Source organism: Bos indicus x Bos taurus, chromosome 25, assembly GCF_003369695.1.
Source record: "Bos indicus x Bos taurus breed Angus x Brahman F1 hybrid chromosome 25, Bos_hybrid_MaternalHap_v2.0, whole genome shotgun sequence".
Classification (NCBI taxonomy): domain Eukaryota; kingdom Metazoa; phylum Chordata; class Mammalia; order Artiodactyla; family Bovidae; genus Bos; species Bos indicus x Bos taurus.
Window position 1 is genome coordinate 21,338,004 of NC_040100.1, and position 286,927 is coordinate 21,624,930.

A 286,927-nucleotide genomic window follows, 5' to 3' on the forward strand; every position below is an offset into this window, starting at 1 on the left:
CACCAGGCTCCCTGTCCTTCACCATCTCCCAGAGCTTGCTCATGTCCGTTGAGTCAGTGATGCCATCCAACCATCTTGTCCTCCATTGTCCCCTTCTCCTTCTGCCTTCAATCTTTCCCAGCATCAGGGTATTTTCCAATGAGTTGGCCCTTTGCATCAGGTGGCCAAAGTATTGTAGCTCAGCATCAGTCCTTCTATTGAATATTCAGGGTTGGTTTCCTTTAAGATTGGTTTGATCTTGCAGTCCAAAGGACAATGTGTAGTTTTCATTAATTTCATACAGAATTTCCCTGATGTGAATAATGGTATAGATTGAATTCAAATTGGCATGCTGAAGTGCTAATGTCCATGTGATGGTATTTGAAGTGGGTGCTGTGGGAGGTAATTAGGCTTAGCTGTGGTCCTGGGGTGCATCCCTCATGATGGGATTAGTGCCCTAAGAGGAAGTGATCAGAACATGCTGTCTCTCTACCCTGTGAGGACAAGAAAGCAGCACTCTGCAAACCTGGAAGCAGGTTGTCAACAGCACCTTGATCTTGGACTTGCCAGCCTCCTGTGGGAAATAACGGTCTGTTGTTTAGGCCACTCAACCTTTAGTGTTTTGTTGTATCAGTCCAAGTTTACTAAGACAGGAAACAACTGTATAATTTTCATATAGAAAGGTGCTACAGGCAACAATCTGTGAGATGGAGATGTGTGCGGCTGGATCTATTTTGAAGCTAACATAGCACGGCAAATGTACTTTGAAACTTATATTGTGTGTTTATTTGGGGTAGGATGGGACCTAAATTCCTATGGACGCATGCATGCTAAGTCACTTCCGTCATGTCCGACTCTTTGTGACACTATGGACTGTGGCGTGCCAGGCTCCTTTATCCATGGGGTTCTCCAGACAAGAATACTGGAGTGGGTTGCCATGCCTTCATCCAGGGGATCCTCCCAATCCAGTGATTGAACCTGCATCTCATGTCTCCTGCATTCGCAGGTGGATTCTTTTCGTGCCACCTGCTGCTGCTGCTGCTGCGTTGCTTCAGTTGTGTCGGACTCTGTGCGACCCCATAGACGGCAGCCCACCAGGCTCCCCCGTCCTTGGGATTCTCCAGGCAAGAACACTGGAGTGGGTTGCCATTTCCTTCTCCAATACAGGAAAGTGAAAAGTGAAAGTGAAGTCGCTCAGTCGTGTGGGACCCTCAGCGACCCCATGGACTGCAGCCTTCCAGGCTCCTCTGTCCATGGGATTTTCCAGGCAAGAGCAAATTGGGGGATTCCCTGGTGGCTCCAGTGGTTAGGACTTCGGGCTTCCACTGCAGCGGGCTGGCATTAGATCTCTGGTTAGGGAACTAAGATCCTTGTAAATCTCACCGAGAGGCCTTAAATGAAAAGGTAAAAAGCAAATGAATAAATATATAAAATGCAAATTAACTCTGAGCTTCTTTTGTGTCTATTTGCACATCTGTTGCAACACTCCTTTATTCTTTATAAATTTGCCCTTTTCCTGACTTCTCTTTTGAACGGATTATAACATCTGCTTGGTTCCCTCATTTAATTAGTATTTTACTTAACATGTGTTCATTTCATAATATATGAGAATCATGACTTTATTTTGTGGGAGGGTGGCGATTATCCTTTGACACAATGAGTAAGTGCCTAGCACGCTCATGGTGTAATATATTATGGAGAAAATAAAGCAGAGTATAGAGGTAGGTGGTGGTCCAGAAAGACCGTCCGGAATAAAAATGCTAGAGAATTCATTATCTGGGACTCAAATTAACGGGGCGTCGTCTGTTTTATCTGGCAAGCCTTGCGAGGTTGACTTGACGAATTCTGATCTGGTTGCGGGTCTGGATAACCAGCCCGCGAGGCCGCCTAGCGCTGAGAAGAAGGCTCTCGGCGAGGCTGAGGCCACCTGCCCGGGTCTGCGCGTAGGCGGGACATGATCGGTGGGCGTGGTCACACCGGCCCCGCCCCGTCACGCGCCGGCGCTCGCCTGCCGCGTCGGCAGCCCCGGAACGCTGCAGACGCCGGCGGCTGAAGCGCAGGGGCGGCCGCGGCCTCGGCGGCGGGGGCTGGGCCCATGGCGACGGCGACGGCGGTGGCGGCTGGGGCCGGCGCCGCGGCGGGAGCTGAGTCGGCCGAGGGTCCCCGGGTGCCGACAGTGGCGCTGGAGCTGTGGCTCAGTGAGTAGCCGGGGCTGCCTCTCGGCTCGGGCGCAGCGCTCCACGTGAGGCCTCGCTTCCCGCCTCCCCGGGCCTTTCTTCTGAGGCTGGCGGGTGGGCAGGTGGCCGCGGGAAGGCTGGTGCCCGAGGAGGCAGGCAGGGCCCGGCACGGGTGGGAGGATCTCCTCGGCGGGCCTGGAGAGGAACCCCAGGAATCTGCCGCGGCTGCGGACCCGAGGCTGGGTGCTCTGCGCCCCCCTGCCCCCATCGCGGTGCATAAACACTGTTAACAACATAATGGCTACGGTTTATTGAGCTTCACTTTTATGCCAAACACTGCTAAAGGGCATTTCAGCCACAGTTAATCCTTATTACGACCCCTAGAGACAGCTTCGGTTACTAACCTCGTTTTAGAGAAGGGCACTTTTAGAGTTAGCTGTGCAACACACCCATCCTCTGGGAAAGAACTCTTTCTGGCTCCCGACTTTAATGTCAAAAGAAGCCCTTTAAACCTTTTGTGCGAGTTCCTTCTGGCCAGACTTTTGTTATTGTCTCATGTAAGACTCATGGCAGTCCTAGGGGTAGTTACTGTCCCTGCGTTACCGATTGGGTTCTTGAAATTCCAAGAGAACAAAGCATATACTCCTTGTATTGGGCTCTACTGGGTGCTGGGAGTACTAAGATGCGTAAGGCAGAGCCCTTGCTCTCAAAGATATATTTAAGTAGGTGATAGAAGCCGATAGGAGCAGCACTTTGCTACGTTAAGGCAAATGGGAGGGATACTGGGCTTGTTTAAGGGACAGTGGTGGGAGTTGGTTTGTTTACGAGGGGATTGTCTCAGGGGACATAGCATTTGAGTGAACAATGGAGGCGACAGCATTTCAGATGCAGGAAACTGCATGAGCAAAAGCTGGGGGAAAGGAGAGTGCGGAGCATTCTGGGAAGAAGGAAGTCTGCTGCAGGAGTGCAAAGCCTAAAGAGACTGCATGGCTAACTCGGGCGAGATCTTAAAGGGTCCTGTGGGCTGCAGAAAGGAGTTCAGAGTTTATCCTTGATGTAGTCGGGGAGATGTCAGAGCCAGAAACTCTGATCAAGTGTGCATTCGTGCTCAGTCTTGTCTCACTCTTGAGCGGCCCCGTGGACTGTAGCCCGCCAGGCTCCTCTGTCCATGGGATTTCCCAGGCAAGAATTCTGGAGTGGGTTGCTATTTCCTACTCCAGGGGATCTTTCTGACTGCCTCCTGCACGAGCAGGCGGATTGTTTACCGCTGTGCCCCCTGGGAAGCCCCTCTGATCAAGTACCTCTGTTAAAAGCATCACTTGCCACTGTGTGAAGAGCTGAATTGGTTAGGGATGGTAGAGTCCAGGCAGAGAGTAGATGAAAAGCTCTTCTGGTAGTGTGTCAGGACTGAAGTACAAAGGTATTGGGATGGAGAGTAGAAATAATTAGCTAGTTCGATCAGCAGCCTTACTGCATTAGAATAGAGGCAAGGGACCAGAGGGATCTAGGTTGGATTGCAGGTTTCAGGCTCAGGTAACTGGTTACAGATGCTTCACTTGTGGAGTTTGAGGGGCTTGTGGCACAAAGAGAAGCTCTCTGGGCAGTTGGTTTGACTCCAGAGAGTCAACTTGAGACCTTCAGTTCATTAGCAGTGAGCTTGTCTGTGCACATTAGGAAGAACAGTTTGCACATGGAACATGGAGAATCTCAACATGGAAGAAGCAGGGTTGTCGGGCGTGGGTGCTGGAGTGGGGTGCTGAGAGAGAAGGTGGAGCCTACAGGCTGCTGGGAGGGGGTGAGCTGCAGGTCTGTAAGGAAGGTGTAGTTGGAAGGTGGTTTTGCTGCTGAGAAAGAGAGAAGGAGGATGGGGGAACTTTGAATTTGGCAACTGAAAGATTACTGAATTATCTCAGGGTTAAACGCTGGGGACAGAAAGAAGGTGGTTAACTAGGAGGCAGTGGAGTTGCAAAAGTCAAGTGGGCTGGGTTAGAGACCAGCCAACCACTGACCCAGGTGGGGGAGAAAAAGGGAACCAAGACTGTTTAGGAGGGGATCCTTAAGCTCCAGCTGTTTTAGGCTATTGTGGTCCCAAAGTTCTGAGATCTTCCAGTCGTTCGGGTAGGGCTAGAACCTATCCCAACAGCACAGACCCCCTTCCCAGTCCAGCAACCAAAAATGCCTCCAGATGTGCCCTGGGACAGAGGGCCCACCTTTTCCCCTCTGCACCTGAGATCCTCTGAGTTTGGGCTTTGGAGTGCTGAATGGACTTCAGAAATGTATCTTGTAGTCTTTGTGGTTGTGTGGTTTCCAGCTCCCTGCCCCTGCCTGCCATAGGAGCAGAGAAAGTAAACTGTTGAACCAGACTTGTGGGGGCTGGGGCCCAGTGGAGGTGGTACGTGGATGGACGTGTGCTAGAGAGGCTGGTGGTGGGGCAAGGACTGGAGTGTAGTTGAAGGAAAGTCCCTGAGTCTATGCTGGGTGGAGAAGGAAGTCACTCCAGGGGCACGTGAAGACCCCAGAGCTCATCTCACTGACGGATCTTACCTCAGCAAGCAAGGCAGCTGTGTCCCTAAGGCTGGAATGTAATAGCATGCCCCACTGGGGCTCAGATGGTAAAGAATCTGCCTGCAGTGCATAAGACCCAGGTTTGACCCCTGGGTCAGAAAGATCCCCTGGAAAAGGAAATGGCAACCGACTCCGATATTCTTGCCTAGAGAATCCCATGGAGAGAGGACACTGATGGGAGACAGTTCATGGGGTCTTAAAGAGTTGGACTCGACTGAGCGACTGGCACCTTGGGGTTGTGAGGATCAGGGGAGTTCTTGCGTCTCAAGCACACGGAACAGTGCCTGGGCACGATGCTAGCTATTACCATCACTAGTCTTCTTAGTAGAGAGTGGCAGAAACAAACTCATACTGTTTGCCAGAAAAGGAAAAACATTGGACCTAGAATTGGGAAGGAGTAGTTCCCCAAAGGAACGCCAGGAACCTGTTTCACCAGAAGCTCAAGCTTTAAAAATACAAGTAGCAGCTTCTGGACTTTTTGCAGGCCCCCCCCCCCACCCTGCCCCCTACCACTTAGTTTATTTTGGGCGTTGTTCCACATGACTGCATTTAGAGCTGCCTCCTCTTTGTTAATGAAAAGCCTCCTGTGCCTGGTGGCATGGGGTGCTATACTCGATTTAACCAGCGGAGTCTCGAGCTATTAACAGCATCGCTGGGGCCTCTTGGTCTCAGCTCTGCTAGTGCTGCCAGGGAGGCACTAGCTTAGTTGGATGCTCTGTGATCTTCTTCCATCTGCTTGGACCGACTCCCAAGTGATAAGTCCTGTCCTCCAGCCTCACTTTTCTGCCTCCCTCTGGATTTCGATCTATTTATATTCTCCCAGCTTCTCTGGAACTGAGCTGATTCTTTATCTTGGACCCATCATTCCTATGCTGGATCTTGGCCTTTCAGCACTGCTTGATGTCTGGGTTGGTGTGTATCTGCCCCACGCAGTGCATACTCACTGCCACAGGATTGAGTTCTAAGTGTTCTCAAGGTGACTGCTTCCCCACAGCCCCAGGGCTCCCCTGACTAGCACGGGCTGCTCTTAACACCAGGGTCATGACCCTGGGGGTGGGGTGGTGGCTGATGTGAGATGATTTAGCTTTCGAATTAGTCACTGTTAGATGAACCATTCAGGGAATTCCCTGGCGGTCCAGTGGTTGGGATTTAGTGCTTTCCCTGCTGTGACCTGGGTTTAGTTCCTGGTCAGGGAACTAAGATTCTGCAGACTCGCACCAGGCCCCCTAACCACGCCCCACTACCCTGGGGGAAGGGGGAAAAAAAAGCCATTTCACTCACAGCTGGAGGGCTTGGCTGTCTTCCTTTTTTTTTTTTTTTTTTTTTAATTTAAAAAATTTTTAAAAATCCTCTGGGAATTATTGTCTCTGGACCTGCTCAAGGCCACTGAAACAGCTTGGCAGGATGGGATTAGGTGTTTGGAGACCCAGTTATTTCAGAACTGGAGTAGCCATCTCCTGGTGTCAGCAGTATGTCCAGCCAACTGGTCAGACTTCGAATAGTGAAAGATGAATCATTCATTCATTAGCAGATATCCTTGCTGATGACTGTCTAGGTGCTGGAGGGTGGGAAGGTGAATGAAACAGGCCTCCTTCCTGCCTTAGGGAGCTGATAACTTAGTGGCAAAAAGGTCAAAGAACCTAGTTCCCGAAAGAGGCCCTGTCTTTGTCAGAGAACTGAAGACTTACATTTGGGCCCTGGAATTGGTCAGACCTGAGATTTTTTTGTCATTTTCCAGTTTTGTGACTGGGCAGATTTCTTCATCTATAAAATGCTGAGCTAACATTAGTATCAGCTTCAGTTTTCTGAGGATTACAGGAAAGGGATGCTAGGAAAGCACTCAGCGTCATGTCTGACACAAAGCAAGTTCTTAAAAAACAAAGGGGGCGGGGCAGCAGCTATGACTTTTATTGCTGTTATTTGGGAGCTGTGAAAAACCTGGAGGGAATCCTTATGATATAGATATAGCAAATAAAAAAACTTACTTTTTGGATCTTTTTGCTGCTTTGCCCTGGTTATGGGTTTAGAACATTATGCTTGTAGAGTTTTTTTTTTTTTTCCCCTTCCTTTCTTTGGAAAACCTGGTGACTTGGTGGTAGGGGAGGAGGGAGAGAGCTGGACTCTGCTTGATGAACAGGGTCCTGCCTGCTCTTCTCTGCTGCTGGGTCATAGAGCACGGGTCCCCAAACCCCGGGCCACAAACCGGTACCTGTCAGGTTGCAGCAAGTAAGGAATTAGGCTGCATAGCAGGAGGTGAGCAGCGGGTGAATGAGCGAAGCTTCATCTGTTAATATATTTACAGCCGCTCCCCATCATTATTACTGCTTGAGCTCCACCTCCTGTTGGATTAGTGGTGGCATTAGATTCTCATATGAGAGCAGACGGTAAAGGTAATGTGAATTATCCTGAAACCACCTCCCCCACCCCACCCCCTCCTCGTCTGTGGAAAAATTATTTTCCATGAAACTGGCCCCTGGTGTCCAAAAGGTTGGGGAACTGCTGTCACAGAGTCATGTGTTGAGGTCTGAAAGTCTTTTAGGTATCAAGCTTGACCTTGTCGTGAACTGAAGCTTTATGAAGTTTTAGTGATACAGAAAGAAGTAGTTCAGATGAGTTGGATCTCCTTTTTTCATTAATTTTTATTGGAGTATCGTTGCTTTACAGTGTTATGTTAGTTTCTGCTGTACAGCAAAGTGAGTCAGTTATGCATATACATATATCCGCTTTTTTTTAGATTTCCTTCCCCTTTAGGTCACCACAGAGCATTGAGTGGAGGTCCCTGTAGAGTCAAGTATCACGGCTTTCAGTTTACTTCCTGAGTAATTCTTTTGTGCCTGTGCCTAAGGCACTGTACCAAGCATTGTAGGGAACATAGTGCTTCTGCCTTAGTTTTGAACAGACTTTGGAAGTTTAAGTGTACTAAGTTGTATACACATTTTTAAAGGAAAACACAAAGACTGTTACAAGATCGTCTGTCTTTTATTGATTACTTAATGTTTGCGGCTGTACTGAGTATTTCAGACACTCTGTTTTTTTAAGATTCATTTATTTGTTTGCACTGGGTCTTTGGTGCTTGCAGGCTTTCTCTAGTTGTGGCAAGTGGGAGCTAGTCTGGTCGCGGTGCACGGACCTCTCATCGCAGTGGCTTCTCTTGTTGTGGGGCATGGGCTCAAGGTGCACAGGCTTCGGTAGTAGCAGGATGTGGACTCAGTGATTGTAGTTCACAGACACATGGAGTCCTAACCAGTAGACCACCAGGGAAGCCTTAGACAGTATCTTTTGAGAATCTCATGACTATCCCACAAGGAAGGTACCGTTTTCCTTATTTTATAGTTGAGGAAACTGGGGCTCTGAGAGTCCAATGACATGTAACTAATAAAGGATGGAGCTGGAGATCCCTATCCTAAAAGAGCAGGTGGGATGTGGGTCTTCTGAGATGGAAGAGATGGCTTCTGTTTTGTGGGGGTGGGTGATTAAGAAAGTCCTTATGAAGTGGCATTTGAATTGGGATTCGAAGGGTGAATAGCATTTTGAGAGGTGGAACATAGAGAAAGAGCTTTGAGGAGGAAAAAGGTGAGGAGCATGGGGAAACTGATAACCTGATTCCTTTGCTCTTCTTTGTTGTCTCTGTTCACTTAGGTGGGGGCTGATGGGTGGGAAGGTGGGGGATTGAGGACCTGTCCTTTGAATCTCATTGTTGAGCTAGGGGCATGCGACTTCCACATGACATAAAAGTGACTGCCATCTGGAAAGTTAAATTCCGGTTGACTGTGGAGTCTTTTTTGTTTTTAATTATTTATTAATTTTTGGCTGCGCTGGGTCTTCATTGCTACATGAGCACTTTCACCAGTTGCGGTGAGTGGGGGCTACTCTTCGGTTGCAGCGCGCAGACTTCTCATTGCGGTGACTTCTCTCGTTGCAGAGAACAGGCTTTAAGTACGTGGGCTTCAGTAGTTGTGGTTCCTGGGCTCTAGAGCACAGGCTCAGTAGTTGCTAAGACTTGGTTGCACAGGCTTAGTTGCTTGGCAGCACGTGGGATCTTCCTGGACCAGGGATCAAACCTGTTTCCCCTGCACTGGGAGGTGGATTCTTAACCACTGGACCACCAGGAAAGCCCCTGTAGACTCATAAGTAATCAGAAGGGAGGAGAATTAGTCGGAGCTGGAGCAGTGGAGGAGGCTTTTGGGAGCAGATGGAAATTCAGAATGAACTTGAGAATGGATAGAGAAGAGAGAAGCGGACGTTCAAGCCAAAGGAGTAGTGTCAGAAGTATGACCATAAGAATTACTTGCAGAGTTTGAAAGAGCTTCTCTGTCAGGACCAGTAAAAAGTTTCATTGGAAAGGCGGATAGTCCAGGATAAGCTGGACAGAGGGCAGTAGGGGAAATGTTATGAAAGAGCAGGACAAAGACAGTCTCGGCAACTACTTTATGAGAATGTGGCTTGTTTCAGTTGAAAGGCCAGGCCTGTGGAATGGTCATCCTTGCTGGGACAGGGATTCTAGGCGGCAGCAGTGGGAGGGGAAGAAGCTGCTACCATCTAGCACCAGGAAAGAGTCCACAAAGATTGCAGGAAGTCAGGGATTGCCCCACCCCTCGGTGGAGCGTGGGCTCACATTAGGCCTTCTGACAAGCCCCCTGTCTCCAGGTGTTGCCTGCTCTGGGCTGTGCCCTGGTTCCCTTCATGCCGCACGTCCTCAGATCACATACAAATACGAATGTTCCTGCGGGGAGGCCCTAGTGTGACTGGATCTGGGCTCCTTGGGCATATGTGTATGGTAGCAGAGAGAAACGGCATTCTGAGGAGTGATGGCAGGGAGGTCCTCTTGTTAGACAGCATAAGCCACTGACGTGGAGAAGCTGCTTAGGTGGGACAGAGGATTTCAGTAAGCGGAGGCTCAGGTTTCGGCCTGGTACTTCGGGGACATAATGGGAGCTGTTTAGGACTTCACTGTAAGTTCTGGTCTTCCTGTCACATGGCTGAGAAGCTTCCAGGTTCTTGGTGGTCCCTGGTGGTCCAGTGGTTAAGAATCCAGTACAGAGAACTTGAGTTCAATCCTTGCTCCAGAAAGATTCCACATGCCGTGGAGCAACCAAGCCCACAAGCTGCAACTTGAGAAAGCCCAGTGCAGCCAAAAAAATGAAAACACAAAATAAAAAAGAAGCTTGCAGGTTGTGGCCTATGCGTAGATGCTGGCCTGTACCCATCCTTGTTGCAGGGCCACGGTGGGGGGTCGGCACAGGCATGAAGAAGGTGCACATAAGCCAACCCCTGCACTAGGGATGGAGCCCCTTTCAGGGTAGTACCTGGTTAACCAGGTTGCTCGTTCATGCAGTCAGCAGTCCCTGAGTCATGGGCCATACCCGTGCCTGAGTGATGAGCATGGTCGACCCCCAACCCTGCCGGCTGTCTGTGTGCTGCGTCCCATCCTCAGGAGGTGTGATACACTCAGTCCTTGGCTGTTGTCCTGTATTGAGGGGTGGAGATGTGGAGTGGTGTGTATGTTTCCCTTTATTATACTTCAGTTCTACTTTTTATTTCCTTGACAGATAAAGCCACAGACCCAAGCATGTCAGAACAGGATTGGTCAGCTATCCAGAATTTCTGTGACCAAGTGAACACTGATCCCAACGGGTAAGGTGATGTCACACGCATGTCCAACTTCCACAGGCACCTCAGACTATGCGTGCCTGCCTGTGCTTCTCAGGATTGTTTTACGTAGCTTAGGCTTTGTTTCCTTTTTTTCCTCCCTCCATGATCTACTGAGTATGTTATTTTTCTAGAAATAGCAAATTCATGTAGTTTTCTTAAAAAAAAAAAAGTTTGTAACTGGCAATTATTTTAAAATTTTTAACTAATTTTTATGAAACACTACTGCTGAGGAGCTCTCTGAATGTTAGGGATAGAATGTAACTAGTGTACACAGTAATGTGAAAGATCAGTGTGTTCTTCTTAAAAAATGTTTTTTTATTTGCAGATTATACTATATTTAGCAGCATGTTGCTGAATGTCCATTTCAGAGCCACAGCAGATGCTTTTGTTGTTGTTGTTTAGTCACTAAGTTGTGTCTGACTCTTTTTTGACTCCATGTAGCCCACCAGGCTCCTCTGTCTATAGGATTTCCCAGGCAAGAATACTGGAGGGGATTGCCATTTTTTTCTCCAGGGGATCTTCCCAACCCACAGATTAAACCTATGTCTCCTGCATTGGCACCCCACTCCAGTACCCTTGCCTGGAGAATCCCATGGACAGAGAGCCTGGTGGGCTGCATTCCATGGGGTCTCGAAGAGTCGGACATGACAGAGCGACTTCACTTTTCCTTTCATGCATTGAAGAAGGAAATGGCAACCCACTCAAGTGTTCTTTCCTGGAGAATCCCGGGGACAGGGGAGCCTGGTGGGCTGCCATCTATGGGGTCACACAGAGTCGGACATGACTGAAGTGACTTAGCAGCAGCAGCAGCTCCTGCACTGCAGGCGAATTCTTAACTACTGAGCCACCAGGGAAGCTTGTTGAGCTAATTTAAATACAGTCTTTTTTTTAAGAAAAAGCAGAGGAAGAGAGGTTAAGATTTCATTGAATTTGATTTCTGAAGTGTCTGAATGGGAACTTTCTTCCCCGCCTGTTCTTTGGCCGTGAAGCACGGTCTGCAGGATCTCAGTTCCCCAACCAGGTATCAAACTGCCTCCTGCAGTGGCGGTGTGGTGTCTTCCACACTGGACCGCCAGGGAAGTCCCCTGGATGGGAACTTGAGGAATGAGTCAGTTATCCAGATATTTCATCTCCATGTTGCTAAATATTCATTTTGAAAGCAACAAGAAGTTTGATCACATTTTGTGCTCCAGGGTTGACTGAGTAGTTCTCAAATAACAAATAAGGTCTGTGCTGCTCTAGACCAAGTTACATACAGGTCTGGGAGCTGTAAGGGTGGGTGGACTGGGGAGAGGATGGTGTGTTCTGGAAGCGTAGCTGTGAGATGTGGGGGCAGCTGGGAGCCGACCTCCTTCGGGGGCTCGTGCATGGTCGTGTGCAGTCACATCCTACCTCTGCTCTGGGACCCAAGCTCCTGGGGGAGAGGGGACTTGACTGAGCATGCTCAGCCAGACCGGTTGGTGTGTTCCTCTCCGCCCAGAGTCTTTGTTTTCCCTTAGCTCAACCTATGCGCCCTGGCTGCTGGCCCACAAGATCCAGTCTCCACAAGAGAAAGAAGCTCTTTATGCCTTAACAGTGAGTTTGTCTTGCCCCTTGCCCCTTAGCCTGTCCCAAGGCTAGCATTTCAGTGTGGGAAACAGCCTCTGAGCGGTTCACCTTCCCTGGCCTTCAGAAGGCAGGCTAGAGGGAGTTCTGGGCTCAGATTGCCCCATTGTAGATCTGTTCCTGGAGAGTAGCATTGAGCCTGCCTTGCAGGAAGGAAAGGAAGGCTTTATTTCCTCTTGCCCTTGTTAGACCAGGGCTGGCAAGGTCAAGTGCCCACAGGGCCAGACTGGTAGCATAAGTGAGTGAGCCATCTACAGGAGGAACCAGAGAGACCACGTCCAGTCTAAAGAGGGCAGCTGCACAGCAGGACCTGCTGGCTATTGCCAGGAATGAGTTTGGGCCGAGTGTTGCTAGAACTTCCTGTTTAAGAGAAACTGGAAATCCAGATGAAGTCTCAGGATTTTTCAGTATCAGTGACTGATTTGAAATGTTAATGGTGTGGACCAAAGAAAACGTTTATGGGCTCAATTTGTCACTTGAATGCCAGCAGGTTTGATAGTTTTTGGGTATTCCATGTATGATTCCTGCCTCTGAGGAGAAAGAAGGAAGTGATTCTCTGACCAGTTTCACCTGCCCAGAGGGTCTCCATAAAAGGTGGGGTGACCTCAAAGTCTCCCACCGAGTGGTTTCCTGGACACAAACCTGTCAGTTACAACAAGAGCAAACAAATGCTTTTTTACTTAATCTGAAAGTCTCATCCTTTCTCCCAAACTTTAGTGACCTCAGCCTTGAGCCATGGTTCCAACCAATACTTACCAGGTTTGGGACGAGCTGTGGGGCCAACGGCTTCACCTTCTCATGGGGGTCCTTTGTCTGTGCAGGTGCTGGAGACGTGTGTGAACCACTGTGGGGAGAAGTTCCACAACGAGGTGGCCAAGTTCCGCTTCCTGAACGAGCTCATCAAAGTGCTGTCCCCAAAGGTGAGCGCCCAGGGCCTGGCCCTTCTCTGTGCCACTCACGGTGGGTGTCCCTAAGACCTTACAGGTTAAGAGCTCAGTCCTACCTAGACTACGTCCACTTCAGACACCCGTCATGAGTCTCAGGGATCCCCAGGCTATTGCACTTCTGCCCGACCAGCTACTAGTTCAGAGGTTCCTTTGACCCCCTCTGCCAGGTTGCCTAATTCAGTGGATAGAAAGATTCACAGAACACAGAAAAGCACTATACTTAATAATATCCTTTTATTTTAAAGGGTATAAATGAGATACATAGTTCCAATCCTCTGATCACATGGTCAGCCCCTCCCTTGAAGCCAGGTGTCCACCAGGAATGTTCAGCATAAACTTGGGTATGGTCCCTGGGGAAGACTTGTAAATAACAAAGACCTTCCTATCACTTGGGACTTCCGTGGTGGCTCAGACGGTTAAGCGTCTGTCTACAATGTGGGAGACCCGGGTTCGATCCGTGGGTCGGGAAGATCCCCTGGAGGAGGAAATGGCAATCCACTCCAGTACTGTTGCCTGGAAAATCCCGTGGACAGAGGAGCCTGGTAGGCTACAGTCCATGGGGTCGCAAAGAGTCGAACACGACTGAGCGACTTCACTTCACTTCACTTCCTATCACTTAGGAAATTCCAAAGGTCTTTGAAGTTCTGTGCCAGGAGGAACTGAGGAGAAAGGTCAAATATTTTGGAAATTATATCTATCACATATGTATTATATATATAATTTCCAAAATTCTTTTATTTATGAGGATTAATAAATCCTTTTATTTATTTTAAGAGGATCTTTTAGTAGTAGTATTGATTTTTGACCATGCTGTGTCTTGGTTGCGGCAAGCAGGGGCTCCTCTCTACTTGCAATGTGTGCACGTCTCCCTGTGAGGCTTCTCTCGTTGGGGACCACGGGCCCTAGGGCGCACAGACTTCAGAAGTTGCATCGTGTGAGCTCAGTCATTGGCGGCTCACAGGCTTAGTTGCCCCATGGTATGTGAGATCTTCCCCGAGCAGGGATCAAACCTGTGTCCCTGCATTGGCAGGCTGATTCTTAACCACTGGACCACCAGGGTTAAAAGAGGATCTTTTAAGAAATAATGATTCAAAACATTTGAGTTTCAGCAATTCCTTTCACTTTACCTTATTTTCATTCCCAATATATTTTTATTCTACACTCCAAAAAAATGAGTGCCCCCAGTGGCTCTAACCTAGGCCAGTACATGGTGGGATTGAATTTTCGTGGCTTTGGAGGTTGACTCCTTGAAACTCAGAGAGTGCTGGGCTCGGGTGCCAGATGATTTGTCCTCTCGCTGTGCCTGCCCTCTCAACCAGCCTTGAGCAGCTTGCTTCTCAGCTGCCATCTCTTCAGTGATCCTGTGGGCTGGGCAGTCTACTAATGAAACTGCCCAACTCGGATGGGATTTGAACCCAGCCAAAACTTAGATTGAGACTTGAACCTGTGGGCTGGGATTAAAACCCACTATCTCTCTCTCTTTTTTTTTTATTTTTAAATTTGACTGCACCAGGTCTTAGTTGCAGCATGTGGAATCTAGTCCCTGCCTAGGGATCAGACTCAGGCCCCTTGCACTGGGAGCATGGAGTCGTAGCTGCCGGACCACCAAAGAAGTCCCCACTGTTTTAATTAAAATCAGGACTTACTGAAGCTCAGGTTCTTTTTGTTTTGTTTTGTTTTAATTTTTTAATTTACACCTAAAACATTTTGTATTGAGGTATACCCAATTAACAATGTTGTGATAGTCTCAGGTGAATAGCAAAGGGACTCAGCTATACATATACATGCGTCCATTCTCCCCCAAAACCCCACTCTCATCCGAGCTGCCACATGACATTGTGAAGCTCAGGTTCTTTATGTCTCAGCACAGAAGGGATTCAGCAAGAGGCAGAATATACATAAGTAGATTTATTAATACAGAATGCTTGTGAGGGTTCAAGTGGGCAGGCAAGGGGGCTCTGTCCTGAGAACTAAGTGGGAAAACAGATTTGTTTGTAGAGAGATACATTCCATAGATAGAATGTAGGCTGTCTCAGAAGATGAGAGTGGCCCTGAAATATGGGGTGTTAGTTTTTGTGGGCTCAGTAATTTCATAGGGTAACAAGTGGGAGGATTAGTCCTACTATTTTATGAAAGACAGGGTGGAGATTTCTAGGAATTGGGCCACTATTCTCTTTTTGGCCTTTCATGGTCAGGCTTGGGACTGTCATGGCTGTGTGTGTCTTTAGCTGATGTATTGCAGTGAGTGTGTAATGAGGTTCAAGGTCTACTAGAAATCGAATCGCACCACCATCTTGCACCTATTTGGTTCTGACTAGTTTCTGTTGTATCCTCAACATCTGTGTCATTCTTTGAACGTTATGACCTCTAGCCCTTTCTTCTGTCTCACTAAGGCCCTTCAGCTCAGTAATTCCCTTTCCTTTTTATCTTTAGTACCTAGGCTCCTGGACTACAGAAAAAGTTAAGGGAAGAATCATTGAAATACTCTTCAGTTGGACAGTCTGGTTTCCAGAGGACATCAAGATCCGAGATGCTTATCAGATGCTAAAGAAACAAGGTCTGACTGCGCTGCCTTCCCTTCCCACAGTGATTGTTCCTTCTTGCTTTTCTGTACAGTTTGTCATTTTTGGGTGAAAGCTGGAGATCTTGTGTCCAGTAGACACAGTAATCGAGGCTGAAGCAAGTAATTTCAGTCCCTGAAAGTGGGCAGACCTTTCCTTCTGGTTAGCAGGAATGGGGGCTTCCCTGATAGCTCAGTTGGTAAAGAATCGACCTTCAGTGCAGGAGATCCCAGTTTGATTCCTGGGTCAGGAAAATCTGCTGGAGAAGGACAGTCTACCCACTCCAGTGTCCTTGGGCTTCCCTTGTTGCTCAGCTGGTAAAGAATTCAGCAGGAGTTGAGCTGGGTTTGAGATGGTTGTTGCTATAGTTACCCTTACTATACCAGGTTTCAGATTCCTCTGGTGTTGGCTCGTGTTTGAGGTGGGGGCTGATGGCCTAGAGAGTTTCTCGCAGTATCTACTCTGCTCTCAGCTTTGGGTCTTCCTCTTGCTCTACATCTCAGAAGAGTTCTTATTCCACTGCCTGTCCTGACAGTAGACCTTTATTACTTGTTCCCTGATGCCCTTCGCCTGGCGCTAGTGGTGGTTCTGTTCTGATTAAGCCTTGGTCTTAGGAAGGCACGTGTCCCTGGTCTTGGAGGGACCTGTTTGTGATCCTGTTCCACCCCATCTCGGGCTGGGGCCAGGACACGTTTGCACATTGCACCCAGGGGTGCAGGCTTTTCCATTCTTTTCTTCCAGCTGCCTTAGGTTTCACCACTCTTCTAAGGACCGCAGGTGTGTTGTCCTTCCCCCGGCAGTGTGAGGCTTCTCCCTGGGGAGAGATGGATTTCCGTGGGCCATCGGGCCTTTCCCATTCTCTTTTTGTGAGGCCTTTGGAGAATGAGCCTGTTCCTCTTGTGCAGCAAGCTCCAGAGTGTGTCCTGTGTCGAAGCTGGGAGTCCACGTTCCTTTTCTCTCAGGCTTTGTGGGAGGAACCGGATTTAGGAGGGCTATTTTTCCCCCCCGTCACATGCACTCAGTATTTTTATGAGTATCAAAGATCCTACACTCGTTTCTGGGCCCTGAGAGGTTGTGTCTGAGAAGGCAATGGCAACGTACTCCAGTACTCTTGCCTGGAAAACCCCATGGATGGAGGAGCCTGGTAGGCTGCAGTCCATGGGGTTGCACAGAGTCAGACACGACTGAAGCAACTTAGCAGCAGCAGCAGCAGAGAGGTTGTGTACCTGCATAAAATCGTCAGTATTTATATAGTGTAGGGACCGTAGATTGCTAGTCTTAGGGTCTGCCTGTGCTCTGATTTAGTTGGCTCTGACCATCCCCAGCTTGCGATTCTCCCAAGGGAGGATGCAGAGCCTTGATCACGCCCTGGGTGTTTCCCTTTAAGGTCGCTGACAGTGTCTTCCTGGTGGGAGATCAGGAACCAGGAGTTTCTGGACTTTGTACTGGATCCTGCTGAAGTCAGCAGGTATTTGTATCAGCATATCCATGAATTGCATTTTTTTAGGAATCATAAAGCAAGACCCTAAACTTCCAGTGGATAAAATCTTGCCCCCACCTTCTCCCTGGCCCAAGAGCTCCATCTTTGATGCTGATGAAGAAAAGTCAAAGGTAAGGAGCTTCTCCCTGACCGTGGAGGCCAACCTGGAGTCTGAGCCGACCTCTTCTTTGAGGGACTCCCCTCCAGTACCCTCTGATCAGAACTGGCATGTGGGGAAGTGGGGTGAGTTCTCTCTGGAGCAGAGAGAGGTGTCGTAGGGTCTGTATGTCGTTTTCATGGAGAGGTCAAATAAGTGACCTATTCTTTGGGTCTTCCACCTTATCTGTTCGGTGTTCCCAAGGGAAAGAACGTACGAAAGGCCAACCCTAGTGGGTAGTTTGGGGGGTCAGTCGTATCCAGAGTGTGTGCGGTGTTTGGGGAAGGGGAGTGGGGAGGAAAGCATGGGTTGCACGTTGGCTCAGATCAAAAGAGAAAGCATCAGTAAGCCTGATCTCTCCCGTTTTCCTTGCGTTCCTGCCTCTAGTATTGCTGCTCCTCAGACATCATTAAGGAGAGGGGAGGGGAAAGCGAGGTGGTCCAGACCTAGGCCACGACGCGGGGATAACTCCAGGGTGCCTCCAAAAGGTGGCAGTGCTTTTGGTCAGTACTGTTCTCGGTCACTCAAGAGGTCTGGTGAGTGTAGGACCAGGAAGACTCCAGTCCGAGGATGGGTCTCTTCTGGTGCCCTCTGCCTTCCAGCCGCGTCTGTCAGCTGTCCTCCTCCCTTGGATCTGGGTGCTGACTGTGGGCAGGATGAGCAGAGCTGTGCTGGGCTCTGGGCAGCTTTCCCTCTGGCTCCTCCTGTGGGGTCCTCAGGAGGAGCAGGGGAGGAGGTGTGGCGTGGACTCCTGAGAAAGTCAGTCTGGTGTCAGCTTGGGCCAGCTGCTTAGACACTGTGGTGCTCAGAAAGATGGCTCTCCATCTTTCCTGCCATCTATCCAATGAAGAGTGACTCACTCCACATGTCAGGCATTCCGCTAGGCATTGGGAACAAAGTGGACGAGATTCCCGAGGTCTCTCACATCAGAGTATGTGGTCTAAGCCTGCCTCAGCACTGTTGACATCTTGGGCCAGTTAACTCCTTGTTGGGGGCTGTCATGCGCTGTGAGGTGGGGTACAGGTGTCCCCTGACCTCTACCCGCTGGGTGTCAGTACTGCCCCCAGTTGTGACCACCGATGATGTCTCCAGACTTGGCCAGATGTCTCCTGCGACATCCATCTCCATTCCCCTTTGAAACACCAGTGTTCTGTGGGGAATGTCACGATGGTCACGATCATTAAATCATTGCGTCATTGTGAGGATTTGGTAAGGTAATGCATTTAAATGTGCGAGCTGTTGTGACGGGTAATTCTGCTGTTGCTGGTGCTATTGCTCTGGGCCACTTGATGCAGGGAATTAGTTTCACTGAGTCGTGTTCCCTTTCCAGCTTCTGACAAGGCTTCTGAAAAGCAACCATCCTGAGGATCTTCAGGCTGCAAACCGGCTGATCAAGAATTTAGTCAAGGAGGTGGGCATTTTCCAGGGGGTTCTGCAGAACCAGCATTTGACAGGGGCTGGACAATGTAGGGAGATCCCCTGGAGGAGGGCATGGGAACCCACTCCAATATTCTTGCCTGGCGAGTCCCATGGACAGGAGCCTGGTGGGCTACAGTCTATGGGGTTGCAAAGAGTCGGACATGACTGAACCAACTTGGCAGCAGGGACAGTATATGTGTGTGTGTGATTGAGGGTGGGGGGCACAGTTAGCTGGAAGAAGAGACAGCTGCCTAACCCTGAACCAGGGAACAGCTGTGAGCTCCCTGAAGGGCAAGGTGGTGCCTGGAAGCAGAAACTTCTATGTGCTTCCAAGTATTTCTGTCCAAGAGCTCAAAGCATTTCACAGACCCTAGTTTCTGTCTCAATGACCAGTGTTGGTGTGGGAATCCAGGTGTGGGATTGTCCTTTCCAGAGGGATAGAGGCTGGTGATACAGTGGACACATGCTCCCCCTTGTCTGTCCCAGGAATTCCAGACCTTGAGCATCTTCTTGCCCGCTGAGTGAACACTCCACCCACTTAGTGTTTTGGTGGCTTCCTTGAGCTCTGCACAGCACAGCACGCCTCTCCGGCACACATTCAAGCTTTATCCAGAGCATCTGTCCTCACTTCATCGTCTTTCTTCCGAAAGGAACAAGAAAAATCGGAGAAGGTGTCCAGGAGGGTCAGTGCTGTGGAGGAAGTTCGGAGCCACGTGAAGGTGCTGCAGGAGATGCTGAGCACATACCGCAAGCCGGGACAGGCCCCGCCAGACCAGGCGGCCTTGCAGGTAGGTGCTCCTTTCAAAAACAAAGGCAGGGAGGGACTCAGGATGACTGACATCCTAAGAGTATGCACAGATTTCAAGAAGGCCTCACACAGTCAAAATAACAAGCATGTTCCCACCCCCTCAAACTGTCTCATTCTCCTCCTCTTGTTCCGCCTCTCTCCCAAGCAACCACTGATTCGTGTTTTCCCTTCTAGTTAGTTTGGGGCTTCCCAGGTGGCACTAGTGGTGAAGAATCCACCTACCAGTGCAAGAGACACGGGGGACACATGTTCCATCCCTAGGTCGGGAAGATTCCCTCGAGGAGGAAGTGGCAACCCACTCCAGTATTCTTGCCTGGAAAATTCCATGGACAGTAGAACCAGGCAGGCCACAGTCTGTGGGGCTGCAAAGAGTTGGACACGACTGAGAAAGACTGCTGATCAAGTTACATTTCTTAGACTCTTATATAAATGGAATGATGCAGTATTCCACCCCTGCCTTTTCTGGGCGTAGGTTAGGCTTCTCTGCTTTGGAGAAACTGTGGTGCGCATGTACCACAACATGCATATCCATTTGTCTGTTGATGGATATTTGGGTTGCTTGCAGCTTCAGGTGATTATGAAATAAGCTGCTCTGAACACTTGTGTTCAGGACCGTTTTGTGTGAACATGTATTTTCCTTTCTCTTGGGTAAACACCTCAATGTGGGATTGCTAGGTCATAGACTGGGTGTATAGTCAACGTTTTAAAAAGTGCCAGAGTGGTTTTATCATTTTATGTTTGAGACAGCAGTGTTTCAGAGTTCCATTTCTCCACATTTACACATCTTGAGATCTTTCTTTTTTTATAGCACACTTACTGAGAATTTTATGTAACAAACTATTTTCTAGGTCGTGTATGAGAGGTGTGAAAAGCTGCGGCCCACCCTGTTCCGGCTGGCGAGTGACACCACTGACGACGATGAGGCGCTCGGTACGGTCTTATTCTCCAGGCGTAGGCAGCACACAGCCCAGAGTGTAGGACCCGCGTGGGGCTTTCTGCCTGCCGTGGGGCTTCCTCTGTGCTGCTGACACACAAACTCGATGGTGGCTTCTAGGTGTTCCAGTGGTTGCGCTTGCGGATGGCATTGATTGAGTTGATTCTTGCAATTTTCAGAGGAATCTGGGCTTGAACAAGAAATGAGCAGCAGGCCTGCAAACATAGAAAAGGGTGGAGGTTTACCATCTGAGTTGGGTGTGAAGGGGATAGAAGGAAGAGCAGTTCCCACTGAAGACTTGCAGAAAGACTAGACCTCTGAGAGATCTGAGAAGCAGCTGCGAGGGGCATGTCTGGGAGGTTTCACACCCAGAGTGCCTTCAGGGGCTGGGTTGGGGAGCTCAGCGACGTGGCCAATGTGGAGTGAAGGGCACATGGGAGAACTTAAATCCTGTGCACAAGTATAGAAATGGCTAAAGCTTTTTATTTTCTGGAAGATCTCAAAACATGTAAAAGGGATTCTGTGTCCGTGTCCTCTTCACCTTCTGTTCACAATTGCCAGCTCACAGTCAGTCTTGATCTTGTTTTACCTGTACTGCACTGTCCCTTTGTCCTCCCCCTCCCCACACCCCCAGTTCTGTTTTTAAGCAAATAACAAACATTTTGGAGTAATCTATCAACGTTCAGATTTCCTGGGCATTTCTCTGTCTATTCATCTCTTGCTGACCCTTTTTTTTCTTTTTTAAAGTCTGTTATAAATCAGAACCAGAAAGGAAAACCATGCTTGGTATTTAAGTCTCTTTCAGTGGTAGCCTCCTGTTTGTTTGTTTGATTTTTTTTTTAATTTCATGCATGAAAAACATGTCCTTTGACTTGTTTTTCTTGGTCTCACTTTTCTGATGGCATCTCCCTTGGTGTTTAATGTTTCTCCATTCCTGATATTTCTGAAATTCTTGATTTCTTATAAATTGAATCAGGAATCTTGTTCAGATTCAGATTCAAATGAGGGTGTGTGGGGGAGGAACAAGAATACATCATAGGTGATGTTATGAGGCCCATGGTGTCTGGTTTTCTGGGGGTTTTTTGTGATGTAGGTATTCTAAGCCTGTTATTTTCTCTGGTGGCAGTGAAGTCAAAATGAATGAAATTTAAAACACCTTGCACATGCCAAATACATTCAACCTCTTGTTTGTTCACTTCCATTCAGTTTAAAAACTGACAGGAAATTAATAGTTGGTTGCTCTTGAAGGCTTCTCCTAGCATGGTGGCCTGCAGTGTTACATACAGCCCCTGCCCCTGTTGCTATTCTCTCTCCCAGGAGATCCTTTCTTACAGGTAAACCAGACCATGAGATACCCTTGAGATTTTTGAAATCCACTGCATTGTTTATCTGGATATTTCAATTTGAATGTTCAATTTCCATCAGGAATGCTTGATCTGTATTTAGATTTTATGAAATTTACAGGTGAAAATGTAGATTCATGTACCAAATTGTTCCTTACACACTTGCCAATGACTGAATAAAGTCCCAGAAATGTCTTTTAATATTTGCATCCACATTGATGAAAAAGCTTTAAGTTTAAATTTTAAATTAAAACTAAGTTAAAGATTTAGTTCCTCACTTAAAAGGACCACACTTCAAGTGTTGGCTGTCATACTGGGCAGTACAGACCAAGAAAGTGAAAAGATTCGGTTCCTCCTCCAGCCTGAGAAGGAAATGTTGAGGTTCAGCACTTGAGTGACTGGGTCTGCCAGGGGCCTGGTCTCGTGACCTGGGGGCAGGAGGCATGGTCATACTGAACCTGGTAGAGCTGTGTGGTTGCTGCTTTGTGGATGGCTTAAAAAAGACTGAGAATGTTGGTTGCTAAACGGGGGATTCCGATTTTTCTCTTGTTCTTCAGCGGAGATTCTCCAGGCAAATGACCTCCTCACACAGGGAGTTCTGCTGTACAAACAGGTGATGGAGGGCCGTGTCACCTTTGGGAACACGGTGGACAGCTCTGTGGGAGACATACCTGTGTCCAGAGGTATGTGCAGAGAGCATCTTCCACCCTCTGCTTGGGGTAGCCTGCAAATCCCGGGAAAGAACTGACTCCTCAGAACATTCTGGGTTATGGTGTAGAAATGAGAGCACACACCCTCTTTTCCCTTTCCCTTGAGAATTGGTTTTATGCAGCCAGATTCTGCCCCATGTGTCATCACACATCAACTGCTGGGCAGCAACTAGCTTGTAAACAGAAGTGTGTGGTGGCTTTTCTGGGGCCAGATTCAGATTGTGCCTCTTGTGAGTGCTTACTTAGGGGAGCTCGCACCAAAGAAGATTGACCATCAGTGGTTCCTAGTGAAGGGCTAGCTAAATCAGAATCGGTCTAAAATAGTGCTTGAAATGCAGATTCTTAGACCTTTTTGGACCTAGATTACCTGGAGCTGGACCCCAAATTTTTATCAAGCACGTGAGATGATTCTGATAAGCGTGATCAGAACCTCAAAGGCCTCTGAGATGGAGCAATCCGCTCTGCTCTTGTCCTGGTTGGATGGACTGTAAGAGGATTCTGTGATGGCAGGGATGGGAAGGCAGTTCCTCTGGCTGCCTCGTATTTCAGATGCCACTCAATGCTGTGAGTCAAGCCAATCAACGGCAGTGGAGGGTTCTTCAGGGGTGTGCTAAGAGGGTGTGATGTCTTTTGATTGGGAGGAGGCCTGAGGGAAGTGGAGCTTTCACTCATATTTATTTTCCTGTCTGTTTTCTAGTCTTTCAGAATCCAACAGGCTGCGTGAAGAACTGCCCCCTGATTGACTTGGAGGACAGTGGGTCTGAGCAGGCTGGGGCTGTGACGCCATCTTTACTGCATCAGGACCTGGCAGCCTTAGGTAAGGGTGGTGTCTGGGGGGAGCTGGCACAGCGTGGTCCTGACACCCAGGGGGAGAGTAAGCCCATTCCCCTTGGGGAGTGTGTGCCTGTTTTTAGAAAGAATTGGGTTATACTGGGAAGTTCAGAGAGATCTTCCTTGTACCCAGTCTCAGATTTGCCATGAATGAGTTGAGTGAGTTCCGGTAATTTGCTTTGTCTCGGCTTTCTGAGTGCTCTAGAAAGGATGGTGTTAGTCTCCAGCTTGTATCAGGTAGAGTTACTGATGTGCATCTCCACGGTGTTCCTTCCTTGCAGGAATCAGTGATGCCCCAGCTACAAGCAGGGTAAGGAGGCTCTTCCTGGGGGCTGGAGAGGAGAGGGGAGGTCCCTCAAACCTGCCTTCATGAAGGCGGCACTGCCCCAGGGAGGGGGGAGGGGGACAGCATAGCCTGGTGGCTCTTGTGGACTCGGAGGTCCAGAGCCTCTCCCTCACTTCCACTGTCTGGCTTAAACCCCTGGAGGGAGACGTGTTTTTGCTCTTCTTCTGTCCCTGCCCTCTTCCGTTGTATCCAGACTCTTGCTTACCAAAGGTCTGCTCAGGAGTCAGGCCCTCTCGCCCTTTCTCCACCTGCCCTAGGAGATGTGGTTAGCCTGCTCTGCGGTGGCTTTGGGGTCAGGAGAGCTGTGCCCTGGTGTCACCACGGCTCACAGTCATTCATACACTGGCCTTACTTCAGCCATTCCTGGTTTGACAGGTTGCAGGTCAGAATTGCTGTCAGGAAAAGAAGAACCCCACCACCAGCGCACTGCCAGCTGGTGGTGCTCAGAGCCCTTCTGCAGAAAGGAACTTGCTGGACCTCCTCTCCCCACAGCCGCCTCCGGGATCTCTGTGAGTCTTGTGGGCAGGCAGCCGAGAAGTGTTGCTCCTGTGTGCCGTTGGCCAGGCTGCCGCTTTCCCTGAGGGCTGCCCTGTGTGCCGCCCCTTTAAGTCCCCATCCACCCCGAGTCAGGAGGACACACGCCAAAGGCCAGGACCTCTGGAAAGCGGTTTCAGGAGTAACATCAGCAGTAGCTGATGATGATGTTTTTGGTCTTTATAGGTTGGTTTTCTGTTTTCCTGATTTCACTAGTTTGCAGCGATGTTTGATTGCTAGAGAAATAGATCATATAGAAAATCCTAAATACCATTCCCTAAACACGAGGTTGAATGCGCCTTCTTTGCTTTTATCCTGCACATATAGTAATATGTGGCTTGTTTTACACAAGGGAGGTTATAATTTACAGGTTGTGCCATGCTATGGGTTTTTTTTTTAACTTTTTAAAAATAATTTTACATTTGGCTGTGCTGGGTCTTGGTTGCTGCTCTGGTTTTTCTCTGGTTGCAGCCAGCGCGGGCTCCTCTCTAGCTGCGGGGCACAGGCTTCTTGTGGTGGCCTCTCTTATTGCAGAGCAGGGGCCCTAGGGCGTGAAGGCAGGTAGATTCTTTACCACTGAGCCACGAGGGAAACCCCACTGTGGTTTTTTATATCACACATCTTTGATACATTTTCATCATTCATGTAAATTGGCTTCATTCTGATAGTTGAATAATAATTCATATACATATAATGTATACTTCGTCATTTCCCTCTTGGGGATATTTACGTAACTTGCAGTGTGGAGGCACCTGAAGAGTTTCTGTAGTACAGATTTATATAAATAGAGTTGCTCTAAGGTATGAATGTAAACACATTTTCATAGATCCTGTCCCTTTGCCTCTGGCAAGGCTGGAGCACTTTGCCCTCCCCAGACAGCTCCCTGAGAGCCTGTGTCCCTGGTGGAGACCTCCGAACTGGGTTGAGATGGAGCTGTGCTGGGAGGTCATTCTTATTTATATCTAACAGATTTCTTCCTAGTTTGCTCTTTATAACCGCTTGACATTCTAATTTTGGTGGGTCACTTCTGTCTGGACTTAGGTTTTCCAAAATTGTTTTTGATTTGTGTTCCAAAGGGACAAAATCATGAAGTATGAATGATGTGGCCAGTGTAACATGACTGCCTGACAACATTAATTAGTTTATTGGGTTCTTATTGTGTGCGCACAGATACACTTCATATACTTTCTCATTTAATTCTTATTATAACCCTATGAGATAAACATTAAAATGTCTCCATTTTGCAGATAAAATTGAGGCATGGGTTAGATTACTTTTCTAAACTCATATACCCTGAAAATATGTACATACACACATATGCATACACATTTATATTTATTTTTTCCCTTGTTCTTCAGAAAGTCTAATCAGATTCCCAGATTTCTCTACAGTTTTTCCAATCTTATTATTTCTTTGCAGGAATTATATTCCACAGAAAAGTATCCCCAAGGAAGTACCACCAGGTACCAAGTCCTCTCCAGGTTGGTCCTGGGAGGCCGGCCCATTGGCTCCTTCCCCATCTTCCCAGAACACTCCTCTGGCCCAAGTGTTTGTCCCTTTGGAGTCTGTTAAGCCCAGTAAGTACAGTTTCACTCTTTTTTCCCTCTCTATTAGACACCCAGCTTTATCCACTCTGGATTGATAGGAGTGGCTCTTAAACTGGGGAAGATACATGGGGGTTTATACTGTTTTATATCCTGCTTTATTTACTATTAAAAGCCATAGCATTGTTTCATGCCCTTAATCTTCAAAATCTTGCCTCCAGGCAAAGGATAAGGCAGGTGGCTTCATGGTCTCTTTGCTGATATTTTTCTTAGTTTTCTATCATGGGGTTGACTCTGAAGCATATTGGAAAGCAGAATTTAATTAGGGTTCTTGAGTCCACACAGGGACGTGATCTTCATTTGGAATTCAGGAAGGGAATGTTCAGTGTGACCTGAGGTAAATAAGAAGAGCTGGAATTAGAAGGAAAGGAAGGATTTGACTGGTGAGCCTCTTCCTCTAAGGAGCCTCATTAAAGCAGGAGACGTAGATATTAACCTCCCTTATTACAAAGGGGAGGAGACTGGAGGCCCAGCTAAATAACGTGACTGCCTGTGGTCAGCACCCTGATATGTGAGCAGGAAACAGCTGAGATCTTCAGGTCTAGGGCCTGGGCCCCTTCCTGGGGCACAGAGTGCCCTTGTGGCTCAGTGTGGTGAGCTCAGATTGCAGAAGACCTTGGAGCCAGGCAGAGCAAGTAAAGTCAGCAGTGGGGGCCCTTTGCATTCTTAATTTCTATTTTAAACATAATAAATTAATAAAGTATTAATTTCCTAGTTTTGATCATTGTACAGTGGTTATATATAATGTTAATATTTGGATAAGCTAGGTGAAAGGTATATGGGAATTCTTTTATGTTTTTGTAAGTTTTTTAAAAAGTAATTTTTATTGGAGTATAGTGGGGTATAGTCGATTTACAGTGTTGTGTTAGTTTCTGCTCTACAGCAAAATGGATCAGATATACATATATATATGTATACACGTACACATACACACACACATAGAGCTCCATTCTTTCTTAGGTTCTTTCCCCATATACCCTAACTTTTTATAAATCTAAAATTATTAAAACAAAAAAATGTTCAATATAGTTTTAGAAAAGGTAGAAGAGAACAGAAAATTAAAATCATCTGTATCATTACCACCCAGAGATGGAAGTTTTGTTAATATCTTGGTGTATTTTCTTGTCTTATCCATTTACATATATTTAAAAAATTGGTACTATGGTATATATACTGTTTTATATCCATAAATTCATACTTGTGTCACTAACATGTACTGTAACTCATGTATTCAACTTCTTTCTGAAGGATAATTTGTTTCCAGTCATTTACTGTTTAAACAGCGTTATAGTCAACAACTCATTGCAATAAATGGAGACCCATTTTTAAAACTTTCCTGGTTGTTTCATTAGGAAATAAAAGAGGAAATGCTGGGTTTAAAATTTTGACCTTCGCTGCCAAGTTTCCTTATAGAAAGTTTGCCGTTTGCCCATAACCTCACCACCATACCTCATGATTATTTTCAGTCTTTTAAATCTTTGGCAGTTTCGTTGTTAAAGTATGTATTCGTAATGTGCATTTTGATAAGTGATATTTGGCATGAGATAAGGATCTTCATCAAACTTTTTACCAGATGGTTAGCCATTTATCTACCACTTACTGAATTAGCCAATGATTTTCAAAAGTACTCTCTTGACGTGTTAAATTCTCAGGTTTGGGTCTCTTTTACTTGCCATTTTGGATCGCAGTTTTGTCCATACCTGAGGATTTGTTCATGCAGATAGCCCTACTCCCCCTCCTTTTCTTATAGTTGGTCTCATGTATCTTTTTTCCCCCCAAATTAACTTTGAAATTATTTCTTAGCTAAATTAGGACAATCCCTTTAGTATTTCCAAGACCCGATTAATTTGAAAACATCTGATGTCTTTACTGTTTTGTCAAATGAAATATGAGAGATGTTGTATGTGTATATTGTCATACAAAAAAGACCAGAAGGATATAGGCCCAGATGTTAGCGGTGCTTACTTTTGGGGAGTAGTAAAGGTGTTTTCTGTTTCATCCTTTATGATATCCTGTATTTTTTGTGGTGTTCACACATTATCTTTTAATATTTATTTACTTGACTCTTCTAGATCTTAGTTTTGGCATGTGGCATGCAGGATCTTTTTTCTTTTGATTAAGTTGCCGCATATGAGATCTAGATCTCTGACTAGGGATCGAACCCACACCTCCCGCATTGGGAGCATGGACTCTTAGCCACTGGACCACCAGGGAAGTCCCCATATGTTATTTTAATCATAATCATTTCTTGCTCAAAAAAAGTTATTTTTTAATTTTTTTTTTTAACTGGTAATGCATGGTCGGGTGGCAGGGAGAGATCAGTTTGGAATGTCACAGGAGTCCGCCGGAGCTAATGAGGACTTGGGTTATGGTGGTGCAGAGGGTTGAGCCCAGGAGCTGTGCTGAGTGGAGGAGAGGAGGACTTGGTGACAGATGCACGTCTCTTTCAAGCATGGCTGCTCTTCAGGGGAGTTTGCATTAGCACTAATCCTCTTGGTTGGGTCCTTCTCTGCCAGGCAGCCTGCCGCCTCTTATCGTGTATGACCGGAATGGATTCAGAATTCTGCTCCACTTTTCTCAGACTGGAGCCCCCGGCCACCCAGAGGTGCAGGTGCTCCTGTTGACCATGATGAGCACGGCCACCCAGCCTGTCTGGGACATCATGTTTCAAGTGGCTGTGCCAAAGGTGAGTTAGCGGCTGGCCCGCTCCATGGAATTCTTCAATAAAGGCTGTCGTTTTTGAGCATCAGGTCCTTTTTGGGGACATGATCTATGAGATGGAAAGGTCAGAATCTTCACTTAAAGTAGATGAAGATAAAACGGGAATTTTGTTGGCTCAGTTAACTGGGGATTCCTGAATGTGTATCTTCACAGATGGCTAGATTCGGGTAGGTTCGTAAACAGTTCCTTAAGAGCCTGTCACTTTCCCTCTCTTGACTTTGTTCTTCCCTTCTGGAGCCTGTTCTCTCACAGACAATCTCCACAAAGCAGGAAAACGGCCACCAGCAGCTGCAGTTACGTGGGCTTTAACTCTTTTTATCTCAAAATAAACTGCCCGCTGGCATGAGGCATTGCATATGGATTACCCAACAAAGGGCTGGGACCGGCCTTGTTGATGTTACTAGTATACCTTGGGCCAGTAACTCATGTTCCGGGATGTGAGGTACTCTGGCCAAGTAGGATATTACATCCCTTTGTCAAGGGAAGTCAGTCCCCACAGGTTAACAGCCAAACTAGACTCACAAGAAATGGGCAAGGGGCCTGTCCTGAAAGGAAGGATTCAAGGCAGACAAAAATAAAACTCTGCATTTGCTTTTCTTTTTCTTTAAGGTTTACTTATTTTTATTTTGTTATTATTTTTAAATTTATTTATGGCTGCAGTGGGTCTTGGTTGCTCCACGCGGGCCTTCTCCAGTTGCAACAAGTGGGGACTGTTCTTCCTTGTAACTGTTTATTTTGTATTGGGGTACAGCGGCGCAAGAGTGTTGTGCTAGTTTCACGTGAACAGCGAAGGGACTCAGCCGTACACACGCACGTGTCCATTCTCCTCTAAACTGCCCTTCCATCCAGGCCGGCAGGGTCCGCTCTCCAGCTGCAGTGTTCGGGCTTCTCATTACTGTGGCTTCTCCTGTTGTGGAGCTGGGGCTCTAGAGCACGGGCTCAGTAGTTGTGGCAAATGGGCTTAGTTGTTCCCTGCATTGGCACTGCAATGGCAGGTGGATTCTTTACCACTCAGCCACCAGGGATGCCCCAAACTATGCACTTTCTAACATTCATGGTAATTTTGTAGGGCATCGACTCTCATTACCTCTATCTTACAAATTATCAGTCCAGGGTTCAGAAAGGTTAAGTATTTTGCCCAGAGTCACAGAGCTAGTGAGAGGCAGAGTTAGAATTCAGTGCAGGATGTGCGGTCTTTCTTTATGTGCTGCATCTCAGAAGCTGACCTTTGACCACACAACTACAGATACACTTTCTGTATGGGTGGGGTGGGAGGGTCTTCAGATTCTTTCAGCCATTGGTGGGGTGGAGGCCAAGCTCTCCTGTTCACCAGATCTTCCTCATTAAAGCTGTCGTTTGTTAGGCATGAGTTATATGTTGGATTTCTCCCCCCGATAGTCAATGAGAGTGAAACTGCAGCCGGCGTCCAGCTCTAAGCTTCCTGCTTTCAGTCCTTTGACGCCTCCAGCTGTGATCTCTCAGATGCTGCTGCTGGACAATCCACACAAAGTACGTTCTGGTATCTGTGCTAGCAGGGAAATGGGGGCCCTTGAACTCCAGGTAGACAGCCTGGCAGGTGGAGAGAACTGTATTGAGGTCTTAGTTTGGTTGGGATGCTGGTGGAATGTCCCTTGCTGGAGTCTGTTTTCCTTTGGGGCTGATTGGAAGATCTGTGACCAGATTGTCATAGCTGTGGACCAAGGGAGTGGTCCACACACTCTCTAGCTCCATGGAATCCTCTGGAAAGGTAAGGCCAGCCTGTCGTCTTAGCTGGTCTCCGCCTCAGGGCTGCTAAAGTGTGGGAAGACACCCAGGGTGTCTTCCTGGCTCCCCCGTGTTTATAGTCCCAGAGGGTCGAGGCCAGGGTATGCCTGTCACCCAGGCATACCTAACTTGGGTGGAGTTAACATACACATACTGTTACTTGCTGACTGCTGAGTGGGTAAAGGCTTTGACTCTGGGCCCATCTCCCTGTCACTCCCCACTAATTTAAGGTCTTTTATCTTTGCCCAGGAGCCCATCCGGTTACGGTATAAGCTGACATTCAACCAGGGTGGACAGCCTTTCAGCGAAGTAGGAGAAGTGAAAGACTTTCCGGACCTGACAGTCTTGGGTGCAGCCTGACTCCTCCCAGGACAGAGCTTGCCGTTCACGCTTAGGCTAATGTTCCTTTTGCTGTCTAGATAGGACTGATCATGGTGATTTAGTGCAGAGTGCCAAGAGTTCTGTCCTGACATCAGGCTCTGGATGCCAGCCTCCGACTTATTCTGCAGATGTGTGTGTGTGTGTGTGTGTGTGTGTGTGTTGCCAGGGGGCTCAAGGGGAGGGATGAAGGCAGTGTGGGAAATGCTAAAACATTTCTGATAACCATCTGCTGCGGTCATGTCTGGTTTTGCACGTTGGTGGACACTGATGTCCCTGCCTCAGGTTGGAGGTTTTATAAGCCAAAGTTGTCACTGTTGTTTTCCATGTATTATTACCTTTTCATTCATCCACTCTGTGCCTTGTCAGCCTCTGAAAGTCTTGGTTGCTCCCAGGCTGCTGTTCTCAGGGACCCATAAGGGACCTGGTGGTTCTTGGGGCAGAGTGTCTTCTGGGATGCTCTCTTCCAAGAAGGACCTCGTCTCCATTTCCATTAGCAAATGCTGCTTGCATGTGTCCCGGAAGACCTTCTGAATGGAACGCTTGTTGCACTGTGTCCTAGGCGAGGGGTTGCCACTGGACCAGAGGACCGCGCTTGGTGGGCCAGTCATGTCCTTTACCACTGTGCCTTAGAATCGCCCGTAGACAGACCCTGGAGGGCAGAGGGGAAAGCAGATCCCAGGCCTTATGCAGGCCTCAGGTTCCATGGGCTGGGCAGCCTGTCTGGACCCTTCCTCAGGACCCTCATCTCCATCCTCCTCCTCTTTCTCTGCAACCATTTACCCAGAACTCTTTGAAGGTGACACAATGCCAGTCGTTGTAAGTCATAACTGACAGGTTCACCCTGGCCTGTCGACTTCACAATCCACGGTGAAGAACTGTGATGCAAATGAGATACGAAAAGAGTTTAGCAATGATTCAAGTGGTGACTAAATCTAGAAAGTCATTGAATAAATACCTGTGTAACAAATATACTTTGTGGAGTTTTGAGTAAGTAGGAGATGCAATGCCCGTTGCATTTGGAGATGATAGGCTAGAAGGGATTGCTCGTCTGTTGAAGTGAGGAAGACTTCCTGAAGAATGTGGAACCTTAAGAACTCTTTCAGGGAAGAGAAGCCCTGAAGATCTGAATGAAGCTGAAAGAGACGGATTTTTGTTACATTTTTGTCATGGTGTGAACAGAAAATTCCAGGCTTGTTACAGTTATTCCTTAGCACCTACTAGGTGCTAGGCATTTGTGCGTGTTTTCCAAGTCGTGCTTGGCCTGATGAGTGGAGAGAGCTAAGCCTGGCTGAGATGGCCCAATGTAGGATATGAGATCTGAGCAGCTCACCTGTCTGGGCAGGATTCCACTTCAGAAACTGCATGGCTTTTGGGGGGCTCTTTGTCACAAAATTGGGTGCTTTGTAGTCTGATCTTTTACTTCCTGCATATAACTGAAAATCTGCCAAGACTGTTGCGAATGGGAGCTGTAAAAAAAAATCAAGGTATGCTTGATGTGAAAACTCAAAACAGGTAAGTGATGGGGTGATTTCTTCATTTGTCATAACTCATAAGATTCATTTGACTCTAAAGTCTTATGTTCAGATAGTCTTTAGAGCCTTTATAGGCTCAAGTTTATTTCATAAGGTCTTCTATAATGCCTATTGTAAAGACGATGCCTGGCTATGAAGAACTTCCATCCAAAATGGGTAAATGAGACTGACAACATGAAAAGACCTTTATCCCAGAGTTAAAAGGTAGAATCTCTGAACATACATCTGTTGCCTAGGAGACAGCTTGCCAGTGGTTCTCTGCTTGGGTGGAGTTGGACAAGGCAAGGGGGTGGGGGGTGGGTGTCCTGAAAGTGGCCAGCAGTGCCTTCTAATTCTGAAGTTCAGTGACCACTTAAGACATAGCCCTTACCCTTTATTCACTCAACTGGTAGTTGACTAGGTGCTGTTGGGAGACCCATCATGTGTCTGGCGGAGGTTTGGCACTGATGACCCCGTGTTTCCCCTCTCCTGAACTCCTCCTCCCAGGATCCTGCTCATCCCTGTCTCTCGGCCTATCTCTGACTGTTCTTTTAGTCTTTCCTTTAAATGTGTTTGCAGAGGATTTAGTCCTGAGGGCTCTTCTGAGCATTCTGGGCAGTTCACCACTAGGCGGGTGGTAGACTTCTTGCTGACCTCAGGTCCGTGTTTCAGGCCGCCTAGTGGATGTCTTCATCTGGAGGTTCCCACTGTTGCCTCCAAGTGCTTAAAATGGAACACAGCCGCCTCCCTCTTTCTCTCTGTTCATTTATTTGAAAGCACCTTTCTAAGCCTTCATGGATCCTTGATTCCTGCTTCATTATTCCCTCAGTACTGTTTTCTCATCTGGTCTGTTTCTTTTTTAAAAAATTTGTTTGGCCACACCATACAGCATGCAGGATCTTAGATCCCTGACCAGGGATCGAACCTGTGCCCAGTGCATTGGAGGGGAAGGTCTTAACCACTGGACCGTCAGGGAGGTCCCCTCGTCTAGTCTATTTCTAAATAGTACCACATTTTGGCCTCCCCGCTGCATTGTCACCGCCTTGGTTTAGCTTTTTTTTTTTTTTTTTTTTGGCACTACAGTAGCCTGCCTCTCAGTTCTCCTCTGAGCCATTATGCATTATCGTTGGCCACCATCAGATTTCTGATCTGGGTACCTGACCCCTGCTGAAAAATTCCAAATGGGTGGTCAGTGCTCTAAAAGTGTGTGCAACTGAATTCAAGTTGCTTACTTGGGGCATTCAGTGCCCTCTGTAACTGTGTGCTCCCTACCCTTCTGGCATCATCTGTCAAGAATAGAGCACACTGCCAGAGCCACAGGAAAGTCCCTTCACAATGCCATGTTTTCTCATAATCTGACTACCACCTGCAGTTAACTCCTTTTGTCTCCAATGAATTTAAGTTTGGGCTAAAATGCTGCTCCATCTGCAAGCCACTCTGGGAGGGGAGATGGGCTGTGGAGATAGTAAAGATTGAAAGAAGGATAAAAAACTTAAGACCAAACACATGAATACTACTCATTAAAAATGAGATAATGTAGATTAAGAGATCAAACATGAAAGGTTGAAAGCAAAGGTGATATTTACTAAAGTGTTTATGGAGAAGGCAATGGCACCCCACTCCAATACTCTTGCCTGGAAAATCCCATGGATGGAGGAGCCTGGTAGGCTGCAGTCCATGGGGTTGCTAGGAGTCAGACACGACTGAGCAAATTCACTTTCACTTTTCACTTTCATGCACTGGAGAAGGAAATGGCAGCCCACTCCAGTGTTCTTGCCTGGAGAATCCCAGGGACAGGGGAGCCTGGTGGGCTGCCGTCTATGGGGTCGCACAGAGTCGGACACGACTGAAGCAACTTAGCAGCAGCAGCAAAGTGTTTATAAATCACAAATTCTTTAAATATATCTAATACAGAAGGTGCTTACTCAACCCCCAAATACAGAATATAGAATTCTGTCAACTAGTTTGTTTGGTTTTTACACTAAGAACACACACAATAGAGTGCTGGCCACGATTTGTGTTGTATTTTTTAAGAGGGAACACCTGACCTCTCACTGGGAAGAAGCGGAGTCAAGTAGATGAAGTAGGATGAGCCCGAAGTCCAGGGAGTTCGCCACATTTTCACTTTCAGCTGGCATGAAAAACTCCAGGCCTTCTGCCCCTTGCCCAGCGTGTTCCCGGGTATACCCTGTTCCCTCTGAGGAAGTGTGCATCTAAAAATGTGTAAACATTCTGCTGCTTTGACTTTTATTCTTGAATACATTATCCCATGGCTAGAGGTAATACTTTTCATACTGTTGAAAATACATAACATTACAAAATATATACATGTTGAAAATACATACATACATGCTGCATGGTGGCATGCTGCAGTCCATGGAGTCACAGAGTCAGACACAACTGAGGACTGAACTAAAGTGAGGGGTAATACTATTACTTTAGAAGTTGAAAAACCTACTGCGGTGTTCAGGCTCCAGATAACATAGGTTTTTAAAGTTTGAGGTCTTCTGAAGCCCCAACAGTTTAAAGTAATTTAATCACCCCTTAGTTGTAATTCTGTTCTTGAGCTTCATGTACTGCCTCTAGCCATGTGACCTGGGACAAGTAATTTGTCCTCTTCTGCTTCCTTCCTTGTAAAGAACACAACAGGATTGTTTTGAGAAGTGAGTTGTTATACATGAAGTGACTCCAGTCCTGCATAGTAGTAAGCTAAGAGTCATTTCATTTACTGTATGTTTGTCCCTCTGGTTTCTAGTACATGAACAGACTTGACTTATCCATAACTTTTTGTTTTTTTGCTGCAGCGTGGTATGCGGGATCTTAGTTCCCTAACCAGGGATTGAACCTGTGCTTCCTGCAGTGTAAGCTTGGAGTCTCAACCACTGGATCTTCACTGCCAGTGAAGTTCCCATACCTGAAATTTACCTCATGAAATAAATGTAAGCAAATATTTAAAATTTTGGCAGGGTTCAAATTAATACTGAGATGCAGTAAATATCAAGGATAGATAAAAATATTGGAAACCACATGCCTAAATCTAGCCAAAAGCAGAAAGCCATAACAATATACTCAGAAACTAATGAACACACTTCCTATAAAATACTCACTCAAATTTTGTAAACAAGGCTATGTAATTCTAAACTTTACAACCCTGAGACTCAAAGAACAAAGTTATGATTGCAGGCAGGGGGTATGGGGGAAGGGGTAGTTAGGGAGTTTAGGATGGACCTTGAACTTTGCCTCATAAATTGTGCATGTTTCAATAAAAATTTCAAAAATTAGAAAAAATTAAAATTTATAATCCTGTCTCCAAAATCTGAAACAGATAACTGTTATTAGTTTGTTCTTGTTTTTTGGGTGCATAACCAAAATACCACCTTTAAAGCTAGTGGCATATTGAAAGAATACACTTTGTAGAGCCTTTGGGAATGCAGTTAGCCACATTAATAATGCAAATGGACTATTTGATCATCTGAGTAGATGAAGAAATGGCATTTTCTCTCATTCATTGTTTATTCCTAATAGAATCAAACTACTAGCATCATGTTTAATAAGGAAATAACTACAGTGGCTTAAACACAGAGGCTTGTTTTCCTATTTAAAAGAAATCCAGAGGGCTTCCCTGGTGGTCCAGTGGTTAAGAATCATCCTTTCAATGTAGGGAAAACCAGATTGATCCCTGGTCTAGGAGGATCCCACATGCCCTGCAGCAATTAAGCCAGTGAGCCGAAACCCACATGTTGCTAAGCTAAGAGCCAGGATATGTAGGAGTTTTTGCTGCAAAACCAAAAACACCCTTCCCCTCCATGTACATCAAGAGATTACTTCTAATCACAAAAGCAGACGTCTCAAGTTAATGATTTTAGTGCTTTTCTATGTATGGGAAAGGTGCCAGAGTCTGGACTCTGAAATAATTCCTGATACACATCTTGAGGACCAGTATCCTGTGTTTTTTTTTTTCTTTTCAACTCAGAATTCCCCTCAGGATATACCATAGGGGCAGCTGCAATGGTTGATGGCTTTATCACTGCAACATCGTTTGTTTATGGAAGTGGCAAGCGACATCCTTAGTCCACAGTGGTATAAGCATCACAAAGTTATTAGGGACCTAAGCTCCAACCAGTGCTAAGTCCACCACCCAAGGATGTACTCGACATTATGTTATGAGCTTTAGCTGCTGAAGTTCTAGGCAACAGAAAGGGAGTGGGGGGAGGAAGGAATAAAGGAAAACTTCTGACGTTCTTAAGGTTTCCTGGAAGTTTTATGTGACATTTTAATTCACATCCTATTGGCTATTTAGTAACATGAGCTCACCTAGGCCACACCTAGGTGCAATTTATTTTTAATTCTCAATGTTAGCTTTTCAGAATTCAAACAGAAGGTGGAAAGTCTTCCCACCAGCCCTTCTAAGAGATACTATTACTAGTTCCTTGGAGATATTCTAGACATTTTTAAGCAAACGAACTGTCCATACTTTGCTTTTTTGTTGTTTAATGTAACTTGATGGCAAAAGAAGAAGCGGGTGGCAGAGGATGAGATGGTTAGATAGCATCACTGACTCAAGGGACATGAATTTGAGCAAACTCTGGGAGATAGTGGAGGACAGAGCTAGTAAACAATAGATGACTTGGTGATATTGCCATTATCAGCATGAACTGCTGAACAGAAAAAAAGAGTAGCCCCTGCTCGCCTCTCTTCTGACAGCAGATGGAATCAATCCCATGTTGAAAGTGCTTTGTATTAAAACTGGCACGTGAACTTCCTGATCACTTTCGTGTACCTCTAGCCTCTCCCTTCCACTGACCCCATTCCTGTGGGCAACAGAGGTTGAGATGGTTGGATGACATCACCAACTCAATGGACATGAGTCTGAGCAAACTCCGGGAGATAGTGAAGGACAGGAAGCCTGGTATGCTGCAGTCCATGGGGTCGCAAATAGACACGACCGAACAACAAAGACTGCTAAAGTCTGCCCTGCAGCTCTCCCTTGCATGGGGGAGTGAAAAAAGGATGGGTTTTGGAGTCAGGTTCAGTTTCTAGTTTCTTGCCATCTTGGGCAAGTTGCTTAACAGCTAGGCCTCAGTTTTTATATTCCAAATGATAAAAATGTTAAAAATCTACTTCATAGTTTTTGGTGACTATTCAATAAAGTCAACAAAATACCAGACCTGATAGTTACCCTTTAAATGTGTGTGTGTGCGCTCAGTCGCATCCGACTCTTTGTGACCCCATGGACTGTAGCCTGCTAGGGTCCTCTGTCCATGGAATTTTCCAGTCAAAAAACTGGAGCAGGTTGCCATTTCCTACTCAAGGGATCTTCCTGATCCAGGGATCAAACTGGAGTCTCTAGTGTCTCCTGCATTTCACCTCAAATCGCCTCATCTAAGATTTCTCTTTTTTTAATTTACTACCTTAACTTGTGGTTACTTCCATTTTGTCACTATATTCATTTCAAAACCTCTCCTGCTCTAATGGAAACCAATGAAATTTTGCTAAGGATACTAATAACCTAATATTTTCAGAGACAGCAAAAAAGATTGCATTTAATAAAAGCTGACCATCTCTATATTAAGATTAGGGTCAGCTGCAGGAAATCAAAAAAACTTCACAGCGGCTTAAGCAATATTTAGATCTCTCTATTACATTCCCAACACTCTTGAACAAAGTTGGATGACTTAACAGAAATTTATTGTCTGGCAGTTCTGGAGGCTAGAAATCTAAAATGAGGACCATGCTCTTCCTGAAACCAGTAGGAGAATCCTGGGGTCTGTGACAGTCTTTGGCCCTCCCTAGCTTGTAGCTGCATCACTGCAGTCTCTGCCTTCATGGTCACTTTGTGTTCTCCGTGTGTGTGTCTCCCACGACGGTCCTGTAAGGATACCGATCTTACTGGATTAAGGACTCACCCCACTTCGTATGATCTCATCTTAACTAGTTACATCTGCAATGACACCACTGCCAATTAAAGTCACATTTGGAAGGACTAGGGGTTAGGATTTGTACCTCTCCTGGGGGGTGGGGGGTGGGGAGAGACACAATTCAATCCATACCACTTGCAAATTCAAGAACCGCAAAGGTAGTGGACCTAGGACTGGTGTGCAGTCCATGGTCAGGTACCTGCTGCAGCTAAGTCGCTTCAGTCGTGTCCAACTCTGTGCGACCCCATAGACGGCAGCCCACCAGGCTCCCCAGTCCCTGGTATTCCCCAGGCAAGAACACTGGAGTGTGTTGCCATTTCCTTCTCCAATACATGAAAGTTAAATTGAAAGTGAAGTTGCTCAGTTATGTCCGACTCTTAGCAGCCTACCAGGCTCCTCCATCCATGGGACTCTCCAGGCAAGAGTACTGGAGTGGGGTGCCATTGCCTTCTCCGGGTCAGGTACCTAGATGTCTTCAATCTTGTCCTGCCATGAGTGACTTCATTCCTAAGAACACTCAGTGAGCCTCAAGATAGGTCAATAGAAGTTACCCAATCTGAATAACAGAAAAAACAAGAAAGATATATAAAGCTGCAGAGATCTGTGAGACACAATTAGGTGTATGGTGACCAAATACACACCAACATATACATAATGGGAGTCCCCAAAGGACAAGCGAGAAAAAGGGGCAGAAAAGTTGGTTGAAGAAATAATATCCAAAGCCTTCCCAAATTTGCTGAAAAACATTACACATACATAAAACTCAACAAGCTTCAAGTAGGATAAAGTCAAAGAAACCCAGACCTAGACAAAATGTAGCCAAACTTAAAAGCCAAAGATAAAATTGTGAAAGCCTTTAGAGAAAAATGACTTACCACATACAATAAGCTCATAATAGATTAAGAGCTGACTTCTCACTGGAAACAATAGAGAAGGCAGTGGGATGACATATTCAATGGTCTGAGTAGGAAAGAATTCTCTATCCAGCATTACTGTCTTTCAGAAATGAAGGTATAATAAAGATATACCCAACTAAAGGCAGATAATTTGATGCAAGCAGATTTGTCTTGTGAAAAAAGCTTTCTTAAAGTTCTTCAGGCTGAAATGAAGTGAACAGTAAGTCTACATGAAGAAGCAAAAAATACTGGTGAAGGTAATTTTAATTAAAAGACAATTGCACAAAACAATAATAAAAAATGTCTTGTGTTTATAACAAAGAAACATACTGTCTGTGGTAACAGCAGCTCCGCAGAGAGGGGAGGGAGTAGAAGGCTGAAGCAAGGTGGTGGTGGTTCACATTGCTCACTGAGACCCCTTGAACTGCCACGTGCTGGGCTCCCCTGGCCTTCACTATCTCCTGGAATTTGCTCAAACTCATGTCCGTCGAGTCCATGATGCCTTCTAACCGTCTCATCCTCTGTTGCCCTTCTACCCTCAATTTTTCCCAGCATCAATGTCTTCCAATGAGTCAGCTCTTCCCATCAGTTGGCCAAAATACTGGAGCTTCAGCTTCAGCACCAGTCCTTCCAGTGAATATTCAGGGTTGATTTCCTTTAGGATTGACTAGTTTGATCTCCTTGCAGTCCAAGGAACTCTCAGCAGTCTTTTACAGCATCACATTCGAAAGCATCAATTCTTCAGCACTCAGCCTTCATCATGGTCCAACTCTCACATTCACTACATGACTACTGGGAAAACCATAGCTTTGACTATATGGACCTTTTCTGGCAAAGTGGTGTCTCTGCTTTTTAATACACTGTCTAGGTTTTTTCATAGCTATTCTTCCAAGGAGCAATCGTCTTAATTTCATGACTGTAGTCACTATCTGCATTGATTTTGGAGCCCAAGAAAATAAAATCTGTCACTGTTTTCATTTTTTCCCCATCTGTTTGCCATGAAGTAATGGGACTGGATGCCATGATCTTAGATTTTTAAATGTTGAGTTTTAAGCCAGCTTTTTCACTCTCCTCTTTCACCCTCATCAAGAGGGTCTTTAGTTTCTCCTTGATTTCTGGAAAAATAAAATTAACAGACTTTAATAAAATCAACAAACTTTAGCTAGATAGACCACCAAGGGAAAAAAAGACAAATATTGCCAAAGTCAAGAAATAAAGAGGGGCAATTACTACCAATTCTACAGAAGTTAAAAAGGATTATAAAGGAATGTTACAATTTTTTGCCAAAAAATTTCACAGATTAGATGCAATGGACAAATTTGTAGAATTTCTCAACATACCAACTGATTAAGAAGAAACAAAATCTTAATAGATCTATAACAAGTAAAGAAGTTGAATTAATAATTTAAAATATTCCCACAAAGAAAAGTCCAGGCCCAGATGGCTTCACTTTGAATTCTGTCAGCTATTTAAAGAAGAGACGTTATAATCTTTACAAACTCAGAAAATGGAGAAGGAAGGATCACATCCTTCTATGTGGATCATTCTATGAGACCAGTGATATCCTTAAACCAAAATTAGACGAAGATCACAAAATGATATTACAGGCTAACTTCCCCCATGAACATAGACATGAAAATCCTCAACAAAATGTTAGCAAAGCAAAGCTGGTAACATATAAAATTGTTATACCCCATGACCAAGTAGAATTTATCCCAGGAATGCAAGATTGGTTTACCATCCAAAAAACTACTGTTGTATACTTATACATCATATGAATAAAATAAAACCACACGATTTATAAAATACAATATTTTAACATACTGATGGAAAAATAGGAACAGAACGAAACTTCCTTGACTTAAAAAAAGGGCAACTATGAAAAACGTACAACTAGCATCGTACTTCATGGTTAAAGACTGGATGCTAAAGACAGATCCTTAAAAGGATGTCTGTTGCCACTTCTGTTCAACACTGCACTGAAGATTCTAACCAGCACATTTAGTAGATGGAAAAAAGAAAGACATCCAACCTGGAGAGAAAAAGGAAAATTTTTCATTTTTTCATGATTCTGTATGTGGACAAATCACACACACACAGAAAGACAAAAGGAAAGAAAGACAGTGCTAAGTCATGTCTGACTCACGCGACCCCATGGACTATAGCCTGCCAGGCTCCTCTGTCCATGGGATTCTTCAGGCAAGAATACTGCAGTGGGTTGCCACTTCCTTCTCCAGGGGATTTTCCTAACCCAGGAATCGAACTCAGTTCTCCATCATACATATAGACACACACAGACAGACACACAGCAACTAGAACTGAATTTAGATGTTCAAGAGGTACAAGAGAATCATACAAAAATCAAGTGTGTTTCTAACACAAGGAACAATATGAAAATCAAATTAAGAAAATTTCATTCACAGTAGTATTAACATGAATACTTTGGAATACATTTAGCAAAAGAAGTAGAAGACATTTACAATGTACAGTGTTTGACTACTATTGTTTCTACTAGGGGACAGCTGTAATGTGGACACATTTTTGGTTGTCACAGTTTGGGGGAGGGGATGCTATTGGCATCTAGTGAGTAAAGGCCAAGAATGCAGTTAAACATTTTACAATGCATCGGACAGCCCTCCACAACAAAAATTATCTGGTGCCAAATGTCAATAGCACCAAGTTTGAAAATTCTGCTCTAAATAAATGGAGAGGCATTTCATGTTCATGGATTTGAAGACTCAACCCTGTCAAGATGCCAGTTCTCAAATGGATCTATAAATTCAATATGATCTCTGTTCCAGCAACTTTTGGGGTAGAAATTGATAAGCTGATTTTATGATGTATATGGAAATGCAAACGGTATGGAGTAGCAAAACAATTTTTTAAAAGAATAAAATGAGAGGACTAACATTACCAGATTTCAAAACTTATGTAAACTACAGAATCAAGACAGTTTGGTATTGGTATAAGAATAGGAGTATAGATGATGGAACAGAATTAAAGTGCAGAAACCCTTACATTTATGTCATTTGATTTTTGACAAAGATCTAAAGGCAATTCAGAGGAGAAGGAAAAGTCTATTCAACAAATGGTCCTGGGAGAGTTGGAGTTGTATGTGTGTGTCAGTCACTCAGTTGTGTCCAACTCTTCGCAAACCTGTGGACTGTAGCCTTCCAGGCTCCTCTGTCCATGGGATTTTCCAGGCAAGAATACTGGAGTGGATTGCCATTTCCTTCTCCAGGGGATCTTCCCGACCCAGGGATCAAACCTGGGTCTCCTGCATTGCAGGCAGGGAGAGTTGTATACCTGCATGCAAAAAAAAAAAAGAAAAAAAGAACTTAGACCTTTACCTCATGTCATACACAAAAAATGAATTCAAACTGGATCATAGATCTAAATGTAAGAGCTAAAATTTTTAAACTTCTAGAGAAAAATATATAAGTTTATGATTTCTGGTTAAGTGAAGATTTCTTACATATAATATCAGAAATATAATTCATAAAATAGAAAAAGATAATGGAATTTATCAAAATTAAAAATGTATGCTCCTCAAAAGGCATCATTAAGAAAATGAAAAGACAAGCTATAGATGGAGAAAAAATATTTGCAAACCACACCTCTAATTCAGGAATTACATACAAAATACATAAATAGCTTTGCAGTTCAATAATATGAAGACAGACCTTCCCCAATGGCTCAGAGGTAAAGAATCCGCCTACAGTGCAGGAGTCTCAGGAAGACAGGTTTCAATCCCCTGGTTAGGAAGATCCCCTGGAGGAGGACACAGCAATCCCTCCAGTAGTCTTGCCGGGAAAAGCCCATGGACAGAGGAGCCTGGCAGGCTACTGTCTATTGGGTCACACAGAGTCGGACACGACTGAAGCGACTGAGGATGCACACAATATGAAGATGCTGCTACTGCTGCTGCTAAGTCACTTCAGTCGTGTCCGACTCTGTGCGACCCCTGGACAGCAGCCCACCAGGCTCCCCTGTCCCTGGGATTCTCCAGGCAAGAACACTGGAGTGGGTTGCCATTTCCTTCTCCAATGCATGAAAGTGAAAAGTGAAAGTGAAGTCGCTCAGTCGTGCCGGACTCTTAGCGACCCCGTGGACTGCAGCCTACCAGGCTCCTCCATCCATGGGATTTTCCAGGCAAGAGTACTGGAGTGGGGTGCCATTGCCTTCTCTGAATATGAAGATAAGCAATGCCAATTGAAAATGGGCAAAAATTTTGAAAATATATTTCATCAAAGAAGAGGTAAGAACTGCTAATAAGCACATGAAAAGGTGTTCTATATCATTAGCTATTAGGGAAATGCAAATTAAGGCAACAAAGACTTACCACTACATACCAAATGGAACTGGAACCCTCATAGCTCATTGACTGTAATGTAAAGTGGTATGGGGGATAAGTTTGGCAGTTTCTTTAAAAATTAAAGATAAATCTATCTTACCACTTAGTTCCACACCTAGGAATCTATTCAAAAGAAATGAAAACATGTCCATACAAAGACATATAGTGAACGTTCACAGCAGCATTATTTCTAATAGCCTTATTTGACTGACTTCCAGATCTTAGTTGTCATATATGGGATCTAGTTCCCTGACCAGGGATTGAACCCGGACCCCCTGCATTGGGAGCACAAAGTCTTAGCCACTGGACTGCCAGGGAAACCCCTCTAATAGCCTTAAACTAGAAACAGCATAAATGTTCATCTACTAGTGCATGAATAAGCAAAATATGTCATATCCACACAATGAAATACAACTCAGCAACGTAAGGGAACAAACTTTATGGTTGGTGACAGAAGCCAGATGCAGAAGACTACATAGTGCATGATTTCATGTGTCTGAAATGTCCAGAAAAGGTAAATCTGTAGAGACAGAAAGCACATCACTGGCTTCCTGGGACTTGGGGGTGGGAGCAGAGATTAAGTGCAAACAAGCAGGGAGGAATTTTTTGGCTGATGGAAATGTTCTTGTGAAGGTACCCCACCTTGTTAAATTTGCTAAAAATCGTTGGATTGTATATTTGAAGTGAGTGAACTGTATGCCCTGTAAGTTATTAATCAATAAAGCTGGGTTTTTTTTGTTTTGTTTTGTTTTGAACTTCAGCTCCTCGGGGAGGAGAGGGGCATACCGCAATTACAGAAACCCAAGTCTTCTGAGCATGCCGCGGGGACTACATCAGTTTGCTTCTACCAGGTGAGCGTATTATCTTTCCTATTAATAATTTGTGGATTTAGGTTCTTAGCTATATAGTCTTCAGGAACTACTGTATGCACTGAATTGGAGTATGCCTGGATGAGAACAGATAAATGGCAAAATTAAGCACAGTGTAACCAAAGGATGCTTTTGTTTGCTTTTTAAATTTTGAATCCTATGACAAAGGAGGCCTTCCCAGATATCTCTTTCCCGAGGTATTACATTGCTTTAAGCTAGAGGAAACAGTACCAAATGGCGAATTCCAGAGTTTTGTGTCTCAGGCCACGGACAGGAGGCCAGCGTGGCTAGAACAGTGAGACAGGAGCTGGAAGCGTGGTGGGCAGAGACCAGGTCATGTAAATTCGTCTGCCCGCTTTGGGAAGGCACTGAAGGACGGCAAAGAATTCAGGTTTCAGTAGTAGGCTTGCCTGAGTTCAAATGCCACTGCGCTACATTCTAGCTACGTGATACTGAACAACTTGCTTAACTGCCTCAGTTCTTCCACTTTAATTTGGGGGAGAACAATAGCACTGAAAGGATTGTGAGGACTAAGTGTGCTAATAAAAGTAAGGGCTTAAGAGTAAAGCACGTATTTAAGCGCCCAGCCGGCATTTAAATTAGCAGAGGAGGAGGGACGCTCCTCCAGTTGGACGCTCGCAGCCCGTCGCATTTCCCGGAACGCCTGCAATCACTATAGTAACGGCTACCTACTTCCGGAAGAAGTACGGCGCGCGGCGAGGGTCAATCTCGGGCGTACACATCAGCGAGCTGATCCAAAGGCTGTGGAGGGGTCTGTCTCCGGCGCGGTCGGTCCCCGCCCGCTGCTTCCCAGGCTGCCGCGGGTGCTCTCGCAGGGCTGCCTGCTTCTGCAGCCGAGTGGCCGCCTGGAGCCAGGTCTTCAGGCTTGGACGCCGAGCTGCGACGGTGCAGCCATGGACTTCTCCAAGTTCCTGGCGGAAGACTTCGACGTGAAGGAGTGGATCAACGCGGCCTTCAGGGCTGGCCCCAAGGAGGCGGCGGCCGGGAAGGCGGACAGCCACGCAGCCACCCTGGTAATGAAGCTGCAGCTGTTCATTCAAGAGGTGAACCACGCCGTGGAGGGTGAGCGGCCTGGCAGAGCTCCCTGACGGGTCCGGGGTCCGCGGGGGTGCACGTAGTGGGCAGTAAATGTCAGCGCCTCGCATGGAGAGCGAGCGAGCCCGGGTCTGGTTCCCGCACAGTCCTCGTGGGGACATCCAGGTCTCAGCCCCGCTGTTCGTCTCTCTGCAACACTTGCAGATTTGGGATCTTGCTTTCCACTTTCGGCAATGCTGTCAAGTTACCTTTTAAAACTTACTGGAGTGAATTTTAAGAAGATGAAATAACTGGTCAACTGATTCTTAGATTTGGCAAAAAGCATATAGAAGATGTATAGGGAAGACATTGTTTTAATGGATAAAAAAAATGATCTTGTTACCTGTAGTTGATTTGCAATGTTGTGTTAATGTCTACTGTACAGTAAAGTGATTCAGTTATATATGTTATATATATGTATTCAGTAAGCTGAAACTCCAATCCTTTGGCCACCTGATGCGAAGAGCTGACTCGTTTGAAAAGACCCTGATGCTGGGAAAGATTGAAGGCGAGAGGAGAAGGGGGCGACAGAGGATGAGATGGTTGGATGGTATCACTGACTCAATAGACATGAGTTAGAGTAAACTCCAGGAGTTGGTCATGGACAGGGAGGCCTGGCGTGCTGCTTCCATGGGGTTGCAAAGAGCTGGACACGACTGAGCGACTGAACTGACTGACTGACTGTATATACTTACATATATGCATTCTTTATCACATTCTTTTCCATTATGGTTTGTCACAGCATATTGAATATAGATCATTTCCTGTGCTGTACACCAAGTAGGAATCTGTTTATCCATTCTATATATAATAGTCTGCGTCTGCTAAGTTCAGACTCCCACTCCATCCTTCCCCCACACCCCTCTTACAGTGGATCTCTGTGTCAGTGAGGAAGATGGGCTGTCCTGATTGGAGACTTTTTTTTCCTTCCATTTTTGGCTGTGCTGGGTCTTTGTTGCTGCACTCGGACTTTCTCTAGTTGTAGAGAGTGGAGGGCTACTCTCTAGTTGCTGTTCGCGGTCTCATTGTGGTGTTTCTCTTGCTTTAGAGCTCAGGATCCAGGATTCACGGGCTCAGTAGTTGTGGCATATGAGCTTAGTTGCTCTGCAGCATGTGGGGATTTTCCTGGACCAGGGATTGAACCAGTGTCCTGTGCATTGGCAGGTGGATTCTTAACCACTGGACCACCAGGGAAGTCCTAATGGGAGACTTTAAAGTATCAAATTAACTAACCAGAATAGTGAATTATAAAAAAAAAAAATACACACCAGAGTTAATAATAATTTCATGTATCTACTGTGTACCTGTCAAGAAATGAGCACTGGGGGTGAAAAGTTCATCTTTCTGGAGTTTGCTGCCTTGTGGGGAAGACATGTGAACAATTTAATTACAATGAAGGGTCGATTTACTGAGAACAGAACTGGAAGCTGAGAGCTAGATGAAGGCAGCAATTGTCTCTTGCCTGGGAGGTTCATAAAGGGCTTTCCCTGTGTTAGGCCTTGAAGGAAGGCTTCACAGGGCAAAGATGAGGAAGACATTGTGCTTAGTCTCTCAGTTGTGTCTGACTCTTTGCGAGCCCATGGACTGTTATCACCCACCAGGCTCCTCTGTCCATGGGATTCTCCAGGGAAGAATACTGGAGTGGGTTGCCATTCCCTTCTCCAGAGGATCTTCCTGACCCAGGGATCAAAGCCAGGTCTGCATTGCAAGCAGATTCTTTACTGTATGAGCTACAGGGAAGTTCGGGGAGGATTTTAATAATAATGATATGATGGCAAATATCTGAGTCCTTAGTATATGTCAGGCACTGTTTTAAGGGCTTTGTATGTACTTCTGTAAAAAGAGCTACTTAATACTTAGTAATCCATGGTCTTTTTAAAACAAATTATTTCAATTACTTTATTTGGCTGCACCGGTGTTTAGCTGTGGCATGAGGGGTCTTCAGTCTTCATTAGGGCCTGTGGGATCTTTAGCTGTGGCATTCAAACTCTTTGTTGCAGCATGCAGAATCTAGTTACCCGACCAGGGATTGAACCTGGGCCCTCTGCATTGGGAGCACAGAGTCTTAGCAACTGAACCACCAGGGTATTCCCTTGGATAGCCTTACGCTATCATAGACACAGCATAAATGTCCATCAACTGGTGAGTGGATAAACAAAATATGCAATAGCACTCAGCAAATAAGGGAACAAGCTTTATCCTTGGTGAAAGAAGCAAGATGCAGAAGAGTACATAGTGCATGATTTCATGTGTCTGAAATGTCCAGAAAAGGTAAATTTGTAGAGACAGAAAGCTAATTAGTGGTTTCCCAGGGCTTGGGGTGGAAGCAGAGATTAAGTGCAAAGTGGCAGGAAGGAGTTTTTTGGCTGATGTCAATGTTCTTGTGGAGATAACACACCTTGTTAAATTTGCTAAAAATCATTGAGTTTTATATTTGAAGTGAGTGAATTATATGCCAGTAAGTTATACATCAGTAAAGCTGTTTTTAAAAAGCTTCAGCTTGTTGGGGAGGAGAGAGACATATCATAGAAGCTCCCAGACTTAATGTCCTACAGTTCTTGGGACAGCCCTGTGCAATGAAGAAGTGTCCTGGAGAAAATGTTAATAGTGCCGCCCCCTCCCCCAGCATGATTATCTTATTTAAACAAGGCAGTAATCCTTAGAGGTAGGCACAGTTATTATTCCCACTTTATAGTTGTAGAAACTGCAGCTGAAGGTAGTAACTTGCCCAGCATCGTATTGCTAATGAATGAGGAGACTGGATTTGAACCCAAGTGACTGGTTCCAGATCCCAGGCTCTTATCCATTATACTTTACTACGTCTTTGGTATTAAAGGGAGAGGGAACACTTGTAGAGGCAGGAGGGTATAAAGAGACCTACCCAGTCCAGAGAAAAGTGAGAAGTTCAAATAGAGCTTCATCAGTAGCATCAATGAATATTAGTCCTTATTATTATTATTATTATTGGAGGATTACACTTCCATGAGGGGGAATTTCCGCTGGAAATAAGGTAGAAAAGTAGATTAGGATCAGACTGTGAAAGGCCTTTCTGGCTATCCTGAAGGTTTGGTTTTCATCCTATAGGCCAGGGGTTCTCAACCCCTGGGAACTATTAGGAACCGGGCCACAGGAGGTGAGCAGTGGGCAAGAGAGGGAAGTTTCATCTGTAATTTACAGCCACCTCCCGTTGCTCACTTTTACAGGAAGCTCCACTTCCTGCTCAAGGAACTCAATAAATTCAGTGCTCTTGAATCATCCCGGAATCATCCCCAAACTATCCCCTGCCCCGCCCCTTTCCAGCTTCCCAGGTCCTTGGAAATTATGGTCCCTGGTGCCAAAAATGTTGGGGACCACTTCTGTAGGTAGTGAGAAGCCATAGAAGGTTTAAAGCTTTATTTTTAGGGACAATGAGACAAGGTCCCAAGTCTGTGGTGAGAAGAAGTTATTGCAGAGGTTGAAACTGGAGTTGTTGAGGATCCCTAATAGGGAGGATTGATTCATTATTCAGTCAGCAAATATTTTTTGGGCACAAGCTATTCTTCAGGGTCCAGAGATGCAGTGTTAAACAAGATCCATTCTTAGGTTGGAAACGTTGGCAGGGGCCAGATCATGCATTTACTGTCACATTAAAGGGTCTGGATTTGATTTAAAATGTGTGTAGTGGGAAGGTACTGGAGGATTTTTAAGCAGGACAATGAGATGATTTAAGTCGGCATTTAGGAGACCATTGCTCTAGTCCAGAAGAGAAGTGACCGTGGCTTCACTTGGGTTTCTGGCAGTGGAGATGGGGAGAGATGGGTAGCTTTAAGGTATTTTCAGAAGAAGGGAGAACTTGCTGATGGATTGGAATGAGGGATAAGGGGAAAAAAATCAAGAATGATGGCAGATCCTTGTTCTGAGCAACCGTGAATGGAGGTGCCAAACGTGCCACAATGCTGCGGGAATTTGTAGTGAAATTCCAAACAGCCATTGCCTAGATTCTGCAGTGAGCAGTGGCTAGTCTTGCTTTATTGCAAATCTGTCCATCCCTCTATCCATCCATCCATCTTATTTTTTGATGTATTTAAAAATAAATTGCAGATATCAGTACGCTTCGCCCTTTAAACATTTCATTTAGAACCCTAAACATTATAGAGTTCACTTCTTGTTTATAGCTCTTTTTTTTTCGCTAGATAAAATTTATGTAAGGTGGAATGCTGCTAAGTCACTTCAGTTGTGTCCGACTCTGTGTGACCCCACAGACGGCAGCCCACCAGGCTCCTCTGTCCCTGGGATTCTCCAGGCAAGATTACTGGAGTAGGTTGCCATTTCCCTCTCCATTGCATGAAAGTGAAAAGTGAAAGTGAAGTCGCTCAGTCGTGCCAGACTCTTAGCGACCCCATGGACTGCAGCCTACCAGGCTCCTCCGTCCGTGGGATTTTCCAGGCAAGAGTACTGGAGTGGGTTGCCATTGCCTTGGAGGGACCTTATCTGATCCGTTTGATGGGTTTTGACAGGTGTGTACAGCTAATGCAACTCACCCCCCATCAAGACGTAGAAGGTTACCATCACCTTAGGCGGTCTCCTAGTCCCACCTCTGATGGAGATTTGGCCCTTACCCTTCCAGAGGCATCCACAGGAGGTGACAGTTTTAAAATAGGTTCTAGAAAGAACTAAATTTGAGGGTGCTGTGGAGAGGTGGAGGGGGAAGAAGTTCACAGGGAACCAACCAGACCTGAAGAGTGACTCTGAGGTTTAGCAGGCAAGGGGCCAGGCCAGGGCCATAACAGCCTGTTAAAAATCAGGAAACCTCTGTGCTTTGAAGAAATCTTTGTGTGTTCTGCCTATGTTTTGTTAGTCATAAAACTTTACTTAAGGTCAGTGCTGGAGACAGAATGTTGTTTTATGGCAGAGCGGGGTGAACAGGTTCTTAAAGTGTGTTTTCAATGTTAAAGTTCCATTCAATGTACCAGTACCAGGAGCAGAAGGCTCTGAACTTCTTTGGTTGATTCCCCGGTGAATTCCTCTTTAAAGGACTAAAGGATTATGCCTTTTCCAGATAACACCTCCTGATCTGTAAGGATTTTCAGATTTTATTCTACACTTGGGATGTCTGTTAAAAAAAAAAAATACAGGTTCCTTGATCTCCTACCAGGATTCCTAAATAAGAATCTCTGGCAGGTGACCCAGGGACCTGCATTTTAACTGCATTCCGACTGTTACCAATGGTCTGTGGACTGCATTTTGAAAAAAACATGGAAGCAGACGTTGGGTCCAGACACTCCTTGGCTCAGCTCTGTGAAATCTTGGGCAAGTTACTTAACCTCTCTGAGCATTAGTTTTCTCATCTGTAAGAGGCAGCTGCTAATGACTGCTGTGTATGTTAAATGATGTATGGAAAGCTTGGGGTGCAGAGCTGGCATTCACCAGTGTCAGATTCCTCCCTTCTCCTTCCTGGAAAAGAGCGTTTCACATGAATTCCCTGCCTATCCAGTGGTTAGGACTCTCTGCTTTCACTACTGGGTGGGGGGCCTGGGTTCATCGGGGAATTAAGATCTTGTAAGCAGCGTGGCACAACCAAAAAAAAAAAAAAAAAAGTTGCACTTTAACTCAGTGGTGGTGGGTCAGGTTGATGGTTTATTAGGGCTTTTACCATCATCCTGGGGAAGACAGGGTCCCAGCAGAGACCAGCTCCCCCCATGCGCCCCCTGCCTCCAACACAGGCTCAGAAAACCGCGTGGCTCATAGAGCCTTAGGGAAGATTTGCTTCCTGTCGTCTGATTTATTCATATTGTTCACTGGTGAGTGGTCTGGTGTTCACCTTTGGTTCTTGGATTTTCACTGCAGAAACAAGTCACCAGGCCCTCCAGAACATGCCCAAAGTGCTCCGTGATGTCGAAGCCCTTAAACAGGAGGCGTCTTTTCTGAAAGAACAAATGATTCTTGTCAAGGAGGACATTAAAAAGTTTGAACAGGACACATCTCAGTCCATGCAGGTATTTTGGTTCCTAATTGTTGACTCTTGTTTTTGGAAGATGTTTACCTTCCCAGCAGGAGGCCACCCCTCAGAATTCTGCCAAACACTCAGACTACTGTTTTGTTTAGCACTTTTAGCTTATTCATCTCTTCAGCATCACTGAACGTTTAACCATGCGATCAGTGTCGTGTGGGGTACAGAGTTCCCTAAGGCAGGACCGTATCATGATACTTAGGTTTCGAGTTACTTGTGGAAGGCGGAGAAAATGGAACTGCAGCTTCCTTAGTGTCTCAGACCCTCATCTCTCTTCTAGGTGTTGGTAGAAATCGACCAGGTCAAGTCCAGAATGCAGCTTGCCGCAGAATCTCTTCAAGAAGCTGACAAATGGAGCACACTGAGTGCTGATATCGAGGAGACTTTTAAGACTCAGGTAGGTTTCTTGTTAAGCGGATGCTGTATTGTTTTGTTGTTGTTAGGCTTCCCTGGTGGCTCAGATGGTAAAGAATATGCCTGCCAAGCAGGAGACTTGGGTTCGGTCCCTGGGTTGGGAAGATCCCCTGGAGAAGGGAATGGCAACCCACTCCAGTATTCTTGCCTGGAGACTTCCATGGACAGAGGAGCCTGGTGGGCTACAGTCCACGAAGTTGCAAGGAGTCGGACAGGATTTAGCAATTGAACAGCAGCAACAAAGCTAACAGTTACATCTTGTTTTTTTCTCTTCCCAACCCTCTTGATATTCAGAACTCACTGCCCATAAGACCCAAAGCATCTAGCTGAACTCTCCCAGGCTCTTAAAAAACAGAATTTACTGTTTCTGGCCAAAGCCACTCTCCACTTGCTCCTCTGCCCCTCTCTTGGGTTAACGCTTCCTTTTCTGTCCAGGTTTACCTACCTGGAAACCTGGCGGCCCTTCACTGCCCCCTTCTCCCTGCCCCTCCTCTCTTTCTCTTCTGTCGTCTGTTCTTTCTGTCCCTCTGGCGCCGCCTGGTGTGGTTTTGTCGTCATTTTGCGCCTAGACCGTTTCAGCAACCGTCCACTCGCCTCCTTGCCATCAAGGCCCTCCCCAATCCCAGGTTATCCGCCCCCCACCCCACGTGTCCAGGGCATCTTCTAAAGCACAGATTGGCATGTGGCATTTCCCTGTCCCTCACACCCCCAACCCACCCCATCTTAACCTCTACCAACTTCGCATTTTCCGTCTGATAAATTCTACGCCCCCTACAGGCCACAACCTGTCCTTCCCCACAGGGCTCTGGGTGCCTGTGTTTATAGCTGTTCCTCTGGCCACTCCCTCTGTGTGAGTTCAGCCTCTGCCTGCTCCAGACTGTGAACACCCCGTCCCTTTTCATGCCTGTTCCCTGTTCCCTGCCTGAGCTGTCCCCCCTCTACTTTTCTTTATAGGACCGTAGCCTCCGCTTGTCCCTCAAGGCAGTTAAGTGTCACCTCCTTTTACATCTCTCCTTGCTGGCTCCTGGCCTCTCCAGTGAGTGGAACTCATGGTCCCCTCCCGTGTGCTCCTGTGACCCTTGAGCCAACCTCTCTTTATTTTATCTAGTGGCCACCCCACACGTGATGTGGGGTCTTAGTTCCCTGACCAAGGTCAGACCCGCACCCCCTGCATTGAGAGTGTGGAGTCTTAACCACAGGACCACCAGGGAAGCCCATGAGCCATCCTCCTAAAGTGTCTCATAATCTTTCTCCCCCAAGTCATTCATTGCGCATTCAGGGCCTGCACTGTGACCTTCCTTGTCTTTTTGTCTCAACCATCTTTAAGACGGTGTCTGAGGCATCATGGGCACCTGTCGAACACTGCAATGAAATACATTTCCTTACTCTCTTCATTCTTTTTTTAAATAGAGTTTAGTTTTCTATTTATAAACATAACTTATGTGTGTCTTACAAGATTTGGAAAATTGAGAAAAATGCAAGGAAGAAAACAGAATATCCTGTGCCCTTAGTATTTTTTTTTTTAATGTCTGTTAGGTATTTTTCTAGATGTTTGTAAAAATCTATACTTTTGTACTATCTTTTATGATGCATATATTGTAGGTATATGTTGGGTTGTCCAGAAAATTCATTTGGGTTTCCCATAAGATATTATGGAATAACCCAAGTGAACTTTCTGGCCAACCCAATATATACATGTTTCTGTATATTCTAGTGTTTGTATGGCCTTTTTGTTGTTTATTTCACCTAATGATAAGTTGTAGATATTTTTCTGTGTAATTAATATTTTTCAAAACATGATTTTGAAAAATATTTAAATTTATTTACGTACTTTTGGCCGTGCTGGGTCTTTGTTGCTGCTTGGGCTTTTCCCTAGTTGCGATGAGCAGGGGCTCCTCTCTAGTTGTGGTGCAGGGGCTTCTCACTGCAGTGGCTTCTCTTGTTGCAGAGCACGGGCTCTAGGGTATCCTTGCTTCAGTAGTTGTGTCTCCTGGGCTCTAGTGCGCTGGCTCAGTAGTTGTGGTGCCTGGGCTTAGTTGCTCCATTCCAACTAAGGGATCTTCCCAGACCAGGAATCAAACTCTTGTCTCCTACATTGGCAGGTGGATTCTTTACCACTGAGCCATCAAGGAAGTCCTCAAACATGATTTTTAATGACTGTACAATATTTCACATGTATTTCACATTTTAATGACTATTCAATATTTCACATAGATCATGAGTATCATAATCTATATTTTATTTGTTATTATGGAAGATTTAGGTTCCTTCCGGGTCTTTGTTATAACAACACTAAAATCACATTAATCAATTTTAATATATTAATATTTCTTTGTCCCTCTGATTTTTTCCTTAGATTTCTAGGACAGAAAATGCCAAGTTCTAAGGATGTAAAAAGTTTTAAGGCTTTTGATGCATATTGCTAATTTTCCCCCCAGAAAAAATATAAATTTAGAAAAACTTTTTCTTTGCACCCTTCCCTAAGATAGCTGTTATAATTTTTCAGAAGTTTTTCCAGTTTGTTAGGAGGAAAATGGCACTTCTTTGTTTTAATTTGCTTCTGTTTGAAGACTAGTAATACTGAACATGAAGTGTTGATGAGCCATGTTCTCTTCATTGGAGTGTCTTAACATAAATATCCTCTCTTCTGGTCTTCTTGTAGGACATAGCTGTGATTTCAGCCAAGCTCACAGGTATGCAGAACAGCCTAATGATGCTCGTTGATACACCAGACTACTCAGAAAAATGTGTGCACTTGGAGGCGTTGAAGAACCGGCTGGAGGCCTTGGCCAGCCCCCAGATCGTAGCAGCATTCACATCTCAGTCTATAGGTGAGTGCTGGCTGCTTTCCGTCTCTCTGTACAACTCTTTAAACAGATAAGGCTTTCCACGTCTTCAGTCTTGAGAATGTCTTAATTTTGATTAAGTTACGTAGATTGGAAGTCAGTCTGTAGCTTTATGGTGGTTGCCTTTTCTTCAACATTCTATATGAACTTTTTCAAAATACAGACAGCTTGTAGTAACCCACCAGGGAACATATCATCTAGACCCTAGTATTAGCATTTACCACATTTGCTTTATCACATATCTGTTCACCTCTCTATCCATCCATCTTATTTTTATCATGCAAGTCAAAGTAAGTTGCAGACATCAGTACACTTCACTCCTAAACGCTAGGAGTTCAGTGTTAGTTTAGGATCCTTTCTTTTTTTGAGGTAAAGTTTACATTTAGTGTTAGTTGCTCAGTCATGTCTGGCTCTTTGTGACCCCATGGTCTGTACCCCACTAGGCTCCTCTGTCCATGGAGTTCTCCAGGCAAGAATACTGGAGTGAGTAGCCATTCCCTTCTCCAGGGGATCTTCCTGACCCAGGGATCGAACCTGGGTCTCTTACATTGCAGGTGGATTCCTTACCACCTGAGCCACCAGGGAAACCATTTAGAAAAATGTACAAATCTTAAGCCATTTAGAAAAATGTACAGATCTTGAGTTTTGAGCCTGATCAAGACCATTATAAAGCTGTTATTTTCCAGTGATTTTTTTCAGCACATAGCTCTCTCTTTACCTAGCTCTCCCTCTCCATTTCATCCACAGAACTATTGGTTAAACAGGAAGCAGCAGCAGCAGTAAAGCTGCTTTCTTACCTTGTCGTCGTTGTTGTTGTTCAGTCTCCCAGTTGTGTTCGACTCTTTGCAACCCCATGGACCACAGTATGCCAGACCTCCCTGTCCCTCACCATCTCCTGGAGCTTGCCCAAGTTCATGTTCATTGCGTTGGTGATTCCGTCCTGCCATCTCATCCTCTGATGCCCTGTCCTGCCCTTGATCTTTCTCAGCTTCAGGGACTTTTCCCATGAGTCGTCTATTCACATTGGATGACCAAAATCCTGGCGTTTCTCCTTCAGCATCAGTCCTTCCAGTGAATGTTCAGGGTTGATCTCCCTTAAGATTGACTGGTTTGACCTCCTTGCTGTCCAGGGGACCTGCAGGATTCTCCTCCAGCACCACCAGTTCGAAGGCATCAGTTCTTTGATGTTCTGCCTTCTTTGCAGCCCAGCTCTTACAGCCGTACATGATCACTGGGAAGACCATAGCTTTGACTATATGACCTTTGTTAGCAGAGTAATGTCTCTGCTTTTCAACACACTCTCTAGGTGTGTCATAGCTTTCCTGCCAAGAAGCAGTTGTCTTCTGATTTCATGGCTAAAGTCACTGTTCGCAGTGATTTTAGAGCCCAAGAAGAGGAAATCTGTCACTACTTCCACCTTTTCCCCTTCTATTTACCATGTAGTAATGGGGTTGGATGCCATGATCTTAGTTTTTTCACTATTTAGTCTTAAGCCGGCTCTTTCACTCTCTTTCTATACCCTCATCAAGAGGTTCTTTAGTTTCCTCTTTGCTTTCTGCTATTATAGTAGTATCATCTGCCTGTCTGAAGTTGTTGATATTTCTCCTGCCTATCCTGATTCCAGCTTTGTAACTCATCCAGCTGGGCATTTCTCATGATGTGCTCAGCATATAGGTTAAATAAACAGGGTGACAGCGCACAGCCCTGTCATACTCCTTTCTCAGTCTTGAACCACAGGGTTCCACTGTTCTTACCTGAGCATCTATGTATTGATATATTGGCAGAATGTAGTCTGTATGCACTGCCCTGCTTCGTGCACTCTTGGTCACACATCACGCACGCCCTTCTGCTCTGGAGTTCATGGTCTCCTAAACCTGTTCTGTTGAAGGTCACCAACAACCATGTCATCACCAAACCTGAAAGCCTATTACCATTTTATACTTCTCCGTTTCTCCTTGTCAACAACACTTAACGATGTTTTCTACTCCCTCCTGCTCTGAAAATGCTTTCTTCTTTTGACTCCTGAGATGTAGCACCAGTTTCATGTATGTGAAGTCTCTCAGTTGTGTCCAACTCTTTGCGACCCCATGGACTGTAGCTTGCCAGGCTCCTCCATCCATGGGATTTTCCAGGCAAGAGTACTGGAGTGGGTTGCCATTTCCTTCTCCAGGGCATCTTCCCCACCCAGGGATCAAACCTTGGTCTCCCGCACTGCAGGTAGACTCTTTACCATCTGAGCCACCAGGGAAGTTTTATGTATACGATGGTACATTTTCAATGATGAAATGAAACCATAAAAAGTTCTGATATATATATATATATATATATATATATGTGTGTGTATATATATATATATATATTTAAGACTTATTTATTTATTTTTGGCTGCACTGGGTCATCACTGCTGCATGTGGGCTTGCTCTAGTTGTGAGTGGGGTCTGCCCTTCACTGCACTGTGCAGGCTTCTTGTTGCAGTGGCTTCTCTTGTTGCAAACGCAGGCTGTAGGCACTAAGGCTCAGTAATTGTGGCCTATGGACTTAGTTGCCCAGTGGCATGTGGAATCTTCCTGGAACAGGGATTGAACAAGTGTCCCCTGCATTGACAGGATAATTCTTAACTACTGGACCACCAGGGAAGTTCAAAATGTGCTCTCTTTTAAAAAAAATATTTTTTTAAAAATTTCAAATTTAAATCCAAGGTCATGAGGCTTTCCCCCTATATATATTTTTTTTTCTAAGAGTTTTTATAGTTTTAGCTCTTACATTTAGGTCTTTGATACATTATAAGTTAATTTTTATATATGGTGCAAGGTAAGCGTCCAATTTCTTTCTTTTGCATGTGGACATCCTGTTTTCTGAGCATCGTTGTTTCTGAGTGTAAAAGGACTCTCCTTTCCCCCAGTGAATGATCATGACTTCTTTGTTGAAAATCTTTTGACCATGTGTGTGAAGGTTTATTTCTGGGCTCCCTATTCTCTGTATATACAGAGGCATATCTTTGTCCTTATGCCAGTACCACATTGCTTTGATTATTGTAGCTTTGTGTTAACTTTTGAAATCATGAATTGTGAACCCACCAATGTTGTCCTTGTTTTTCAAGATTGTTTTGGCTTTTTGGAGGTCCCTTGAAATTCCATATGAATTTTAGGGTGGATTTTTCTGTTTTTCCAGAGAACACCTTTGAACACCATTTTGGAAGAGATAACTTTGAATCTGTAGGTGGTTTGGGTAGTATTATCATCTTTTTAAAAAATTTTGTTTTTTAGCCTCTAATTAAAATAAATAAATCTAAATTTAAAAAATTAATTATTTTTTAATTGGTGGAAAATTGCTTTACAGTTTTGTGTTGGTTTCTGTTGTACAACACCACGAATCAGTCATAATTTTATATATATATATATATTTCTCCCTCCCTCCTCTCCCCCCATCCTGCCCTCTAGGTTATCACAGAGCAGTAGGCTGGGCTTCCTGTGCTATTTAGCAACTTCCCACTAACCATCTATTTCACACATTATAGTGGAAATGTGTCAATGCTGCTTTCTCCATGCGTCTCACCCTCACCTTCTCCTGCTGGAAATCTTCTAATTCATGAGTGGAGTACACCTTTTCATTTATTTATATCTTTTAAAATTTCTTTCAGTGGTGTTTTTTGACTTTCAGTGTACAGGATTGTTCTTTGTTACTGTATAGAAATGCAGGTGAGTTTTGGTGTGTTGATTTTGTATCCTGCTGCATTAACTTAGTAGTTCTAAGTTTGTGTGTGTGTGTTTGTGTGGAATCTTTAGCACTTTCTATACATGAGATCATATTATCTGCAAACAAAGATGTTTTTACTTCTTCCTTTCCTTTTGAATGCTTTTTATATCTTCGTCTTACATGATTGTTCTGACTGTAACTTCTAGTACTGAACTGAAGTTGCAAAAGTGGGCATCCTTGTCTCATTCCTGATCTCAGAGGAAAATTTTGAAATGGTCTTTCATATCAAGTATTATGTTAGTTGGGGGCTTTTCATATATGACCTTTATTATGTTAAGGTTGTTTGCTTCTATTCCTAGTTTTTCGAGTGTTTTTAATTCTGAAAAAGTCTTAAATTTTATCACATGGCTGTTTTGCATCAGTTGAGATGATCATGTGAACATTTCCCCTTTGTTAGTGTGGTGTATTACATTTATTGATTTTCATGTGTTGAGCCTTCTCTGCATCCCGGAGTAAATCCCACTTGGTCAAGGGATATGATCCTTTTAATATGCTGTTGAATTCGGCTTGCTGGTATTTTGTTGATGATTTTTGTGTCTATATTTATCAGGGATATTGATCTGTAGGTTTCTTTTCTTGCAATGTCTTTGTCTGGCTTTGGTATTAAGGTAATGCTGACCTCATAGAATAGGCTAGGAAGTCTTCAGTGCTCTTCAGTTTGGGGGAGAGTTTGAGAAGTATTAGTATTAATTAAAAAAAAATTTTTTTTTCTTTTTGTGCTGGGTCTTTGTTGCTGCACGTGGGCTTTCTCTAGTGGTGGCGTGGGCTTTCTCATTGAGGTGGCTTCTCTTGTTGCAGAGCATGGGCTCTAGATCATGTGGGCTTCAGTAGTGTGGCCCTGGGTTTAGTTGCCCTGAGGCATGAGGAATCTTCCTGGACCGGAGATTGAACTTGTCTTTCCTGCATTCGCAAGTGAATTCTTAATCACTGGGCCATCAGGGAAGTCCAAGTATTAATTCTTAATTAATCAATGAAGCCATCTGATATACTTTACTTTGTTGAGAAGTTTTTGATTACAGATTCAGTAACTAGTTTTATGTCTATGCAGAGTTTCTGTTTCTTCATGATTTAGTCTTGGTACACTGAGTATTTCTAACAACTTGTTCATTTTACCTAGTTTATCCAATTTGTTAGCATATAATTATCCATAGTACTTTCTTATAATTCTGTTACCTTTAGTAAAATTGGTAGTGTTGTCCTCTCTTTCATTTCTGATTTGATTTGAGTCCTCTTCCTTTACCTTAGTGAACCTAAGTAAAGGTATGTCAATTTTGTTCACTTTTTCAAAGACTTTTTCAACCCTTCATTTTGTTGATTTTAATGTTTTGTTTCTGATAGTCTCTGTTTTACTTACTTTTGCTCTCTGTTATTTCTTCCCTTTTACTAACTTTGGCTTTAGCTTCCCCCGCCCCCTAGTTTTGTAAGACGTAGAGTTTAGGTTGTTGATTTGAGATCTCTCTTCTTTTTTAAAGTAAGCATGTACAGCTACAAATTAGCTCTTAGGATTGCTTTTGTGGCATCTCGTAAGTTTTGGTCTGCTAGGTTTTTGTTTTCATTTGTCATTTAAATTTCTCTTGTGGTATCTTCTTGACTCATTTGTTGTTTTGGAGTCCACATTATTTGTGAATTTTTCAGCTTTCTTCTTTTAGTTGATTTCCAGTTTTATTCCATTGTGATCGGAAAAGATACTATATGATTTATATGACTGTAGTCTTTAGAAATTTATTAAGACTTGTTTCGTGGCCTGTGATATGGTCTATCCCGGAGAGTGTTTTATGAGTACTTCAGAATGAGTATTCTGCCATTGTTGGATGGAGTGTTCTGTATTGTTTCTTAGGGCTAATTGGCCTGTGATGTTTATTTAAGTCCCTGCTTCTTTATTATTGTCTCTCTGGTTGTCTTGATGTGCTTTCTGAATGCACCTTCTGCAGGCTCTGTTCCTTTTCTTTTTTTTACCCCCTGTGGTACTTTTGCAAAGGTCACATGGTAGAATTTTTTGTTTGCATTTATTTCTATTTATTCATATTTGTATGTGGGTGCTTTTTTTCTGGGTTCACTGTTTTCTGAAAAATAATGAGCATGGGATTTCCATGGAGACCCCTCCTTGTTTTGCTGTTGTTTGGTTGCTTAGTTGTGTCCAACTCTTTGCAACCCTATGGACTACAGTACAGGCTTCCCTGTCCTTCACTGTCTCCCAGAGTTTGTTTAAACTCATGTGTATTGAGTCAGTGATGCCATCCAACCATCTCATCCTCTGTCACACCCTTCTCCTCCTGCCCTCAGTCTTTCCCAGCATCAGGGTCTTTTCCAGTGAGTCAGCTGTTTGCATCATGTGGCCAAAGTATTGGAGCTTCAGCTTCAGTATCAGTCCTTCCAATGAATATTCAGGGTTAATTTCCTTTGGGATTGAGTAGTTTGATCTCAAAGTCCAAGTGACTCTCAAGAGTCTTTTAGGGCACCACAGTTCAAAAGCATCAATTCTTTGGCATTCAGCCTTCTTTATGGTCCAACTCTCACATCTGCACATGATTACTGGAAAAACCATAGGTTTGACTAGGTGGACCTTTGTTGGCAAAGTGATGTCTCTGCTTTTTAATACACTGTCTAGGTTTGTCATAGCTTTTCTTCCAAGGATCAAGCCTCCTTGTTTACCTGGACTTAATTGAAAGCTTTCCTCTTGGCCTTGATTTAAAGGTTACATTCTCTGATGTGCTCTTCAGTTGCCCAAAGAGAATGGATTCAGGACTTTTCTCCAGCCTCTTAATTCCATGTCTTCCCCATTTGTCAATTCTTTATTTTGCATTTTCTCTTCACTAGCATGATTCCAGGACTAGAGCTGGACCTTTGGAAAATCACCGTCTGGCAGTTTTCAGATCAGATCAGATCAGTCGCTCAGTCATGTCCGACTCTTTGCGACCCCATGAATCGCAGCATGCCATGCCTCCCTGTCCATCACCAACTCCTGGAGTTCACTCAGACTCATGTCCATCGAGTCGGTGATGCCATCCAGCCATCTCATCCTCTGTCATTCCCTTCTCCGCCTGCCCCCAATCCCTCCCAGCATCAGAGTCTTTTCCAATGAGTCCACTCTTCGCATGAGGTGGCCAAAGTACTGGAGTTTCAGCTTTAGCATCATTCCTTCCAAAGAAATCCCAGGGCTGATCTCCTTTAGAACGGACTGGTTGGATCTCCTTGCAGTCCAAGGGACTCTCAAGAGTCTTCTCCAACACCACAGTTCAAAAGCATCAATTCTTCGGCGCTTGGCCTTCTTCACAGTCCAACTCTCACATCTATACATGACCACTGGAAAAACCACAGCCTTGACTAGACGAACCTTTGTTGGCAAAGTAATGTCTCTGCTTTTGAATATGCTGTCTAGGTTGATCATGACTTTCCTTCCAAGGAGTAAGCGTCTTTTCATTTCATGGCTGCAGTCACCATCTGCAGTGATTTTGGAGCCCAGAAAAATAAAGTCTGACACTGTTTGCACTGTTTCCCCATCTATTTCCCATGAAGTGATGGGACCGGATGCCATGATCTTCGTTTTCTGAATGTTGAGCTTTAAGCCAACTTTTTCACTCTCCACTTTCACCTTCATCAAGAGGCTTTTGAGTTCCTCTTCACTTTCTGCCATAAGGGTGGTGTCATCTGCATATCTGAGGTTATTGATATTTCTCCCAGCAATCTTGATTCCAGCTTGTGCTTCTTCCAGCCCAGCATTTCTCATGATGTACTCTGCATATAAGTTAAATAAACAGGGTGACAATATACAGCCTTGATGTACTCCTTTTCCTATTTGGAACCAGTCTGTTGTTCCATGTCCAGTTCTAACTGTTGCTTCCTGACCTGCATACAAATTTCTCAAGAGGCAGGTCAGGTGGTCTGGTATTCCCATCTCTTTCAGAATTTTCCACAGTTTATTGTGATCCACACAGTCAAAGGCTTTGGCGTAGTCATTAAAGCAGAAATAGATGTTTTTCTGGAACTCTTTTGCTTTTTCCATGATCCAGCGGATGTTTGCAATTTGATCTCTGGTTCCTCTGCCTTTTCTAAAACCAGCTTGAACATCAGGAAGTTCACGGTTCACATATTGCTGAAGCCTGGCTTGGAGAATTTTAAGCATTACTTTACTAGCGTGTGAGATGAGTGCAATTGTGCTGTAGTTTGAGCATTCTTTGGCGTTGCCTTTCTTTGGAATTGGAATGAAAACTGACCTTTTCCAGTCCTGTGGCCACTGCAGTTTTACTACTCATGTTTTCTAGTGAATTTGTTGCAGCTGTAGACCATGGAGCTCACTTGTGTGGTTGGGGTATGCATCCATTTGATAGGAGATTAGAGAAGTAGGAGTGGGGACTGGGGCTCCATGAATTTTAAGTTTTTTCCCTTTCCTTCTGTGTGAATTGGCTACTTGGTACTGGAATCAGGTTTGAAGAATGCCCTGTGAGTCAGGATCGTAGGCTTTCGTTTTGGAGTAAGCTGTATTTGACAGCTTTCATTCACAAATTTGAATCAGGCTTGATTCTAGATTCTGCTCTTTGTAGGCAGGATGCTGATTCAGAAGGGGGAAATGGGTCCTGCGGCTGTCCCACTGCCGAGCTGGGGTGGAAGCAGACCCTCCCCTGCTTGCCCAGGCCTCCTTGGCCCCTGGTGCTCCATGCTAATGTCCAGTTTCTCCCAGCATACCCACTCATTGGCCAAAATGATTGCATATCTGATGGGTATTCTCTGAAGTGTGTAGTATGAATGTTTTCCTGGCATCAACACAGATGGATGAAACTGTGTTTTTCTTTGGTGGTTAATTTTGGTGAGCATCGGGAAGGGTTTTTTCCTGCCACAAAAGTAATATTCTCTTTAATCATTTATCTTTCCAAGAAGGCTAAGGTGCTTCTTTATCTAACAGTTTTTAAAGGGAAATCTGATAAATTAGTACATTCCTGACACAATACCCACAATCTTCAAGTATACATGCCTCATTCATTTTATAAACTAGTGGATTCAGTTCATAAATTGAAGCAGCTTTTTGGAGCCTAATTTTACATATGGCAGGAATATTCACTTATCTAAGTGATCTTATGAAAATAATAAGCATTTAAAAAGCACGTAGTCATTTTTAAACTCATGGAGTCCTGCCCATTACAATGAGAACTGCTGGCTGGTCTCTGGAGTTTAGCTGAGTTATATCCACGGTGGTTACTGTTACAGCTTTTGCTTCTCAGCAGCTTATTGGACGTACCAGAGATGGAGGAAAACAGAACAGGTATAAAGAGGTTTTGCACCTGTTAGCTCACGTTTTTTTTCCCCATTCTTTTTTTTTAATTTTATTCTAAGGCTGTGGCATCTGTGTTTTGACCAGAAGGGGGCAGATAGGAGCCAGAGATGCTGCTTGCATGGGAGGCTGCTGAAACTGTATCTCTGTTTTTTCATCAGTAGACCTGAAACCAAGTGCTGTGTTTAGCACTTCCTCTGCCCTTAGGCAAAAATATAAGAAAGTACTTGATATTAGACCCATAGAGTCCATTGCTATCTGTTGAATGCTGGTGTTTACCAGATAATTTTCTTATTCCTCAAACCATTAAATATATGAATTTATAGAAGTTTAGTTCGTTTGCTTATTTCCCATCTGATATAATCAGAGTAGGAATTTTCAAAGGGATTACTAACTTGTAAATAGTGTTTAAAATATTAATTACATGAGGAATGGCAGGGAATACAAAAATGAAAAGATTGCTGTCCTTCAAGGACTTTATACCTTGGTTGAGGGTGAGGCTGGAAGAAAACAAGTTCACAGATAATTTTATTATGGAATGGAATGTGAAAACTGCCTTAGGCCTCCCCAGGATGAAGGAAAATCAAGGAAGCTTTTATGAAAGAGCTAGTATATGTGCAGAACCTTGAAAGAGATGAATTAAAAATAATTTGAATTGCTTCTGATTATAAAATAATACATATGCAAGTTATTAAACTTTGAAAAAAACAGAGAAAAGTATAAAAAAGAAAATGATATACCAGTAAACTCACCACACAGAGATGACTGCTAGTATTTTTTTTTTTAATTAAAAAAGGTTTTTTTAATTAATTTATTTTTTGGCTGTGCCCTGTGGCATGTGGGATCTTAGTTCCCTGACCAGGGATCAAACTCTCGCCTCCTGCAGTGGAAGCACAGAGTCTTAACCACTGGACCACCAGGGAATTCCCTTTATTATTATTACTTTAAAATTTTTTGACCGTTAGTATTTTTTCCAGTTTTTTTTCTTTGTATATATCTTTTAAGGAAAGTACATACATTGAGTATAGGCAATTCTGTATTTTTTTTGCTCCCTTTAGCAATATAGCATGAGCATTTTCTCAGGGATATAGGGATTTGATAGGTGAGGAAAAGCATTTAGGGCAGAAAGAATAATGTATATTTGGATGGTATAGAAAGGAGAAAATTCAGGGTCTGTTTTGGGAATAACAATTAAACCCATTTTAGTGGAATGAACATTGGGAAATGGTCAAAGGTGAGGCTGGAAAGGAAGGTGGGGACAGCATAGTTTGCCTTGAACAAATTAAGGAGTTTCTATTGAGGGAATGATTTCATTGCTGCTGACAATTTATTAGTCTGCTGAGGAATGTGGCAAGAATGGAAGGACTATAGACTTTGGAGATGGGCAGACCTAGTTTCAAATCTTTGGGCTGCTGCATATTAGCAGAGACCTCCACTTCCTGCTCAGTGAAATGAGCGTAGAATACGCACTATGTTCTTGGGAGGATTAAACAATACAGGTGTGCAGCTCCTGATCAGAGGAGGCCTCCAGGGAATATTGCTTCCTCTTTCTCTGGAACCTCTCATTCAAGACTTGTAGCCCTTATATAGGCCAGTAAAGAACTCCTGAACACTCTCTTAGAATGAGAGCTGCATCATTTCCAAAAAGCCGTGCAGCTCAGCAGATTTAACTAAACTGTCAATACAGTTTGGAAGCCCAGACCCACACATGAGTTAGTTGGGTTTTTTTCCTTGAATTTGGGCTTTCCTGGTGGCTCGGACAGTAAAGAATGTGCCTGCAATGCCGGAAACCTGGCTTCGACCCCTGGGTCAGGATGATCCCCTGGAGAAGGGAATGGCAACCCACTCTAGTATTCTTGCCTGGAGAATTCCACAGACAGAGGAGCCTGGCAGGCTCCATAGGGTTGCAAAGCGTTAGAGACAACTGAGTGACTAACACTTTCACTTCTACTTTCTTGAATTTAGTTAAATGTTTTTCCATCATCTACAGTGCTGAAAAGTTAAGTAGTACTACAAGGTCTAAAAGGGAAAAGTAACATCCTCTTTCTCTACCTGGTCCTTATCCAGGAAGGCCACCACTTTTAGAGCTGTTTTTCTGTGCTCTTTTACTTTATCTTTCTGCATGATAAATGTCTTAGTTTATTTCTTCATGTTTCAATTTTAGGCATTGTCTGTTGACTTCTGTTGTTCCAGCTAAGGATTTAACTTTCACACCACTCCTCTTTCTCTTCCCCATTATCCTCCTGTCTCCTTATTTTAATTGAATCAGTAAATAGTTTTTATATTATCACAACTTTATAAATTATTAATTTTTGCTGAGTCAAGCCCAGGTACTGTGATTTCATTCTCTTTCCTGTTCAGCTTCATGTTTATCCTGAAGTTTCTGATCACCTTTTTATCCCCTTCTCATTCTTCCAGCTCTCCATACTCCCTGGTTTTTTCCAAGTGGGTTCTTGGGGATAACGCTTTGTTCCAAGTACCCCCTGTTCTCCAGAAACTCTCCTTTTGGCATGCTGTCTCTGCTCTGGACATGCAGATCCCAGGATTCTTTACTGGTGCTCAGATTTAAAGTCTTGTTTCCGTCAGTTGTCATTCTGGGCAAGTCACAGGAGTTAGATGATGTCACAGGAACCTGGCCAAGACATATCTGGGCCCTTCTAGTTGTATGATCTCGACGAACTTATTTATTTCAGTGTCTTCTTACCTCATACGGTTGCCCTGAGGTTATAAGTGAGCTTGCATAAATGGAGAAGCTTTGGAAGTTCTGTGAATGAAAAGTAAACTAGCTTATCCACAGTGACTTTGTTTCAGTGTTACTACCTACTCTACGTTTCGAAGGCCTTAGATATTATCCTTGCCGCTATTTATATTTGCCTGTACATTCAACCAGGTATCCTCTTTCTCCAGGAAAAATTAGCATCAGAGAGTGGGAGAAGTGAAGGACAGCTCTCAGCACATGCCTAGAAGGGTGGTGCTTGCTGTCTACACCTAGGCAGAAATGGGGATGGGGTGGGGTAAATTCTGCAGACTGATTTAGTGGGGTAACTGTTTTAGGAAGAGATTTAAGAGCATTTTTTCTGTATATTTATTTTATTTAACATGTAATTATGACATATAGCCTATGTGCAGAGTACTTTCTTATGTCTAAATAACATGCAAAATCATTTGCAGGAGCAACAATAAATGAATTTGGGGGGACTCTTTATTTTTTAATATCAATGCCCAGGTTGCTTCCTATTGGTACCATAAGGTTTTTATACTGTTTGTTTATAGTTAAAAGTCAGTTATTGATATGAAATTGGTAACCCATTGACCATATATTATTACACTCTGGGTATGTGAGGTAGAGACTTGGGGACTGCATGAATATCTTATTCACATGATACCTGTATCAGTTTGAGATTCTCTTGATATCAAGTGATGAAAACCTATTTCAAAGTGGCTTAAAGGAAAAAGAGATTGTATTGGTTTATGGAACTGAGAAGTTCAGGGATAAACTTGCTGCAGGCCTGGCTTGATTCAGGATCACAGACTATGTCTTTAGAACCCAGAGTCTCTCTCTTGCCGTTTCTTGGCTATCTATGTCTTCCTATGTGTTGGCTTTACTTGCAGGCACATTCTTTGTGTAGTGGCCATTGCAGTTCTAAGCCTCCTTTTGGGCAGTTCAAGAAAGGGTGTCAGGGTTAATCTTGATCTTGTTTCACATGCAGCTTTGGCACCTCTGAGTCAGTTACTTTGATTATGTGGACTCAAGGCCCTGGTTGGCCAGGCCTGGGTGTCATCCCAGAGCTGCACGTGGAGTTGTTCCACTGGAAACATGTAGATCTTAGGAGAATGGGAGGCAGGGATATGGTTCCCCAGAGGAAGACCATAGTTCTTTTTTTTTTAATTAATTAATTTATTTTAATTGGAGGCTAATTACTTTACAGTATTGTAGTGGTTTTTGCCATACATTGGCATGAATCCTCCCTGGGTGTACATGTGTCCCCATCCTGACCCCCTCCCACGTCCCTCCCCATCCCATCCCTCAGGCTCATCCCAGTGCATCAGCCCTGAGCGCCCTGTCTCATGCATTGAACCTGGACTGGTGATCTATTTAACATATGGTAATATACATTTTTCAATGCTATTCTCTCCAATCATCCCACCCTCACCTTCTCCCACAGAGTCCAAAAGTCTGTTCTTTATCTCTGGGTCTCTTTTGCTGTCTCACATATGCGATCATTCGTTACCATCTTCCTAAATTCCATATAAATGTGTTAATATACTGTATTGGTGTTTTTCTTTCTGACTTACTTCACTCTGTATAATAGGCTCTGGTTTCATCTACCTCATTAGAACTGATTCAAATGCATTCTTTTTAGTAGCTGAGTAATATTCCATTGTGTATATATACCACTGCTTTCTTATCTGTTCATCTGCCAGTGGACATCTAGGTTGCTTCCATGTCCTAGCTATTGTATACAGTGCTGCGATGAACACTGTGGTGCACGTGTCTCTTTCATTTCTGGTCTCTTCCATGTGTGTGTCCAGCAGTGGGATTGCTGGGTTGTATGGCAGTTCTATTTCCAGTTTTTTAAGGAGTCTCCACACTGTTCTCCATAGTGGCTGCCAAAATATGCATAGAAACAAATGAAAATGAAAACACGACAATTAGAAAAAGAAGAAATGAAGAACCCTAGAGTTAATAGAAGGAAAGAAATCAAAAAAATTAGGGCAGAAATAAATGAAAAAGAAACAAAGGAGACTATAGCAAAAATCAACAAAACTAAAAGCTGGTTCTTTGAGAAGATAAATAAAATAGACAAACCATTAGCCAGACTCATCAAGAAAAAAAGGGAGAAGAATCAAATCAACAAAATTAGAAATGAAAATGGAGAAATCACAACAGACAACACAGCAATGCAAAGGCTCCTAAGAGACTACTATCAGCAACTATATGACAATAAAATGGAGAACTTGGAAGAAATGGATGAATTCTTAGAAAAGTATAACCTTCCAAAACTGAACCAGGAAGAAATAGAACATCTTAACAGACCCATCACAAGCATGGAAATCGAAATTGTAATAAAAAATCTTCCAACAAACAATAGCCCAGGACCAGATGGCTTCACAGGTGAATTCTACCAAAAATTTAGAGAAGAGCTAACACCTATTCAACTCAAACTCTTCCAGAAAATTGCAGAGGAAGGTAAACTGCCAAACTCATTCTATGAGGCCACCATCACCCTAATTCCAAAACCAGACAAAGATGCCACAAAAAAAGAAAACTATAGGCCAATATCACTGATGAACATAGATTATAAAATCCTCAACAAAATTCTAGCAAACAGAATCCAACAATATATTAAAAATATACATCATGACGAAGTGGGCTTTATCCCAGGGATGCAAGGATTCTTTGATTCTTCTATATTTGCAAATCAATGTGATACAACACATTAACAAATTGAAAGATAAAAACCATATGATTATCTCAATAGATGCAGAGAAAGCCTTTGACAAAATTCAACATCCATTTATGATAAAAAAAAAAAACCCTCCAGAAAGCAGGCATAGAAGGAACATACCTCAAAATAATAAAAGCCGTAGATGATAAACCCACAGCAAACATTATCCTCAGTGATGAAAAATTGAAAGCATTTCCTCTAAAGTCAGGAACAAGACAAGGGTGCCCACTCTCACCACTACTATTCAACGTAGTTTTGGAAGTTTTAGCCACAAAAATCAGAGAAGAAAAAGAAAGAAAAGGAATCCAGATTGGAAAAGAGGAAGCAAAACTCTCACTGTTTGCAGATGACATGATCCTCTACATAGAAAACTCTAAACATACCACCAGAAAATTACTAGAGCTAACCAATGAATATAGTAAAGTTGCAGGATGTAAAATCAACACACAGAAATCCCTTGCATTCCTATACACTAACGAGAAAACAGAGAAATTAAGGAAACAATTTCATTTACCTTTGCAGCAAAAAGAATAAAATACTTAGGAATAAATCTACCTAAAGAAACAAAAGACCTATATATAGAAAACTATAAGTATACACTGATGAAAGAAATCAAAGATGATACAAATAGATGGAGAAATATACCATGTTCATGGATTGGAAGAATCAATATAGTGAAAATGATTATACTACCCAAAACAATTTATAGATTCAGTGCAATCCCTATCAAGCTACCAATGGTATTTTTCACAGAACTAGAACAAATAATTTCACAATTTGTATGGAAATACAAAAAACCTCGAATAGCCAAAGCAATCTTAAGAAGAGTGGAACTGGAGGAATCAACCTGCCTGACTTCAGACTATACTACAAAGCTACAGTCATCAAGACAGTATGGTACTGGTACAAAGACAGAAATATGGATCAATGGAACAAAATAGAAAGCCCAGAGATAAATCCATGCACCTATGGACACCTTATCTTTGACAAAGGAGGCAAGAATATACAATGGAGAAGAGACAATCTCTTTAACAAGTGCTGGGAAAACTGGTCAACCACTTGTAAAGAATGAAACTAGAACACTTTCTAACACCATACACAAAAATAAACTCAAAATGGACTGAAGATCTAAATGTAAGACCAGAAACTATAAAACTCCTAGAGGAAAACATAGGCAAAACACTCTCTGACATACATCACAGCAGGATCCTCTATGACCCACCTCCCAGAGTAATGGAAATAAAAGCAAAAATAAACAAATGGGACCTAATTAAACTTAAAAGCTTTTGCACAATGAAGAAAACTATAAACAAGCTGAAAAGAGCCTTCAGAATGGGAGAAGATAGTAGCAAACGAAGTAACTGAGAAAGAATTAATCTCAAAAATATACAAGCAGCTCATCTAGCTCAATTCCAGAAAAATAAACGACCCAATCAAAAAATGGGCCAAAGAACTAAACAGACATTTCTCCAAAGACGACATACAAATGGCTAACAAACACATGAAAAGATGCTCAACATCACTCATTATCAGAGAAATGCAAATCAAAACCACAGTGAGGTACCATCTCATGCCAGTCAGAATGGCTGCTATCAAAGAGTCTACAAACAATAAATGCTGGAGAGGGTGCAGAGAAAAGGGAACCCTCTCACACTGTTGGTGGAAATGCAAACTAGTCCAGCTGCTATGAAGACCATGGTTCTTTTGGAAGAAGGACAGTAGATGTGGGGTGGCCAGAATGACAGGTCCACAAAGAGACCTGGCAGGGGGCCCTGCCCAGCAGGTGCTCACTGGTCTTTTTGAAGTGAATTGGTTATGTGCTAAGAGCCGAGAAGTCCTATGGTTGCCAAAGTAGGCTTTCTTTTTCTCTCTGTTGTCCAAATCAGGAACTTGTTAAACTCAGTTTTACAAATTTGTCTATTTAACATATTGATCTTGAAAACTCGGATTCCTCTATAAGGGCAAAGAAAGAAAGTGAAGTCGTGAAGTCCCTCAGTCGTGTCCAGCTCTTTGCCACCTTGTGGACTTGTAGCCTGCCAGGCTCCTCCATCCATGGGATTTCCCAGGCAAGAATACTGGAATGGGTTGCCATTTCCTTCTCCAGGGGATCTTCCCAACTCAGGGATCTAACCCAGGTTTCCCACATTGCAGGCAGACTCCTTACCATCTGAGCCATGGGCTTCCCCTTTATAAGGGCAAAAGACCCACATATTGTTACTTTTAAGGTTTTATAGTGCTTTTGCTAAATGGATTTGCTATTGGCCAATTCTGCTTTATTATTTGTTTCAAGAAATAACAAATTCTACTCTGTTGGGTAGAAATTTCTTAACATTGGATTATATATTTAGACCAGTGCTTGTTGTAGCAGTTTTTTTTCTAAAAATATTTTTTTGACAGTCCACTAAAATGATGACAGTGTTTAACAGGAGTGATAGGATTGCGGGCAGTTTTTCCTTCATACTTACAGTCAGCTGGGGCTTCCTGGGTGGCTCTAGTGGTAAAGAACCCACCTGCCAATGCAGGGGACACAAGAGATGTGGGTTTGATCCCTGGGTTGGAAAGATCCTCTGGAGGACGGCATGGCAGCCCTCTCCAGTATTCTTGTCTGAAGAATTCCGTGGACAGGGGAGCCTGGTGGGCTACAGTCCACAGGGTCACAAGAGTCAGACACGACCGAAGCAACGTAGCACACATGCATGCATGCATGCTGTCAGTTGCGTACTGATGCAGTATTCTCAACAAGCCAGGGCTTGTGGCATCCAGTTGAGTCGCATGTTCTACCCTTAACTTTACTTGTTTTTCATGTGTATGATCTCTACACCACATGAGTTAATTCATTGCCTGGGTAGGAACTTCTGAATACTAGCTCACAATTAATCCACGTTTATCCTGCTGAATTCTTCCCTTGGCTGCAACAGAAAACCTGGGAACAGTATGTACGCATTTTCTGTTGTTCCCTCCCCACAGAAGGGGTGTCAGCAGAGCATCCCAGACACAGTAAGCACAAAGGCCCTGGGGCAGCAAAGAGCATGGTTTCTTCTTGGTACCTGTCAGAAGGTCTGTTCATGCCAGTAATTTTTAGATCCTGTGAATACCAGCTTGGGTCCCATGAAATGCCCGTTTTTGTAGGTCGGAAGTGGTTGAGTAGCAGCAGCAGCGCATGGTTCAGCCTGTCCCTCCGTCAGCAGTCCTGCTGTTGACCTGCAGGCAACTGAAGTTCTCTGGGCTGCAGTTTCCTCACCCCGATGATGTGGTTGATCGATGGTTATTTTAGACAACTTTTTGCCCCTGACATTTTATGATTCTAGTCAGGGCTAGGACGAGGTGAGGCGGGTGAGATGCCAAAAACACCAAGTTGAAGGAGATGCTCATCCTGCCCTTGTACAACCTGCAGCGTGAGAGCCCAGCCCCCACCCCCAGTCCCAGCCCTGATTCTGATTCATTTTTCCATTCACATGTGAGGTTTGCTTTATTGTTGTATAACCTGAGCTCTATCAATGATGCCTTTTTTTGTTTGTTTCTTTAAATGAGCAAGTTTTTGTTTGTTTGTTTTTTTTATCTCTGTATGTTTGACTGCAATGGATCTCATTGCTGTGCCTGGGCTTTCTCTAGTTGTGGCAAGTGGGAGCTATTCTCTAGTTGTGGCGTGCGGGCTTCTCATTGCAGTGACTTCTCTTGTCACAGAGCATGGACTCTAGGGTACACAGGCTGAGTTGCCCCATGGCATGTGGAATCCTCCCAGACCAGGGATGGAACCCATGTCCTCTGCATTGGCAGATGGATTCTTAACCACCAGACCACCAGAAAAGTTCAGTGATGCTTACTGATGCACTATTCTCAACAAACCAGGGCTTGTGGTATCTCATTGAATCACATGTTCTACCCTTCATTTTACTTGTTTTTTCATGTTTCTGATCTCAACGCATGAGTTAATTCATTGTCTAGGTAGAAACTTCTGAATAGTAACTCACAATTAATCCACATTTATCCTACTGAATTCTTGCTCTTGGCTGCAATTGCAAACTTAGTAACAGTATGTACACATTTTCCATTTTCCGTTGTTTTCCTTTAGATCAGTCCAAAATGTTTGTGAAGGTTTTTAGTGAAATTGACCGGATGCCCCAGCTTCTTGCATACTACTACAAGTGCCACAAGGTGAGAAGCTGTGAGTGATGGCCCCTTGGAATGCTTGTAGAACTGGGCCACGGAGTCCCAGTTTCAAATCTCAGTTTCTTCCTTAAAGGTAAAAAAATGTTTGCCTCCATGCTCTCTGGCCTTTTTCTTTTAATTAGCCAGTAGGGGGTGCCCTTGGTCCAGCCTCGGGATTCATTTAATTGTAAGGTGGGAAAAAGAGTCATTGGTTTTCAGCCTTTGTTTTTGTAGCTGGATTTCCTTTACAACGGAAGAGTTTTTAGTTTTCCCCATTTTTGTGTTTTGGGATTCCCTCAAAGCTCAATCGGTAAAGAATCTGCCTGCAATGCAGGAGACCCAGGTTTGATTCCTGGGTGGGAATGAGGCCCTGGAAAAGGAAATGGCAACATACTGCAGTATTCTTGCCTGGAGAATCCCATGGACAGAGGAGCCTGGTGGGCTATACAGTCCATGGGGTTGCAAGAGTCAGACACGGCTTAACGACTAAGCCACCACATTTTTGTCTTTTAAGGGAGATTCTCATCATAAGGTTTATTATGCTTTCAGTAAACCTTGAGAATTTTATCTGCTGTCTAGGTTTGTTGAGATTAGTTTGCTGAAAATCTTGACAGCTTCCTGGGCTAATTTAATTCCTGCAAATCCAATGCTCACATGTCTTTTAAGCAGTAGGGTTAGGACATGAAGCTAAAATACATCTTCACAGCCATCCCTGAGGTCTATTCAGAAGAATGGGGGCATGCTGAGTACATTGGCATGCTTTAGGGGAAAGATAAAAGGAGAAAGGATCACTTAGAGGGCGACAGATTCAAGCTCTACACAACAGAGCAGGTGGACTGTAAATGTTTTTTCTGCCTTTTGAAAAAATTATTTATTTATTTGGCTGCACTGGGTCTTGGTTGCAGCCTGTGGGGTCTTCATTATGACCCGTGGGCTTAGTTGCCCGGTGGCACGTGGGATCTTAGTTCCCCAACCAAGGGCTGACCCTACATCCCCTCCATTGGAAAGTGGAATCCTAACCACTGGACCACCAGGGAAGTCCCTTTTCTGCCTTTTTTGAAGCCAGTGGTCATCCGTGGGTACCTACTTGCCCAGGAGAGTGGGCACTGGTGGATCTCTTGCTGAGGTTTGGGGGCAGGAGGGCAGCAGGCAGCGTATCTTGGCGGACCCAGCAAGGCCTCATTTGTTCTGCCTCCACAGGTGCAGCTTTTAGCAGCCTGGCAGGAGCTGTGCCAGACCGACCTGCCCCTGGACCGGCAGCTCACTGGACTCTACGACGCCTTGCTCAGTGCTTGGCATGCACAAATCCAGTGGGCTTCGCAGGTAACAGCTCATCTGGGTTTTCAGGAGGACAGAGCCCGTGGTGCCAAGGGAGAGGCTGATGACCTTGACACCCTCAGCTCTGCTTGAAGAACCTCCCCTTATGCTGCCATCACCAGAAGGGTTAAAAAGATAAGCTTCAAAACCCAAGGCAGGCAAAGCTTCAGGTCTCCATTCAAACTCTTCTTATCGCTCGTATCTGTATCTTAAATAGGATCTAATGTGACAGTGTTGCTTGCTGTTCAGCCAGGCAGCCCATGGAATTCCTGGAGGCCGTTATCTTCTGATCTAAAAGCAGGAGGCCCTTAGTCAGGTTGTGCTTGAGTGAACCAGACTTTTTTTTATCTTAACTTTGGGTAAAATTTACCTGGTCTAAAGTGAGTTTCCCTTGTTTTCACAATACACCAGGAGTTAGAGGAGCGGTATAGAGTTTTAAAGGTGCCCTCTGACTTAGGGCAGAGGTGGGACAGAGGAAATGCATTTCATTTACTTTCAGGAACTTTCCATCCTTTAATTTCTCGAATTTTCAGCCTTAAAGGGTATAAATCACTGGTCCCATGTCTTCATGCCAAGAGGTGCCCTAGATCATCTTTTTTTTTTGTCTGAGTAATGACTAACTGGGCCTGTTCATGGTGTGGCTTATTCTATTTTTTTCAAAATTCATTGTGAATCAGCCTTCAAGTGTTGGTCAGTCATTTGCAGGCATGAACTTGACGGTGGTTGGAGATGATTCCTCACCCAGGGTCACGTTGTTCAAGATTGTTGAAGCAGTCTTCTCCATCCTTGTTTCTTTCTTCTTGAACCATTCAGTCTAAAACAAACAAAAAAAAACAACCAACCAAACAAGCAAAACAAAAAACAACCTCCTGTGGAAGTTTCGTGGTTTTTATGTAATTGTCAGTTTTCAGTGACCCTGTCCATCCACACTCATTTCTGGGTCCTTGTCTGCTGCTTATATCAGGAAGATAAAGACAGTTCGTGTGCATATGTACAGATGCCCCTCAGTGTTTGAGAAAAAGGATTTCGACTTCTCACACTTCTGTTCAGGCCTCACCCCAAGTTTTGCAAGATGTGATATGTGTCCTTCAGTGCATGCTCAGTCCTGTCTGACTCTTTGCAACTGTGTGGACTGTAGCCCGCCAGGCTCCTCTGTCCATGGAAAATTCCAGGTAAGAATACTGGAGTGAAAAAAAAAAAGAATACTGGAGTGGGTTGCCACTTCCTACTCCAGGGGATCTTTCCAACCCAGGGATCGAACCCTTGTCTCTTGGTCTCTTGTGTCTCTTACATTGGCAGGCGGGTTCTTTACCACTGAGCCAGCTAGGAAGTCCCTGTAAGATACAAGTTTATGCTAATGTACACTTTTGTCCCATGGCCCATTTTCTTTTCAAAATGTGAGCAGGATACGTGACTGTCATCTCCTAAAGCTCAGTATAGCGCAGAAGAAATCCAAAGGTACCAGGGTGAATGTGTCTCTGAAGACTTTTTATCCTCAATATTTTAACATGAAAATTTCCCAACGTACAAAAAATTGGAAAGAATTGTACAGTGAACACCCATGTACCCACCCCTCCTGTGTTCTACGATGAACATTTTGCTATGTTTGCTTTATCGCAAATCTATCCATCTCTCCATGTGTCTCTCTGTTCACTGACTCATCTTATTTTTTGACTCATTTCAAAGTAAGTTGCAAACATCATTCACTTCCAAACACACGTATCATTGACTAGAGTTCAGTATTTGTTTACTGAGATTATTTTAGGTAAATTGTGAAATGTGATGATCTTAAATATGCCATTTGATTAGTTTTGACAAGCGCAGTTTAACCTAATCCCCTACCAAGGTACCAAACACAACTGTCATCCTAGAAAGTTCTCTTGTGTTCCTTCTCAGTTTGTCTCTGTACCACCATTACCGAGGGCAACCACTGTTGCGTTTTTTTTCCACCATAAATTAGTTCAGCCTGTTGTAGAATTTCATGTCAATGGAATTTTACGGTGTATGTTCTTTTGTTGAGGCTTCTTTTATTCAGCCTGTTTTTGAAGATATATTCGTGTTGTGTGTATCAGTAGTTCCTTTTCGTTACTGAACGCTCTTACATGGTATGAACATATCTCAGTTTTGTTTGTTCAGCCTTTTCTCAATGGACACTTGGACTGTTTCTAGTTTGGTGCGATTATCAGTAAAGCTGCTCTGAACATTGTTCCATAAGTTTTTTCGTGGATACCACATGCTCATATCTCTTGGGTGAAGACATGGGAGAGGCGCTGCTGGGTTATAGAGTAGGTCTATATTTAGATATATAAGAAATCAGCACTTTTGCAAAGTGGTTGTGCTTTTGCACACTCCCACACACAAGTACATGAGAGTTCCGATTGCTCCACATCCTTGCCATCATTAGATGTTGTCAGTCTTTTTCATCTTAGCCACTCTGGTGGGTGTGTTGTAGTATCTCACTGTGGTTTTAATTTGCATTTCCCTCATGACTAAGGGTGTTGAACTCCTTTTATCATGCTTATTGGCCACTTGTATATCTTCCTTTGTGAAGTATCTGTTCTGGTGTCCTGCCTATTTTTAAAAAAATTGGGTAACTTGCTTTTTTAATTATTGAGTTATAGAAGTTCTTTATATATTCTGGATATAAGTTCTTGATCAGATATATTTTGTAGATATTTCCTTCCAGTCTGAGCAGAAGTATTGATTTTGATGAACTTGATTTTATCATATTTTTCTTATATGGTTATTCTTTCTTTGTCCTCAGAAACTATCACCAGCCCCCAAGTTGCAAAGACATTCTTCTATGTTTTCTTCCAGATGCTTGTTGAGCTTTTACATTTAGTTCTATGGCCCATCTTGAATCAATTTTTGTATATAGTGTAAGGTGGGGCTTCCCTGGTGGCTCAGACAGTAAAGAATAAAGAAGCTGCCTGTGATGCAGGAGACCTGGGTTCAATCCCTGGGTTGGGACGATCCCTTGGAGAAGGGAATGGCTACCCACTCCAGTATTCTTGCCTGGAGAGTTCCAGTGTAAGGTAATGCCAGATTGTTTCTGCATGTGTTATTTGGGTTAATTCCATGCCCCTAGTTGTTAAGTTTGATCTTGTAGTCTTTTGAACCTTTTGGTTGTTCTTTAACCAATGGCCAAAGCATCCCTTATGCCAGATCACTTTAAAGGAAAAGGGACACCTTTGAACATGAGAGACTTGTTGGTTGGTCAGCTGAAACTGTCAGCTGTAAACATTATAGTTTCAGCTGCCCAACCAATTAGAAGGCTTTGGTTTAGAGTTGTTTAGTTTAATTCTTCCCCCGCCTCAAGTCATTTAAGTAGGAGATAAAAGTGAAATAGATACTCATTGCCTAGTCCTTTCTCACAATACGAGGGAGGAGAAGAGTCAGGATTTCTTTTTCTAGATAAGAATACTTTTCATTGTCTCCATTGGTTCCATCCTTTCTTGTAGTAAAATGTTTCTTTTGTCAAATCGGGAAGTTGGACTGGGTGATATCTAAAGATCATGGTGATTCTCTTATGTTTGGGGGATCGTGGAGGGAATATTAATACTTTGGATAGAGACAGAGGAGGGTGTGTATTGGTCAGTGTTGTGTGAAGGGAGTGGGAATATATGATGGAGAAACGCTGAATGCAAGACAGGAGTTTGGCTTTCTCTAGAAGGCAGTGAGCATCTGGAGTAGTAGTGTGAATGATGTTACTGTTTTAAGAATCACTTTGGTGTCAGACCATCATCTGTGTAGTTCCTCTGCCAAAAAGCCTTACCAAGAGGAAGTATGCAGATAAATCGAAGACCATTTTTTGAAACAACTATCCTGGACTCTTCAAAAATGTCAGTGTCATGAAAGAAAAACAGTCAGGGAGTTATTAAGAGTAAAGGAGACAAAAAGGCAATTGAATGTAATTTCACGATCTTGGATGGGATTCTGCATGATGACAAAAAAAGCTATTCAGAAGAACATTAAAAGGACAATTGAAGAGATTTGAACATGGACCGTAGCAGGTATAAGTATTACATCAAGGTTAAATTTGATTAGTTACAGTGTTGTAGTGATAAGGCTGGCCTTATTATTAGGAGATATATGCCAAAGTATTTAGTGGTAACATGTCATGATACCTGTGATTACCTTTCCAATGGTTTAGGAAGTACAGCATTTGTGGCAAAATATTAATTGTTGAATCTTGCAATATTTAAACATTTAAAGCATAAGGAAAATTCTAAATAACCTTTAAAAATAGTGAATTTGGTAATGGTACATAGGGTGAACTGATGAAGAAAGACTGAAGACAGGAAGCTATGTTTGGTCTATGATGGTGATGGTAACGTAACAAAGGCATCCAGTTAAAAAATGGGCAATTGTTAGAACCTGGTAAGTGACAAAGACCTGAAAGAAAGGAAAGTGAAAAGGGAGATTTTTATTCTGGTTGAATGGAGATGCTACTGACAGAAATAAGGAAGTTGAGAGAAACAGGTCTGAGGAGGTCAGCAGGAAAAGAATGAATTCCAATCTGGGACACTTTAAAATTCCAAGAGAGAGTGGCTCAGCTCTATGGTGATGCCTAGTAGATGGCTGGAAGCTGTCATTCAGGAAATATAAATTGGTCGTTTTGGTATTTGAGTTGAGTTAAATGCAAATTTCCTCTGTCTCTTTCTCTCAGACTCCAGCAGTGATATTTATTAAACTAAATAGGTGCTCATTGAATTCACTATGAGAATTAAAAAATTTGATCTTCTCTTTTCATAATAATCTTAAGAAAAGATATTAGCATATTTTGGCCCATGTACATGACCACCTTATAACCAGTTGCTGCCATATGATTTCAGTGGGTGCATTTGTGTTGATAGTCACATTGGTACCCCTCTTCTCTTGGGGGCGAATGAAAAAAGAGGTAATATTTACATGATATAAATGCTAGTGTTAAGTGAGTGCTGTTTTATGTACGTTGCATAATGTTTTCTAGGATCCTTCCCTTTTTATGGCTGAATAATCTGATGTGTGTATTTTCCGCATTGTGTTTATCCATTCATTTGTAGATAAACACTTGAATTGCTTCTGTCTTCTGGCTGTTTGGAATAACGCTGCTGTGAACAGGGGTGTACAAACATCTATTTGGGTCCCTGTTTTCAATTTTTTGGGGAGTATACCTCCAAGTGGAATTGCTGGATCATATAATCCTATGTTTAACATTTTGAGGAACTGCCACGTTTTCCATAGCAACTGCAACATTTTACATTCCCACCAGCCATGCATAAGAATCCAAGATCATGAGAAATTTACCCTATGTTTTCTTCTAAGAATTTTACAGCTCACTCTTTAACATGTAGGTCTCAACATTTGAGTTAATTTTTATATATGATATAAGGTAAGGATCCAACTTTTTTTTTTTTTTTTGGCATGTGGATTTCCAGTTTTCTGAGCACCATTTGTCAAAAAGACTGTCCTTTTCTGATGGAATGATGTTTGGCACCCTTGTTGAAAATCATTTGACCATGTGTGTGTTTGGGCTCTCTCTTCTATTCCATTGGGCTATTTGTCTGTTTTTATGCAGATGCCACACTGTTTTGGCTATTATAGCTTTGTTGTAAATTTTGAAAATAGGAAGTATGAGATAGTCAATGTTGTTCTTTTTCAGTATTGTTTTTGCTATTTGGGGTTCCCTGAAATTCCATATGAATTTTAGAATGAGTTTTCCTGTTTCTCCCGAAAAATACTTTTGGGATTTTAATGGAGAGTGCACTCAATATATAGATGGCTTTGGGTAGTATTACTGTCTAACTCTGGAGAAGGAAATGGCATCCCACGCCAGTATTCTTGCCTGGAGAATCCCATGGACAGAGAAGCCTGGTAGGCTATAGTCCACGGGGTCGCAAGAGTCGGACACGACTGAGCGACTTCACTCACTCACTCACTCACTATCTAACTCAGTGGGTAAAGAATCTGCCTGCAATGCAGGAGATCCAGGTTTGATCCCTGGGTTGGGAAGATCTCCTGTAGAAGGAAATGACAACCCACTCCAGTATTCTTGCCTGGAGAATCCCATGGACAGAGGATTTGCAGGCTGGTCTACAAATGTGCTTCTAGATCCTCCGACTGATTCAGTGAATTGCTCTTCTTTAGTTCTATTTGTTCCCTGCCACCCACACCCTCCCTGTTTCTGCATTTCATTTTCACAGTCCTCTCTCTAGCCAGTATCTAAATACTACATGTGATAGATTTGAAAATAGTTAGGCAGACATGAAGTAGCCAGTTGTCCTGGAGGCAAGGCACAAGTCTTGCTAGTTTACTTAGCTTCTGAGCACATCCACATGGGTGCTGAGCAAAGCCTGGGCCCTGTAGCTCTTGATTGGACCACTTCCTAGCTCACAGGGATTCCTGCAGGCCATCCAGGAGTCTGCTTCATTGGAAGCTTTGCTCACTTGTGATAACACAGACGCCTCTCTCCCCCTGCAGGTCTTCAAGAACCCCCACGACGTAGTAACTGTTCTGCTGATTCAGACCCTGGGGGCCCTGGTGCCCTCTCTGCCCGTGTGCCTCAGTTCCGGCGTGGAGCGGGCAGGACCTGAGCTGGAGCTCGTCAAGCTGCTGGAGTTCTACGATGCCACCGCCCACTTCGCCAAGGGGTTGGAGATGGCCCTGCTCCCCCACGCATGTAAACATGCTTCCCTCCAGCTCTCTGACTTGCCTTCACTCACTTTTTTTGGGTGGGTTGGGAGGCCTGGGTTTGTTTGCCTTTTCCAGTGACTGGAGCAGTGTTTTACTTCTCAACAGAGAGGGAAACCTTTTCCATGAAAACATTGCCATTATGGAAATAATTGTTGCTTAATATATTTGCCTAGCTCCAGGGCTGCCTAGGCTCTTCACACGCCCTGGGGAAGTGACAGGCACTTCTGCAGGGGCTTAGAGTGTAAGCGGCAGGTGGACATTAGTGGCAGCAAGTGGGCAGCAAGTTAGGCTGGGAGGGTGGTGTCCTCTTCCTTTTAAGTCATCACAGAACCTGGGGCAAGTCAACCTAAAAAAGTAAGTTCGAGAGAAGAAGTGGATTAGAGGAGGCTTTTGCAAGGGCAGCAGCCTATTTTTAAGGGCAAGGGTGCAGTATTAGGACCAAGGGCGGCTATAAGGTACCTGGGCTTTCCCCAGATGTCGTGTGAGAGCACAGCGCTTTTTATTCCCATTTGGGCAAACAGTGCGTGGTGTGTTGCATTTTCCCAGCTGTTTCCCATCTATATTAAAAGCATCATAAAGCTTTAAGTCACACAGACCTCGTGAGGAATGCTGCTGTCAAATCAGGAAGTCGCCTCAGGAAGGCCTGCTTCTGCCATTGGGCTGCTGCGTGTCACTAACTTGGTTTATTTATTAGTTATTCTCTTTAATTACCTGCATGTGTAATACCTCGTACATTCCAGGGAGTGTGTTTGTTGTTCGAGTTCCTGATGACTCATCGGGGGTTTTTGGCACCCTTGCTGGTCAGGCCTCGGCTGTGGGAGAGGCACGGTGGATGTGGGCAGCTTCCAGGGATCTGGACATCCTTGTCCTAGTGGTTGGAGAGTGTTTAGGCCGACTGTCCTGCAGGGGCAGAGTGGAATGAAGGCAGGGCCAGAAGCAGGTTGCTTTCCTCCCACTGGTGATGTATATTGCTGAAGAAGAGAGAACCACCCTCTAAAGAACTGGATACAGAAAGTACTTTGTTAGTCAGCCATGGAAGTTTAGATTTTTCATGATTCCTATTGAGATTAAAAAAAAAAAAGTATATGTATTTTTAAATTTAAAAGTACTTCGGAAACAGACATAAAAATAAAAGAGAATAAAAATGATGCATAATCTCTTCACTCAGAGAGGCATGGGAACACTTCCTCCCAGTAGTTCATATATAGATATACATGTTCATAAATGTATATGAAATAAAGGACTTTGCAGGTAACTCAGTGGTAAAGAATCCACCTGCCAATGCTCTAGACGTGGATTCAGTCTCTGGGTTGGGAAGATCCCCTGGAGGAGGAAATTGGCAACCCAGTATTCTTGCCTGGGAAATCCCATGGACAGAGGAGCCTGGTGGGCTATAGTCCATGGGGTCGCAGAAGAGTTGGACATGACTTTGACTAAATAACAACAACATATGAAGTAGATGCATATATAAATACATACATATGCATGTTTCTTGAAAAATACTAGTTTATATGATCTTAAACTCTTTCTTTTTTGCTCACATTAATATAATGAGCATTTTTAAGTCATTAAGTATCTTCCTAAGACATGGTTTTTAATGACCATTTGATAATGATGGCTTACTTTAATTTTTTAATCCACTGTTTAGAAATAAAACTATTAAAAACAATCTTGCACATTAATTTTGGAGCCCACCTCTGATTATTCCTTGGAAGAAGTTTGAAAATTACAGTTGCTAATAAATGAAAAATTTTAAGATTTTGTCACATTTTGTTCTGTAGAAAGTTTCTGCCTCTTTACGGATTCATTTGTAGTAAATAAGGCTGCTCATTCCCCCATGCCCTAATCAGCACTAGGCTCTATTGTTTTTCCCCTTGCCAGTTTCTTAGACAGTTAACAATATATTGTTTCAATTTTCATTTCTTTGATTACTAGCCAGTTTGAAAATTATATTATAAAAAGTTATATTTTTTGTCTTGAATTGCTTAATCTTTTGCCTCTTTTTCTGTTTGAGAGTTTAATCTATTTCTGGTTAATTTATAAGGGCAATTTATTTAAAACAATGTTTTATCAAATATGTTATAAAATCAAAGCACTGTTATAAAAATTCATGATACAGTTATATCTATAACATAAGATGAAACTCTCCTATAATCCCACTAGCTGGAAATAACCACTGTTAAAAATTTGGTGTGTATTCCCAAAATATCTTACATAGGATGGATTTTTTCTCATTATCAGCTATGTTGCAGATACGTTTTCTAACTTTCTAGTTTACCTTTAAGACTTTTCTATTTTAATGTATATAGTATAACTCAAAAATATCTAAAAGGTTATACAGTAGAAAGTAAAAAAAATAATTAGTTGACTTTGTAGTTAACAAGCAATATGTTTGGAGTAGGAAATGACAACCCACTCCAGTATTCTTGGTTGGAGAATTCTGTGGACAGATGAGCCTGGTGGTACAGTCCATGGGGTCATAAAGAGTTGGACACCACTGAACATGTACACACACGTATTGGGTTTAGAAAAACCCAGAAAATACAAGGAAGGATAAAGAGCAAACTCAATCAGCTGTCCAGAAACAATATTTTGCATTATATACACACGCATATTTTGTATATGAGTGTGTCTGTATACTTAAATGCTTTTTATTTTTTATTAGTTTTTATCGGAGTATAATTGCTTTACAATGTTGTTACCTTTTTTTTTTTTTAAAGAACTACTGTCTTTTAAAAATCTTTATTTATTTATTTATTTTTGATGGAGCTGGGTCTTTGTTACTGTGTGCAGACTTTCTCTAGTTGCAGCAAGTGGGAGCCACTCTTCCTTGCGGTGGGTGTGTGGGCTTCTTGTGGCAGCTTCTCTTGTTGCAGAGCACAGGCTCTAGGGTGTGGGGGCTTCGGTAGTTGAAGTGTGTGGGCTCAGTAATTGTGGCACTTGGGCTTAGTTGCCGCGCAGCATATGGGATCTTCCTGGACCAGGAATCGAACCTGTGTCCCCTGCACTGGCAGGTGGATTCCTAACCACTGGACCACCAAGGAAGTCCTTGTTAAATGTTTTTAATACAATATTTTATTATCACTGTCACCTTCCCAGTTTTATATGGATTCAGTACTGTCATCCAGCACACAAGTTTTCCTAGTTCCACAGCAGTCTTTATAGCTGTTTCCCTACCTCTTATTAAAGTCCGCTCAGTGTACATGGATTATTTTCGGTTGTCCTTTCTCTTTAATCTCTTTTAAACTAAAACAGTCATCTCATCTTTGGTCTTTCATGACACTGATGTCTTTGAAGAATACAGGGTAGTTTTCTTGTAGAATGTCCTATAGCCTGGAATTATCTAATTGTTTCCTTGTGTTTAGATTTAGATGAAACCTTTTTAATAAGAATACTACACTGTTGATGATGTATACTTCCTATGGCATCACATCAGGAGACACATAATGTCCAATTATTGGTGGTGGGTTGGATTAATCACTTGGTAGTTATACCTGCCAGGTCACTCCATTGTAAAGTTACCTTTTCCTCTTTGTAATTAATAATTATCTATGGGGTGATATTTTGAGCCCATAGGAATATTCAGTTCCTTGAGAAACATTTACCTAATGACTTTAGCATCCATTGGTAATTCCTGCCTGAATAAACTTTTACATTGCTGATTATAAAATGGTGATATTCTAGTTCTCTCATTTCTTTTACATACATTTGCAGGCATTCTTTTGTGAGGAGATTTTTCTTCCTTTGTCTCTCTTTAATGTCACTGTAAACTTATGGATTTTTTTACTCATTGTATTATGATACATTATTTTCATTATTCAGTTTGATGCTTGAATTATTTCAGATTTGGTCGGTGGTTGCCCCTTCAGGCTGGCTCCTGCATCATTTTGACATGTTCCTATCAGCCTTAGAGTGTTTTATTGCTTTATGGCACACACAGATCCAGGAACATTTTGTACTGCCTCAGACCTGGAATCAGCCAGTTTCTCAAGGAGCTTGGTTTCTTCTAGTGGGAAATGGTATTTAGGAACCAAGATCTGGCACCATGGGTGCTTATTGTTGCTGGGCTATTATTACTTCCTAGGCCCTTTATGAACAGAGCTAGGAAATACATTTATTTTATTTATTTTTTAATTGAAGGATAAATGCTTTACAGGATTGTGTTGATTTCTGCCAAGCATCAACATGAGTCAGCCATAGGTGTATGACTCAGGGAACTCAAACCCTGGCTCAGTAACAACCTAGAGGGGTGGGATGAGGAAGGAGGTTCAAGAGGGAGGGGACATTTGTGTACCTATTTATTTATTTTTGGTTGTGCTGAGTCTGTTGCTGCATGGGCTTTTCTCTAGTTGCAGTGAGCAGGGGCTCCTCTCTAGCTGTGGTGCGCAGGCTTCTCACTGCAGGGGCTTCTCTTGTTGCAGAGCACAGGCTCTAGAGTACTCAGCCTTCAGTAGGTGTGGCACAAGGGCTCAGTAGTTACGGCTTTGGCCTCTGGAGCACAGACTCAGTAGTTGTAGTACACAGCTTATTGCTCTGCGGCATGTAGGATCCTTCCGATCAGGGATTGAACCCATGTCTCCTGTAATGGCAGGCAGATTCTTTACAACTGAGCCACCAGGGAAACCCCATATTTTTAAAAATTACCAGTTTATACTGATACTTCCAAATCAAATCCAACACCAGTAGATTTTTACCTCTTGCCATTCTCTACTGCATCTGTTCTCTCCTACAGAGAGAATCACGGTTTCCATCAGCAGTGTGTGTGTGTGTGCGCGTGCATGTGCATATGTGTGTTTCTGTGTTTTTTGTATACACATACAATTATTTTTCATGACCCTCTTATGGATAGGTCAAAAGGTATTTAATTTACTTCAGTTAAGTCGCTCAGTCGTGTCCGACTGTTTGTGACCTCGTGAATCACAGCACGCCAGGCCTCCCTGTCCATCACCAGCTCCCAGAGTTCACTCAGACTCACGTCCATGGAGTCAGTGATGCCATCCAGCCATCTCATCCTCTGTCATCCCCTTCTCCTCCTGCCCCCAATCCCTCCCAGCATCAGACTCTTTTCCAATGAGTCAACTCTTCACATGAGGTGGCCAGAGTACTGGAGTTTCAGCTTTAGCATCATTCCTTCCAAAGAAATCCCAGGGCTGATGTCCTTCAGAATGGACTTGTTGGATCTCCTTGCAGTCCAAGGGACTCTCAAGAGTCTTCTCCAACACCACAGTTCAAAAGCATCAATTCTTCGGCACTCAGCCTTCTTCACAGTCCAACTCTCACATCCATACATGACCACTGAAAAACCATAGCTTTGACTAGACGGACCTTTGTTGGCAAAGTAATGTCTCTGCTTTTCAATATGCTATCTAGGTTGGTCATAACTTTTCTTCCAAGGAGTAAGTGTCTTTTAATTTCATGGCTGCAGTCACCATCTGCAGTGATTTTGGAGCCCCAAAAAATAAAGTCTGACACTGTTTCCACTGTTTCCCCATCTATTTCCCATGGAGTGATGGGACAAGATGCCGTGATCTTAGTTTTCTGGATGTTGAGCTTTAAGCCAACTTTTTCACTCTCCTCTTTCACCTTCATCAAGAGGCTTTTTAGTTCATTCTTCACTTTCTGCCATAAGGGTGGTGTCATCTGCATATCTGAGGTTATTGATATTTCTCCCGGCAATCTTGATTCCAGCTTGTGCTTCTTCCAGCCCTGCATTTCTCATGATGTACTCTGCATATAAGTTAAATAAGCAGGGTGACAGTATACATCCTTGGCATACTCCTTTTCCTATTTGGAACCAGTCTGTTGTTCCATGTCCAGTTCTAACTGTTGCTTCCTGACCTGCATACAGATTTCTCAAGAGGCAGGTCAGGTGGTCTGGTATTCCCATCTTTTTCAGAATTTTCCAAGTTTGTTGTGATCCACACAGTCAAAGGCTTTGACATAGTCAATAAAGCAGAAATAGATGTTTTTCTGGAACTCTCTTGCTTTTTCGATGATCCAGTGGATGTTGGCAATTTGGTCTCTGGTTCCTCTGCCTTTTCTAAAACCAGCTTGAACATCAGGAAGTTCACGGTTCACATATTGCTGAAGCCTGGCTTGGAGAATTTTGAGCATTACTTTACTAGCGTGTGAGATGAGTGCAATTGTGCGGTAGTTTGAGCATTCTTTGGCATTGCCTTTCTTTGGGATTGGAATGAAAACTGACCTTTTCCAGTCCTGTGGCCACTGCTGAGTTTTCCAAATTTGCTGGCATATTGAGTGCAGCACTTTCACAGCAGCATCTTTCAGGATTTGAAATAGCTCCACTAGAATTCCATCACCTCCACTAGCTTTGTTCGTAGTGATGCTTTCTAAGGCACACTTGACTTCACATTCCAGAATGTCTGGCTCTAGGTGAGTGATCACACCATCGTGATTATCTGGGTCGTGAAGATCTTTTTTGTACAGTTCTTCTGTGTATTCTTGCCACCTCTTCTTAATATCTTCTGCTTTTGTTAGGTCCATACCATTTCTGTCCTTTATCAAGCCCATCTTTGCATGAAATGTTCCCTTGGTTAATTTACTTATTCAACTATAAATGGGCTAGTTCTAGAGTGCTATATGCTGAGGATGCCATGCTAAGCAAAACCAGACACAGTCCCTTCTCTCATACAATATATATTGCAGTGGGAAATAGCCAAATAATCTTACTAATGAGTGTATAATTACAAAGTGAGGTGAATACTTTGAATAGCAAAATGGTTGTAGGAGAAAAGTTGAATGGTCCTAAGCAGATAAAGATGATCAAGACCCTCAGACATGAACTGAGTGAGTCCTCAAGGAAGAATAGGAGTTAACCAGATGAAGAGGGTTAGGGAAGAACAAGGTCTTTCCAAACAGAAGTAGTAGCTGGTGGCCAGAGGGGAGCTTTTGAGAAACCGAGAGAAGGCTGGAGGCTAAGGGAGTTGTGAAAGAGGCCAAGGCTGTAGAAGTAATAACAAAAGTCAGTTCAGTTCAGTTGCCCAGTCGTGTCCGACTCTTTGCAACCCCATGGACTGCAGCATGTCAGGCTGCGTACAACAAAAGTAGCTGGCATTATTGAGAGCTTACACGTGTTAGACACATACTATTTTACCTAATCTCCAGTTAAGCCTATAAAATTGATGCCATTATTAACCTCATTTTACAGTTGAGGAAACAGACATTGAAAAGTTAAGTCATTTGCACCCAGTCGCCTAACAGAAAGCAAGAGAACTTCAGTTAGAAGAGCCTTCATCCTTAACTACCCTCTTTCACCTCCTGAGGTCAAGTGATGGTAGAACTTGGCAGGCTATGGAAAAGATTTTGGATCCCAGCTGAAGAGAGAATTCTTAGCAGTTGAATTACTGTGTCACAGAATATGCATGTTAAAATCTTCATGTAGTTGAATATAGGAATTTTTGTGCATATCCCGTTTCTGTAAAATCCTAGGAATGCTCCAAATGAAAATGTTCTTTGTGCAGAGCCTTTTCTCTGTAGCAGTTCTTGAACTTGACCCTGGGGAGGGTTATCATTTGAAGAGGTTCTCAATTATGATGGGTTATAGGATTAAGGGGATCCATATCTTTATTATTATTTTTAAATTTTTTATTTATTTATTTTTGGCTGCACTGGGTCTTTGTTGCTGCCCAAGGGCTTTCTCTAGTTGCGGCAAGCCTGGGGTGGGGGGCTACTCTCTAGTTGCCGTAGGTGGGCTTCTCACTGTGGTGGCTTCTCTTCATGCAGAGCATGGACTCTAGAGCACAGGCTCAGTAGTTGTGGCCCACAGGCTTAGTTGCTCCGAGGCACATGGGATCTTCCCGGACCAGCAATCAAACCCGTGACCCCTGCATTGGCAGGCCGATTCTTAACCACTGGACCACCAGGGAAGCTCCCTGAATCAGTGTCTTTAATAGCGCTTTAGGCAAATAGTACACAAAGCTCAGATTTATTAAAATATTTACTGACATGATTGTTGCAGGTTCCATGAATGGTAAAAGCAGATGAACAGAAAGTAGTCACCCCAAAGATGAAATAGGAAAAGTTCCAGTAGAGTTCCTTCCACCTATCGTTTTTCACCAGTTAATTTCCAGTTCCTTGTTCATTATTGCTTTTAATTTCTGATTTCCTTGAAGATGAGCAAAACCTGGTGAAAGTCATGGAACTGGTGGATGCTGTGTATGGTCCGTACAAGCCCTACCAGCTGAAGTATGGAGACATGGAAGAGAAGTACCTTCTCATCCAGTTCAGCGAGGTGCCTCTGGTAAGGTCACAGCACTGCCGGGGCCAACTGGGCATCACTGTATCTGCCAGGCTAGGGTCGGGGTGGCTGGGATGCTTCAGAGAAGGTGGGAGCCAGCATACAGAATGCAGAGAGTGGGAACAGGTGTGTAAAACATGGGCTTTCAGCGCTTCCTGGGCTCTTGTAATCCAAATTAAAACGAGACCACAGGTCTGCTACCTGGTTTTTATTTAAAATCCCCAGTAAGGACCTCGCACCCCTCAGAGGCTTAAATCTTCTCAAGATTAAGTTGGTTTTCTCCCTGAGTCAGTCATGATTATGCAGTCTTTTGTTCAAGGCAGATATGCAAACAGACACTGGAGCGGAGCACTCAAGGATAGTGCTCTCAGGCCAGGTTCACCAGGTGGACACACCAGAGGGGAATTTCCATTGCAAATAATTAAGGCTGTCTAGTGGGAGGTGGGAGAAGGCAATGGCACCCCACTCCAGTACTCTTGCCTGGAAAATCCCATGGACGGAGGAGCCTGGTGGGCTGCAGTCCACGGGGTCACTAAGAGTCGGACACGACTGAGCGACTTCACTTTCAATTTTCACTTGCATGCATTGGACAAGGAAATGGCAACCCACTCCAGTGTTCTTGCCTGGAGAATCCCAGGGATTGGGGAGCCTGGTGGGCTGCCGTCTATGGGGTCGTGCAGAGTCGGACACGACTGAAGTGACTTAGCAGCAGCAGTGGGAGGTGAGTTGACATTGAAGAATAGATCTTACAGTAGTTCAAGTCGGCTGCCTCCTGCCATTTTTTTTCTGTTTTCTAAGGATGTCCCTAGAAAGTCTGTTCCACTCAGTTATGTTTTTGCCCCTGAAAGAAGCATGTTTTTTTTTCACCACATTCTTTTGGAGTGTGTGATACGGAGAATGCAGACCCTCACTTGAGAGCCAGAGGGAGAGCTGTTGCTGCTACTGCTAAGTCGCTTCAGTCGTGTCCGACTCTGTGCGACCCCGTAGACGGCAGCACACCAGGCTCCCCCGTCGCTGGGATTCTCCAGGCAAGAACACTGGAGTGGGTTGCCATTTCCTTGTCCAATGCATGCAAGTGAAAAGTGAAAGTGAAGTCGCTCAGTCGTGTCCGACTCTTAGTGACCCCGTGGACTGCAGCCCACCAGGCTCCTCCGTCCATGGGATTTTCCAGGCAAGAGTCCTGGAGTGGGGTGCCATTGCCTTCTCCCCAGAGGGAGAGATACCATCTTAATCACAGAAAAAGAGGAAAGAGATAAAAATATAAGGATGACTATAAGGATTTAATCATGCTTTTTGGCCAGGAGTTTATTTCTGTGATCTCACTGGCCACTTAGACTGTTCTTCACTCAGTCAGGCTCTTAAAGAGCTCTCATAGTTTGGGACTACATTTCTGATGTTCGTCGTAAGTGGTTTGACCATGAATGAGGAAATCTGGAGCTCCTCCCATCTGAATGTTGTCTATTCATTTGTTCTTCAGTCTGAGGCAGCTTTTTATTGTCTCTGCTGACCAGGAACACGGGGAAGTCATTGACTGTGTGCAGGAGCTGAGCCACTCTGTGAACAAGCTCTTTGGCCTGTCTTCTGCAGCCGTTGACAGATGCATCAGATTCACCAGCGGCCTGGGGACCTGTGGCCTGCTGACAGCCCTGAAGTCTCTCTTCGCCAAGTAAGGCTGGGGAAGTGGGATCGGGGCCAGTGGCAGGGAGATATGGCCTGCTGGTGGCCCTGAAGTCCCTCTTTGCCGAGTAAGGCTGGGAGAGTGGAGTCAGGGCCAGCCTCGTGGGAGAGTGGTGTCTCCCAGTTAAAAATGCGGATGTCCGTATTCCTGCCATGAATCCTGGAGAGGCACTTGTACCTAAGCCTAAGGGGATGTCCTTAATGATGCTAAGAACATCACAGCACATTCATTATGGTGGAGCATTTAAAGCAACCAGAATGTCCACCCATTTGGAAACGGCCAAATAAGATATGGTATATTGATACTAAGGGAGTTCCTTATGAGGCAGTTAAAGTGTTAATTCTATCTACACATAACAGCAGGGATAGATGTCAAAACATACTGTTGAAGTGAATAAAAAGTTGCAGGATACAATGTAGAGTACATTTTCTGTAGCAGGGTTCAGCAAAGCTTTTCTGCCAAGGACCAGAAGATAAGTATGGTAGGCCTTGAGGGCTTTGCAGTCAATAGAGACTTTCATAGAGAATGCTTCCCAGAAGTACAAAAGCAGCCAGAGACAACACATACCTGAGTGGATGTGGCCTTGTTCCAGTAAAACTTTGTTTACAAGAAACCAGGAGTGCCAGTTCCTATTCTGGATCCTTTTTGAAACTGTAAGTGCATTATATATTCCTATAGAATACAGGTCACCAAACTCTAGCTCATGAGCCAAGTCTGTTTTTGTAAAAGTTTTTGTAAAAGCGTTATTGGAATTCCACCAAGCCCGTTCACTTATCTGTGGCCTCTAAATCCTCCCAATGAAGTTAGAGTTGAGTAGTTAGAACAGAGACCTTGTGACTTGCAAAGCTTAATACCTGGACTTAACAGACAAAGTTCGCTAAGCCCTGATGTGAAAGGTTAGGCAAAACTCAAAACACTGATTATATTTGAGGAGAGGGAGGACTAAGTTAGTAGTCATTGGAGACTTAGCTTTGTTATTTTCTGATTCTTAAAAAGGAGAATAAATTAACACATTTCTTGTGGAATTAAAAATATAAAATAAAAAATATATAAACATCGTGCTCAGTAGAAGAAGCCAATCAGACAGGACCTCACGTTATATGATTCCATCTATACAAAATGTCCAGAACAGGCAAATCTGTAGAGACAGACAATAGGTTAGTGGCTGCCTAGGCAGGGGATGCGGGTTCCATCCTGGGTCAGGAAGATCCCCTGGAGGAGGAAATGGCAAACCACTCCAGTATTCTTGCCTGGGAAATTGCGTAGACAAAGGAACCTGGCAGGCTGCAGTCCATGGGGTCGCAGAAGAGTCAGACGTGACTGAGCAACTACACCAAAGGGCTGGGGGGGGTGGGGGAGGCATTTGGAGGAGATGCAGGATGACTGCCAAAAGGTAACAGGGTTTCTTTTAAGGCTGATGAAGCTTGTTTTAAAGTTGATTGTGGTGATGGTTGCACAACTCTGTGACTGCATAAATGACTTGTGTGATTTGTGAATTGCAAAGGCAATAAAGCCATTAGAAGAAAGAAAGAGGGAAGACCAAAATTAAATTTACTTAGAGAAAAGAAGAGGTAAGAAATTTCAGTATAAGGCTGGATTCTCTGACCTGTGCGATTGAGGTGGAAGGGCCCTTGGGAGGTTAGATGCTTCAGTCTTTAGCTTACGGACGGATACATTCTCAGGCTCTGCAAGAGATCGTATTCTGGAATAAAGTTGCCTTGAGTCTCAAGAAATTCCTCGTACTGAACTGAATGCTCTTTTGCTGCCGTAAGTTTAGGGAGCCCTTGTCATTCCAGAAATACTGAACATGCCCCTGTGAGCTCTGAGGGCCCCGTGCTGTTGGTTACTGCCGTGGGCGGTCTGCACCTCCGAGGGCGGCTCACAGGAAGATACTGAGGGACAGGGGCCCTGCTCGCAGAGGGAGGGGGAGCGCGTGAGCCCAGATGGGACCTCCCGAGAGAGAAACATCAGCAACAGGTTTAATCAAATAAAAGTCACCTCTTTCTCTGCCACCAACCAGGATTTTGTGGATGAAATAATTCTTTTTGAGATCTAAAAATTTTATTATAACAAAAGTAAAATGCTTTCAAAAATATATATATATTTAAATACAAAAAGGTGTAAAAAAGGAAAAGTCTTCCTTCTTTCCTGCCCATATCCTTCTCCTCAGAAGTCACAACTTTTAGTCTTTTATTTAAATATATCTAGCTGCACTGGGCCTCAGTTTCGGCATGCGGGATCTTGGTTCACTGACCAGGGATCGAACCCAGGCCCCCTGCATTGGGCTCAAGGAGTCTTAGCCTTCTCACTCTTCTCTCCAGACTTTAAAGAAAATTTGTTTGTTTATCACCTTTAACTGTTATGTCTTGACTCTCAGCTCTGAAAGGCGAGGAACTGGGCCTCCTTGAGCCTGGTCCTCTCATATCCTCTCCCCTCCCAGTTCTCGTTGGTGATGTTTTCATTTTTGGTTCTTCTATTGGTTACTTCAGTTCCTTCATTTTAAAAAGTAATGCAAATGCATATTAAAAATTCAAACTGGACCAAAGGATGTATGATAAAGCCAGATCACCTTCTCGAGAAGGGGAGGATTTGAAGCTACCAAAACAGCTGATATTTGTTTATGAAATTAGTCAGGGAAATAAGGGTGATACTGACTTGCCCAGGGTTCAAGTGGGACCTTGTTCAGTAGTGGGGGGGGGGGGGGGCATGGGATGGTGTTCAGGAAGGAGGGGTAGGGAGGATGAAGGATGCAGGCAGGGCAGGAGGGTAGCCTAACCTGGACTCGGCCAAGACTGTAGAATCCATAGTTAAAGGTGGGCTGGTACAGAGTCAGGGGCGTTCTGGCTGTGAGGGAGCCTGGGCCCAGGAGGTGGAGCCCCCTGAGCTGAGATCCTGGCTCAGGCACTTAACTAGCTGGGACCTTGAGTGGGTTCATGCACCTTTCTGAGTCTTGTTATCTTTTAGTTGGGGAAACTGATGGTGATAATATCGCCTTTCTGTGTGGTTGTGAATATTGAGTGAGAAGTGAATGTGCTTAGTCGCTCAGTCAGTCTTTGCAACCCCATGGACTGTAGCCCGCCAGGCTCCTCTGTCAGTGGAATTCTCCAGGCAAGAATACTGCTGGAGTGGGGATCCTTTCCCTTCTCCAGGGGATCTTCCCAACCCAGGGATCAAACCCAGATCTCCTGCATTGCAGGCAGATTCTTTACCAGCTAAGCTATCAGGGAAGGCAGTGCAGAAGACATCATTAAGTCCATTTTGAAGATGAGGAAACTAAGACCCAAAGACACCCAGGTGCTTGCCTAGATACTGCAGTGCAGGTCTGTCATTGCCTCACAGCCTGTTTCTGGATGTCTCCCTTATGCCCAGGCCTGTGCTAATTCCTGGGGATACAATTATGAGCCACAGAGGGATAGTCCCTGTTCTCTCCCAGAGCTTCTAGTCTAATGACAGCAATAAACATGAAACACATACATTAAATAAGCTATTTAGTGATACTTGGGATTTAGTGAAAAGTGGGATGTGATAAGCTATTTAGTGATAAATGGGATGAAGAAAAGTAAGTGGTATAGGTGGGAGCAAACAGCACAGTCTTCGAGGGAGGGTGTTCAGTTTGGAATCCAGTTTCATGCTTTGTTAAGGTTGGGCCCAAGCCATGGGGCTTGGCTGTTTACTCTGAGTTCAAGGATTGGAGTGGGCTTCCCTGGTAGCTCAGCTGGTAAAGAACCCGCCTGCAATGCAGAAGACCCTGGTTCAATTCCTGTGTCGGGAAGATCTGCTGGAGAAGGGATAGGCTACCCACTCCAGTATTCTTGGGCTTCCCTTGTGGCTGAACTGGTAAAGAATCTGCCTGCAATGTGGAGACCTGGGTTCGATCCCTGGCTCAGGAATATCCCCTGGAGAAGGAAATGGATACCCACTCCAGTATTCTGGCTTGGAGAATTCCATGGACTGACTGTATAGTCCACAGGGTTGCAAAGAGTCGGACACAACTGAGTGACTTTCACTTTCAAGGATTTCAATGCTGCAGAAGTACCTTGTGGTATCCTAGGTATCAGTCAGGCATTATAGTGGGGCTGTGATGTTTTAAAACAGTCCTTTAAATTAGCTTCCAAAGAAATGCCTCTGTTAGGATGAGGGAGTGATTTGCGAGCATCATCTGTCACCTGGTGGGTCACAGAGTTGTGGTCTTAGTGGCCGTCCCCTTCCCCCTCATCTTGAACATCTCCTAAAGCTGCTCTGCAAGATGAAAAAGACCGTCTTGTTACATAGAGACTTGTTTGTGGTCAGAGCTTTATGAGTCGTGACAACCCTTCATAGGATAGCCTCTGAAGATGCTCTCATTAGCGGTTTGTCTAAAGCTTTGTAATTCCTGGTGTCTCTAGGTCTGGAGAGTTTATGATGACACCGCTGTTAATTTTTCTTTCCCCTAGGTATGTGTCTGACTTCACTAGTACTCTTCACTCAATACGAAAGAAGTACAGACTGGACGATATTCCTCTCAACTCTCTTTTTCAAGAAGATTGGACGGCTTTTCAGAATTCCATTAGGTAAAATGGGAGTAAACATATATAAACATATATTATATATAATAGTGTATAAAAATGATAAATGTGGGGCTTTTATCTCTTTGACTGTCTCCTCCACCTCCCTCCTCTTAAAGCAAATACTCTAGACACTGCAGACAAGCCAATAAACAAACCGAAAACAAACAAACAAAAAACAAACACCAAAAAGACCTGTCTTGCTCTTAAAATATTTTTAGAAATTCTTTAGGAACTCATCTCCTTTGGTGATTTAAGTTTTTTGTCTGGCTTGAGATTTTTTTCCCCCCTTAGCCTACAGTTTTTGCAGTAAGTTAGAGCTTTTCTATTTTAGAAAATGCACAGCTGATTGTATCCTGTTTCTGGATCTAAGTGCCATAGCACTAAATGGTAAGGCAGTACTCTTTGGCCTGTAAAGAGCCATGTAAGAGTTCCATGAAAGGACTTGAGGTGACCCTCCTGAGTTGTTGTTGACAGGCTCCAGGGTAGCCTCTGTGACCTGTGGGCTGCTTGGTAGACACCCTGTTGCCCTAAACCCTGAGGTCTGATCTGAGTGTGACTGGCAGTGGCCTGAGGCATTTGGCCCTTGATATGTCCAGCCAGGGGATGCAAATGCTGGCCAGTGGCCGGATCTGACCTATGGACAAGCTTTGTTTGATCACAGGATTTAAAAAAATTTTTTAAGTTTATTTGCCAGCATGTAAAACCAGATATAACATAATCCAGCTTTCCAACATAATGTCAAAACTGGACTGTCTGGAAGCACTGGGTCTGTGTCACCCCAAGGCCTTGACCTCTGCCTGGGGCTGGAAGCTGAAACCCCCGCTTGACTAGGTGAATGTTCTCTGTTCTCTTCTCCCACTCCTATGAGGCCTATCAGCCGTACTATTGGCCTGCGATAAAAAGCAATCCAGAAATTTCTTTTCCTTACAACCTTTCTTCGCAGACATGTGTTCCGGAAAGGCAAGCTGCTCTCCCTCCACTTACATTCCTTGCCTGACCCCCCGGGCTAGGTAGCGTGCACAGGGTACCCATGGTGCATATGTGTCCAGTGACCATCTTACCAGGGCAAACCCAGGACCTCCCAAGACCATCTGGAATATCTCCTCATGGGCTCTGATCTGAACTTTTATTTTTTTGATGAAATTTAATGTTCCAGATGCTAATATCCCTTATCAGCTGTGGCAGCTTGGTACACCAGAAAATATTATGCACGAAGTTGTTCTGCTGTACCTGATGTGAGTGGAATATTTCACTTTCTCATAAACCTTTCTTATGATGGAATGCCTAGATATCTTGGTGATGATAGGCACTTTTAGAGAAAGTTAAAAGTTAACTAGCCCTGAGATGTTTTTAATCCTTGGATTTGTCCTGACATTATAGTTTGGTGTTGAAGGACTCAGTGGCTGGAGTTTGAGGCCTAGCATAAAATTACTTGGAAATTAAATGAATATTAAATTCAGACATGATGATCATTCAGGCTTATCTCTCAGAAACAAATGGATTAAACTCATCTGCCTTTCATGTGATCAGAATGGAACATAATTCTAATATCAAAACAGTTTTCTCTTCTATGCCTGGCAAATAGCAGGCATCTCGCAAACATTAAATTATGAATTTTGGTTTTTAAATTTTAGAGACAAAAGATTTCCAACCCATTTTTTGTTTGTTTCTGGTTTTTTTTTTTTTTTTTTTGGTCACACTACAAAACTTGTGGGATCCTAGTTCCCTAACCAGGGATGGAACCCAGGCCCTCAGCAGTGGAAACTCAAGTCCTAACCACTGAGCCACCAGGGAATTCCCTCCAACCCATTTTCTCAAAGACAAAAACCAAAAGCAACTTCAGTATTTTGTGTGCATGCTAAGTTGCTTCAGTTGTGTCTCTTTGCAACCCTATGGACTGTAGCTGGCCAGACTCTTCTGTCCATGGGATTCTTCATGTAAGAATACTGGAGCAGGTTGCCATGCCCGCCTCCAGGGGATCTTCCTGATCCAGGGATCAAAGCTGGATCAGATCTTTTAGGTCTCCTTCATTGGCAGGTGGGCTCTTTACCACCTGCACCACCTTGTATTTTGGGACATGTTAAATTATTTCAGATCACGTTGGATAGAGTTGTGATTCATAGCAGGGAGACCCATGACAGAGGAGTATCAGAAAGGACCAGAATTTCCCTTTTACATGAATTACTAATAAATGAAACATTTCAGGTCAGCCCTCTAAGTGGGCTTCCCTGGTGACTCAGACCGTAAAGGTAAAGAATCTGCCTGCAGTGCGGGAGACCCATGTTTGATCCCAGAGTTGGGAAGATCCCCTGAAGAAGGAAATGGCAACCCAGTCCAGTATCCTTGCCTGGGAAATCCCATGGACAGAGGAGTCTGGCAGGCCTCCAGTCCATGGGGTTGTGAGGAGTCTGACACGACTGAGCTCAAAGGATTAACTGCTTTCCCACAACCCAGCACACAACCAAAAGGGTTGAATAGTTAGAATTTTTATGAATGAGACAATGTTTGTCCTGTAAATGTCAGCATTCCAGATGCTTAAACTTGAAGTGCTTTTTGTTTTGTTTAGGATAATAGCCACCTGTGGAGAGCTCTTAAGGCAATGTGGGGACTTCGAGCAGCAGCTGGCAAACAGGTAGGAGGGGCCTGGGGGTGGGTCCCTGGGCCCAGGTTTAGGGAAGAACTCGATTGAGTACACAGCACAGTCTGACGCCTCAGCGCTCCAGGGCTCTCTGTACCTAGGATACGAGGTGTCAGTATTGTCACCATTCAGCATTTATTGAGCATCTAAAAGGAGCAAGGCCTGCTTGGCAGCGGGCACGTAATTTTAGTTAGATATGAAAGTCTCAGCCTAATTGAGGAAAACAGTACATGCTATCTCCAAATTATCAGTGGGCTGGGTTCCTGCTGCATATGTGAGTCAGTTATTGGAAATTGAAATAAATTTCGCCATAGAAATGGTGTTCAAAGCAGTGGTGAAGTCCCCTTGGCCAACCTACAGAATCGGGCTGAACCGGGCCAGCCTGCCGTCTGGGTTCTGCCCCAGGATTCTGTGTTGCAAAGTGGGTGTGTGGCAATGAGGACTTCTGGGGTGGGGTCTGGAAGGTCCCTTCTGTCCCTTTCTCTATTCTGATACCTGCCCCGAAGGGACCCCTCAGAGGGCTCCAGCTGCCCAGATGCTCTTGTTTTTTTCTTTCCGCAGAATCTCATTGCCTCAGTGCAGCTGGGTTCTCTGTTCTGCAGGAGTTTTCAGGGGAAGAAGTCTGAACTCGGGTGGTGTGAGGGCCTAGCATCTGTCCCTTCCCCTCTGTCTGGGATAATTCTTCATTGTCCTAAAGTCATCTCTGCAAGAGGGACTTTCTGGCAGTGGTACAAAGTGAAAAGCAAGCCGAGACCTCGGACTGGGTGGACGGTAGGGGCGAACTGCTGGGGAAGGAGGTCAGACCGCCCTTGGGGTCAGGGCCCTGAGCTGGTCATTTCTTCTCACCACTTTTGGTCTTCTTTCATTTCTGACCCCATGGATTGCCTTCAAGTCGCAAGACTTTTCATGATGGTTCTCATTATGGGGAAAGTCTTGCTAGGGGTGGGGGGTGGGGTGGGGTGGAATGAGCAGCTATTGCAGTTCATGACTCCCAAACAACCCAGCACAGAGGTTATGTGGCTTCCTGGAACAAATAAAACCAGGACATCACAGGCATACAATGGAGTGTGTGTAAATAATATAAATGATGACGTGAACGCGCCCTTCCTCCCTACTCCCACGCACACTTACGCTCACATTCATATGCGGGTGTGTATATACACACACATGGAGAAGGCAATGGCACCCCACTCCAGTACTCTTGCCTGGAAAATCCCATGGACGGAGGAGCCTGGTAGGCTACAGTCGGACACGACTGAGCGACTTCACTTTTACTTTTCACTTTCATGCATTGGAGAAGGAAATGGCAACCCACTCCAGTGTTCTTGCCTGGAGAATCCCAGGGACGGGGGAGCCTGGTGGGCTGCCGTCTAGGGGTCGCACAGGTCGGACACAACTGAAGTGACTTAGCAGCACACACACACACACACACACACACACACACATACATGGTGAAGGGAGCCTCTGGTGGAGGGTAATTAGGTCTGGGTTCACAAACGGCCTGTACAAAACGTGAACAGTTTACATTTACATGTTCAAAAGAAAAACATGTAGCTTATATTTTCTTAATTACGGTAGTAATTACAGTGGGTCCAACTCATTGCACAAATTAAAAGTTCACAAGTATTCAAAGTAAAAACTGAAAATCTCCTCACCTTGAAAATTCTTCAGAAGAAACAGTTAAAGCCCTCCACCCCTGTCACATTTGTTGAGCTCTGACATTAAGAACCTCATGGAGTTAACTCATCAGTCATCTCAGGGGGCACAAAATCCCCATTTTTACATATGAAGAGACGTTGAGGCATAGAATTTGACACAGGTAATAGCTTCTTTTAGAAAAAATTAATTATTTATTTTTGGCTGTGCTGGGTCTTCGTGGCTGTATGGGTTTTTCTCTAGTTGTGGCAAGTGGGGGCTCCTCTAGTTGCAGTGCTCAGGCTTCTCATTGCGGTGGCTTTTTTTGTTGTGGGGCATGGGCTCTGGAGCACAGGCTTAATAGTTGTGGCGTATGGGCTTAGTTGTTCTGTTGTATATGGGTTCTTCTTGAATCAGGGATCAAATCCGTGTCTCCTGCATTGGTGGGCAGATTCTTTACCACTGAGCCACCAGGGAAGCCGCAGTAATAGCTTTTTAAGTAAAATAAATTATTTGTGGAAAGAGCTGTGTCTGAGGTGATGCAAGTAAGAGGCGGTGTTTGAACGGGGATGTCAGCTGAGTCATCCTGAGTGCATGTCACACCCACACCGTCCTTCCTCAGAGATGGGTGTCCGTCCTTAGACTTGTGTTTCTCTGCGTGCATATCAGAAGTTTTACCATATCAGAACATACAGGCTTGCCTTAATCTTTTAATGAAGGTGAATATTACATTCTAAAGGGCAAGGAAGGATCTGGTTAAGAAGATGCATTGGGCATTCATAGATAGGTAAAGAGCGAGCTCCTGTAACTGCACCCCAGCGACGCTGAGTGCCTAGCCCGAGCTCTCTGGCGTAATGAGAACCGATTGAATGTATCCAGGGGAGCCTTTTTACGAGGTGGCGTCATTCTGGAAGCACTGAGCCTGGAAAGGGAAACGAGTAACAGCCACCATCTGTATTCCAATCAGGGAGCCCAAGTGTATGGCCGCTGCCTGTAAAGCTTATCTTATCTCCTCATCAGTTTCACCTGCAGAGCCCAGACTATGACTTAGGACCACTCCCCTGGGGTGGCAGCCGTGGTAGCTCGAAACACTCCAGATTACTTGAGCGACAAGTGACATTGGTTACCGGGCTTTTAGAGATCACCTAGGCAGGTGATCATTTTGACAAGGATCATTTTGTGACTTACGGGCTGAGTGAAGCAAGGCTGAGTTGGGTGTCACCCGAGGGAGTTCTCTTGAACTCGGGCAACACGCAGGGAGGTTGCCGTGGCTTCTCTATACTTTTATGGTGCCCACTACCGATTTTTGGCACAGTGGCATTTTCACTGGGACACGGCTTTAGTAGGGCAGTTCAGTGGGGTGATGAGGTTTGGAGAATCCAGAATAAATGTACACATTTCCCTGGCTGAGGTGTGGGCAGCAGCTTTTCAAGAAAAGGAGATGCGTTGAGGAAGTAGGTGGAATTGGGATGTTCGTCCCTCCCTCCTTATCATGTGTGGACTTAACTGCCTTCTCCTGGCATGGCAGGTAGCCCAGCACTGGCAAATACTGGGCTTTCCTGTTAATCTCTGAGCTTCTGGGCAGGCTCTGTTGTATTTAATCATCTGAAAGCACCAAAGCTAGCTTAGAGCCCATCACAACGTGAGAAAATGTTTCTTTTTTTAAAAAATGTATTTGTTTTTGGCTTCACTGGGTCTTTGTTGCTGTGCAAGGTCTTTCTCCAGTTGTGGAGAATGTGGGGCTTCTCTTGTTGCAGAGCATGGACTCTAGAGCACATGGGCTGTCTAGTTATGGCCAGCAGGCTTCCACTCCATGGCATGTGGAATCTTCCTGGATCAGGGATTGAACCCATGTCTCCTACACTGGCAGGTGGATTCTTAACCACTGGACCACCAGGGAAGTCTGAAAATGTTTCTTAATGAATGAGGAAATCAAATTTTCATTTTTGCATTGTTTGGTTCACAATGCTGGGAAATACATATAACAGGACATCAGAGTCTAATGATGAGATCATCTCATGGTGACTGGTTGACGTGGAGGCTAGGGAAGAATGCCGTTATTTCCTTAGGGCTGGAGCTGTGTTTATTCCAACATTTAAAAATATTGGATTTGGTTTTTACTGTACAGCACACTATTCAGACATTTTAAACTGTTATCTGTAATATTTGAAACATTCCTGGTGTAACTTCTTTTCTTCAACTTGGATGGCAGAATGATGCCACTTGCTAGCTGCCTGAGACTGAAAATGAACTGCAGTAACCCTGAGAAGGAGAGCTCACTTCCTGGAGGGAAGAGATGAAAGCTCAGCTCTCAACTCCCTGCTCACCAAATCCAGGGCCACAGGTCATTCACAGAATAATTATGGAACACCTGTTCTGTGCCCAGCACTGTGCTTTTGTTATTCAGTACTCAGTCTTGTCCTCCTCTTTGCGACCCCACGGACTGCAGCATGCCAGCCTCCCCTGTCCTTCACCGTCTCCTGGAGCTTGCTCAAACTCATGTCCATTGAGTCGGTGATGCCATTCAACCATCTCATCCTCTGTTGTCCCCTTCTCCTCCTGCCGTCAATCTTTCCCAGAACCAGGATCCTTTCTAATGAATCTGCTCTTCCCATCAGGTGGCCAAAGTATTGGAGCTTCAGCTTCAGCATCAGTCCTTCCAATGAATATTCAGAAGTGATTTCCTTTAGGATTGACTGATTTGTTCTCCTTGCAGTCCAAGGGACTCTCAAGAGTCTTCTCCAACACCGCAGTTTAAAAGCGTCAGTTCTTTGATGCTCAGCCTTCTTTGTCAGTATATGACTACTGGAAAACCCATAACATTGACTGTACGGACCTTTGTCGGTAAAATAATGTCTCTGCTTTTTAATATGCTAAGTTTGTCATAGTTTTTCTTCTTTTAATTTCATGGCTGCAGTCACCATCTGCATGTCTTTGGAGCCAAAGAAAATCAAGTCTATCACTGTTTCCATTGTTTCCACATCTGTTTGCCGTGAAGTGATACTGGGTGCCATGATCTCAGCTTTTTGAATGTTGAGTTTTAAGCCAGCTTTTTCACTCTGCTCTTTCACTTTCATCAAGAGGCTTTTGAGTTCCTCTTCACTTTCTGCCATAAGGGTGGTGTCATCTGTGTATCTGGGTTATTGATATTTCTCCCTGCAATCTTGATTCCAGCTTGTGCCTCATCCAGCCCGGCATTTTGCATGATGTACTCTGCATAGAAGTTAAATAAGCAACGTGACAATATATAGCCTTGACGTACTCTTTTCCCAATTTGGAACCGGTCCATTGTTCCATGTCCGGTTCTAACTGTTGCTTCTTGACCTGGATACACATTTGGCAGGAGACAGGTAAGGTGGTCAGGTATTCCCAGCTCTTTAAGAATTTTCTAGTTTGTTGTGATCCACACAGTCAAAGGCTTTAGTGTAGTTGATGAAACATAAGTAGATGTTTTTCTGGAATTCTCTTGCTTTTTCTATGATCCAGTAGATGTTGGCAATTTGATCTTTGGTTTCTCTGCCTTTTCTAAATCCAGCTTGAACATCTGTCTGAAAGTTCTTGGTTGCTGTACTGTTGAAGCCTCGCTTGGAGAATTTTGAGCATTATTTTGCTAGTGTGTGAGATGAGTGCAGTTGTGCAGTAGTTTGAACATTCTTTGGCATTGCCTTTTTTGGGATTGGATTTAAAACTGACCTTTTCCAGCCCTGTGGCCATTGCTGAGTTTTCCAAATTTGCTGGCATATTGAATGCAGCACCTTCACAGCATCATCTTTCAGGATTTGAAATAGCTCAGCTGGAATTTCATCACCTCCACTATCTTGTTTGTAGTGATGCTCTCTAAGGCCCACTTGACTTCACATTCCAGGATGTCTGGCTCTAGGTGAGTGATCACACCATTGTGATCATCTGAGTCATGAAGATCTTTTTTGTATAGTTCTTCTGTGTATTTTTGCCACCTCTTCTTAAATCTTCTGCTTCTGTTAGGTCCCTACCATTTCTGTCCTTTATCGAGCCCATCTTTGCATGAAATGTTCCCTTGGTGTCTCTAATTTTCTTGAAGAGATCTCTAGTCTTTCCCATTCTACAGTTTTTTCCTCTGTTTCTTTTCATTGATCACTGAGGAAGGCTTTCTTACCTCTCCTTGCTATTCTTTGGAACTCTGCATTCAAATGGGTATATCTTTCCTTTTCTCCTTTGCTTTTCACTTCTTTTCTTTTCACAGCCATTTGTAAGACCTCCTCAGACAGCCATTTTGCTTTTTTGCATTTCTTTTTCTTGGGGATGGTCTTGATCCCTGTCTCCTGTACAGTGTTAGAAACCTCCGTCCATAGTTCATCAGGCACTCTATCAGATCTAGGCCCTTAAATCTATTTCTCACTTCCACTGTATAATCATAAGGGATTTGATTTAGGTCATACCTGAATGGTCTAGTGGTTTTCCCTACTTTCTTCAATTTAAGTCTGAATTTGGCAATAAAGAGTTCATGATCTGAGCCTCAGTCAGCTCCCAGTCTTGTTTTTTCTGACTGTATAGAGCTTCTCCATCTTCAACTGCAAAGAATATAATCAATCTGATTTTGGTATTGACTATCTGGTGATGTCCATGTGTAGAGTCATCTCTTGTGTTGTTGGAAGAGGGTGTTTGCTATGACCAGTGTGTTCTCTTGGCAAAACTCTGTTAGCCTTTGCCCTGCTTCATTTTCTACTCCAAGAGCAAAGTTGTCTATTACTTCCTACTTTTGCATTTCCAGTCCCCTGTGATTAAAGGACATCTTTTTTTAGTGTTAGTTCTAGAAGGTCTTGTAGGTCTTCATAGAACCATTCAGCTTCAGCTTCTTCAGCATTACTGATCAGGGCATAGACTTGGATTACTGTGATATTGAATGGCTTGCTTTGGAAACGGACAGAGGTCGTTCTGTTGTTTTTGAGACTGCACCCAAGTACTGCATTTAGGACTCTTTCGTTGACTGTGAGGGCTCCTCCATTTCTTCTAAGGGATTCTTGCCCGTGGTGGTAGACATAACTACTTGGCTAAGTGCTGGGAATTCAGAGATGAACACTTGGTGTGTTTCAGCCTCACCATCTGATGGAGAGGAATGGGACAGCATGTGCTAAATGTGTAAGAGGTGAGAGGCTGGTGAGGTCAGAGGACTGAGGCCTGAGGGGTACGATTCGGCACAGGAGAGCAGTCCCTGTAGAAGGGGTAGGATCTTTCCAGGGGCACCAGGGAGGGGAGAGCATTTCAGATCACAGCAGCATGTGAGCAAGACATGCAGGGGCCTGAAGCATGGTGTGTGGGCTGAGCTGGGGGCGGTTGGCATGGGAATGGGAATGTCTATAAGCATATAGGGGCTCCAGTGATGGAGGGCCCTGGGTGCCATGCCAGGCGTGTTTAGTTTTATCTTGTGGGACACTGGCAGGTCTTTGGGGAAAAGATAAAATCAGATTTGCATTTAGAAGAGATCATCCCAGTAACCCTCAGAGGACAGATTAAATGAAGCAAGGAAGGGACGGCCACTGTGATCCAGACTTGAAAGTAAGGCAGTGGCAGGGACAGGCCATGGTTCCATATAAGAAAGACCCAGCCAGAATGACCTGTGGGCATAAGAGACAGGGAAAACTGACTTGACCTTAATGGCAGAGGCAGGTAGCTGCTTGTGTCAGCTCTGGCTCCTGAGATGGATCCTGTCCCCAGCATTTGTTTGCAGATTCAGGCATTTCTTGATGAAGTCATGGGATTTGTTTTTGAAGAAGTAAGTGCCTGAAAGCTGCCATGTCCAACTTCCATGTCCATTCAGGAGGAATGGAGCAAAGGTTTTCAGCGTCCATCAAGGGAGGTCATCTTCAGTAGATACAGAGAGTCTACTCCCCAAGCCATGCTAGAGGTTGATCATCCCATAGAACCTCCCAGCAGGCTTTGTTCCTTCTCAGGAAAGCGCCAGCCTTCCTCAATATGTCTCTCTAAACTGCAGAGTAAGCTTTATGGTGCTGATAAGCACAAGCAGTGCCCAAGCCCAGCGTGTATGAGAGTGTGAGTCCTGTGGGTAGAGTTGTGCAGGGAGCTCCAGGGACGAGCTGTCCCACTCCCAAGTCTAGTGCCTCCATGACCTTTAGACTGGTGGCTCCCTTGGCTTTGACCATTCCAAAGAGATGCTCACAGAGCTCATATGTAGGAAGTGCACAGTGTTCCGGATTGCAGTGAATTGACAGCTGCCCTGAGGCTGGGCGTCGTATTAGGACGACGGCATATTCTGTTAGTGTGTTAAAACAGGAAATGAAAACGTCTGGTGTTCATCGTGCACCTGACGTCCAGCTCCCTCCTGAAGGATGCGTGGCATCTGTGTGCCTCATGAGGAGGTCCTGGGATTCAGGGAGGAGCATGAATGCTCCAGGAAGGAAGTTCCATACACGTGGCTCAGGGCATAATGGCCATCACTTTCGTTACAGGATTTTGTCCACAGCTGGGAAGTATCTCTCTGACTCCTTCAGCCCTCGGAGCCTGACCGGTTTTCAAGATAGCATCTTGACAGACAAGAAGAGCTCTGCCAAGAACCCATGGCAAGAATATAATTACCTCCAGAAAGATAGCCCTGCCGAATATGGCAGTTTAATGGAAATACTTTATACCCTCAAGGTATGAGACCAGACTGATGGCATTCTTGCACTCTTGAAAGCTTTTCCCTTGTCACTCACCCTTTCCCTAACCCGGCTGCTCTGCCCCCTGTGTGTGGGCCCTGAGCTGTGGCAAAGCCTGCTCCCATGTCTCTGTCTCAGTTATGTTGGGGTTTTAAGAGGCCAAGCAACTAAACCAGAGTCGAACCAACTGAAGCACAGTTGTAGGAGTCAGATTAATGGAGCTTTCTTACTGAAAGATAGGTTGGAGAATGCAGCTCTAGATCTGTAGCCAAATGAGCTTGCCATTCTTCCCCCAGAGTTAACTTGTCAGCAGGGTGGGCTGAGCTGGACGGCCCTGAACCTCCACACAGGGACAGAAGCTGGGAAGGTGGCCCCCAACCCAGCAGCCAGGGGAGGAGCAAGGGTAGAGAGAAGCCAGGCACGAGCACCCCCTCCCCCAGTGCAAGCTTCTCCATGTGGCAGCACAAGGACGTGGGAATCAGTGTTAGATTTGTTTGTCTGCCATCAAACTGACCTTGACTTTGAGCTTTGGGCCCCCGTGGGGTCCAGTGGCAGAGCACCCTCCTGACAAATGGAATGAGCCATAGGCTCCCTGAGAATGACCCGAGGTTCTTAGCGGTCCATGGCATCCTTTCCAGAAACTTCCTCCCCGTCACCCCCAGTCTGATTTGAATCTCAGTCTCTTGGTGATAAGTAGAGGAGATAGTACTGTTCCCAGAGCACCAAATTCAATCTGAAATTATCTATTTGGGCCTCGCACTCTGGAGGTGAGTGCACAGTGGCCCTCAGAATGTGCCTGACGCTTCAGCGTTGGCCCGCGAAGGGTCTCCCCCGCCCCTGCACCTTGACCCACTACCTGGCTGCGTTTGAGCTTGACAAACACTTCTCAGAGCCATTCTGCAAGTTCACTCATCCATGCTCTGTGATTAGGTTAAAGCAGCTCCGTTTATCTTTATTGCTGATCTGATTTATGTCTGTTTGTCGTAATCGGTTCACTAATAATAGCAAAACGAAGGTTACATTTTCCACCTCTGTATTTTCTCAGGCTATTTGGAAAACCTTGGGACTCGCACAGCGGGGTGGGGGGTGCATGCTCTGGTGTACGGCTGAGAGTAATTGACTTGACCTCCCTGGGAATCAGGGCTCTGCCCATCACTCTTGTTTCTACTTGACACGTCTCATCATTTTTTTTCCTTTCTTCTGTACCCCCGAGGGACAGTCACAGGTTACTTTTTCGTAAACTGTCACTCCATGAGCTGATATTAGCTTAAGTGCATCAGAATCACCTGGAAAGTGAATGAACAATATCCAGACTTGGTGGTTCAAGCAGATCCTGGGTGTCTGTGACTCAGCGTGTCCCCAGGGGTTCCCGAGCACAGCCAGGATCGGAAACCATCGCTGTCAAGAACCCTCTTGCTGTTTTCCTTTCGGTGGCTTTTCAAAATGTTTAGCTCGTCCCTCGTTACATTCAGGGCCTAACAACCTGCCTTCTGCATTTTCTTGTCTTAGGAAAAAGGGTCGAGTAACCACCACCTGCTCTCCGCGTCGCGATCGGCTCTGACTCGGCTTAACCAGCAGGCGCACCAGCTGGCTTTTGATTCGGTCTTCCTGCGCATCAAACAGCAGCTGCTCCTCATTCCCAAGATGGATGTGAGTCTCCCACCAACCAGCCAACGCTGCCTCTCACCTGCTATGCTGGACCTATCTTCCCTTTCCCGAGCCTTAGGAGGGGCCCGCTTTGACTCTCCTGGGCTAGAAGCCTCACTGCAGGGTCACTGTTCCCTTGTAATTCATTGTTTAGCATGACTGTCTTGTGTGTGTGTGTATATATATATATATATATTTTTTTTTTTTTTTCCTGTTCCCAAACAATTTATTCTTCTTACGGGTTACATAACAGATCATCACTAACCCCTGCCAAGGGGCTGTCTCATCTTAATAGTAGTCACTGCAATGCTGTGGTTTCAGATTGTTTTTTGGGATTATTCCTCTTGCTTGATTAACTTTCACCATTTGGAGAAGCTTACCTGTGGCCTCTCAGGGGGAAGCAAGGGAGCTTATGTGCCATTGGATAGGCTAGGGCTGGTCAGAGGAGCTATCTGATGAGGTCGAGTTGTTCTTATGCCAGATGTTTGTGGAGACTTCGTTCTGGAACTTTACCCAGGAGAGTGCCTTACCAGGGTGTGGTCTGGTGTTTTTGAGGGGAGTTTGAAGGGTAATGCTCTTTTCTATCTTTGATACTCTTGCTGTTTGGTTATTCTTGGAATGCCTTCCTCCCTTTTCTCTTCTCTGCTTGTCCTTATTACTTTTCAAGGAATTGCCCCTCAGTCCTCTATTTTCTCTACTGGCTCTTGACTTTCTCTGGGTCCAGATCTCAGGTTTCCTTTCAGATTTCTGAGACAGTCCCCTGATTAATTTTTCTTATGGACTTCTCAAGTCTATTTGGATTTGGCTTTTTTATCATTCTTCCTTGTTCTCTTTTTGGAGATTAGGATTTTTTAAAAGATAATTTTTGGGGGGACTTCCCTGACGGCTAAGACTCCTCACTCCCTTTGCAAGGGGCCTGGGTTTGATCCCTGGTGAGGGAATTAGATCCTACATGCTGCACCTCAGACCTGGCACAGCCAAAATAAATAATGAATGAAAGAAAGAGAGAAAGATAGTTTTTGGGGAAGGACCCATTTATGGGCTTTTGCTCACCAATAGATCCTTTGCTTTCTGCTGTCCCCTGGAAAATATACTAGATCGGGAGCTGAGGGCCACTCACTCATTCACTGTATGATTTGGTCAAGTCTTGTGCAAAATGCCATGAGATCTTCTCTAACCAGATCTTACATTGCTACCATGGGTGGGGTGGGGTTGCGTGTCGGGTTGGTGGTGTGGTGGCTATTGCTGTCATATCCTAGCGGAAGTGATGTCACCATAGCTATACCCAGACAGCCACGTGTGGTCTTGCTGGATCACATGGCTGAGGCTGTTAGAGCATCTCCTTATCCTTAAAATGGGGATACAGTGATGCTCATCATATGAATATGTGAAGATTAAGTGAGGTTTCGTATATGATAGAATTTAGCAGAGTCCCATCACAGAGTAGTTGCTGAATAAGTAGTGGTTTTCTTTTTTTCTGCGATTATCAGTTTTTAAGAGTAATGATAGTTTTTAAACATAAAAATTACTCATTTTTCAGAAATTCAAACAAAACAGGAAAGTACAAGGAATAAAAGCAATAAACCCCTTCAAGGTACCTCCATCCAGAAATCATCAAGCCAGACATATCTTCCTGTCTCTTCACATGCTGAGGGCTGGGTGGGCATTGATAGATAGATGGTCCACAGGAAGAAATGGAATTGTACTACTCATGCTGATTTTTAAAAAAAATCAAATGTGTGCAACATAGATTTTATTTGACTTTAGAAAACAAAGATAAATGAACCAAAGGAATGGTTGAACTTGAGATAATAGTTTCTTCACCATGAAAGGTATCAGTTCCCAGAAGATCTCCGCAAGATCAAGAAAGATTATAAAAACTCCTGATAGATGGAGTCACTGTTTTTGTTAGTCACGTTTCCATTTTAGATAGATACTAGCATTGATTCCGGAGAAGGCAGTGGCAACCCACTCTAGTACTCTTGCCTGGAAAATCCCATGGACGGAGGAGCCTGGTAGGCTGCAGTCCATGGGGCCACTAAGAGTCGGACACAACTGAGCGACTTCACTTTCACTTTTCACTTTCACGCATTGGAGAAGGAAATGGCAACCCACTCCAGTGTTCTTGCCTGGAGAATCCCAGGGACTGGGGAGCCTGGTGGGCTGCCATCTATGGGGTCGCACAGAGTCAGACACGACTGAAGCGACTTAGCAGCAGCAGCAGCATTGATTCACTTGCCCTGAAAGCCGATGGGATTAGCATTCCTTCCTTCTCTCATCTCCCTTCCCCAACCTCCCAGGTTTGGTTGTTTTTTTGTTTTGGTTGTTTTTATCATTTTTATTTTGTCAGAGGTTAAAAAATCTCGGCCTCCTCTTCTGAAGCCTCAGTTCTGCCAGTTACCTAGTCTTCTTCGCCACTGAGCCGGGCTGGGCGCCTCCACCATCCTTTCCCCTCTACTTCTGCATTCCACGCTCATTGTTCTGCCCCTTCCTCCATTGCCTGATCTCACCTTCTCATTCAGGCCTCACCGCAAGGGTTCGGGCGCTGGGAACGGATGCAGGCAGCTGGGGATCAGGGGGAGTTCTCCCAGTGCGCCCGCAAGAAAGCACACAATGCAAAGGCAAACACTTTCGGCCTTAAGGATTTGAAAATGAAACCCTGGCCATTAAATGTTTGTTTTTAATGTTTGCTGGTAAATCGTGTTGCCCTTGTCCATTACAAGAATATAAACCAACACCATATTCCCTTTCAAGATAGGCTGTTGAAGTTTACTTTCGTTACCTGGTTAGAAAAGCCCCTTTGAAGGAAATTTTGAGTTGAAAAATAATCTGCACCATTTCCTTATTGACCTCTTCGGGTCCACCCCCTCTGCCCACTGTTTCAGGCCCTCCCACATCAGTCCACCCCGTCTCGCCCTTATTCCCAAGTACTTTTCCACTCTGGCTCTTCTTCCCCTCCACCCTCATCTTAGCCACCCTCCTCCTCTGTGAAGCCTTCCCAGGGCCTGCAGCCCACGGTGCTTGTCCTTTAGATGCTGTGCCCTTTCCCCACGACTCAGCCCTGGCTCCTGGCCACTCCCCTCTCTGCCCGTCCTGGCCTTTACCACCTCTGCTCCCTCGCTGAGCCCCTCTTTGCCAAGACTCTACCACCAGGTTGCATGGTTGCTTCTTTCTAAATCCGTCTCCATCTGTTTCCATGGCCACTGCCCTGGTTTGGGTTCTTGTCGTCTCTGAATTGTTTCTTGAGCCTCTCCACCTACAGTCCTTCTGAGATTTGCTGCATCAGTCTTCATAAAGCATCGCTCTGATTTTGTCTCTGCACATTCAGATCCCTTCCCTGGCTCCTCACAGTCAATGTGATCGTCTATTTTTAAAAACTTTTTATTATGGGAACATTACCTACATATATGCAAGAGTAGAGGGAAGAGTGTAATAAACTGTGCGTCTTCATCAACCTGCTTTGACACTGACCAACTCTTGGCTGTCCTGTGTCATATATACCTCCTTATCTAAAATAAGAGCTCTAGGGACTGCCCTGGTGGCACAGTGGATAAGAATCCACCTGCCAGTGCAGGGGACACGGGTTTGATCCCTGGTCTGGGAAGATCGCACAAGCCACAGAGCGATGAAGCCTGTGCACCACAGCTGCTGAGCCCATGCTCTGGACCCTGTGCTCCGCAACAAGAGAAACCGCCTCAGTGAGAAGCCTGCACTCCACAACACAGAGTAGCCCCTGCTTGCCACAACCGGAGAAAGCAAAGTAACAAGGACCCAGCGTAGCCAAAAATAAATAAATAGAACTCTCAAAATAATCACAATACCATGCTGCTGCTGCTGCTGCTAAGTCGCTTCAGTCGTGTCCGACTCTGTGCGACCCCAGAGACAGCAGCCCACCAGGCTCTGCCGTCCCTGGGATTCTCCAGGCAAGAACACTGGAGTGGGTTGCCATTTCCTTCTCCAATGCGTGAAAGTGAAAAGTGAAAGTGAAGTCGCTCAGTTGTGTCCGACTCTTCACGACCCCATGGACTGCAGCCCACCAGGCTCCTCCGTCCATGGGATTTTCCAGGCAAGAGTACTGGAGTGGGGTGCCATTGCCTTCTCCATAAGCATCCCTAAAAAGAAAATTAAAAATAATTCCTTAATGTCATCAATTAATGTTCAAATTTCTGATTGTCTTATAAATGTCATGATTTGAATCAGGATCCACACTAGCTCCGCACATTGGTGGGTATGTCTTTTATATCTCTTTTGAGACGTAACAGGTTACCTTCTCATCTCTCTCTCTCCCTCCCTTCCTCCTTCCTTGCCTCTTTCTCTTTTCTCTCGCTCTCGTTTCCCCTTTTCTTAGCCTGGTGTTCACACTGTGCATTCTCCTTCCAGCCTTTCCTCTCTGCACCTCATGCGTCCTCTGGCCAGCCCTTTCTCTAGCCGCCTTGGGCTCCTGTTCCTCTGAACTCTTATTGTATAAAATCGACATCCACCACTGAGAACTCCTGAAGTGGAAGCGTGTGTGTGTGTGTATGTGTGTGTGTGTGTGTGTAGGTGTAGGGGGTCTAGGCTAGGAATGTGTCAGGGGGTCTCGATTCCCTAGGGAGAGCAAGAACCAAGATCAGCCATTTCTTTGTCTCTCCCTACAAAGCCTGGCACAGCACAGGCACTCAGTGTGCGTGCCTGATCCATGTGTCCCTCCCTGTGGGGTGGGAGTTAACTGAAAAAACGTAGGATATTTTGAAATGAAAGGATTCTCAGAAAAGAACAAGAAGTTTAGAAAACTACAGGGGCAGGGCTGGGGAAGAAAAGACTTTGTCTAGAGCAGGCAAATTAAGAGCTGAGTTGGTGCTCGAGAGCGTGGGGAGGAGGGCTGCAGCTTGGCCTGGGCCGGGAGCCCAGGGGCGGACGTGGTCACGCCATTCCCGGAAAGCTACTTAGAGGATCAAGCAACCAGATCGGTCTCAGGTGGCTGCAGAGAGCAGCTACCATGTGACCTCAGGAGTCCCTCCAGGAGTCCAGCCAGCAAAGGCCCTGCTTTCCAGGCTGGCTCTAGGGAAACTCGGGTAAGAATTAAGAAGCTAGACTTGTGTGTGAAGGTGTGCCGGGCTGGCCTCTGTAACCACGCGTGTACCGTAACTGGCCTCACTCTATAGAGGAGCCCAGGGAGGCTCCACAGTGACGTCGTGGTTCCACTAAATGACAAAAGGAGACATGTCGTGCTGCAGGTCTCTAGACGGGGGGTCAGGAGAGGATAGAGGGGTTGCCGGTGGGGTCTGGAGCCTCCTTCTCATCCCTTTCCCACTGAGTTCTGAGTCAGCTGAGACCTAGATCCAGGAAGCAGGTAGATCAAAAGCAGCAGCTTTACCTTATTGGCAGCAGTATTGGTGAACACGGTTCCTGCAACCAGACAGGGCTTCCGACTCACATATGGTCTCTGGGGAGGGTTTTATCAGGGGTCCTGGTCTCTACAGGGTGCAGGCTGACGACCCCAGAGTTAGTGAGGCTACCTGTGCCCGGCAGAGAAACCCAGAACAAGAATAACCAGCTCTTTCTCTGACCTTCCAAGAAAGGTGAAGAGAGTATCGGTTCCCATTGAATAGTTGAGTTGGGAAGGTGGGACTTCCTGCTATGTAGAGTTTTATGGATCAGAAAGGATGCAGAGAGAGAGAAAGAATTGCCTTCTCTGTGGCGGGCTTCCCGGTGATGACTGGAGGAAGAGAAACCCCTGCTCTGCCACATGGCAATAACACCAGAGGCCAGCTCTGAGCAGAGACAGCGCCTGCGGTGGGTGCCACGTTCTTCTGTGCTTTCCCTTGCTGCCTGGGTGCTGTGACCCTGACTGCTTCCTCTCCTTCCTCCCCTAGAGCTGGAACACTGCCGGCATTGGAGAAACCCTGACCGATGACCTGCCCACCTTCAGTCTCACCCCGCTCGAGTACATCAGCAACGTAAGAGCCTCTGCACACTTTGCTCTGTGCTGATCACAGCATCTGAGACTGCGTCATGTCTGACCCTTCCACATGCAATGGTCCTGGCTGCCCCGGTGCTGTCTGGACCTGTGCTTTGGGACAGTCTCCATCCATAGCCAGGAGTTTAAGGAAATGCAGCTGACTTCCTTAAGTCAGCTGATGAAACACATGTGGATTTTGGAGCCGAACACATTCCTGCCCCTGGCCCATCCCTCTCAATGTGAGATGTGGCCAAAACCTGAGGGCTTCAAAGTGTGAGTCCAGTAGGACAGGGTCCCCAACCTTTAGGATCTAGTGCTTAATGATCTGAGGTAGAGCTGATGTAATAATAATAGGGGTAAAGTACACAATAAATGTAGTGCACTTGAATTATCCCCAAACCACACCCCCAGCCATGGGAAAATTGTCTTCCATGAAACTGGTCCCTGGAGCCAAAGATGTGGGAGACCACTGCAGCAGGAGATTCAGAGCTTGGGAAGATGGGAAGCAGGTGGTCAAATTCTTCATGACTTTTCAGAAGAACAGTGTGTCATAGTTGTGTGTTCAAACCCAAAAAAACATGTAGTGAGCACCTACCTTTTACCAGGCCTGTGTGCTCATGCTTAATTTCATAGCAGCAGGTACATCTCTTCCCTGGTGGCTCAGATGGTGAAGAATCTGCCTGCAGTATGGGAGACCTGGGTTTGATCCCTTGGTTGGGAAGATCCCCTGGAGGACAGAATGGCTACACACTCCAGTATTCTTGCTTGAAGAATTCCATGGACACAGGAGCGTGTCCATGGGGTCAGAAAGAGTCAGACACAACTGAGCGACTAATACTTCCACTTTCAAGTAAATCTCTACAAGAATTTTAGTTATACAGGCTTAATGTTAACAAAGAGCAGAATGAGCCTTGCAGGGGAACAGGGGCACCTCAAGGCCTTTGCCCCTTCACCTTTCACCCTTGGGAGCTGATTGTCTCCCAGACATCTGCATGTGGCCTCTCCTTTATTGCCCTTCCTGCAGTCCAGCTGCGTTGTTTTTAAATGTCAGTGAACCTAAGAAATGTCCGGGAGCAGCAGATCCCAATCATGTCTTCCCCATACTGTGGGAGAGTTCTGTGATTTTTCAGGGGTGATTTTGAGGTGGGTGATCTCTGCCATGAGCATTCACTTTAGGACCCACCCCTTTGTAAGTCATGACTACTGAAAAGATGGGAAAGAATTTTAAAAGTAAACACGGTACAGTTAGAGGAGGCCTGTGTGATCCCACTGGTGAGTAGCAAAGAGAATGGCCTTCCACACTCTGTTCATTGAGCAGTGTCATTGTCCACAGGGCAGTTGTTTTCCTCTGTTTTCAGGGCATCATCCAATATCCTGGACTGAGGGAGCTGAAAATGTGAGTCGGTCTTTACAACCAATGAGAAGACTCTCATTTTTAGGATTGAGATTTGTGTGGCAGTGGTAGTTTCGTCGCTAAGTCATGTCCGACTCCTGCGACCCCATGGACGGTAGCCTGCCAGGCTCCTCTGTCCATGGGGATTCTCCAGGCAAGAACACTGGAGTGGGTTGCCATTTCCTTCTCCAGACTTGTGTGTTGCACTGTAAATTGATTCCAGAAATGATGTTGCTTTCCAGAAGGGACTCGAAAGGTTTTCACATTGACTTTTTAAAGATTATTTATCTGTCATTTTCGGTCCTGCTGGATCTTTGCTGCTCTGCTTGGGCTTTCTCTAGACGCAGTGGCTTCTCCCGTGGTGGAGCACAGGCTCTGGAGTGTGAGGGCTTCAGAAGTTGAGGCGCACAAGTTTAGTTGCCCTGAGGCATGTGGGATCTTCCCAGACCAGGGATCAAACCAGTGTTCCCCTGCATTGGCAGGCGGATTCTTAACCACCAGACCACCAGGGAAGTCCTAGACCGAGGTTTGTCTTCACAACAACTTAGTGAGCCGGTTGGTGGCAGCCGTGTTTTCACATCAGCAGCACCGAGGCTCTGGGGGATGGGAGTGGGGTGGGGAAGCCATTTACCCAGCGGCTGCTCTCTTAGGATGCCAGGATGCTGTATGTGTGTCTCACACAGGATTAATTTTATCCTTGCCACAGCCCTTTGAAGTAAGTGTGAGATCACCCTCATTTCAGAGATGATGAAACCAGGGCCCCGGCTGGTAAAGTAAGGTGCCCAACGTCACACAGTGGGAGAGTCAGAACTCAAGCCCTGGTCCTCTGACCACAGAGCTTTTCATGTTTCCTGAGTCACTGTGCTTACCTAGACGGGATATTGACGAGTATTTATTGAATATGTGAGAATAGTAGACAAACCTCTAGAGGTCTGATGAGAAGCATCTTTTCCCACATTGATTTCCAAAAAATAAACGTAGAACTCCCAAGAGAAACCTGGTGTCATGGAATCTCTCTAGGAATCACAGTGTGAGGCCCATTAATTGAAGTTCGAGGTGTCAGATGATTGAAAATTTGTACTTGACACTTTGCCTTGTTGGTGGATGCCCTCACCCACACAGAACTGTGTGAGCATTATGAGGGGATGAAACAGAACGTCCTTGGGAAAAATGAAATGGCAAAGATGCAAGGCATAATGACAATTCTTTATCTCAAGTAAAACTGGCTACAGGTGAAAGAGGTACCAAGTACAGGAATATGCCTGTGATCTCTGCACATAGTAGGTATTCAGGAAGTACTGGCTGAGTGGAACTGAAATGAAGACATTCTAACCCCAAAACTCAGCACCCTTCTCTTCCCCCAGCCTTGGGGGAAAACGGTGATTTTGTCGCCATTTCAAGCTGCAGTGTACAGTGGCTGTGGTTATTAGCCAGGTACGCGGCCACTTGTCTCGTTTGAGTGAAAGATTGTGCTAAGTAAATGAAAGGAAAAGGTGCTGATGTCATTTATTTTACCATCTGCGTATGTACCTCTTTAAAAGGAGACCAAACTAACAATTTCTTATTAGCACAATGGGCTTCATTAAATGTTTGGAAATGAAGGCATTAATCTGGGCTGGTAGCTTTTGGGAGTCTGCCTTAACTTCTGGACACCTGCCATGGAGTATGTAAGGCCAGATTGAGAAGATCTTTCTCAGCTAGTTCTGGGACATTAGCTGGCAGAATCAGTATCAACTCTTAAGTGGGAATGAATGTATAGAATCAATATGAAGCAAAAAAAAAGGCAACAACAGGCTCCAGTATTTTTTTAAGAAAATATATATGATATATTACATTATATATATATAATATAAATAAATATATATCAATATATTATATAAATATATATTAATACATAAATTATATGTCTATATATAAATTATATATAAATATATATTATATATTATAAATATATGTATTATATATATACTTTAAAGAAAATATATATTCAGGTTATTGTCATAACCTGAAAATCAGTCTCATTTTGGAACGAAACATATACTTAGCTTATGCTTGCCTTTACTTTGTCCTAAACAATTGTGAGTTGTAATGGAAATAGGTGTCTAAAATGTACCCATGATGACACACACATGACTAACCCTGAGTTGCTTTATGGCTCATCTCTAATGTCTTGTAACCCTACCTTTGCGATTCCTCACCAACCAAGAAGGTTTATTTTCTAGAGTTTGTATTATGAAAACATACAATTTTCCCTCCAAATTAACTTATAAACTGCTTTCCCCCTACTCCCCCCACAAAACTCCTTCCTTCACCTGCTTCAGGAACCTGGAAGGAAGAGACCCAGATCCACATCCAAAAGACACGACTGAAATTCTTGCTTGACTATGCACTTGTTGACATTACCGGTTTTTAATCCATGAACAGTAATAATAACATATTTACACAAGCACTTTAAATTTTACAAAGCACTCTGGTAATCCATTACTCATTTGAGGTAGAGCTCACATTGAATGCATTCCAGAAATATTGAGGCCATTAGTGAGAAGGATGAATCTATGATCTGCATGCAAACTGGCAGTGGTTTTATTTTTCAGACGTTGCCTAACCCATATTACCACACACTGGACAGATCAGGCCTGGGGCTGCCAACAGGTCTCGCAGTTTTGTCTGCCCACCATTTGCCTTCTCATGAACGTCCTGCATGCGATCGTTACACGCATGCGTCAGCACCGGGCTGACAGCGCTCTCTTTTGTTTCAGATCGGGCAGTATATCATGTCCCTCCCCCTGAACCTGGAGCCATTCGTGACTCAGGAGGACTCAGCCTTAGAGCTGGCCTTGCATGCCGGGAAGCTGCCGTTTCCTCCTGAGCAAGGTGAGAGAGACGTGCGGGACAGGGAGCAGCAGGCTGGGATGTGATCGCAGGCTCCTTGCAGCCTCACCCGCATCACACACATGTCCTTCACACTCCCAATGAAATAGGAGTCGGAGTGCACAGGAGTGACTGGGTGAGATTGGGGTTTTCTTATTGTACCCACCGAGGGACTTCTGCAGGACGGAGTGTGTAAGGGAAGGCTCACTGTGCAAGGTGTCTCTGGGTGAACCCCCCCAGTGCCCTCAGTGGGAAGGTGGTGGCAGGTGGGCCTGGGCTCGTAGGCATTCACTGATGACAGAAGGGAGCTCACAGGGCGGGGGGGTTCGCTAGGGGCACTCTCTCTGCTCCCCCTCTCTGTGGGCCACGTGCGGAGTAAAGTGGACCCTTGTAGGTACAGTTCTTGTCAGAACAAAAATAAACTCTTCAGCACAGAGGTTTGCATTTCCTGTCCAATTGCCTCTGACTGCAGCAAGCTCCCAACTCCCCAGGGCTCCTGGGTCTATAAACTGACAAGGTAAAAATACAACACATGAACACATTTCCTTTTCCTCATTCTCTTGGCCTGACAGATTTGAACAGGGGCCACGTACTCTCTGATCAAAAATCATCTTCTCTCTAAATTGGGCACGATAGGCCTCCCTCTTTAAGGCTGAACAGACAGGAAAAAAGAATCACTTGGTGTATAAAGGATTCAGCAGCTCAAGAGAAGGCACCACGCTGAAAATAAAATCACATTGAAAGATTATAAATTAAGGGTTGCTAAAAGGGATCTCATGTAAATGCAGATAAAAAAAAAAGATGACTGCATCACTGTTAGAAGAAGTTGAATCAAATCAGAAGATGATAAATAGGACTAAATGATTCTTTGTGTGGGTAACAGGTGGATTTCATAGTGAACCCGTAGTAGCCAGTACCCTGGTGTGTCCAGTAGTGCAGCACCAATGTATGTAAAGAAGAAGCTGACAGACATGTAATGGCAAAACCACATGAGTACTGAGAAAACCTCGTACCTCTCATTTAGGCTTTCACAGGAAGATTAATGAGAAAAGAGAAATGTTCCGTATAATCAGTGCATTTGACTGAATCAATACATCAAGCTTTTTATCCCACAGAGAATTAGGATTGTTCTCAAATTTCCACAAACTGTTTGTAAAAGTAATACAAATAAAATCTATAAGTTTCATAAGATTATAAATGTTGACGATACTTATATAATTTTTTGGCTGCTGACATGTGAGATCTTAGTCTCTTGACCACGGATTGAACCCAGGCTCCCTGCAGTGGAAGCGTGGAGTCTTAACCATTGGACCACCATGGAAGTCCCTGATACTCATATAGTTTTTGGAAAAAAGAATAATTCTGTTTAAAATTCAGATTTAAAATGTGAAACCTGCTAAGCTTATCTATGAGTGAGAATTAATTAATCTTAGGGATAAGGAAGAGAAGACTTTGAAATGAAAAAAATTGTAAAAAATATAAATGGTAAGCTGGAAAAAATAGCAACATATATGATAGATGATGGTTATATCCTCATTTTATAAAAGTTCTTATGAATCAGTAAGAAAAAAGTGAACACCCACAGAAAAATAAGTAAATAACCTGAAGGCATTCCATAAGCTAAAACATATAAAGAAATGTTTAACCTCAGTAATTCTCAAAGAGCTGCAAATGAAAGTAACATGGTTCATTTTTTATAACCAATTTTTTATAATCAAATTGACTGCATTTACATCCATTTGGTTTAAGTGTTTATTTAATATTTGGCAAGGTGGAGGAAAACAGTTTAAATTGTACAGTTTGAATTCCTGAAGGACTATTTGACATAAGATCAAAGGCCTTAGAAATGTGTATACCTTTTAGATCAGGAATTCTGCTATTAAGTGTGCTAATAAAATAATCACGAGTATAACTCTATGAATGTATGTCCCACCATTGTTTATGAAAGCAAAGCATCAGAAAGAAAAATAAATGTGAAACTGTAGAAATTTTGATTAGAAATTTTTGGTATATCCATATAACTAAATGCTGTACAACCATTAACTCATTCAGTTCAGTTCAGTCTCTCAATCATGTCTGACTCTTTGCGGCCCCATGGACTGCAGCTTGCCAGGCTTCCCTGTCCATCACCAACTCCCTCAGCTTGCTCAAACTCACATCCATTGAGTCGGTGACACCATCCAAACATCTCATCCTCTGTCGTCCCCTTCTCCTCCTGCCTTCCATCTTTCCCAGCATCAGGGTCTTTTCCAAGGAGTCAGTTCTTCACATCAGGTGGCCAAAGTATTGAAGCTTCAGCCTCAGCATCAGTCCTTCCAATGAATATTCAGGACTGATTTCCTTTAGGATTGACTGATCTCCTTGGAGTCCAAGAGAGTCTCAAGAGTCTTCTCCAACACCACAGTTCAAAAGCATCAGTTCTTCAGCGCTCAGCTTTCTTTATGATCCAATGCTCACATCCATACATGACTACTGGAAAAACCATAGCTTGGACCATATGGACCTTTGTTGGCAAAATAATGTCTTTGCTTTTTGATATGCTATCTAGGTTTGTCATAGCCTTTCTTCCAAGGAGCAAGTGTCTTTTAATTTCATGGCTGCAGTCACCATCTGCAATGGTTTTGGAGCCCCCAAAAAATAATCTGTCACTGTTTCCATTGTTTCCCCATCTATTTACCATGAGGTGATGGGACCAGATGCCATGATGTTAGTTTTCTGAATGTTGAGTTTTAAGCCAGCTTTTTTGCTCTCCTCTTTCACTTTCATCAAGAGGGTCTTCAGTTCCTCTTCTCTTTCTGCCATAAGGATGGTGTCATCTGCATATCTGAGGTTATTGATATTTCTCCCAGCGGTCTTGATTCCACGTTGTGCTTCATCCAGCCCGGCATTTAGCATGATATACTCTGCATATAAGTTAAATAAACAGGGTGACAGTATACAGCCTTGACATACTCCTTTCCCAATTTGGAACCAGTCAGTTGTTCCATGTCCAGTTCTAACTGTTGCTTCTTGACCTGCATACAGATTTCTCAGGAGGCAGGTCAGGTGGTCTGGTATTCCCATCTCTTTCAGAATTTTCCAGACTTTGTTGTGATTCACACAAAGCCTTTGGCATAGTCAATAAAGCAGAAGTAGATGTTTTTCTGGAACTCTTGCTTTTTCAGGGATCCAGCGGATATTGGGAATTTGATTTCTGGTTCCTCTGCCTTTTCTAAATCCAGCTTGAACATCTGGAAGTTCTCGGTTCACATACTGCTGAAGCCTCACTTGGAGAATTTTCTATTTTCTAGAAAATAGAAAATTTCTAATTTTCATAACTTTGCTAATCTGTGAGATGAGTGCAATTGTGCGGTAGTTTGAACAGTCTTTGACATTGCCTTTCTTTGGGACTGGAATGAAAACTGACCTTTTCCAGTCCTGTGGCCGCTGCTGAGTTTTCCAAGTCTGCTGGCATATTGAGTGCAGCACTTCAAAGTGTCATCTTTTAGGATTTGAAATAGCTCAGCTGGAATTCTGTCTCCTCTACTAGCTTTGTTTGTAGTGATGCTTCCTAAGGCCCACTTAACTTTGCATTCCAGGATGTCTGGCTCTAGGTGAGTGATCACACCATCATGGTTATCTGAGTCATGAAGATCTTTTTTGTGTAGTTCTTCTGTGTATTCTTGCCACCTCTTCTTAATATCTTCTGCATCTGTTAGGTCCCTACGCTTTGTCATTTATTGTGCCCATCTTTGCATGAAAAGTTCCCTTGGTATCTCTAATTTTCTTGAGGAGATCTCTAGTCTTTCTCATTCTCTTGTCTTCCTCTGTTTCTTTGCACTGATCACTGAGGAAGGCTTTCTTATCTCTCCTTGCTGTTCTTTGGAACTCTGCATTCAGATGGGTATATCTTTGCTTTTCTACTTTGCCTTTCACTTCTCTTCTTTTCTCAGCTATTTGTAAGGCCTCCTCAGACAACCATTTTGCCTTTTTGCATTTCTTTTTCTTGGGGATGTTCTTGATCACTGCCTCCTGTATAAGGTCATGAATCTCTGTTCATAGTTCCTCAGGCACTCCATCAGATCCCTTGAATCTGTTTGTCACTTCTGCTGTATAATCATAAGGGATTTGATTTATGTCATACCTGAATGGTCTAGTGGTTTTCCCTACTTTCTTCAATTTAAGTCTGAATTTGGCAATAAGGAGTTCATGATCTGAGCCACAGTCAACTCCTGGTCTTGTTTTTGCTGACTGTATAGAGCTTCTCCAGCTTTGGCTGCAAAGAATATAATCAGTCTGATTTCGGTGTCGGCCATCTGGTGATGTCCACGTGTAGAGTCATCTCTTGTGTTGCTGGAAAAGGATGTTTACTATGACCAATTTGTTCTCTTGGCAAAACTCTGTTAGCCTTTGCCCTGCTTCATTTTGTACTCCAAGGCCAAACTTGGCTGTTACTCCAGGTATCTCTTGACTTCCTTCTTTTACATTCCAGTCCCCTGTGATGAAAAGGACATCTTTTTTTGGTGTTAGTTCTAGAATGTTGTGTAGGTCATCATAAAACCATTCAACTTCAGCTTCTTCGGCATTAGTGGTTGGGGCATAGACTTGGATTACTGTGACATTGAAAGGTTTGCTTGGAAATGAACAGAGATCATTCTGTCATTTTTGAGATTACAAAAATATTTAATGCAGTATACAGTATGAGTCCGTTTGAAAAAAAGCTTCTGTGTATATAAGTGGAAGAAGAAAAGACTAGGGGACTTCCCTGGCTATCCAGTGGTTAGGACTCTGCACTTTCACTGCCGAGGGTATTGGTTCGATCCCTGGTCGGGGAACTAAGGTCTGTTAAGCTCTGTGGTGAGGCCAGAAAGAAAAGACTGGAGAACGCTCACCACCACTATCAGTCGATGTATCCACTTTGAAAACAGTTTGGCATTTTCTAATAAGAGGGACAGTGTGCATACCCTCAGCCTATCAGGTTACTCCAAGATGTACATCCTAGAACCTCTTCAATAGGTGCCTCCATATATATCTGTAAGGATATTTGTGGTGACTTGATAATAGCCACAGACCAGAAGCCACAAACCGAATATCCATCAGCAGTCAGTGGGTGCTTACATTATGGTGTAGTCAACCAGTCCATTCTGAAGGAGATCAGCCCTGGGATTTCTTTGGAAGGAATGATGCTAAAGCTGAAACTCCAGTACTCTGGCCACCTCATGCGAAGAGTTGACTCATTGGAAAAGACTCTGATGCTGGGAGGGATTGGGGGCAGGAGGAGAAGGGGATGACAGAGGATGAGATGGCTGGATGGCATCACTGACTCAATGGACGTGAGTCTCAGTGAACTCCGGGAGTTGGATATGGACAGGGAGGCCTGGTGTGCTGCGATTCATGGGGTCACGAAGAGTTGGACATGACTAAGCGACTGATCTGATCTGATCTGATGGGATGAAATAGTATGCAGTATTAAAGGTGAATAAGCTACAGCAATACATAATGACATGAATGATTCTGACAAACATATTATCGAGCAAAAGAAGTAAGACAGAATGTGAACAGCCAAAGCTCGAAGGCTTGCGGGGGATACAGAGCATGGTACCTGGGATCCTGCTATGTGTGACTGGAGAGGCATGTGGGAGATTTCAGGTCCTGGCAGTGGCCTTTGTCTTGAGCATAGAAGTGGTTGCATTGGCATTGGCTTTATGGTTCTTCTTTAAGACATGTAATTTTTTTTATATATGTTCTACCACGTGTATGATATATCTCATGACTTGTACAAGAAGAAAACCAAAGATTAGACCCTAGGAGTATAAATTGATAAAGGTTGTCTGGAGGGTGATTTCCATCAACAGCTAAAGGACACCCATCCTTTTTGATCCAACAGCTCTTCTTCTGCATGCCCATCCTAGAGGAATCCATGTATATGTGCCCACAGAGGTGCATATGAGGCAGTTCATTGCACAAAATTACAAAACCCAAGTGTCTATTACTCAGGGAGTAGATAAATATATTGTGATATATCCATAATGTTGAAAAATTCTTTTTGATTTTCTTTATGGGAGGTAGAACTATTTGTACCTAGAGATAAGGTCTTCAAAAATACGGATTTTATATATTGTTAAGACAGAAAAGATCTGTTATTGTTAAGACAAAAAAGCAGATACAGAATAATTCATGCAGTATTATTTCTGTTTGAAAATACCCCCACCTTGTCTATTTCTACATGCATGTTTGCATGTAAAAGTATTGAATATAGATCTGGCAGAATATGAACCAAACTCTCTCCCATTGTGGTTTGATGAATTTCTTTAGTATTATGTTTCGATTCCTTTCTAATTATCTTTTGTGTATCTACTGTAGGTTTTTGCTTTGTGGTTGCCATGAGGTTCACATATAATATATATATACACACACACATACTTCAGTATATTTTAAATTGATAGAAACTTACACTTGAATGCATTTTTAAAAACTCTACATTTTTACCTCCCCCATCACATTAACTTTTTTATGTCATATATCTTTTTGAGTATCCCTTGACTAATTTTTTTAGTTAATTTTACCTCTTTTGTGTTTTAACTTTCATACTAGCATATTCTGCCTTAACTATATATTCACCTTTTACCAGAGAGATTTTTATTTTCATGTTTTCTTGTTATTAGTTAGCACCTTTTCTTTTCAGCTTAAAGAAGACCCTTCAATGTTTCTTACAAGGCTGGTTTAGTAGTGGTAAACTCCTTTAACTGTTACTTATCTTGAAAACTCTCTCTCTCAGTTCTGAATGATAACCTGAGTGATAGACTGTTCTTGGTTGGAAGTTTTTTCCTTTCAGCACTTTGAGTATAACATGCCAGTCCCTCTGACTTGAAGAGTTTCTGTTGAAGTATCAGCTGATAAAAAAAATTAGCTGATAATCTTATGGGGTTTCCTTGCATATAGCAAGGTTTTGTGTTTTCTTCCCCCCATTGCATTTAAGATTCTCTTTAACTTTTGACATTTCACTTGTAAAGTCTGTTGGTGTGGTTCTCTTTGGGTTCATCTTATTTGGAACTCTGTGTCCTGGATCTTGATTTCTGTTTCCTTCCTCAGGTTAGGGAAGTTTTCAGCCATTAGTTCTTCAAATAAATTTTCTGCTTGTTTCTCTCTTCTCCTTCTGGGACCCCTATAATGCAAACGTTATTCTACTCGATGTTGTCCAATAAGTCTCTTAAGTTATCCTCACTTTTTAAAATTCTTTCTTTTTGCTGATCTGTTTGCATGAGTTCCACTGCTCTGTCTTCCAGGTCAGTGAATCGTTCTTCGGTTCATCTAATCTGCTGTTGAATCCCACTAACGTATTTTTCAGTTCATATTCTTGAGCTCTATTATTTCCGTTTGGTACTTTCTTGTATTTTCTCTCTTTTTGTTGATGTCCTCACTGTTCATCCATTCTTTGCCCAAGCTGGGTGACCATCTTTATGACCGTGAGTTTGAACTCTTTTTCAGGTAGATGACTTATGTCTGTTTCATTAAGGCATTTTTCTCAGGTTCAGTCTCTTTCTTTCATTTGGAAACTATTCCTCTGTTCCCTCATTTTGCTTGACTCTCTGCGTTGGCCTCCGTGTAACAAGCGAAAGAGCCCCCTCTCCCAGGCTTGAAGGAATGGCTTTGTGTAGGAAATGAACCTTATTACTCAGCTTCACCCTAGCTCTCGGTTGTCTCTTATACCTTTGTGGCTGTCCAGGAAGCCTGGTTTGTTTCTTGATGGGTCCCGGGATGTGCCAAGACCTGTCTGTTCCTAAAGGGGTGATTACATTGAGCGCCCAGATTCAGGCTGATTGGAAGCCAGATCCGCAGGTAACAGCTTTTGAAGTATGCAGGGGCTGCAGTCATGGACCCTGCTGCCTTCCAGACTGGAAGATCTGGTCTGGAGGTGTCTCGTGGGCGACAGCTGCAAGAATGGGGACTTAGAGGAGTGTGGAAGCTCCTTGCTGGGAGGCACCATTGAGCAGGGGTGAAGCCAAGGGAGGGGGCACGAGTGATGTCTCCCTGCCTGCCTTCCCATAGGGCACCTCTGTAGCCCGGGTGGCAAACCTGAGGCCAGTCCTGCAGGTTGAAGCTTCAGGACAATTAAATGGGCCTTTTTCACATGCAGACCGGTTGTGTTACCGTCTCCTGTCTGGTGTCCTGGGTGTGGTATCCTGCCCAGAATACCACAGCATTTTCTGATAGAAAAATGTTCAGCATTTTCTGAGGAAAAAACTCAGTGTTTTCTGACAGAAAAAAAGATTTTTTGTCATAATGCGTCAGAGTCGACGCCTTAGAGTTGATGTGTTTTGTATTGGTGTCACAGCATAATAGCATATTACAAGGCTTAAGGACTCAAGGTCTCTTTGTAGAGTTATCACTGCTCTACACTGAATGAAAGCCACCGTGCTTGTGTTTGATTGGACATCCCTTTGGTGTCCGTTGTTTGGAAGTCAGTGATACTTGCCACTGAAATTCACATCCATAGATTTATTATATACTTCCACGGAACTTTGTTTTTAAGTGACACTATGCATACAGACTTCATTTCTATGTCTATCAAGAAATGTACTTAATTCTCCGTGTTATCCTTGACTCTTTAAGGGCTGTGCTATAATGAGAATATGTTCTATCTTACTGTTAAACTCTAATTACATATACTAAGACCGTCCTTTGGATCCTATAAATGTGAATTTTGATGTAATAAGTGCTAATAAAATTATACTGAAACAGTAAAAAAAAAAAAAAATTAAAATGACTTTCTGATTGCTATGGTCCTGCAGGGCCCAGGAGCATAAGCCCCTCTGGTCATCAGAGTCAGGCAACCGAGGCGTTCCCTGTGGGGAACCAGGGTTGGGAAGGAGCGCGGCAGGGGGTGGGGGGGCAGGGCACACCTGCTTTTAGTGGTGCAGAAGGAGAGCGCAGGGCGGGGGGCAGGGGGTGGTGCCCACACCCTCAGCTTTCAGGAGGCTGTGTCTCCGCATGCCCCTCTGTGCCCCGAGGGGGAGAGTGCAGAATGGCGTTTTCCAGCACCTCTCCTCCCCCAGGATATTCCCTGTGCCTCTGGCTGAAGCTTTAAGACTAGCAACTGAATTTCCTTTGTGTGTAATCCGGTCACCTCTCAAACTTCTGCCTTTGCTCTGGTTCCCAGGATGAGTCTCTGTGTTCGAGCTCCTCAACAGGAGTATCTCAGATCCCCACAGCACCCCCGGGTCCCACTGGTTTCAGAGCCAGATGTTTTGGGGACCTCATCTGACTGGTGCGGGTCCCAGGGTTGGCGCGCCGGATGTGGCGCACAGACAGACCCTTCGCTCCTCAGGGAGGGGCTCTGCCCGTGAGATCCCTCCCTGCTGTGTGGGGGTTTTGTTCTCTGCCTCTCCAGGGGGAAGAAGTGAGTTCAGGGTCTTCGTGTGTCACCATCTTGATCCTAAGTGATTTTTATTTTCATCTAATGGCTAATATACTTTTTTTTTAAGAGGAAGATCTCTTGTTGCCTTCCCCTTTTATTTTTTAATTAAAATTATTTATTTATTTATTTCTGGCTGCACAGCGTCTTTGTTGCTGCATGCGGGCTTTCTCTATTTGCAGTGAGCAGGGGCTACTCTCTACTTGCGGTGCTCCAGCTTCTCGCTGCGGGGGTTTCTTGCAGAGCACAGGCTCTAGAGCGCGCACAGGCTCAGTTGCCCTGTGGCATGTGGAGTCTTCCCAGATCAGGGATTGGACTGTGTCCCCTATATGGGCAGGCAGAGTCTTAACCACTGGACCACCGGGAGCAGTCCACTAATATGCTTTTTAAGTTTAGAGAAAAATTTTAGGGGCTTCCCTGGTGGTCTAGTGGTTAAGAATCTGCCTTGCAATGCAAAGGCTGCTGGTTTGACACCCAGTCCAGGAAGATCCCACATGCCTCAGGGCAGTTGAGCCCGTGTGCCACAACTGCTGAAGCCCGTGTGCCCTAGAGCCTGTACTCCTCAACAAGAGAAGCCACTGCAGTGAGAAGCCCTAGCATCGCAACTTGAGAGTAGACCCTGCTACCTGCAAATGGAGAAAGCTTGTGCGGCAACAGAGACAGCACCACCAAAAGTAAATAAGTGTTTTGTTTTAAAATGCTCCCAATATAAAACAAAAAAAGGAAAACCTTAAAAAAAATTTTTTTTAACTATTTTTCATGCCACTTTCTATACACACACCCAAATCATGAGACTAGTACAGTGAAACCCAGACACTTATCACCTGGGTTTAAGAATGGCTTCTTCTTGTTTCATATATTCTGCTCACATTTTTTGCTAGAGTATTTAAATCAAATCCCAGGCATCATGTTATTTCATTTAGGAATACTTGACTTAGAAATACTTCATTTTGTATCTTTTACTGGTAAGGATTAAATTCAGGTTCACATTCTTTGGCAAGAGAATGTAGTGCTGTATTTATTGTCTGTTGCCTTACATCAGGAGGAGCATAATAGCTTATTGTTTCACTGCCGATACATATATAGAGATTTAGTGAGTATGTGGTTGTTTCCATTCACTCACTTAAATGTTTATTAATTGTTTACCATGTGCTAGGCTCTGGGTTGAACATTGTTAAGAAGGAAAAAAAACCTTCCAGCCACAAAATAGCATTGTAATACTGGTTGAAACCATAACAACAAAAAAGAAACTGACCTGGATAATTTTTTGTTTTAAATCTTTCATTCAATATGTTACTATGAAAATTTTCAAGCATACAAAAAATTGGAAAGAATTACCCAGTGAACTAGCATTCCAGATCAGATCAGTCGCTCAGTCGTGTCCGACTCTTTGCGACCCCATGAACTGCAGCACACCAGGCCTCCCTGTCCATCACCAACTCCCGGAGTTCACCCAGACTCATGTCCATCGAGTCAGTGATGCCATCCAGCCATCTCATCCTCTGTCATCCCCTTCTCCTGCCCCCAATCCCTCCCAGCATCAGAGTCTTTTCCAATGAGTCAACTCTTCGCATGAGGTGGCCAAAGTACTGGAGTTTCAGCTTTAGCATCATTCCTTCCAAAGAAATCCCACGGCTGATCTCCTTCAGAATGGACTGGTTGGATCTCCTTGCAGTCCAAGGGACTCTCAAGAGCCTTCTCCAACACCACAGTTCAAAAGCATCAATTCTTCAGCGCTCGGCCTTCTTCACAGTCCAACTCTAACATCCATACATGACCACAGGAAAAACCATAGCCTTGACTAGACGGACCTTTGTTGGCAAAGTAATGTCTCTGCTTTTGAATATGCTATCTAGGTTGGTCATAACTTTCCTTCCAAGGAGTAAGCATCTTTTAATTTCATGGCTGCAGTCACCATCTGCAGTGATTTTGGAGCCCCCAAAAATAAAGTCTGACACTGTTTCCCCATCTATTTCCCATGAAGTGATGGGACCGGATGCCATGATCTTCGTTTTCTGAATGTTGAGCTTTAAGCCAACTTTTTCACTCTCCACTTTCACTTTCATCAAGAGGCTTTTTAGTTCCTCTTCACTTTCTGCCATAAGGGTGGTGTCATCTGCATATCTGAGGTTATTGATATTTCTCCTGGCAATCTTGATTCCAGCTTGTGTTTCTTCCAGTCCAGAGTTTCTCATGATGTACTCTGCATATAAGTTAAATAAACAGGGTGACAATATACAGCCTTGACGTACTCCTTTTCCTATTTGGAACCAGTCTGTTGTTCCATGTCCAGTTCTAACTGTTGCTTCCTGACCAGCATACAAATTTCTCAAGAGGCAGATCAGGTGGTCTGATATTCCCATGTCTTTCAGAATTTTCCACAGTTTATTGTGATCCACACAGTCAAAGACTTTGGCATAGTCAATAAAGCGGAAATAGATGTTTTTCTGGAACTCTCTTGCTTTTTCCATGATCCAGCGGATGTTGGCAATTTGATCTCTGGTTCCTCTGCCTTTTCTAAAACCAGCTTGAACATCAGGAAGTTCACGGTTCACATCTTGCTGAAGCCTGGCTTGGAGAATTTTGAGCATTACTTTACTAGCGTGTGAGATGAGTGCAATTGTGTGGTAGTTTGAGCATTCTTTGGCATTACCTTTCTTTGGGATTGGAATGAAAACTGACCTTTTCCAGTCCTGTGGCCACTGCTGAGTTTTCCAAATTTGCTGGCATATTGAGTGTAGTACTTTCACAGCATCATCTTTCAGGATTTGGAATAGCTCATTCCAGTCCCCATATTTTTTCTTTTCTAAAGATTTTATTGAAGTACAGTTGATTTACAGTGTTGTGTTAGTTTCTCATGTACAGCAAACTAATTCAGTTATACATATATATAAATTCTTCTTCATATTCTTTTCCAGCATTTTAACAGTGAAAGTTTTATGAAGCAGATGGTTAAACAGCCAATAGGAACTTTTTGGCTTAGATACGGGCTTCCCTGGTGGCTCAGATGGTAAATGTGGGAGACCTGGGTTCAATCCCTGGGTCAGGAAGATCCCCTGAAGAAGGGAATGGCTATCCACTCCCATATTCTGGCCTGGAGAATTCCACGGACAGAGGAGCCTGACGGGCTACAGGCTTAGATACATGATAAGTAGGAGGGAGATTTAAAAATCATTCCCGTGAGGAAATTGAACTTCAGGAACTATGAAGTGATGTGTCCCAGGGTCACCCGCCCAGTGGGCTAGAGCAGACCCCTGCAAGAAGGTCGCAGGCTCCCCGTGTCGTGGTCCTCTTCCCTGGTGGAGGCACCTGTTTTGGCCACAGGGAATTGGGAGATCTTTGGAGGCAGCCGGAGCTGCCGTGGAGTCATGATTCTGGGCAGAGGAGGCACGTGCTGCCCAGGTGTGAGTGCTGGGCCCTAGGAGGCTCCCCGACTCCCTCTGACCTGGGTTACAGACAGGGGGGTCAGCTCCTGGTCTGCTGGTCCGGCTCTGGGCGGGTCATCTGATGGGCAGGCGCAGAAGTCCTCCTGGCCTGAGTGGCTGCATCGGCCCCCAGACTTTGAGACCACTAAGGTTGTCCCACCTCACCCGACTGCTTTCTCTTCTGAATCCTCATTATACTAAGTCAATACCAGTTGACCTAAGATGTAATTGTCTTCTGTTTCCTGTGTTGCCCACCTGACCGTAGCTTTGTGTATACATGCAGCACCCGTCATGACCCTGGTCACCCAGAGCAGCCCTGTACAAGCTGGTGAAAGTGAACGTGTTAGTCACTCAGTCGTGTCTGACTCTACAACCCCATGGATTGCCACCCATCAGGCTCCCCTGTCCATGGGATTCTCCAGGCAAGAATACTAGAGTGGGTTACCATTTCCTTTTCCAGGGGGTCTTCCCGACCCTGGGATCAAACCTGGATCTCCTGCATTGCCTGCAGATTCTTTACCGTCTGAGCCACCAAGGAAACCTGTGCAGGCTGTCAGTGGGCAGTTTTTCCTGACCAGGCTCTGTTTCTTTGGTGACGACTGTCTTTCCCTCTCCAGGGGACGAGCTGCCCGAGCTGGACAACATGGCCGACAACTGGCTGGGCTCCATCGCCAGAGCCACCATGCAGACCTACTGTGACGCCATCCTGCAGATTCCTGAGCTCACCCCGCACTCCACCAAGCAGCTGGCCACCGACATCGGTGGGTCCCCGCGGCGGGCGGGGGAGGTTGTCCAGGAGGTTGTCTCCAGGAAGGTTGTCCCAGGGCTTCTCTCAGCTTCAGCTCGGGGTTGGTCTGGGAAGCTTTGTTAAAAATGTGGATTCTCCAGTCCCCGCCCCCAGAGGCTCTGACGTGACAAGTCTGGGTGGAAGCCTGGGCACCAGTAGTTTGCCAGATGTCCCCGGGGATTCTCACAGCTGCCAGGGCTGAGAGCCATTCAGGGGCGCCTTGGCAAGACAGGCTGGATGGGTGAGGCAGCCTGGTGTGATGATGCCCTGCCCTGCCTTGCCTTCTGTTCATCCATATAATCATCATCCAAACCGACCTTGATTAAGTGCTCACTACAAGCAGGCATGCAGGTCCTGAGCCAAGCTCTCGCGCCCATTGTCTTATGCAATCTTCAAAACTCCCCTGTGAGGTCTGTGCTCCTGCCTTCAGCACTCTGATAAGGAAACGGGGGCACAGGGCACTTGCGTCACAAGGCCACCCCACCAGGGTCGCCCCGCCGTCTCCACCTGAGTACCTGCCTGATTCCCAAGTCAAGGGGCGTGTGCCATCTCCTCCTGCTGGCACACGTCCCTGGAGGTAATGCCCCCCGGTGGGAGGTGCTCTGAGGTTGGGGTGCTGCAGGCGGGCAGTCGGAGCATCTCCCCACCCTCTTGGTATCATTCCAGTGACTTGCCGGCTCTTTGGCTGGAGGCAGCTCTTGGAGCGGTCAAGGGAGCGGATGGTAGGAGACTTGAAGAGTAGCAGCCTGGAGACCCAGCCAGGGCTTTGACCTGAGTGAGCACAGGGCCAAGCCAGCCTCTGGTTTTGCCAAAGCAGAAATAGAAGTGAGATGCTTTCCTCCAGGTCACGGGGCAGTGAGTGACGGAGCCAGGCCTCGAACCCAGATGTGTGACTCCACTCGCTATACTCATTCATGGTCAGCTCTCAGCAGTTACAGAGCAGCGGCCAGCTCTCGTCATCTCACAGGGCACGTGTTCAGAGAAGAGATGAAGAGGTTCCCTTGTTCATCAGTGGTCCCTGTTAGTACAGGCAGGAGCACTGAGGGGAGAACCAGCAGAACTAGCGAGTGAGATTTGGGGGCGGCCCCTAGAGTTCACTCGTCTACATGTCATCTTCCCTCACTGTTCAGCTCCCATCTAGATCCACCTCTTCACTTGCTCAGTGGTGACTGAGCATCTGTTGCAAGCAGCTCTCATGCTAGGAGATGGGACAGAACCAGAGCGGTCTGGACAGTTCCTGTGCTCACTGAGCTTCCACCATGAGGGAGTGAGTGTGGGCTTAGGTCCCGGGAAGCTGCCCAGTGGTAACACAATAGGGAGCAGTGAGGTCTGTGGCAGCATATGGACACCTTAGGGACACAAAGTTAAACGTTGAAACAAAAGCACTCTTGCTGTCTGGACAGAAGATGTGGTAGGTTGTGGGCTGCCACTTTGCAGGTCCTGGCCTGCAGTCAAGGAGAGCGCATAGTTTTATGGGTGCACATGGGCCGGAGGCAGGTGTCTGACCGGTTGGTGGCGCCCTTCCTGGGAAGTGGCTGTCTGAGAGGGTCGTGGGGTCAGGCATCCAGGACAGAGCAGGCACCGTCTACAGGCTGTGCCTTGGAAAGAAGACACAGGGAAGATAGAGCCATGCTGGAGCTCCAGCCTAATCGGGGAGGAGAGATTGATGCAGGCGGTGATCAGAAAGTAGGGAGGAACTTGCTGGGTGATGTGTCTTCCAGCCCCTGGGAGCAGGAAGAGAGGGAGGAGCCGGAGAGGGCTGGCCGCGCTGCCCCGGAAGGATGAAGGGAAAGAATGCCCAGTTATTGACCACCTGCATCACATGGGGCGTGTTCATGGTCCTTGTCCCTCTTCACCCCCTGAGTGGTGCTGCCCGAGGGTACTGACTGCCTCCAGGGGTGGAAGCGGAGACACGAGAGGTCAAAGGAGTCACTGAGGTCACCCTGACCTTGGAAACCCCATTTTCTCTTCCACTCTGCCTGTGCTGCCTGAGCTCGCCTGCCGGTTAGGATGGGAGATGCTGCTTTTCAGAAGGATAGGCCCCTCACACCCCTCTTGGAGACTTTCATCAACTGGGCCTGGGGGTGGGCTCAGGAATCTGTCCTCACTTGTACCCCAAGGGGTTATATCTGGAAGTTGTGGGAACCACATTACACCAGGGATTGCCCCAAGCACCATCTGCATCCCCCCTGTAGAGGCTCTGCTGGGGGGTCTTTGGGAGCTGCTTAGATAAACCCTGTGTCTCCTGACCCCTTGGGTTTTCCATGTGGTCAGTGGGGGCCACTGGGGAGCAGGGCTGGGAACCCAGGAGTTCTCATTGTAGAGCTTCTGCTGAGGTTGGCGGATCGGGCTGCAGAGATGAGTGTGTGGTGGCGATGTTGGCAACTCCTTCGTTTATTTAGAATCCCTAGACCTGGGCCTGGGCCGAGCTCACAGTCATATTTGACCGTCCTGTAAAACACCCTCAGAGTGAAGGCCCGTGGGCTGAGAGCAGATCTGGCAGCCAGCGTTGGGGGGGTTGGGGGACATCTTGTTTCTTACTATGGGGAGGCCCTTAGGGCTCGTCCGCTTGGTGCTGAGTCTGTCTGTCTGTGTCCGTCTGCTCCCACCCCACAGACTACCTGATCAACGTGATGGACGCCCTGGGCCTGCAGCCGTCCCGCACCCTCCAGAACATCGTGATGCTCTTGAAGGCCAAGCCCGAGGACTACAGACAGGTCAGCAAAGGCCTGCCCCGTCGCCTCGCCACCACGGTGGCCACCATGCGGAGTGTGGACTACTGACCCCCATGCTCCTGCTGACAAGAGTGTTGGGGCCACAGAACTCTCCAGACTGGTCTTGCTCTACAAATCCACCAGGCATTGGCCAGAACTTGTTTCGAAAGGACTTGGTTCATTTGTATAATCAAAAAAAAAGCCTGTTAATTAGAGGTAAATTATTTATTAGGAATTTTCAGATAATTTTTAAAAATGATTCCATCTTGAAAGTGCAGTTAATAAATACCATGAAATGAAAAAAGGCCGTTTTCTTTCCATTTTTACTCAGTGAATATTTGGATGCTTCCCATGTACTGGGCTGTCCACACTGGGGATTCGGCTGGCAAGGAGGCTGAAGCAGGGAGGGAGAGAGAATTGGCAGGTAAACTGACTAAGGTCTGGCTTCCTTGGTGGCTCAGTGGTTAAGAATCTGCCTGCAATGTGGAAGACCCAGGTTTGATCCCTGGGTTGGGAAGATTCTCTGGAGAGCGGCATGGCCATCCACTCCTGTATTCTTACCTGGAGAATACTATGGATGGGGAGCCTTTTACTTTCCTTTCCGACTAAGATCATCCAAGATGTTAGTGCTGGGGGCCCAGAGGGCGTCAGGGGGCAGTGGCCTGGGAAGAGCTGGACGGGCAACCCCAGGACCTGAAGGATGAGGGCTGTGCGTGGTGACGAGCTCTGAGGAGTGCTCAGGCTGAGGGCAAAGGCGGATCAGGCCCTGGGCATGTCCATGGTCAGCAGTGGAAGTGGGAAGCCGGAGATAAGGTCAGGGAGGAAAGAGGTGCAGATCATAGCATGTCCTGCAAGCCATGGTAAGGACTTTGATTTTCCCTCTTTTAAAAAACCCGCCAGGTGATGTAGATTCTGTCAGGTTTTTTTCTTTTTTTTAAATTAATTTTTGACCGAAAAGCCCTGTTGCTGCACGCGGGCTTTTCTCCAGTTGCAGCAAGCAGAGGTTACTCTTCGTTGCGGTGCTCAGGCTTCTCACTGCGGTGGCTTCTCTTGCTGCAGAGCACAGGCTCTAGAGCGCGGGGCTTTAGTAGTTGCTGCACGTAGGTTCAGTAGTGGTGGTTGCCGGGTTTTTGAGCACAGGCTCAGTAGTTGTGGCTCGAGGGCTTAGTTGCCATGTGGCACGTGGGATCTTCCTGGCTCAGGGACTGAACTCGAGTCTTCTGCACTAGAAAGTGTATTCTTTACCACTGAGCCACAGGAAGCCCTCTATTAGGTTTTCTTTCTTTTTTTTTTGGTCAATAGCTTCTGCATCTGTTAAGATTTTAGTTGGCTCTAAGTAACAGAATAATGTAATTTGAGTGACTTAAATAAGAATTGATTTTTGCTAGTAACAGAGAGTCAAATGGTGGTGGCTATGGGCACTATTTAGTGGCTGGACCGAGTCAGGACCAGCCTCTCTGTGATCTTGATGTTGCACTATGGGCGTGGTGCCTCATCCTCCTGCAAGTAGGTACAGCATCCGCATCCAGAGAGGAAGGAGGCAGAGAGGGGGTGGCCAAGCAGCAGTTCATCCCTTCCACTGGGGAGGCAAAGGCCTTCCCAGAGCCCCACCCTTGACTTCCTCCCAGGCCTCATGGCCATGTTGGGTCACCAGGTGTCTCCCCAGCTGCAAGCAAGGCTGGGAGCACAGGAGCAGGACTGACGTCCGCCAGGCTGAACAGCTCTGCCGTGGGGCGTCCTGTGCACTGTGGGATGTTGAATAGCATCACTGGCCTCCACCCACTGGATGCCCGAGTTGTGACAACCAACATGACAACCAACAACATCCAGACATGGTCCAGGAGGCAAAACCACCTCTGGTAGAGAAACCCTGGCTTAGACCATGCAGGATTTCTTGCCGCCTGAAAACTGGGAGAAGGGCAGGCAGCCGAGTCCCTTGCAGGCTCCTTTTGAATTGAGCTGCACCATGTTCTGAGCCTGGGTGGGCTTTCCTTGTCTCCTACCCATTGCCTCACATTCCCGGAACATGGAGCCCGGGAATATTTCACGCACAAAGGAACTGAGGCTTGGAGAGATCTAAGGGGCTTGCCCAGAGTCACTCAGCGGCCATGTGCAGGGCTGGGAGCCCAGAGGTGTTGGCTCCACCTAATCCCACCCAGGTCAGCCTGCCCGTGCCAGCCCCTTGGGAGTGGCACCACTGTGATCTCAGCCTTTGAAACAGTCCCACTGGGCTGCCAGGGCTGTGTCTCCCTCTGGGTCTGTCTCCCAGGGAATTCCCACACCTTCTGTTCCCCATACCTTTGGAAACAGTTTGGCTGGCCCTAAAAGAGCATTAGCTGCAAACTTCCACCGAAAAAAATATTTTGGTTTCTCACGTGGTGGATCACAGACATCCATGGCGGGGATCAAGCCTGGCTTCTCTCTCGAAGTGGGAGCTGGAGACCTGGAAGGCAGAAAGTGCTGCTTTGAAGTGGAAACCTCTTTGCAGTGACCTCTGCCAGTGTCGGTGAGTGCCACTAAGACAGGCTCAGGCTTGATTCCAGCTTTGCTACCGTCCAGCTGTGTGACCTTGGGAAAGTCATTCATCTCTCTGAGCCTTGTTTCCAAATCTGGAAAACAAGGGTCATAATGGTACCTAACTCCTAGGGTTATTTGAAGAATGCTTGAGATGAAATGAAGAGCTTCCCTGGTGGCTCAGAAGTAAAGAATCTGCCTGCAATGTGGGAGACCGGGGTTGGATGCCTAGGTAGGGAAGATCCTCTGGAGAAGGGAATGGCAACCCACTCCAGAATTCTTCCCTAGAGAATTTCATGGACAGAGGAGCCGGGCGGGCTGCAGTCCACGGGGTCCCAAAGAGACACAACTGAGCAACTAACACACTAACAGCACACAGTAGGTGTATAGTAGATGCTACTTTCATAGTCCTCTCGCACCTGTAATTCACCTATCCACTGGGGATAGTGGTGGGAATGACAGAGCGCCATTCCTGGGCAATTTTGGAACTGCTAATTTTTCAGGCTCTGATAGGACCCCAGGGTGGAATACGATACCCCGTCTCCCCTCTAGATCCGGAGGGGAGAGTGACGACCGTCTGCCTGACTCAGAGCCTGCTCTCAGAGGTGGGACCATCATCCATCTTTCTCCAGCCCTCCGTACTCCCCAGGAGAGACTAGCAAGTAATGCCCACATCAACCTGGTCCTTTTCTCCCATCTATAAGCAGCTCTGGGGGCTGGAAGCTCCTCCCACTCCTGCTCTCACATGTCTCTGAGCAAAACCTTTCACCAGAGTCTGTAAGGGGCTATCTGCCATAGGCCCCTCTGGGCAGGCTGGGCAGCATCTCCCATCCTCAGTCGCAGTGATTGGTTCAGGATTAGCATGTGGCCCAGGCTGATCCAAATGAGCCTCATTCTCAAAATTTTTGCTAGGAAGTTTTCTTCCTATTGTGTTGCTGAGCTGAGGGAATGGATTCTGGGACTAAAAGGGAAAGAAAAGCTCATGGAGAGAAAGTGTGTAAGACAGATGTCAACACAGAAGATAATAAAGCCAGCAGCTGGAGAAATCACTAGATTGAGCTGAACCCCTGGATACAGCCTTGCCTGAAATCCCTGGACTTTAATTAAAGAACCAATGAATTCCCTTTTTAACTCAAATTCAAATTAACTTGTGACCAAAAGACTGGTAAAAAGAGTTAGATAATAATCATTGCTTTGCCCCGTAGCCTCAGATGAGATAATAAATATGAAAGCCCTGGGCTCCTCTGAGGAACTGCTATTCTAATGATCATTGGTATTCTTATAGCAGCAAGAGGATGAGGCTGGAGTCTTGCCCTTGTCACCTACGGTAATAGCAATCTAGTCTAACACCTTACCTCTCCAAGCCTCAATTTATTTACTTGTAAAATGGGATGATCATATTTCTCAGTGGTTATGAGAATTCAATGAAATAAGACTTACAAAGTGTACACTTGGCCTGGTGCCTGGCACGCGGTAAGTGTTTGATACAATACAGTCATTGTTTAAAGACAACAACAATTACTAGTGAGTGTGGTGACAACTACCACTGCTAATAATAACAGCCCTAGTCGTGGTAGTAAGTCTGATAATTACCAAGAATTGTTGACTCCAGCCGGCAGACTTGGTCTGGCTCTGAGCTGGGAAACCTGGTTTCCCCCAGACCCGCCCCACTCAGTCCCAACCATGCTGCCTTTGACTGGAGTCGCGCCGCCTTCCTCCACAGGTGCCACTGAATGGGCACTGAAAGGGAGCACAGCTTGTTTGCCTTTCAGGCCAAGGACTCAGCTGTTCTAGACCAGCAGGCTGGGACGCCCTGGTCCCAGGCTCTGAAGCCCACACTCATTCACCATCAGAGCTGGCAGGTGACGGCAGGGCCCTGCAGTGGTCAGCTGTCTGCAGCTGCCAGATCCCATGCTTCGTTGACAATGGCTCCTGCTTCCTCTTTGGGAGGCTGATAGTATTGCCATGTTGTTGTTTAGTCGCTAAGTACATCATGAGAAATGCTGGACTGGAAGAAACACAAGCTGGAATCAAGATTGCCAGGAGAAGTATCAATAACCTCAGATAAGCAGATGACACCACCCTTATGGCAGAAAGTGAAGAGGAACTAAAAAGCCTCTTGATGAAAGTGGAGAGTGAAAAAGTTGGCTTAAAGCTCAACATTCAGAACACGAAGATCATGGCATCCGGTCCCATCACTTCATGGGAAATAGATGGGGAAACAGTGCAAACAGTGTCAGACTTTATTTTTCTGGGCTCCAAAATCACTGCAGATGGTGACTGCAGCCATGAAATTAAAAGACGCTTACTCCTTGGAAGGAAAGTTATGACCAACCTGGATAGCATATTCAAAAGCAGAGGTATTACTTTGCCAACAAAGGTTCGTCTAGTCAAGGCTATGGTTTTTCCTGTGGTCACGTATGGATGTGACATTTGGACTGTGAAGAAGGCTGAGCCCCGAAGAATTGATGCTTTTGAACTGTGGTGTTGGAGAAGACTCTTGAGAGTCCCTTGGACTGCAAGGAGATCCAACCAGTCCATTCTGAAGATCAGCCCTGGGATTTCTTTGGAAGGAATGATGCTAAAGCTGAAACTCCAGTACTTTGGCCACCTCATGCGAAGAGTTGACTTATTGGAAAAGATTCTGATGCTTGGAGGTATTGGGGGCAGGAGGAGAAGGGGACGACAGAGGATGAGATGGCTGGATGGCATCACTGACTCGACAGACGTGAGTCTGAATGAACTCCGGGAGTTGGTGATGGACAGGGAGGCCTGGCATGCTGCGATTCACGGGGTCGCAAAAAGTTGGACACGACTGAGCGACTGAAATGAACTGAACTGAAGTCATGTCATGTCTGACTCTTGCGATCCAATGGGCTGTAGCCCACCAGGCTATGGGTTGCCATCTTTAGCAATGAAAAACACAGGAAGCTCAGTTAAATTTGAATTTCAGAAAAACAATGATTAATTAGTATAATGTTGTTGTTATTCAGCTGCTAAGACATGTCTGACTCTTTGCAACCCCCTGGATTGCAGCATGCCAGGCCTCCCTGTCCCTCACTATCTCCCAGAGTCTGCTCAAGCTCATGTCCAGTGAGTTGGTGATGCTATCCAACCATCTCATCCTCTGCCGCCCTCTTCTCCTTTTGCCTGCAATCTTTCCCAGAATCAGAGTCTTTTCCAATGACTCGTCTGTTTGCATCAGGTGGCCAAGATATTGGAGCTTCAGCTTCAGCATCAGTCCTTCCAATAAGTATTCAGGGTTGACTTCCTTTAAGATTGACTGGTTTGTTTTCTTGATTATATTAGTACAATATGCCCTCAATATTACATGGATGTCTACTAAAAAATTAATTTGCCTATCTAAAGTTCCAGTTTGGGGCTTCCCTGGTGGTTCATTGTTTAAGAATATGCTTGTAGTGTGGGGACACCAGTTCGATTCCCGGTCTGGGAAGATCCCACACACCACAGGGTAACTAAGCTAGTGCACAACTACACTGCCTGTGCTCTGGAGCCTACTGAAGCCTGCTCACCCTAGAGCCCATGGGCCACAGCAAGAGAAGCCAGCACGATGAGAAGCCCATGCACCATAATGAGGAGTAGCCCCTCCTTGCCAAAACTAGAGCAAGCCCGTGTGCACAACAAAGACCCAGGCAGCCAAAAGTAACTAAATATTAAAAAAAAAAAAAGTTCCAGTTTTACTTGGTGGCCTATATTTTCTCTGGAGCCCCTAGGAACCATGTCCCCATCACCCTCAGACCATGTGATTCTGCGGAGGGGCCAAGGGGCCTTAGGTATGGGCAGGGTCTGATCAATTCCAGCAGCCTACCAATGGGGCACACTGATTGGTTCAAAGGTAGGCATGTGACCCACTCAGTGACCAATGAGAGACAGTCTGGGAGCTTGCTGAGACAGTTGGGAAAGAGAGGCTCTCTCCTAGCTGGCTTTGCTAAGCTGGAGATGTGAGTTTGCAGTTGCAAATGGCCCTTTGCTGCTATAATGTAAGGCGAGCCTGCCTGGGAAGGCAGAGAGAACAGACATCATTTGAGCTGCCAGAGATGCTTGTGCTTAAGCCAGTTTTAAGAATTTATCCCACCTTACCTGCTCTCTTGGTTCTGGAAACCCAAAGAAATAAGTTGGACAACATTGAAAAAGGCATAAAGCCACTGTTGTGGCTTTCAGGGACAACTTGTCTTTCAGGGTCAAGTTGTCTTTCAGGGACAACTTGAAAGAAACCTAATCATCAGCTTGGGCCTCTCCTTGGCCATGTTTCTGCTCTTAATTCAGCACTGATGCCCTTCTACCCTCCAGAGATGTATCAGGGCGCTCTGGATGCTCAGCCAGACAAAGAAGAAAACTAGACTCTATGTTTTCCACTTTTATTTTCCAGAACAAAACATGTGCTACCTGCCAGGACCCTGATGCCTGCTTTCCAGCAGCTCTGTCCTCACTCAACCCATTCACCAGGTCAGCAGAGGCAGGAAGGAAAAGAAGGCTCCTTCTGGGGTCAGAAGGCACAGCGTGCCTACCTGCCTTCAACTCTGGGGCAGATGGTGACTGGCACTGGGAGGGAAGTGGCCTGGTTCCAGGGAACGGTGCTTTGGGTCTCAGACCCCAGGCCAAGGGTCAAGTCAGGTTGGGGGTGTGGGCAGGAACACAGTTCCCGTATCCATACCAGCACCATGACTCCTCGGAGCCCTCAGCCTGGGGCTGGCCAAGAGCTGCCAGCCTCTCTGTAGAGGGACCTGGACTCTGGCCTTGGGCGATGTCTCCGCTGCTCAGGTCCAAATTCTTGGCCCGCCGGGAGGGGCAGGGCAGGCTCTAGATGGCATCCCCCTCGCTGTCAGACTCAATGACGTCCAGCGGCTGCAGGCGCAGGGAGTCGTAGTTGGGGGGTGGGGTGCCCGGGATGGGCGGGTTCTGCTCGTGGGGGTAGGCCCCCACGTCAGGGCCGGGTGTGGCCAAGTCTGGCTGGAAGCCAAAGTTGGTGTGGGCCTCCACCAGCTCGGCCACAGTGGGCGGCGGGCCTTCGTAGCGAGCCTGGGCCCGCTTCTGCCGCACGCTCTTGGCAAGGGCCACCAGCTTGATGATGGTGATCCACACGAAATCGATGATGATCTCCCCGAACTCGATGAGGCAGAGCACCGAGCCCCCCATCCAGAAGCCGAACTGTCCGCCCAGGTTTGAGAGCAGCCAGACGATCTGCAGGGAGCAGGGGGGTGAGGGCCTGACCGCAGTTGGGGGGTTGGGCCACAGATCTCTGCCTCAAGCCCAACCTCACGGCTTCCTGTGAGGTGAGTTGGTGGCCGGAAAGGGAGAAGAGGTGATCATCTCAGCCCAGGGAAGTAATCTGGGAGTGCCTATGGGACCTTCCTGCTTCCCTGGTGGCTCAGCACTAAAGAATCCGCCTGCCAGTATTGCGCCCCAGTCCACTGGGTTGCAAAAAAGTTGAACACGACTGAGCAACTAAACAACAAGTAAGCAAGTGTTAATCTCTCAGTCTTGTCCGACTCTTTGTGACCCCATTGACCGTAGCCTGCCAGGCTCCTCTGTCCATGGGATTTTTCCAGGCAAGAACATTGGAGTGGGTTGCCAGTTCCTTCTCCAGGGGATCTTCCAGACCCAGGGATCAAATCCAGGTCTCCCGGGTTGCAGGCAGACGCTTTACCATCTGAGCCACCAGGGAAACCCATAAACAACAAGTTCAGTTCAGTTCAGTCGCTCAGTTGTGTCCGACTGTTCGCGACCCCATGAACCACAGCACACCAGGCCTCCCTGTCCATCACCAACTCCCGGAGTCCACCCAAACCCATGTCCATTGAGTTGGTGATGCAAACAAGGGACCTTCCTAATTCCTCTGCTGGGCTCTGGATCCTCCCCACCCTCAGGCTGCAGGGTGGAGGGGCAGCAGGCAGGGCTGAGGTGTCAGGAGCCCCGAGACTCACATTATTGGCTGCTGACTCTTCAATGGTGCGATAGTTGAATTCTTGGAAGTAGATATTGAGCTTGACAATCCCCTTCCTGCAGGAGGCAGCAAATGGAACTGGTGCCCTCTCCCCAATACACACACACACACACACAGCAAAGGTACCCTCCTCTGGCTCAAGCTTCCCGTGTGCCCACTCCCAGGAGTGGAGAGTCCAAACAAGAACCAGGAAGGGCCCCTCTAGGCCTTGGGGCCAGAAAAGGCACCTCTGCCCCTCACCCATTCCATGCATCTCTTTCTGAACCAGTTCTCCAAAGGACCTGGGGCCAAGACAGTCCTAAAGATTGGCTCTGGGATCCCCTCACCCACTCCCAGTACAGTAGACTTGACATAGAGTCCTAGGCCTTGGCCCGCTGTCAGGGGACCCGGGGCAGGGAAATGTGGTCAAGAGGGCTTCCCCCTTACACCTGATGATCCTCAGAAAGGTGATGCTCTCTCATACCTCCAGCCTTCTGCTGGGACATCAGCGCCTCTTCCTATTTGTCTAAACAGTTACTACTCCTCCTTAGGGGATTAGCTCAAGGGTTACCTCCCTATACAGATCTTCCTTATCTCTCAGGAAGAAGGGGCCTCCTTCTCTGCTGGGCTCCCTGAGAAAGTGTACTGTGCAGACTACCACCACCAAAGCCCTGTTCATGTATCTCTGTCCTCTAGACTCGAAGCTCCTGACAGAATGAAAGCTCCTGTCTTTCTTGTGCTCAATGCCTGGTTGTGTTGAATGGATGGAAAGATGTATGAATGGATGGAGGTTGGGTGGGTGGATGGATGAGTGGAAGAAGGGAAGGATGGATGATGGAGGATGAATGGATGGATGGATGTGAGTGGATAGATGGATGGGGAGACGATTGAAAGGATGGATGATGGATAGATGGGTGGATGGGTTCAAGGATGAAAGGACAAGAGGGGTGGATGAATGAATGAACAGGTTGTCCTTTAGGAAATGGTAGGCTCTGTGCCCCCCTGGCTGGCCTCTCTTTCACTCCCAGTACTTCCTCCTCTAGGCTTGCTTCTGGATCTGACCAGTGTGAGAAAGGTGTCTGAGCAGCTGCCCTGTGTCCAAGCCCCTCCCCCGAGGCTCTGGTTTCTCCTCTTTCCTGCCCTCCCTGGCCGGTCCAGACTCTGAGCTCACCTGCTCAAGGTGATATTGCTGCTTTGGTCCCGCTCCTGAGACAAGACGTGGAAAATCCAGTCCTGGAACCCAAAAAGGCAGCTGAGAACAACAGTGCCCGCAGCATCCCCTCCCAGCCATGGGCCCTGCTACCCTTAGGAGGCAGACCACAGCCCTGGGGACTGTGTGTGCGCACAGGGAGAGAGGGGAAAGGCACTGGGTCTCCAGGCTCTTCCCCATAGGCCCGGCCTCCCTGCTTCAGTTCTCACCGCAGGCCCTCACACTTGCTGTTCCCTCCCAGGCTGGCTCAGCCCCATCCTCCAGTTTCAACTCAAATATACCGTTTTAGAGAGGTGGGGAGGGGGCAGTCTTCCCTGACCACCCTGTCTAAAGTGCTTTCCCCCAGTTACCCTTCCAGCATCTGGTTTACTCCCTACAGAGCCCCTGGAAATGATCTTATTTCTGTATATCGTCTGTCTCTGCAGCTGGAAAGTAAGCTCCGAAAGGGCAAAGGACGGTCTGTCCCATTCACTGCCATGTCCCCTGCACAGTCCTTGGGGGACACGGGTGGAAGGAGGCGGGGCGGGAGTGGAGGAGAGTTCCCAACAGCCTGCAGACCTCCGGCCACACCTGCCTCCCATCCAAAGCTGGGCGGCCAGGAGCTTGGCCGCTCCCCTGACTCACCTCGGAGGCCTCGGAAGGCCAGACGGCCATGGAGATGGTCATCTTGTACTGAGTGTCACTGGAAGAGAGACGGCAGCCCATGGTCACTGTCCCCGCCCACCCCGCCTCCACACCCGCCCCGCCTATCCCATCTGGGTGGACTCACTTGCAGGACTCCTTACAGGCGTAGATGCAGGTCTCCCTCTGCGCCAGGCTGATGCGCAGGGCCGAGTAGCAATGGGCTGGGTGGGAGGGGGTTGGGGGGAGAGATTTTGAGCCAGGTTTTCTGCTTTGAGCCTCCGGCCGCCCTCTGATCTCCTGGCCCTGAGCCACCTAAGGCCTGTGGTTAGGTTGAGTGGGGAGCGTTGTCTCGATCCAAACTCCCCTTGTCACGGAAAATCACCCACCCTGGGTGCCCCCTCTCTAGCCGTTTGGCCCCAGCTTGGCCAGAGGGACCTCCTCCCCAGCACCCCAGCACCCCAGCCCCAGCTCAGGAGGATCAGAGCAGCTTTCCCTCCACCTGTCACCCCTGAGCCTGGTGGGGGGCAGGCTAGGGCCAGCAGGTCACGTGGGGAGGGATGAGTATTGGAAGGGATAAAGTTCTTCCCTCCTGTCCACACACATTAGTTTTAACAGGTGGTAGGACTCCCTCTGCCACTGACAACATCCATCAGTGTTTGGATGACCCTGGCTCAGTGTGAGTCCAGTAGGGGTTCCCCTTCTGGTGACTTCAGGTTTCAAAGACAAACTCTCTCCCGAACTTACACGTTTCACGTGTACACTTGAAAGCATCAGGGAGCTGGGGGTGAGGAGAACCAGGGCGAGAGGGGCCATGGATGGTGAGGACTCATGGAGCCCCCCACCCGCCGCTTGCGGGCACAGCCTTTGTGGGCAGAGGCCCAGCGGGCTGGGGGGGCCGGTCCCCGAGGGGCTCCCCGCTCACCCCAGTCCGGAAACTCCTGGTTGTTGCAGTATTTCCTCTTGTGGGGCAGCGGGTACAGGTAGTGGCCACAACCACATTCCCGAATCATGTGCTCCTGGAAGCAGGAGCGAATACAGGCCTGGGGGGTGGGAAGGGGCAGAGAGAAGGCAGACTTGAAGGTGATGTCCCCACCTCCGCCCAGGGGGCCGGGGCCCAGGGCGCTGGATGCCCAGGCCAGGGGCTGGGGGAGCTGAGGAGGCGCCCCTCCAGTGGAAAAGGGTGGCGAGGTGGCTAAGCTTCCTCCCCCTACCCCCTCGAGGTGGGAGGTGGCTGTCCTTCCCTGTCTCTGTCCCCACAGAAGGACTCAAGCCAGAACCCAGCTCTCTGAGGCTGGCCCCACAGATGACACGGGGTTGTTCCAACCCTAAAGCTCTCTCTCAGGGACTTCCCTCAATGGTTAGGACTCCGTGATTCCACAGCAGGGGGCGTGGGTTTGATCCCTGGTCAGGGAACTAAGATCCCAAATGTGTCCACTGTTTCCCCCCAACAACAAAAAACAGCTAACTCTTAAGAAAGCTCTTGTTACAAGGCTGCCAGCAGCCTTCCAAGCCATTTACATGGAAGGACGCAGAAGAGAAAGCAGGCAAGCTCGCTCTGTGCTCCTTCGTCCTGGAGGGAAACACTCAGGGAAGGTGAGAAGGGTAATCCAAGTGCTCAGTGCAAAGGAGAGGAAGTGACCTTCTATGGAATGTCCCCCGGTGGGGGTGAGGGAAGCGGGGGAGTGGACCAGGCCCCTGTAGGCTGGATGAGATCAATCTATAATTTCTGGGTTTTCAGGTCCAACCTGGTTTCAGTGCACTCAGAAACAAGCTATGTGTTCCGGAGCCAGACCTCCCCTCCGAGCCTCAGTTTATTCCTGTTGCTCCTGTGTCTAAGGTGGGGAGGTCAGCATGCCGTTAGGCACTTGGAGAATGGAAGCAGTCGCTTGTCACGGCTCTCCTGCCAGGCTTCCCAAGTCCTCCTCTGGAGGGCTTCCCGCTCCCACCCTTGCCAAGGAGCTCACATCCTCTCCCCTGCTCTCCTGCCTGCTCCTTCCCAGTCCATTGCATCTGGTGCTCCGTTCTCCCCTGAGAACCTGCAGGCTCCTCGCGGGAGGAAGCGGGGAGTGGGCGGGGGTGGGTGGCAGATGAAATGGCACGGCTGGGAGGAGGGGGTCTGGGGCAAGATCGGGGGCAGTGGGTCAGCAGGGAGCTCTGGGCCAAGTGTCCAACATTCACTCAGACCTCACTGTCTCACCTGGAAGGTGGGGGCCCTCTCCAGGGTGGGCTAGGGCGGGGCCAGGGCTGGCAGGCAGAGTGCCTGACCAGGGCCTGGGACTTTGCCAAGGTCTCTGTCCAGACTGGTGATGGCACTGCACAAAACGAGATCTGGGGTTTCTCTGGAATGGGGTTTCCAGGGCTGGGGACTGATGCCTTTGTGGCCTCCTTCTCTGTGCTCCCACCGCCCCCACCCCCGGCTGCCTTGTCTGTCCATCTGTCCCTCCAGAGGCTTAAAGACTCCTCAAGTTCTCCATCGCAGGCAGAAGCCCCCCGCCAGACAGGAGGGTTGGAGTGAGCAGTACATGGGGTCAGCTGGACAGAGTGGGCAGGGGGGATGGTGGATTCCCGTGTCTAAGACGAAAGGGAAAACTACACCCTGCTCGGGGCTCTCAGACACGGAGCTGGACACTAGGCTGCCCCCCAGCCATCCTGTGTCCTCATCCACCAAGGCAGACTGGACTGGGAGAGAAAGTGTCACTGTGAGCGGTCACTTTGGTCATCTTTGCAAAGAGTCAGTCTGTCCTGTCCTCTGGGGCCAGGTCTGAGGCCAAGCCTCGTGGCTGACCTTGGAGATCAGGATAAGAGGTAAGGAAGCCCCAGCTGCAGCAAAGGGGATTAAGGCCAGATACAAACAGGGACTTAGGAACACTGATGAGGCATTTGGACTAGGGTCTATAAGCCCCAATTTCCTCATTCTTAATAATAGCATCTACATCTTGGTATTGTTATGAGGATTAAATTATTTTATATATATATAATATATATGTAGAATATATATATATATGTAAAAAAATTTATATATGTAATGCACATGCAACAGTGCCTGCCTAGCATGATAAGCCTGCTATTATTAGTATATTATAATAATAATGGTATAGTATAATAAATGCATATACAATAAATGCTGTTAATAGCATATTAATATATACTAACAATAATTAATAATTATTGTTAGAATATTATTGCCTCATATGGGTACTGAAAGGATCAAATGATTGTTTAATCCATGTAAATCCTTAATACACACAAGAGTTCTTTTTGGGAAACCCCAGAGCAAAACCCCAAGGCCACACCTGCCAAGCAAGGACAAGAAGTGGCCAGACCCGGGCCCTGGTAAGAACCAGGACTAGATTGGTTCCCTAGCCTCCAGTGAACCTTGTGGTCCCAAAGATCCAGCAGAGCCAGCCTTGCTGGGACCAGCTTTCCCAGACACCTCAGGCCTCAAGCCACCATCGTCCCACCTGGATGGAGTAGGTCGTGTTGTAGTTGCTGTAGAGGTTTTGGATGGGGACGTCAGAGCCGTTCTTGGTGCACTGGCTGTAGGGCTCGCCCTTGCGCTGCAGCTTGTCCTGTGTAAGAGGCAGTTTGTGGGGACCCCTGGTCACCCCTAGGAACCCCCCTCTGTTCCTCCCTCCCATCCAGCAAGTGGGCCTAGGGGATACTCAGAGGGGCTGGAGGGCTGACGCCCCAGCAGGTGCCAGGGGTGGGACTCATCTTCCCCCAAGCGTGGGGCCCGCTGGGGTTCCAGGCAGAAGGTGAGGCAGGAGTGAATGGTGGGGAGGTCCAGGGCTTGGGGAGGCCCGGAGCTGCTCCTCTCAGGCCCCGGGAGGTGGGCACTGGGCAGACAGCCTGCAGGCATACCACGAGCACCCCGATGGATGTCTCCATCCCCGCCATGGCATAGATGCCCTCTTCCTTGATGAAGGGGTATGACCTCTGCTCGTGAAGCATCAGCCGGGCGCCAGCCGTAGAGGTGAGGAAGGGGACGTAGTCTTCCTGGCCCATGTCCAGGATCAGTTTTAGGCCTGAGGGGAAGATGGGGCGGAGGGCAGCCTGAGCTGGCTCCCCAAGGCTGAGTGCAGACCCACCACCCACTGGTCCCAGCCCCCGCCAGCCAGGGAAGGCCAGGGTCTATGCAGGAAGCTGGCTCCACTTTACGAAAACCCGGACTTCTTGCCTTTTCTGAGGCCCACTTCCTAGTCTGAGCCAGCACGGTCTCCACTCTGGGCTCTGCCTGCCCCATCTCTACTCCACGGCCTCTTCCACACGGCAGGTAGATCCAAGGCTGCAGTCCAGGCAGCCTCGCCTCTCGTCTCCAGGGTCCTCATTCTCTCTGCTCACTCTCTCAGCTGCCATGCTCCTTCTTACTGCTGGGCCTTCGTCAGGCTGTCTTCTCTTTGGAAAGCTGTCTCCAGCCTCACCTTGCACCTAGAAACTCCTACTCTTCCTTCAGGGCTCAGTCCAAGTATCACTTCCTCCAGAAGCCTTCCCTGACTGTCTAGACCGGGTCTCGGGATCTCTGTCATACTCTCTCCTTGTCCTGGAACTCGCCTTCCAAGTACCTGTCTCACTTTTGAAATTTTTCTTTGATTATCTGTCTTCCTTCCCTACTCCACTATTCTCTTCTTGAAGGTGGAGACCAGACTCAGTATTTTATGAATCATGGCAGGGGGTGCTTCCCAGATGGTGCCAGTGGTAAAGAACCCATTTGCCAATGCAGGAGATGCAAGAGATGTGGGTTTGATCCCTGTGTTTGGAAGATCCCCAGGTGAAGGAAATGGCAACCCACTCCAGTATTCTTACCTGGAAGTTTCCATGGACAGGGGAGTCTGGCAAGCTACTGTTCATGGGGTCACAAAAAGAGTTGGATACGACTGAGACAGGCAAGAAGAAAGGACTGGGCAGGACAAGAAGCCTAGCATTTATTGAGCATTTGCTGCATACTGAGTGCTGGGCTCAGGGCTTTATTTACATGATCTCATTGAGGCTTATAAAAGGCATATGAGATAGGTACAATTATTGTCCCCATTTTACAGATGAGGAAACTGAGACCCAAAGAGAGTAAGGGACCTTGTCATAGGTCACTCAACGAGGAAGTGGAAGTTGATGGACTTCTACAGGCAGCTTTGATCTTAATCATCAGTCATCACTAGAGAGTGAGCTAGCTGGCATCTCTGTGATGCCCAGTATCCTCAGAGGCTCTGGGGTGGGTGAAGTGTTGGTAGCCCACCCACACCCCTCTAGACCAGCAGCTCTGACAGTTGCTGAATGACACCTGTCTTTTGATGGCTGGGGAGCTCAGAACCTAAGGGTAGGGAGGAAGGATTTGCTCCCCAAGGCCTGGCGCAGGTGCTGAGTCCACCAGCTGCTCCCAAGACGAGCAGCTTCTGCCATCAACCACTTCCCTCTTCCTCACTTCTGTTTACTACTTCACCTTCTCTCTGTCTCTCATGAACTGCACAGAAACGAGGCTGACAGTAAGGGCTCTGTCCCAGGCTAACTGTGTGATCATGGGAAAGTTACTTAAAACGTCTCAGAACATCTGCATTTAGTGAGAGTTTGCTGCTGGCCAGGCTCAGGGGCAAGGCCAATTGCTCTGTGCTCAGAGGTCTACCTGCCTTAGGCCAGGATGATGTGATGGGGTCTGAACCATATGCTCTGCTCATTTGCTCTGCTCATTTGCTCATTGTGCAAGAGCAGAAACGAGAGCTTCAAGAAGTTCAGTCTCGGTTCAGCATCACCTGGGGGTAAATGGTGGGGCTGGGATTCCATCTGGTCACAGAAGCCTGTGCTCTCAGCCACTGCTTCCTTGCTTTGCTCATCAGCAGAAGGGGCGCATCAGTCACTCACTACCCAGGGATTTTTGCGCATTGGGTTGGGGAGCAGCTGAGAAGGCACCTGGCCCTGCCCCGGGGTACCCAGTAGATGCTGCTGCTCTGCATGCCGGCCTCTGGCTAAACTCGGTCCTGTCCCTCAACAGCTGATGGTGTGTATGCTTGGTGATCACTCAATCATGTCTGACTCTTTGCGACCCCATGGACTGTAGCCCACCAGGCTCCTCTGTCCATGGGATCTTCCAGGCAAGAATAGTAGAGTGAGTTGCCATTTCCTACTCCAGGGGATCTTCCCGACCCAGGGATTGAACCCGAAAGCCTCCTACATCTCCTGCACTGGGCAGGTGGATTCTTTACCACTGCACCATCTGGCTGATGGCCATTTTGTCTTTCATCCTCACATGATAGGATTTAAAACCTCACGGCTCTGGCTCCAGGACAGACTTACCGAACTCAGTTCCCGGGTTGGCTGAAGGGAGGGCCTTCTCCGTCATGCCCCAGTTGAAGATGTAACAGTTGCCATAATCAGGGTGGAAGATGGGTGTGAAGTTCCTGAAAGAAACACCATCAGCTGGAGGCCAGGGCCCATCCCCATCCCAGCTGATGTCACCCCCACTGCCACCCCCCGGGTGCGTGACAGCAGGGAGCTGGTAGATTACTGCTCAGAGAGGCTCAGGAATGGAGAAGTGAGCGACAGGTCATTCTGTCCATTCCCCTGCAGCCATGCACCCACCAGAGAGGAGATCCCCAGACTCTATTGGGAAAGAGAGTGTTCTTTGGGGTAGGAGCCAGGCTCTCTGGCTTAGTCATGAAGTATGAAGAAGTTGCTTTTCGTTTCTTTCTTTTTTTTTTTTTTTTTTTGAGGTTAATTTGTGCTTTTATTTGCCAGTGTAATTTAACTACAGAGGCCTGTGAACTTTTTTGATCTAAAAATACAATTTTACATCACAATCCTACAAACATATACACATACATAAGATGTATACATATTTAAAAGTGAAACAAAAGTTTTGTCAAAAACATCTGCCCTGAGGGTTATTTATTTATTTTGAGACCCAAAAACGAAGCTTCTTTGATGTTTTCAGCTGTCTCATCTACAGGGTCTTGTAAGCCATGTGGTCATTTAAATGGTGACCCCCGAAAAGAGGTGTCCACAGCCTAACCCCAGGGACCTGTGAAAGTGAGCTTATTTGGAGAAGGGATCTTCGCAGGCACAGTTAAGGATTTTGAGGTGAGATTAACCGGTTTTATCACATGGGTCCTAAATCCACCCACAAGTGTCCTTAAAGAGTCAGCAGAGGAGTCACAGAGGAGAAGGTCACATGAAGACAGAGGCGGTGACTGAGAGGAACAAAGACAGAAGTCAGGAGCGCTGGAGCACATCCCCCCCATTGGAAGATGGATGCTTAACCACTGGATCACCAGGGGAGTCCCCATAAGAACTGCTAAAACACCGCTATTAACAGATTAAACATAACTGATAAAAATTCCTTAGTATTATTATACATTCAAGTTATATTGTCTCGTAGAGGTCAATTTTGGTTTTACAATTTATTGGTTTAAATTAAGATACAAACGACATTGACATGTGATTGGTTGATATGCCTTTTAAATCTCCTTTAATCTATGGCTTCCTTCAACTGACTTTTTTTGTTGTAAAATAGCTGTTAAGTTCTGGTTTCATCAAGCTAGTAACTGAAGAGCGACTGATACAATTAGGGGGTCATCATTTTGTTCCCCTGATTTGGGGGCTTTGGGGCAACATGCACCAGGGGTGACCAATGCTGTGTGTCCCGATGGAAGGGCACAGGCTGCCCAGAAAGTGGCCTCGCCAACAAACAAAACAACAACCACAACACCCAGCTGTGAACAGGATCAAACATCTGTCTCTAACTACCATTTACAGCAAATACTGGAGACAGAGGAACAAGTTCAAAGATACCGCAAAAAGTCAATCTGCAAAATCCAGACTCCAGAAAATAAACAACCCAGTGTTTTCAACAAAAAAATTATGAGACAGGGAAAGGGAGGTAACCTTCAGATTGAAAGCAACTTCAAAGACTTGGTTCTATTCCCAACCTGTGGACTTTAATTGGATCCTCATTCAAACAGGCCAACAAAAAAGTCTGACACTGAAAAGACTGAACACCACTGGGTAGATGATGTAATGAGGAATCACCGATCATTTCCTTTTTAAGGTGGCGAAACGGGATTGTGCTTCTGTCAAAAGTCTTTCTCTTTGAAGATACATTCTACACACCATATAGATGAAAAGGATGTGAGGTCTTGGATTTGCTTTAATGACAGGATGAGAGTCACACTTATTGGATCTGGGTGGTGGGTCCTCACACCCTCTCTCAAGTCCCCACGTGTGCCAAGTCACTTCAGTTGTGCTCAACTCAGTGCCACCCCATGGACTGCAGCCTGCCAGGCTCCTCTGTCCTTGGAATTGTCCAGGCAAGAATACTGGAGCGGGTTGCCATTCCCTTCTCCAGGGGATCTTCCCAACCCAGGGACTGGGATGGAACCCATGTCTCTTAAGTCTCCTGCATTGGCAGGTGGGTTCTTTACCACTAGCACCCCCTGGGAAGCCCAATTTCAAGTCTCCATAGAAAACAGCATTTATGGGGACTTCCCTCGTGGTCCAGTGGTTAAGACTCCACACTCCCAATGCAGGGAGCCGGGGTTCAAACCCTGGTCAAGGACCTAGATCCCACATGATGCAACTAAGAGTCTGCATGCCGCAATGAAGAGATCCTGCATCCCGAGACTAAGGGTCCCACAAGCAGCAACAAAGATCTAAGATCCTGAGTGCCTCAAATTAAGACCCATGGAGCTAAATAAATAAATATATTTTAAAAAATGGAACTAGCATTTAAAATGTCTTTGGATGTTTTTATATGGTTTTCTGTTATTTTATTAAAAACAGGAGGGAATGGGGCTCGGTGCATCAGATACTGCAGAAACATACCTGAAATACACTTTCTAAGCTTTCTGTTCCACAGTATTTACTGAGCTAATTTCCCCAGGTCATGCTGAAGATTTCTGTGTATGTTCTTTCCTTTAATTCTTGCAATAACCCCATGAGGTCAGCAGGTATTTGTCCCCATGTTCGGATTAAGAAGCCATTTCCTGTCTCTTTGGTCTCACCCTCTGCGCCAGCCAAATCAGGTGGGTCCAGGGCAGGTGGTGAAATCCGATCCAGGAGCTGACTCTGTCTGACATGCACGTGAGAGGCTTCCGCAGCCTCTGAGCTGAGGTGTCCTCCACCACGAAAGACAAACTGCATTTCTCACCCAACGCTTACTGAGTCACACACTGGGCTCAGGACACGGAGGCCAGCAAGACAGTCCTGTGCTTGAAGCTCATGGAGTAGGAGAGACCACAGAGTGGGGTCATGACAATTCTCTTTCCTGCCCGCCTCCTCCACCTCTAAGGCTCCCACCCTGGTCCAGGGCCGCCAGCTCCCCCCAACCCCAATTCCTGCAGGAGCCTCTGCCTCCACTCTTGCTGCCTTACAATCTTCCTCCTTCACAGTGGTCAGGGCAACTGTTTAAACTGTGAATCACGGGCTTCCCTGTGGTTCAGTGGTCAGGACTCTGCCTTCCGATGGAAGGGGTGTGGGTTCTATCCCTGGTTGAGCTAAGATCCCACATGCCTTGCAGCCAAAAAAAGCAATACTGTAACAAATTCAATAAAACTTAAAAAATAGTCCACATCCAAAAAAAAAAAAAAAGCAAATCAGCCCATAGCATGCCCCCATTAGAACCTTCTAGAAGCTCCTTGCTGCTCTCAGAATAAAATGCAAATGCCCCACTTGGCTTCCTCCCCCTTGTTCATTATACTCCAGAGACACTCCATGTTGTCTTCAAATTCAAGGCCCACTGCTCCTTGTGCCTGGAATATTCTCTGAGCAGATCTTCAAGTGTCTCGTTTCTCCTCCTCCTTCAGGTTTCATCTGCCCGGAGACGTCCCCTGACCTCCCTATGCAAAGTCACTTCCCAGTCACTTGACCATTTCCACCTGCTTATTTCCCTGGTGGCTCAGTGGTAAAGAATCCACCTGCCAATGCAGGAGATGTGGGTTGGGAAGATCCCCTGGAGAAGGAAATGGCAACCCACTCCAGTATTCTTGCCTGGGAAATCCCATGGACAGAGGGCTACAGTCCATGGAGTCGCAAAGAGTTGGACACAACTTAGCAACTCAACAACAACAACATTCCCATGCTGGCATGCATCAGAAGCCGAACTCATCTTCTTGACTTAATTGCTTATCAGCGGCCTCTTGCTTTGGAAAATAATCCCAGGAAGGACAGCTGTCTGTCTGGAGGGAGAAAGAACCTAAAAGCTAAGGGCTCAGGCTTGGGAGCCAGCCTGCCTGAATTTGAATTCTGGCTCTGCCAGTTACTCACTGGTGAGCTTGGGGGAAGTCACTTCACCTCTCTGTGTTTCTCCCCCCATAACACTGGGGTAACAACAAAACCCACCCAAAAGGACTAAGGTGAGGGTTGGAAGCTGAGCACACTGAACCACTGAACAAATTCACCCCCGATCCTCAGAGACTGGCACTCAGTAGACAGACACTCAGTAAATATTTGTTGGATAAATCATAATATGTGATAAGAGTAGCAACAGAGATAAGCCTGGAAGAGTGGACATGTGGGTGGGGAGTGGGTCAGGCAGGGGAGGGTTCCTGAAGGAGATGAGCCCTGAACTGAGACTTGAAGGATGAGTAAGAGGTAGCCGAGCTTTGCAGGTATGGGGTAGATGAAGGGCACCCCAGGCTGGGGGTGGGAGTGAGGGTGGGGTCCAGAGGGAAAAAACCACTCTGGGCGGGCACCGTGGAGTCTCTCTCCCAGGTGGGATCAGGGCTGCGGCCACAAGGGAGGAAATGAGCGGGGAAAACCAGTTGCAGCCGGGCGCCGGGTCTGGAAGGAGAGACCCCGCCCCTGGGACATGGGCACGCGATGTTCCCAAGGAGCTGCCTCGGACACCTACCGCCCAGGAGCAGGAGGTGGCTCTGGGCGCGGCCAGATCCCCTCCTGTCCCGGGTTGCACTCTGAGGCTTGCCAACTATTTGCTTGTTGATAAATGTTCTTTACCTGAAGAGGCTGCTCCCAGCACTGGCCGAGTCTGGCTCCAGAGCTAAGCGTTTCCCTCCCCAAACCTTCCCTGGAACAGAGGTGAGGCATAAAGGCAGAGACCAGCAAGCTTCCTGCAAAGACTGGGAGATGGAGCATCCTAGCTGGGAGCTGTACAACGACAGTGGCACTGGGTAGTAGGGTTTAGGGAAGGGAGAAACCGGAGGACCAACCCTTGAAGCAACAACAACACATGTGTGCCTGAAAAAGTGAACGTGAAAGTCGCTCAGTCGTGTCCGACTCTGCGATCCCATGGACTATACAGACCATAGAATTCTCCAGGCCAGAATACTGGAGTGGGTAGCTTATCCCTTCTCCAGGGGATCTTCCTGACCCAGGGATCAAACTGAGGTCTCCCTCATTGCGGGCAGATTCTTTACCAGCTGAGCCACCAGGGCAGCCCAAGAATACTGGAGTGGGTAACCGATCCCTTCTCCAGGGGATCTTCCTGACCCAGGAATCGAACCGGGGGCTCTTGCATTGCAGGCGGATTCTTTACCAACTGAGCTATCAGGGAAGCCATATGTGCCTAGAGCTTGGTTTCTAAATCCCATTCTCCAATAAAAGGACTGGAGCTTCTCAGAGAAATGGCTAATTCTAGGACTGGGGCATCTTCTAGTGCCAGAAAGCAAGGAAGTACTAAAACAATAAATAAATGGATGAGGACACGTCAAAGGGACACAGGAGCCAACTGAAGGAGCTCTCAGTGGCCCACACTAGAAAATTTTGAGTAATAAAATAAATAGTGTGGTATTGGATTACAACCCAAATATACAAGAGTCCATACTAGTATAAATAAATGATTGAGTAAATAAACAAAAGCAGAAGACATTCCGTACGAAGAATTCCGAATAGTGTCTGTTCCCCTTTCCAGGTGAAGTGGAGTTTAATCTCTCTTCTCGTGCTGCTTCCCCCACCCCACCCCATAGAGTACAGGCTGAACTTAGAGCTCATGATACAGAGCACGGCGGAGAAGCCCAACACACCCCACCTTAACCAAGGGAGGAGGGTCAACATCACGGGTGGTTCTGAGTGGCTAACATGTACCCCCTGATAGGATGTGACAAGGAAACCCTCCACCTCTGTGGTCTTCTTCCCCCAAATCCATCTTATCTGTATAAACCCCAACAGCTTGCTATAAAACAGCTGACCAGGACCCCGAAATGGTCACGGTCATCCAGAACAAGGAAATCTGAGAAAGTGTCACAGTCGGAAGGGACGAAGGAGACATGACAACCGACAGCAATGTGGTCTCTTGGATGGAAGCCTGAGCAGGAAAAGATCATCAGGAAAAACCGACAAATCCGAATAAAGTGTTAGGTTTGTTTACTAGTGATGTGGCCAGGTTGGCTTCTTACTTTTGATAGATTACATGGTGACTAAGATGTTATGGATAGGGGAAGCTGGGTGAGGAGTACCAGGGAACTCTGTGTACTCTCTTTGAAACTTTTCTATAAATCTAAAACTACTCCACAATAAAAAGTTAATCTTTAAATTGCTCCTATAATTCTTAGCACGTGCTAAGTACTGTTCTAAACAGTTTATCTATGTAAACTCACTTAATCCCCATGATAGCCTTGTGAGGTCGTTTCACTGTCCCTATTTTCCAGATGAGAAAACTGAGACCCAGAGAAGCTAAGCAGTATGCCCCCAAACAGAAAAGTTGAAAGTATTAGTCGCTCAGTCCTGTCTGACTCTTTGCAACCCCATGGACGGTATGTAGCCCACCAGGCTCCTCTGTCCATGAGATTCTCCAGGCACTGGAGTGGGTAGCCATTCCCTTCTCCAGGGGATTGTCCCAACCCAGGAATCAAACCCGGGTCTCCTGCATTGCAGGTGAGTTCTTTACCATCTGAGCCACCAGGAAAGCCCAGCTGGTATTCAAACCCAGGCGGCTTGGTGTCAGGGTCCAAACGTGGCTCATACTTTCCTAAAACTGCAGTGGCTGCACCTTCAGCATTCACTAATACGAGGCGGAGAGGATGGAGACCAGGACAGAGTAAGGGAGCCAAAGTGTCTGGGGCCCAACACTGGGAGGGCAGAGAGAGGCACGTGTCCTCTGGCGCTGAGTCTGAGGCTGATTCAGGAAGATGGGCAACCAGTAGGCTGTGGGACTGACAAGCAGCACAGAGACGGGTGGACCAGGGTCTCCGTGCCAAGGAACCGCCGAGGGCTGAAGAAACGAGCTTGGGAGGAAGGAAGGAAGACGATCTCGATTTCTGATGAGGCGATGAAGTGACGCCAGGTGGGCCTGGCTCAGACTGCCACCTCGGCTACTCACCCGGTGTGTGACCTCAGAGATGTTGCTTAACCTCTCTGAGCAGTGCTGTATCACATAAAACAAGGGCTTGTTGCCAGAGTTAGCCTGACTGATTTTATACATGTGAAGTGCTAAGAATAGCGCCTGGACAGAAGAAGGGTGCAATGAGCGTTGGCATCATTACTGAAGAATGAGTGCCTTGTGAAATGTGGGTTTAATGAGAGTAATACTGAGTTCATCACTACTGTCAGCCTGTCACGTACATTAACTCACTTAATATTCCAAAGAACCCAGTGGGGTAGGCACAGGCTTTCCAGGGGGCTCAGTGGTAAGGCACCTGCCCGCCAATGTAGGAGACATAAGAGACATGGGTTTGATCCCTGGGTCGGGAAGATCCCCTGGAGGAGGAAATGGCACCCACTCCAGTATTCTTTCCTGGGAAATCCCAAGGACAGAGGAGCCTGGTGGGCTACAGTCCATGGGGTCGCAAAGAGTCAGACATGCCTGAGCTCGCACGCACGTGCACACAGAGTAAGCATTGTTGTTGCCTATTGTATGCAGGAGGAAAAAGGAGGCATATCAAGGTTAAGACGCGTGCTTGAAGCCACACAGCTGGTAAGACAGAGCAAGGATTTGAACCCAATGGTCTAACTGCAGAGTCCAGCCTTGACCACCTCACTAGATTTATTCCCCAGTCACAGCCACACCACAGAGTTATGCAGCCAACACCTGGTGCTGCCTGCCCGCCAGCCATCTTCTCAGTCAGCTGACCCAAATAGGGCTGGCTCTGGAGGGCGCCATCTTGGGAACATGGAGACCATCCCCAGGCTGCCTCCAGCCCTGCCTCAGGCCAGGAAGTCGCTGCGGGCTCTGTTTAGGGACCGTGCTGTGTGCAGAACACACATCTTCAAGCCCTGGGATCCCACTAAGAGATGCTCACACAAAGCGCCAGGAACCGGGCAGCAGGTCCCAGTGGATCCTAACAGATCCCACTTTTTCAACTCACTCGCACTTCAGGGCATATTCTGACTGCGCAGATAAGCCATATGTTTTAAATTACCGTATTACACCTCTCTCTTTCAGCTGTGAGGATAAAGATGAACTTATAGGCACAGACCGCGTTTACTGGTACCCACAACCTTAAGGCGGGCTGCCAGGAGTGGTGGGGCAGGTAGGCTCTGAAGCAAGTCTCCCCAGAGAGAGGGGTTGGAACCCAGCCTGCAACCAGCCAGTGAGGACGTGTGCCATCGGTGGGGGGCCGGCACGCAGTTCTTCCACCTGTAGGTCCCTCCTTCTCTGATTCTCACAAACACCTAGGCGGGCAGCTCTGCCTGCTCAGGGGGCCTTGACTCCTTGACACGACCTACACCTGCCCTGCACCTGTGATTTCTGGGGGACAGAACCAGCAGATTCTTGACAGAGGTTCCCGAGGGCTCATGAGCTGACTGACGAGGGCTGAGGCCACAGTCCCCAGGAGTTTGAAACCAGTAGCCTGCCACTCGTCTAAAACGGCAAGATTCGGCAAAAAGTCCCTTTCTCCAGAGACCTGAAGTGTGGGAATCTGAAGCTCCAGACCAGGAGGATGCTAGCGCCTCAGGGAAATGGGACCGGCCAAAGCCCAGGGCCAGACTCGGGGCGGGGCGGGTGGGGTGGGGGGGCGCCCGCTACACCAGGAGGTCTGCCATGAGGCCAGGAGGGGGCACTGGGGCCTCAGCGGCTCGCCTGCCTGTGCCCAGCCTCCCTTCCCAAGTGACCCGCCCATCGAGTCTGTCCGAGAGTTGGGGACAGAGCTGGGTGCTCAGTCCCAGGGTCTGAATGGTCAAAAGCTGGAGGTGGCGGTGCAGGGAAGAAGGTGGAGATCTGTGGACCATGTGTAAGAGGACCCAGGCTTTCGGAGTTAATGCTGCCCTCATCCTGCCATCTTCTCAACCCTGGGGTTGTTTGGGAAAAGGGTGTTTATGACAACGGCTTCTAGGGCTCTAAGTGCTGACATGAGCCGATTCATTTATTCTACATGAGACACAGATATGGTTATTGTTCCATCTTAGGGATGAGAAAACAGGGCAGTAGATGCTGGGTATTGGAGGCTAACAGCTCATGGCTGCCCCTTCTCCCGCCTCCTTGCCTGGGAAGTTAGGAGACCCCCAGCCCATGCTCCTGGGGGTGGCACCACCCAGGGAGTGACTGATGGGGCCATGTGCAAGGGGCCGCCCCTCTGCTTAAGGGAGTACAGCTCTGCAGGGCAGTTTACAGGGATGACGCTTGGGTTAGACGCCACCTGAGGCCACATCCTCCCTTAGCGCCGTCCTCTTTCCCTACAGACTTTCCCTAAAGTGATGCCCTCAGGACATGATGGGGCCGTCAACGCATCCTCTTCTCAAACTCCCTCTAAGAAGCCAAAGACAGCAGGGTACAGACAATTGGGGTAACCGGCTAAGTGGCCGAGCTGGGGTGTGGACCCAGGATGTGGACCCCGGCCTCGGGGGGCCCACTGGCTCTCACCTGTAGTTGCAGGGCTCTGCCCCGAACAGGCAGGCCAGGATCAGCCGCTCGGCAGGGTAGCCCATGGCCACCAGCTCCTGGTTTGGAACCTGTGCAAAGATGTTGGTGGCCTGCAGGGTGTACCACTCCGTCACGGCCTGGGTGGCGCTGCTGAAGTTCCGGAAGGTACACGTGGTTCCATTGTGGCTGCACTGCGGGGGGTGAGGGGGGTGTCGAGAGGGGTTCCTGTGGGTGGGGGCTGCTCAGGGACCCCCCAACCCTGAAAGCCAGGGCAGCGAGGGTGCTGCCAGCTGCCCTTCCTTGGGTGGCACCTTGGTGCTGGGGTGGCCAGTGGCTGGCCGGTGGGCAGTGTGTTGGCACTCACAGTCACAAGGCTTGGGTTGCAGCAACAGCCACCCCCATATAACATTGCTCAGGCCTGAGCCAACCCACTTGCACACACATCCACACAGTCACGTCCACACAGACATCTTTCTGACACCTGCAGTCACACGATGTCCTGGCATCACAACTATATACACACGTGTCCACATGCCTCGAGTCACACAAGTGGCCCCACACTCATGCTCACGTGGACACGTGAGCAGCAGACACACTTGACCCTCCGCTCCCCCAACTCCACTCCCAGCCCCGTCCCAGATATCCAGAGGCAGCCCCCTGGAGGCCGGGTGGACCATGAAGGACTCGAGACTTCAGGTTCTGCCCCCTCCTCTCTGATGGGGGAAGATCCTGACCACATATTGGGTACCAGGGCGGATCATCAGAATCACCAGGAAGCCTATTAACAACATAGATTCTTGGGTCTGGGCCCAAAACTGCCCTTTCAGATTCTCCAGGAGTCAGGCCCAGGGCTCTGTGCAGTTACAGAGCCACCAGGGATCCCAGGCACAGACAGGGAACCTTCTTCCCACCTGCAGGCTTGCAGCCATCCCAGCAGTCCAGTTATGCTTTGGCAATGACTTTACAGCATAGCTGTGGTTTTCCACCTGCCCAATACTTATGCCCCTGTCTTCTGATAATAAGACTTAATTCCTTCTTCAGGAAGCCACCCACCCCTTCCCCCTCGTTCAGTCCATGTAGTCTGATAGAGGCTCAGCTCTCCCCTAGCCAAGACCCAGATTTGTTAAGGAAAGAGACTCCCATAGGACTCACTGGAGAGGGCCCATTGTTTGAGCCGTGCCCGGGGAGGGGGCCCCACTTACTAGTCTCATGGCTACTTTGCACCTGTGGGCACTGCAGGGCCTTCCTGGTGCTGGGCTGTTGCTTGCTGAGCCATTGAAGTTGTCCTCAAACAGGTCCAGAACCACCGGGTGGTGGGGGTTCTGCTCGTTGATAAAGACCAGGGGCGTGTGGTGCCAGATGGACAGGTTCAGGGCCCTGGTGTCATTGACCTGGCTGAGCTCGGGACCCAGGATCCTCCCCAAGACTGCCTCCATCAGTTCGTCCAGGTCCTTCAGCAAATGCTGGACTTTGGAGTACCTGGGTGGGGGAGAGGGCCAGTCAAGGGGGCAAGGGGCAGCTGCAGAGCACAGCGGCCATAGTCCAGTCGCCTCCTACTCTAGTGTGGCTGCCACCACGTGTGAGAAGCCTGCTCCTCCCCGCCCCCAGTGCCCACCTCTCGACCCACCCACCCATGCGACCGTGCCTCCTTCCACCACCTGCTCACTCTTTCTTCACCCAGCATTTGGTGGGTATCTACCATGTGCCAAGTACACAGAGGCTATTATACTACGTGCAAGGCACAGAGGATATTATAGCAAACAAGACAGATCGAGTCTCTTTTCCTATGCAATTCACATGCTACAGAGACAGAATCCTAAGAGCTCATGGTTGTTGATCCCTCACCATGTGTCAGGTGCTAGGTGTTTCCTGCATCTTCTTTGAGTTAATTTATAAATAAAATTCTACAATGACCCCATGTGGATAAAGAAACTCTGGGAGTTGCTGTGATTTCCTGAGCTAACCGCACTGAAGAAGGCACAGAGCTGAGAACCTGGGTTTGGTGGGCCCCAGTTGGTATCTGTGGGTGCACGGGGTTCAGACTTCTTCCTCCCAGGAGGGGTATAATATTGGAAGAGGGGCAGGTCTGTGATCCTGAGGTCCTAAATCTCCAGCAGCAATTTGGGGAATAGGAGCCAGTTTCAGCAGGGAGAAGACTGTGGGGTTGGGATCCAGGATCTTCTCAGTCCCTGAGGTTCCCATACTGGAAGTGGTGACCAGTCAGTCCGGCAGAAATGTGTCCACCCCAATGAGTGTTTCCACCAAGCCCTGGGTTGGGGGGCTCCAAGCCCTGCACCCCTGTCACTACAGAACCCAATTTATCCAAGATCCTGCCCAGAGTGTGGTCTCCAGGGTGGTGTGTGTCAACTCTGGCTGGAGGACTTCCTGTAGGAGAGGGCACTAAACCCTAGATATAGGCCCAAGTGCTGGTATGAAGGTGGACAGCGGCCAGAGCTGACATCAGTTGCAGACGCTGACACCACCTGTTCTCTGATCACCAAACCAGCCACCTCTGTGCGTACAGGGAGGGGAGGACTGGGAATGTGCTGGGCTGTGGGGTGGGGGCTGCTATTATAGCCTGGATGTCTACAGCTGCTGTCAAGCTTGGTAAGATCTGGGTTTGAATTCCAGCATGCCACTTAATGGGCTTCCCTGGTAGCTCAGCTGGTAAAGAATCCGCTTGCAATGCAGGAGACCCTGGTTCGATTCCTGGTACAGCAAGATCCCCTGGAGAAGAGATAGGCTACGCACACTCCAGTATTCTTAGGCTTCCCTGGTGGCTTAGACGTTAAAGAATCTGCCTGCAATGCGGGAGACCTGAATTTGATCCATGGGTTGGGAAGATTCCCTGTAGAAGGGCATGGCAACCCACTCCAGTATTCTTGCTTGGAGAATCCCCCTGGACAGGGGAGCCTGGTGGGCTACAGTCCATGGGGTCGCAAAGAGTCGGGACTGAGTGACCAAACTCAGCACAGCATGCCACTTAACATCTGTATGACCGTGGGTAGGTTAACCTCTCTGAGGCTCTCTTCTCTCATCTGTGAAATAGTGGGAGATTAAAACATTTACCCTAGAGGATTTTTGGAGGATTCAATAGGGTGATGCTTATAAGCAGGATGTGTTATTATAATTATTAAGAGTTTTCTTGAGTAGCTTCAAAGACCCACCCAAGCAAGGAAGAACAGCCCTATGACCAGAATGAGGTGACTTTCTGATAACTGGAAATGTAAACAGGAAGTATGATTTCTTCCAGGACCTCCTTTTGGACAAGAACGCTTTCTGTGACTCAGACATGCTGGCTCATTTTTCAACCCCTTGAATGCACCAGGCTCTGCCTCACCCCAGGACCTTTGCATGTGCTATGTCCTCCACTTGGAGCACTCTCTTCATTCCACCCGGCTAGTGTCTACTCATTTCCTGGGGCATTTTTCTGTGACCCCCTGCCTTTCCTCAACCGACTAGGCTGGGTCTCCCTGGGTGTCTGCCTTGCCATCCAGTGCTTAAACAGTGGCACCTCTGGAGTCAGATAAGACCTAGATTCAAATTCCACAGTTGCTCACTGAGTGTCTCTGGGCAAGTTCCCTCACCACTCTGAATCTCCATTTCCTGACCTGTGAACTGGAGCTACTAGAGTAGTGCCCCCCAACCCCCACCCCAGAGTGGTTGTGTGGATTAGAATGACATGAATTATCCAAAGAACACTCAACATATTGCCTGGCATTTAGGCAATATTATGAAATGCACTCAATGCATGGTTGCTATAGATGGCTGGAGGGCTTCCTGTAGGAGAGGGCACTAAACCCTGGATACAGGTCCAGTTTAATCCTCACAATGAGAATGATTTCAATGTTTATGGAAGAAAAGATGAATTTCTGTTTTCGCTGGGAGGCTGTGATGAGGACAGGAGGAACTTTGTTTTAGTTACTGATGCATTTCTGGTGCCCCATAACAGTGCCTGGCAATAGTAGTGTGTTAGTTGCTCAGTTGTGTCCTACTCTTTATGATCCTGTGGACCACAGCCTGCCAGGCTTCTCTGTCCATGCAATTCTCCAGGCAAGAATACTGGAGTGGGTAAGCCATTCCCTTCTCCAGGAGTTCTTCCCGACCAAGGGATCAAACCTGCCTTGCAGGTGGATTCTTTACCATCTGGGCCACAAGGGAAGCCCCAATAGTAGGTGGCAATTGTAGGTGCTCAATAAATACACACTGAATCAATAAATAAGCACTAGTGTGAAGGCACTACCAGGTATTTTTGGAGGTTCTTTTTAAGCTGAGGAGATTTATGAATTTTGAATCTTACTTGCTGCACAGAGGGAAAGAGACAGAGAGAGAGAGAGAGAAAGGAGGAAATGGGAAAGAAGGAAGGAAAGCTGGAAGGAAGGAAAATGAAGGGAAGCAGCCCCGCTGAGACCAGCCGTGCTCCAGGGACCACCTACTGGAAGGGGCTGGCGTTGCAGATGGTGACCGCGGGGAAGTCCATGGTCTTGAAGCCGATGGAGAGGGAGACGCTGACCTCCCAGTTCAGGTAGGTCTTGATGAAGAGGCCCCACTGCCAGCAGACGAGGGAGGTGAAGAGCAAGGTGAGCACGAACCACATGGCCTTCTTCTTGGGCCCCTCGCAGATGATGCGCTTGGGGCCATGGGTGTTGGTGTTGTCACAGTACCACACCAGCAGCTCCTTGTATGTGTAGCCAGGGCCCTTCTGCAGCCGATGCAGGCCCTTGAGCAGGTACTTCTTCACGTGCATCGTGGCTCCTGCAGAGACAGCCGCGAGAGCCACGTCAGATACCACGCCAGCCTCACATCCCAGGATCTCCCAGTTGTGACCAGGGCATGCGCACTGGAGACAGGCAGGCTGGCCCTCTTTCCATTCCTCCCCACCTCCCTCCCTTCCATCTTGCCATTTATCATCCAGCCATCTGGGTGCTAAGTCACTAAAGTCATGTCCGATTTGGTGTGACCCTATGGATTGTAGCCCACCAGGCTCTTCTGTCCATGGGATTCTCCAGGCAAGAATACTGGAGTGGCTTGCCATGGCCTCCCCTAGGGGATTTTCCCAACCCAGGGATCCAACCTAAATCTCTTACAACTCCTGCATTGGTAGGTGAGTTCTTTACCACTAGGCCCACCCCAAAACCTTTATTAAGTGCCTACTGTATGCCAGACACTTAATTAGCCCCTCTGAACTCAATGATGAGCAAAATGGACATGGTTTCTTCCCTCTGGGAATTTCCAGCTTAGTGGACAAGTTACTTAAACTCCCAACTTCTTAGGTTCTCCGTCTGCAAAACAGGGACAACTGTACCTAGTTTTTGCACAATTGTGAGAGGGTGAAATTGACTAATGCCTAAAAGGTGCTAAACACAGTGCCCAGCACAGACTAAGTGCTCAGTATGTTGGCTACCTCTACAGCAGCTGTTAGTGCTGAGACAGACATCAATCATATAGCCCATCAGAATGAGTAGTTAGGAAATGTGACAGGAAGGATAGGGACCCTGAGTGCCCAGAGGCAGGAGACGGCGGTGGTTAAGAATGAGGACTCTGGAGCAAAATGCCTGGCTTTGAATCTCGGCTCTGCTACTTTCTAGCTGGGTGACTTTGAGCAAATCACTGTCTCAGTGGCTCAGTTTCCTCGTCTTATAAAATGGAGATAATAACGGTCCCCACCTCACAGGGTTGCCGTGAAGACTGAAATGAATGAAAATACAGAGTGTCTATTAAGGCCTGGCACCTAAGCGTCAGCTACCATTTTTACAAATAAATATCACTCCTCCTAAATCTGGAAGTGAGTTCTTGGAGGAGTTGAAGGGGAGGGCAGGAGAGAAGTGGTGGGGGGCAGCGGGCAAGGCCTTGTAGGCCAGGCTGAGGATCGGGGTTTCAGCGGAGGTGAGACGCTGTCAATTCTGCAGTGTGAAGAGATCGCCCACCCAGCTGCTTGGTGGAGACGGACCGGAGTGGGTGAGGGTGGTCCAGGAGCCCTGGGTGCTAGCTGAGGTTCATCCAGCAATGGGAAACCTTCTGAGACTATTTCCCACCTGCGTGAGCAGACAGGGTTCTTGGGATGTTAACCAAGAAACTTGTCAAAGAGCCTGGCAGATGATGGCGTCTCAGGAAATACCTGCTTCCTCCTTCCTTCTCTCCAGATACAGAGCTGGAACCTACTGCAGGAGCACCCCAGCCCTATCCCTGGAGCCCCAGTAGGCCAAACTTCCTTTGTGAAGTTGTCCTGACTCCCTGGCTGGAATGACCCCTGCCTTCCTCTCAGAGCCTCTGTCTCTCTGGGGGCTCTGCAGTGGGCAGGGCGGTGCCTGCTTCCCAGAACCCCCTCCCCCAGCTCTGATGTTCCCATATGAACCCCTCCCCCAGGCTCAGTGGGTGTGGGTGGCCAGGCCACCATGCCTAGCTCTGGGGCAGGGGTCTCGCAGGACCCTAGTTCGGACCATTGGAATTCAGTTCTGTTACTTTATACTGGAGTAACTGAGGAAGTGTGGGCTTGCCAGGTGGCTCAGTGGGTAAAGAATCTGCCTGCAATGCAGGAGATAAAGGAGAAGTGAGGTCAGTCCCTGAGTCAGGGAGACCCCCTAGAAGAGGGCATGGCAACCCACTCTAGTATTCCTGCCTGAAGAATCCTCCCCACAGACAGGGGAGCCTCTTGGGCTACAGTCCATGGGGTCACAAAGAGTCAGACACAACTGAAGTGACTGGGCCCACATGCATCCAACTGAGGCAGCAGCCTCCCTTTTAGCTAAGACTACTAAGCTGGTGGTATTTGGCATCACGAATGGGGAGACTGCCTGAAAAGAAAGCCAACACAGAGGAAAGCAGAGCCATGAGACTGAGATTTCTGACATCATCATTTGAACACCTGGATCCAGCCACTGCTGAAGGCATTTATTCCTGGACTCAGCAGATATGGGAACCAGTAAGTGCTCTTACTCATGCTAATACAAACTGGATGTCTGTCATCTGCAACCAATCGAGAAAGAAATTCTCCTCGTTCTACTCTGTGTCATACTTACTTGTCCTGTGGCTCGTCACTCTCATGATGTCATAAGCCCCCCGAGGGTAGCAACACTGTATTCCCAACAAGCCCAGCACAATGCCTGGGACACCACTGAATATTGAAATCAATGATGCCATACCTTGATATCTAAACAGAGATCTTAAACTTACCCAAGCATGCTCACTGCTGACCTAATTTTCTGACACAGTAACACTCCTCACCTTCCTGGCCGAGGCACTAAGGGCTGTACTCGCTAACCCCACCATCTCTGCTCTCTGATGGGATTCAAGCTCCATGTGCCTCTCAAGGCCATCATGGCTTGAGGACAGATGTTCACAGACTAACCCAACCCCTCTTTTTCCCAGAGAGCCCATTCCCTGCTCTGGCATAATAAAATAATAATAATTATAACAACAACTACGAGAAAAACATCAAAGTACTGAGTATTTACCATGATCCAGGCACTGCAGTGTGCTTCTTATGTTACTTCATTCCTGTATATTATAATCCACAACCCTAAACCTGGAAAGACTTGGGGCTTCGTCTGTCTTGTATGGTCTAGCACCCCAAGGCCCAAGAGCTGAAGAATACATTAGGCTCCAAGAAAAAATTGTGGAAGAAATTGATCCAGGGTCTCTCTGATATCTACTCTAGTGCATTCTCCTTTAACCATTCTGATTCGGTCAAGAAGAAAGTCTTAGGTCCCTAACATCCATCTGAAAGTGAAAGTGTTAGTTGCTCAGTCGTGTCCAACTCTTTGCGTCCCCATGGACTGAAGCCCACCAGGCTCTTCTGTCCATGGAATTCTTCAAGCAAGAATACTGGAGTGGGTTGCCATTCCCTTCTCCAGGGGATTTTCCCGACCCAGGGATCGAACCTGGGTCTCCCACATTGCAGGCAGATTCTTTACCATCTGAGCCACCAGGGAAGCCCATCCATCTAAGCCCCTCTAATCTCCCAGTTTAACAATGAGACCTCAAGCTCAGAGCCTTGTCCGGCAATGGTTGTTGTTGTTGAGTCGCTAAGTCGTGTCCTACTCTTTACCACCCCATGGGCTGTGGCTGCTAGGCTCCTGTGTCCTCTGCTATCTCCTGGAGATATCTCAGGCAAATGTATCTGGTATCAACAACCTTCTGTTTTCACTGGGCCTTTTTTTTTTAATTTAAATTTATTTATTTTAATTGGAGGCTAATTACTGTACAATATTGTATCGGTTTTGCCATAGATCAACATGAATCTGCCACAGGTGTCCACGTGTTCCCAATCCTGAACCCCCCTCCCGCCTCCCTCCCCGTACCATCCCTCTGGGTCATCCCAGTGCACCAGCCCCAAGCATCCTGCATCCTGCATCGAACCTGGACTGGCGATTTGTTTCTTATATGATATTATACATGTTTCAATGCCATTTTCCCAAATCATCCCACCCTCTCCCTCTCCCACAGAGTCCAAAAGACTGTTCTATACATCTGTGTCTCTTTTGCTGTCTCGCATACAGGGTTATCATTACCATCTTTCTAAATTCCATATATATGTGTTAGTATACTGTATTGGTGTTTTTATTTCTGGCTTACTTTACTCTGTATAATAGGTTCCAGTTTCATCCACCTCATTAGAACTGATTCAAATGTATTCTTTTTAATGGCTGAGTAATACTCCATTGTGTATATGTACCACAGCTTTCTTATCCATTCATCTGCTGATGGACATCTAGGTTGCTTCCATGTCCTGGCTATTATGAACAGTGCTGCAATGAACACTGGGGTACAACATCACTCATTATCAGAGAAATGCAAATCAAAACCACAATGAGGTACCATTTCACGCCAGTCAGAATGGCTGTGATCCAGAAGTCTACAAGCAATAAATGCTGGAGAGGGTGTGGAGAAAAGGAAACCCTCTTACACTGTTGGTGGGAATGCAAACTAGTACAGCCACTATGGAGAACAGTGTGGAGATTCCTTAAAAAACTGGAAATAGAACTGCCTTATGACCCAGCAATCCCACTGCTGGGCATACACACTGAGGAAACCAGAATTGAAAGAGACACGTGTATCACTGGGCTTCTTTTCAAGAGGGATCTTCTGTTAATAAACAAGAGACACTGGCTTTTGCTTTAGGTTCATAGATACACGTAAGTTAAAAAAAAAGAGAGAGAAATTGATTAAAAAATATTGATTAAACAATAGTATTACATGCAACAAGAACTGTGACTGGTAGGTAAATAACAGAAGTTTGTTGAGTACTGTCTTATCACCTAACTAGTCTGGGACATTAGCCAAGTTAAAATCAATAAATGCTATAAATAACTTTATGTTGTTCTTGTCAGATTTCACCTCCAGGGTGATAGGTGGCCTGTGTTTGGAATGTATACACAGCTTGTGTAGAAAGGTTTGAATTAGCTTACAGCTTAAACCAACCCAAACAAGCCAAGTGGAGACCAGGTCCAGGTATGAACTCGGGAAGAGCGGATGCAGTCGGTCATGCTTCAAGAGTCACAGATTATTATCTATAGATTGTCCCTGAACTTGTGGTAACATTCCTGGCAGCAAATGCAGAAACAGTAGATGCTGTGTACAACCATTTCTGTTTTCTTCTAAGAGAAAACATCTGCTCACTTTCAGACACAAATTGCACTTGAGATTTGACTCAGTGTCCTAGGGGATGGATAATGAGAAACCCAGTGTGTGTCTCTACTTATTATTTTGACAAAAGACACATAAATATTGATACTATTTAATATGGTCAATTCTTCTGAGCCTTCCATTCAGTGTTGCAAATGGATGACCCACGGGCTGTATTGGGTTTGCAAAAGTTTTTGTTGATGTTAGCACATGTGTGCATGCTTAGTCACTCAGTCGTGTCCAGTTCTTTGCAACCTCATGGACTGTAGCCCACCAGGCTGCTCTTTCCATGGGGATTCTCCAGGCAAGCATACTGGAGTGGGTTGCCATGCCCTCTTCCAGGGGATCTTCCCTACCCAGGCATTGAACCCAGGTCTCCTGCATTGCAGGAAGATTCTTTATCATCAGAGCCACCAGGGAAGCTGCACAGTATTTTTAAAAATGTATAATTTCCTTTTGTAAATAACAGTTTTGTCGAGATAGAATTCACATACTATATAACTCATCCATTTAAAGTGTAGATTCAGTGGGTTTTAGTATATTCACAGAGTTGTTCATCCATCACCACAATATATTTTAAAACATTTTCATCTCCCCCTGAAAGAAACTGTACCCATCACCACTCACTCCCTACTTCTTCCTCTACCCTACCCCACCTCCAGGCAACCACTGATCTATGTTCTGTCTCTATAGGTTGCCTATTCTGGACATTTCATACAAATGGAACTATATATTATCTGGTATTTTGTGACTGGTCTTTCACTTAGCATAAAGTTTTCATTTTCATGATGCCCAACTTGTCCATATTTCCTTTATTGTTTATGCTTTGGTGTGGTATCTAAGAATTCATTGCCTAACTCAAGGTCATAAAGAATCATTCCTATGATTTATTCTAAGAGTTTTATAGTTTTAGATCTTACTTTGAGGTCTTTGACCCAGTTTGAATTAATTTTTGTGTATGGTGTGAGGTAGGGGTTCAGTTTCATTCTTTCGCATGAGGATACCACTTACACCAACACCAAGACTATTCTTTCCCCTATTTAACTGTCTCAGTGGCCTTAGTGTTTTTTTTTTTTTTTAATTTAATTTAAAGAAAACTTATTGGGAGGTGGGAGGGAGGTTTAAAGTGGGAGGGGACATACGTATACTTATGGCTGATTCATGTTGCTGTATGGCAGAAACCAACACAATATTGTAAAGTAATTATCTTCTAATTAAAAATAAATAAATTTTCAGAAATAAAAAAATAAAGAAAACCTCAATAAGTGGAGATATTCATGGATCAGAAGTCTCAATATTGATGTCAGTTAACCTCAAATCAATCTCTAGAATTAATTCAATTTAAATCAAAATCCCAGCAGACATTATGTAGAAATTGACAAGTGATTCCAAACATTACATGGAAAAGTAAAAACACTAAAATAGAAAAAAAAAAAACTTTTGAAAAAGAACAAAGTTGAAGGCCTTAACTTACTATAAAGTACAGTAATCAAAACAGTGCAATATTGGTGTGATGATAGGCATACTAATAGACGATTAGGCGATGGGACGGAAGAGACTCTAGAAATAGACCTACAAAGGTGCCAAGGTAATTCATGTAGAATGGGTAATCTTTTCAACAAAATATGCTGCAATAATGGATGTCTTTTCTCATTGGAAAGGACTCTGATGCTGGGAGGGATTGGGGGCAGGAGGAGAAGGGGACGACAGAGGATGAGATGGCTGGATGGCAGCACTGACTCGATGGACGTGAGTCTGGGTGAACTCCGGGAGTTGGTGATGGACAGGGAGGCCTGGCGTGCTGCGATTCATGGGGTCGCAAAGAGTCGGACACGACTGAGCGACTGATCTGATCTGAATGGATATCTTTACAAGAAAAAGGAATCTCAACTCCTACTTCACACTAAAGATTGACTTGAAATGGATCTGAGACCTAAATACATGTGCTAAAACTGTAAAACATCCAGAAGAAAGTATAAGAGAAAAATCGGTGCAGTCCTGGGGTAGGCAAAGGACCTTTTGGATAGAACACTAATATTAAGAATGGTAACAGAAAAAAAATTGTCCTTTATTAACTAATTAATTCTTCTGCTTTTCAAAACACTTCCAAGGAAATGTAAGAGTAAGTCACTGGGAGAAAATCCTTGTATGTCTGACAAAGAATGTGTATGCAGAATATGTAAACAACCCCTATAACTCCACAATAAGACAATCCCTCCCCTCCAAAAGGGAAAAAGATTTTTTAAAAACCTTTCATAAAAGAAGATATATGAATGGCTCATAAGGGCCTGAAAAGATGCCTAACATCATTAGTCACTGGGGGAATGCAAATCAAAACCACAGCGGGATACCATTTCCCACCCACTAGAAGGACTGACAGTATCTAGTGTTAGGGAAGATGTGGGGGAATCAGACTCTCCTACATGACTGGTTGGAATGCAAAATGGTACAGTCACTCTGGAAAACTTTGGCAGTTTCTCATAAAGTTAAACAGGCACTGATCATACAACCTTGCAGGGCCCCTCTTATTTGTCCAAGAGAACCAAAAACATAGGCTCACACAATGATGTGCACATATATACTCACAGCAGCCTTGTTCATTAATAATAGCAGCCTTATTCATTAATAACCCCAAACTGGAAACAAGCAACTGTCTACCAACAGGTGAGTGAATAAACTGTTTCATATCCATACAATGCAATACTATTCAGTAATAAAAGGAACCAACTACTGATACCTACCATGACATGGATGGATATTTTTTAAAAAAGCTATTATGCTGAGAAAAAGAAGCTAGACACAAAAAGGGTACATACCATACAATTCTATTTATATGAAGCCCTGGAAAAGACACAACTAATCTACAGTGATAGAAAGCAGAACAGTGATTTTCTGGGCCTGATATGAATAGTGGATCCACCCAAAGTGTAAACCAGGGAGACTTTTGGAGGTGATGCAAGTATTCTATATCTTGAGTGAGATGGTGGTTAATTAGATGTATGCATTTGTAATAATTCATCAAATGCTTGGAGAAGGCAATGGCACCGCACTCCAGTACTCTTGTCTGGAAAATCCCATGGGCGGAGGAGCCTGGTGGGCTGCAGTCCATGGGGTCGCTAAGAGTCAGACACGACTGAGCAACTTCCCTTTCACTTTTCACTTTCATGCACTGGAGAAGGCAATGGCAACCCACTCCAGCGTTTTGCCTGGAGAACCCCAGGGACACGGGAGCCTGGTGGGCTGCCGTCTATGGGGTCGCACAGAGTCGGACACGACTGAAGCAATTTAGCAGCAGCAGCAGCATCAAATGCTATACTTGAAACGGAAGTATTTTGTCTGTAAATTACATCTAAATAAAGTTTTAACAAAACATTTAAATCCATGCCATCTCAGAATTATGCAAGTTCACATTTTTAAAAAATAAAGATTTTCTTCAACTTTTAAAAAATCAGAAAGATTTGATAATTGTCCCCACATGGCAATTTCTTCTAGAAAAACCCTCCTTAGCCTGTGCTCCCCAGTTCACTCCAATTCTCCCCATTTTTCTATTTTCTTATATTCAGCTCAGCTCACTTCACTCTTTTTTTAATTCCCTGCCTTGGCTTATGTGGACATCTGACTCTGTGACCCCTATAAATTGTAGGTCAGATGCTATCATTAAAATCCCCTGTACTTAATTTTTCAGCAAAACCTCAATTATCCAAGATTATCAGGGAATAAGAGTTCTGGGTAGCAGGATTTTTATAGTTAATTGAAGGTTAACCTGAAAATGGACTGGACTCTGGATATTGAAAAAATCTTTCATGTTTCTGCCTCTTTAGCTCCAGGGCATGACTGACTCTTTTGTTCTTGAGGACTTAGCCAGGTCAGAGCAATTGATGGGGCTTACTGTACCAGGCTGGAGAGGGTGAAGGAGAGTTTTAGGGGGGCAGTTGGAATTGCTCCAAGGACCAGGACAGGACATTCCCTGGATGTCATTTTTGTTCATAAATGCAAATGTGCCCATTCCAGACACCTAGATTTTGGCCTCTAAATACCATTCTCGACTAAAATGAACCAAGGCTTCTTACAAAAACTGCTGATACGAGTTTTGATGCAAGAAATGTACAAGATGAGCCTGAGATCTCTTACCGTACCAGAAAACAAAGGAAGCTATCAAGGACGACTTGCTGCTGCTTAGTCGCCAAGCTGTGTCCATTCTTTTGTGACCCTGTGGGCTGTAGCCCGCCAGGCTCCTCTGTCTATGGGATTCTCCAGGCAAGAATACTGGTGTGGGTTCCCATTTCCTTCTCCAGGGGATCTTCCCGACCCAGGGATCAAACCCACGTCTCCTGAATTGGCAGGTGAACTTTTTACTACTGAGCCATCAGGGAAACCCCATCAAAGACTACTCGGGCAGGTCAAAGGACTCCTTGAAGGGATTTTTACTGGCAAAGATGGGACAATTTGAACATCTTTAAAAAGAAAGTATGGGGTTAATTGAAATATATATTAAATGCATAAAAACCCATGAGTTCATAATAATACTGAAAAAAAGAGGGAGTAAGTAGAACATTAATGTTATTTATAAATGTCATTAATAAATGGGTCTCCTACAGGTTGTTGTACCTACATTAGGGGCACTAACAGATATTATATGTTCAATAAATTCCTTAATTTTCTACAAGGATCTGTAAAGTTGAAAACCCAGCCTGTTTCAGTATGGTTCTCAGGCTCAGAATACTTTTTATGTCTTCAATGCATGCATGCATACTAAGTCGCTTCAGTCGTGTCCAGCTCTGTGTGACCCCGTAGACGGCAACCCACTAGGCTCCTCTGTCCACAGGATTCTCTAGGCAAGAATACTGGAGTGGGTTGCCATTTCCTTCTCCAATGTTTTCAAAGAGTTAAAAAAAAAAAAAAGAACACGCAGTGTCTGTGGCCCACAAGGCCTTAACTATTAACTATATCTGGCCCTTTACAGAAAAAAATTTGTCAAAACCTGATTTACTGTGTCCTATATGTTTGCATTAAATAAGAAGCAATCCTTAAACTGGGTTTTCATGTAAGGATTTGTAAGTTTGATTTCATTATTTGTCCCCCAAATACCTGCTAATTCAATGTTTCCCAAATGTCAATCATTTGCATACCACCTGAACGGATTTCACGAAATCCCTATAGCACTTGTATCATTAGTCACTTAATACATAACATCATCTGAATTCACCTTTTTTCCTTGAAAAAATTCACCCTCATCCTAAGCAACACTATGCCTGTTGATGTTTGATATGCTAAAGGGTTCTTCTCAAAAGATTGGCTTCTCTGGTGGCTCAGATGGTAAAGCGTCTGCCTGCAATGCGGGAGACCCAGGTTTGATCCCTGGGTTGGGACGATCCCCTGGAGAAGGAAATGGCAATCCACTCCAGTATTCTTGCCTGGAGAATCCCATGGATGGAGGAGCCTGGTAGGCTACAGTCCATGTGGTCGCAAAGAGTCAGACACAACTGAGCGACTTCACTTTCACTCTAAAGATTAAAACCATCTTCCTTAAGACTCTGGAGGAAATGCTCTGTTGACTGTTTTCTGCTCACTTGAAGCACACCCTCTCTCTCAAGCACTTCCTCCTGTGTCTTTCAGGTATGTTGGGGTAGCCAGAATTATGCCCATTTCACAGAGAAGGTAGCCAGAGTACAGAGGCACTTATGGTCACAGTGAGTCAGGCAGATCTGGAAGTAGAAGCTCGGTCACCTGCCTTCCAGGCACCTCTCACCACACGCTTGATGGGAGCTCTTGCTTCTGTTCTGGTGGGTGCTGGGAAAGTCTGCAGTGTAGCAATGGGCTGTCTCCTCTGTGTGCACTTATGAACCTCCTTCACCCAAGGCTGTAGTTCACAGGCCTCTAGGGGTCCTTCCATAAAGCCAAATAAAGCAGTGTGGTTGATAAGATAAAACCTTAGAACAGTGGGTGGGATGGGGTGGGGGGAGCTGTGGGTGGGGTGGGGGTAGAAAAGAGGGAAGGGTAAGAGAGGGGAAGAGGATTAACAGGAACAAACTACTAGATATAAAATAGATAAGATACAAGGATGGGAACATAGCCAATATTTTATAATAGCTTTATATGAAGTATAATCTATAAAAATATTGAATCACTATGCTGTATACTTGAACCTAGTCTAATAATGTAAGTCGACTGTACTTCAATAAAAAAAAAATGTGGCCCCTCCAGTCCTCCAGGAGAGAAGGATGCAATGGTCCTATTTGAGCTGCTCAGAGATGGGGAATGCTGCCAAGGTCTATCATTAAGTGAGAGATAAGAAAGGAAAGAACCATATATAAATCAGGGCTGCATTTGTGTAGAAGAAAGAGAACTAGCATAGAGATATTTAGTTGTGTGCGCGCAACCCACCTCCAAGGGGACACGCAACAAAGTCCTGACATAAACTGCCTTCAAGAAGGGGAACTGGGGGCTTCCCTGGTGGTCCAGTGGTTAAGAAATTGTCTTGCAACGTAGGGGACACCAGATCAACCCCTGGTCTGGGAAGATCCCACATGCCCTAGGGCACCTAAGCCCGAGGGCCACAATTACTGAGCCCACGTGCAGCAACTACTGAAGCCTGTGGGCTCTAGAGTCCAGGCTCTGCTACAAGAGAGGCCCCAGCAATGAGAGGCCTGCACACCGCAAGCTGAGGGTAGCTCCCACTCTCCACAACTAGATGAAGCCCGCACATGGCAAGGAAGACCAGCACAATTAAAACTAAATAAATTAATTACTTAAAAAAAGAAAAGAAGGGGAACTGCATGGTTGGGGGCACAGGCAGGGAGGGAGGTTTTTAAAAATGGACACAGCAGGGGAAGGTGAGGGTGGGATTGATTGAGAAAGTAGCATTGACATATATACACTATCCTGTGTGAAATAGTTAGTGGGGAGTTGCTAACACAGGGAGCCCAGTCTGGAATTCTGGGATGATCTAGAGGGGTGGGGTGGGGGAAGGGGGAGGAGGCTCAGCAGGGAAGGGATATATATATATATATATATATATATGTATGTGTATGATTATGACTGATTCGAGTTGTACAGCAGAAATCAACACAAAATTGTAAAGCAACTTTCCACCATTAAAAATAAATAAAATTAAATAAATTTGAGTTACTTCTTTGGCACCTTTTATAAAACTCAACATTCAAAAAACTAAGATCATGGCATCCAGTCCCATCACTTCATGACAAATGATGGGGAAACAATGTAAACAGTGACAGACTTTATTTTCTTGGGCTCCAAAATCACTGCAGATAGTTACTGCAGCCATGAAATTAAAAGATGCTTGCTCCTTGGAAGAAAAGCCATGAACAACCTAGACAGCACATTAAAAAGCAGAGACATTACTTTGACAACAAAGGTTCGTTGGCAAATGGTTTTTCCGGTAGTCATGTATGGATATGAGAGTTGGACTACAAAGAAAGCTGAGCACTGAAGAATTGATGCTTTTGAACTGTGGTGTTGGAGAAGGCTCTTGAGAGTCCCTTGGACTGCAAGGAGATCAAACGTGTCAATCCTACAGGAAATCAGTCCTGAATATTCATTGGAAGGACTGATGCGGAAGCTGAAGCTCCAATACTTTGGCCACCTGATGTGAAGAACTGACTCATTGGGAAAGACCCTGAAGCTGGACGAGACTGAAGGCAGAAGCAGAAGGGGATGACAGAGGATGAGAGGGTTGGATGGCATCACTGACTCTATGGACATGAGTTTGAGCAAGCTCAGGGAGTTGGTGATGGACAGGGAAGCCTGGTGTGCTGCAGTCCATGGGATCACAAAGAGTTGGACACGACTGAGCGACTGAACTGAACTAAACTGATATTTTGGATCATATCAACGTCTAATCTGTTCATTTATTCAGTCAGGAAATATTTATTAAGCACCTACTATGTGCTTAGCACTGTTCTAGGCATCCAGAATCCATCAGTAAACAAACAGTAAGAAACCCCTAACTTTGTGTACCCTACATGCTCCCAGGAGGGAGAAAAAAAATTTAAAGAAGCAATTTTAAAATTTATGCTAATTGGAGTTAAGCATAAAAAAAAAAGTCAATATGGCACCACTGCATTCACAAAGATGTAAGTGTTTCATAATACCAGGTATTGACTAAGCCTACAGGCCGATGGGGTCTAAGCTGGCGCAGTCACTAGCGAGTAGGCTGGCAGTCTCTATTACATTTAAAATGTGATAGCCAGGACATACCAGTTGCACTTCCTGTGTAGGTGTCTCTATGTGCTTATATGCATGGGTGCTCACGTGCGTGTGTGCATGTGTGTGCATGCATGCACATACACACACGAAGGACAGCAATTGCAACACTGTAATACCCTCAAACTAGAAACAACCTAACCTCCAGAGTGAAAAGCTGCTGGAGGGTGGATGGGGTGCCAGCTGCTGACCACAAGAGCTATGGGAGCAAAACAAGAAAGAACAGGCTTATTACGGGATTTGGGTGCAGAAAAAGGCTGGACTAGAGCAGTTCTGACAGGTGTGCCTGGAGTGAGTGCTTCAGGTGAGCTGAAGTGTTGACGTTCTTGGTCTTTGGATGATGCGTCTGGCCCGGAGCTGCAGGAGTATCCACCCCCATCACCAGCGGGCAGAAGACGCCCCGGCCCTTTACCTTTGTGCTGGATACAAACGTGTTCATTCTCTATGTTCCATGAGAAGTTGGAAGGCCCTGATTTAGAAGCACTTTCATGTTCATTCTAGCCCTGAAATGCTAAGAATTTATGGTTCTGTTGTGCTGAGGTCACGTCTGAGTCCTCGATCTCCTCTGCTATGGTGTTGAGGCAGTGACCACACTCCCGCACCCTGTGGACATGTCCTTTGGGGGGGTCGCTCCCCCCACACTTTGGGGAGGTGTCTCGGGTGGTGTGGGGGGTGCTGTAGGTGTCCCACTGCTTCACTCCATGGTGGGGTGACGGTGGAGTCACCCTCTCATCCTACAGGGCAGGGGAATGACATTTTCCCACCCACAACACTGATGAGAAAACCCTGGGGCTTTGACAGGCTACCAATTGCCCAGTGTTAAGGACCCAGAAGGGGCTTACTTTCTCATCAGGGTCAGAAGCGGGAGGGCTCGAGAGTCAGGCCCCACTTAGGGTCTGGCTCTATTACTTCCTCCAGTGGGCAGGGGCTCAATGAATGGCAACAAGAGGTTGGCCTTTCAGAGTCTTAGTTTTCTCATCTGTGAGTGAAAGTATCAGTCGCTCAGTTGTGCCTGACTCTTTGCAATCCCATGGACTGTAGCCCCCAGGCTCCTCTATCCATGGAATTCTCCAGGCAAGAATACTGGAGTGGGTTGCCATTCCCTTCTCCAGGGGATCTTCCCAACTCAGGGATCAAACCTGGGTCTCCTGCAGTGCAGGCAGATTCTTTACTGTCTGAGTCGCCAGGGAAACCTATTTCTCGTCCGTTAAGTGGGGATAATAGTACTTGTGCTTTCTAGATTGTTGTCAGGATTCAATGAGATAATATGTGGGAAGCACTTTGCACAGTGCCTGCACATAAGAAGTCTTGATAAATGGTAAATGCCATTATTATTATTTTATGCAAGGAGTGGGAGGAAGAAGTGGCAACCCACTCCAGTATTCTTGTCAAGAGAATTCCTGGAGTTCTTGACAAGAACTCCTCTTGTCAAGAGGAGCCTGGTGGGCTACTGTCCATAGGATTGCACACAGTCAGACATGACTGAAGCAACTTAGCATGCATGCATGCATTGGTTAAGGAAATGGCAACCCATTCCAGTGTTCTTGCCTGGAGAATCCCAGGGACAGAGGAGCCTGGTACGCTGCCATCTACGGGGTCGCACAGAGTCAGACATGACTGAAGCAACTTAGCAGCAGCAGCAGCAGCATGCAAGGAGCTAAATTATTCAGAATTAACCAGAGTATTCAGCCTGAGTTGTTGAGACTGTCTTTTGTAGGGAAATGGCCAGCCTAGAAGGGGCTCCCAGGCTCTGCTTCCTGTGGGACTGAGTCCTTTCCTGACAGGGAAATCCCACGGTCCCCAAGGTCTCTACTGATCCCGAAAGACCCTGTAGTTGGCAGCGGGTTTTCCCAGACAATTCCTACGAACAGCTGCACCTAAACCCAGGCTGCCTGGCACTGGCAGCCATGCACACAACTCGTGTACACAGACAGTGAATACTGGCCACTGAGACCACTTTCTATGCTTGTCCCATATTAAAAAAGATCCATGGAGCTGGGGGTCCCTTCCTGAAATAGAGCCTTCATCTCCTCAGCAGGTGCTAGTCCTGGTATGCCTCTCTGAGGGACAATGGGAAATCTGAGGGATCAAAAACATCTCTGTGTGGTACTTCCCTGGTGGCACAGTGGATAAGAATCTGCCTGCCAATGCAGGGAACACGGGTTTGATCCCTGATCTGGGAAGATTCCACATGCTGCAGAGCAACTGAGCCCGTGCACCACAACTACTGAGCATGTGCGCCTAGAGCCTGTGCTCTGCCACAAGAGAAGCCACAGCAAAGAGAAGCCGACACACTGCAATGAAGAGTAGCCCCTGTTCCCCACAACTAGAGAAAGTCTGCACAAAGCAATAAAGATCTCACATGGAAAAAATTAATTAAAAAAAAACACAACAGCTCCTTAAAAAGAAAAAAAAATCTCTGTGCTTCTGACGCTGAACTTATGGGCTACCCTTAATTCACACCCGTGGTGGTGGAGATTCATCCTATCCCTCTGCATGGCCATGGCCAACCCCCAGGGATGCGGTGGCAAGGCAGAACCCAGACCTGGAGCCCAGCATCCCTTCCTCCTGTACTAGCTCTAAGCTATCCTGGGAAAGAAGTGGCAAGGGGGTCCCTGCTGCATCATGCTTGGGGTCAGGGGACCCCCACCCCATGCACCTCCCTCCCTGCACCTTCTTTAAAAACCTGGGACATCCTGCAATGACTCAGGTGTCAGCATTCTCTCTCTGTCCCCAGGCGAAATCAACCCATCTTTCTGGAAGAGGCCAATTAAAACAGGACTTTGGCATCTGGGGTGTTGGGAAGGGAAGGGAGCCCGTTAAGTACTGAACGCAGCCCAGGAGGAGCAGGGACAGAGCAATGACCCTGACAGAGCCAGAGTGGCAAAGTGTATGGTCAGAGGCTGCTGTCTTCTTCACTCCAACCCCACACCAGGCTCCATCATGCCTACCTCCTAGTTCAAAGCAGCCCTGCTGTGCCAGTCTGGCTGGTCCTGGGCTGAAGATGAGTAATCATGTCAGATTAGCCCTCAGAGCTGGTGAAGAACACTGGCCACACCTTGCAGGGATCAGGGTCCTTAGAAAACCTGGTCTGGTCTCCAGATGTGAATCCATGATTGAGGTCCCCCACCCCAGCCAGCTCTATGGAGGTTCCAGAGCACAGCAGACCTCACTGTGCAGAGCTCAGCATGACCACACACCCTTGCCCCTCAGGGACTATGTGAAAAGCAGGTTGCAGGATCCAAAAGCAAGAAGGGCATTTGGGAGGAAACACTTATTCAATGGTTCAGGGTGGACTGATACTCCTGATGGAAACGAGGCATCTATGGCCTCAAGAATGGCTGCTGATACCTGCTTTTCTCCCTAACCACCGGGGGAGCGAGCAAGATTCAACAGCTCGGGCCTGTTCACGTTGGAGGATGTGTTAAGAGTCGTTGAAGTCCAGCCCATGCTCCATGTGCCCAATTGTGAGCCCCTAGGAGCTGCATCTTTCAGTGTCTGATCTTTTTGCTTTTTCATACTATTTGCGGGGTTCTCAAGGCAAGAATACTGAAGTGGTTTGCCATTCCATTCTCCAGTGGACCACATTTTGTCTAAACTCTCCACCATGACCTGTCCGTCTTGGGTGGCCCTACAAGGCATGGCTCATAGTTTCACTGAGTTAGACAAGGCTGTGGTCCATATAATTAGATTGGTTAATTTTCTGTGACTGTAGTTTTCAATCTGTCTGCCCTCTGATGGAGAAGGCATAAGAGGCTTATGGAAGCTTCCTGATGGGAGAGACTGACTGAGGGGGAAATTGGGTCTTGTTCTGATGGGCGGGACCCTGCTCAGTAAATCTTTAATCCAATTTTCTGTTGATGGGTGGAGCTGTGTTCCCTCCCTTCTATTTACCTGGGGCCAAACTATGGTGGAGGTAATGAAGACAATGGTGCCATACATATGGACGAGACTGGTGATGGAAGCAAGGTCTGATGCTGCAAAGAGCAATATTGCAGAGGAATCTGGAATGTAAGGTCCATGAATCAAGGCCAATTGGAAGTGGTCACACAGGAGATGGAAAGAATGACATTTTAGGAATCAGTGAACTAAAATGGACTGGAATGGGTGAATTTAACTCAGATGGCCATTATATCTACTACTGTGGGCAAGAATCCCTTAGAAGAAATGGAATAGCCATCACAGAGTCTGAAATGCAGCACTTGGATGCAGTCTAAAAAATGACAGAATGATCTCTATTCAAGGCAAACCATTCAATATCATGGTAATCCAAGTCTATGCCCCAACCAGTAATGCTGAAGAAGCTGAACGGTTCTAAGAAGATCTACAAGACCTTCTAGAACTAACACCCAAAAAAGATGTTCTTTTCATTATAGGGGACTGGAATGCAAAAGTAGGAAGTCAAGAAACACCTGGAGTAACAGGCAGATTTGGCCTTGGAGGATAGAATGAAACAGGGCAAAGGCTAATAGAGTTTTGCCAAGAGAACGCACTGGTCATAGCAAATACCCTTCCAACAACACAAGAGAAGACTCTACACATGGACATCACCAGATGGTCAACACTGAAATCAGACTGATTATATTCTTTGCAGCCAAAGATGGAGAAGCTCTCTATACAGTCAGCAAAAACAAGACTGGGAGCTGACTGTGGCCCAGATCATGAACTCCATATTGCAAAATTCAGACTTAAATTGAAGAAAGTAGGGAAAACCACTAAACCATTCAGGTATGACCTAAATCAAATCCCTTATGATTATACAGTGGAAGTGAGTAATAGATTTAAGGGACTAGATCTGATAGACAGAGTGCCTGATGAATTATGGACGGAGGTTAGTGACATTGTATAGGAGGCAGGGAGCAAGACCATACCCAAGAAAAAGAAATGCAAAAAAGCAAAATGGCTGTCTAAGGAGGCCTTACAAATAGCTGCGAAAAGAAGAGAAGTGAAAAGCAAAGGAGAAAAGGAAAGATATACCCATTTGAATGCAGAGTTCCAACAAATAGCAAGGAGAGGTAAGAAAGCCTTGCTCGGTGATCAGTGCAAAGAAATAGAGGGAAATAATAGAATGGGAAAGACTAGAGACCTCATCAAGAAAATTAGAGATACCAAGGGAACATTTCATGCAAAGATGGGCTCAATAAAGGACAGGAATGGTATGGACATAACAGAAGCAGAAGATATTAAGAAGAGGTGGAAAGAATACACAGAAGAACTGTACAAAAAAGATCTTCACAATCCAGATAATCATGATGGTGTGATCACTCACCTAGAGCCAGACATCCTGGAATGTAAAGTCAAGTGGGCCTTAGAAAGTATCACTATGAACAAAGTTAGTGGAGGTGATGGAATTCCAGTTGAACTATTTCAAATCCTAAAAGATGATGCTGCACTCAATATGCCAGCAAATTTGGAAAACTCAGCAGACTGAAAAAGGTCAATTTTTATTCCAATCCTAAAGAAAGGCAAGGCCAAAGAATGCTCAAACTACCACACAATTGCACTGATCTCACATGCTAGTAAAGTAATGCTCAAAATTCTCCAAGCCAGGCTTCAACAGTACATGAACTGTGAACTTACAGATGTTCAAGCTGGTTTTAGAAAAGGCAGAGGAACCACAGATCAAATTGCCAACATCCGCTGGATCATGAAAAAAGCAAGAGAGTTCCAGAAAAACATCTATTTCTGCTTTTTTGACTATGCCAAAGCCTTTGACTGTGTGGATCACAATAAACTGTGGAAAATTCTGAAAGAGATAGGAATACCAGACCTCCTGACCTGCCTCTTGAGAAATCTGTATGCAGGTCAGGAAGCAACAGTTAGAACTGGACATGGAACAACAGACTGATTCCAAAAAGGAAAAGGAATACATCAAGACTGTATATTGTCACCCTGCTTATTTAACTTATATGTAGAGTACATCATGAGAAACACTGGGCTGGACAAAGCACAAGCTGGAATCAAGATTGCCGGGAGAAATATCAATAACCTCAGATATGCAGATGACACCACCCTTATGGCAGAAAGTGAAGAAGAACTAAAGAGCCTCTTGATGAAAGTGAAAGTGGAGAGTGAAAAAGTTGGCTTAAAGCTCAACATTTAGAACACGAAGATCATGGCATCCGGTCCCATCACTTCATGGGAAATAGATGGGGAAACAGTGGAAACAGTGTCAGACTTTATTTTCTGGGGGCTCCCAAATCACTGCAGATGGTGACTGCAGTCATGAAATTAAAAGACACTTACTCCTTGGAAGTAAAGTTATGGCCAACCTAGACAGCATGTTAAAAACAGAGACATTACTTTGCCAACAAAGATCCATCTAGTCAAGGCTATGGTTTTTCCAGTAGTCATGTATGGATGTGAGAGTTGGACTGTGAAGAAGGCTGAGTGCCGAAGAATTGATGCTTTTGAACTGTGGTGTTGGAGAAGACTTTTGAGAGTCCCTTGGACTGCAAGGAGATACAACCAGTCCATCCTAACAGAAATCAGTCCTGAATATTCACTGGAAGGACTGATGTTGAAGCTGAAACTCCAATCCTTTGGCCACCTGATGTGAAGAGCTGACTCATTTGAAAAGACCCTGATGCTGGGAAAGATTGAAGGCAGGAGGAGAAGGGGACAACAGAGGATGAGATGGTTGGATGGCATCACCAACTCAACGGACATGAGTTTGAGTAAACTCCAGGAGGTGGTGATGGACAGGGCGTCCTGGCTTGCTGCAATCCATGGAGTTGCAAAGAGTTGGACATGACTGTGTGACTGAACTGAACTGAACTGAAGGAGCTTCATCTGGGCAGAGGGGCACTTTTTACTAATTTACTTGGAGGCATCACATGAGCTCAAAGGGGAGGTCCTGCCAAACATCAGCTTCTGCCCAGAGCCACAGTCATCACCCTTTGGCTGAGCTTGGCCATGCATGTTTTCAGACTTCCCTGGTGGCTCAGACGTTTACGCGTCTGCCTACAATGTGGTAGACCCAGGTTCGATCCCCAGATCAGGAAGATCTCCTGGAGAAGGAAATGGCAACCCACTCTAGTATTCTTTGCTGGAAAATCCCATGGAGAGAGGAACCTGGTAGGCTACAGTCCATGGGGTCCCAGAGTCAGACACACCTGAGCGACTTCACTTTCACTTTGGCCATATTTTCAAAAGAAGGGTCTCTGATACACTGGCTGGAATGTGAGGGTGAATTTCCTCCAATACAGGGAAAAATCTAATAAAGAGAGAGTTTTCAGTTAAGTACTCACAACTCCCCATATAGTAGAGCAGCTCAGGACTTACGTGCTGAAGCCAAGCTCTGGGTTTGAATCCAGGTGTGCTGTGCAACCTAGGGCAAGCTACATGGTGTCCCTGTGCCTCCATTCCCTCATCTGAATACCAGGGACAATATTACACCTACCTCTGAGGGTGCTTAGAACAATGCCTGGTTCACAGCAATATAATGATATTAAGCACATCAGCACTTAATAGCTTTATTCAAGGATCTATGCAAGTGAAAAAAAAAAAGATTGTTTTCCAAATACGAAAAGAAAATTGCAGCATTTAACACAAATGGAATGGTTAAACAAATGTTTGCAACATGGAGGTCAATTAGGGAAATGCCATTCAACTCTTAGGTGAAAGTGAAACAGCTCAGTCGTGTCTGACTCTTTGCATCCCCATGGACTATAGCCTACCAGACTCCTCAGTCCATGGAATTTTCCAGGCAAGAATATTGGAGTGGGTTGCCATTTCCTTCTCCAGGGGATCTTCCCCTTAGGTAGTGATATGCAAATAATATGGGAACTTTTTTTTGATAGTGAAAGAAATAAGAATCACAAAAGAAAATGACCACATGGATGAGGAACCTTGGTCTCCACTTATTCTTTAAGTTTTGGTACATCCTGAGGGCACAGACAGGGGACCCCCCTCTCCTGGTGATGATCTACTACCTACTTCCTGCTGCTGCTGCTGCTGCTAAGTCGCGTCAGTCGTGTCCAACTCTGTGCAACCCCATAGACGGCAGCCCACCAGGCTCCCCAATCCCTGGGATTCTCCAGGCAAGAACACTGGAGTAGGTTGCCATTTCCTTCTCCAACGCATGAAAGTGAAAAGTGAAAGTGAAGTCGCTCAGTCGTGTCTGACTCTTAGCGACCCCATGGACTGCAGCCTACCAGGCTCGTCTGTCCATGGGATTTCCCAGGCAAGAGTACTGGAGTGGGGTGCCATTGCCTTCTCCACCTACTTCCTAGGAGTCACTAATACTAACCCTAGCCAAGAGCTTAGAATCAAAAGCCTAGAACCACTCTATGAAGAAAAAAAATAAAACCACATACATAAATAGGATCATCAACAATAGTTGGGAAGCGTCTTGGATCATATTAATCATATTAATATTAATTATATAATTAATATTAATCATATTAATCCTCCAACATATTAATATGAAGAATATCTCAATACACAAATCTTTTAAAAAATCTCCCTTCAAAGATAAACGCTCAAGTCATGGCATGATGAAACCAGAGCCCACAGTTCTGAGGCATTTACCACAATCTTGCAGGACAGGACTACCACGTTCAAAAGTGACTGGACCAGATCAGCTTCCAGGGTGTAGGAACTCAGATGATGCATCTGTGCTAACTGCCTGTTTCCAGCACCTTCTGGACTCTTAACCCAAATCACACTGGAAGGGTGAAGAAGCTCCAATAAGCTGCCTCTGAAGACAGGCTTCTTGCGGCAAAGGCAGGTCAAAGACTGGAGCTGAAGACGCTGACTGTCTTTTTGTTGACTGTCAGTCCAGGACTGATAATTGGGTACACAAGGGTCAACCTTGGGTGCTGAGCTGCAACTGGGTACCAATTCTACTTTCATCAACTTAATAGCTTTCTTTACATTGACTCACTCTTGTTTTCACTTAAACACCTACTTCAGCTCTGTCCTAAGCAAGAATGTCCACAAAATCACAAGCTTGATGTTACTAATTACATATTAATATGTTTCCAAATACACCTCAACATAAATAATTACTAATGAGATGAAAGACATTTGTGTACCATCTAAAAACCATTTCCACATGCCACGCTACATCGGGAAACAGATTCAGCAAAGATCTTCCTTTGTCTCACAAACTCACCAGATGAGATAAAATACCTTGGTACTTACAACTCCAAGAAAACCTGCCATACTGACCCCTTGACCCTGAGCTGCTGCAAACATCGGGGTTCTTACGAAAACCCATTCTGTAGGTTTCTCTGCTCCTGGGTGTAGGATTATATCAGCCTCTATCCTAGGAGTTGCCTGACACACGTCCTGCCACCGCAGCCAGAAGAGCCCAAAGTCCAAGGCAGCAGATGTGGCTTCAGCTGCCAGAAAACACATGTTCTTTTTGTATGAACTTTAAAGGAGAAATGTGCATTCATGTGGGCTTCAGCCTATATGATAAATCCTGGAGGACCCATCTTGTCTTGAGGTCAGAGTACTCCTGGTTTGTCATTTCCTTGTCCATCTGTTGACCAAGTACCACAGGTGGTTTTGAAAGGTGACCACACCTTGTGGCTATTCAACCCTCACTGCCTGGCTTCCCCACATGGATACAGATGCTCAGGGCAAGAAAATATAAATGTACAGCAGGAGTAGAAGGGTGAGGCAAACTATGACAGAGGCACATGAGAGAATATTGGGGAAGGTTAGTTATTTTTGTTTTCTTTAAAAAAAAAAAACGATCAATTTCTAAGTATCTATATGCCTAGGGGGGGAAATTGGGTGAAATTAATCAGGATGTTAAGAGTAATGATGTTTGGCTGGAAGGATCTTGGGTTATTTTTTAAAAATTATTTTTCCTTTATCTGTGCTTTGGAACATTCCTACAATGAACACATATTGCTTGTAAAATAATAAAAAAGATTATTATAGCAAATGGGAAAAGCTTTTGACAGAATGTTACATGAGCACAGATTACAGCTTTATAGGAAATCACTTGTCAGGAAAAACGTTAGAGCCCTGGGAATTATAGAATAATTTTTTTTTTTAATGTAGATTTCCAGGCCTTTCCACTGGTCCAGTGGTTAAGAATCTGCCTTAAAATGTAGGGGACACTTGTTCGATTCCTGGTCCGGGAAGATCCCACATGCTGCAGAGCGACTAAGCTCACACGTCAAAACTACTGAGCCCATGTGCACCAGCTACTGAAGCCTGTATGCCTAGAGCCCATGGTCCGCAAGGAGAGAAGCCACCACCGCAATGAGAAGCCCTCGGACCGCAACGAGAGAGTAGCCCCTGCTCACCACAGCTAGAGAAACCCTACACAGGCAATGAGGACCTATTGCAGCCAAAAATAAATACATAATAAAAAGAAATTAAAATATAGGCTTCTGAGGATTTACAGAAAAATCTGAGGAAAGTGACAGGGAGTATGCTGGACTGATGGGGATTCAGTGTCTACTCTTTGGCAGAAAGGGGACTTGTCAGAGAATTCAGATTAGATGTGTACTTCAGCTTGTGTTCTAGTATTTTTTTTTGTAACTACTTTCCAAGCATTTCTGCTTTTATACTTTTTTAAAAAATTGAAAAAACAAGCAAACAACCCTAAACCAAATCAAAGGGAGAGGTATTCAGTCAACTAGGAAAATCTGTGGGGTCTCCAACAGCTAGACGACCCTGCCTGTCATTTACACAGGATGATCTTTCTTTTCCTCTTGGAGACAGGTGAGCCCAAGATGGGTCTCAGAGGAGGTGGCGGCATTAGAACTCGTGTTTCCTGGATGGCTCCTGTCTTCCAAATCCTTGTTGACAGAGTCTCAATGTTGTGCTTGCTTCCTTATTGCCGAGGACTCTGCTACGCCAGGCTTCATCCCGTACAAGCACAATTACATGGGAAAACACCTCGCCCACCAGGCCCGCTGCCAGGAGCAGAGTCATCGCGTCCTGATGGGCAGATGACTCGGGGACTCAGGGGTGCCCGTGGCGCACGCGCAAGCCCACGGCTCTGCCCCTACCCAGCCATGCAAGTAGCCACTTGCCCAGGGCGGGTGGTGTGTCTTGACAGGTGGCAGGGAAGAATGTGGCCGTTTCACCTGCTCCCTACCTCTCTCCCTGCCAAGGGCTGGAGGCAACTTTGCAGTGGAGAGTATCTGTTGAGCCTTGGAAGATGCCAGGGGTGTGTGGGGTAGAGGTGGAGAAGGCAGGTAGTTAGAGTATTGGGAATAAAATGCAGTGTCCCTGACTAAAGTCAGAAAAACAAGGTCAAGCTGGTAACATTTTGAGGCTCACGAAGTAGGTCTAGCCTCTCTCTTTCTGTTTCTCACTGGGAAGCATAAACTATTCTATTATCATTAAAAATGAGAGCCTTGGAGTCAGACAGACTTGAGTGGAGTCTTGGAACCATCGCGTCACCTCTCTGAGCCTCAGCTGTCTTACCTGTAAATGCGCACAACGATGGCATCTCCCTTCCTGGGCTTTTTTTTTTTTTTCCAGTGAAGACTAAAATGAGATAATGCATATAAAGCACTTAGTGTAAGGTTGGACAAACACTGGCTATTATTACCTGACATGACTGAGTGACCGAACTGAACTGAACTGAACTGAAGAGAAAGAATGATGACAATATGTAGGTGGCCGCTAAGTTTACAAACTTACCTGCAAGGCTGCTTTAGAAAGGACAGGTGCTGGAAAGGGAGTTTCCCAACTCAATAAAGGAATGACTTGGTTTTTGGACAGCACTTCCCAGAGGCTCAGCTGTCACTGTGTCCCATGTCTGTCGGAAACTTTCAATGGCTCTGAGTATCTGCAGAATAAAGGCCTTATAGTATGGCCCTACTCTCCATGTCTCTCTTTATTCCCCTCTTTCTTTCTTTCTTTGTGTCTTTAGTTGCTTAGTTGTGTCCAACTCTTTGGGACCCCATGGACTGTAGCCTGCTAGGCTCCTCTGTTCATGGGGTTTCCCAGGCAAGGCTATCAGAGTGGGTTGCCATTTCCTCCTCCAGGGTATCTTCCCGACCCAGGGACTGAACTCACATCTCCTATGTCTCCTGCATTGCAGGTGGATTCTCTACCTGCTAAGCCAAGAAGGAAGCCCTCACTTCCCTTCAAAATGAGTGATGGGTAAGAACCTGGGTTCGAACCCTAGCTCTGTCACTTACTTGCTGTGTGACCACGTGGAATTGACCTATCCTCTCTGTGTCCTGGTTTTCCCACCTGTAAAACGAGGGGGAGACAGTCCCTCCTTCATGGGGCTGGTGTTGAAGATTCAATGGTAAATGTGAAGGATGGGGCGCTCTGGAGTGCAGAGAGGGATCAGTGTCTGCAGCAGCGTCCGAGCCTCTCATACCAGGCCCCTTGGGCCACCTGCAGGAGCCCCTGGCACTCTGGACACGCCCATGAGCCCACTTCACTTCACGCTGTTTCTCTCTTGGAGTGCCTTTCCCCCAGGCCCAGCTCCCGTGCTGCCACTTTCAAGAAGCTCCCAGTCCTCACTGAATGGACATGATTTCCCCTCCTCCTCAGCCCCGTAAAACTTTCTGTGGGCCAAGCACTCCTATTTCGCTTGTTCCAACTACTTCATATCATGGCTCTTTATGCCCCTTTCTAATGTCTCGTACGCAGTGAGGAGGGCCCTGGTCAGATCCCCCGACACTTGAAAGGGCACGTGATAGTTGCTCAGTAAATATGTCTGGACTTCAGTGCTCGGAGGCAGGGCTGACATTCAGCAGCTATGACCCAGAGTGGTTTGCCAGAATGGTTTATGCTGGAAACTCCTGGCTGGAAGGCACCCTTCTCCTAAACATTCCAGTTATTGCCATTGCTAACGTGCATGGGGTGGCGGGGGGAGCACCTGGTTCCCCTCCATCCACCTGTACCTGGAGCTCTGTGATGGTGGGGCAGAGGTAGAGTCTGCCTGCCAATGCAGGAGATCGATCGTGGGTTCGATCCCTGGGTTGGGAAGATCCGAAATGGCAACCCGTTCCAGTATTCTTGCTTGGAAAAATCCCATGGACACAGGAGCCAGGGAGGCTACAGTCCACAGGGTTGCGAAGAATCGGACATGACTCAGCACTACCACCATCACCATTTGTATGTCGAAGCTATAAGGCTCCTCAGAATGGGACTTGGAGACAGGATCTTTAAAGGGGAGACTAAGTGAAAATGAAGCCCGTAGGGTGGACTAATCCAATCTTACCCACATCTTATAAGAAGAGGACGTTTGGCCATCCAAAGAGACACCAAGGAAGGGCATGCACAGAGGAAGGGCCATGTGGAGACACAGTGAGAAGGCAGCCATATGCAGGCCAAGGAGCCAGGCTTCTGCAAAACCAGCCCGGCGGACACCAAGAACTACTTCCAGCCTCCAAAATTGAATAAATGTTTGTTGTTTAAGTCACCTAGTCTGTAGTAGTTGGTCTAACAGCCCAGGCAGACTCGGAAAAGCTGTAAAGGGAGAAGGAACCAGTGGGCAAGGGAATGAGTGGGCTGAGGAGAGAGGACTCTGGAGAGCTCCCCACTGACTCTCTAGGATCTGAATGATGGGGTCCGTAAGTCCATCCCCCTGCCCTCAGCTAGGAATGATTTTGGCTTAGAGGTGAATCTGTTCTTTTCTCCCCCAACCAAGAGATTTCATAACCTTCCTTGGAAACACACTCCCATTTTTAACAACCTGCTTTGCGAGTCCTTCCTCAACCAGGTTAAAGGCAGTAAGTGGCACCTTAAAAAAAAGTTGGTTTTTAAACTTAAGCCTCAACAAAGTGTGACTGTCCAAACTTTTGACAAAAGACCTTACAGTTTTCCTGCAATGAATCCAGCAATGGGTTCCGGTCACACTTAGAATAAAACCCCAATTCCTTACCAAGTTCTGGAGAGCAAACAAGCCCTGCTGCTGCTGGTGCTGCTAAGTCGCTTCAGTTTTTCCAGACCTTCCTCCTGCCCTTCTCACACTTCCTCACATCTGCTCCTCCAATTTGCCAAGATCAGGCCACCTCAGGTCCTTTGCACCTACTATTCCTGCTGGATCAGCCATCCCTGGCAGCTTCCACAGCCCCCCTGGCTCAGCATCAGCATCATTCAGCGAGCTCTTCAAAGACCCACACGTGAGAGCCTCATGCACAGCAGCTCTGACTCCCCAAGTCGGGGTATCTGTATTCTTTAAACTCCCACACAAAGCCTGATGCACAGGCAGGGTTGGGGACCATGGCCCTAGATCTTCATCAAGTTGCTTCATCTTTGAGGCTTCAGCTTGAATGCCACCTCTGAGACACCCGTCCTGATCCCCAGCCCCTCAGGACACTCTAGCTCACTGCCTTGTTTATTCTTTCCACAGAACCCGACACCATTAAAACTGTCTACTCTCTTCATTTCCTGTCTGTCTCCCTCTACCGGGGTTTGAACCTCCCAGTGAAGGTGACTGGGCCTCTGTCTTCCTAACCCCAGTGCAGAGCTGTTTTGGCCGACACAGGAGCCACATGCGTGGCGAATACTGGGCACTGGAAACTCCATTGAACTGAGATGTGATTCCATGTGGAACACTATCTGCATTTCGAAGAAACCATTTGAAGGACTTCCCTGGGGGTCCAGTGGCTAAGGTTCTGTGCTCCCAATGGAGAAGGCCCGGGTTCGGTTCCTCGTCCGGGAACTAGATCCCACAGCAGCAACTAAGACCCAGTGCAGTCAAAAAATAAATAAGTGTTTTTTAAAAATCACTTCTTTAAAAAAAAAATCCAAAGCAAAGAAACTGTAGAAAAAAGAGAGACATAAAATACTAGTATTCTGCAAGATGAAAAGTGTTCTGGAGATGAATTGTACACTAATGTGAATCACACTGCTATATCATACACTTAGAAATGGTTAAGATGATCAATTTCATGTTGTGTGTGTTTTAGTAAAATTAAAACTTTAAGGACTTCCCTGGCAGTCCAGTGGTTGAGAGTTCACCTGCCAAGACTGGGGACATGAGTTCAGTCTCTGGTTCTCTGGTCCAGGAAGATTCCAAACACTCCAGGGTAACTAGGCCCGTGACCCACAACCTACTGAGCCCACGTACCTAGAGCCCGCACCAAGAGAAGTGGCTGCAGTGAGAAGCCCACGCGCCACGACTAGAGAATAGCCTTGGCTCGCCACGACTAGAGAAAGGAAGACCCAGTGCAGCCCAAAATAAGTGAATACATAAATGAATGCTGCTGCTGCTAAGTCGCTTCAGTCGTGTCCGACTCTGTGCGACCCCATAGACGGCAGCCCACCAGGCTCCCCCGTCCCTGGGATTCTCCAGGCAAGAACACTGGAGCGGGTTGCCATTTCCTTCTCCAATGCAGGAAAGTAAAAAGTGAAAGTGAAGTCGCTCAGTCGTGTCCGACTCTTAGCAGCCCCACGGACTACAGCCTACCAGGCTCGTCTGTCCATGGGACTTTCCAGGCAAGAGTACTGGAGTGGGGTGCCATTGCCTTCTCCCAAATAAATATTATTTATCTGTATATGTGTGTGTGTTAATTGCTCAGTCATGTCCGACTCTTTGCAACCCCATGGGCTGTAGTCCACCAGGCTCCTCTGTCCATGAAATTCTCCAGGCAAGAATACTGAAGTGGGTTGCCAGTTCCTGCTCCAAAATGAATAAATAAATAAATAAAAATTATTTATCTGTATAGGTTAGGAATAAAACCATGTTAAAAAACTTAAGGTATATTGAACATAGAAAATCTCAATAATTTTTAATATTGACTGCCTGTTAATGGGTCAATAAAATATATTATTAAAACAAATTTCACTTATTTCTTTGTTTTTACTTATTTTTTTTCAGTGTGGTTATTAGAAAATTTTAAGTTGTTATGTGGTTCAGATTTGTGGCTTGTGTTATATTTTTACTGATTAGTGCTGACCTAGAACCACAGCTGGCACACAGTAGGCACTTCAATACAAGTTGAATATCAAAATGAATACAGCTACTGCCAAAGAGGTGCTATTTGGGGACTTCTCTAGTGGTCCAGTCGTTAAGACTCTGCACTTCCACTTCAGGGGGAGCGGGCTCAATCCCAGGTCGAGGAACTGAGATCCCACATCCTGTCCACCGTGCATTGCAGCAAAAAAAAAAAAAAAAAAAAAGTGCTGTTTTGAGTGTAAGGGCAATGTTCTGTCTGCCAGGGGAGAATGGCGGTGCACTTACATAACCAAATCATCAAAATTAATAATTAATATCCATTGTTATGATGACAACATCAGCTGCAGTTGTGGAATACCGAATACGTACCAGGGACTGTCACAGCACTGTGCCCACATTATCTCATTTCATTCTCAAGTCAGTCCTTTAAGGGACCATTGTCTCCATAGGACAACCGGCTGCCCAAGGGCATCCAGCTGGTGAGGAGAGAGGGTTGGCTCAGCCTCTCCAGAACACCTGCCCACTCCAGGCCAGGCCCCATGTGCCATCCTATTATGAAGGACTTGTAGACCCTTCTTAAGCCAGACAATGAGCAGGGGCTTCTGGCTTCCAAAGTCTAGAGAAAACCCCCAGGAGGCAGTGAGTCCCTGTCCTCTGGGTCCAGGAAGAGAATGAAACCATTCATAAGCCCTGCTCTCCTCGAGCTCACCCACCCAGATCCGGCTGCCAGCCCTCTCCGTTTCAAGGACTCCTGGAACCGGTCCTGGCCCAGGTGGTCATTCTTGCTCAAGGCGGTTGCAGTGGATGGCACTGGGCCCAGCCTGACCCGCCCGAGGGCCCTGCCCCATGCCCGAGGCCGCAGGGTCTGCGGTGCGGCCGCTCCCCTCCCGCCCTGTGGCTTTCAGGCCCAGAGTCACCTGAGACTCCATCTCTGGGGCTCAGATCGCTTGAGCAGGTGGTATTAATATCTAACGTGAGACCTTTCTGGAGGGGTCTTTGATCTTAAGACGCACAGATCAGGACCCTCTGGAATGGGGATGGGGTGCAACACATGGACAGAAAATTCTCCCATCTTTGGGATCCAATTCCATCTTTAAAATGTCGGTGTGAACTCGAGGAAACTGCTTGGGTCTGGTCAAAGAGACAGTGACTGAAGAAGCCAATGAAGACCTGGTTCCCCTGGCGACAGCTGGGTGTTAAGGAGCCTGACCTCAAAGGGAACAAAGATCCTGCAGTCTGGGGATCCTCAGAGCCCCAGCCTGTGAGCCAGTCAGTGGGTCAACCAGAACCTAGAGTAATGGTTCTCAAAGTCTGGCCCCAGATTGGCTGCTGCAACATTATCTGGAACTTGTTAGAAGGCAACTCCTCCGGCCCGACTCCAGACCTCCCGAATTGGAAACTCTGGGTTTGAACAAGCACTCTGGATTTTCACAGCCCCCAGAGATTCTGGGCCGTTCTAAACTTGAGAATCAAGGCCTACAGCCTACCGCCTCACTTCTCAAGTACCAAGACCAGCAGATTAGCCTCACCTAGCAGTTTGTTAGAGACACAATATTTAGGCCCCACTTCAGTTACAGAGTCAGAATCTGCACTTAGCAGCACACCCTGGGCCTCATGTCTATGCTAAGATTGAGGACACGCTGGCCTAGAGTTCCTTGCCGTTAAGTCAGGGGTCTCAAACTCAAATGTTTCCAGGGACCAAGCCAGTGATGTTAAAAAATAACGAAGCCAGGGACTTCCCTGGTGGTCCAGTGGTTAAAACTCTGCCTTCTAATGCAGGGCACATGGGTTTACTCCCTGGTTAGGGAACCAAGATCCCACATGCGTGTGTCTGTGTTCGGTCATGTCCGATTCTTTGTGACCTCATGGACTGTAGCCACCAGGCTTCTCTGTCCATGGGATTTTCCAGGTAAGAATACTGGAGTGGGTTGCCATTTCCTCCTCCAGGGGATCTTCCCGATCCAGGGGAATTGAACCCTCATCTCTTGCATCTCCTGCCCTGCAGGCAGATGCTTTACCACTAGCCACATGCCATGGAGCAACTAAGCCTGAGCCACGAGAGAAGCCCGGGCACCACATCAAAGAGCCCTTGGCGCTGCATCAAAAGATCCTGCCTGCCACAACTGAGACCCAGTGCAGCCAAAAATCAATAAATAAATATGGTAAAAAATGAAGCCAGGTGAGATCCAGCTGATTATTGCTCTTCGGAAATGTGAGCCCAGGATGTCTAGATCTTCTCATTTTTTTCAAGAAATCTAGAAATCCAGATGCCAAAGTGAAAATTTCCTGATTTAAAAAAAATGGCTAGACTTGGACTTTCCTGGTGGCGCAGTGGCTAGGAGTCCACCTGCTAAGGCAGGGGACTCGAGTTTGATCCCTGGTCCAGGAAGATTCTACGTGCCTCAGAGCAACTAAGCCCGTGAACCACAACTACAGAAGCCCGAGTGACCAGAGCCTGTGCTTCGCAACAACAGAAACCACTGCAGTGAGAAGCCCACACACCGCAATGAAGAGGAGCCCCTGCTCGCTGCAACTAGAGAAAGCTCGTGCACAGCAATGAAGACCCAGCGTAGCCACCACAACTACAAAATTGCTGGACTTGCCTGCAGGTCCAATGGCTAAGGCTCCGTGCTCCCAATGCAGAGGTCCCAGGTTTGAGTCCCGGTCAGAGAACGAGAGCCCACATGCCAGAACTAAAGATTTTTGAATGCTAAAACTAAAAAATTCTGCATGCCGCAACTAAGTGATCTTATGTGATGCTATGTGCTGCAACAAAGATCTGGTGCAATCAAATAAATTTAAAAAAAATTACTGTGTGGATGATATAAAACCAGACCTACGGGGCACCAGAACTCAGGTGTTGGGGCAAGAGAGCTGTCTTCTCCCTGGGTAAGCTATCTGAGCTTGGGACAGCTCTGCCAGGCATGGCAAGAGGCATGCAGCAGGGCCTCTAGAAGGGCTGGGAGAGAACTTCTCAGACTCATCTGCATAATGGAATCGCTTGCAGATCTTTGAAATACTGATACCTGGCTCCTGCCTCCTGACAGTCTGATTTACTTGGTCTTGAACGTTCTCTGGGTTAGTTCCAAACTGCAGCAGAGTTTGAGAACCATTGGCCCGATAGAGCAGGCATTGGCAAACAGGACAGACAGGAACAGTTTAGGCTTTTCATGTCACAGAGCCCCTGCTGCAGCTACTCAGTTCTGCCGTGGGAATGTGAAAGCAGCCAGAGGTAGTATTAAATGACTGAGCATGGCTGTGGGTTGTGTGTGTGTGTGTGTGTGTGTGTGTGTGTGTGTTTGTTTTTTCCCTGGGGCAGCGCTGAATAGCTTGCAGGATCTTAGTTCCCGGACCAGGGATTGAACCTGGGCCATGGCAGTGGAAGCATGGAATCCTCACCACTGGACCGCCAGGGAATTCCCAGCATGGCTGTGTGTTCATTTTCGGTTTTGTTGCTGTTTTTTCTTTCTTTCTTTTTTTTTTTAGTTTTATTTATTTATTTGGCTGTATCCAGTCTTAGGCTTCCCGGGTGGCTCTAGTGGTAAAGAATCCGTCTGTCAATGCAGGAGACGAAAGAGATGCAAGTTCGATCTGTGGGCTGGGAAGATCCCCTGGAGGAGGGCATGGCAACCCACTTCAAACTCCATGGACAGAGGAGCCTAGTGGGCTATAGTCTATGAGGTTGTAAAGAGTCAGACACGACTGAAGCAGCTAAGCACGCACACACGCACACCGGGTCTTAGATGGGTCACGCAAGCTCTTTGACCTTTTTGTTTTGGCATATGTGATCTTGTTTCCCAACCAGAGATCAGACCTGGGCCCCCTGCATTGGAAGCGTGGAGTCTCAGCCACTGGAACACCAGGGAAGTCCCACAGCTGTGTTTTAATAATCCTTTCTTTATGAATCCTGAATTTTGAACTTCATGTAGTTTGCATGTGTCACAGAATATGATTTTTTTCTCTGGATTTTTTTTTTTTCCAACCACAGGAAAAAACCATTCTTGGCTCATGGACTGCACAGACTTGGCCTTTGGGCCATAGTTTGCCAACCTCTGGGCTAGAGGAAATGAATTGAGGGCATGGAGGCTTGGACTGCAGGCCTCCTTCTTCTTCCTGCTATTTACCCACACAATCTCTGAAACCTTAGCAGCACGGGATTATGAAAAGGTTATGTTGACAAGGCCTGATCAAGTATTGACTTGGTCTGGCTCTGGGCCAACAACGTCAGATTAGAACCTAAGTCCTTCATCACCCTGGCAGGATTTCAGGGAGCTGCTTTCCAGTGGGAAACTCTGAGCCCACCTCCCTGGCTGGAGATGTCATTGACCCCTAACATGTAGTGACCATTTAGCTTGACCTGCATCATCTTACAGAGAAGGCAATGGCACCCCACTCCAGTACTCTTGCCTGGAAAATCCCATGGACAGAGGAGCCTGGTAGGCTGCAGTCCATGAGGTTGCTAAGAGTCGGACACGACTGAGCGACTTCACTTTTCACTTTCATGCACTGAAGAAGGAAATGGCAACCCACTCCAGTGTTCTTCCCTGGAGAATCCCAGAGACAGAGGAGCCTGGTAGGAGGCTGTCTATGGGGTCGCACAAAGTCGGACACAACTGAAGCGACTTAGCAGCAGCAGCAGCAGCAGCATCTTATTTCCTTCTCACTCCTGAAGAGAGAGAGGACTAGTATATGCTCATGTGTATTATTATATACCCATTTTTAGATGAGAAAACAGAGGCAAAACGAGGTCAGGTGATTTTCCTAAAGTCACAGAGTGAGAGAAATAGAACAGAATTGAATCCATGTCTGCTTGACTCTAGAGGCTGCTCTCATAACCACTCTGCCATATCACCTCTCAATAATCCATCACATCACCAGTCAATATGACACTCAGAGACAACCTTCTCAAGGACAAGCTTTGGGCAGCACCCCTGGGCTCTCTGCATCTCACCTCGCATCCAGACACCAACCAACCTTCTCTGCTTTGAGCTGCAGTCAGATCTGGGACGTCCAAGATAGATTCTGTGTCCACTCCAGGAAGAGGGAGGCTAGCACAGCGGTCCCGTGTGACTGTGCAGGTTTTGCACCGCACAACTCTTGGGGGTATTGTTCACAGCGTATTCTGTGTGAATGGCACCTGTGGATCTGCGGAGCTGGAGGCTGGAGGTGAGATGCTCAGAGCTGCCTGGCCTAAGAGTGGCCTTGGGTGCCCACTATTACTGCCGTTCAGAAACAATTCATCCCAAAGAGAGGCAGCCCCAAAGGGAATGCCACTATAGATGGTGAGGGTTTAGGCAGGCAGCTTTGGGGAGTCCTTTGGGTCTGGGGCAGGGAGCAGCTGGCTCTTACTGGAACCTCCTCTATCCAGTTCGGAAAACTGGATCTTGCTCCCTGATCTCTCTCGGATTGGACTGACCGCAGCTCCAGCTCTGAACTCTCAGCCCCACTCCAGGTGAAAGGTCTCCATCTCTTTCCTCCACACCCTGCCTCGTTGGAAAGAAAGAAGAGCCCTTGAGTGTTCTCTCCAGTGCTGACCCCAAACTGCCCCACACCAGCCCTCCAGTGCCGGTTCTCACACACTGAGCAACACCTGCCCCTGGCTACCCAGGGCTGCAGGGAATTCCCAGCCCAACGCCCCCAGCTCTCCCCTTCACTGCTGCCCTTGCCAGAGTGTTTTCCTGTGTTTGCTTTGCTTTTATGATTTGAGCCAGGCCCTGTGCCAGCACTTTACATGCACCAGCTCATGTGACCCTTGTCAGATCCCCAGGAGGCAGCAACTATGATTACTCTCATTTTACAGACAAGGGCTTGGAGAGATTCAGAGAGGTTAAATCAATACCCAGAGCCACACAGGTAGAAAGTGTCAGAGGTAGGAATCAATTTGGGTCTTTTAGACTTTAGAGCCTACTTCTTTATCTTTCTGGGGGACGAATGTGTCATGTCCTCTAGGTCTGTTTCCCTGCGTGTAGGTTGGGCCTTAGGGCTGGGAAGCCATGCGGGTGAGCATGATGTTGCTGTTGGTGATGATGGTGGTGAAAGAGGAGACGATGAGAATAATGGGGATGGTGGTGATGATGGTGAAGATGCAGCTGATGAGATAAGAGGATGGGATGATAATGATGGCGGTGATGATAATGATGAGGATGGTGGTGACGATGACCATGATGTACCCACTTATAAGGGGGATAGTGCAGACCGCGTGATGCAACTCAGGTCAAACATTGCTCACCATGCCGGTTCTATAATCAGCAGTCTATAAGTGTTGCATCAGCTGAGGTCTCTGTGCTCTAGACCTCCAGAGTGGGTTCCACTGCCTTGTTAAACAAGCACCTTCCTCCTCAAACACTAGGTGAAAGGCATGAATCAGAGACAAGAAAGGGGGAAAAGGGTAACATTTTTCTCTGTTGGTCCCTCCTGTCTCCTGCTAAGTCTCCATTCTTGCCAACCTCTGAAATCTAGCTTGGCTTTGGAACCGAGTCCCTGGGAGGGAGGCCTGGCCTTGGCTGGTTTCCTGGCCCCCGGGTGGCCATCTCCCCTGGCCTCCAAGGAGATTTGGAGGCTAAGAAAGTGGTGCCCAGTAAGGGGCTTCTGCCCCAGGAATCACAGCCACATGCAAGCTGGGCTCTGGTCTGCCCACTCTCTGTTGGGAGAGATTAGGATCTTCACCCCCACAGTGACCCAGGGGAGGTCCTGCAGGACTGAAAACCCCTGAAACCTTATACTCCACTGCCAGTGAGTCAACAGCTTTGAGAGCCATTGTCATGGAGTAAAAATTTCTATTCCTCCTCCACACTCATCTGGAAGCCGAGGAGAGGAAGGGTGAGCTCTGTGATCAGACTGCTTGAGTTCGAATCCCAGTCCAACCATTTGTTAGCTCTGTGTGACCTTGGGCAAATGACTTAACTTCTCTAGCCTATTTTCTGATCTGCAAAATGCAGACAACAACATCACCTGTTTCACTGGACTGTTGGAAGAGTATGATGAGATCACGCAGTGAGAGAACTCAATCTCTCCAAAGGTCAAGTGAGGGAGAGGGTACCTTTATGGTCACTGAACAAATTCTATGCTGTAACCCGGCATGTAGAGCACACTTTAAAGTGCCACCTATTATAATTACTGTAGAGGGGAAAGCCACATGGGTCCCACCAACATATATCTAATGAGCCGTATCTTGTGCTGAGAAACTAAAGTCAGTCCATCCCTGTGTACAAGGCAAGCAACCAACATGGATCCCAGGCAGAGCGGCTGCACCTTCTCCAGTGACTGAGATGGTTTGGGGGTTGACTGCAGGGAGTTTTTTTCTAGCCCATTAGATTCTAAGATCCAATAAGAAAACAGCCTCTCCCATCCCAGGCCCAGGCATCAGGGGCCCTAGCGGAAGTTCAAGAGTGGGGGTGAGGATGGAGGGGGCCTCTCAGGATGGGGTGGGGGTCGAGGAGTCTCCTGGGGGCTGAGAGATGCAGCTCACTCAGCTCTGGATCGCCAGGGCCTAGTCCATCACCGGCACTCATCCAGCACCTGTCATTTATTCACTCAACCAATATCATTATCATGCAAGGAGATCAAACCAGTCAATCCTAAAGGAAATCAATCCTGAATATTCATTGGAAGGATTGATGCTGAAGTTGAAACTTCAATACTTGGGCCACCTGATGCGAAGAACTGACTCATTGGAAAAGACCCTGATGCTGGGAAAGTTTGAAGGCAGGAGGAGAAGGGGACGACAGAGAATGAGATGGATGGATGGCATCCCTGACTCGATGGACATGAGTTTGAGCAAACTCCGGGAGTTAGTGGTGGACAGGGAAGTGTGGTGGGTTGCAGTCTATGGGGTCCCAGAATCGGACACGACTTAGCGATTGAACAACAACAAAACATCATTGAGAGTCTACAGAGAGCTGGGGCTATAGCAGTGAAGCAGTAAAAAACAAAAAAAAAAACAAAAACAGACAAAATCTGTCCCCTGAAGTAGTTTAAATCCCTGCGAACTAGTGTCGTAGGCTTCAGGAAACACTCCTGAAATTATTCCCCAATTCTGGGAAATGTGTCTGATTCCTCCCTCCCCTTCCCCCACCCTTTTCCTCCAGGTTCTGCCTTCTATTGGGGGTGGGGTGGAGATTTGCCCAAAGGATAGGTCGTCCTGTGGCCAGACTGCCACCCACTGTCATCAGGTGTTCGAGGGGTCAGAGAGGGTGAGGCCCAGCCCGGCTCCCGCTCCTCCAGCCAGCAAGCTGCAACCAACCCGTCCATCCTCCGCTGGAATATCACCCCTCCCTGGACACACACACACCCAGGCCCAATTCTGATCTTTCAACTTGCCCTGAATTCTATAGGAGTTTCAGACTTTTCAGCCCAGAACTCTCCTCCCTTTGCCCCACCCTCATCTCTTTCCAAAGCGGGGCTCGAACAGCATTTCTGGAGTTAACTGGAACAGTAAGAAGGGTGTGGCCCAGGAATGAGGGTCAATTATCTGCTGGCCACAGAGCTAAGGTGCTGGGCTTGCTTAATGACGCCCCTGCAGGAGGCCCTATTGTCCCCAGTCCACAGGCCAGGGCTGGGACTCAGAGGTCAAGTACCTCACCCGCAAGGTCACACATAACTGAGCTGCAACTCCAGCCCATTGAACTCCCAAACGCTTAATGGTTACATAAGTGAAAGTTGCTCAGTCGTGTCCGACTCTTCGCAACCCCATGGACTATACAGTCTACGGGATTCTCCAGGCCAGAATACTGGAGTGGGTTAGCCATTCCCTTCTCCAGGGGATCTTCCCAACATAAATGAGTGTCCAAAGAAGAGAATTAAAGCATCTGGGGGATTTTAATACTTAAAACATGGCAGCAAGGCTCTGGGGGACAGGAGCTGTCTCCCCAGATAGCCTGTGGTAAATTAGGACCTCCAAGACCCTCCTTCCACCTGGGAGCACCCAGCATGGGGCAAAAGCATGTCTAACCATTTCACATTCCTCCCAATCTCTAAAACAGCCCTTCCAAAGCTGCCTTCAGGCCCACAGCCTCAGACCCTGAAGGTTCTCTGTGGTCTGTGGTCTCTCTCACAGCCAAACTCCTCCTCACCGTGGTGCAAACCGCTAAGAAAGGACAACAGTGATCCCCCTGGGGTGCAGGGTAGGGCCTTTCAACTGGGGAAATCAACGAACTCCACACACAGACACAGGTAAGAGCGGAATTTCAGGAATCAGCTTGTTTGGGGAGGTTGTGCTCCAGCTCCGGCTTAAGGGCCTTGATGCAACAGGTGCAGGGGTGGCTCCTGAAGGAGGTGTGCCAGGCTTCTCAGGCCGCAGTCCAGGCCTCGGTTTGGAAATGAGCTCCCAGGCACATCAGGAAAAGCAAGGCTGAGGGCCTCCGATCCTCAAGACTCTCGCCTTCAGGAGGCACTGTGGGGGAGGGGAAGTTTGGGCTGAAGCTGGGCTCTGTTGTTATCTCTGTGGGGCCTCTTGGGAAAATCCCGGAACCCCCTGGAGCCCCTTACTGCCCCATCCTTCATCAGCTGGGCTCCTGTTACCTTATCTTGGTCTCCCCAGCTCACTCCCCACAACCACCCAGGGAAGTCCTCCAGATTAAGGTCAGTCCCCTGAATCTTTGCTGCTTTGAGACTATTCCCTTTGTGTGGAAAAAAAAAAATTCCTCTTTTAAAAACAAAAATGCTAAGACTTTCAGGCTTATTTCAAGTCTATTTTCTTAACAATTACTTAGGATTTACTGTGGGCCAAGCATTGCTCTAAGCACTTGACACCTTTAATCCTAGTAACATCCCTAATGGGATGAGAATTATTATTACCTTCAGTTTACAGATAAGGAAACTGAAGCACAGAGAGGTTAAGCTAACTTGACTGAAGTCACACAGCCAGTAAGTGACAGAGCCAGGATTCAAATCTATGTAGGTAAGGAGGCCACAGGTTTAGAACTGCTTCATCTTTGGCGGCTTCCCACCAGCCAAGATGATTTGTCTGACTATTCTGTAATTTCACACTATGGAAATGCATTAAAACTTTTTTTTTTTTTTGCAAATACAAAGTGACAGAAAAACACAGATGGTGCTTTTACGAACTCCTTATATATAAACTCACTCCACTTGAATCTGCTGATTTTAATATTTGATCCAGTGGCCGATTCTACCTTTCTTATCCTCCTAAACCTGACCTCCTACTTCCTACGTTCAAGAGCTGCAGAGCAAGCACTTTATATGGATAAAGGCTTTAAGTTCTTGCAGGATTTCTGTGAGCCAGGCACTGACAACCCATTTTGCATGTGGGAAAACCGATGCTTTAAAGAAGTACACACACTTGACCAAGTACACACAGTGGAATCAAGGACTAGAACCAAAGCAATCTGATATCAAAGCCCCTGATTTTTTTTTTTAAATCATCCCTAAATTTTTTTCACTGTGACAAAATGCACAACATAAAATTTACCATTTTAACCTTTCTTTTGGTAAAGATTAACATCAACATTCAGGTTGAAACATAATTATCTTACAAAGACTGTAAACTGAGATGTCATCACTGACTTGCAAGGTGCCACACCAATCCCCTTGAAGCCTTTCCTGCCTGTTTCTTACATCAAAGGAGTAATATCCATTCCACAAAATAAAAATTAAAGTAGCCTTGGCTTAGCAGCAATTACATTTTCAATTTTACCACCCAGCTAATTGTTTCAAAACTAACTTGCTAATATGCTGTTGGGATAGAAAGAAAGTGAAGTCGCTTAGTCCTATCCAACTCTTTGCGACCCCATGGACTATAACCTATCAGGCTCCTCTGACCATGGGATTTTCCAGGCAAGAATGGAGTGGGTTGCCATTTCCTCCTCCAGGGGATCTTCCCAACCCAGGATCGAACTCAGGTCTCCTGCATTGCAGGCAGACACTTTACTGTCTGAGCCACCAGGGAATAAATTTATTCATAATAGACGCGAGATAAAGGGTCGCCATTTTAACCATTTTTAAGTGTACATTTCAGTGTCATTATGTATTTCCACTATCGTGCAACCATCACCATTTGTCTATCTTCAGAAAAATGTCATCATCCCAACCAGAATGAAACTGTACCCGTTAAACACGAACTCCCCATCCACTCTTCCTCCTCTGCCCCAGGTAACATCTTTTCTACTTTCTCTCTGCACTTGCCTATTTCAGGCACCTCACATAAGTAAAATCATACAATATTTGTTCTTTTGTGATAAAGGCCCTGCCTGAAACAGTTAATTTCATTTTTATTTGAACATATATTATATAATTTGGGTCACAGTCAAAGGGGGAATCAGAGAAGGCAATGGCACCCCACTCCAGTACTCTTGCCTGGAAAATCCCATGGATGGAGGAGCCTGGTAGGCTGCAGTCCATGGGGTCGCTAAGAGTCGGACACGACTCAGCGACTTCACTTTCACTTTTCACTTTCATGCATTGGAGAAGGAAATGGCAACCTACTCCAGTGTTCTTGCCTGGAGAATCCCAGGGACGGGGGAGCCTGGTGGGCTGCCGTCTATGGGGTCGCACAGAGTCGAACATGACTGAAGTGACTTAGCAGTAGCAGTAGCAAAGGGGGAATTAACCTTATCTCTAGTATCATGCTTGTTTTAAATAAGGAGAAGGAAGATACATGTGGCTGGATTTTATAACACTAGCAACTGTACAAGGGGAAAAAACATCTAATGGGTACTAAATTGTATGCTTCCTATTCATCAAGTTCCTTCCCCAAGTCAATCAGTAGAACCAGCTTCTAGTGTGCCCTCCAAATCCTAATATGTGTATACAAATCTACACATATATATGCACATTGAGTCCCTTTTTTTAGTTATCTACTTATTTTACTTTAAACATTTTTTTCATATTGGAGTATTAACTTATATGCAGAGTACATCATGAGAAATGCTGGGCTGGAAGAAGCACAAGCTGGAATCAAGATTGCCAGGAGAAATATCAATAACCTCAGATATGCAGATGATACCACCCTTATGGCAGAAAGTGAAGAGGAACTAAAAAGCCTCTTGATGAAAGTGAAAGAGGAGACTGAAAAGTTGGCTTAAAGCTCAACATTCAGAAAACAAAGATCATGGCATCTGGCCCCATCACTTCATGGGAAATAGATGGGGAAACAATGGAAACAGTGTCAGACTTTATTTTTGGGGGGCTCCAAAATCACTGCAGATGGTGACTGCAGCCATGAAATTAAAAGACACTTACTCCTTGGAAGGAAACTTATGACCAACCTAGATAGCATACTCAAAAGCAGAGACATTACTTTGCCAACAAAGGTCCATCTAGTTAAGGCTATGGTTTTTCCAGTAGTCATGTATGGATGTGAGAGAAAGCTGAGTGCCGAAAAATTGATGCTTTTGAACTGTGGTGTTGGAGAAGACTCTTGAGAGTCTCCTGGACTACAAGGAGATCCAATCAGTCTATTCTAAAGGAGATCAGTCCTCGGTGTTCTTTGGAAGGAATGATGCTAAAGCTGAAACTCCAGTACTTTGGCCACCTCACATGAAGAGTTGACTCATTGGAAAAGACTGATGCTGGGAGGGATTGGGGGCAGGAGGAGAAGGGGACGACAGAGGATGAGATGGCTGGATGGCATCACCGACTCAATGGACCTGAGTTTGAGTGAACTCCGGGAGTTGGTGATGGACAGGGAGGCCTGGCGTGCTGTGATTCATGGGTCAGACATGACTGAGCAACTGAGCTGAACTGACAGCCAATTAACAAATAATGTGATAGTTGCTGATGAACAGTGAAGGGACTCAGACATACATATACATGTATCCATTCTCTTAAACTCCCTTTTTAAAATACATACAAATGCACACATACACACACACACACACACATGTGGTAGAACACTATACACTGTTCTATACCTTGCATTTTTCTTATAACAAAACATCCAGGAGACGGTTTCACATTTATTCATAAAGAGCTATTGCTGTCTTTTAATTGACTGCATCATATTCTCTTGCATGGCTGTACTGACATGTACAGTACTTAATTCCCCTCTGGTGGCTGTTTAACTAATTTCCAATCACTTGCTCTCACACAACACTGAGTCTCTTTGTTCTAACAGAATGTGTCCAATGCAATGATATCCACGGGATAAATTTCAAGAGGTGAAGTGGTAGCGACAGAGGTTGTGAGCATAGTAAATATCAACAGTTTTCCTAACTCCCGCCCCACCACACCTGCAGAGATTGCCCAAAATGTGCTCAACACCAAGGAAGTCTGAGAATCCTGGTGTCTCCACCAGCACTGGGTGTTACCCAGCAATCCGGCACGTGGAAAATAGAATCGATGTGGTTTTGTTGTGCACTTTTGTTTTCAGAGTTGGGCATCTTTTCATCTGTTTGAATTCCATTTGTATTTCTTTTGATGTAAACAGCTGAATCATATCCTCTATTCCTTTTTCCTTCCATTTTTGAAACAGGTGGTTGATCTCTAATTTGTAAGAGCTCTCTATGAAATTAACTCTGTCATAAAAGTGGCATATATTTTTATTAGTTGGACATGACTGGGCTTATGGCTTTTTGTGTGTTATGGTCACGTCAGTTCAGTTCAGTCGCTCAGTCATGTCTGACTCTTTGTGATCCCATGGACTGCAGCACGCCAGGCTTCCCTGTCCATCACCAGCTCCCCAAGCTTGCTCAAACTCATGTCCATCAAGTCGGGGATGCCATCCAACCATCTCAACTTCTGTCGTCCCTTTCCCCTCCTACCATTAATCTTTCCCAGTATCAGGGTCTTTTCCAAGGAGTCAGTTCTTTGCATCAGGTGGCCAAAGTATTGGAGCTTCAGCTTCAGCATCAGTCCTTCCAATGAATATTCAGGATTGATTTCCTTTAGGATTGACTGGTTTGATCTCCTTGCAGAGGTCATGTAGAAATAATTAATTTTTATGTAGGCCGACTTAGCAACTTTTACCTTTAAGGCAAGGCCCTTGCTTCTACCCATTAGGCTATCCGGCCTCTCTGCTCTGATCAGCGATTTGAGGAAGACATGTAGAGTGGGTCTGCTTCTCCCTAGGAGGTCCGCTACAAAACACGATTGTTCAACCTGGACTTGGGCCTGGACACATGATCTCAAGGCTCTGAGGGAGAAGAGACAGCCCACGAAGGCCCCCCAGGCACAGGCAGTCTGTAATTGAGGGCTTTCATAATGGAGGGGGACAGCTCCTTAGCTGCCTGGGGCATCCTGCCCTGGAGAACAACTCCTCTGAAAGTCAAATCTTGTCCCCAGATTCTCAAGGTGGGCCCCCTGGAGGCTGTGAGACTAGAAGGGAGAGCAAACTCTCAAGAATAAAAACCCCAGGACTTCCCTGGTGGTGGTCCAGCGGTTGAGAATCCACCTTGCAATGCAGGGGATGTGAGTTTGATCCTTGGTCAGGGAACTAAGATCCCACATGCCTCGAGGCAACTAAGGCCTTGAGCCACAACTCCTGAGCCCACGCACCACAACTAGAGAGTCCGTGTGCCGGAACGGTGCAATGAGGATCCCGAGTGCTGCAACTAAGACCGAATGCAGTCAAATAAATACATATAAAAAAATAAAAGCCCCACAAGGCCTCGGCAACTTTCTTATCTGTAAAGAAATGGTTCTTTCCAGCCTCCTGTGCTGAAGGGGATGTGCTGTTGCTTGGTCTTGGTGAGGACAGAATTCTCACCACCTACCCATTCTTCTAGCTGGAGGTGGAGGCAGGTGGCCAAGGAGGATCTCATTTGAAGGTTTTCTCCAGGTTAGTGAATCTGAAATTTCAGCATTCATGAGAACCATCCGAAGAGGTTGCTGGGCCATCCCTCAGGGTCTCCAATTTAGAAGGTCTAGATTGGGTCTGCGGAGAAGGCAATGACACCCCACTCTAGTACTCTTGCCTGGAGAATCCCATGGACGGAGGAGCCTGGTAGGCTACAGTCCATGGGGTCACAAAGAGTCGGACATGACTGAGCGACTTCACTTTCATTTTTCACTTTCATGCATTGGAGAAGGAAATGGCAACCCACTCCAGTGTTCTTGCCTGGAGAATCCCAGGGATGGGGGAGCCTAGTGGGCTGCTGTCTATGGGGTCGCACAGAGTCAGACATGACTGACGTGACTTAGCAGCAGCAGCAGCAGATTGGGTCTGAGAATCTGCATTTTGACAAAAGCTCCAGGTGATGCTGATGTTTCTGGCCCAGAGAGATCCACTAGCTCCGGACATTCTCTCCCTGGGGACCCCCATCTCAGGCTGGGCAGTGGTGTGAGTTCAGGTGAGAAGCCTAGAGCAACATATTCCATCACAACAACAGCAGCAACTGCTCTGTGCCAGGGACTGTGCTGAAGGCTGCATGTTCAATCTCATCTCATCCTCACGCCAAGCCCACTCAGTAGGCTTCACTAGTACTACCACCACTTTCCAACGAGACAACAGGAGGCTCACAGAGGGGACACGGGCTTTAGAATCAGACAGATCTGGGGTCTGATTTCAGTTCTGCCACTGAACCATAGTCTGAGCTCTTGAGCAAGTGGCTTACCTTCCTGAGCCTCTAATTCATCAGTAAATGGTGACCAAAAAACCTGATTCCTGGGGTATTATGAGGATGAGGGGGAGTGGGGATTACAAGGGCACCTGCACACAATAGATGCAGAAAAAATGTACCTCCCCTTTCCTGAGAGCCTCATCCTTTTCTGTCTCCCCAGATTCATCTTCCTGCCTCTCCCTATACTCTGAGACACCTTACCTAAAGTAACACTGGACCATTGTCACTTCCTAAACATGATGTACCTGGTCATGCTCCCGGGGCTTTGGAAACGCTATTTCCTTTGTGTGGAAATGCTTTTCTCACTCTATTGCTCCAGAGAAACTCCTATTCATCCTTCAAAACCCATCTTAGAAGTCCCCTCCTTTTGTCACTTTCCTTGTAATGTTGTCCTCTTTCTGACCTTGGGCAGAAAAAATATCCAGGATTGCAGCATCTTCTTTGAAGAAAGAGCTTAAAGTGTTACTTTCATTCCTTCCTTCCTCTTTCACTTGTGCTCCCCCAACATTTTATATGGAGTACAATGTGGAATACAAATTGCCCTCTTATAGGGATCAGACAGCTCACACCACCAGCAAGCATGATCATCATCAACACTTAGTGTATTTCATGCACCTGGCCCTGTTGTAAGAGGCTGAGGTTTGCTGATTCATTTAATGCTGAAAATAGTGTTTGAGAGAAGTGCTGCTTATTATCCCTCTTTTCCATATGAGGAAATCGAATTATAGAAGTGCTAAATTGGATTTCCCTGGTGGCAGTGGATAGGCATCTGATTGCCAGTACAGGGGACACAGGTTTGATTCCTGGTCCAGGAAGATTCCACACGCTGCAGAGGAGCTGAGCTCGTGCTTCACAACTACTAAGCCTGAGCTCTAGAGCCTGTGAGCAGCAACTACTGAAGCCCAAGCGCCTGAAGAGCCTGTGCTCCACAAGAAGAGAGGCCACTGCTATATAAAGCCCATGCACAGCAACTCGAGAGCAGCCCCTTGCTCTCTGCAACTAGAGAAGGTCTGCATAGCAACAAAGATCCAGCACAGCCAAAAATAAATAAATAGAGCAGTGCACAAATGTGAAAAAAATATAAAATTTTCAAAAAGATCAAAAAATTGTCCCCCCAAAAGTGCTAGATAATTTGCTTTGATCACACAACTAATCCATGCCAGAGCTGGGATGCAGAAGCTGGCTATGGAGTCTGAGTTACTAACTTTTATAGTATGCTGCTCTTTATGCTTAAGGGGTGGGCCAGCTGGGGACTGTGCCACCCTTGAGGGTACCTGCCCCATGCCAGGGGGCAGCCGAAAGTTAGGGCTGGAGTTGTCAGCTTTTCTGATCCTCTCTTCTCAGGAGGATCCCCAAATCCTAATCTCCCAGCTTTTAAAATCTTGGGAGTAAGTTAGAATTTCAAAAGGAGCATGGGCCTCACAAAAGCTGCGCACAGGTCTGCTTTGCGCGGACCATGGCTCAGTTTGTTTCTGTATCTTAGCTCAGGGCCAGGCGCACAGTAGGTCCTTTGTAGGTGACATGATACTTCTGGACCCCACTGTGAGTTGGGCGTGGCTCCCATTAGCTGAGGTCTCACCCTCCGTCCCACTCAGCGCTGGGATTCTCTGCCCTGCACTGGGATGTGGATGAGGTCCCAAATGGTGGCCCTGAGTGTCACCCCCTCCCTGGGGCCATTGCTGGGTCTTCTCTGTCCAAGATAAGACTTCCTGCTTTCTGAGTGCTGACAACGTACTAAGTGCTTGGTTTTGTCATCCCACTGACCCACTCAACAGTTCTGGGAGGCTGCCCTTGTTACATCATCCCATGTTACAGATGTGAAACTGCGGCTCAGACACTGGAAGGGAATTATTGCCCAAGCTGGGAAGTGGTGGAGCTGGGGCTGTAATGCAAAGAGCTGGGATTCCAGCTTCCCCCAGTCAGCTGTCATCAGAGCTTCCACCAAACTTTTGACAGTCCCGGCCCACAGTCTAGACTAAGGACACTCCCAAGGCACAGCCTGGACCTGGAAAGTCTGTGGTACACAAGGAGGACCCTAGACACTCTAGTCTGTCAGACATGGTTCCTAAGTCCTTCCATATCCTACTGGACGGTGGGGAGGGCATTGCGAGTATGTCTAGAGGAAACTCCTAGACACGGTCTCTTACGGGAATTCTGCCCACTGGGGCCTGGACATCAGGGCTTGTGGCCTGGCTCAATCCCAGGCCTTTCAGCTCAGCAACAACCACAGATAGCGGGTTCAGGCTTTGTCCTTGTCTACAGACAGAAGCACAGAGATGTGTATACGTGCACCTGTGCATGGCTGTGTGCCTTGTGTATGTGTGCATGGCACATGCGTGTGCAATGGGGAACAGGGAACTTGTCCCCCAAATTCAGATCCTTCAAGTTATTGTAGGGCAAAGAACAAAGAAATCTTATTTCACCCAGAAATGTCAATTTATACAAGAGGTTGAAATATAAAACAGTCATCTAATTTTACAACGTAAATACTCAGCAATAGGCATATCCATGGGCTTTCCTGTGGCTCACAGGGTAAAGAATCCGCCTGCAATGCAGGAGACCTGGGTTTGAACCCTGGGCTGGGAAGATCCTTTGGAGAAGGGAATGGCTACCCACTCCAGTATTCTTGCCTGGAGAATTCCATGGACAGAGGAGCCTGGTGAGCTACAGTCCAGGGGATTGCAAAGAGGTGGATGCCACTGGGGGACTAACACCACTATCACCTGGCAAATCCATGGTGGAAAACAAGGCAGCAGTTAAAATAAATAATCTGGCTTTACACGCAGCCACTTGGATAACTTTCAAAGCAACTGTAACTGAGTGGAGAGGGGTGGCAAGTTGCAGAAGGATGCTGGATGTACTGTACCATTTCTAGGAAACATCCACCCACGTTACTATGCAGCTTACATACTTTCTATGGATACACATCTATATGACTGCACGGGTGTAAGAAAGACCTAGAAGGAACACCCCAAATTATGAAGGCGGTAACCTTTGGAGGGGGGAGGGCAGGGATTACAGACACAGGAGATCGGATGAGTGTATATTTCTCCTTGGATTGCACAGTTCAGTGGGCAGGCAGGTGGGGTCATTGGTCATGCAGGGGATGCTTAGGTTCAGGGAACTAGTCACACAAGCCTCCCGCGTGGACTGAGGACTGAGCTGTCGGGGTCAATCCATTGCTTTGGTTGTTCTGCCCTCACTCCAGTGGAGATGGGCAGATGTCTGTGTGGGGGGGGGGGGGGGGGCGGGGGTGGATGGGGCGTGGTTGGAGGAGCTGTCCCGCCCCCTGTGGATGGAGAAGCTCTGTGGCTTCCTCCCTAAACCTCCCCCGGCCTCAGTTTCTCCCTCCAGACTAGACGACAAGGTCCCGCTTCAGCGGCACACATTCTGCCCCCAACCCCGCCCCCACCCCTGCCCAGCCCACCCAAGTGTTGGCTTAACGCTTCTCTGGGGAACAGAGACCAGGGCCTTCGGAGCTGGCCTCCCCCGCGCTGGGCAGTCTCAAGGGGAACACTCATTGAAGACACGCCTGTTCCCCAGAGGGAGGCTGGTCGAGGAGGCTAAGGTGATCGAGCTCTGCGGTCAGACTCCTCGGGTCCAAATCTGGGCTCAGCAACTTGTCCCAAGGACCCAGGGAAGCTGCTCCGGCCTCTGGCCCTCAGTTTTCCCCTTTGTTAAATGGAAACACCAAGAAGACACCCTAATTTCAGCCACGCGTTGTGCGTCCAGGCGCCTAGCTCTCAGGTGTCGCTGTTGTCACCCTCCCAGAGGACCTCGCATCCCGCCCCTTCGGTGCCGAGGACGCCGCCGCCCTCTCTGCCGCCCCCGACGGCGCACTCATCCGACACCTCGGCTCGCGTCCAGGGGTCTTCCCCTCTCCATCCTCCGCGGCGGTCGCCCTGCGCCCGAGGCCGGGTCCCAGCAGTGCCGCCGGGGCGAGCGCCGAGCGCCCTCGGGTGGGAAACGGCTGGGCGGGCGGCGGGGAAAGCGCGGAGCCCGGCGTCGGGGTCATACCTGCTTCCCGCGGCGGCTCGGGACGCGTGCGGCGGCGGCGGCGGCGGCGGCTGGCGGCGGCGGGCGGGCGACTCTGGCGGCGGCGCCGCGAGCGCGCGGAGACACAGACGGGGAGGGAGCCGGCAGCGGGGCGGGGAAGCCCGGGAGCGTGGCGGGCGGGGCTTGGCGAGGCCGATGGTCGGGCCACCGCACCGCCCGGCTCCCCGCGGCCCTTCTTTCTCCCTCTGCCCCCAAACGAGCTCCGGCCTCGCGCGCTCCCTTGTTCCGGTGTCCACATCCATGTCTCCCCAGCTCATCCACCCAGACCCTTGCGCACACACCCCCGCATTTTTCCTCCCCACATCCAGACGCGTGGCACAGATCCGTACACACAGACCCCGTCATCCGTCATCCTCGTGTTCCCAGACAGACCACTGTCCCAGCAGCACACACATGTCCTGCACAGAGCCCCAGCCTGCCCCGCGGCGCACCTGGACTCAGGGCGCACACCTGTCCAATCATGCCCATCGCATCCCTAACCCGCCGCAGGCACAGAGTGTCCTCGGGGCGACGCGAGGACTTCCAGGAGTTTGCATAGGAACCGGCTTCTGCAACTCATTTCCCTGCCCCTCACCGGAGCTCTGAACTCCCTCTCCCGCACCTTTTGCTTTCTCAGTGATCTTCTGCTTCCTGTCCTTGGCCACCTGCTCCAAGGTCCCTCTCAGATCCCTGTCAGCCCATGAGGGCCCCATTTGTTTGGACCTCTGGCTTCCTCCCAGTGACACCCACTACATCTGTGCTGCAGCCTCAGCAGCTGCTAGGCTCCTTTCTCTAATCCTCACTTCCTTCCCTCTTCCCATCTGGTCGAAGTTGCAAGGACTATCATTTCATGTATCCATTTCACGTGTGCATGGTAAACCCCAAATGTCAGCTCTTCTCTATCCAGCGATGCTTGAGTGCTGTTGCTCAGTGGTGTCCAACTCTGCGATCCCATGGACTGTAGTCCTTCAGGCTCCTCTGTATGGAATTCTCCAGGCAAGAATACTGGACTGGGTTGCTATTTCCTTCTCCAGGGGATCTTCCTGATCAAACCCACATCTTCTGCATTGGCAGACGGATTCTTTACCACAGAGCCACCATTTAGAGCCAATTTCTTTTCTCATGCTGCTGTAACAAATGAGCACAGGAGAGCTACCTTAATACGTCCAAATGTATTATCTTAGCGTTCTGGAGGTCAGAAGTCCGACACCACTAAAATCAAGAAGTGGTATGATTGTGTTCCTTCTGAAGGAACTAGGGGAGAATCTATTTTCTTGCCCTTTCTAGCTTCTGAATACTGACTGTCTTTCTTGTCGTGTGGGCCCTTTCTCTATCTTAAAAGCCAGCAGTACCAGGCCAAGTCTTCTGTATACACCACATCTGTAGTTCTCTCTCTTCTCTACCTCCCTCTTCCACTTATGAGGACTCTTGTGATTATGTTCGGTTTACCTGGATGGATTGTTGTTATTGTTGTTTAGTTGCTATGTCGGATCCGACTCTTTTGAGACCCCATGGACTATAGCCTACCAGGTTTCTCTGTCTATGAAATTTCCCAGGCAAGAATGCTGGAGTAGGTTGCCATTTCCTTCTCCAGTGGATCTTCCCAACCCAGGCAGCAAACCCACATCTCCTGCATTGGCAGGTGGATTCTCTACCACTGAGCCACCATGGAAGCCCATCTGGATGGACCATCCAGGATAATGTCTCCATTTCTAATTCTAACCAGTCACAATTCTATCTGCAATCTTACTTACCCTTTGTCACATAATTTAACGTATCACCAGGTACTAGGAATGAGGACTGAGACATCTTCTGTTATTCTGCCTACCACAGAGACGAGCCTTACTGGAGAAAATTAGTCATCTGAGAAGATTTTTGAGGTTATAAACTTATGAATATCTACAAGTAGAAAGAGGCTTATCATTGTTAGTATTTGCAGCAGAGACATAATAAAATGTGGAATGTTTGGGGACCTCCCCAGTGGCACAGTGGATAAGAATCTGCCTGCCAGTGCAGGGGACATAGGTTCCATCTCTGGTCCAGGAAGATTCCACATACCAAGGAGCAACTGAGACACAACTACTGAGCCTGTGTGTTGCAGCTGCTGAAGCCTGGTCGCCTAGAGCCTGTGCTCGACAGTAATAGAAGCCACTAAAATAAGAAGCCCTGGCACTGCAACAAAGAGTAGCCCTCGCTCATTGCAACTAGAGAAAGTTCACACAAAAGCAATGAAAACTCAGTGTGACCATAAATAAAAAGAAAATGTGGAATGTTTGTTTATGTGATGGAATACTATACAGCACCGAACAAGAACTTATTCCGTCTATGCATATGAAGGTTCAAAATCATGAGTGAAGGGATTTCCCTGCTGGTCCTGTGGTCAAGAATCCACCTTGCAATGCAAGTGATGTGGGTTTGATCCCTTGTCGAGGAACTAAGATCCCACATGCCAGGGAGCAACTAAGTCTGAGTTACAACTAGAGAGTCAGCATGCTGCAAAAGAAGTCCTGCATGACTTAACCAAGATCTGACACAAACACGTAAGAAAAAATCATGAGTGAAAAAAGCAAGAGGACTGACATAATAATGAGAGCAAACGCTTTTATAGGGCTCACTCTGTGCCAGATGCTGTTTCTAGGGACTTGTACAGTATATTGACACTCAGAGCAATCCCATGGGATAAGTACAAGTATTATTACTATTTTACAGATGAGAAAAGTATGGTACAGGCAGTTGAATAACTTGTCCAAGGTCACAACTAGGAAGCATCAGTCAAGAATCCTGAGTCAGTCTTAATCCAGAGCCTGTGCACTTCACTGTAGCAGATTAATTTGTACAGTATGAATTACTTCAAGTAAAAATTTTAGAGCACACAAAACAATATATACATATATATTTAGAGGACATAAAACTCAGTTCAGTTCAGTCGCTCAGTCGTGTCCGACTCTTTGCAAACCCTTGAATCGCAGTACGCCAGGCCTCCCTGTCCATCACCAACTCCCGGAGTTCACTCAGACTCACGTCCGTCGAGTCAGTGATGCCATCCAGCCATCTCATCCTCTGTCGTCCCCTTCTCCTCCTGCCCCCAATCCCTCCCAGCATCAGAGTCTTTTCTAATGAGTCAACTCTTCGCATGAGGTGGCCAAAGTACTGGAGTTTCAGCTTTAGCATCATTCCTTCCAAAGAAATCCCAGGGTTGATCTCCTTCAGGATGGACTGGTTGGATCTCCTTGCAGCCCAAGGGACTCTCAAGAGTCTTCTCCAACACCACAGTTCAAAAACATCAATTCTTCGGCACTCAGCCTTCTTCACAGTCCAACTCTCACATCCATACATGACCACTGGAAAAACCATAGCCTTGACTAGACAAACCTTTGTTGGCAAAGTAATGTCTCTGCTTTTCAATATGCTGTCTAGGTTGGTCATAACTTTCCTTCCAAGGAGTAAGCGTCTTTTAATTTTGTGGCTGCAGTCACCATCTGCAGTGATTTTGGAGCCCCCCAAAATTAAGTCTGACACTGTTTCCACTGTTTCCCCATCTATTTCCCATGAAGTGATGGGACCGGATGCCATGATCTTTGTTTTCTGAATGTTGAGCTTTAAGCCAACTTTTCAGTCTCCTCTTTCACTTTCATCAAGAGGCTTATTAGTTCCTCTTCACTTTCTTCCATAAGGGTGGTGTCATCTGCATATCTGAGGTTATTGATATTTCTCCCGGCAATCTTGATTCCAGCTTGTGTTTCTTCCAGCCCAGTGTTTCTCATGATGTACTCTGCATATAAGTTAAATAAGCAGGGTGACAATATACAGTCTTGACGTACTCCTTTTCCTGTTTGGAACCAGTCTGTTGTTCCATGTCCAGTTCTAACTGTTGCTTCCTGACCTGCATACAGATTTCTCAAGAGGCAGGTCAGGTGGTCTGGTATTCCCATCTCTTTCAGAATTTTCCACAGTTTATTTTGATTCACACAGTCAAAGGCTTTGGCATAGTCAATAAAGCAGAAATAGATGTTTTTCTGGAACTCTCTTGCTTTTTCCATGATCCAGCAGATGTTGGCAATTTGATCTCTGGTTCCTCTGCCTTTTCTAAAACCAGCTTGAACATCAGGAAGTTCACAGTTCATGTATTGCTGAAGCCTGGCTTGGAGAATTTTGAGCATTACTTTACTAGCATGTGAGATGAGTGCAATTGTGCGGTAGTTTGAGCATTCTTTGGCATTGCCTTTCTTTGGGATTGGAATGAAAACTGACCTTTTCCAGTCCTGTGGCCACTGCTGAGTTTTCCAAATTTGCTGGCATATTGAGTGCAGCACTTTCACAGCATCATCTTTCAGGATTTGAAATAGCTCAACTGGAATTCCATCACCTCCACTAACTTTGTTCATAGTAACACTTCCTAAGGCCCACTTGACTTCACATTCCAGGATGTCTGGCTCTAGGTCAGTGATACCACCATCATGGTTATCTGAGTCATGAAGATCTTTTTTGTACAGTTCTTCTGTATATTCTTGCCACCTCTTCTTGATATCTTCTGCTTCTGTTAGGTCCATACCATTTCTGTCCTTTATTGAGCCCATCTTTGCATGAAATGTTCCCTTGGTATCTCTACAAATCACTTTGCTGGACACCTGAAATGAGCATAATATTATAAACTAACTATACTTCAATTTACTTCAAGTGTGCATCAACCGTCTGGTCAAATCTTTGGTTTTCTCAGTAGTCATGTACACATGTGAGAGTTGGACCATAACGAAAGCTGAGCACTCAAGAATTGATGCTTTTGAACTGTGCTGTTGGAGAAGGCTCTTGAGAGTCCCTTGGACTGCAAGGATATCAAACCAGTCAATCCTAAAGGAAATCAATCCTGAATATTCATTGGAAGGACTGATGCTGACTTTGAAGCTCCAATACTCTAGCCACCTGATGCGAAGAACTGACTCATTGGAAAAGACCCTGATGCTGGGAAAGATTGAAGGCAGGAGGAGAAAGGAATGACAGAGGATGAGATGGTTGGATGGCATCACTGAGTCGATGCACATGAGTTTGAGTAGGCTTTGGGAGTTGGTGATGGACAAGAAAGCCTGGCAAGCTGCAGTCCATGGGGTCACAAAGAGTCAGACATGACTGAGCAACTGAACTGAACTGATACTTCAATTAAAATAAAAAAAAGGATAGGTGAATTCATAATCTGCTTCTAAACTCAATCTGTTGCATTATGTTGTTTAGTTGAAATAAATAAAGGAAGGAAATTCAGCCTCTTGTAATTTTACTCACCATTGCTTTTCTCAGGGGTTTCCCTGATAGCTCTGTTGGTAAAGAATTCGCCTGCAATGTAGGAGACCCCAGTTTGATTCCTGGGTCAGAAAGATCCGCTGGAGAAGGGATAGGCTATCCATTCCAGTATTCCTGGGCTTCCTTTGTGGTTCAGTTGGTAAAGAATCTGCCTGCAATGTAGGAGACCTGGGTTTGATCTCTGGGTTGAGAAGATCCCTTGGAGAAGAGAAAGACTACTACCCACTCCAGTATTCTGGCCTGGAGAATTTCACGGACTATATAGGCCATGGGGTCGCAGAGAGTCAGACATGACTGAGCGACTTTCACTTTCATTGCTTTTCTCAGGGCAAATGTTAATATGGTGAAAAGGCAAATAACATCTTAATATTATTATTTATGACAACAATTTTGATTTCATGTTCTTCTTGAAAGGATCTTTGGGACACACTCCTACTCCCCACCCCAACCTCCCCCGAAGTCTGTAAATCACACTTTGAAAACCACTGCCCTATTATATATAGTTGTGATCATTAAAATTGTTGATACAAAAATGGCAATTTATATTGTTCCAGCGAATACATGTTATTTTGGAAGGTTTTCTGTTTGGTTCACACTCTGTTTTCCTGGCCAGGCCCAGGAAAACATCATTCGGTGTGTCTCCGCTGGGACTGTGTTGCTGTGGGCAGTTTTGCACAAATGTTATGTCTTTCTTTATGTCATGATTTCCCATGTGGGGGAGGTGGCACTTGAGGGGTGCATAGGAACTACGAACTCGGTGATATTAGGCTGACAAATTTTGAATATGTATTTTAAACAGTTGTGAACACGGACAGCGGTGTTCTTAGAGTTGATTGAAGGACATAAGAGTCCGTGTGGACTTTTTGCCAGGTGTTTGGAACTATGGATCACTTGGCGAAAAAACAAAAATCTTTTTCTACATAAAGATATTTGGGTGAGTTATGGCACAGCTGGACAAATTTAGGCCTGGATAGATTCATGACTGGTTTGAAAGGTAAGTACCCCCTAAATATTCTATTCTATATTATTGTGGAAGAATAGTCCTCCTGCTTTCTTTAGTCAAGGTAGTGGAATTCTAGGAGATGATAAATATAAAAAGGGATCCAAGATCAGCCAAGCCAGCCCTGGGGATCAGCAGGGTGTTAAATGCTGTTTTTTGTAATGACTATTTTAAAAATACATTGCATAAAAGATAAGGTGACTATTTTTTTTTCCCTAAGGAAAGGGGGTCACTGAGCACCCATTCATTCTACTTTAAGTAAGTGCACATGATTTAGTTCTTGGGTCAGCATCCCTTTCTTACCCCTCGTCCATATTTTGATCCTGGTGATGCTGATTTCAGGTATCACCACCCCATCCATGTTGATGCTGCCCTGGCCTAGAAATCACACATTGTATTCCTCGTGGGATATTGATTGGTTCAAAGGAGGGAACCAGACCCAACTCAAGTTAACCATAGTCAATGAAACTTTACACAGGGACTTTATCTTTGAGCTCTAAAGGAGTCCCACCTGCTTCGGAGTTGTTCAGATACGGAGTTGCTCAGATATGGAGTTGTTCAGATTTGGAGTTGCTCAGATATGGAGTTGTTCAGATACGGAGTTGCTCAGATCTGGAGTTGCTCAGATATGCTGTTGTTCAGATCTGGAGTTGCTCAGATATGGAGTTACATCTGGGAAGACACTGCCTGAGAATGAATCCCATCCGGAAAGATGACAGAGAGGATACAAGTTCTGGTCTCATGCTCTGACCCACATCAAGCTGTACCTGTCCTACCCCTGGACACGTCAGGCGCATGAAGCTATACGTTTCATTTTTGCTAAACCATCTTGGGTTGGGGTGTCTGTTGCTTACAATCAAACACTCCTAAGTGATTCTGGTGAAAATTTTATCCAAACTACAAAAGAAGGAAGTCAGGAGGGACAGCTGCAGAATCTTGACATCTGAAATATCAGGTCCCAAACTAAGAAGATTAACTCCCACAAGCACAGATGTAAAGTCCTACAGTTGGGTCTTTCAGACAAATTCTGGCTTGGGACCTGTGCCATCCTCTGAGACAGAGAGCCTCTTAGAGATGCAGTGCCACCCACAGATCTGGAAGACCTGGGAGGTGCTGATCTCTGGCGTGGTTGGCAGAATCCTTGTGTGCTATGCTTAGTCGCTCAGTCATGTCGGACTCTTTGCAAACCCATGGACTGTAGCCAGCCAGACTCCTCTGTCCATGGGGATTCTCCAGGAAAGAGTACTGGAGTGGGTTGCCATGCCCTCCTCCAGGGGATCTTCCCCACCCAGGGTTCAAACCCAGGTCTCCCACATTGCAGGCGGACTCTTTACCATCTGAGCCAGCAGGCAGAATCTTTACCTGAGTCCTTTGCTTATGGTGGGTCCTGGATCTTCAGTCTCATTCTCTCAGGCCATAGCAAGCAAGCTTGGACGTTCCTCTGCCTCTGACCATATCACAGCAGTTCATACCATGCACGACCTTTCTGTTATTCCACTTTCTCTCCCTAGTAGTACCCTTTGGCTCTTCCTTCCCCCAATTACTACTAATCATATTGAATTGTGATACTATTTGCCAGGCACCTTGCTAAGTCTCCTTTATCCTCCCAAATAATCTTATGAGGTAGGTTCTAGCTTTGTTCCCATTTTACAGGTAGAGAAACAGACTTGCAGATGTCAAGGAACTTGGCCCAAATAGCAGCAAAGCCAGGTCTCTCTGGAACCAAAGTCCATGTTCTTAAGAGTTTTCCTAAACTGCAGATTTGTAAAAAGTGGAGGGTGTGTATGGGAGGGAGTGGGGATGGAGGAGATCCAGTTTTCAAACATGTTTTGTAAGATCATGTGGTATTTAAAAAAATGTTTTTAACCAGTGTTTAAAAGTGAGAAAATAGCTCATAAAAATCAACTTCCTGATTCTCTGGAAAATAAGCAGTCAGGAGGTCTGGCAACAAGAATGCTTTCATTCCTGCTTGGTCCGAGTCACCTGGAGCTGAGTGGCAGCTGAATGGGTCCTGATTTCCTATGATTCCTCATTTCCAAGTTATGCAGGGTCCCCGTGCCCAGCTTGCCTGCGCATTGATGACCAATAGACGTTTGAGTATGGAGCCTCTGCTCTCATCATGTCCAGGCCATCTCTGCTTGTTCTTCTTCACCACTGGCCAGTCTGCCACAAAAGCCCCCAGCTACTGCCAAGCCTGGCAGTTTTCACTTTGTTCCCAGAAATCCAGCCGCAGAGTCTAAATCACACAGGGAACAGCCAGGCTGGCGCTCATGGCTCACCTGGTCACTCAGAGTGCATACCTTTCCATTTGTCTCCCCTTCCTGGCCTAGAGGAAAAATTTAATCAGCTTCTGGGGCTGTGACCCAAGGAAAAGGAAGATCTGAGAACAAACTTTGCAACTTTGCTATTGAGGTTATCAGTGGCATCCAGGAACCTTGAGAAAGGTCAGGTTGCAGCTTGGAGACTTTAAAACATTTGAACACTCATACATTCTAGTGAGGCAAGACAGACAATAAATAAGACAAAGAAGCTTTTAGATGGTTTAACTGCTGTGGAGAAGAAGAATGCAGGCCAAAAGGGGTGGGGTGAAGGTTGATTTTTAAAAAGTAGGGTCAGCTGGCAGTTCAGAAATTAGGACTCTGTGATTCCACTGCTGGGGCATGAGTTCAACCCTTGGTCGGGGAACTAAGACCCATAAGCCTATAGGAGGTGAAGAAGCCAGCCCTGCAGATACCTGGGAGAAAAACGTACCAGGCAGAGGAATAGAAACTGCAAAGGCCCTGAGGCAAAGCATGCCTGGCGTGTTTGAAAAGCAGTAAAGGTGCCAGCATGTCTGTAGTGGAAGTGAACAAGAAGACCATGAGAGGGAGATTCAGAAAGTTCGCACAGGGTGTGGAAACAACACGGGACAGGCCCTCGTAGGCCAGGGTAGGGACTTTGGTCTTGAAGCCCTGAGATGAGAGCCTGTAGAGGTTTTGGGGTGATATAACCCCATCAAAGGGGCTTTCCTGATGGCTCAGCAGGTAAAGAATCCGCCTGTAATGCAGGAGACACAGGTTCAATCCCAGGGTCAGGCAGATCCCCTGGAGAAGGAAATGGCAATCCACTCCAGTATTCTTACCTGAAAAATCCCACGGACAGAGGAACCTGGTGGGCTACAGTCCATGGGGCCACAAAGAGTCGGACACGACTGAGCGACAAAGCATGCAAGCAAGCAACCTGATCAAAAATTTCTGATGTGTTTTTTATTGTGACAAAATACATGTAACAATACCATTTTAACCATTTAAAAGTATAAGTACAGTAACATTACGTACACTCATGTTGTTGTTCAACCATGACCATCACCTGTCCCCAGTACTTTCAGATGTTCCCAAAATGGAATTCTGTACCCATTGAATAGTAACTATCCCGTTTCCTCTCCTTCAAGCTCCTGGTAGAATATTGATTATTCTACTCTTGTCTCTATCAGTTTAACTCAGCTAGATACCCCATTTAAGTGAAATCATACAATACTTGCCTTTTTGTATCTGATTATTTCATGTCTTCAAGACTCATTCATGCTGTAGCCTGTGACACAATTTCCTTCCTTTTAAACACTGAACAATAGCCCAGTGTAATGTATATGACATTTTATCCACCCATCCACTGGACATTTGGATTATTTCCATCTTTTGGCCGTTGTGAAGACTGCTACAATGAACACAGGTAGCGTTGAATAATTATTATTCAAAGGTAAAAATACCTTTTCAAGAACTTGCTTTCAAATTTTTTAGGTGTATCTGATTGAAAGTTGAAATGGAAGCTGGAGCAGGGTCCAGGGTCAGAGCTGTGGAGGGGGTAAGAAGTGGTTAGATTCTGGATGTATTTTTCAAGGATAGCTGACATAATTTGCTGGAGGATCTTGTGTGGGGTGTGAGACAATATAAGACCAAACCTTCCCAGATAACTTGGTGTTTAATGAGTCCTCTTCACTTTTGCAGCTATTTAAGAAAGTTGCAGAATAATGCTTGCCAAACAATGTTATTTACATAAAAACATATAAAACAAGGTAAATGCAAAGATAGAGCTCTCAAATAATACATATCAAGTTATTAACCATGGTCACCTGTAGAATGAAAGAGAGGAAGCAGAGGTGAGAGTCCTCAGGCAGAATCTTATCTCTCTCTGTTTTTTTTTTTAGGCTGTGCTGGGTCTTCATTGGTGCTAATGGACTTTCTCTAGCTGTGGCGAGCTGGGACTACTCTCAGTTGCAGTGCACTGGCTTCTCATTGGGGTGGTTTCTCTTCGTTGTGCAGCACAGGCTCTAGAGCACAGACCCAACAGCGGTGGCCTACGAGCTTAGTTGCCCCATGGCACGTGGAATCTTCCCAGAGCAGGATCAAACGCATGTCTCTTGCATTGGCAGGCGGATTCTTAACCACTGGATCACTAGGGAAGTCCGGAGAATCTTATTTTTAGGTGCGTTCATCTTTTAAAATAAAAGAGTATATTCATATACCACTTGTGTAATTAAAACTTAAAAAAAAACCCTAATGAATAGTGTTCACCTTTTTAAAAGACTAAAAGGGGCTTGGTTTAATTTAGGACCAAGTTCTCCCAGCCAATTGGGTATTTAATGAGTCAGATTCACTTTTGAAGCTATTTAATTGCTACTGAAGTGGCTTGAATCACTCATTCATGCTGGGAAGGAAAATAGGAGACTTTCATTTGGCTCTGTCTGCTGAAAGCGAAAACCTTTCCAGCTAGCATGGGCACATAGCCCAGGACCAACCATGCAGCCTTAGAGAAGTCAGCAAATATTAATGTGTAATCACGTAAGTGACAATAATCATTTCAACAACTATAAAATAGCAGCAGCAACCACGTACACCTGGGTGGCACTTGCAGTGCCAGCTCTATTTTTTAAAATTTTTTATTTATTTATTTGGCTGTGCTAGGTCTGGCAACCCACTCCAGTGTTCTTGCCTGGAGAATCCCAGGGGCGGGGGAGCCTGGTGGGCTTCCGTCTATGGGGTCGAACAGAGTCGGACATGACTGAAGCGACTTAGCGGCAGCAGCAGCAGCAGCAGGTCTTACTTGGAGAAAGCGATGGCACCCCACTCCAGTACCCTTGCCTGGAAAATCCCATGGACAGAGGAGCCTGGTGGGCTGCCGTCTATGGGGACGCATAGAGTCGGACACGACTGAGCGACTTCACTTTCACTTTTCGCTTTCATGCATTGGAGAAGGAAATGGCAGCCCACTCCAGTGTTCTTGCCTGGAGAATCCCAGGGACGAGGGAGCCTGGTGGGCTGCCGTCTATGGGGTCGCACAGAGTCGGACACGACTGAAGCGACTTAACAGCAGCAGCAGCAGCAGGTCTTACTTGCCGCACATGATATCTTTGATCTTCACTGTGCATGTGGAACCTTGAGTTACAGCATGTGGGAACCTGAAGGGTTGAAGAGGTATTGAACCTGGGCCCCTTGCATTGTGAGTGCAGAGTCTTAGCCACTGGACCACCAGAGAACTCCTCTGCCAGCCAATGCTCTAAACATTTCATATGTACTAATGAACAATAGCCCAGGGAGGTAGAGACTATTAGCCCAAATTTACAGGAAGGAAATAGAGGCACACAGATTTCCACTCATTACACACTCTGGAGATCAGTTCCATCTCCTATTGTTTCCTCCTTGCCTGTTTCTTGCCTTTTTACTTCACTTATGAGGTTTGGATCATGTTGCAAGGCTTAGTGGTGATGCAGCAAACAATGAGGCTATGGGGATGTTGACAGCAGGTGTTTGATTCTTGCTCCCCTGGCATACTGGCACATAGTCTCCACGCAGCTGACAGGATAATCCTTTTATCTTTTAATAATCCAGGTCATACTAAACAAATGAAAAATGAAACTTAGCAGTCACCTCGGAACATACTGATTGTGGCAGCGTTGCCCTGAGATGGCCCTTGAGGTGCCTCTCCTAGCGTTGACGCCACGTGTAATCCCTTCCCCAACTACGTAAGTGAGGTCAGAATCAAATCTCTCCCCAACTGAGCCTTCTGGTGAGACCACTGCCCCAACCAGTACCTCCATGGTAGCTTCATGAGTGACCCTGCAGCAGAGGACCCAGCTAAGCCATGCTGGGACCCCTGACCCACAGAACCTGAAAGAGAAGAAATATGTGTTGTTTTAAGCCACTGAATGTGGTGATTTGTTTTGTGCCATTAGAGAATTAGTAGACCAGACAGCCAATTCATTGTTTTGACCTGGGTTTGACCCCTGGGTTGGGAAGATGCCCTGGAGAAGGGAAAGACTACCCACTCCAGAATTCTGGCTTGGAGAATTCCCCAGGGACTGTATAGTTCATGGGGTCACAAAGAGCTGGACATGACTGAGCAACTTTCACTTTCACTTTCAAATAAAGGAAAAGAGTCAAGCGTGTATTCTCCCTGTGCTATATGGGGTAACCAGATAGCTGATGTGAGGAAATTTTCTGTATGTATATATACCATCTAACTAAAGAAAGAAAAAATAAAATGTCAGCACTTCGAAACTTCTAATGAATTAGGGAACCTGGGAAAAGGTCATTCGTGGCTGCTTATATCATGAGATCAGGGGCAATCAAATAGTATACATCTCTTGATGAAAGTCCCTAACCTCATTTATGAAGTATTCTTGCCAAAAAACAAACACAAAAACCCCCTTGATTCTGATTAGGTCTGTCTGAACAAGAACTAAAGAGACTCTTGATGAGGGTGAAAGAGGAGAGTGAAAGAGCCGGCTTAAGACTAAATATTAAAAAAAAACTAAGATCATGGCATCCAACTCCATTACTACATGGCAAATAGATGGGGAAAAGGTGGAAGTAGTGACAGATTTCCTCTTCTTGGGCTCCAAAATCATCGTGGATGGTGACTGCAGCCATGAATTCAGAGGACACTTTCTTTTTGGCAGAAAAGCAATGACAAAGCTAGACAGTATATTGAAAAGCAAAGACATTACTCTGCTGACAAAGGTCTGTATAGTCAAGGCTATGGTCTTCCCAGTGGTCATGTATGGCTGTAAGAGCTGGACCATAAAGAAGGCAGAATGCCAAAGAATTGATGCCTTCAAACTGTGGTGCTGGAGAAGAATCCTGAAAGTCCCTTGGACAGCAAAGAAATCAAACCAGTCAATCTTAAGGGAGATCAACCCTGAATATTCACTGGAAGGACTGATGCTGAAGCTGAAGCTTCAGTATTTTGGTCATCTGATGCAAACAGATGACTCAATGGAAAAGTCTCTGATGCTGGGAAAGATTGAGGGCAGAAGAAGAGGGCATCAGAGGAAGAGATGGCTGGAAGGTATCACGGATGCAATGAACATGAACTTGGGCAAACTCCAGGAGATGATGAGGGACAGAGAGGCCTGGCATGCTGCAGTCCATGGGGTCGCAAAGAATTGGACACGGCTGGGCAACCGAACAACAACATGTAATTACAAGTTTATGAGAAATCCAGGGAACAGAGGAACTTGTTAAACAACACCATGGGAATGTAACCAGTGAAATTCAGATGGTGGGAAACTGTAGGACAAAGGACCAGTTTCCACAGATTGAAAGAAACTGATAGAGACTGAGGAGAATCCTAGAGATTAAAAGAGGTTTAAGAGCTATTTCAACAACTGCGATTCCTGACTTACTTGGATGCTGATTCATACAAACTCTGTGAAAATTATCAATAAAATGGCACGTTTGAACACTAGTTTGTGGTATATAGAAGTTATTCTTACATTTTTAAGTATAACAATGGTTTTTGTGAGTTTTCTCAAAGAGACCTTATATTTTAAAGATATAAAGGCAGACTTCACTTTATGGTGCTTTGCAGATATTGCAGGTTTTACAGATTGAAGCTTTGTGGCAGTGCTGTGTTGAGCAAATCTATTGTCACCATTTTTTTCTTTTCCAACAGCATTTGCTCACTTCGTGTCTCTGTGTCATATTTTACTTAATTCTTGCAATAGTTCAAACTTTATTATTATTATATTTTTATATTATTGTTACTACTACTATTATATGTTATTATGATGATCTATGATCCGTGATCGATCTTTAATGTTACTACAAATTACTGAAGGCTCAAATTGATGGTAAGCACTTTTTAACAAGAAAGTATTTTTTATTTAAGCTATGAACCTTGTTTTATTAGATATAATGCTATTGCATACTAATAGGCTGTGGTAATGTATAAACATAACTTTCATTTGCACTGAGAAACCAAAATATTTGAGACTTGCTTTATTGTGACATTTACTTTGTATTCACAGTGGTCTGGAATCAAACCTGCAATATTTCCAAGGCATGCTTATGTGCAAAAACATTTAGAGGTGAAATGGGAAGATGTCTGGGATCCACTTCAAAACAATCCATTAGGATGGTGTGGAAGATACAGATGAAGTAAGATTGGTCATGAACTGATAATGTTGACACTGCATGATGAGTACTTGTGTGTTCACTATTCTCTCTACTTTTCATATATTTAGAAATTTCCATGAAAATAATTTTCCAAAAAATCTAGGTAAACTGGAGAAGGAAATGGCAACCCACTCCAGTGTTCTTGCCTGGAGAATCCCAGGGACGGGGGAGCCTGGTGGGCTGCCAAAAAAAAAAAAAAATCTAAGTAAAATCTAATGTTTTCCTTCTCACTCAGTGAGAAAAAGAGCTGAAATGGCCTGAAGTTTCCCCTTTGTCTGGACCCCCCGCTCCCCTTTGTTACTTTCTCTGAGCTCATCTCCTACCATTCTCCCTTTGTTCTTCCGTGTGACTTTCACTGGCCTCCTTGTTGCTGCTTGAATACCCCTCCTGCTCCTACCCCAGGGCCTTTGCACTTGCCAGTCCCTCTTGCTCCTCTGTCAGTTCCCAGGGACTGTTTTTCTCACTTCTCTTAGGTCTCTGCCAGTCCTCGGAGAGGTCTTCCTTGATTATCCCACATGAAATAGCAATATATACCACATACAGAAATTCTTGTCCTTATTTGCGTGCCCTGTTTTTCTCTGTGGCACTTGACATACATTACACTTTATCTGTTTGGTTCCTTGATTGTCTTCTTTCTCCCACCGGATGTAATTTCAGGAAAGCGAGGACTTAAATCATGGACCTCCCTGGTGGTATAGTGGATAGGAATTCACCTGCTGATGCAGGGGATGTGGGTTCAATCACTGGTCTGAAAGATTCCACATGCTGTGAGGAAGCTAAAGCCTGTGCCATACAATGACTGAGCCTGAGTGCCTCAACTACCGAAGCCTGCATGCCTAGATCCTGTGCTCCACAATAAGAGAAACCCACGCGCCGCAACTAGAGAGCAGCCCCCACTCTTGGCAACTGCGGCGGCCAGCGCACAGCAACGAAGATAGGGGAGCCAAAAATAGAATAATGAATAAAAAACTCAATGACCAAAACTCCAATGCCCAGATCAGTGCTTGGTATATTACTATTTGTGCAGCTAATGAATGCTTGTTTAAACTCCACTTTTCTTTTGTCATTTAAGTAATTTCAAATGCACAGAAAAGTAAAGAGACTTGTAAGTAATGAACAGCTCCTAGGTATAACTTGTGAACATTGGCCATATTTGCTTCATCTCTTTCCTTTTTTGGCCTGAGTATTTTTAAGTATTTATAGTCAACATGACATTTCATTACTAAATACTGGTCTCTAGGAGTCTCTCTAGGATTCTCCTCAATTTCTATGAGTTTCTTTCAATCTGTTAAAAATGAAACACTACTTAGCCACAATACCATTATAACACCTAACAAAATGAACCCCAAATCCATAGTGCCATTAAATTCCTCCATATATACATTTTTCCATTTGTCCCCCAAATGCCTTTTACATTACTTCAAACCAGGACTCAGGCAAGATCCTCAAATTGCATTTGATCACATCTCATAAGTGTCTAAGTCTAGACTCTCTCGCGCGTCTCCTCCCTTTTTTCCAGGTCACTGAAGAAACCAGGTTCATAGTCCTTTTGGTGCAATGCCCTACTTCTTGTCTTTGATTGCTTCCTCATGAAGCATTTAATTTTGCCCTCAACACCCTGTATTTCCGGTGAACTAGCAGCAGATTTAACGACTTCATCAGATTTTAGCTGAACATTTTAGCAATAATTCTTCCCAGGGGCTGCTATGAGCACCCTCCGTTGACTCACACCAGCAGGTTCATGACTGGGTGTCTCATGAGTGAAGCTAAGATTGATCACTGGGTTCAGGTGGTGACAACCTGATCCCTCCATTGTGATGTTATGTATTCTTGGCACCTTGTGAATATCCAGTCTCCCTTGAACCTTTCACCCCATGGTTTCAGCATCCATTGCTAATCATTGCCTGAGTCAAGTATTTCATTCAGGGTTGCAAAATCTAATGCAATCCCTCCTTCAACAACTATGAGCTGTCATTCTCCTCTAAAGAAGAGCTTCTTTCCCTCATTGACTAGGGCAGAATAAACTATTTCCGTCTTGCGTGCGTGTGTGCTCAGTCAGTTCAGTAGTGTCCGACTCTTGCAATGTTATGGACTGTAGCCTGCTAAGTTCGTCTGTTCATGGGATTCTCCAAGCAAGAACATTGGAGTGGATTACCAATGCCCTCCTCCAGGGAATCTTCCCAACCCAGGGACTGAACCCGAGTCTCATGTTTCCTGCATTTCAGGTGGATTTTTACCGCTGAACCACCAGGGAAGACCTATTTCCCTCTTCAGTTCAGTTCAGTTGCTCAGTCGTGTCCGACTCTTTGCAACCCCATGAATCGCAGCATGCCAGGCCTCCCTGTCCATCACCAACTCCCGGAGTTCACTGAGACTCACGTCCATCGAGTTGGTGATGCCATCCAGCCATCTCATCCTCTGTCATCCCCTTCTCCTCCTGCCCCCAAACCCTCCCAGCATCAGAGTCCTTTCCAATGAGTCAACTCTTCGCATGAGGTGGCCAAAGTACTGGAGTTTCAGCTTTAGCATCATTCCTTCCAAAGAAATCCCAGGGCTGATCTCCTTCTACTTTATAAGAGTAAGGATTTAATGCAATAGCTACCTCCAATGGTGACAAATTAGTTCTTTCTATTCTGTTTTTTTTTTTTTCTTTCTGTTTTTGTTTATTTGGGTATCATAGTAAACTCATTGACCCTTAAAAATAGAGCTCAGATGTTTCATTCAAGTGCATTCATTAATTTTAAAAAAAGAACTTCTTATTTTGGAATACTTTTAGATGTACAGAAAAGTTGCGAAGATAGTACAGAGAATTTCCACAAGCAGTTTCCCCATAATGTAATTCAATGTTATAATAACATTTTACATTCCCATGATTCCTTTGACAACCTGAGAAATCAACATTGGTATACTACTATTAATAAAACTCCAGACTTTATATTTTACTAGGTTTTCCATGAATGTCCCTTTTCTGTTTCAGGATTCAGTCTAGGATCTTTCATTCATTCTTTCTTTTTGATGCTTAAAACTGACCTAACAGAACTAAATGGGAGCCTAGTAAGGCTGGGCCCAGATCCTCTTGGCATGACCATGACCCCAGCTAGTTTTGTTAAACTTCTTTCTGGCCCGTCAAGATGTCCCAAGCTCCTCTGGATTTGGCTTCAATGCCAACGTTTAAAAAGTAGTTGATTTAAAGTGAGGGCTTCCCTGGTAGCTCAGCTGGTAAAGAATCCATCTGCAATGCAGGAGACCTGGGTTCAATCCCTGGTGTTGGGAAGATCCCCTGGAGAAGAGCATGGCAACCCACCCCAGTATTCTTGCGTGGATAATCCCTTGGACAGAGGAGCCTGGCAGGCTACGGTCATGGGGTCTCAAAGAGTTGGATGCGACTGAGTGACTAAGCACGGCACAGATTCAAAGTGAAAGTCAGGATTTTCAGTTTTCCTCCTGAAGTCAGCAGATCTGGCAACACTGAACTCGCCTTCCTGCTTGGCAGAAACTGGCCGAAGCTTAGTAGGGCTGCCCCATTTAGACAGGGCGTGTACCTGTGAACTTGACAGAAGCCCCACCAGTCCCCAGGACCGGTTTGTACCATGCCTTATGTAAGCCGCCAGGTTCTACAGCCCTATGGGTTAAGAACTTAACACAGACTCTGCTGTCTGCCTGCTCTTCCTCCTCCCTCCCATCTTTCCTATGTATGAAGTGGCATCTAGGTGCCAAGCACTGATGTGAAATACTGGGGTTCTAAAGGCAGACAAGGCAAATATGCAGGTCATTGGCTTGTTTGATCTTAGAGCCAGGCCTTGACCTTCTTCTGCAAAGTACATTTCCCAGGCACCACTGCCACTGGCTGGCTGGTTTCCAGCTCTGTGTGTGTGTGTGTGTGTGTGTGTGTGTGTGCACGCTCAGTTGCTCAGTCTTGTCCAACCCTCTGCAACTCCATGGACTGTAGCCCACCAGGCTCCTCTGTCCACCAGATTCTCCAGGCAAGAATACTGGAGTGGGTTGCCTTTTCTTTCTCCAGGTGATCTTTCAGACCCAGGGACTGAACTCGTGTCTCTTCTGTTTCCTGCATTGGCCGGAGGATTCTTTCACTGCACCACCGGGAAGCCCTGGTTTCCAGCTGCTGCTGCTGCTAAGTCGCTTCAGTCGTGTCCGACTCTGTGCGACCCCATAGACGGCAGCCCACCAGGCTCCCCTGTCCCTGGGATTCTCCAGGCAAGAACACTGGAGTGGGTTGCCATTTCCTTCTCCAATGCATGAAAGTGAAAAGTGAAAGTGAAGTCGCTGAGTCGTGTCTGACTCTTAGTGACCCCATGGACTGCAGCCTACCAGGCTCCTCCATCCATGGGATTTTTCCAGGCGAGAGTACTGGAGTGGGTACGCTAAACTGAGCCAAAAACTGACAGGGGATGGCATGGTGGGCTGAAGGGAGGAGCCAGAGCTCCTTCCCAACCTCAGAGAGTGTTTTCCAACAGAGGCTACATCTCCTCCATGGTTTAGCTCTTCACTGGGCAGCCCCTGCTGTGACTCTAGCTCCTCTTGGATGGCCCCAGAGACGGACACCCCTGCCCTCCGTGTATCCCAGCAGTGACAGCAGCTTCCTGCCATTGCTCAGCCAGGGTGGTTTCACCATCTCCTCTTATCGGCTCTTAACTCATTTATGGAATCAATTCCTTGATGAAGTTCCCCCTGTGTGAAATACCTGGAGTGGTTTTGATTTTTTCTTATAAAACATACCTGGCCCCTGACCTCAGGACACGTACTGGTTCTTTATCTGCGTTTACTTGCTTTGTGACTCTTGGCAAATTTCTCAATCTCTCTTTACTTTGTTCTGTCTCCCTGTCAGGAAAATAGGATGAAAATGGTATTTCCCTCATATTCCTGTTGTGAGGATGAAATGCAATGATGCATATAGGGTGGTTAGCCCATTTCCTGGAACCTAACATTAGGTGTTCAAAAATGTGACCTATTATTCTAGGCCACAGGCTACAGACTGTACCCGACACTCCCCTCTCCCCTCCACTGACCAGGGGACATCAAGTGATTTCTTCCTCTATGACTCCATAGAGATACAGCTTGTGTTCACTGAGCACCTACTGTTTCTAAGGTCTTAACTCATTTACTCTTGATAAATGTATCTAAGCCATAGGTATTGCTCTTCTCCCTATTTTCCCGATGAGGTTGAATAACTTGTTCAAGGTCTCATAGCAGAGGAGGCAGGATGTGAACCTGTGTGGACCGCCTCTGGAGTCCATGTCCCTTAACCTACATTGTGAACCCTCAATATGCTGCCCTCCATTGTTGCAGCAGGTAAGAAAGGGTCTCTTCCCTCAAACAGCTCACAGTCTAGCTGGAGAGACTGGTTTGTTCATCATTAAGCACAATGCAGTGTTGTACATGCCAATCATTCTTTGCATGCTTGTACATTCAATCATTCATTCATTCAGCAAACTCTGGGTATCCATTATGCATCTGTGCTAAAGGCTGGTGAGGACATTCAAGGTGACCTGGGGACCCAGACTTACCTTCTGTAGCCATGGAGTGCAGAGTGGTAATATGGGAGGCTCTGACATTTCCTCTTTTCATTCCTCCAAAGTACTGCACTTTTTCTTTTTTAAAAAAAATATTTTTTTAATCGGTGGGAAATTGCTTTATGATTTTGTGTTGTACACCAACTCAAATCAGTCATAATTACATATCACTTCCTTCCCTCCCTTCCCTCCCCCAACCCCCACCATCACACCTCACTAGGTCATCATGGAGCGCCAGGCAGCACAGCACATAATTAAGCTTTCCTCCTGCTTCTTGCTTTACTTGCTGTGTGACCTCAAACAGATGACTTAACCTCTCTGGGCTGGCTTATATATGTAAAACTGAGGCTCATAAATAATAATAGTGATACCTGCCTCACATGCTTAATGTTAAGGCAGAAAGATACAATAAATGCAAAAGTCTCTTAGTTGAGTGCTGGGCACACAAAGACGGCTCAATTGTCTGTTGTTACTATTATTTGTTGATGACAATTGTTAATTGCCTATAGCCAAAAACAATGGAAGGCTGTTGCTCTAAATACTACATCCCTTAGCTTGGCAAAGTTCTGCTGGTCTAACAAACCAGATGCGTTCTTTCTGGCTTTTCAACTGACAAGTCTCAGCAGGATGAGAACAATGCTAGTAGGCAAGACAGACGGATCCTTAGTGAAGACTGAAAGTCAGCTGTTGTTTTCCAGGCGCTGCGTAGAAGCAGTGAAGAAGAGAGCCGGAAGCTTTGTAGCCTTCCTCCTCCCTGCCAGAGAGCCCAGCCCTGCCTGGCTCCAGATCAGTCATGCCTAGATGGGTTTAAAGAGCTATAACCCGTAGAAGGTATGAATTTCACTCCACAAACTTGTATGTGTAATACATAAAATTGTTTACTTTTCTGTAACAATGCCATTCCTATTTCTGACTTCTTCTAGGAAACAGAAACTTCATATCAGTCAGTTCTAAGTCTAAAGGTGAGCTACATGCTGCAGACTCTCAAATTATCTCCAGCATCTTCCCTGAAATCCAAGCACACATCTGTCTATTGACAATCTCATGTCAATAGGCATCTTTAAATAAATAATCATTCAAAACCGAACACTGACATTTTCTTCCCAGCCCTGTTCCTCCTACAGTCTTCTCCATCTCAGTGAGGGCAACCCCATTCTTCAAGTTTTCAGATAGAAGACATCAGAGTCATTTAAAAAAAACACTTTTAAAAAAAATTAGGGTGAAATTCACATGACATAAAATTAACCATTTAATTAATTTATTATTATGAAAAGATGTTTTTGATGTGGACCATTTTTGAAGTCTTTATTGAACTTGTTACAATATTGCTTCTTTTTAAAATTTATTTATTTTTTGGCTGTTTTCACTCTTTGTTGCTGCGCATGGGCTTTCTTTGGTTGCAATGGGAGGGGGATACACTTCCTTGCCGTGCACAGGCTTCTCACTGTGAAGCCCTCTCACCCCTCACGGGCTACAGGATGTGTGAGTTCATAGTTGCAGTTTGTGGGCTCAGGAGTTGCGGTGCACAGGTTTAGTTGCCCCTCAGTGTATGAAATCTTCCCGGACCAGGAATCGAACCTGTCTTCCCTGCAATGGCAGGTAGATTCTTATCCACTGTACCCCCAGGAAAATCTTCCTCTTCCTCTTCTTCTTTTTTTTTTTTTTTAAATATTTTGGGTTTTGGGCCAAGGACAGTTCCCTGACCAGGGATTGAACCCAGCACACCCAGGATCAGAAAATGAAGATGTTTTTGGACTGCTACTGGACTGCCCACCACTGGACTGCCAGGGAAAACCCCAAACGGACCATTTTAGAGTGAACAATTTCATGGCATTTAGTTCATTCGCAATGTCAAGGAAACACTGAAATGAAGTGAAGTGAAAGTCGCTCAGTCATGTCCAACTCTTTGCCACCCCATGGACTATACAGTCCATGGAATTCTCCAGGCCAGAAGACTGGAGTGGGTAGCCTTTCCCTTCTCCAGGGGATCTTCCCAACCCAGGGATCGAACCTAGGTTTCCTGCATTGCAGGCAGATTCTTTACCAGCTGAACCACAGGGGAAGCCCACCTCTATCTAATTCCAAATATTTTTTATCACCCTGTGAGAAAACCCATACCCATTAAGCAGTCATTTCCCTTTCTCCATCTTCCTCTAATCCCTGGCAATCACTAACCTACTTTCGGTCTCTATGGATTTACCTATTCTGAGTATTTTGTATAAATGAGATCATATAATATGTGGCCTCTCCTGTCTGGCTTCTTTCACTAACAAAATGTTTTTGAGGTTCAGGCCTCCCTGGTGGCTCAGATGGTAAAGAATTTGCCTGAAATGTGGGAGAGACCTGAGTTTGATCCCTGGGTTGGGAAGATCCCCTGGAGAAGGGAATGGCAACCCATTCCAGTATTCTTGCCTGGAGAATTCCATGGACAGAGGAGCCTGGTGGGGAGGAGTCCATGGGGCCACAAAGAGTTGGGCGTGACTGAGCGACTACCACTCTCTCTTTCATGTTGCAGCATGTGTCAGCACTTCATTCCATTTCAGAGATGAAGAATACTCTGGAGATAGTCTCGATTACTCTGTCTTTACACTTCACAATCAGCCAGCTAAACAAGCCAGTTGGCTACCTTCAAAATATTTCTTTTCTCTCTCTTATTTTTGACCCCACCACTTGGCTTGGCTTGCAGCATCTTAGCTCCCCAACGAGGGACTGAACACATGCCCCCTGCAAGAGTGGAGTCCTAACCACTGGACTGCCAAGGAATTCCTCAAAATATTTCTAGAATGGATTCACTGCTTGTCATCTCTATTGCACCTCCTTGCCCCATCCAGACCATCACCTCTCACCTGGATTACCACATTTTCTTGTTTCTGTTCTTCATATCCCCAGACCCCAACCTTTCTGTCCAATTTTCCTCTCCACACAGAATTCAGAGTGATTCAGTTAAAGCTTAAGTCACATCATGTCCCTCCTGTGATCAAAACTCTCCAGCGCCCCTGCCCTCATCTCATTCACGATCAAAGATGGAATCCTGACATCCCCCAGCCTCCCATCACGTCTCTGACTTCAACTCTGCCATCATCAGTGTTGTCGTCCCACTCAGGCCAGCATCCTGGCTCTCAACACACATGAACCTGTCTCTCCTACCTCAGACCCTTTGTACTCAGGCTCTTTCTGGAACATGCGATTGATGGCTTTTAGCCCCTAATTTTCTTTACCTCTCTGCAAGTTTCACCCTGTAGACCACTCACATCTTCATGAAATTGTTTTTGCTCTTGCATTTCTTGATGTCATGTGCTCATTTTTTTTTGTCCCTGCGGACCTGGCCGTTTCCTCTCAGATGCCTGTGTGGGCTCCATTTTCTCTGCGCAGCCCTCACATGTTGGCATTTCACAAGTTTTCATGAAAGTCCTCTTCTCTCCTTTCTCCTCTCCCTGGAGTGAGCTCACCGACTCATGAATACATCAGCCTAAATCCTTTCCTTAGTCTTCAGACTCAATTGCCTTCAGGGCATCTTTCTATAAACATCCCGGAGGCACTCCAAACTCACAAGTCCAGGATGAAACAACCCTCCCAACAGCCAGGTTGGTCTTGGCAAATAGAATCCCCCACCACTCAGCTGTCCAACATAGAAACCCAACATAGAAATGAACTTGATTCTTTTTTTTTTTTTTTGCTTATTTGTACATCTAATCCATCACCAATCCATAAATCCCACTTCCTGATATCTAGAACTGTCTACTTCTCTGTATGGCCGCTCCCATAGTTCAGAGTGTCATCTTTTCTCACACAGCTGGTCTTCCGGCATCTTCTCTGGCCCCCTTCCAATTTATTCTCTACACAGAAGCCAGAGAGACATCTCTGGAATACAAACGTGATCCTCAGTGGCTAAACCTGCCATGGCTTTGTTGACTCTGGGGAGAAATTCCTTAACCCGGCTTATGATACTGTGCCTGTTCCCCCACCCTCAGCCCTCAGGATGGCTCCACCGCCAGGCTTGCCTTCTGCCCTCTGCAGAGCTGATTCTCCTCAGTATACTGTGTTTGTCAAGCCTTCGCATTTTTTGCTTATATTAATATTTGTCTGCAATACAGCCCTTCCCACTCTCTCCCGCCTCTCTTCATCCCGTAACTCATAATATATCCCCTAGATATATTTCTATATATAGAACCACCCCTCCAGAAGTTTCCCCCATTTTCCCAAGTCTGGGGCCGTGTAGACTGCTATGCATTCACCAAACTCTGGTCCTTTTTCTTCTTGGGCTCACAGTTGAATGCTTCCCAGATTCCCATGCCTGGGATGGGTGGGATCATGTGACTGAGTTCTGGTCAATGGAAAGTTTCTCAAAGAGTGAGGAACATTTATTCAAGGCTTAAGGTCTTCCCTGGTGGTTCAGATGGTAAAGAATTTGCCTGCATTGAGGAAGACCTGGGTTCAATCGCTGGGTTAGGAAGACCCCCTGGAGGAGCACATGGCAACCCACTCTAGTATTCTTGCCTGGAGAATCCCCTTGGATAGAGGAGCCTGGTGGGCTACAGTCCATGGGGTCACAAAGAGTCATACACGACTGAGGGACTAAGCACAGCACAGCATTCAAGGCTTAAAGCATACGCCCAAACCTCCCAGGCCATTCTCCACAGTTTCTATTTCACTCCTCTGCCAGGCGGATGCAAGAAACCCTATGGAGAACTCTGACACCCTGGGAGAGGGCAGTGGAGCCATTATATAGAAAGAACCTGGGTCCCTGAATGACTGTGTGGAGCAGAGTCCCACCAGCCTTCTCCCCAACCAGCATGTGATTATAACATGAGAAATAAACTTTATTGTGTTAAGTCACTGAGACTTGCTGGTTTGTTAAATAGCAGTTAGCCTGCCCTGACAAATATACTTAAATGAATTGTTCTTCCCTCCCCTACCCCACCCCCATTCTCCCATATCATTTTTTTACCTCCCACCACAGCACTTATCATATTAAATAACAATAGCCTCTCACCTGTCTGTGTCTTCACCCGTGGGAGAATAGGGATGGATCAGGCCTGTCTTAAGTATGAATGGGCATTCAGCTCAGCACCTGGAGTGTCACAGCCACTAGATAAATATTTGTGGAATTGCTTTGTGGCTGTTGAATTCTCTTTCCCTGGGTGCCTATTTTGGTAACTTGCCCACAACTGGGATTCCTCCTTCACCTCTCCAGTCCTTTCCTAATACTCAGGACCTGCCTTTGAACCAGTCCAATAGCTGGGACTCCCTGATGACGCAGCTCCTGAAGCGAACCACCCACTCCCCTTCTGATTTCCCAATATTGCCACAGCGCCCAAGCCTGGGTCTCCACCCACCTGTCAGGATCCTGGACACTGTTTGATTTTCTCATGCCTGCTGTCTGCCTTCTGGATGTCACCCTTGCATCTGCTGGACTGGATTTCCTCTCAAGCCCTGGAACTTTCTTTGCGACAAGCTGAGGCTCTGGCAATGGGGCAATCACCAAGCCATGTTGTTAGCAAAAGGAAGTTGGGGATAGAAAACAGTGTATATGAAAAAATTTTAAAAAGATATAGATACATTGGAGTTTGCATAAAAACATTTTTAGAAGAACACATCAGAAGCTGGAAATAGCACAGTGTGGTGTGGGATGAGAGTAGAGTCCTGGCCAGAGTCGGGAAGTGTGGAGAGGGATTTATCTTTTACTCCCTCTACTGTGGGGTAGGCTACATAATGACTCTGTACCCCCCTCTCCAGCAAAGATGTTCACATCCTAACTCCCCAAACCCATGAACCTTGCCTTATGTTGCAAAAGGGATTTTACAGATGTGATCAAGTTAAGGACCTTGATAGGGAGCGATTATCTTGGATTATCTGGGTGGGCTTAATGTAATCAATCACAAGAGTCCTGCTTACAAGAGGACTGCTGGAGGATCAGAATTAGAGGAGCAGATGTGATGTTGGAAGCAGAGCCGGGGAAGGAGGGGCGAGGTGGGAAAAGAGAGAGAAACAGACAGACAGGCATTAAGCTGTTCCTCTGCTGGCTTTTGGTGCTTGTTTGGTTGTGTGCCTGTTCACATTTTCAGGTTCAAGATTCCTCAGCTTCCAAGTCTTGGATGTAGGAGGCAGAAAGAAAACCCAAGGATTTCAACACTGTGTCTCCTGATACCAATGTCCCTTTGTCTGCTTTCTTCTCTCCACCTGGCAGAGTCTTCCTGTGTTGGTATTATACATAATGTCCAGAGTCTTTAATTACACTTTGTGGGAGGAATAGAGAGAAGGACTTCACTCTGAAAGTAAGTCACCAGTATCTTTTAAAAATATGTTTATTTAACTAAATTTATTTGACTGCTCTGAGTCTTGGTTGCGGCATGAGGGATCTAGTTCCCTGACCACGGATCCATCCTGAGCCCCCTGCATTGTGGGTGTGAAGTCTTAGCCACTGGACTGCCAGGCAAGTCCCCACCAGCATCTTTTTAAGGTTTACATATTACAGGTGACTGTAGTATGTAACCAGAGTTAAGAATCACTGTGATCAAAGAGGGTGTGGGGGTGAGGAACAGCATGATAAAATATAATTTACAAAGCACAAATACATATGCATAAAAAGCATCTGGGAGAATAAGTGACAAAATGTTAATGTCGTTATCTTTGGGTGGTAGGATTACAAGTAATTTTTAATTATAACTTTTTATTTTAAAATAGTTTAAGACTGACACAGGGAGAACGCATGTGCCCTTCACCCAGCTTCCCCTGTGATAACATCTTACTCACTGTTATAACACTATTAATTCAGGAACAGGCATTATTCAGATGTCACCAGTTGTTAAATTACAAGCAACTTTAGTATTCTCTATTTTGTTAATCTAAACATATCACCTGTGTAACAGCAAAGAATTTTGAAAACACTCAATTCCTCCTTTAGTGTATCTGAACCTTTTGCTTCCTAGGGTCTTTCCTATGTTTCCTCTTCTGAATTCATTTCTCCATCCAGGTCATGAACACCCTCCACAGGACAACCAAGGGAAGGAAGGTAAATGGGACAGACCTTCACTGTCCTGAAAATCCATTCATTCAATAAATCTCTTTGACATGCCTGCTGTGGGCCAGGAATCAATGGAGAGTAAACTCTACTACAGATTTCATTGTCTATATTTAAAATTTTCTGTATATTATGATGTTTTAACATCTTAGAAAAAGTCTGGGACTTCCCTGATGGTCCAGTGGCTAAGACTCCTCACTCTCAATGCAGGGGGTCTGGGTTTGATCCCTGGTCAGGGAACTAGAGCCCACATGCCGCAATGAAGATCAAAGATCCCACATGCTGCAATTAAAGACCTGGCACTGCCAAATAAATAAACATTAAAAAAAAAAAAAAAAAAGGGAGAGAGAGTCTGGCTGAGGCAAGATTGCCCTTTCTGGGCAGAGCCAATTCGAGACAGAAAGAGGCTCAGTCTTTCATATACAAGCCAACCCATCCAGAGCCTGGTTGCTCTCTCTGGCCTCCACACCATGTAATATTCCAGATATTATTATTCCAGAAGTAATATTCCAGATCTTAATCATCCCAGAGTCAGATACCAGGTAACTCAGGGCCACCCCGATAGCTAAGAGCCTGCTGAAATTATTTAGACTAGATCATCCCAGTCATGCTTTCTCCTTGCTCCTGCTTTCTCCCTTCTGACCATACTGGGCTTTCCCCAGTGGCCCTGTTTCTAGGATCTGTTATAGAATAAACTGTTTTCCTTAGCCTCTCCTGTGTTCCCTCTTGTGGCCACAGCTGATTGGCCATCACAGAAGAGAACCTGGAACGAGCTTCTTCCACCGTAGTGCACACTCTAGTGTATGAGACAGACATTAGTATTATACCCACGAGTGTAAAATTATAACCATGTGGAATTCTATGAGGGAGATGTTCATGGTGCTCAGAGTATTTTAACAGGGAGGTGTGGGCCAGGCTTGGGGGTCTGAGACAGTCTCCTTGAGGAAATGACATGTGGGTGAGATCTGAAAGGGTGATCAGTAGAAATTAACCAGGAACTGGGGTAAGGCTTTCCAGGCAGAAGGACCAGTTGGTGTTGAGGCTTCACTGCCGGAGCCCATGTGCACTGTTATTGGCCATCCCCTGCTTGCTCGAGATTGAGTGGGTAGGGTGGGTTTTAGGCACCAGATTTTCAGTTTTAAAACTGCAACAGTCTTGGGTGACCTGTCCTAGTTCACCAGGGACTGGGGGGTCCTGGGACACAGGATTTCAGTGCTAGTCCTGGGAAAGTTCTCGGCAAACTAGAACAGGTTGGTCACCCTGTGTGATACCTTCAAGAAACCAAAGAAAGTTCTTAGAGTGAGTATCCTCAGAAGTAGGCCCTGAGAAGAGGATTCCTGTGCAAGGTATTTATTTGGAAGAGGAGGAAAAGTGGAAAATGAGATGGGGGAGCCAATTAAGGGGACAGTCTTGCTCCAGGGTAGGGTCTCCAGAGAAACTGAACATGCAGGGGATAGGTCAGTAGATAGATAGATATGGATGGGTAAATAGAGAGAGATGGATGGGTAGTCAAATGGATGCATAGATGGATGGATATATACACACATGCATAGATACATTGAGATGTTTATATTAAGGAATTAACCCACGTGAACACGAGGGCTGGCAAATCTGAAACCTGTAGAGTAGGCTGGCAGGTTGGAGACTCAGGCTAGAGCTGATGCAATCTTAAGGTAGAATTTCTCCTTTGAGAAACTCAGATTTTACTCCTGGCCTTGAACTGATGAAAGCCCATCCATATTACTGAGTGTAATCTCCTTTACTTAAAGTCAACTGACTATAGATGTTATCACATCTACCAAATACAGTCACATTTTGGTTAGTATTTGGTGGAATAACTGGGTAATACTGTTACCAAGTCTAAGCCTGCTCTGCTGGCCATGTGACAGGCCAATGAATCCAAGAGATGAGATGTTGAGACAAGGAATGAGATGTTGAGACAGTCAAAAGCTGGCTGATCGAGAAGATGGCAGACTAATGTCTCAAAGTAACTATCTTGCTGGGATCTGGATGTCGGATTCTTTTATGGAGCCAGAGAGAGAGAAATAATGAGGAACTGAAATCCAAAGGCAGAATAGAGAGGGAGAGACAGAATAGAAAGCTTGAGACAGTGAGGAAGTAAAGTAAAAAGGGTCTTCAGTCTTGTAAAACATCTCCGGAAAAAGCCAACCTTTGGAAAGGGACATTAATCTCTTCTTTGTAGCCATTCACAGGTGGGCAGGGTCAGATGATCTCTTTATGAGCTGAACAAAGGCACTTTAATTCAACAATCAGGCAGAGGGGCAGGATCCTTTGTTGTTGTTGTTGTTCAGTGGCTAAATTGTGTGTCCGATTCTTTTGCGACCCTACAAACTACAGCATGCCAGGCTTCCCTGTCCTTCACTATCTCCAGGAGTTTGCTCAAACTCATGTCCATGGAGTTGATGATGTCATCCAACCAACTCATTCTCTGTCACCCCCTTCTCCTCCTGCCCTCAATCTTCCCCAGCACCAGGGTTTTTTCCAGTTAGTCAGCTCTTTGCATCAGGCAGCCAAAGTATTGGAGCTTCAGCTTCAGAATCAATCCTTCTAATGAATATTCAGAGTTGATTTCCTTTAGGATTGACTGGTTTGATCTGCTTGCAGTCCAAGGGACTCTTGAGAGTCTTCTCCATGGTTTGAAGGCATCAATTCTTCAGTGCTCAGCCTTTTTTATTGTCCAACTCTCACATCTGTACATGACTATTGGAAAAACCATAGCTTCGAGTATATGAAAATTGTTGGCAAAATGATGTCTTTGCTTTTTAATACACTGTCTTGGTTTGACATAGCTTTTCTTCCAAGGAGCAAGTGTTTCTGAATTTCATGGCTATCGTCACTATCCGCAGTGATTTTGGAGCCCAGGAAAATAAAGTCTGTCTGTTTATATTTTCCTCCCATTTGTTTGCCATGAAGCAATGGGACCAGATGCCATGATCTTAGTTTTTTGAATGTTGAGTTTTAAGCCAACTTTTTCACTCTCCTCTTTCACCTTTGTCAAGAGGCTCTTTAGTTCCTTTTTGCTTTCTGCCATTAGGGTGGTAATATCTGTATATCTGAGGTTATTGATATTTCTCCTGGAAATCTTGATTCCAGCTTGTGATTCATCCAGCCTGGCATTTTACATGATATTTTCTGCATAGAAGTTAAACAAACAGGGTGACAATATACAGCCTTGATGTACTCCTTTCCCAATTTTGAACCAGTCCATTGTTCCATGTCCAGTTCTAACTGTTGCTTCTTGACTTACATACATGGTCATTATGTATGATTATAATAACAATAGCAACAAAAAAGCAAGTCAAAGAAACTTTGAAAAGTTCCCAAGCATGGAATCAGAATTGGCTTTTCCCTGCCATGGTAACCCCTAGCCAAATAGACATAGAAAATGAACACTCAAGCCAGTGCCTCTTGTGGGTTTAATCCTGCTGGGGCACACTAGGAGACAGTGACACACCAGAGACATGTCAGAGTGATTCACTCGGGTGAGGGACGTGGGCATTTACACTCAGACTCTCATCAGCCATTGTCTGATGACTGCTGGGGAGTGGGGGAAAGGGGAGGGAGGGAAGTAGGCAAGGAGTTTCAGAGACCAGAGGAAGAACTCAGGCAAGACAGAGTCCTGAGGTGGTTTGGAAGAGGGAAAGGGTGGAATGTCCACCACACAGAAGGCCCCTGCGAATCAAGTACAGAGAATAAAGTAAAAAGGAATCCAGCTATAAAGAGTCTCATAAGGCCGGGTGAGGGTTTAGGCTTTAAATCAAGAACAATGGAAAGGCATTACGTTTGGGGGGTAGGAGGGGTAAGGAGAGGCATAATGGCCAGTGGGAAGATCAAAAGATCTTTCTATTGATTCTGATCCATAAGAATCAATGGAACATAATAGCCCAAAATAAACCAACACACCCTGGTCTATCAAAGATTTTTTGAAAACACAAATCTGGTCATTATGTCTCTTCTTAACCCCACCCCTCTTTGACAAAGGAGGCAAAAATACAAAAATGGGACAAAGCAGCCTCTTCAGCAAATGATACTGGGGAAGTGGGACAGCTGCAAGTAAATCAATGAAGTCAGACCACATCCTCACACAATGCAGAAGAAGAAACTCCAAATGGCTTAAAGACTTAAACATAAGAGATGACACTATAAAACTCCTAGAAGAGAGCATAGACAAACCATTTTCTGACATAAATCCTACCAATGTTTCCTTAGGTCAATCTCCCAAAGCAATAGAAATAAAAATAAATAAATAAACAAATGGAATACAATCAAATGTTCAAGATTTTGCCCAGCAAAGGAAACCATTAAAAAAAGGACAACCTACAAAATGGGAGAAAATATTTGCAAATGACATGACTGATAAAGGTTTATTTGCAAAACACAAAAATGACTCATTCAACTCAACACCAAAAAACGAAAAAACTCAATACAAAAAAGGGCATAAGACCTTAATGGACATTTCTCCAAAGAAGACATACAGATGGCCAGTAGGCACATAAAAAAATGGTTAACATCACTAATTATTAGAGAAATGCCAATCAAAACTACAATGAGGTACCACCTTGCACTGGTCAGAAGACTATCGTTAAAAAAGTATACAAATAATAAATGCTGGAGAGTGTGGGGGAAACGGAACCTTCCCATACTCTTGGTAGGAATATAAATTGGTGCAACCACTTTGGAAAATAGTATGGTGTCTCCTCAGAAAACTAAAAATAGAGCTACCATATGATTCAGCAATTCCAATCCTGGGCATATATATATCCAGACAAAATTATAATTCAAAAGGATACATGCACCCCTATGTTCATAGTAGCACTATTCACAATAGCCAAGATATAGAAACAACCTTATGGTGAATGGATAAAGAAGATGTAGTACAGGACTTCCCTGGTGGTCTGGTGGTTAAGAATCTGCCTGCCAATGCAGGGGACATGGGTTCAATCCCTGTTCCAGGAAGATTCCACAAGCCATGGGGCAACTAAGCCCATGTGCCACAATTACTGAAGCTCACGCACCCTAGAGCCTGTGCTCAGCAACAAAAGAAGCCACTGCAATGAGAAGCCCGCACCACAGCTAGAGAGCAGGTCTCACTCACCGCAACTAGAGAAAGCCCATGCACAGCAACGAAGACCCAGCACAGCTGAAAAGAAAAAAAACAAAGTTGTGGTACATATATACAATGGAATACTACTCAGCCATAAAAAATAACATGTGCAGCAACATGGATGCAACTAGAGAGTCATACTAAGTGAAGTAAGTCAGAAAGAGAAAGACAAATACCACATGACATTACTTACATGTGTAGTCTAAAATGTGGGATAAATGGGGCCTGCTGAGTTGACGTGTTGAAACAGCCACTTTCATATTAGGAGGTCTGGCCTGAAATCCTGGGAGAAAGGCCTCTGCATGAGGCTCTCTTTGAGGAAGTGAAAACAGACTAAGCATAAAGGAAAAAAGTTCCCAGAGTTCTGAACTAGAGAGTTACCACCCCTGGGACAGAATTCCTATGAAACCTCCAGGCACCCAGTAAATGCTGTAGGGCTAAGGTGATAAGAGATGTTCAACAGACAACTTAGGAGCAGGAGCCCAGAAGAAGATCCTTAGCACAGATGTCGGGAACTTGGAAACATTCCCCAGAAATACCTGGGAAAGGCTGCCTGGTATAAGGCTGCAACTCCAGTGGATCAACTAGGAGAAGAGCTCAAACAATTGTAATGCAACTATTAATGGAAGGTGGAGAATGCCAGGACAGTTCAGTTCAGTTCAATTACTCAGTCGTGTCTGACTCTTTGCGACCCCATGAACCGCAGCACACCAGGCCTCCCTGTCCATCACCAACTCCTGGAGTCCACCCAAACCCATGTCCATTGAGTCGCTGATGCCATCCAACCATCTCATCCTCTGTCATCCCCTTCTCCTCTTGCCCTCAATCTTTCCCAGCATCAGGGTCTTTTCCAATGAGTCAGCTCTTCACATCAGGTGGCCAAAGGATTGGAGTTTCAACTTCAACATTAGTCCTCCCAATGAACACCCAGAACTGATCTCCTTTAGGATGGACTGGTTGTGCCTCCTTGCAGTCCAAGGGACTCTCAAGAGTCTTCTTCAACACCACCCCATCTATTTCCCATGAAGTGATGGGACCGGATGCCATGATCTTTGTTTTCTGAGCTTTAAGCCAACTTTTTCACTCTCCACTTTCACTTTCATCAAGAGGCTCTTTAGTTCCTCTTCACTTTCTGCCATAAAGGTGGTGTCATCTGCATATCTGAGGTTATTTGATATTTCTCCCAGCAATCTTGATTCCAGCTTGTGCTTCCTCCAGCCCAGCATTTCTCATGATGTACTCTGCATATAAGTTAAATAAGCAGGGTAACAATATACAGACTTGATGTACTCCTTTTCCTATTTGGAACCAGTCTGTTGTTCCCTGTCCAGTTCTAACTGTTGCTTCCTGACCTGCATATAGGTTTCTCAAGAGGCAGGTCAAGTGGTCCGGTATTCTCATCTCTTTCAGAATTTTCCACAGTTTATTGTGATCCACACAGTCAAAGGCTTTGGCATAGCCAATAAAGCAGGAATAGATGTTTTTCTGGAACTCTCTTGCTTTTTCCATGATCCAGTGGATGTTGGCAATTTGATCTTTGGTTCCTCTGCTTTTTCTAAAACCAGCTTGAACATCTGGAAGTTCATAGTTCACATATTACTGAAGCCTGGCTTGGAGAATTTTGAGCGTTACTTTACTAGCGTGTGAGATGAGTGCAATTGTGCGGTAGTTTGAGCATTCTTTGGCATTGCCTTTCTTTGGGATTGGAATGAAAACTGACCTTTTCCAGTCCTGTGGCCATTGCTGAGTAGTTTTCCAAATTTGCTTGCATATTGAGTGTAGCACTTTCACAGCATCATCTTTTAGGATTTGAAATAGCTCAACTGGAATTCCATCACCTCCACTAGCTTTGTTTGTAGTGATGCTTCCTAAGGCCCACTTGACTTCACATTCCAGGATGTCTGGCTCTAGGTGAGTGATCACACCATCGTGATTATCTGGGTCATGAAGATCTTTTTTGTATAGCTCTTCAGTGTATTCTTGCCATCTCTTCTTAATATCTTCTGCTTCTGTTAGGTCCATACCATCTCTGTCCTTTATCGAGCCCATCTTTGCATGAAATGTCCCCTTGGTATCTCTGATTTTCTTGAAGAGATCTCTAGTCTTTCCCATTCTATTGGTTTCCTCTGTTTCTTTGTACTGATCACTGAGGAAGGCTTTCTTATCTCTCCTTGCTATTCTTTGGAACTCTGCATTCAAATGGGTATATCTTTCCTTTTCTCCTTTGCTTTTCGCTTCTCTTGTTTTGACAGCTATTTGCCAGGACATGTGGGTTACAATCAGTTCAACAGTCTTGACCATGAACAAAACAGACATGGTCTTGAACCTCACAGATTCAGCAACTGTGTACAAATATAAAGTTGATTCTAACAGAGATTACAGTCTGTGAAAGTGTCAGCAAACTTTTTCTATAAATGACCAGACAAATAATATTTTAGGTTTTGGGTCATACGGTATCTGTGACAGCTACTCCACTCTGCCATTGCAGTGTGAACGTAGTCACAGACAATGCATAAGCAAATGAGTACTATTGTATTCCCAACAAAGCTTTATTTATGGAAAAAAAATAGCACAAAATGAACCTGTCTGCACAACAGACACAGACTTACAGACATAGATGACAGACTTGTGGTTGCCAAGGAGGTAGAGGAGAGGGAGGGATGGAGTGGGAGTTTGGGATTAGCAGACGCAAACTATTATATATAGAATGGATAAGCAACAAGGTCCTACTGTATTGCATGGGGAGGTATATCCAATCTCCTGGGATAAACCATAATGGGAAAAAATATAAAAATGAATGTATACATGTGTATAACTGAGTCACTTTGCTGTACAGCAGAAATTAGTACAACATTGTACATCAGCTATTCTTCAGGGGCTTCCCTGGTGGCTCAGCAGTAAAGAATCTTCCTGCCAATGCAGGGGATAAGGGTTCAATCCCTGGTCTGGGAAGATGCCACATGCCACGGAGCAACTAAGCCCATGCGCCACAACTACTGAGCCTGAGTGCTGCAACTACTGCAGCCTGCATGCCTAGAGCCATTGCTCCACAACAAGAGAAAACATTGGATGAAAAGCCTGCATGCGCATCGCAACTAGAGAGTAGCTTCCTCTCTCTGCAAATAGAGAAAGTCTGGCATAACAATGAAGACCCAGCACAGCCAAAATAAACCACTATACTTCAATAAAAAGAGAATTTAAAAAATATATATCTTTAGGCTGTGAAGAGAAAAATGTGTTGAGAAGGGGTAAAGAGGATGTGGAGCCACTAATGAGGAAGATCTTGCTGGAGTCCAGAAGCCAGACAGTGGCATCTGGAGAGGGTGGTAACACTGAGAATGGAGAGAAGACAGACTCTAGAGCTGTCCAGGGAACTAAAGCAACAGGTCTTGGCTTTTGATGTAGAATCAGTTGGAGGGTATTGAAAGGAGAGTATCAATAAGTCCAGGAATCCTAGACTTATTTTAATTTTTTTTTTGAAGGGGAGAGGATACCTGGTGCCCAGGTATGGACTAAACAGCCCAGAAGTTGCCTGCGACTAGTTTTAGCATGAGAATCACCTTAGGATGACCTTGCCTGCTGCCTGAGCTGTTTTCATATCCTACAATGCTTATTGCATAATCAGAAACCTCCTGCTGAAAATACAGCTGGATGGGATAGTGTAAATGGAGGGTGACCATGGAAAACATTGCTTTAGTCTCTTAGCATGAGGACAGATCTCATAATGATACCAGGGATGGAATGAAGTTGAGAAATCAGACACCCAGAGCACGTCACCTTGAAACGAGCACCCTTAACCCTCACTCTTTGGCTGTCCAAACATTGATGCTCCTTGCTTTCTGTGTTATATTTTGTTTCGTCTACTGTGTGGAACAAAGGTTGGATTTACCTGCTTTGTGGGAGAGGGGATTAAGAGCAGGTGGGAAGAGCAATGTCACATTAGGACTTTTCCTGTTGTCTTTGACTTTAAGAAGCCAGGTGTAATGAGAGTGACGGATGGACACGGGGCAATTTGATAAAATTGGAATCCCCACCCCCCCAGTATTCCCAGCACCTTGAGAATCTTTCTCTGAAGGGAAACTTGGCCCAGCTGCTGAACAAGAAGATAGGGACACATCATTGTGACATGCTCATACAAATGACTAGAAAACAAATTGAGCTTTCATTTCCAATGGTATCTGAGGCCAGGCTATAGTGTTTATCATCTGCTCAACCAATGGCTCAAACTGGAAATCCACAGGGCATTGTGGAAGGCCCCCAGTTATCCATGCCTCCTGCTATTCCTGTCCTTGGGGGGGTTTCTCCCATATTTACCATGACTGGTTTGAGTGGTTGGCAGAATAATGGCCTCCAAAGATTTCATGTCCTAACCCCTGCAACCTGTGAATATGTTATTGTTGAGTCACTAAGTTGTGCCCAACTCTCTGCGACTCCATGGACTACAGCACATCAGGCTCCTCTGTCCTCTACTATCTCCTGGAGTTTGCTCAGATTTATGTTCATTGGGTCAGTGATGCTGTATAGCCATCTCATCCTCTGCTGCCCGCTTCTCTTGTCCTTAGTTTTTCCCAGCATCAGGGTTTTTTCCAGTGAGTCAGCTCTTCATATAAGGTGGCCAGAGTACTGGAGTTTCAGCTTCAGTATCAGTCTTTCCAATGAATATTCAGGTTGGTTTCCTTTAGGATTGACTGTTTTGATCTCCTTTCAGTCCAAAGGACTCTGAAGAGTTTTCTCCAGCACCACAATTTGAAAACATCAATTCTTTATGGTCCAGCTCTCACATCTGTACATGACTACTGGAAAAATCATAGCTTTGACTACATGGACCTTTGTTGGCAAAGCGATGTCTCTGCTTTTTAATATGCTGTCTGAGTTTGTCATAGCTTTTCTTCCAAGGAGCAAGTGTCTTTTAATTTCATGACTGCTGCCACTACCTGCGGTGATTTTGGAGCCCTCTCAAAATAAAATCTTTCACTGCTTTCACTTTTTCCCCTTCTATTTGCCATGAAGTCATGGGACTGGATGCCATGATCTTAGTTTTTTAAATGTTGAGTTTTAAGCCAGCTCTGTAGTTCCTCTTCACTTTCTGCCATTAGAATGGATGCAGATTATCTGAGATTGTTGATATTTCTCTTGGCAATCTTGATTTCAGTTTGTGATTCATCTAGCCTGGCATTTCACATGATATAATCTACCTGTAAGTTAAATAAGCAGGATGACAATATACAGCCTTGTTGTATATTTCCCAATATCCCTTCCCAATTTGGAATCAGCTGCTCCATGTAAGGTTCTAACTGTTGTGTCTTGACCTGCATACAAGTTTCTCATGAGACAGGTAAGGTGGTCTGGTACTCTCACCTCTTTAAGAATTTTCCATAGTTTTTTGCGATCCACACAGTTAAAGGCTTTAGGTTACATGGAAAGGGAAAGTTAAGATTGTAAATGGAATTAAGGCTATTAATTAATTGACCTAGAGATGGGGAGATTATCCTGGATTATCTGGATGGGCCCAATGTAATCATGTGCGGGCATGTGTACTAAGTCGCTTCAGTCATGTCTGACTCTTTGTGACCCTGTGGGCCATAGCCCGCCAGGCTCCTCTGTCCATGGGATTCTCCAGGCAAGAATACTGGAGTGGGTTAGCATGCCCTCCTCCAAGGGATCTTCCTGACCCAGGGATTGAACCTGCCTTTCTTATGTCTCTTTCATTGGCAGATGGGTTCTTTACCACTAGCACCACCTGGGGAGCCCCCAATGTAACCACAGGTGTTCTTTTTTTTTCCAATTAATTGACTTTATTTTGATTGAAAGATAATTACTTTACAATATCGTGATGGATTTTGCCATATATCAACATGAATTTAAATGCAGAAGAAGAATGCAGAAGAGTCAGAACTAGAGGAATGGCTTCAACCGGGCATTGCTGGATTTGAAAATGGAAGGGAGCAGGAGCCAAGGACTGTAGGTGTCTCTGGGGACTGAGAAAGGCAGGCAAATGGATTCTCTCCTAAGGTCTCCGAAAGGAACCCTGCCTTCTTGACACATCTTAAGTAGTAGCCAAGTGAGACCCATTTCAGACTTCTGATCTGGAGAACGGTAAGATGATAAATCTGTACTGTTTAAAGCCACGAAGCTTGTAGCAGCTTGTTACAGCGTCAATAGGAACACAGCTCTGTAGGTAACTGCAGATGGCAGAATGCGATAGCACATCATTTCTGGGATAGGTTCAAAGGACTGAGGCTTCCATTCTGAGCCCTCATTCACCCTCTTGCTCTCATTATTTGCTCTGAGGGAAGACACGCTGTGAACAGACCTACAGGGAGGGCTGGAGGAACTGAAGCCGCCTACCAACTGCCATGTGAATGAGCTGAGCCCCAGTTGAGCCTTCAGCCCTGGCCATGAGAGTCCTGCTCTCATGGACTGTAACCTCCATGAGAGAGTGATCCAGAACCACCTAGCTAAACTGCTCCTGGACTCCCAACCTTTATAAAATGTGAGACAATAAACCCTGCTGTTCTAAGTCACTAAGGTTTGGGGTATTTGTTATGTAAGTCTAGATAATTAATGCTGGTTCCCTCACTTCACATAACATGCTTCATCAGGTGCTGAGTCCTATAGACTTTGCTTCTTTGTGATGGCTCCAGCTGCCCTCCTGCTCTTGAACTATTGCAGTGGTCCTCTCCTGCCTCAGGACCATTGTGCCTGCCATTCCCACTGCTGGGAACAGTCCAGTTGGATCTTCCCATACCTGGCACCATCTCATCAGGTCTCAGATTAAATGTCGCCTAGAGAAGCCTTCTCTGAGCATCCTGTTTCATACTTCTATTTCATTTCACACAGAGCACATAACACTCTGAAATTATCTTAAAAAAGCATTTGCATGTTTATCTGTAAATTATCTATCTATAGTAAAACAAAAGCTCCATGAGGTCAGGAACCTTCGTTATCTGTGTCCCAAAAACCTGCTGCTGCTGCTGTTGCTAAGTCGCTTCAGTCGTGTCCAATTCTGTGTGACCCTATGGACAGCAGCCCACCAGGCTCCTCTGTCCACGGGATTCTCTAGGCAAGAATACTGGAGTGGGTTGCCATTTCCTTCTCCAGTGTCCCCAAAATCTCAGTTCAGTTCAGTCACTCAGTCGTGTCTGACTCTTTGCAACCCCATGAACCACAGCACGCCAGGCCTCCCTGTCCATCACCAACTCGCGGAATTCACCCAAACTCATGTGTATTGAGTTGGTGATGCCATCCAGCCATCTCATCCTCTGTTGTCCCCTTTTCCTCCTGCCCCCAATCCCTCCCAGCATCAGGGTCTTTTCCAATGAGTCAACTCTTCACATGAGGTGGCCAAAGTATTGGAGTTTCAGCCTCAGCATCAGTCCTTCCAATGAACACCCAGGACTGATCTCCTTTAGAATGGACTGGTTGGATCTCCTTGCAGTCCCCCTCTCAAGAGTCTTCTCCAGCACCACAGTTCAAAAGCATCAATTCTTTGGCACTCAGCTTTCTTCACAGTCCAACTCTCACATCCATATATGACCACTGGAAAAACCATAGCCTTGACTAGACAGACCTTTGTTGGCAAAGTAATATCTCTGCTTTTGAATATGCTATCTAGGTTGGTCGTAACTTTCCTTCCAAGGAGTAAGTGTCTTTTAATTTCATGGCTGCAATGATTCAGCCATGAATGCAAAATCACCGTCTGCAGTGATTTTGGAGCCCCCCAAAATAAAATCTGACACTGTTTCCACTGTTTCCCCATCTATTTCCCATAAAGTGATGGGACCAGATTCCATGATCTTAGTTTTCTGAATGTAGAGCTTTAAGCCAACTTTTTCAGTCTCCTCTTTCATCAAGAGGCTTTTTAGTTCTTCTTCACTTTCTGCCATAAGGGTGGTGTCATCTGCGTATCTGAGGTTATTGATATTTCTCCCGGCAATCTTGATTCCAGCTTGTGTTTCTTCCAGCCCAGTGTTTCTCATGATGTACTCTGCATATAAGTTAAATAAGCAGGGTGACAATATACAGTCTTGACGTACTCTTTTTCCTACTTAGAACCAGTCTGTTGTTCCATGTCCAGTTGTAACTTTTGCTTCCTGACCTGTATATAGGTTTCTCAAGAGGCAGGTCAGGTGGTCTGGTATTCTTATCTCTTTCAGAATTTTCCACAGTTTATTGTGACCCACACAGTCAAAGGCTTTGGCATAGTCAATAAAGCAGAAATAGATGTTTTTCTGGAACTCTCTTGCTTTTTCCATGACCCAGTGGATGTTGGCAATTTGATCTCTGGTTCCTCTGCCTTTCCTAAAACCAGCTTGAACATCTGAAGTTCACGGTTCATGTATTGCTGAAACCTGACTCGGAGAATTTTGAGCGTTACTTTACTAGCATGTGAGATGAGTGCAATTGTGTGGTAGTTTGAGCGTTCTTTGGCATTGTCTTTCTTAAATTGAAGAAAGTAGGGAAAACCACTAGACCATTCAGGTATGACCTAAATCAAATCCCTTATGATTATACAGTGGAAGTGAGAAATAGATTTAAGAGACTAGATTTGATAGACAGAGTACCTGATGAACTATGGATGGAGGTTTGTGACATTGTACAGGAGACAGGGATCAAGACCATCCCCATGGAAAAGAAATGAAAAAAGGAAAATGGCTGTCTGGGAAGGCCTTACAAATAGCTGTGAAAAGAAGAGAAGCAAAAAGCAAAGGAGAAAAGGAAAGATATTCCTATTTGAATGCAGAGTTCCAAAGAATAGCAAGGAGAGATAAGAAAGCAAAGAAATAGAGGAAAACAACAGAATGGGAAAGACTAGAGATCTCTTCAAGAAAATTAGAGCTACCAAGGGAAAATTTCATGCAAAGATGGCCTCAATAAAGGACAGAAATGGTATGGACCTAACAGAAACAGAAGATATTAAGAAGAGACGGCAAGAATACACAGAAGAAGTGTACAAAAAAGATCTTCATGACCCAGATAATCACGATGGTGTGATCATTCACCTAGAACCAGACATCCTGGAATGTGAAGTCAAGTGGGCCTTAGAAAGCATCACTATGAACAAAGCTAGTGGAGGTGATGGAATTCCTTTGAGCTACTTCAAATCCAGAAAGATGATGCTGTGAAAGTACTGCACTCAATATGCCAGCAAATTTTGGAAACTCAGCAGTGGCCACAGGACTGGAAAAGGTCAGTTTTCATTGCAATCCCCAAAACCCAACACACCCCTAATACATAGAGAGTGTTGTTGGCAGAATAATGCACCCACTGCAAAGACATCTACATCCCAACCTGCAGAATCTGTGACTACATTAGCTTATAAGGCAAAGGGGAGTTAACACTGCATATGGAATTAAGTTTACCAATTCATTGATCTTGAGATGGAAAGATTGTTCTGAATTACCTGGATAGACACAATGAGATCACAGGGACCTTAAAGGGGGAGAGAGAGGCAGAGAGAAAGGGAGTCAAAGAGAAGAACTCGGGTTGATGATGCTGGCTGTGAAGACGGAGGAAGGAGCCAGGAGTAGGGGCCCTCTAGATACTGGAGAGGCAAGGAAATGGATTCTCCTCAAGCATCCCCTGCCCTCATCTTGATTTTAGATATTTCAGACCTGATTGCAACCTACTTCAAATTTCTGACATCCGTAACTGTAAAATAAAAAATCTGTATTATCTTAAGCCACTGAGTTTGTGATAGTTGCTTACAGGAGCAATAGGAAACAAATACCAGGTGATCTCAACAAATATTTATGGAGTTGAATGAATGAAAGGTCACTTTGCTCCAATCCATCCCTGCTCTGTTTCAGTGTTTTTATATTTTTACCGAAAATGAGGATCTGATCTCATCATCTCTGCCCATCTGCCCATTGTCTCCCTTTGGCTGTAGGATGACTTCACTCTCCTTCAAGAACTTGACAACCCTCAGATGACCATTCCAGCTTTCTGGCCCTCCTACTCATGGAAAAATCATTTGGACATCTTGCTTCACCCAACTCCTCATGCCCTTCCATGCCTGTGTGCATTTTCAGATGTGTTCCCTCTTCCGAGACCCTCAACCCCCATACTTAGTGAAATCTGCTCAATTAGGCTCAAATGTCACCTCTAGCTACTCAGGTCATAATTAGCATCTACTGTAACTTTCTGTACTCACTTGCATCCTAATGATCACCCTGTGCTGTATTAAACTTTCTGCCCATCTTTACTTAACATCATGTAGAGCCACTCACAGGGAGGGCTGGTGTCAGGGTCATCCTTGCATCCACTTGGGATAAGAATCTGGGGAGAGGACTTCCCTGGTGGCTCAGTGGTAAAGAATCCATCTGCCAATACAGAGGACATGGGTTCAATCCCTGATCCAGGAGGATCCCATATGCCACAGAGCAACTAAGCTGGAGCACTACAACTACTGAGCTTGTGGTCTAGAGTCAGGGAACCACAACTGTTGAGCCCACGTGTTACAGCTACTGAGCCCACGTGTTACAGCTACTGAGCTCTCGTGCCCTAGAGCCCATTCTCTACAACAAGAGACGCTACCTCAATGAGAAGCCAGTGCACCACAAGGAAGGATAGACCCTGCTCACAGCAACTAGTGAAAAACCCACACAGCAACAAAGACCCAACACAGTCAAAATAAAGAAATAAGTAAAATTATATATACAAAAAAACAATAATTTGGGGAGGGAACATCACTCTCAAAGATTAAGGACTAGCATGAGCATCCTAAGGTCTTCCTTGATCTCTCCTCCAGAATTAGTTAAACCTCAATGTCATCTCTTTAAAAAAAAAAAGACAAAATGTCAATGACCTCTTCTTGATTATAATAGTAGCACCTAGTTGGTGTCCAGTGTTTAAGAAACACCAAAGTGTCCACAGAAGAAAATAGACTCCTATGCAGATCATCCATAAACCTGTCACCCATCATAATGAATAACTAACACTTCCTTAGTTCTTACCATGTTGGCAGCCATCAGAGTAATCCTTTAATGGGGAGGTTTCATCATCAACTCCACTAACAGATGGAGAAATTGGGACTCAGGGAGGTTGAGCAGGGTAGCCTGAGTTTAGGGACATTTTTGTTCTTCTGGGTCCAAGCTCAATAATGAATGGGCAGCTGGGTCTCTCTCTCTGAGAGTCACAAACTATATCTGTTTTTTTCCAGTCCCCTAATTATCAACTTCCCTGGGGGCTCAGACAGCAAAGCATCTGCCTACAATGCAGGAGACCCGGGTTCAGTCCCTGGGTTGGGAAGATCTGGAGAAGGAAATGGCAACTCACTCCAGTATTCTTGCCTGGAAAAATCCCATAGATGGAGGAGTCTGGTAGGCTACAGTCCATGGTGTCACAAAGAGTCAAACAGGACTGAGTGACTTCACAATTATCATTAACTCTCTTATCTCTTAAATTAGAAGGTTGAAAAGCAAAGATAAAGGCTTGAAAAGAAAGACTTACTTCACAGGAAGCAAACTCAGAGGCCCCCGGGCCAGGCAGCTTCCTTAACTGGAAGATGAGCCTGAGGGGACAGGGGTTCTGTGACAAATCACTTTTTCAAGTTTACAGTTTAACTTCTAATAACTTTATGGTTTTTTCTTTAGTTTGGCTTTTTTTTTTTTTTAAACTACACCTAAGTTTGAGTTTTTATGTTATCAAATCCATTGCTCTTTTTCCTCCTTTATGTTGTCTGGGTTTTCTTTGAGGTTTTGCAAGGCTTTCCCCACACCTGGGTTGTAATTTCACTCTCCTGACTTTTCTCTAGTTCTTATGTGTTTTTATTTTTCTTACACAAAAATTTCAATATAACCGATCTTTTAAAATATGGATTGTTGTTGTTGTTCGGGCGTTCAGTCGTGTCTGACTCTGCAACCCCACGGACTGCAGCACTCCAGGCTTTCCTGTCCATCACCAACTCCCAGAGCTTGCTTAAACTCATGTCCATTGAGTCAGTGATGCTATCCAACCATCTCATCCTCTGTCATCCCCTTCTCCTCCTGCCCTCAATCTTCCCCAGCATCAGGATCCTTTCTAATGAGTCAGCTCTTCCCAACAGGTGGCCAAAGTACTGGAGTTTCAGCTTCAGCATCAGTCCTTCCGATGAATATTCAGGATTGGTTTCCTTTAGGATTGGCTGGTTGGATCTCCTTGCAGTCCAAGGGACTCTCAAGAGTCTTCTCCAACACCACAGTTCAAAAGCTGTGTAAAATATAGGTAAGATCTAATTTTTTCTAGAAACTAAAGGCCAAATGTGGCTTAGATGGAAAAGAAGCCGCCGGCAATGGGGGAGACCTGGGTTGGAACCCTGGGTTGGGAAGATCCCCTGGAGAAGAAAATAGCAACCCACTCCAACATTCTTGCCTGGAGAATTCCATGGACAGAGGAGCCTGGTGGGCTAAAGAGAGGGACACAACTGAATGACTTTTACTCACTCAAATGTCTCCATGCTTTTATTAGTATTTCATCACTAATTTGAAAATAAATTTTTAAGGAAAGAAAAATGTGGGACTTCCCTGGTGGTCCAGTGGTTAAGAATCTGTCTTCCAATGCAGGGGATGTGGGTTTGACCCCTGGTTGGGGAACTAAGATCCCAAATGCCTTGGGGCAATTAAGATCCCAAATGCCACATCGAGAGCAGCCCTCTCGCCTCATTGAAGATTGAGTGCTGCAACTAAGACCTGATGCAGCCAAGCAAATATTTTGTTATAGAAAATGTCAAAGTGTACAAAAGTAGTAAATGGCAAAAAGTGAAAGGCTTAGTCGCTCAGTCATGTCCGACTCTTTGCGACCCCATGAACTGTAGAGCCCGCCAGGCTCCTCTGTCCATGGGATTCTCCAGACAAGAATATTGGAGTGGGTTGCCATTCCCTTCTCCAGGGGATCTTCCTGATCCAGGGCTTGAAGCTGGGTCTCCTGCACTGCAGGCAGATTCTTCATCATCTGAGCCCTCAGGGAAGCCCAAAATGGTACAAGCGAAATACCTATCTTCCATCGACATAGTTATCGATTTAGGGCCAATTTTAAAAAATGATGGTAAGATACACATAGCATAAAATTGACTGTCTTCACATTTTTAAATGTACAGTTCAGTAGTGTTAAGTACATTCACACCGTTGTGCAACCCATGTCTCCGCAAGCTGTTTTTACATATTAACAGTCTTATATAATACTTAGACTGGTTTTGGTTTCATTCATCTATTTGTTAAAACAATACTATCCACTCTATATACTGCTTTGCTTATTTTAGTTTTAAAATCATTTATAGTAAAATTTCCCTTTTCTGGATGCATAGTTCTGTGAATTTTAACATACGTTTATATTTTTGCAACCATCAGCACCACCAGGGTATGAAATTGGGAAACACTTCCACCACCCTGAATAACTCCCTTCTGCATGTCACCCGCTTCATAATCACCCCCATTTAATTGAGTGGCAACTGGTCTGTTCTTTACCACAGTTTTTTTTGTCCAGAATGTCATGTAAGTGGACTCCCATAGCTAGGAACCTTTTGTTGTTATTGTTGTTCAGTCGATAAGTCATGTCTGAGTCTTTGTGACGCAATGGACGGCAGCATGTTCGGGCTTCCCTGTCCTTCACTATCTCTCGGAGTTTGAGATTGGCTTTAATCACTCAGCAAAATGCCTTTGCGATTTATCCAAGTTGTTGCCTCTATCTGTAGTGTGTTCCCTGTTTTCTGTGTGTTTTTTTTTTTTTTTTCAATTTAATTTTCCTTATTTAGTTTTGGCTGCACTGGGTCTTCGTTGCTGCGTGGGGCTTTCTCGAGCTGCGCTATGCAAGCTTCTCATTGTGGTGGCCTCTCTCGTTATGGAGCATGGGCTCCAGGATGCATGAGCTCAGCAGTTGTGGCACACAGGCTTAGTTGCCCCGTGGCATGTAGAATCTTCCCAGACGAGGGATCGAACCCATGTTCCCCACATTGGCAGGTAGATCTTTTACCACTGGGTAAAGTCCTGTACCAGGGAAGTCCCGTAAAGTCCTTGTCCTATAAAGTCTTGGAAGTTCCCGTACCAGGGAAGTCCTGTGGTGAGTTCCCTGTTATTGCAAGTGTTCCGTTGCTCCTTATGGAGCTGCAATTCCACACTTTTAAGAATTGTTGCTTATAACAATTTTGATATCTGATTGGTAAGCTTCCTGCCCACTGACATTGCTCCCATTCTCTTTGTTTCCCAAGAGTGTCTTGGCTACTCTAGTAAACTAATCTGTAGGTATTTGGTAGCTTTGGTTGCTATTGTGAGTGATCCCTTCAACCACTCGATTATCCGAACTTAAAGATATCCTGGAATAGAATTAAAATTGTGCAAGACCCTTCTGAAGAAAACTATCAAACTAGATAGATAGGGCTGAAGAAAAACTTAAATGCATGCAAAGATGCGAACATGCGAAGAATCAAAATGGAATGGGTGTTTCATTGAGCTATTTCATAGCTTTAATTGGTATTAATCTTTTTCATCAGTCTTTTCAAAGTAATGGAATAAAATTAGTGAATTTTTAAAAATTATATTAATCTCTGCCCCTTCACTGTTCATGTTCCTTTTCTCTTTCTAAAAGTTGTGTGTTGCGTGTTCTATGTTTTGGCATGCCTTAACTGTAATCTAAATATGCCTGGAAGCCCACGTGGCTGGTCGTGGAGTAGATTTCAGTTCCAGAGGTGTACCGTGGCAGCTGAAGGCATTTGAAAAGGCTGTGCCTCTCTATCCCCCATCTCATGAAATATCCTGAAGAGGCAGTAAGTGGGTTTTAACAATGTTGCTCAGTCCACGGGATCCACTTCTGCCTCAAGCGGCTCCGGTGACCCCTCCAAGCTCAGCCTTCTCTCCTATTCCACAGGCTTGGTACCCTTCATCCTCAGCCTTTACTCCCCTTCCAGCATCTCATATTTAGACTGGTTGTAATAATTATATTAACTATCATATTACTAGCATGTTTGTAATGGGGAGAAGGAGTTAGATGGAAAATACAAAAATACAGGATTTTTAAAAGTGGGTCAGAAAGAAAGAAGTTTGTAAACATAATCACACACACACACACACACAAATACTCACATGGTTTTATTGTCTAGTTTTTTTCATACAAGCTTCTTTTGGTTTCACCAATTCTGCCCTTTTTTTCCCCTTCCCTCCCCCAACTTCCCTCTTGTAAATTCATACATTTTCTCTTGCTTTCTTTTGATTTATTTTGTTTCACTTTTCCTTATTTTTTTAGAAAAATATTTATTTCTTTTGACTGCACTGGGTCTTTGTTGCTGTGCTCGGGCTTTCTCTAGTAGCAGCAAGTGGGTGGGAACTCTCCAGCATAGGCCTCTCATTGCAGTGGCTTCTCTTGTTGCAGAGCACGGGCCCCAGGGCACAGGCTTCAGTAATTGTGGTCCACAGGCCTATGGAATCTTCCTGGACCAGGGATCAAACCGGTGACCCCTGCATTGCGAGGCAGATTCTTAACCGGTGGACCATCAGGGAAGCCTTTTCCTTATTTCTTGAGCTGAACTCACACTGACTTCTTTTTAGAATTAGATTTGCTTATTTATTAATAAAAGCACTTAGCTCTAGGAGTTTTCCTCTGAATACCACCTTGGACGCTTTCTCCAAAGTTGATGGCAGTATGGGCACTTAGATGGTGAAGTCTCCTTCACATAGAAAACCATCTGTGCTACATGAATTCTGGGGAAACTAGGGCCCTGGAGGCTGAGTCATTCCCCTAAACTTCCCACTGTGTTGGACAGTACCTCCTCCAGGGACACGTGGGGTACGGAGCCTCAGAACAGCTTTGCTAGAACTTCTAATCCAAATACCACTGATGAATGTCGTAAGGAGCAGATATCAGGTGGTACGTTTCCTGTCTTTCCCAAGCCTCTCTGTATGTCCATCTTCTTCCCAATAAGCCTTGGGAAGTAATGGGCCCTTTGGGAATTATTTCGGCTTATATGGAGCTTGGGATGGACAGGGAGGCCTGGCATGCTGCAGTCCATGGGGTCACAAAGAGTGGGACACAACTGAGCAACTGAACTGATGGAGCTTGGGAGCAGGACATACAGGCTGTACTTGGCATTCCTTTCAACTTGGTCCAAACTGTCCAGAGTTTTGTGTTATGATGTCATAGTTTTTTTCCCTTCTATAATAAAGTATTTTTACTCTATTATGTAAAGTTTTTTTTTTGTGTGTGGCATATCCAGAAGGGTTTGGGTTTTGAAACACTTTCTGTATGAATGGGGCTTCTTGATGTGACAAAAACCTGATTCAAACTGGCTTTTAGGAAAAGGGGATTTATGGAAACTGGTTGATATCACGTTCACAGAGACTCTTGGTATTCACACGTCCTGCTGGATCAGGTGCTGAGCAGATGTCCTCAGAAACCCTCCTCCCCTTCTCCATCTCCCGGCTCTTTTCTGTGTTGATCTCCACCTGCCCCGGGCCTCGCTCCGCCCCACGTGCAGCTCCAGACCAGACTCACTCATCTGCTTGGTGTGAGCCTCTCCCTGGCCAGTCACTGTGACTAGAGAGCTAGATCATCTGGCAGAGGTCACCGATGCTGGGCTGGCAGAACACCTGCTACACAGTATACGGCTTATACGGCGCCCTCTTCCTGAAATACCTCTCTAATCAAGGCCAGACTTCTCTTAAAATTTTACTGTTTCCTTTGCAGGCCAGAAAAACTCTTCCCCACCTCAACCTGCTCTCTTTACAGCTCCCAGCTCGCTTCCTTACTCCCACGCCCTGTGTTCCAGCCTTGGCAAACTACTCCCCATTTCCAAACAAACATGTACTTTTGTTTCTCTACCTTTGGACATTCTGTTCCCTTTGCTAGAATTCCCTCTTTCCTCGTTCATTCTTTAAGAGCCTAGGTCATGCCCGGAAATCCCTTGGGCAGTTTGGCCATCTCCTCCCTGGGCTCCCCTCTACCTCTGCTCTCGCTCTGTTCCTCCCGGACCTGGACAAGACTGAATCCAGTGTTACTGTCTCTCCTGCAAGACATCAGGACTGGACCCTATGGGCTAAGGCTGCAATGATTTCCCTGCGGTGTCTGCCGTGTAATAGATATTAAGTAAATGTCAGTGGAAAGAAAGTGCAGATGGGGTCAGCTGTCCACACACTGGTTGTTTGACTGTTTTTGTGTACTACAGGCTGCTGTGGGTTTTCAGTCCAGCAGCCTGTACCTTCTGGCCAGAACCTGCTTCTACCACGCCCACCCTATCCTAGACTATAGAGCCCGGATACCTGAAAGATTATGCCCTGGGGACAGCCCTAATCAATGACTAACAGCACAGGTGAAGGGTGAGTGCTCCAGTGCCTTTGCCCTAATGGAACAACTCTAGGTGTCCATTACCTAGACAATAAAAACCTGCTGTTTTTATTGTTCAGTTGCTAAGTGGTGTCCGACTCTTTGGGACTCCATGGACTACAGCACACCAGACTCTGCTGTCCTTCACTATCTCCCAGATTTGCTCAAATTCATGCCCATTGAGTTGGTGATGCCATCCAATCATCTCATCCTCTGTCGTCCCCTTCTCCTTTGGCCTTCGATCTTTCCCAGCATCAGAGTCTTTTCCAAAGAGTCGGCTCTTCACATTAGGTGGTCAAATATTGCATGACCTGCACTGCCCCCAAAGCTCCCCAGAGAGTTAGGTTACCATTACTCTCTGTGACTTGTGTTGATAACCCATCCTTACTTGACCTCCTTCTCCTCCCCACCCTACTGCTTCATTTTCTTACCCATTTTTCTGGAAGACTACCTAATGAGTCACTTTCTCCAAAATCCTGGTCTCAGGTCCTCAGATTGGCTTCTGGGGAACCCAGCCTAAGACAGAGTTGATGATTCAGTGAACAGAAGAAGAATAATGGATTCAGAAATCAACAACTATTAATATTTGTTGGTCACCAATTACAGGGAAGAAACAGGAGCAAGAGAGGACTTGCCTCCTGGGATGTATCTTCTTAAGGAGACAAGGTTTACAAGTGTAGGAAAAGAACTAATATGTGAAATGAAATGTGATGAAGAGTAAGCAGATTTAAAGCTCAAGGAAGGACGGATGACTGTGAACACAGGGTTGTCAAGGTGGAAATGAGCCTTGAAGTGAGGATGAGATGAAGCAGGCCAAGGCCCAGTGAGTGCAGCAGTGTGACTAGAGTAAAACCATGCAAGTTTAAGGCCAGGACATGAAGACTTGGAATCCATTCAAATGAGTTTGGACTTTATCTCATAAGGTAATGAGGAGGGGGGTGGTCAACATTAATTTATTCATTCAACAAACATTTATTGAGTGCCTGTAATGTGTGGCACACCCAGACAGGAACAAGATGTACTCTAGGAGGGGTGTTCCTTAACTTAACTGCTTGTTCTGGCCACCAGAATTTGACTATATGTGTTATTTGGATCCACCTATAATTCCTGGATATATATATTTTTTTTCTTATGTAGTTTTATCATGTGTGTATATGTTTTTCTGATCATAAAGTGAAATACTATCCTCATAAAAATTCAAACATTTGGAGAACTGTGCATGGTAGGAAAAGTAATGTCTTCTAGTCAACAGAGAAGACTGGAAATCTTTTCTTTTTTTAATAGAAGTTTATTTATTTTAATTGGAGGCTAATTACTTTACAATATTGTATTGGTTTTGCTATACATCAACATGAAGGCTGTAAATCTTGAATGAGGATTGGGCTGTAGGAATTAGAAAATCCCCAGGGGTCGGGTAGAGCTTGTGATTCCCAGGAACGATTACTTGGAGGAGCAGTGTCAGGCAATTTCTGATTTTCCTCAATCACTCAGTCACATCTGGCTCAACACTCTCATCCTTTGAGGGGAGATTAAAGTCAGGGTTAAGTTTAAGTCTGTGTCTCGGATTGGAATGGAACAGGACCCACAAAATAGAGACTTCAAGATGAGCTACAAAGTCCTGAGCGGCAGCAGTTCACAACAAGGTGAGCTGGTGGGAATGTCACGGAATGGAACTTCTAAGCCTTCCTTGGAGAGCCAAAAATGGGGGTGGGGAAGCTTGCACTTTCTGCTATCTGGGAAAGTGGGGAATTGTAGTCATCACAGGATAAACATTTAAAAAATGCAGCCTTGTTTGGTAGGCATGTGCTGGTGATGTCTGGGAAGCTTCTTGCTTCGTGTATTTTGTATTTTAATAGAGAACGTGAGGAGCCGTCCACAAGACTGTGCCTATTTACAGACCCAGTAGACAGAGTGTTTGTTCCTTTCCATCCTGTCAAAACTCTTATTACCAAATTTTATCCTATGACAACTGATAAGGTGAAATTGAGTAAAAAATGTTGTTTAACTTGCATATATTTAATCATTAGTACTTAAGGTTGAGCCTCTTTGATTTTTTTTAGTCATTTTTACTCCTTCTGGAATGGTCTCATTTGTTTATACATTTTTCATTGGTTTGTAAGAACTGTTTGAATACAGACAACATTATCTATTTTGTTTAACTTATCCTGTAAGTACCATTCTCAGTTGAATGTAATTTAAAAAATTATCATAAGGATGTTTCTTTCAATGTTCATAACAACTATTGCACTTCATTTCTTGTAGCTATAGTTAGTAGGTCCTGACCTTAATTCTCTCTAGATTGAGTTCTTTGATCATGGGGGTGTAGTACTCACCACCAGGGCTTTCTTCCTAGACCTTCTCTGTGCATTTGTTTTTGACTTTGGTTCATCTTTCCTTTGGTTGCATTGTATCCTCAAATTATTTTCCCAGAATGAGTAAATAGTGCTCTAATATTTGAGTTCTTTTATATCTGAGAATGTCTTTAGATTCTCTTTACACATGAACAACATCCCAACTGAATATAAAACTCAGCACTCTGTTGACATTGCCCTTGGCATTCCAGGTAGGAATTGTGTGAATCAGAAATGAATGGAAGACAGATTTGAAGACAGAAGCTGTGATCTTGGAGGCCCTTGAAAGCCAGGATACAGGGCATTGAAGGTATCAAATCAGAGGGAGGATATGCAAACAGCTGGATTTTAGGAGGATTAGCCTGACAAATACAATGGGAAGAACAAGAGGGGGAGAGGGAGGACGGTTTTGTTATGTTAGAAATGAAGTTGGCTACAAGTCACAGAAAACAATGAATAAAGATTCACTTATATCATATACAAAAAGTCCAGAGAGCAAAGGAATATGCGTGTGTTTGTGTCTTTTTGTGTGTTTATTTTTTATCTTGGTTTAGCTGCTCATTGATATTGGGCTAAAGTCATTTCAGTTCTCTTGACTTTTCCTTCATAGTTACAAAATGGCTATTGCAGCTCCAAACATCGTATTTGTATTCCAGGCACAAGATGGAGGGTAATGGAAATACAGTCAGAGTTGACTCATTTTATTAGGAAAGCAAAAACTCTCCAGAACTTTCCACTTCCCAGCAGAGTTCTCTCTCTCTCTATCTAATTGACCAGAGCTGTATCATATTGTTACTGAACCAGATTTGTTTGCCAAACATGCAGCAAGCTAAACCCCTGAGGTCTGCAGCAGAGAAAGAGTTTATTCACAAGGGAGCCAAGTGAGGAAATGGGAGAGCAAATCTCAGATCTGCCTCCCAGAATGTAACAGGCTTGAGCTACTTATAGAAAAAGAAGTAACGTGGTCTATTTTTGTTTGTTAATTTATTTTAATTGGAGAATAATTACTTTACACTTTTGTGATGGTTTTTGCCATACATCAACATGAATTGGCCACAGGCATACATGTGTCCACACCATCCTGAACCCCCATCCCACCTCCCTTTCCACCCTGTTCATCTGGATTGTCCCAGAGCACCGACTTTGGGTCCTATGCTTCATGCATGGAACTTGCACTGGCCATCTATTTTACATATGGTAATATACATGTTTCAGTGATATTCCTGAAGAAAGAAATGGCAACCCACTCCAGTATTCTTGCCTGGAGAATTCCATGGACAGAGGAGCTTGGCAGGCTACAGCCCATGGGGTTGCAAAGAGTCTGACATGACTGAGCAACTATCACTCAGTTCAGTTCAGTCGCTCAGTCGTGTCCAACTCTTTGTGACCCCATGAATCGTAGCATGCCAGGCCTCCCTGTTCATCACCAACTCCCGGAGTTCACTCAGACTCACATTCATCAAGTCAGTGATGCCATCCAACCATCTCATCCTCTGTCGTCCCCTTCTCCTCCTGCCCCCAATCCCTCCTAGTATCAGAGTCTTTTCCATTGAGTCAACTCTTCCCATGAGGTGGCCAAAGTACTGGAGTTTCAGCTTTAGCATCATTCCTTCCAAAGAAATCCCAGGGCTGATCTCCTTCAGAATGGACTGGTTGGATCTCCTTGCAGTCCAAGGGACTCTCAAGAGTCTTCTCCAACACCACAGTTCAAAAGCATCAATTTTTCGGCACTCAGCCTTCTTCACAGTCCAACTCTCACATCCATATATGACCACTGGAAAAACCATAGCCTTGACTAGACTGACCTTTGTTGGCAAAGTAATGTCTCTACTTTTGAATATGCTATCTAGGTTGGTCATAACTTTCCTTCCAAGGAGTAAGCGTTTTTTAATTTCGTGGCTGCAGTCACCATCTGCAGTGATTCTGGAGCCCCCAAAAATAAAGTCTGACACTGTTTCCACTGTTTCCCCATCTATTTCCCATGAAGTGATGGGACCGGATGCCATGATCTTCATTTTCTGAATGTTGAGCTTTAAGCCAACTTTTTCACTCTCCACTTTCACTTTCATCAAGAGGCTCTTTAGCTCCTCTTCACTTCCTGTCATAAGGGTGGTGTCATCTGCATGTCTGAGGTTATTGATATTTCTCCCGGCAATCTTGATTCCAGCTTGTGTTTCTTTCAGCCCAGCGTTTCTCATGGTGTACTCTGCATATAAGTTAAATAAACAGGGTGACAATATACAGCCTTGATGTACTCCTTTTCCTATTTGGAACCAGTCTGTTGTTCCATGTCCAGTTCTAACTGTTGCATCCTGACCTGCATACAGGTTTCTCAAGAGGCAGGTCAGGTGGTCTGGTATTCCCATCTCTTTCAGAATTTTCCACAGTTTATTGTGATCCACACAGTCAAAGGCTTTGGCATAGTCAATAAAGCAGAAATAGATGTTTTTCTGGAACTCTCTTGCTTTTTCCATGATCCAGCGGATGTTAGCAATTTGATCTCTGGTTCCTCTGCCTTTTCTAAAACCAGCTTGAACATCAGGCAGTTCACGGTTCACGTAACTATCACTCACTCACTCTCAAATCATCCCACCCTCGCTTTCTTCCACTGAGTCCAAAGGTCTGTTCTTTATACATCTGTGTCTCCTGTGCTGCCCTGCATGTAGGATCGTTGGTACCATCTTTCTAAATTAAATATATTTGTATTAACATACTGTATTTGTCTTTCTCTTTCTGACTTACTTCACTCTGTATAATAGGCTCCAGGTTCATCCTGTAAAGTGGTCTTAAGGTGTGGGGAAAGGAGTTTGGAAGCAGGGACATGGTGAGGTAATCGATGTTCTGAGCAGGCCCAGTTTTAGAGTCCATGGTCCTCTCCAGTCTTAGCCAGCCTGAATTGGACAGAAGCCTACTCCAAATTTCTGAAAAATAATTTAAACCCCTGTTACTATAGTGACCCATATGTCAGAGGCATTATCTATAGGGGTGGTTAAGAAGCCTGGTGATATATTACCCAAGCTACGTGAAACTTGGAGCTGGGAGAGTATGCGGTTAGAGAACGGAAGAAAAAAAACAAAACCCTAGAGCAGGCTTAATCAGTAAAGGCAGGTTACAAACAGAGGGGTTTCTAACAAGTTGTTTCCTTATCTACTGTTCGGTAAGACACACTCAAGCATTTCTGTTAAGGTTCCAGCTTCTGTTAACCCTATGGGGCATGGTTTCAAAATGGCCATCTCATCTGCAAGGGAGGTTGGGAAGGAAAATTATTCAGCTAAGCACATTTCAAGGAAAAAGTAGGGAATCTACATTTATAGACGACTGAAAATGTCTGCCAGAACACCAAAAGTACGACCACCTCCACTGCACACAATACACAAAAGATAAACTGGACATACTGAAATGAAGAAGGTCTGTCTGTTCATCAAATTAACTCCATAAAGAGCAAAAAGACAAACAGCACTGGGGCGGGGCAGGGGGAAGATGCGAAAAGGAAATAAGTGCAGAATACACAAAAATGTATTCTGAAGATGAGCACCGAAGAATTGATGCTTTCTAACTGTGGTGTTGTAGAAGACTCTTGAGAGTCCCTTGGACTGCAAGGCGATCAAACCAGTCAATCCTAAAGGAAATCGATTCTGAATATTCATTGGAGGGACTGATGCTGAAACTGAAGCTGAAGCTCCAATACTTTGGCCACCTGATGTGAAGAGCTGACTCATTGGAAAAGACCCTGATGCTGGGAAAGATGGAAGGCAGGAGGAGAAGGGGACGGCAGAGGATGAGCTGATTGGATGGCGTCACCGACTCAATACACATAAATTTGAGCAAGCTCTGGGAGTTGGTGATGGACGTGGAAGCCTGGTGTGCTGCAGTCCATGGGGTCACAAAGAGTCGGACATGACTGAGCAACTGAACTGAACTGACACAAAGATGTACAAATCAATAAGAAAAAGACAGACAAGCCATTAAAGAAGGAAAAGACAATAGAAAAATAGTGGCTTCACAAAAGAGAGTATCCAAATGGTCTATAAACACTTAAAAGTGTACTCACCATCATCAGCGGAATATACATTAAAACCACAATGAGTTATCACACACATCGACCTATTAACAGATGGCTAAAATGGAGGATGGAAAATGGGCAAGTGTTGAGGATATGGAGCAACTGGAACACTCATACTCTACTGGTAGGAGTGAAGAATTGGTACAGTCACTTTGGAAAACACTTTAGCTTCCTAAAGCTGGAATTATCATACCCTGCATGTACTCGTGCTAAGTCGCTTCAGTCATGTCTGACACTTTGTGACCTTATGGACTGTAACCCGCCGGGATCCTCTGTCCATGGGGATTCTCCAGGTAAGAATACTGGAGTGGGTTGCCATGTCCTCCTCCACGGGATCTTCCCAACCCAGGGATCAAACCCGTGCCTCCTGTGGCTCCTGCATTGTAGGCAGATTCCTTACTGCTGAACCACTGGGGAAGCTAGCAATTCCATACTCAGAAGAAATACCCAATAAAGGAAAAATATACATATAAATATACTTGTGTGTGGTTACTTATTTATTTAACAAGGATATGTACTAGAATGAGGCTTCCCTTGTAGCTCAGCTGGTTAAGAATCCGCCTGCAGTGCAGGAGATCCCAGTTCAATTCCTAAGGAGAAGATCCCCTGGAGAAGAGATAGGCTACCCATTCCAGTATTCATGGCTTCCCTGGTGGCTCAAACAGCAAAGAATCTCCTGCAATGTGGGAGACCTGGGTTCTATCCCTGGGTTGGGAAGATTCTCTGGAGGAGGGCATGGCAACCCACTCCAGTGTTCTGGCCTGGAGAATCCCCATGGACAGAGGAGCCAGGTGGGATCAAAAAGAGTCGACATGACTGAGTGACTAAGCACAGCACAGCACAAAGCATGTACTAGAATATTCACAGCAGCATTATTTGTCATAACTCCAACTGAAAGCTACCAAGTTCCTATCAACAGTAAAATGGACAAATAAATTGTGGTATATTCATCCACGAGAACCCTGTCAACAATGATAATGAACTCCCTAAAAATATATGCAAGAATGTATATAAATTTTAAACCTAATGTTGAGCAAAAGAAACCATGCGGCATACACTGCATGTTTACATTTAAATAAAATACAGAAATGGGAGAAACCAGTCTATGTTGTTAAAAGCCAGGATAGTGGTTGCTCTTTGTGGGGGAAGTGTGAGGAGGAGGCGGTGTTCCTGGCTGAATGGGGACATGAAGCAGACATCTGGGGAGCACTGGTTGTGTTCCCTTTCTTTTTTATTATTTCTTTACATTTATTACTTAATGTCTCATGATTACGTAGAATACAATAGTCATTGTAAAGTTTAAATTCTAAATAAAGGTGTGTGATACAAAACACTGAGTTTAGTTGCCTGTGCTATGCAGTAGGTCTTGTTGGTTATCTAGTTTATATGTAGTGGTGTGTAACTGCTAATCCCAAGCTCCTAATTAGTCTCTCCCCTTACCTCTTTTTCCCCTTTGGTAACCATAAATTTGTTTTCTATGTCTGTGAGTCTCTTCCTGTTTTGTAAATAAGTTTACTTGTACCTTTTTTTTTTAGATTTCACAATCAGCAATGTCATATGATTGACATTCTCTTTCTTGGAGGTCACACAGTTGTGTGTGGCCTGTGGCAAGCTGTCACGCTATGTATTTATGTTTTGTGTGCTTTTTCTTTGTCTGTAGGTTGCACCTCAGTGAGGAAAACTACAATTTTTCAAAAGTGACTGCCACACCAGATATGAGATAACTGTGAGAGGCTCTGCCCACTATACAGGGACTATTCAGGTATATGGTTCAGCTGAAGGACACAGCAGAACCACTCACCCCAAGTCACCAAACTGGCTCCTAGATCAACTGAAAGAACAGATGTACATGGCAGTTACCCAATAATTACTATTTCTTGCTGAGGTCCCGCAGTCAAATGCCTCCAGGAGCCCGGTGGGTACATGAATGAGACGCTGGGTTATCACAGTAAGAATGATGGGGGGCTTCCCCAGTGGCTCAGTGGTAAAGAATCTGTCTGCCAATGCAGGAGACATGTGTTCCAGCAGTACGGGAGATCCCACATGCAGCAGAGCAATTAAGCTCCTGTGCCACAACTACTGAGCCTGTGCTCTGGAGCCTGGGAATGCCTGTGAGCTCGTGCTTTGCAACAAGAGAAGTCACCGTTTTGAAAAGCCTGCACACTGCAACTAGAGAGTACCCCCACTTGCTGCAACCAGAAAGCCCACACACAGCAAGGAAAACACAGTGCAGCTGAAAATAAATACACAAAATAAAAAAGACATAAATGAAAGGTGTGTTGTCTGTAGCTCCAGCTAATGAATGCTGGAGAATGTCAGAGAACGCAGGCCAGTGAAGTTTCCAAAATTTTGAAAAAGAAGATGAGAATCCAGTTTACTCCATGAAGCCTCTCAGTTTTCAGATTTTGGTAATTCTTTCAAATGAAATGGGCGCATCAAAACATACCCTGGGGCCAGATTTGGCCAATGGACATCCTATTTGCAACCTCTGGTTTAATGGTTGGTTGAATGAATCACTCTGGAAGTCTAGCAGAGCTACAATAATACAAACAGTATCTACTCTTTATTGGGAACTTAATGGGACGTTTACCTCCCAACACATTTCCTTGCTTCTAAGATGCCTCACACACCAATTATATAGCAACAGCTTTCCAGGAAATGAAGAATTAAAAAAAAAAAAACATAAAAAGGAAACAGTACCATATTAAACTTATTATTAAAAGACACACCTAGATTTCAGAAACATTGCAATGTAAAACAAAAGTATGCTTGAAAAATGAGTGAATATGAGACATTTTCTCATTTTATTCTTACAAAAACTTTATGTGGTGTGTGTGGTTGTTACCCACAGTATGAGGCTCAGTGAGATTAACTAACTGTCCCAAGTTTATGCGTCTAGTAAGCGGCAGGGCCAGAATTTAAATCTAGATTTATTTCACGTCCAACACCATATCCCTGATCATTGCCATACATTGCTTCCTTTTGTGGAATAAGTGTCAGTAAGAGCAAAAGTTGTAGGTTTGGGGGAGTGTTACAATAGTCTAAGTGGCTGTAACAAATGCCCAAACATGTTATGCATTCATGAAATAAAAATGCATTTCATGGGACTTCCCTGGTGGTCCTGGTGGCTAAGACTCCAGGCTCCCAATTCAGGGGAGCTGGGTTTGAGCCCTGATTGGGGAACGAGATCCCATACATTGCAACTAAGAGTTCACATACTGCAACTAAAATATTCCGTGTGATGCAACTAAGACCAGGCACAGCCAAATTAATAATAAAGGAAATAAAAATAAATATTTAAAAATTGCATTCCTGACTCATTTAATAGCCTTTGGTACTCTTGCATGCAGTCCTCCCCATGGTGACTAGTTCAGTGAACTGGGAGGAGAAAGAACACAGACAAGGCCCCGGAATCTTGTTGTTGTTCAGTTGTTAAGTCATGTCCACCTCTTTGTAACCCCATGGACTGCAGCATGCCAGGCTTCCCTGTCCTTCACCATCTCCCAGAGCTTGTTCAAACTCATGACCATTGAGTTGGTGTGCCATCCAACCATCTAATCCTCTGCCATCCCCTTCTCCTTTTGCCTTCAATCTTTCCCTGCAGCAGGGTCTTTTCCAGTGAGTTGGCTCTTCACACCAGGTGACCAAAGTATTGGAGCTTCAGCTTTAGCATCAGTCCTTCCAATGAAATTGCAGGATTGATTTCCTTTAGGATTGACTAATTTGATTTCCCTGCTGTCCAAGGGACTCTCAAGAGTCTTTTCTAGCACAATTAGAAAGCATCAATTCTCTGGTGCTCATTCTTCTTTATTGCCCAACTCTCACATCTGTACATGACTCATGGGAAAACCATAGCTTTGACTATATGGACCTTTGTCAGCAAAGTGATGTCTCTTGCTTTTTAATATGCTGTCTAGGTTTGTCATAGCTTTTCTTCCTAGGAGCAAGCTTCTTTTAATTTCATGGCTGCAGTCACTGTTCACAGTGATTTTGGAGCCCAAGAAAAGAAAATCTGTCACTGTTTCAATTTTTTCCCCCATCCATTTGCCATGAAGTGATGGGACCAGATGCCATGATCTTTGTTTTTTGAGTGTTGAGTTTTAAGCCAGTTTGTTCAATCTCATTTCTCACCTTCATCAAAAGGCTCTTTAGTTCCACTTCACTTTCTGCCTTTTGGGTGGTGTCATCTACATATCTGAGGTTATTGATATTTCTCCTAGCAATCTTGATTCCAGCTTGTGATTCATCCAGCCCAGCATTTTGCATGATGTACTCTGCATGTAAGGTAAATAAGCAGAGTGACAATATACAGCCTTGATGCACTACTTTCTCAATTTTGATCCAGTTTTTCCATGTCTGGTTCTAACTGTTGCTTCTTGACCTGCATATAGGTTTCTCAGGAAGCAGGTAAGGTGGTCTGGTATTCCCATCTCTTTAAGAATTTTCCACAGTTTGTTGTGCTCCACACAGTCAAAGGCTTTAGTATAGTCATTGAGGCAGAAGATGTTTTTCTGGAATTCCCTTGCTTTTTCTATGACCCAGTTGATGTTAGCAATTTGATCTCTGATTCCTCTGTCTTGGTAGCTAGAGTAGGATGATTCAGGATGAGGAAAGATAAACACTGCCTGAGGCCTGGGCTGGTCCTCAGGGCCTATGAGAACAGCCCAGTTATGAGCCAAATCCGGGTCATGGCCCTGTTCCTGGGCCCCCACTGGCTAGGTCCTCAGGGATAAGCAGGGCTGTGTAGACTCAGCATGGTGCCTGAAGCTCCAGCAGGTAACTTAGTGATGTCTGCTTCCCCCCATTTTCCCCTTTGCTCCATTGGGCCACCCTCCAGAGGGCAGAATTCTTGGGTGTTTTTTATGGAAGACTCTACACCCTGGCTCACAGCCTGGTTGGCTGCTGCCCCTTCCCATAGGGGAAGGTAGTAGGTAGAGTTGGCTCCCAGGCCTGGAACGGGGTAAGTCCTGACCCCAGTCTGCAGCCTGCATCCTCCCTAGAAATGGCTGGCTGGCTGAAGTATTTTTAGGTATTTCATCAGGCAGGGGATGGATGACCATGGGAAATTCCTTGGGAAATGAACATCCACTGGAGTATTCAGACGAACAGTGTGTTCATTGTCCCCAAGGACTCTGGCCCCAGGTATATTTCCTGAGTTCCGGAAGAGGGTGGCCAGATAGCAGGAGGCTCTGAGTGGGCGTGGTCATACGTCATCAGGGAAGTGAAGATTAGAACAATGAGAGTCTTGTCACTTCTCAGAGTGACAGCATTAATGACACTGGGCACTTAGGGGTAGGAGGGGAAGTGGTCCTCAAACTCTGCAAGTGGAAGGTCATCGAGGGATATTTACTCTGGAGAACAAATGGCACTCTCCAGAAGAATTTTAGAGTTGGTTGTCTTTCTACAAGGAAGCATGTACAAGTACAAGACCATACTCATCACAGTACGGTTTGTAAGAAAACAACAACAGAAAACAGAGAATTCCCTGGGACCCAGTGGTTAGGACTTTGGGCTTCCATGGCAGGGGACATACGTTCAATCCCTGGTTGGAGAACTGAGATACCACAAGCCGTGGAAAGGCCAGAAAATATCCCAAAACCAAAAGCAACAAACAAACCAGAAACAACTTAAAAAGCTTAGCAGTAGGGAAATGGATGGATGCAATGTGGTTGCAGCAACCAAAATAAATAATCTACATGCATCCATGCCTCTAGAGCTAAAAACACAATATTGAATGAACACATGCTGCACAATGATATGAATGTTAGCTCTCTTTTGTTATAGAACAAGTTATTCCCAAGCTCACTGGCTTTAAACAGCAACACATGCTTATTATCTTCAGAGTTTGTGTTAGTCATGAATTCAAGTGTGGTTTAGCTGGAAGGTTCTAGAGTTTCTCATGATGTTAATGGTCAAGATGTCAGCTGGGACAACAGTCATCTGAAGACTTGGTTAGGACCTGGAGGATTCATTTCGAAGGCAACTCACTCATATGGCTGTCAAATTTGTGCTGCTTGTTTGTGAGAGGTCTGAGGTCCTCCTCCATTTGGATGTCTCGACAGGACTGCTTGAGGATCCTTACAACATGACTGACCTCCTCCAGAGCAAGCAGCCCAAGAGAGTGCAAGGTGAAAGGAGCAGTGTCTTTCATAATCTAGGCTTGGCAGTCACATATCATCACTTCTGCCGCATTCTATTCATTAAGAAAAAGTCACTAAGTTTGGTCCACATTTAAGGGAAGAATTAAATTGCCCCTTTCAAAGGAAGGAATGTCAAATAACTTGTGAATATATTTTAAGATTAGCTTGCATATGATTGACATCATTTACTTAGTTTACACTGATATATTACTCAAGTAGTCCTGGCCAGTTGGAGCTCCCTACTACTCTGGCTATAATGATTGCTTCCTGGATGAGTATGTGACACAATGTAGGCCAATCAGAATTTTCCCCAGCACTTGTGTACTAAAAATCTCTCTTCTGGAGTTGCTAAACTTTTAGGATATGAGTCTTGGGCTGCTTGATCCCACTTTGTCCACCAGAATTGAGAGAGTCTTTCTAAAGAACTGAGAGTGAGAGAGAGAGAGAGGTCCAAATGAGATCATTTGAGTCCCTGGATCAAGACATGCCTGAAGCCTTCATGATTATCTCTGTCTTTTCACTTAGGTAAAACAATAAATTCCCCCTTTCGCTTATGCTGACTTGAATGGGTTTCTGTTCCTTGCCACCACCACACTTTGATGAATATAGTAGCTATGGTGTTTCTGTAACTAGTCAGAGTTCTCCAGAGAAACAGAATGCATGAATATATATTTATGGCTCCCTGATGGCTCAGCGGGTAAAGAATCTGCTTGCCATGTAGGAGATTTGAGAGATGTAGGCTTGATCCCTGGGTCAGGAAGATCCCCTGGAGAAGGAAATGGCAACACACTCCAGTATTCTTGCTTGGAAAAGCCCCATGAACAGAGGATCCTGGTGGGCTACCATTCCAAGAGTTGCAAAGAGCTGGACATGACTGAGTGACTAAGCACATATATAGCCTATAAGAATTGGCTCATGTGACTTTGGAGGCTGAAATGTCCCACCATCTGCTGTCTGCAAGCCAGTGACCTAGGAAAATTAGTAGGGTAGTTCCCATTTGAGTTCAAAGGTCTGAGAACTGGGCAGAACTGATGATGTAGGTTCTAGTTCAAGTCCAAAGGCCCAAGGACCAGAGAGTCAGTGATGTATGTCCCAGTCCAACAGTGAGAGAGGGACAATGTCTCAGCTCAGTCAGGCAGAGAGAACAAATTTTCCCTTCCTCCACCCTTTGTTCTTTGCAGGTCCTCACTGGATTAGATGAGGCCCACCCACACTGGGGAGGTCACTCTGCTTTACTCAGTCTAGTGATTCAAATACTAGCAAGCCACTCGTTTTAAGGTAATTTGTTAAGTGGCAATAGATAATTAATAAAGCTTAGAATCATTATTGGTATTCTCAAAGTGAACTGAGATGTTTAGATCCAAATTGCTTACCTGTCTTTTACTACGGCTTTTGTTTTTTGCCATTCCTGTCCCTGGGATCTTTACCTGAAATTGTTTCCTAGGCGAGAGAAATTCTTTGAACTTTGTTTTGGAAAATTATATAGGTGGTATCTTTTCTGAACTCTTGCATGCCAGACTTTTTTCTGTTTCACTTGCATGTAAGTAGAGCACAATCTTTCCCACTAAAAATCATACTTGATTCTCTAGTGTTACTGTATTATCTAAATCTTAGAAATCTGCTGCCATAACTAGTTTTTCTGCCTGGGTTTTTGTAGGACTTTTCCTGGACGTTTGACATTTTTAAATGTCAGGGAGTTTTGAGTTTTCGTATTAATTTTTGCCAGATTATCAGGGAATTGTTTTACTTCATGAAATTGTTTTACTTCTGTTCAGGGATAATTTCTTCTGTTATTCCTTGGAAACTTTCTTATCTTTTGTTATTCCTTTGTTCTTTTCTTCTGGGAATCTGATTACATTCATGTTTATTCCTTGAATCTTTTCTCCAATTGGCTTATCTCTTTCTTGCTCAGTCCTTTCTCTCTGAGTTTTTAGAACCTTTTAATCTCTTCTTCAGATTCACTGACTTGATCAGCTGCAACATATAATCTTCTGTTAACTGCCTCTGTGACTTTTCAAAAGTCAGTAATACAGTTTTCATCTTCAGAATAGATTTACATTCTATGATTATTTTCTTAGCAAGAATCGGTTTAGAAATTCAGTAGCCTCTAAGATTGGTAAGCCTACAAATTAGCAACTTTTCCCCTTAAGTTTTGCCCTTAGGGCCATAAAGGTGATTTATGCATCAACATTTGTTCTAATTCCTCATCTCAGTATCCTTTTGACCTGCTAAATCTTTGTATATGTCCAGTCACCATTCTGTGTTTTCTCATTCTTACAGAAGGATGCCTGTGTTTGTTCAACACTGACCATTAACATGAATTAAACAGTCTGTTTAAATATTTTTGGTCCATTCAAAGAGAGGAGGGAAAAGTTTATGTTGACTGTACCTTTTCTTTGTCCTGTTAAAGAGTCAGCAATCTGTGGAGATTTCCTGGGCTTCCCTGTCTTCCCTGGTGGCTCAGACAGTAAAGAATCTATCTGCCTGCAGTGCAGAAGACCTGGGTTTGATCCTGGAGTTGGGAAGACCCCCTGGAGAAGGGAACAGCTACCCACTCCAGTATTCTGAGCTGAAGAGTTCCATGGACAGAGGAGCCTGGTGGGCTACAGTCCAGGGTGTCTCAAAGAGTTGGACATGACTGAACTACCTCACGCTTTTCACTTTTACTTTGTCCTACTAAAGAGTCAGCAATCTGTGAAGATACAGAGGCAGCTTCAGCCCAGAGCAGAAGCCCGAGGGGGTTTTGCCTCTGTTGGGGGTGCCCCTCTTTAATTGAGCGTATCTCCTGGTTTGGGAGACATTGGCAGACAGCTCAGAAGAACCAGGTTTTGCTCCTCTCCATCCCCTTAGCTGCACCCTGTCTACTGTTGTCCCAAGTCCCTGTGTGCTCAGAGCCAGCAAGGGTCATGGGCTTTTTTGTCCCTTCTAACTTCCCCCCTTGAATGGGCTTTTCTTTTGCCTGGTGCCTCAATCTGGCACTTAAGCCCGGTGTATTTTGCAGAAATCCCTGATGTTTCAGCTGTAAGGTACACCCTTCCCTGTTTTTCCTTCTGTGGGTAGAGATTTTCCTCTTATTCTCCCTTTGGCTTGTCCTCCTTCACTTGGCTAACCAAATCATGCCTCCAGCCTCAGCTTAAGCCCTACTTCCTGTAGGAAATGCATCTGGAAGTTGTCTCAAGGAGATGCCCTATGCTGTGCTCTTAGAAATTCTCATATTCTGCCTGTCATAGAACCCACACCTAGAATTCTACTTCTGTTATATTTACTGATCTGTCTTCCCCTGTAGACTGTAGGCCACAGAGCACTGGGAAGTGCCTATTCATTCATTTAAAAATCATTTATGGAAATGAACAAACATTGTAAATCAACTATACTCCAATAAAAAATTTTTAAAATCATTAAAAAAACATTTTTTTTAAATCATTGTGTCAAGTGGAAATGTGCTAGGCACTATTTTTGTCTCCTGCTCAGCTGTTCTTGTTCAGTTGCTCAGTCATGTCTGACTATTTGTGACCCCATGGACTGCAGCATGCCAGGCTTCCCTGTCCTTCACTATCTCTCATAGTTTGTGCAGACTCATGTCTGTTGAATTGGTGATGCTATCCAAACATCTCATCCTGTCACTTCCTTCTCTTCTTGCCCTCAATCTTTCCCAGCATCAAGGTCTTTCTCAAAGAGTCAGCTGCTTGCATCAGGTGGCCAAAGTATTAAAGCTTCAACATCAGTGTTTCCAATGAGTAGTCAGGGTTGATTTCCTTTAGGATTGACTGATTTGATCTCCTTCCTGTCCAACGGACTCCCAAGAGTCTTCTCTAGCACAGTGCCTGCCACAAATTATATATTCCAGGAACTGGGCCTGAGATGGTAGCTGGTGATCAGAAAGAATGTTGGCAGGTTGGTGGGTGGAGTCTTGCCACAGCTCCAGGGAGCAAGATAAGTCCAGGGTAGAGGGAATGGAGCTCTCCTAACCTGGGCTGATGCCCTGAGGTCAGCCTGAAGCACAAACCACCTGACGGCAGCCAACAGGAATTTATTCTACAGGGCTCAGGTGAGGAGTCAGTGGGGCTGGGAACCGGGCAGGCCCTCCAATGTTGTGCTAAGCCATCATGAGTGTCTGTGGCTAATTCCTCCTTGGCTAGAGTTCTGTGCCAACAAGCTACTATGCTGGAGCCTAGTGAAGTCTGTAAATCTAGGGTCTTTGCATCAGAGAAAGTTACTTAAGCTCTCAGAGCCTGTTTCCTTTTCTGTAAAATGGGAATAAGACTGGTATCTATTTTGTAGGCCCTTGCAAGGATTAAATGAGATCATGTGTATAACACATCAGGCTAGGGTCTGGCAAATATTAAAACATGTAACCAGTATTACAGTTATAATCAATGTTACAATGCATTGTTGTCTAGGCTTCCTTTTTAAATTTTATTTTTAAAAACTTAATTTTGTATTGGGGTATGCTGCTAAGTCACTTCAGTCGTGTCCAACTCTGTGCGACCCCATAGACGGCTACCCACCAGGCTCCCCCGTCCCTGGGATTCCCCAGGCAAGAACACTGGAGTGGGTTGCCATTTCCTTCTCCAATGCATGAAAGTGAAAAATGAAAGTGAAGTCGCTCAGTCGTGTCCGACTCTTAGCGACCCCATGGACTGCAGCCTACCAGGCTCCTCCGTCCATGGGATTTTCCAGGCAAGAGTACTGGAGTGGGGTGCCATTGCCTTCTCCAATATTGGGGTATATCTGATTAACAATGTTGTGATAGTTTCAGGTGAACAGAAAGGAGACTTGGCTTACATATATATGTATTATACAGTCTCCCCCAAACTGCCCTCCCATCCAAGCTGTCACATAACATTGTAGGCTTACTTTTTAAATTTGCAGTATGTCTAGTGGGGAAATAGGAGGAGCAGGACTTTTGTCCCAGTTTGAAAGTATATTTTTAGCTGTCTCTTAGAGCCATGGGTATATAGCAGCCACAGCAGATGAAAGGCCTCTGCATGGACCGGTGCCTCCCCAGACTTCCCTGTGCCTGGGATATAGCACAGAACAGCTGGGTCTTCCCCTACATGCTGAACCTGCAGATGAGGCCTAAGGCCAGCTCAACAAGGTAAAAAGTCTCAACACGCATTAACCATACCTAACCATGGGGAAAAGTCCAACGATAAAAGGAGTTACTTTGATATCATTGAAAAATCTAGATTTAGCAATAAAACAGCTATCACGGATCAAGCGGAGAAGAATGTAGGCCAAAGGCAGTTTGAAAAGGCCGTACATAGATAAAGTCCTCTGTTTCAAAATGTAGATGTTTAAATTATGGCTCTAGTTCAATGTATTAAGCCTGTCCAACATCTAGGGCTAGTTGGATTCTTTTTAAGCCTGTCCAACATCTAGGGCTAGTTGGATTGACGGTGAAGGCAAAATAACTTCCAACTTTTTTGCCTGACTAACTGCATAGATGGAGATACCACTAGTTGACATTTGGAGAAGATGAACATATTTGGAGAGGGAAGGGGCCAAGTCCAGTTTTGAACAGAGAGACTCTGGAGGTGTTTGAAGGGTAATGAGGTAGATACGTCTAGAAGGCAATTGAAAATGTGGCTCTGGAGGTCACAGAGAGTTATATAAAGATGGAAAATGAAGGAATTCCCTAGTGGTCCATTGATTAAGACACCATGATTTCACTGCTGAGGGCCCAAGTTCAATCCTTGGTCAGGGAACTAAGATTCCACAAGCCACATGGGACAACCAAAAAAAAAAGAAAGATGGAAAATAAGAATTGTAAATAAGGAGATAATGTCCACTGTGGGCAAGAACAAGATATCCCAGAGTATAAAGTAGACCAAGAAAAGGACTAAGGAGAACACCATAGAGAATTGCCATTTGGACAGGAAAAATGGAGGAAAGAAGGCCATCAAAGAAAATGGAGAAGGAAAAAGAAATTGGAGAGTAAGAGGAGAGGTTTATTGACTATGTCAAAGCCTTTGACTATGTGGATCACAATAAACTGTGGAAAATTCTGAAAGAGATGGGAATACCAGACCACCTGACCTGCCTCTTGAGAAATCTGTATGCAGGTCAGGAAGCAACAGTTAGAACTGGACATGGAACAACAGACTGGTTCCAAATAGGAAAAGGAGTAGGTCAAGACTGTATATTGTCACCCTGCTTATTTAACTTATATGCAGAGTACATCATGAGAAATGCTGTACTGAAAGCACAAGCTGGAATCAAGATTGCCAGGAGAAATATCAATAACCTCAGATATGCAGATGACACCACCCTTATGGCAGAAAGTGAAGAGAAACTCAAAAGCCTCTTGATGAAAGTGAAAGTGGAGAGTGAAAAAGTTGGCTTAAAGCTCAACATTCAGAAAACGAAGATCATGGCATCCAGTCCCATCACTTCATGGGAAACAGATGGGGAAACAGTGGAAACAGTGTCAGACTTTATTTTTTGGGGGGCTCCAAAATCACTGCAGATGGTGACTGCAGCCATGAAATTAAAAGACGCTTACTCCTTGGAAGGAAAGTTATGACCAACCTAGATAGCATATTCAAAAGCAGAGACATTACTGTGCCAACAAAGGTCCGTCTAGTCAAGGCTATGGTTTTTCCTGTGGTCATGTATGGATGTGAGAGTTGGACTGTGAAGAAGGCTGAGTGCCGAAAAACTGATGCTTTTGAACTGTGGTGTTGGAGAAGACTCTTGAGAGTCCCTTGGACTGCAAGGAGATCCAACCAGTCCATTCTAAAGGAGATCAGCCCTGGGATTTCTTTGGAAGGAATGATGCTAAAGCTGAAACTCCAGTACTTTGGCCACCTCATGCGAAGAGTTGACTCATTGGAAAAGACTCTGATGCTGGGAGGGATTGGGGGCAGGAGGAGAAGGGGACAACAGAGGATGAGATGGCTGGATGGCATCACTGACTCGATGGACGTGAGTCTAAGTGAACTCTGGGAGTTGGTGATGGACAGGGAGGCCTGGCGTGCTGCGATTCATGGGGTCGCAAAGAGTTGGACATGACTAAGCGACTGAACTGAACTGAACTGAACTCAGGGCCCAGATGTGAGACCACCACACATTTTAAGGAGACTTTGGAATCACAAGAAATGAAGTTGAATTTTAAAGGCATGAAAACACACTCATCTTCACTCATAATGAAAAAGTGCACCATAAAACAGTGGAGAGTGGACTTCCCTGGTGGTCCTGTGGTTAAGAATCCACCTTCCAAAGCAGGGGACGAAACTTCAATCCCTGGTTGGGGAAATAAGATACCATGTGCTGCAGGGCAACTAAGCTGGCATGCCACAACCACCAAGCCCAACTGCTGAGCCCACGAGCCTCAGCTGGAGAGCGGTCCACGTGCCACAATGAAAGATCACATATGCTGCAACAAAGAAGCTGCATGCTGCAATGAAGACCTGGTACAGCCAAAAATAAATAAATAAATAAATATAAAAACTAAATAAAACAATGAAGAGGTAGCACTAAAAAAAAAAAAAAAAAAATCTACCAGACTGGCAAGAATGGAAAAGTTTAACAACATATTGGAGAGGACGTGGGGATATAGACACTCTAAAATAGTAAAGACGTACACATTTTGGCCCAGTAATTCCATTTCTAGGAATCCACTGGATGGATATGCTTATTTATATGTACGGAGAGGTTTGTACAAGGATATTCACTGCAGCATGATTTGTTGTAGCAAAGGCTTGCAAACAACCTCAATATCCATCAATAGAGGACTTGCAAAATTAATAAGGACACATCGTTTAGTGGAATATATGCATTTCAGTGGAATATATGGGGTTATTAAACACGGAAGATCAATAAGTACTCATTTGGAAGAATATCTAAGATATTTGATGTGAAAAGGTCAGAAGCAGAATAGAACAGGATGTGATATCATTTATGTAAAAGTGGGTAAGGGTGGCTTTGGAGCCAGATGGCCTTGGTATAATTCCCAGCCCCACCCTTGTCTAGCTATGTACCTGAGGGAAGGCGACCTGCGCTTGTTTCCTCACCTGTCTCCACAGCATTATCAGAAATGTAAAGGGGATTGACTTTTCCCTTTTGCACTTTTTGAATTATTTTAAAACCACGGGCATTTGTTACCCTAATTTTCATTTAATTAAAAAATTTTAAGAAAGTACATGAGTAGCAAATGAGCAGGTGGAAAAGAGGCTCCATTCATTAGGGAAATACAATTTAAACCACAATGAGATACGACCTTGAGTCTATGCATACAGCTAGAATTATAAAGACTGAAAATACCAAGCATACCGCCCCAAGCCCACATTGCTTTGGTGTCTCATTTATGTCAAAGAAAATGAGATCCTCCCTATACCAAACTCACTGAGGGATTCTAATTGATCCTGCCTGGGTCACATGTTCAGCTCTGAACCAATCACTGTGGGGCTGTGAATCACCCTAAGTGCTGGTAAAGATGTGTCCAACTGACGTTTTCTTACGCTGCTGGTGGGAATGTAGAATGGGATAGCCACTGGGAAAACAGCAGGGCAGTTTCTTATAAAGATTAAAATACGTCTCACAGTAACTCCGAATTCCACTCGGGGATTTACCGAAGAAACTTTATGTTCACAGAAAGATTTGTACTTGAATAATCTTAGCAACTTGAATCAAAATAGCCCCAAACTGGAAACACCCCAAAAGTCTATCAACTTGGGAATGAATAAACAAACTGTGGTTTATCCATACAGGGAAGTAAAAAGGAAAGAACTAATACTTGCAGAAGTACTGGTGAATCTTAATGGCACTGTGCTAAGTAAAAGAATCCAGAAACAAAACCTCCAGTACCGTATGATTCGGTTTATTTAAGATTCAAGGAAAGGCAAAACTACAGGGATGAAAAGCAGATCAGTGGATGCCAGGGATTGGGGTTGGAGAGGGGTTAACTATATATAAAGAAGCAGAGAGGAATTTTTTGGCCTGATGGAAACATTCTATGGTATGTTCTTGGTGCTGTTTACATGACTGTATATGTTTGTCAAAACTCAAACTAGAGGGCTTCCTTGGGGCTCAGTGGTTAAGAATCTGCCTGACAATGCAGGAGACATGGGTTTGACCCCAAATCTGGAAGGATCCCACATGCCTCGGAGCAACTAAGCCTGTGCACCATAACCATTGAGCCTGCACTAGAGAACCCGTGCTCCACAGCAAGAGAAGCCACTGCGATGAGAAGCCCACTTACAACTAGAGTAGCCCTCGCTTGCCGCAACTAGAGAAAAGCCCGTGCCGCAGTGAAGACCTAGTACAGTCAAAAATAAATAAACAAAACTTTAGAAGCTCAAATTAGATACATAAGATTGTGACTTCTATAAACAAAGCTGGATTAAAAAAAAAAAAGACTTAGTCTAACAGCCCTGATTTTTTTTTTTTTAAGATAGCCTCTTCTGTAATGTTCAGTAACAGAGGGAAATTAAATGGGATGAGGATGGGAAGGGACTGATTGGATGCTTATGTGCCATGCTGTGCTGGAGAATCTTGGTGGGTGGGGGGATGAAGTTGGACCCCAGATTGGCAGGAGTCAATGGGGAAGGAAGAAGTGGGAGTGTTAGCTATCTGAGGACATCTTCCAAGAAATTCATCTGTACACAGATACCAAATAAACATGACTCAACCTTTCTATTTACAAAAGAGATACAGATTAAACCAGCATCACTATGGCCCATCTGATTGGTGTAGTCTGATAGCCTGTGTGAGCGTAGGTGTAGGAAGTGGTGCATAGTCTTTCTAAAAAGCCATTTGAAATCAAAAGGCCCTTCCTCTCTCCCCACAAGTGTCAACTCATTGACCTGGCCACTCCACTAACAATTCACCCAAAGGGGATAATTGGATAGCTGGACAAGGGAGGTAGCAAAAGCTGTTAAATCAAAGTATCTTTATAATGTAAATCAGTGGATTAAGTGTACATTATTACACTTATGTATCTGCTTTTGAATATGCTATCTAGGTTGGTCATAACTTTCCTTCCAAGGAGTAAGCGTCTTTTAATTTCATGGCTGCAGTCACCATCTGCAGTGATTTTGGAGCCCAAAAAAATAAATTCTGACACTGTTTCCACTGTTTCCCCACCTATTTCCCATGAAGTGATGGGACCAGATGCCATGATCTTCGTTTTCTGAATGTTGAGCTTTAAGCCAACTTTTTCACTCTTCACTTTCACTTTCATCAAGAGGCTTTTTAGTTCCTCTTCACTTTCTGCCATAGGGGTGTTGTCATCTGCATATCTGAGGTTATTGATATTTCTCCCGGAAATCTTGATTCCAGCTTGTGTTTCTTCCAGTCCAGCGTTTCTCATGATGTACTCTGCATATAAGTTAAATAAGCAGGGTGACAATATACAACCTTGACGAACTCCTTTTCCTATTTGGAACCAGTCTGTTGTTTCATGTCCAGTTCTAACTGTTACTTCCTGATCTGTATACAGATTTCTCAAGAAGCAGGTCAGGAGGTCTGGTATTCCCATCTCTTTCAGAATTTTCCACAGTTTATTGTGATCCACACAGTCAAAGGCTTTGGCATAGTCAATAAAGCAGAAATAGATGTTTTTCTGGAACTCTCTTGCTTTTTCCATGATCCAGCGGATGTTGGCAATTTGATCTCTGGTTCCTCTGCCTTTTCTAAAACCAGCTTGAACATCAGGAAGTTCACGGTTCATGTATTGCTGAAGCCTGGCTTGGAGAATTTTGAGCATTACTTTACTAGCATGTGAGATGAGTGCAACTGTGTGGTAGTTTGAGCATTCTTTGGCATTGCCTTTCTTTGGGATTGGAATGAAAACTGACCTTTTCCAGTCCTGTGGCCACTGCTGAGTTTTCCAA

At 45.5% G+C, this 286,927-nt stretch overlaps 3 protein-coding genes across 3 annotated transcripts; 2 read left to right on the forward strand and 1 right to left on the reverse strand.

The window, feature by feature from the left end:
• Positions 1 to 2,019: 2,019 nt before the first annotated feature.
• GGA2 (golgi associated, gamma adaptin ear containing, ARF binding protein 2) lies at positions 2,020 to 31,487 on the forward strand. Its single transcript, XM_027526706.1, has 17 exons — positions 2,020 to 2,177; positions 10,271 to 10,355; positions 11,873 to 11,948; positions 12,800 to 12,898; positions 15,359 to 15,482; positions 16,994 to 17,097; positions 18,454 to 18,534; positions 19,193 to 19,330; positions 20,199 to 20,280; positions 22,185 to 22,310; positions 23,035 to 23,154; positions 23,450 to 23,478; positions 23,890 to 24,023; positions 25,468 to 25,625; positions 28,169 to 28,338; positions 29,772 to 29,882; positions 30,387 to 31,487. The coding sequence occupies exons 1-17, from the start codon at positions 2,075 to 2,077 to the stop codon at positions 30,495 to 30,497; spliced, it is 1,851 nt and encodes a 616-aa protein (XP_027382507.1). The 5' UTR covers positions 2,020 to 2,074; the 3' UTR covers positions 30,498 to 31,487.
• A 13,290-nt stretch (positions 31,488 to 44,777) lies between these two features.
• On the forward strand, positions 44,778 to 134,890 carry COG7 (component of oligomeric golgi complex 7). Its single transcript, XM_027526938.1, has 17 exons — positions 44,778 to 45,149; positions 50,988 to 51,136; positions 51,431 to 51,547; positions 54,227 to 54,395; positions 72,955 to 73,037; positions 74,232 to 74,354; positions 80,811 to 81,009; positions 89,156 to 89,283; positions 90,792 to 90,946; positions 95,392 to 95,508; positions 98,072 to 98,137; positions 106,225 to 106,411; positions 107,923 to 108,063; positions 113,916 to 113,999; positions 118,154 to 118,268; positions 131,702 to 131,845; positions 134,488 to 134,890. Exons 1-17 carry the CDS (start codon positions 44,981 to 44,983, stop codon positions 134,652 to 134,654), a joined length of 2,313 nt encoding a protein of 770 aa, XP_027382739.1. The 5' UTR covers positions 44,778 to 44,980; the 3' UTR covers positions 134,655 to 134,890.
• A 6,572-nt stretch (positions 134,891 to 141,462) lies between these two features.
• Positions 141,463 to 213,869, reverse strand: SCNN1B (sodium channel epithelial 1 beta subunit). Its single transcript, XM_027527660.1, has 13 exons — positions 213,834 to 213,869; positions 165,050 to 165,368; positions 161,816 to 162,092; positions 160,614 to 160,804; positions 151,160 to 151,263; positions 148,739 to 148,902; positions 148,339 to 148,446; positions 145,800 to 145,917; positions 145,023 to 145,098; positions 144,878 to 144,935; positions 144,215 to 144,276; positions 143,045 to 143,120; positions 141,463 to 142,301 (listed from the first exon to the last, which is right to left on the reverse strand). The coding sequence occupies exons 2-13, from the start codon at positions 165,358 to 165,360 to the stop codon at positions 141,921 to 141,923; spliced, it is 1,926 nt and encodes a 641-aa protein (XP_027383461.1). The 5' UTR covers positions 165,361 to 165,368; positions 213,834 to 213,869; the 3' UTR covers positions 141,463 to 141,920.
• Positions 213,870 to 286,927: the final 73,058 nt, after the last annotated feature.

Coding starts and splice junctions, on each gene's coding strand:
- GGA2 (XM_027526706.1), top strand. CDS start 2,075: ATGGCGACGGCGACGGCGGTGGCGGCTGGGGCCGGCGCCGCGGCGGGA. Junction 12,899..15,358: donor TCAAAGTGCTGTCCCCAAAG/GTGAGCGCCCAG, acceptor TTTTATCTTTAG/TACCTAGGCTCCTGGACTAC. Junction 23,155..23,449: donor TCAGGACCTGGCAGCCTTAG/GTAAGGGTGGTG, acceptor CCTTCCTTGCAG/GAATCAGTGATGCCCCAGCT.
- SCNN1B (XM_027527660.1), bottom strand. CDS start 165,360: ATGCACGTGAAGAAGTACCTGCTCAAGGGCCTGCATCGGCTGCAGAAG. Junction 144,936..145,022: donor GCCTGTAAGGAGTCCTGCAA/GTGAGTCCACCC, acceptor TCTCTCTTCCAG/TGACACTCAGTACAAGATGA. Junction 143,121..144,214: donor AGCAATATCACCTTGAGCAG/GTGAGCTCAGAG, acceptor TGCCTCCTGCAG/GAAGGGGATTGTCAAGCTCA.
- COG7 (XM_027526938.1), top strand. CDS start 44,981: ATGGACTTCTCCAAGTTCCTGGCGGAAGACTTCGACGTGAAGGAGTGG. Junction 45,150..50,987: donor GGTGAACCACGCCGTGGAGG/GTGAGCGGCCTG, acceptor TTTTCACTGCAG/AAACAAGTCACCAGGCCCTC. Junction 74,355..80,810: donor AAATCCAGTGGGCTTCGCAG/GTAACAGCTCAT, acceptor CTCCCCCTGCAG/GTCTTCAAGAACCCCCACGA.